Raw genomic sequence first — 288,358 nt, 5'->3', positions numbered from 1 at the left:
TTTGGTTCTAGCTTGGTGGGTATCACCTTTTTTAATTACATGGTAATTCCCCTTAATAACTTGTAAATCACCTTTTTAATAAAAATTGATAACACACATTTTTAAATTTTTCACCTTGTAACAACTTTGGAAAATATTACCTTGTTCAAAACATGGTAATTTAAACCTTTTTAAAAAACATGGAAATATCACCTTTCAACAGGGTAATATCACCTTGTTCAAACTTTGGTAATATCACCTTGTTTCTAGTTTTTGGTAATATCCCCTTTTGAACCCACATGGTAATATCACCTTAAAAAATTTTGATAATTAACTTTAATAACAGGGAAAATATTCCCTTTTGTTCAAACCCATGGCAAAAAACCCCTTTGTTTCCTAACAGGGTAATATCACCTTGTTCAAAAACATGGAAAATTTCCCTTTATTTAATAATTTGGAAATTTATCCCCTTTTAAAGGGAAGATGGAAATATTCCCCTTGTAAAAAACTTGGAAATTTTATCACATTGTAATAACATGGTAATATCACCTTGTAATAATTTTGGTTTAATTTTCTTTCTTGAAAAACAGGTTATATCCCTTGTAATTACATGGAAATATTCCCTTTTTAATAACTTGGAATTTCACTTGTAAAAACATGGAAATTCCCCTTGTAAAAAATTGGTAATATATCTTTAAATAATTTTTCCCCTGTTTACTGTAATTTCACCTTTGAAATTAATCAAAATATCACCTTGAAATAAGATTTTTATTAAATTGTAATAAAAAGGTAATTCCCCTTGTAATGCTTGGAATATCCCCTTGTTTGCTTTTACTTGTAAAAATTGGGTTTTATTCCCTTTTTACGCCCCCTTGCCGGTTTTGTTTAAAAAAAAGGGTTTGCCGCATGTTATTTTGCTATTATTCGAAAGTGCTTTAAGCGTTCTTGGGCCCCCAAAAAAAATGCTTTTTTATTTAAAAACGGTCTTTTTTTAGTTTTTTGGATAAATGAATTTTAAATTTCGTGAAAGTTCATTGTGACTTTTTTTAAACACGTTAAATAAAATTTTATGCTCCCCAGAGGTCGCAAAATTTAAAATTTTTTACCCCAATTGTCAATAAATTCAGTTTTGAATTTACCTCTTTTAAATTCCTCTAATTCAAGGGGATACCCTTTTTAAAAATGGAAATTCATGGTTTAATAGTGACATGAGGGATTAATCTAAAAGAAATTTTAAATCACCAAAAAGATTAAAAATTATTGTAAAACTTTAATATCTACTAATGTTGAAAAACAAAAATAAAAAGAGCAATTTGTTTAATAGCTGTTATCTGGGCAAATTTTCTTTTTAGGGTCTTGTATGAAAACCGGCCCTTTTTTTTTAAAATGGCTGTAAGAAAAACTTTTCTGTAAAATCTTTTTTGTTTCTTGTTTTGTGTTTCTCATGTTTATAATGTGACATAGCCACATTTTTAAAAATTCAAAAATTTGATTTGTTTGCTGTGATGATTCAGTACAAATTTGTTTTTGTAAAATTGTTTTTTTTTGCCCAAATAGCAAAAAAAAAAAACAAAAAAAAAATTTTTGACATCAAAAAAAAATAAAATTTTTGTCATGCATGAATAAAGTATGTCTGGTGAAAATGATGAAAAGGTAGGAACTATTGTTTGGGCTAGAATTAAAAGAAAAGGATGGGGATCACGTTTTTTGATTATTTTGATTTTTGCAGGAAAATATTTTTTGTGTAAAGGGGGTGGGGTAAAAAATTGTTTTGATTACCCTTTTTCTAAAATAGTGGTGTACAAGTTTAAGGGGTATTTTGTTTACTTGGGGGGTGTCCATGGCCAAGTGGGTTTTGTTCGTTTATTAAAACCTTACCCTCACCCCTGTAGATTTGAATCCCCCGGGACTTTTTTGGTTTTTTGTAAGGAAACTTCCCGTGCTTCGGTGGCTGGTCCTTCGGTCTGTTCATGTCTGAAAAAAAGGGGCCCGGGTTTCCTTCTGTTTTAAAAAATGCTTTCTGTCGGGTGTGACGTAAAATCAATCAACTGTTTTGACTCACTAGTTCTTGCTGTGAAAAAGTCTGAATGTTTTTGGTATGTTCTTTTTAAAAAATGCCATTCTTTTTGTTTGGCTATTTACTAAGAACCGTAACAAGGCCCCTTGTTGTTGGGGGGTTATGTGATTCAATCTCGCAAAATCATAACCAAACAAAAGAAGCAACATTCTATTCCTGTAAACCAAACTTTGTAGAAAAGGTAAAATTGGTATTGTGTGTTTGAAGAGTGCAAAGTAATTTAAAAGGGTTTAAATTGCTTTTTTTTCAAAGTGAATTGTTTTTGGGTTTGTTGAAGGGGTCCCCCCCTTTTGTTTTTTATTGTTTTTTTATGTTCCCTTTTATTCCTCATTTCCTCTGTTTTTATGTTTCTTAAAAATTTTGTATCCCTTTTCAGAAATTAAAAATTTTTTAAATCCCCAGTTTACTTTTTTTGACGGGTTTTTACTTGCTCTTGGTCAACAGGTGTCAAAAGTCTTTTAGCAAGTAAGTTTGGTGATTTTTGCCATATTTTCAAACTTTTTTTGGTTTATTGAAATTTGAAAAGCTCTAAATTTAATAATACTTAACTTGTAATGAAATGCTTGAAACCCCAGTAATTCAGTCTGATGCTTTTTGTTGCCAAATTCTGTACCCTTTTGCTGCTGTTTAAAAAAAATTGGAACTTTTTTTGAAAAAAAATTGCTGTAAAATTTTAGTAAATTTTTATATAGTTAAATGATTATTTTATTGATAAAATTGTGAAAAATTTTTTTAAAGTTTTGTTTGTATTTTTAAAAGTTTTTGTTTTGTATTAAGTGGTTTTCGTTTTTTAAAATTCAAAAATGTGGCTTTTTGGGTTTTAAATAATTGTTTTTGTATGTCGCCCTGTGTTTGACCCTTTCATGCCCCCAAAAAAAAATTCTAAAACGAACATGATTTGCTTTACATATAATGCTTTTCCAAATACGATCAGTTTTAAAAAGTAGATATTTTGATTGGCCTGAATTTTGGGAAAAGTTCAAGGAACCGTGCAAAAAAGATTTTTTTTTTTTTATCTTACTGACTGATGGTCTGAATTTGATAGGTTATTTTCTTCAGCGTCCTATTTTCGGTGTTTTTAGGGTAGGGGGTTAAAATTAAAAGGTAAATTTGCTAAAAATCTTAAAGTAAAAATATGAAATCCATGGTTTGGAACCCATTGTTTTTAAAGTAGTATATGTCTTTAAAATTTGATTCGTGAAATACAAAATTTTTTTCCCAAACTTTAAAAAAAAGGGCCCAAAAGTATTTTTTCTGTTGATTGTTAAGTTGAAGTTTTTAAAATTGGTTCTTTTTGGTCCTTTTTCCTTTTTAAAAAAAAAATTGCGGTGTGTGTTTGGGCTGTTCTAGGGTTTCTATTGCCAGCCATGCTTCCATTTTAGGGGTTTAAATACTTGGTTGCTTTTTCGACTTTCGATAAGGGCCCCCAAAGATGGGCAAAGGCCAAATTATACGAGAATTTTCTTTGAAATTTTGTTAAAGAAAACCCTTGAAAATTGAAAAATTTGGCTGTTTCCTATACGTGTATAAAAATTTCTTAAAAAAATTGAAAAAATTAAAATTTTGAATATGATGCCTTTAATTTTTCTAAATTACTTTTAAAATTGCCCTTTTTTCTTTTGGAAAGGGCATTTTTTTTTGGGGAAAATTTAAAGAATTTTTCTTTTTTAGCGGGCTGTAAATAAAAAAGCAAAAAGTGCAGGCCATGGTCAGAAGCACATTTTTTGCCCGCTAGTATGCTGGTTGTACTGGTTTAGGGGGGCTTTATGATTACCCAAATGTCTTTTTAAAAACTTTTAAAGTTATTAAAATAAAGTTGCTGGTTTTATGCCCTTAAATTTTTTTATTGTTGGGGGCTTGTGATTGATTTTTAAAATTTGCATCAATTTTTAATAACACTCTCCGACAAAATTTCCGGTGATTGGCGCATTTTTGTTCTTCACTGCCGTTTTTTTTCCCCTTTTCATGATGTGTTGTCTTTGGTTTCCCAAAATCAAAAGATTTTTTTTTTGTTGTTTCAGTGAGAATGTCAAAAAGGCTGCATTTATATTTCTTTGATAAATAAAGTTAAATGTGCCAGGATACAAAGTGTGTTACACAGTAAATTTTTTTAAATTAATCTATTTTTTCCCGGAATGACAAAAAAGAGAAAAATTTTAAAAAAAGAAACCCCTTTTAAAAAGTCAAATAGAAAAGAAAAAAAACCGAAATTTTAAAAATTTTTTTAAATTTTGTTAGTTTAAAATTTCCATAGTTTTCATGTTTTGAAGGGAAAGAAAATTGCATGAAAAACCGCATTATAAAAATGGCAGTTTGAACTTTTAAAATTTTTCAGCCCAAACTTGGTCCCAGAAAATAAAGAACGGGTTTGTTTTTTTTTAATTTAAACCCAAAAAAATATTTTTTTTTATAAGAGGGATTATACTATTTTTTGTTTAAAAGTCGGGGTTTTAGAACAGAAATATCTTCATAAAAAGGTTAAGACCCGGGCCCAAAATTTTCTTTTGAATTTTACCACCAATTAAGTAAAAGTTTGTCTTTAAAGGTACTGAAAATTTTTCAGGGATTTGGAAAATTTTTGGAAGTTTTTTTCCGTCCAGGGAAGAAAAAAATTGGTCCGACCAACGAACGAATTGTTTTAAATTGAAAGGGAAAACCCACAAAAAAGGGTTTTTAAAAAAAATTTTTTTAATGGGAAATTACAAACCCAAAAAGGATAAATTTAGCCCAATTTTTTTCAAAAGGGTTTAGTTACACTAAGGTGATGAATATGTTTTATCATAAATATTTATTAGTTTGAACATTACATTTGTTTTTGATGATTTGCTATCAATGCCTGATTGTTATAAATATTTGTTTTTGATGATATATATGTTAATAACTTTTAGTTTAAAGATAATTAATTATTAAAGCTTGATTGCTAAACACATATTCTTGCAACTTTATTTTAATCACTTTTGAGTCCTTTTCCTGGAACCAACCAGTACTAGTGTCATATAAAGAAACATGGTCATGAACCCGAGTAGGGCTTGAACCCATGATGATCCCTAATAACGTTAATGAGTTTCTTTCATGGAGTATGGCCATTTTTTATCCCTACTTTTTATTATAAAAAAAAAGAACATAAATATGAAAAAAATCGCAACTTTGTCATAATTTTGGTAGGAAATTGCACTAAATTTTACTGAAAAGATTGAGGGCAGTAGAAAGCCTGTCCAGTTTTGGCATCAATAATACCTCGTTTTTTTTATGGAAAATGAAAATTTATAAGTTAAGTAAGCCAGTAGTAATAGAGCCTTGTTCAGAACTACACAGTCATGCCAGGTGGCCTGGCTCAACTTAGGCTAATCACTTTTGTGGCTCTCCAGTAGGGTTAAAGGTCAAGACATGTACCTCTTCTAAGTTCCTGGTTAGATTGAATTTGAAAGATAACAATATACATGTTTACTATATCTACATTCTCGAGGTGGTTAACCTCATGCTGATTACGAAAATTAGCAATTAGTAAAATAATGTAGGAACGTTGTATTTAGGGTAGAGATAAGGCAAACCTATCTTGTTAGTCACTTCAAACTTTGGTTTGTCCAAGTATTTAATATTTTCTTCATTCAGTATTTCACTATTTGGAATGTGTTTAAAGTTCAGTAAAAAAAAAAAAATTTAAACATTATTTTTGGATTTATTTTTGTAATGGCTACTCCAGAATTATATCATCGAGAAGGTAGTCAAGTTTTTTTATGTATGTTGGTTTTGTTTTTTTGTTTTGTTTATCATGTGGAATTAATCTTTATTTAAGACGAATAAAAATAATGTTCAGTTCAAACTGGGCTTTATAAATGCCAAATCATTACTGTAATAATTTCAAATCTGTACAGTCATGTTTTCATATTTTCAACAAAAGATTTTCTTAATATGAGTTACATAAGAAAACAGAATAAAAACATTTTCCTAACAACATAATATTCAACTGATATTTCAGTAGGTGAAGCCAGGTTTTTCATAGTATGCCACTATTTACACACTAATCAGAAATGTACTTTTCAATTAATTTCTTTCCATTAAGGTACATTTAAGTGTGATTTTTTAACAAAATTTACAAGCAAAGATTATCTATTCTATTAATTACAGGACAAATCAATTTCTACCTCATTTAATATTCGTAATTAATTTGCAAATGAGTTAATAAAAAAGCTTATTTTTTTAAATAAAAAAAGTGATACATTTATTTTGTAATTGAAATTGATGTGCTAAAATGATTTCTATGAGAATTGAAAGATATTCAAGATTTTTTTTTCATAATCAAGCACTTTTAAGCCACTTTAATGTACACCCTCAATTCAAGCACTTTTTTTAAGACTATGATTGTTATAAAAAGCCACTTTTCAAAAAACATAGTTTTGACTTCAAGCACTTCTTAAGACTCTGATTGATATTTTCAAGCACTTTTTTTAAGACACAGATTGTTTTCAAGCACCTTTTTCAAGATTCAGATTGATTCTTTTCAAGCACTTTTAAGAACTCAGACTGTTTTCCTATACGCAGTGATTTTCTCCCTTATCAGGTACAGAGATTCTACCATCCAACAAACATTAAATATCAATTTTTTAAATTTTTATTTTTTTTTTGGGCTTTTTGATTTTTTTTTCAAATTTTAAATTTGGGGTTATACTTTTTTGAAAAAATAAATTTTTTTGAAAAAATATAATGGAAACGAAGGTACGAAAAGTTAAAAAATGAAAAAGAAAAGAAAAATGGGACGTTAGATTTTCTATAAAAGGGTCATATTACATTTTGAATTTCGACGTTACATCTTTTGACTTTTCCATCATGCATGTGACTTCTGTGAAGGCAGAGATTACAATTCTGCCAAAAGGGAGGTAATCACTGTGAGGAGTTTGACTGTTTTCAAAAAACTTTTCAAGAACTTGTACGAGTTGTATATTATAACTGACAGCAAAGGAATACTCCTGATCAGTTATAAGATCAGTACATTAGTCAAATTTTAAATGATGTTACTCTTCACAGTCAGTTGTATTAGTCAGGTCAGGATTAGTAGATCTGATCTATATACTTTAAACCTGAGTCATACATAGGTTTGAACATTAATTACTGTAAGATTTTCATGCAAAGCTAGTTTAGGCTATATGTCAAAGGTTTTTGGGTTTTTCCTCTTCATTTTGTACACTTGTGTATATAATAATGATTCACAGGTGCGTCTTCCTAGAGAAACTTTTCTTTAGGTAACTCATCATAAAATGCTTACACTCAAAGAACTCTGGGTATGATAATTAGCAGTTAATAATATGATAGAAAAAAAGCATTACACTAAAAATATATACAAACAATAAATACTAATTCTTCTGTTGTTATAATTATATGATTCCTTTCCTGACTGCATAATCTGGAACACAGTTTCGTAATTGTTTACCTGGAAAAGAAATAAATTGCAGGTGTTTTGGCATAGAGTATTGTATTGTTAACCAATTTCAATATACCCTGTATTTCTAAAATTTTTATAGTATCATGATTAAAAATGAAAAACATTCAAACATGTGTGGTATAAAGGTTAAATGAAAGATATCTTGTTAAAAAAAAATTGAAAATTTGCTTGGAATTCAGAAAGATATGTAGATGCCAAAATATGTTTTGATTTTGTAGCTTTTCTGGGAAATTTCTTGGATGATTTTAAATAGCAGCTTGTTGTAAGAATTGTCTACAGTTTAAAATCCTTCTTTTTGAAATTATGTATGACTCTTGTGTGTTAAAAAAAAAAGTTTTGCCCCCCAAAAAATGCCCGGGGGAGGGTCTTTTTTGGGGTTGGGTTTTTTGGCCATGTTTAAATTTTTTCCCAAAGGGGTTAAATTTATTTTTTTTTTTGATGGAATTGAGTTATAAAAAATTTTACTTTTTTTTTTGGGTTTTGGGTTGTTGGGTTGATGAATTAAAAGACGTATAGAAAAAATTTTTTTTTTAAAAATTTTGCTTAATAAAAACCCCTTTTAAACCCTTTTTTAAGGGTTAAAAAATTTTCTTCCCCACATACGTTTTGATTTTGTACTATCTTATTAAATAAAATGTTGGTTTTTAAAATGTTTTTTATTTGAAAAAATTATTTATTTTTTTTGGGAAATTAAATTTTTTTGAGGTTTTTGTGGATAGGTCTATTCCCCAATTTTAAGACCCATTTTTCCTTGATTTTTAAGATTTTTTTGTTTTTAAATTAAAATTTTTCCCCAGGGAAAATGTTCTTTCTGAAAAAAACCAAAAAATTTCATCCCCGAAATTAAGTAAATTCCCCCCAGTTTACCAAAAACTGTTTTTTTTTAAATTTGTTTAAAGAATTTTAAAACAAAACCCAAATCCTTTATTAAAAAATTTAAGGTGTTTTTGGGGGGGGTTGTTGGCCCGCCCTGTTATTTGGGGTGGGTTTTTTTCTTTTTTTTGGGTTGAAAGAAGTTGCCTTTGGTTTTATGCCTTTTTAGCGAAATTTGGTTTTTAAAAATGTTAAACCTTTTTTAAAATGTCCCCAAAAATTTTGGTTTAAATTTTTTGTTGAAATTTAAAATTTCCGACTTGAAAGGTCACTTGTTTTTTAAAAGGGCCCACGGGGTTCAAAACCCTCTGGTTGTTTTTTTTACAGAGAAAACCCCTATTTTCCAGTCGCTGGGAAAATTTTTGTGGGGCACTCTGTCTGAAGGACAGATCTTGTTGTTGTATATTGCGTTTTTTTTCTGGGAAGATTTGTAAAATGCCATTTGTCCTCTGCGTGCTGTCTGGAGGAAATTAGACTCTTGTTGAAAAGTACCCATAGCCAGAAACACTATCATGACAACTTCTAGCTAGTATTTGTGAATGAAATTGTGTTATAGTAGTAGATTGCTTTTACAATGTAAAAAGGGGAATTGTCGAGCAATATTAAAAGGCAGATGTGAATAAAAAGTGTGCCTCTTTGCACGTTAATAGGAATTGAATGGAATTCAAGAAATATAAAAAAGCAGGGTATTTAACATATTTTGAAAGATTAATTCTTTTATCTTCAGAAAGCACAGTAGTGGTGACTTACATAGTCGACTGAAGACCAGAAAGTTACACTTGGAGTTGGAGAAAGCAGATGATGGAGATGTTCCATAGGTCAAAGGTAAATGACCTTCACCTTTTATACTTATTTGAAAATGTTGTATTGTTTCTGCGGGATGTGTTAATGACACTTAACTCTTAATTTTTATGCCCCCGCCATGTAATGGCCGGGGCATATAGTGTACACTGTTCCGTCCTTCCGTCATTCCGTCATCATCAGTTTCCGTTCATTATCTTAGTAACAGTTGCATATATTCAACTCAAATTTGACATATGGATATGTTATGAGAAAATACAGGTCAAGTTCGAATTTGGTCATGGTTCGATGATTTTTGGCAGAGTTATGCCCCTTTTACTTTGAAAATAATATGAAATTTTCAGTTTCCGTTCATTATCTCCCCAACGGTTATTACACATTCAACTCAAATTTGACATATGGATACGTCAAAGGAATGTGCAGGTCAAGTTCGAATTTGGTCATGGTTTGATGATTTTTGGCAGAGTTATGCCCCTTCCACTTTGAAAATAATATGAAATTTTCAGTTTCCGTTCATTATCTCCCCAACGGTACAACACATTCAACTCAAATTTGACATATGGATATGTCATGAGAAAATACAGATCAAGTTCGAATTTGGTCATGGTTTGATGATTTTTGGCAGAGTTATGCCCCTTTTACTTTGAAAATAATATGAAATTTTCAGTTTCTGTTTATTATCTCCCCAACGTTACAACACATTCAACTCAAATTTGACATATAGATATGTTTTTGGAATGTCCAAGCCAAGTTCGAATTTGGTCATGGTTCGATGATTTTTGGCAGAGTAATGTCCCTTTCACTTTGAAAATAATATGAAATTTACAGTTTCTGTTTATTATCTACCTAACAGTGTTACATACTCAACTCAAATTTGACATATAGATATGTGAAAGGAATGGGCAGGTTAAGTTGGAATTTGGTCATGGTTTGATGATTTTTTGGCAGAGTTATGTCCCTTTCACTTTGAAAATAATATAGATACATCTTAGGAATAAGCAGTTTAAGTTTGAATTTGGTCGTGGTTCAATGATTTTAGACAAACTTATCTTTCTTGAATGTTTCAGTTTCAGCACTCATACTTTTGTGGAAATGTATGTAGCCATTATTTTGGCTACAAATATGAAATATGCTATTTTCAAAATGTTAAGACTGAATAATTTCAGTACCTTGAACATTGTATGAAAATGGTTTGTGTTAACATTGAAAAGTTTTAAGGGCTTTGAACTTAAAATGAAAACAATAATTTGTGCAAACAAATTTGGAACTAAATAGTATAATATCTCAAATTTTGGCTGCATGCGGGGGCATCTGTGTCATGATGACACATTTCTAGTTTTTATAAAGATTAAATATGATTAATTATAGTGGGGGTATGAGCGAGTGATCTGAAGATTGCTGGCTGCATGGGTTCAAATCAGAAACTTTACATTCATTGCTTAGTACTGGTTGGTTCCAGGAACGGATTCAAGAGTTCTTCAATAAGCTTATAGCTTCCAACACAATGAAACTAAATAAATTCATATAAACTGTGATTTATGGTTTTCAAAAATGCTTCTGTAATGTATTCATTATACTTTAACCACATAATGCCAAGGGGGCTTTACAGTAAGCACTTTGTCCCGTCTAAGTTCCATGTTTGTTCTTTAACTCCTATACTCTGTAAAGGATTTTCTTTATGTTCACCTCAACAAGGCAAGGTATGTTGCCATGCTGGCTCAAGGTCAAGGTCATTACCAAAATACCAGGAACTTGTGTCCATTCTATAAATCCTATATCCCTAGGATATTCTTCAAACTTGGCTAAAATGTTCCCAACAATAAGGAGATGTGTAAACCACATGCCATTCTTGTGCCTGATCAATGTCAAGGTCATCCTTGAAGATCAAATGTCAAACAATTTTTTGCCAACACTTTAAATTCTGTACTTCTTGAAGGATCTTCAAATTAAGCTTAAATGTGCACCTTAATAAATAAAAGATAAATTGACCTGTTATGGGGGTATTGGCCACTTCTGTGGCAGCTCTAGTTGAAACATACAGTGATCAGTAAACTGGTGCCACATGAAGAAACATAGCTGTGACTCAAAAAGGCTTTTGACCCTTGTTGAGAGACATCTAAATCTCTAGACATAGCTGTATTGCTTCTTAACTGTATTCCTATTTAAACTGTATTGAAATCATGATTTGCCTGCTAGTCTAGACCAATTTCAATTCTTGTAAGCAATTTAATGACATCAATGGCTCTCTTGTCTCAAATCCTGCATTATCATCAAGAAATCTTGTGGAAAGTTATGTATCTCATGATGAAAACACTAGACAATTGTTTTTATAGAAGAATTTTAAAACGCCTAATTTCCCTGTTATTTATTTGACTTTAGCTGATCAGCTCTTTGAGTGCTTTGTAGCAACAGTAGCAACCCTGTTATTATACTGCCGCACAACGAAGTTGTAAAGGGGGTATATTGGAATCAGCTTGTCCGTCCAGCCGTCCGTCTGTCCGTCGGTTTTTCCTTGTCCGCCCAATTACTTAAGATTCCCTTGACCCACAGTCTTCATATTTGGCATGCAGGTTAGTCATGACTAGTAGATGATCCCTATTGATTTTGAGGTCATTGGGTCAAAGGTCAAGGTCACAGGGGCCTTGACTAAAAAAAGCTTGTCCGCCCAATAACTTAAGATTTCTTTGACCCATAGTCTTCATATTTGGCATGGAGGTTAGTCATGACTAGTAGATGACCCCTATTGATTTTGAGGTCATTGGGTCAAAGGTCAAGGTCACAGGGGCCTTGACTAAAAAAAGCTTGTCCGCCCAATAACTTAAGATTTCTTTGACCCATAGTCTTCATATTTGGCATGGAGATTAGTCATGACTAGTAGATGACCCCTATTGACATTGAGGTCACTTGGTCAAAGGTCAAGGTCACAAGTGCCTTGACTAAAAAAAGCTAGTCCGCCCAATAACTTAAGATATCTTTGACCAATAGTCTTCAAATTTGGCATGCAGGTTAGTCATGACTAGTAGATGACCCCTATTGATTTTGAGGTTGCTGGGTTAAAGGTCAAGGTCACAGGGGCCTTAACTTAAAAAAGCTTGTCTGCCCAATAACTTAAGATTCCTTTGACCCAGGTCTTCATATTTGGCATGGAGGTAAGTCATGACTAGTAGATGACCCCTATTGATTTTCAGGTTGCTGGGTCAAAGGTCACAGGGACCTTGACTAAAAAAAAGCTTGTCTGCCCAATAACTTATAATTCCTTGACCCGCAGTGTTCATATTTGGCATGCAGTCATGATTAGGAGATGACCCTTATTGATTTTGAGGTCGCTGGGTCAAAGGTCAAGGTCACAGGGGCCTTGACTTTAAAAAGCTTGTCCACCCAATAACTTAAGATTCCTTTGACTGACAGTCTTCATATTTGGCATGGAGGTTAGTCATGATTAGTAGATGACCCCTATTGATTTTGAGGTCACTGGATCAAAGGTCAAGGTCACAGGGACTTTGACTTCAAAAAATTGTCCGCCCAATAACTTTAGAAACCTTGACCCACAGTCTTCATATTTGGTATTGATTTTGCTTATGACTAGTAGATGGCCCCTATTGATTTTTAGTTGACTGTGTCAAAGGTTACAGGGAATTTTACTATGATAAGTTTGCCTGCTCAAATGCTTAAGAATGCCTGTCCGCAGTGTATTGATTTTGACATTTTCACATTTGAAGCATGTAAGATACATAACTTAGCAATGCACTGGCTTCAAGTAACCTCAGATTTGGCAGGGAGATTGTCCTTGAGCTCTAAATTGCCACTGTTGATTCTGACAAAGTGGTATGCGGGGTTATTCACACCATGACAGTGGCAGTTCTAGTTATTTCTGTTATAGAGTAATGCCTGCCTGGTTATCTAGTATTATATTTTGAGATACATTTTGATCACAGTTCCAGTGCTCCAATAGAGCAAGACAATCTTGTTTCATACTCAAGCCTGCTATGTATGGATATGAAGTTTGGGGCTTCTCTACCTTGCTGGTTCTTATGATAATGATTCTGTATTAGGCCATTTTTTTTTATATTTTGGTTTACTGGTTTTTTCCAAAAAAAGGTAGGGTCGGAGGAGGGGAAAAAAAAAAAAAAAAGGAAAAGAAAAAAGTTTTCATAATTAAAATCATGTCTGGAAGGTGAGATACTTTGTAAGTATCCCTTCTCTTATGATTAGTCCATCCCGATTCTGATAAATATGATGCGTACATAGTACTTACTAGAGAAATTAAATGACCGTCTGTCTAAATTCCACAGTGCTTATAAATACACAATGTGTGAAAACAAAATAGCATCCACAAATTGATAAAATATCATGTTGCTATTATTTAATCTACACACGAGATGACCTCGGCGGACCCTTCAAAAGAGTCGGTAAATCTTTGATGTTCATCACATGTAGTCCCAGTTGTTTAATCGGAATCATCAAAGGTGCCGAAACTCAACTGACTTGCAATCATTTATTTATATAACCACTGCGGTACCGAGTATTGATTTTAAGTGTACAGAGTATTGCAAAATAGCCCAACTTTAGTGTACAGAGTATTGCAAAACAGAATGAGCACATTAGTATGGAAAATCTATATTTTTGTCTAATTTTCACGTCTGTTTATCGATTCAATTTCATTTTTCTGATAATGTACTGTTTATATGATATTTATTCAAATATTTCAGATTCAACAATGCATTCTCAGTGTTATTAAGTACTGTTCTTTTCCTACGGGCAAATACAGAGATTTAATTTCCCATTTGATTGAAAATCACACTATGGATGAAATAAAGTGTGTGCAGGGTCGGAAGCAGGGTACAACCATCAAAATTGACGATAAAAAAACTTTAAATACATGTCCCAAGAAACTTTGATCAAGGAGACTCATGCATCTCTGAAAAGGACAAGAATAAAAAAACATATTTAGATGACATTAATAATAGGTTTTTACAGGGCAAGTTTGCCTTAAGAAACATATCGACGCACTTCATAAACTATTGGCCCGAGGGCTTATGCCGTCCAAGCATGCCGGTGTCGTCTTTACCTTTTACTACATGAGCATAATGCGAAAAATGGCTGTTTTCATTGAATTATAATTAAGCCTCTTGTTACAAGTTCAAACTGCTATAAAACTATAAAAATGCTTTAATACTGATCAAACTGGGCACAAATGTAAGCTAGATAGCCTGTGGAATAGCATGCTCAATTTTGAATTTCCAGTTACCATGGCAACGAGGGGGGGGCGTCTCAAAATTGCCAAAAATCTCTATTTTGCGTTGTTTTTTCCTATCAAAACTGATTTCAATGTGCACTAACTTCTCAATTGATTGAGATAAAGTCTAAGGTTTTCGGCGTTGATTATACGGTACCTTTAAATCGTCCTGAGGCCATTTAGCCCCCACAAGTCCCAAGTCTTCTGGACGATTTGAGGGGCTACTGCCCCACTTTAAACCCCAAACAGAAGGGGGCACATCCCCCCTGTATATAACCCCCTTGATGTACCTTTTTAATGGGGGTGGCGCCGAAAAAGTGAACACTCTTTTAAACAACATTTCTCAAACGAAAAAAAACAGTGTTTGGGGCCTAAATAGCGCATATTTTACACTATTTGAGGCCTCAAAAGGGGTGGGGTGTAAAGCCTTCAAAACACACGTTAAATGAGGAAAAAGGTTTAAAGAACAAACCCTTTTTTTTGATCTGCTCCCCTTTTTTAAAAATCTTTTTAAAAACCCTTACTGGGTTTTTTTGGCTTTTCCCGCTGGGCGTCTTACTATAATCTTGCTAACCCGTAAAAAAATTTTCCCGGTGCGGACGGTCTGCCGTTGCTAGAGGCGGGGGGCAAAATCCCCGGGAAATTTTACTTTTTATGGTTTTTTGGATAGAGGGTGGGGTGGCACACTTGTTTAAATCCTTTCTTTATTGAAATCTTGGGGCTTTTTTAATTTTTGCCCCTTTGGGATGCTTTTTTTTCTATTTAAAGTAAGTTTATGAAATTTTAATTTAAATTAAACCCAAATTTTTGGAATTTTGACCCTTCGATGAAAGGGAAAACTTTAAAAACACGGGAAAACTGAATTTTAAACGGGGAGGAATAAAAATCTGGATTATTGCGATTTTTCCAGAAAAGTCCCCGTTCTGATTTTTTGACTTGGGTTTTAAAAAGTTACACAGTGAAATTTTTAAAATTTAAAATTTGGGGAAAATTTCTTTTTTTTTACTATTTCATTTACTTTTTTTGAAAACCCAATACTTTTCATTTAAAAAGCTACTTTTGACCCCGGCGGGGCAACCCCAAAAGAAATACTCGGACCTAATTGTGTATTTATTTTTTAAAAATGAAACTGTATCTGAGGTTTCTATTTTTGTTTAAAACTAAAAACATAAAATTTTCCGTTTTCACATTTCATCGTTTTAAGTTTTTTTTTTTAAAGGTGTATATGAAAAAAAACTTTAAAATTTGACTGATCCGAGTTTTCTTTATCAAGGGGAGCAAAAAGGGAATTTTACCCCCTTTAATTCTTTTAAAAGCTATTTCTGAACTTTTTGGGGTTTTCAGTAACTAGAGAAATTATCGAAGTATTTGTTTTTCTACAAAATTTATATCTAACCAATTCAAAATGACTAAATATCGTCACTAAAACATACCTTCTTTCCTCGTTCAAAGTCGCGAAATGGGATGAAAGTCCTCATAATATCAAAGCAATATCCGGGGTACCGGTATACCGCAGTGATAACAGAAGTTTTAAAAAAACCTGTCAAGAAAAGAAATTACACATGTTAAATTATTGCCCAAGTTGAAAAAATATTTCTATCGGAAAATTAGCGGGTCAATAACTGACATGTAAATTATTAATCGTAAGTGCATTTTTTTATTATACCCCCACCCACAAAATGTGGGGGGGGCTATAATGGATTCGCTTTGTCGCGTCGGTCGGTCCGTCCGTCCGTCGGTCGGTCCGTCTCCATTTTCGTGTCCGCTCTATAACTCCTATACCAATTGAAGGATTTTCTTCAAACTTGGCTCAAATGTTTACCTCAACAAGGGGATGTGCAGAACCCATATTGCCCATGTGTCAGCTCAAGGTCAAGGTCACAATTGAAGGTCAAATATCAAACACTATCAAATATTACACAGTATGTCGTTTCCGCTCTGTAAGTCCTACACTACTTGAAAGATTTTCTTAAAACTTGGCTCAAATGTTCACCTCAACCAGGGGATGTGCAGAACCCATGTCGCCCATGTGTCAGCTCAAGGTCAAGGTCACAATTGAAGGTCAAATATCAAACAATTAAATATTTTACAGTATGTCGTGTCCGCTCTGTAAGTCCTACACTTCTTGAAAGATTTTCTTCAAACTTGGCTCAAGTATTCACCTCAACAAGGGGATGTGCAGAACCCATGTTGCCCATGTGTCAGCTCAAGGTCAAGGTCACAATTGAAGGTCAAATATCAAACACTATCAAATATTACACAGTATGTCGTGTCCGCTCTGTAAGTCCTACACTACTTGAAAGATTTTCTACAAACTTGGCCCAAATGTTCACCTCAACCAGGGGATGTGCAGAACCCATGTTGCCCATGTGCCAGCTCAAGGTCAAGGTCACAATTGAAGGTCAAATATCAAATATTACACATTATGTTGTGTCCGCTCTGTAAGTCCTACACTAATTGAAAGATTTTCTTGAAACTTGGCTCAAATATTCAACTCAACAAGGGGATGTGCAGAACCCATGTTGCCCATGTGTCAGCTCAAGGTCAAAGGTCACAATTGAAAGTCAAATATCTAACACTATCAAATATTACACAGTATGTTGTGTCCGCTCTGTAAGTCCTACACTACTTGAAAGATTTTCTTCAAACTTGGCTCAAATGTTTAACTCAACAAGGGATGTGCAGAACCCATGGTGCCCATGTGCCAGGTCAAGGGCACAATTGAAGGTCAAATATCAAACAATCACATATAACACAGTATGTTGTGTCCACTCTGTAAGTCCTACACTAATTGAAAGATTTTTCTTCAAACTTGACTCAAATATTCACCTCAACCAGGGGGATATGCAGAACCTATGTTGCCCATGTGTCAGCTCAAGGTCAAGGTCACAATTGAAGGTCAAATATCAAACAATCTAATATTACACAGTATGTCATGTCTGCTCAGTTTGTCCTACACTAATTGAAAGATTTTCTTCAATCTTGGCTTAAATGTTCATCTCAACCAGGGGATGTGCAGAACTTATGTCACTCTTTTGCTGGCTTAAGGTCAAGGTCACACTTGAAGGTCAAAAATTTGAAAATATTCTTAAATTTTAACATTTATTTGAATATTTCTAAATCTAGAAAATGTATTTGCTTGAAACTTAAAATATTTTTGAAGGGTCACAATTCCGATATGCTGTTTGTTCAAGTTTCATAACTCTTCTGTATTGCATTTTAACAAAGTTATGCCCCTTTTTAAGTCTTCAAATTTACATACAATCAAATATTAGACAATATGTTGTGTCCGCTCTATAAATCCTATACTAATGGAAGAATTTTCTTCAAACTTTACTCATATTTTCACCTCAACAAGGTTATGTGCAGAATCCTTGTCACCTTTGTGCCGGCTAAAGGTCAAGGTCACACTTGAAAGTCAAAAATTGACTTAGAAAATGTTCTTAAATTTTAACATGTACTTGAATAATTCTGAAACTAGCGCAGGCATTTGCTTGAAACTTAAAAAGATATATGAGGTGTTGGCAAATAAGATATGCAGGTCAAGTTTCATTACTCTGTATTGCATTTTGTCAAAGTTATGCCCCTTTTTTTTAGTCTTTCAAATTTACATACAACCAATACTAGACAATATATTGGGTCTACTCTATAAATTCTATACTAATGGAAGGATTTTCTTCAAACTTTACTCAAATGTTCAACCAAACTGGGTGATGTGCAAAACCCATCTTACCCTTGTGCCAGATTAAGGTCAAGGCCACACTTGAAGGTCAAAAATTGACTTATATAAAAAAGTGTTTAATACATTGGGAAAATGAAAGGTTATTTGTAACTGTTTCGAACATGATTTGATAATATATATTATACTATTACATGTACAATTAATCTTTTTTTCACCAGAGATAATTTCTTTTTATGTATTTGTGCCACATAAGTTTTATCCCTTTACCACCTTTCAAAGAGGTCTTCTGTCAAGGACATTGGTGGGGGTATGAATCGCATTCAGCGATAGTTCTAGTTTTGTTTGAAAGGAAACCCATATCTAATCTCTTTTTAAAGACTAATGTTTTTGTTTAATCTGTAAATAGTGATATTGTCACTATAATTATTTCTTTTTAGATTTAATTTAATCTGATTCTCATTGAATAAGATTTCTCTCGCTGTATCCATGAAAGTGATAACTTGCGTATTTTGGCTTTTTTTTTAAAAAAATTTTTTGTAGTTGTTTTCTTTGACATTTCTACACAATTGGACCTTCAAAACATATGATTTTATACATACATACATGAAATATATTTTAAATATATAGATATTAGCCTAATTAATTTGGCGAGAATGGTTTAACCCATTTTGCAGACATTTTTCTTCATGCAAAATACATCGCCGTCAAAAATTATCTGGACGTTTCTTTGACAAGTCTAATGAGTAATAAGATGGCTTTCTATAAATCTCCCATAGAACATTTAGATCTAAATTTAATTAGCACATATTTTGAGTAATTTTTGGGGGGGGGGGGGGGCAGATTTTTTTTTTTTTCATTTTCCCAAAAAAAGGATGCGGCGGGTCAGTAAACCGAAATATAAAAAAATAATGGCCTTACTGGTCATAGATAACAAAATAAAACAGCAGTTTGTACTTGTTTGGTTCACAATTACGTAGACGCTTTTCAGTATAGCCCACTTATGTCAAAGATGATAAAATCCGCTCGCTTTGGCGCCTATCTCTACTGTTTAAACACTAAACATGCCCATTTTGGGAACCATCTTGTCTCTAGTTAAAATAATAAATCATACTTTCACCTACATGAGCATAACTGGTTCACATCAAGTTGCGTTTTATACCCTGCCTTCTTCCATTATATGCCCATAAACTCTTATTGTTATAAGTGTTTTTACTTCCAAACCATTTGGGTATAAATAATTATTACTGTAGGATATTATATTGCCTGTTAAAGCAAGCTGCTAAATTCTAATAACTGTCAGGCTGAATATAGTGGAATATTGAGAAAATCCACCAATATTGCATCCTTGCATGCTATAGAATATAAATTAGAATCTTACCACAAGTTTTATGCAGTCTCTCCGATCAGGGACGAATTAAAGATTCATTATGTAGATAAGGGCAGAAGTACATTGCAGTTCCCTACTAAATTTGTAATAATGCACTAGTCTTGTCCCTGCTTTGCAAAATTGGAACTGTGCATATTATATACCACAGGTTTTTTTTAGGGTTGGAATGATTTTTTGCCAGTTATGGCTATCTATGAGGAGCAGATGTGATTCACTAATCCCTCTTGTATTTTATTGATGTCACATAATGTCTATAATGTATTGGCATGGCTTGTAATTTGTTTGTAACATCATAGACCTTGCCCCTGCTCGGTCAGGGTGATGTGTGAATAACTTATTTATTAATATACAAAAAAAAGCATTGATGCAAGAAATGCCCAGCAAGTGTTAGATGAACTAGTAGACATCTTATAACCAGATATTCTTTTAAACTTTTCAATGGTTAATTGTTTTTACCAGAATTGTATAATATTTATGAATTGGCGGACGAAAGACATTGTTCATCATGAACTTTGGTTGGCATGCTAGAGATTAGAATATTATTATACCCCCAAAAACTTCGTTTTTGGGGGGGGGTATATAGGAGTCACCCGGTGGTCGGTCGGTTGGAAAAGTAACAAAGGGCAAGAACTCTGAAATTACTTTAAATAAAGTTATGATTCTTGTGCACTGCACTTCCCCTTATTGTGCTTGACCATTGTATGAAGTTGTTTTGAATTCCAACCAGTAGATTTCAAGTTATGCTCCGGACAAGGAAAAGTAACAAAGGGCAATAACTCTGTAATTAGTGAAGATAGAGTATGGTTCTTATGCACTGCACTTCCTCTCAATGTGCTTGACCATTGTATGAAGTTGTATTGAATTCCAAACCATTAGTCTTCAAGTTATGCTCTGGACAAGGAAATTTTAAAGAATATTTTTTAGGTGAAGGGGCAGGGAGTGAAAAACAGGGTTGAATGGGTTGCTGAATCCTTACAATGATTTTGTTGTAAAAAAAATGGGGACAAACACAAAAGACAATGCTTTTTAATACAATTAAGTCTTCCCAAATACAGATTCATGGGAAAATAAAAGAAAACTTGCTCCTTTTAATCCTGAATGATATATAAGGTTCACTTCCAGACTGGTTTTTAGACATTTTGCCTAGAAACAGAAAATTTAGTAAAAGCTGAAGTCCATATCTCAGCTGAGGTCTAGATCTCGTTATATACAAGCTTTAAAAAAAGTTCTTATACTAGCTAAATGTCTTAGTTTTTTTAACTATATAACCAGAGACAGACATTTAGGTTTCTTTTCTATATTAAACAAGAGATGCAGTTACAGTCATGTACACTGTAACTTCTCTTTAAGTAACTAATTAGTACAGGCAATAGAGCAGGTGCTGGCAGGCAAAAACGTAAATGATGTCAATATGCTGCCATTTCGATAATTATTATGCAATTCATAATAAATTGGGAATAAATTACAGTAAAAACTTAGCTATTTGTGACAGATGTATTTTGTGACAAATTTGCACTATTGTATTTTGATTGTATTTTCTATGCTTTTACCATTGAACATTACAGTTTTCTGTAATTTTATTTATGGGAAAAAATGGTTTAAAATGAGGTATTTAAGAATGTTTCCTACGAAACATATAAAAACAGATGAGTTTAAATCCCAACAGGGACTTATTTTGGTGCTATATGGATAGCTTACAGAAAAAAGCATACAATTTTTGTGAACTTTAATCCATGATCAAGAGGGAGATTTTTCTTCAAAAAGAGGGAGATTTTAGAATTTGCAATGAACAAAGAAGGAAGTTCTGACATCAAAAAGAGGGAGATTTCTTTAATTTGTGAAAATACTCCTTATTTTAAGAAAAATCTTTGAAAATATGCCTGCAGAAATAGGGAGTCTCCTGCTTAAAGTGGGAGAGTTCACATGTATGAAAAAGTCTGGAAGAAGGGTGATCCTCGGAATCATTTATCACAACAAAATTACATGAAAATTGCAGACTCAGTATGATTTTAGTTTGGACATGAGGGTTAATGTATAAGTGCAACATCTAACGATAGAATGGGTTGTTCTGTTCAGGTGCTGCTTGTTACTAAAATTTTGCACAAAAGGGGCATCTGAGGTGTGACTAAACCCATGATCTACTGTATTTGTATAATGTATTTGTCTTGCTTCGAAAAATGGAACAATCTGTTCAAAATTCAAACAATATTAATGACTATATTTGTATATTTTCAGCTCAGTCAAATATTGGGTCACAGTGATCAGTTGTATATCAGGTTACCGAGTGGCCTCAGATTCTGGCAGATTATCCTAGCTGTTGTTTTCTCAATTTTATCTCTATGGGTAAGTAATTCATGATATCAAGACATGCAGGCATATAAGCCATATAAGAATAACTATTTCAAATCAGTTTGGGCATCCATGGCTGAATTGTTATGGTTGTTGAGTTCAAATAAGTTCCTGCTCATGGCTGTGGGTTTAAATCCTAATATCTTTTATGCAAGGAAGTTGATCAGCCAGCTTACGGCACATCAATGATAATACTCAGGTGCCCACTTGTACCTGAAAGCACAAAGAAGCACCTGAGGTCATTCTCGACCAAGTGGCCAAACCTTTACAGTGTCAATGTTACTTTACATATTTCACACTTACATACAGTCTAACTTGCCCATGCGACCACGTGTATTAAGCGACTTTTGTCTTAAACGACCACTTTAAATTCCCCCCGATCATTTTCTCTCTATATCTTTAATGTATTAAGCGACTTTTGCTCAACGCGACCAGCGACCACTAATTAGTCACCTAATTGACATCAATCTTTTCATTAAACGACCACTTTTACCTGTCAAGTAATTGTGTTTTTAGAGAACGCCACCTCGTTATGTCACAAGTGTCAGCAATCAAAACACAACAATAAAGGTGTGAAAAACCCTATTTCACATACCGTTTTAGCGTATGCAAATGAAGTTAAGTATACGCGTGACGTGTATTATCCAATAATATCGGATAAACAATGCAACGCTCCGCCCATACTGAGATGGTGTATACGCTTCGCTTGTTGACATTTAGACTGCATTGAATTGACCTTGAACTTGATCAGCCATTAAATTAATCGTAACAAATAGATGTAGTTTGTTTATTTCAAATGAAAAAATGCACAACAGAAAACATCTTCACTAATAGGGTTTTCGTGTTGGAGAAGTGAAAAAATTCTGGAAAAAATGTCAAACATGTACGTAATGGATCAAAACATTTTTTTGTAAATAAATATCAGAACGTTATTTTTACATTTGCATCCGTTTAGATTATCGGAGCGTAGTTATTATTCAACATTTATATAAAAATGAAGTTGAAAAACAAACCCATCGAATAAAAAATATGTCATTTATAAATTTTGACTTTTATATCATGCTGACTGTCTTAAGAGACCGTTTCATTAAGCGACCGTTTTTGGTGTTTCCCTTGCCCGGTCGCTTAATACACGTTTGACTGTATTTTATTTGAAGGTCATTTTAAATAACCACCAGCAGATTGCATAAGTTTGGCAGATTTTACCTCTTTTTGCATTAAATATCCAAATCCCAGTCCTTCCTCATGACCCAAGCTTAAAAAGAAAAATACACAAGTCGATAGGACAAGGAAATGAAAATAAAATTTTAGCAATTTTGAATACTTCTAAAATCCTAAAAGAAGGAGAGTAGAGGGCTAGATTCGGTAAGTGAGGTGGTTTTGACCCCAGGTGTTGCTTTGAAGTTTGTAACACCCAAGAATAGCCAAAACCATCTTTCCTGTTTTGGCACCATATGACCAAACTGTGTTGACAAACAAAACGAACAAATCACCAGTTTCAATCTTCCTAAGTGAAATGAAGCAGGAAATATTTGAGGCTATATTTTAATATAGACCACAAGTCCAGGTATTCATCAATAGTATTTAGTGGTGTTCAACCTTAAACATATTTCCTGTATAAGGTGCTAAATATCTCCATAGTTAATTACTCTATACATAAATCACTGGAAAATCCCATCTTGACTGACAATCACTTTACAAATCTCATTGAGTCTAAAGCTGGGATCATGGGAAGAAAATCTTCTTAGATAGGAGAAATATTAGACACCATTGATTGTTGGACATTAGCAGGGAGAATGTACATAATGTTGTGGTTAATTTCCGCTCCCACGTGGTTATCCTGGTGATGGAGATAAATACTCACGACATGTAATAAGAAAGTTGAGCACAAAATATGAACTTAAAGCAATGTGACAACAGTGTTTACATTGTATTATTTTTGATACTGTTTATTTACTACAAGGAGACAAACAAATTTCCTTAAAAGGTCAGATGTTACCCTGATCTATGGCTATGGTATTATCAGGACTAGACCCTTTAAGTTAAAGCCAAGAGATTACCCATTCTGTTTGCCTTCCTCCCTTGGATAACATTAAGAGCCTTTAAAAAAATGTGCACATTTATTTCTCGTAAATCAGGCCTTGAGTTAAGAAACTTAGTTTAAAAAGTATCATTCATTTGCTTGCATGTCATTTAAGGTAGATAAAGGATGTCATTGAAAGGCAGCTATTGGCCAAAATGATTGTCTCTGATACATTTTAGGCTGCATCAAAACTTAGAAAACACTCAAGTTGCATGTCATTAAACCAAAATTAACAGCATCAAATTTAAAAACAAACCCTCTCAGAAAACTTTTAATGACAAACCCTGTTATATAAGGGTAAACTGCAATACTGTCTTTACTAAATGAACTGTTACAACCTGATGCAATAAGTCCCAAGAAGGTGAATAAAACAGTCCACTCCCCTACATATTACTTAAATACACAGAAATGTCATTTTTTAACTCACCTGTCACAAAGTGACAAGGTGAGCTTTTGTAATCACAATTCGTTTGGTGTCCGTTTGTAAACTTTAAACGACATCAAAAAACGCTTGGCCAATTTCATCCAAACTTCACAGGAACATTCCTTTGGTGGTCACCTTTTAAAATTGTTCAAAGACTTTAATTCCATGCAGAACTCTGGTTGCCATGGCAACCGAAAGAAAAAAAGAACCCAAGGAGCTAAACTTAGATATTTAGCATGAAACATCTTCTAGTGAGTGTCTAACAAATTTGTTCAAATAAAAGCCCTGGGCTCACCCCTAGGGGCTATTAATTTTCCTTATATGTATTTAGGAAAAACTTAAAATCTTCTTTTAAAAAAAACCATATAGCTAAAGGTTAGATATTAGGCATGAAACATCTTCTAGTGAGTGTCTACCAAATTTGTTCAAATAAAGCCCTTGGCTCAAAATTGGCCTCGCCCCCGCCCCGTTGGGGGATCATTAATTTTCCTTATATGTATATATAAAAATTAAAAAACTTCTTTTAAAAAACCCAAAAATCTAGCGTTTAGATATTAAGCATGAAACATCTTCTAGTGAGCATCTATGAAGTTTGTTAAAATAAAAACCCTGGTGTCTAAATTGGCCCTACCATGTGGAGTCAAAATGCATTGATTTCCTTATATGTGCACATCTTTTGGATCTGTTGTTTTCCATTAGCAATATTTATTTACACATGCACTATTTCAGATACAAATATGAACTTTGTTTATCAGTTTAAGATTTAGATTTTATATCTGCTTTTGTTTATAGTTTACAATATTACTTGTTCCTTGTCATGGAGAGTTTTTATATTCAGGTGAGCGATGTTAGGGCCATCATGGCCCTCTTGTTTTACAGAGACAGGAAAATGTGTTGTCTGCTCCCTAATGATAGTATTTATCCTTCTATAGCTCTTCTTCTATTTCATCTTATTATATGACCAATATTTTGTGAAGAAGAATGTAATGGATAGGACATTGTGTGGTATAAATATTTATATCATTTGAATACCTACGTCTGATGGTATATGAAAAAAATGTAAATTGTCTGATACATTTCCACCATAGTGAAATAATGAGATTAATCTTTTCTATACCAAGTTTTATATATCATATATGATATATGGTTGATTGCTAAATTCTCTTGTGATTGCAATGAATATAGGCAAAAATAATATTCAAGGGCAGATAAGTTAGTAACAAGATTGGCAGTGCCCAATATATTTTCACATAAAATGTTGAAAAGTTGGTGTTTCTTTATAATTGTATTCTAATATCCTTCAATGTTTGAATAAATCCTATCAAAAAAAGTTATTAATATGTTTATATGATCTTTGGCTTCATTGAGTTCATTCTAAGCTTCATTGTTGTTCTTTAGATTCATTGAGTTTCAGAAGTATTTTCAGTTAACTCCGTTTTCATACAATTTTTGTGTACACTTTCTGCAACCAATTTTGATTGTTGTAAGACCTAGATATGTCTAGAACTGGGTTTTTATAGCAGTAACTTTACAAATTTACTTGTACAATATAGGTATTTTCATTCAATTAGCATGATCTGAATGTATCCAGTGCACCTGCTGGTGACATATAGACACCCCTGAGAATATTAAATTTCAGTCCATGATTAGTTGTGCCAGACCTGAATCACACCAGTATACTTTATTGATACAAAATTTGCGTGGAAATTATTCAGATATACATTTTGTCCCATTCCGCGACCCCAGATTCCATGATTTTAGGTTCTGCTTTATGTCACACCAACATAGTATAGGTCATATGGCGACTTTCCAGCTTTACTGGTGAAGGAAGACATAAAGCACCCCTCTGTGTGCATTATTTCAGGCACAAACTGGCACCTGAGTAGAACCACAGATGTTCCGTAAGCTAGCTGGATGGCTTCCTCACATGAACGAATCAAACCAATTGATTTGTATGGCTCAAACCTACAGCAGTGAGAGGACGGTGCTTTAAAGTCAACAAATTTTACCAATCGGCCATAGATGCCCCTATATTCCACTGTGTTGTCAAAATTAGCTACTCGTATTTTAATGACATTACATTATATGGAAAGAAATCTGAATCAAAATCTCTCATATAAAATTTGTACACTTCAGAGTGAGTAGAATGGATCAAACCAGTAATCTAAGGATTTTAAGTTGCATGAGTTTAAATCCTACACACTCATTGCTCAACACTTGTTGGTTCCAAGAAAGGATTAGCGAGTGGGTCTATCAGTTTATACCTTGAAATTAAAACAATTTCTGTAAAAACTAATGATCCATTAATTTAATAGTCCATGTTATTATAAAAAAAAATACAATATTTTATGATAAGAATAATTATGATATTACATGTATATAAAATCCATTGCCTTGTCAAAATAAGAAATTTAGTGTAATAATTTGATTATTATAAAGATGATTTGTTGTTTTTATTTCAGGCTCTGATGTTTCCAGGACATTATTTCCATGCTATGTATGATATGGATGGATCCAGTTTCACATTTCCAATCCGATTATATGCATGTGCACTTATTTGTAAGTATTTTGTATTCTTTGAATTGTGTAAGCAAATAAACTTTAAAGGAACTCCACTCTCAGGTCCAAAGGCCTAAAAACATAAAAATTGAATTTCTTACATAGATGAACTGGGACACATAAAACAGAAAGATATGCAGAAGATATTTAATAATTATACTCGGAATAAATTAAAAATTGTATTTTTGGTGCTATATTATGATACTCAAATTTGAGTGAAAACCATTACAATAATCATTCAGAAAAAAAATCGAGTAAGCAAATGATCTGAACTTTTGCACACAAGTAATTGGTCTAAACCATCATCAAATAGACCATGGAAAAATTATTTTGAGTCTTGTCAATATCCAAAATGCCAGTGGAGTCCCTTTAACCTGCTGGGTGGCAACTGAATATACCCATGTGACCAGTGAAGTCTACCGGCCTTTTGATGCAGACCATGATTATATTTTGGTACGGTTATGCTTGCTATCTTCATCTACGCTTGCTGCATCAATTTTTCCCCCAGCAGACTAAAAGTTTAAAAGAATATTCAGCGAAATAGAAAAGTTAAAATCTTAACAAATTATCAAACTTACTATAATGTTTTAAAATCCATTTGAAGTTGTAAAATGCTTTGTGAAAGTAAGAAACTTTATCTCAAGTGTTTCTATTTTGAAATATAGTTCCTACAAAGATGATGGGTTTCGAGATAATTGAAGTAATTGCTCTGTCATTATGCTTGCATGTTATGTCTTCTGTTGGAGACAGGTTGATGAAATTCATCAATATAAGACAGATTTATGTCCCCAGCAGGAACTTTCTCTCTAAAGTAACTGTAAATAAATATTGTCTGAAGAGTTGCTGATGTTTAATTTAAAATTTAATATTTTTATTTTGCCTGTTGTGCATCTTAAAGTACAAAATAAACTATTAAAGTATTACGATTATGTCTGGTGTAGAGGGCAGCGCTAAATGTCATTGTACTTTGAATCTTTTGGTATCCAAGAGATGTGTACTACATTGTGTATGTATTGTGTATTTTAGTGATTCATTACAAATATCAGGTATTGCAGTGATGCTCACTTTCCATTTCAGGTATCTGAGAGATGTGCTCTGTATACTTTAGGTATCTCATTGATGTGCTCTATATATTTAAGGTATCTCAGTGATATGCTCTATAAATATCAGGTATCTTAGTGATGTGTTCTAAACATTTCAGGTATCTCAGTGATGTATTGGAGCACTGTTCAGGCGGCTGACCGACATGTCATCAGAATGATTCTTTTATCTAGTGTAGTGTTCTTCACTTTACAGTCTGGTGGTATGTATTTGGAACATTTGAAATATTTTTGTCTATCTTTCACTTGCCTGAGTGACATCAAATTTATGTACATATTTGCTTTAATCTGCAGCAGTTACACTAGACTGTCACACTATGCCTGATTTGTGGCATATTTTCACTGAAATTCTAAATGGATTGCAATTTATATATCTTTAAATCTTCTATATTATAAACAAACAAGAGCATTATCAGGATTGCAAACTTTCAAACCTTTTAAGCTCAGCTGAACTAGCTCAGGGTGAGCTTTTAGGATCGTTGAATGTCTGTTGTCCGTCCACATTTGTTCGTTAATAATCTAGTGGTCACAGTTTTGCCCAAATCATCATTAAACTTTGTCAGAATGCTGTTCGAGTTAATTGCTCGGACGAGTTTGAACATGGGTCATCTTGGATGAAAAACTAGGTCACAGGAACTAGAAATAGAAAAAAATCTTGTTAACACTCTAGTGGCAAACATTTTGATCCAAATATCCTTGAAATTGGTCTGAAAGTTTGTTTTGATGATTTCTAGGTAAAGTCCCAATATGGGTTACCTGGGGTCAAAAACAAGGTCACACCGCCCATATGTGGAAAAACCTTGTTAAAACTCTGGTGGTCACATTTTTGACTCAATTGTCATCAAACTTGGTCAGGATACTTGTCTAAGTAATTGCTCGGATGAGTTTGATGGGTCAGGTGAGCGATCTAGGGCCATCTTGGCCCTCTTGTTTCTCACTTTGAATGAATAATCAGTACACAACTGTTTTGTTTTGATCATGAGTGAGCTTTGATTATATGAGTTTGAATGATGAGTTCTAGGACTGTTTCTGGCTTGTTCGGAATTAAGACCACCCAGTTTATCTTCTATTAAGACCACAATTTTTCATTCCCAATATACTATCTAGCAGTGATGTTAATATCAAGGAGCATAATACTTATGCATGCATTGTGCAAAAAATGATGTAATGTTAAATGGTGTAATATTGTAAGTTTTAGCCAATCAAATGTTGTAAATTGTTTGTTTGAACTTGTCCTCAGAGTTTGTAGCAACGGTTATGTTATAAAGGTGGTTGGTGGATTGAACAGTATGTCAAGTTACTAATTTTATGTATTTTGAAATGTTTTAGAATTTAGGTTTAAATGATTAAATAACCAATAGTTTCATAGTCTAAATGCATGTTAATAGGACTATCAGGAAAATTATTGTAACTCCTGTAGTGTAGTTAAAAAAATTTGTGTGTTGTTAGACACATCTTTATAGTTATCAACAGACATTCATTTAATGTTAGGAAATTTTCCCTCATCAATAGTTAGTACATAGAAAGTCGGCAAACTATGTAACTTTCCATTGCTGGAGCAGGCCATGCAGTCCAGATAATTGGTCCTATAGTTTGAAAATATTCTTGTGTTGTTAGATAGACCATCAATTTTGATTACTGTTAACTTTGTGCACAAGAAAATTTTAACATTTTTGTACTGTTATTTTGAATTTGTAAATTGTCTGATCATCTAATTTCTGACCAGAACTCCTGTTTATCAGTGATAAATCTCCCATTTTATTTCATTTATTTTCTCCCCTTCTTGGTGACATGTTTTAATCAAAGCACAGAAGGCGCTGAATTTGTTTGGGTCTCAGAATGTCAGAAAGGTGAAGGTTGTGAGATTATAAACCAATTTGTTTTTGTATAGTGTCAGCAATGCTGTTTCCAGTGTTTTAACTGTAGTAAATTGGCTATAAGACTAATTGCAACACTGATATCAATTCAATGTTTATTTGACTTAAAAAATAAAATTTAAAAAAAATGAGTTGCCTCAACTAGGATTTGAACTCGAGACCTCTTGATTCATAAGCGAGCGTGCAAACCCCTCGGCCATGGTGCAGTTATTTGTTCACAGCCCAAAGAAAACCATATTATTCTAAATAAGGGTTTGTAACTCTTATTATTTCAACGCTAAACACAGATGTAAATAATCATGGAGCTTACTGTAAGCATGTATATCTATAAAGAATGAAACAATATTAGAAATCTTCGACCATTCGGGAACTACTTTGCTTGAAAATTAATGCGCCTGTCATTTGACAATCTTTACGCATTGATCTCCCCTGAATTTTTCGGCGTTAGTGTACATATAAAGGGGAGTAACTGCTTCAAAAAAGTGGACTACTTTAGGCATTTGCAATTAACAGCATTAGGCTCTGAAATTTCGCTACCATTATTTGTTTGGTCTGACGACCCAAACAAATAAAAATGGTTGACACATGGGTCTATGTCTGGCCCATTATATATGCTTAAGATTCAACATGTTGCTGTTGTTTATATATGTCATATAGCAAAAAATAAGTAAAGTTTGAGCTTGAAACAGTTATTTAATTGGTCAGTTCTATGGTCAGTTCAGTCTTTTGTTTTTCCTCTTTGATTGTGTTGGAAGTTATAAGCAGAAATTTGTCGCACTCAAATCCATTCCTTGAACCATCCAGTGCAAAGCAAGAAATGTAAAGTTTCTAGCTCACGGAACAACAGCTTGCCTCCAATAGGGTTTGAACCAATACGGTCAGCATTCCTTAGATTAACATTCTGAAGTGTTAGCCACACTTATTGGTTAAAAGCATACTCACACAAGCAATGAGTGTTACCGTATAGTGACTGGAATTATTTTCTTGGCAAGTTAATAAAGCCCACTGGAATTGTTATCATATATGTTTAGGAAAAATATTTTCATCTCTTTAAGTTTGAGACATCAAGTCTAGCCAACACATTGAAAATATTGATGTTATCTTAGAAACTGATAATAAAGAATTTGCAAATAATGCTGTGTGATTTGTAAAATAACTTGAGAAACAACATTTTTCTGTTAGATTTTTCCTACTTTTGATCAGCTTTCTTTGGCTATTATTGTGCAGCAGATGAGTTATTGCATTTAATCTTCGCCCATCATGTATTGGCCACTGAACAACATGGCCTCAACTGTTCAGCTTAAAACAAGACTAGAGCTATAAATTGTATAAAGCTATATATCTTCTGCTTGTAATTTTGATTTTTGAAATATAATAATTTTAAAATGCCTGTAAAAAAAAAGAAATGTTTGTATATTTTAAATTTTCTTGCGAGCAAATGACACACTGTGCAAGAAATTATTGCTAACTTCAAAAGTTGTGGATATATTGATAGGAATATTTCTTTGATTGTACTGTGCATATATAGCAATAATTGTTTTATTCTGCTAACAAGAAATAGTTCAAATAAACAGTTCTGACAGACTTACTAAATTTCATGTTTAATTATTTAATGGTGTTAAAGACAACATTTTCAGTCACGATTAGACTGCACAGATATGTTGACAGATCTTTAACGGCATTGGTTACATAGCCATCATCTAGCTAAGAACATAATTTGTTCTTTTTTAGTCCATATCAATGTTGTAGTCGTGCAATATGCTCTTACCAACAGTTCTCAATTTGCAAAAAAGTGGTGAAAGAATACCATGAAAATTCAAGAGAAAAATACACATTTGCATGAATTTCACTTGGACAAAATCTAGTCCATAATCAAACACTAGATAAAAGCTATAGTCAAGAATATTAACTGTCAAAGATGTCCTGTTTTTGAAGCCATAGTGATGAAAGAGCAGGTCAATAGATTGTATTTGCTAAATTGGATGTCTTCTTCATTGAGAAAACCAAGAAAATCAGTTTGGCAGGAATTATGATACAAGTTACCATAGTTCAATGGCCTTCTTTGTGTTCATTATTTTCATCAGGCAATATTTAAATTAGTTTCTGTGTTACATTAGGCCAAACAAATTTCTTATCAAGTCCATTGTTGTTTATATGAGTGATTAATACAAAAAAACTTCTTTCATTTCTGAGCAGAACATTTTGTACAGGTTACTATTACAGTCATGTATTGTCTGAAAGGGCAAATTATAACTAGTAATGAATGGACATTTTGGATTTCTTTCTTTAAAAAAACATCTTTTTTTAGGGACAACCTCATATGGTTGCCTGTTTGTCCTGTTTATAATCTTCAATCATTGTCCTGTCATCACACTTAAATATAATACCATCTTAATATACACTCATACTGTTTACAATCATGATTCAAGTCATGAAAAAGTCATACTTTTTTAACAATATTTACAATTATTTAAATTCAAAAATTGCATGCATAGTCTTCAGGTATGCCCCGGTCACATATTCACGGATAATGCCAAGGAAGAGCTACGGTCTAAACGTTCACGGATTACTACGGAAATGTGAAATTTCGTAGTCCGCTACGGTTCCAGTACGGACACACAACGGTATGAGTACGGAGTCCGACGGATTTACCACCAAAAGCCCCCGGAGAGACACGGATTGTTACGGACCACCACTGTTTGATACGGAGCGACACGAATCAGGACGGACGCACTACGGATACACTACGGTCTGCTACGGTATAAGCACAGGGTTAGTACGAATAAGTACGGTCTGATACGGAGAAGAACGAATTGCCACGGATCTATACCGATCTAATACATCCGTCCACAACCTCTTGCTTGCTCATTTTCAAAATGCCTCAAAAGAAAAGAACACCTAGTAAACGAATTGCAGAGTTCAATGATTTTGGCGGAGAGGACTCGGCCTAATCGCGTCCGACCCCCGAGACACATCAGGTCCGATTAAAGTGAATTTCTTGAAGGACACTGGATCCTCAACAAGTTCGGCCATGAGAGCCTCATACTAAACTTGAAGCGGTCTTCGTAAAAAGCCCATCTCTAGTCCACCATCTCGTCTGTCTTCTCTTACCTGATTAGATATGGACTAGTAATCATTAATGAAAAATGTTGATCAATACTGCTTCTCTTTTAATTTTAAGATTTGCTGTTCATCTTACAATTACATTAATTATCGTGATGTTTATGTTTTAAAAATATGTAAAAAGCTTGTTAATTAATCTTATTATCACTCAAGGGCCAGCCTCCGAGGCTTATGAGACACTTCGTTTTATGTAAATATTTACTCCAATTTCACGATCCAATGTTTGTAAAATATGTAACATTAAATGTTATTCTATTACTTATGAATTGTAGTAAGATATTAATATAAACTTACTTCTATGTATGCCATCAAGCAGCTCGACCACTGCCTCCGCATTCTGAGCCATTTCAATATAAAGTTGCAGCCAGTAAATGGCAATTATCATTTATTAAATGTTTCCGCAAATATGTCTGTTTTTGGCAAGAAGGTAGTATTTATACCCTTGAAAAAGTACATGATTTAATTCATCCGTATTAAACAGTGGTGGACCGTACCATTCCGTACCGTTTCATGTTGCAACGCAAAAAACCGTATAAGACCGTGCTAATCCTTGCCTCTCCGTAGTACAACGTATTACGATCGTGGCTTTCCGTGACAATGCCGTATTAATCCGTATTAAAACCGTAGCTTATACGTAGGGTAACCGTACAAATACGCAGTTCTCCGTACAAAACCGTGGAAATCCTTGACAAGTTGGTGGACTACGAATCATTACGGACTAGTGCGGTTTTCGTACGGGCCAGTACGTATCAGTACGGATTAATACGGACTAGTAGGGATACGCTACGGTTGATTTTTCCGTAGCAAATTTTTGTGCATGTTCAAAAATTGTCAAGGATCAATACGGATATACAAGGACTACTACGATTGATTACGGTTACAATACGGAGAGCTACTGACCAGTACGGGTAGCTACGGACGATGCCGGAATTAATCCGTGGCTCTTCCGTGGGCGTATTCCGTGAATATGTGACCGGGGTATTAGAAGTTCTTCATTGTGTAATAATTTTGAAGTGTTAAAAGCTATAAAACCCTACTTTAAAACCCTACTTAAAATAGTAGAATGATATTTGTTTCATTTAAGTACAATATTCATGTAAATTAAATAGCAGAGACATTCTTTGTTAAAATTCTTTCTAGAATCGACCAAATAGGTTATGGAACCAATGTTTTTTTGTGATAAAATTTGTAAAAATATTTCATAAGATATAGCTTTATACACTTTAAATGTTTATTTCACTATAATGAAAGAATAATATGACAGATAATGTGATTATTGAAATTTTCTGAAAAAATTTATTTTTAATTGGTGGAGATTAAATTTTACATAGCTTTAAATGCTCAAAATGTTTTTAAAACTTTACATAACTTAATATTTTTTCCCCCAACACATACACAATTTACTCACAACTTCCTTTAAGATTTACCAATAAAAAAAATGTCTCCAGTAACGATAAAAAAAACCTAAATAGGAAATTAATCAATGCCACCATATGATAAGGATAATGTCAATAATTTTTAATTTTCTAAATGGTTTGTAAATGAGCTTTTTAATAATTTCAGTGAAAAATTGCTATTGATTTTCATGTTTCTACAGGACTCAGTAATGTAACTTTGTCAGGAATAATGTAGAGTTCTTTAATTTAGTAAAATCTGGATATTTGGGCCATTACTTGATGGAAAGTCCTGAGATTCACTTTATTTAAAAATCATGATTTGTATTTTGTCAAAACGATAGTGAGTTACTGATAGTGCTTAAGAGATTTATAATTTAATTATTTTGTCCATTGTAGTGTCAGAATTTTGGAAGTATTTTAGATAAAACAACCAAGGTTATTCTATTATCTATAGCCTTCATAACACCTTTATGATGACCCCTCAACTATTTCATGTCCTTGACATTCAAAATGCATTGACATTGAAGACATTTTTAATTGCAGATTTTCAGTTAAGAGATATTTTGTGTTCTACAAAGACTACTTGTTTCTGTTTAATATTCAGGAAAATTCTTGGTTGCCTTAGTGTCAATTTATGCTTTATCAATTGAACTGCAATTTACCAAAAGGAATATTGATTAAAAAGAAAATCTTGTCATTTAATATGTTTGTGAAAATAAGATCTATTGCAGTTTCATAACAAACTTTTTGCAAAATATTTGCTTATAAACTCCATCAGCACTAAATAAATTGGTTTGTTAACATTTTAAATGGTTACTTTATCATGGCAGTCCAAATATTCCGAGAAATTGTTTGAACAGTAAAGATATTTCAACTGTAATAACAAGATAAACATGCATTTTACAGTAATAAATAAAACAATTAATTGAATTTTCATTATTTACCAGGTTGTGTTTTCCCATAATTATTTTGAAAAAAGTTTCCAAAGAGCAAATGCAAAACAAAATCCCCTTGACCAAAAGCTGTCCTGTTGATTTTGAAGTCCATCAATTAGAATATTATGGAATAACATATTGTAGTGTTCTGTCTCCACTGTGCCCACTCTATAAATGCTATACCCTTTGAAGGATTTTCTTCAAAATGGGCTCCAATGTCCATCTGAAGTTTACTAGGCTATGAGCAGAACCAAAGTTCATACTCTTGTGCCAGGTCTTGTGCAATGGCTGGTATTGGTTCATGTAGATTTAATATATGATTTATCATTGATTGAAATTAATGCTGATAAGACCAACAATATCTGGTGCATCTGGAGTTATTGCCCCAGAATAAATAGAAAATACAGAAAAAATGTTTCAAACAAGAAACAAGCTGTTTGAAATATTCTTTTGATAAAAAACTTCAATATGTCAAGCCAAGTTTTCCACCAGGGGGGACAAATCTAGTTAAATTCATTGAACCTTTTTTTACTAATATTAAGGAGTTGCTGACCCTGAACTGAAAAAAAAATTCAGAAGACAAATAAGTTTGTAATAAATCCATGAGTAAACATGTTCCATGATTTTGCAGTTATATAACTTCATGTATATGTGAATTTTTATTGATGTTCAGCAAGGGTTGAACTTGTCTGTATTCTATATTATATATAGACTGTGAAACATGTTGCAGTTTTTTTATCATATTTGTCACTGTTTCAGTTTTATATGATTTTTTTTTTCATGTGCTTATATTTTAAATGTTTAGTGTACCATTTGTTGTTTATTTTTTCTTGCGTCTGCAGTATTGATGAGTTTGTGGTCATCATGGTTACCCTCAACAACCCCGGCCTCACTTCTGTGTTCAGTTTTCATCGCATTCGTGGCACGGCTTATAGTCATAGCTGTATCAAGCTACTTCTATTGGATAACTTACAGAGATGGGAAATCAAAGGATGTGAAGTACTATCGATAGTACTAAACAATATGGGCGCTTCTTAAAAATTCCACTGGGCTTTATGGTAGGAATATGCACGCATTTTGAGATGTCCCCCCTCTCACTTTGAAGTAAATTGCACTTAGTCACTAGAATAGTTTTGAGTTGCCCCCCAAATCTTTGTTGCACTTTTGTAGAAATTCCTTTAGAAAGCTTTCTTTCATTTCTGCTCCAAAATAAGCATATCTATATATCATATCTAGGTTTCTTGGTGTATAATCTTCATAGATCTAGAAGTTTCACTTATCACAAAACTCTGTATGTTTTGGTTCTGCATTTTTCTATTTTCAGATGACCTTGAACTTGACCTTTCTAGTCTAACTATTGCATGTTTTACACATATTTATTCTTTGCACTGCACATTATCTTTTTAATTTCTTTTCCATTAATCCTGATTTCATACTGATAGTCCTATGAAAAAGAGTAAAGTTATAATGAAAGAACAGTTTTCATAGTATTTAATAGTTCCTAATAGGGATGGCAACGAGTAACCGGTTAACCGAGTACTCGATCGAACGTCCGAATATCGGTTAAAAAAATTGATATTCGATTACTCGGAAAAAATGTATACTTTCTATTTTATTTGCTATTTAGACAGTTTGGTGTATCCAATTATCAAAAATTCGAAGATGTGCATATACCTTCATAAATACCTGTTAAATGCAATCACAACTTCCTTGCAGAGGTGCGAAAATGATACCATAAAGTTAATGAGGCGATCAACAGTTTGACACGCGCACATGTGTCGCTTACGTCATCCGGCCTCTTATGATATTTAGTAACCTTTAATTGTGTAACATAATGCAGTTTGTACACGAATCGAGTTTTAAGGTAACATTTTTGAAAACAACAAAGGGCCGTATTGCTATTATGATATAATAATTAAGGTAGTATTTAGACCCGGTTAAACTTTTGTTGCCGCCGATCAGTCTATTTTATTACAAGAAGGAAAAGATGTATCAACTGCTTAACATGTTTTAAACTTGATATTACATTAATTAAAAAATGTTCTAAAGTATAATGTCGTTGATTTAATTTTAATTAATTTGTTTCCTTTGCAGTCCTATCTATAGTTACGAATTCTATGAATGTAAATAGAAAACGAAAGTAGCATGCGGACGGTGATATTGTGTGATAAACTTTGAAGATTATTGGAAATCGTCCGAGTAACCGAGTACTCGATCGGAAAAATGATCCAGTACTCGAGTATTAATTTTGGTATTCGTTGCCATCCCTAGTTCCTAAGGTACAATACTTCACAATTCTAATTAGGTCAAGGTCATTACTATGGTAGAAACGTTATAACTGCTGTTTATGAATTGTCTACCGAAGGTTAAAGTGAACGCAATTTTACAGAAAACTTGTACCAAGGTCACTAGAGATCATACAAATTTGCTTGTTTTCAAATATATTTAGCCTGCTTGGTTACATTTAATTTCCAAAATGTATATTTTTATGCCTAAAGAAAGCAAAGGGGCTTATGATTTGAGAGAAGTAGGGATATAGTAGAACTGTAAGATTGAGACATATGTATTAAGATTCTTAACATAGACCAGTGTGCCTGATTCATACATATAAGTCTTTATGAAGGAAATCTTGTTGCCAGAAATGCTCTTATTTCATACTCAAATCATGAATGGTACCTGATGACTATATAATCTGTTTTAAAATTACCATATTGTCCTTATTAATGTCTCACTATTTGTAAAGGATTGGCAAGAACAAACCCTGTTTTCTACAACAATGTATTAATTATATGTGCATTAATAAACATTTTTTTCATGGGGTGCTAAATCTTTGGATTGGTCTGCAGCATTGCATTAAACTTGGAGCAGACCATCACAGTTACTTGAAAGGCTGTTCACCCTTTACATGGTGTAACCAAATGTGGTTTGCCTTGGCCAGGTGTAGACCCATGCCAGTCTGCATATCCTTGAAGTCTGGCCAGACTCCATACTGACTTATAATCTTTAAATTTCCATCTTGATATCCCCAAAATCAATTATGGACAGTTCTTAAACTGAAAGCTAGACAAGTCCATTAAAGAAACTCAGCAGGGAAGGATTAAATATAAAGCTGACTACAGGACAGTGCAATACTGACAGTAAGGCAAAGATAGAGTATGGCAAAGATGTTATTGCCGCTTGATTTTTTTTGATTTTTTTTTTTACAAAACATATACATTGTGTTTTTAATTCAAAGTACTGATTAACTGAATAAATTGTGCATGGTTATTCCTCCTGAAACAGCTAGTTGGAAATGAAAGAAAACAATTAGAATGATGTTAAACATTAATTACTTTAATGTGTTTTTATCAGAATAAATTGGGCACAATTAATGATTGCATGTTGGCTTGATATAAATGTTGCATGATCGCTTTGTCAGCCTAGTTTCAACTTAATGTAATTATCTGTTCTCATCTTTGTCTGGTAAAAGGAGATGAAAAAAAATGAAGTTTTAAATGCGAGTTCAACATGCAACAAGTATTTTCAGAATAAATTCACGTATTCTTCAAGAGGCAAATACCTGATTGGTCAAAGTAAATTTTTTTTAACCCTTAAACAGTCCAGAACGTTAATGCTTTTTAAGGGGACTCAATATCAAATTTTTAAAATTGTTGCAATATTGAAGCTGGCATCCATTTGATTAATAAACACCATTGTAAGATATGGGTTCAAATACCATGTTTATCTTTTAATTGTAACATGTGATGAAATTATAGTTGGTTCTTGGGTAAACTGAAATATAACTTGATCTGATAATTATTTTAGAATAAAAATTGTTTTTAAAAAAGAGTCAGAAATAATTTTTTATGGGCTTATTTGCTTTTCTTTTGAAGTATTTATGTTAGAGATTTTCTTTAAACAAATATTAAAGTTTAATGTTAAAGAGATCATAGTGAAACCACAAACTGAATCACAAATAACCCTACATATAATAACTTGTTACTGCAAGTTTTGCTTCACTGTCATTGTAATTGTTTATACTACAGGTTCATGTTTGTCAAGTACCATGCCAGATAACTTAAATGGACTTGTCCATCTTTCAATCTGTAAAAACAACCATTCATTATTTTTTATAGATTTTTAAAAAAATCACTGAGAAAACAGTTCAGACCATACCAGGGCGACTCTGTGAGATCTCAGTCTGTAATGGTGGCTTAGGTAAAAGTTGCAGCCAGTAAGCTAATAGTTTATGTAGACAATTGTTGGTATTTTCTAATTCATCAATGATAATTATCATGGGAGCTGATGCCAGTACACAATTTGCTAATTTATTAACGGAGAACTAATTTTATAACATTTTAAAAGCATAGTTAGCTATACTTTTTTTTTAAGAATGACTCTTGACACAGTTCAATGCTGTCTTTCTTGCTAAATTAACTTTCTTTTGCATGGACTCCAGTCACTTAATATTGCTTAAACATTCATATATTATTCTTCTATAAAATCTTGTTATATTCTCTTTTATATATGGTAGCAACTAACATAAATTAAAGCATGTAAAATGGTATTAAATGTAATATTATATTAAACAATATTCTGTAATCTTTATTCGAAATGGTCATATTAGTTCTTAAGTACTACATCTAAAATAAAACCTAGGTATTTTGAGGTTACCATGGCATTTTGTACCATTATGATATTTCACTTTTGTGTATAAATGATTGAGTACAGAAAATGATGCTCAAATTTCTTCTCATTTACAATTACAAAGGATCATTTACACTTTCATGTTATCTTTTTGTTGCTATAGTAACAATGCCTTTGATTTCAAAGAAAGCAAGTAATGTTTTTTTCATTAAATTTCCTATTTCAGTGATGGTGTTTGGTATGGTATTGATGATTTTGTCTGTAACTAAGTGGACAATGACTTTACTAGGATTACAGTGTATCTGTGTTTTCATTGGCTATTTCTTTCACTGCGGCATGCTGGGAGCGCGAACAGGTTCTCTCAAAAGAACGACATCTGGTAAAGATCTCCATGCCAAGGACCAATGAAATTGCTTGACTCATTGATAATAATGACATATAATGTTTAATTTCCTTTCCTATAATTAGCCTTTGAAATGGATGGTGCAATTAACTCATTATCTTTATTGTCTGTTTTCATAACATTGGTTAATAAATAAGAATCTTGTAATGTGTTAATCATTAAATGGTTCTTAACATTTAGTGAAAAAGTTTATTTGTATGAAAAATGTGTAACTTGATATCATTATGTATTGTTAACTTCATATATTTATAGTTTATAAAGTTGAATGTAACTAAAATGTGTAATGTGCATAATCTATAAATAGAATATGAAATAAATGAATATGCATAAATTTAAAAATAAAACATACAAGACTATGCAGGATGATGTTGATTAGATACTATAAGTTGCCCAACGGGTTTTAGAACTGATTTGTGATCTAAAGATTTGACGATATAGAGGTTATATATGCATGTCATTTTATTACGGTGAAATAAAGGTCTTGAGATGTGCCTCATGCAATAACTTGTAAAAATTACAAATTATGTTGATATGTGATTGATTTGGTTGCAATACGAAGATGATGCATATTGAGTTTTTTTTTTATTTAGAGAGTAAAGGAAAGGGGCTGAATTTTACTTGCTATGGGAAAATAAATTGACAAAATAGGCCTTAAAAGAATGATGGATCTTGCATAAATTTATTCAATATGTACAGCTAAGTGGCATATTAGAGAGGATGCACAGTTTGTTTGGGGTTGTTGTTTTCTTTTTTGTCTTCATGCAGGTCAAAATAATGGTTTCTATGGAAATAGTAATTGTCAAATTTTGAACTTTTAAAGATTGTGGTATCTAACATACTATACATGCTTAGGGTATTAAATAAAACAAAGGGTAACTTAAGAAATAAAACATTTCTTTTCTTTTTATATGCCCGAAAGGGCATATTATGTTATACCCCCTGGCGTCCGTCTGTCTGTCTGTCTGTCTGTCCGTCCGTCCGTACGTCCGTCCGTCCGTTAGCAATTTGGTTTCCGGAGCATAACTTAAGTTCCATTTGGCCCACAATGTTCAAACTTCATAGGATGATTGTCCATATTGGGTAGAAGACCCCTATTGATTTTGGGGTCAAAAGGTCAAAGGTCAAGGTCACTATTACCTTAAAACTGAAAACAGTTTCCGGAGCATAACTTAAGTTCCATTTGACCCACAATGTTCAAACTTCATAGGATGATTGTCCATATTGGGTAGAAGACCCCTATTGATTTTGGGGTCACAAGGTCAAAGGTCAAGGTCACTATGACCTTGATACTGAAAACAGTTTCCGGAGCATAACTTAAGTTCCAATTGGCCCACAATGTTCAAACTTCATAGGATGATTGTCCATATTGGGTAGAAGACCCCTATTGATTTTGGGGTCACAAGGTCAAAGGTGAAGGTCACTATTACCTTGATACTGAAAACAGTTTCCGCGCATAACTTAAGTTCCATTTGACCCACAATGTTCAAACTTCATAGGATGATTGTCCATATTGGGTAGAAGACCCCTATTGATTTTGGGGTCAAAAGGTCAAAGGTGAAGGTCACTATTACCTTGATACTGAAAACAGTTTCCGGAGCATATGTTAAGTTCCATTTGGCCCACAATGTTCAAACTTCATAGGATGATTGTCCATATTGGGTAGAAGACCCCTATTGATTTTGGGGTCAAAAGGTCAAAGGTCAAGGTCACTATTACCTTATAACTGATACAGTTTCCGGAGCATAACTTAAGTTCCATTCAACCCACAATGTTCAAACTTCATAGGATGATTGTCCATATTGGGTAGAAGACCCCTATTGATTTTGGGGTCACAAGGTCAAAGGTGAAGGTCACTATTACCTTGATACTGAAAACAGTTTCCGCGCATAACTTAAGTTCCATTTGACCCACAATGTTCAAACTTCATAGGATGATTGTCCATATTGGGTAGAAGACCCCTATTGATTTTGGGGTCAAAAGGTCAAAGGTGAAGGTCACTATTACCTTGATACTGAAAACAGTTTCCGGAGCATATGTTAAGTTCCATTTGGCCCACAAAGTTCAAACTTCATAGGATGATTGTCCATATTGGGTAGAAGACCCCTATTGATTTTGGGGTCAAAAGGTCAAGGTCATCCTTACTAAAAAAAAGTACTTTCGGGCATATAATGCTCCGCCTAGCGGTGCTCTTGTTTTAAAAAATAAAACAGAATATTACTGTCAAAGGGGAATTAGTAAAACTAAAGGGTCTATTCTAAACCAGTTACTCTTACTTGTGCTGCTTTGAAAATAAACATCCTGCAAGATTTCATTGATTCTATTTATGTGTACATAAAATTTGTATTACAGCTTATCTTTGCTTTCTCACGTTTTGTGAAATAGGGCACTCTTCTGAAAACATAGCTTTTTGTGTTTTGAAATTTTCTGTGAATAAATGTAATGTGAACTCATTTCTTGGCCTTTATCTACTTGATTGGATTTTTATGCCCCTGAAGGTCAAGGTCACACTTATAATTTGAAGGTTCATGCTATCACAATAAGAGATTACAGGAACAATAATACAAAGAACAATATTCAGCAATTAGGTACTTTCATTCTCTTTTCTTTTCATAATACCTGCATGCTTAAGAAACCTTTTTGGGGGCATTTGTCACTTGGGTGACAGCTCTTGTTATTATTAATTTGTCCTGATTTTAAAATGGACAAATTCAGTGTTTTAACAGCAGCATCTATTTCTACCCATGTGACCCGTGCAGACCAATATTATGTAGCACATCTGTACACTCTGGTCATGGTTTGCACTGTTTGCTATTCAGTCAGCACTCCTTAAGAAATTTTCCTTCAAAACAACAAAAAGTTTTGTCCAGAATGAAAGATGGACAGTTCCATTTAAGATATTCAGTGTGGAATTAGTTTATGAAGGATAATTAATTGGTCTTTTAAATCCTCTAAAACAATATATTTTCTTGATACTTTATTGATTGAAAATTGTACACAACTATATACATGTATGTATATTAATGAAAGTGTGTACACAGCTTTATATTACTGAAAATATGTACACTACTATACATTACTGAAAATGTGTACACCACTATACAATACTGAAAATATGTACACCACTATACAATACTGAAAAATGTGTACACCACTATACAATACTGAAAAATGTGTACACCACTATACAATCATTACAATGCACTACTCAATATTTTTGAAGATCTTTACATTACTATATCTCATTGAAAATGTGTTTTCCACTAAATATTTTTTTAAAATGTGCACACTGGCACTTAATATTTTTGAAAATGTGTACACCACTAAATATTTGAGAAAATGTGACCACAACTAAATATTTTTGAAATGTGTACAACACGATATCACCAATGGTCATATGTTATAAAGTCAAATTGTAATCTCATTGATGTTTTTTGCTATTGTTCTTTAATTAGGGTTGAATATAATGAAATAATGCATTTTATTCTGTTCTGACTTCTATGTATGTAACTGTATTTGAATTATATAAGTATTTTGCTATAATTTTAAAAGACTACATTTAGATAGCATTGTTTTCATGTTGAAAGTTGTCACATAATTTATTTCACGAACTAATTTCAGTCAATCACTGTCTACAACCGTGTTGTTATTTACACGATATAGTCGAAGCCAGTGGTACATAATCTTGTATGCATATCATGGTGTCTGTCCGCCAAGACAGTTTGGCGCAGAAAAATAGTTCATGTTATTTTGTTTCATACAACAGTGAAAGATAATTTTTGTGTCGCCTCTACGGAGTAGTGGCGACATATAGGGATCACTTCTCCGTCGTCTGTCTGTCCGTCCGTCCGTCACAAAACTTGTCCGGACAATTTTTGTGTCGCCTCTACGGAGTAGTGGCGACATATAGGGATCACTTCTCCGTCGTCTGTCTGTCCGTCTGTCTGTCCGTCCGTCCGTCACAAAACTTGTCCGGACAATTTTTGTGTCGCCTCTACGGAGTAGTGGCGACATATAAGGATCACTTCTCCGTCGTCTGTCCGTCCGTCTGTCTGTCTGTCCGTCCGTCCGTCACAAAACTTGTCCGGACTACCCCTCATAAACTACTGGTGCAATTTCATCCAAACTTTACAGGAATGATCAGTACCAAGTCTAGTTGTGCATATTGTCAGCATTTTCCGGTTCAATGATTTTTGTCAGAGTTATGGCCCTTTAATAATTTTTATTTTTAAAGTTTGTCCGGACTAGTTCTCTTATACCACTCATGCAATTTCAATGAAACTTTACAGGATTGATCTGTAGCTCAAGTCCTTGCGCATATTGCACGGGTTTTCCGGTTGAATGATTTTTGGCTGAGTTATGGCCCTTTGATAAAAAGGTGTTTTTTTCTGTGTGTTGCCAGATACGCAAAAGCTTGTCCGGACTACTCCTCATAAGCTACTGGTGCAATTTTATCAAAACTTTACATGATTGATCAGTACCAAGTCTAGTTGTGCACTGGCCGTCTGTCTGTCTGTCTGTCACAAAATTTGTCCCAACATGAAATTGGCCATTATGAGGCGACACATGTGATTACTGATCGCTCTTGTTTCATAATGATTTATATGAAATGTGTCTCACTGAAAGGCCCATTATCTCTTAAATAATATGAGCCGTGTCATGACAAAACCAACATAGTGGGTTGGCGACCAGCATGGATCCAGACCAGTCTGGGCATCTGCGCAGTCTGATCTGGATCCATGCTGTTCGCTTACATACTCTATAACAAGTAGAGAAACTGATAGCGAACAGCATGGATCCTGATCAGACTGCGCGGATGCGCAGGCTGGTCTGGATACATGCTGGTCGCAAACCCATTATGTTGGTTTTGTCGTGACACGGCCATTATGTGGACATTGTGTAAGTATATTTCATTCATAGAACAAATGTTAATGTGTTATCCCCTTAAATATGAAATCCAGATCATTCTTTCTGTATTGTTCTTTCAGTTATGTTTTGAAAGAAGAAAAAAAATGGTCAAAATTTGTGCAAGTTATATTATATTTGAAATGTATTCTATTTTATGGAGAATTACCTATTTCTATAATTTGTTTAATATTATTATCATTATTAACAATATCATACATTTTTGTCTTGTTATTTATTGTTTTGTAATAAATGAATGTAAATAATTAGTTGTAAATGTATATCTACCAATGACAATGTATAATGTGCAATTTGTTACAAGGTCATTGCATTGAAGTTATAAAATCTCTAAATCTGTACAATGGACATGAATTTGAATTTTTTTCATTTGTGACTTTTAAGAAATTTCATGATCACATAGAAAATTTGAGCCCCAAGCTGCTTAGAGCCAAGATGTACATGCCAGCCTGGACCAGGACTGCTTTGATATACATGTATACTAAAACTCAGTGAGTTAACCCGTAACCTGAAACAGGTTATAAGCCTTTGCCACAACCAGGCTAGCCAGTCTGACCAGGCTGTATACTGGTGGTAGCTCAAATTTTTATATTTGACTAATGAAATCCCTAAAAGTTGAAATGGACTAACTCAAGTTCAAGAAGAGATTATGATCCATTACACAAATCCAGAAGGTAAAGGGTTATGTTCTCTACAGACTTCTTTTGCATACTGAAATAGTACTTTAAAAATAAAGAAATTTCATTTCGTATTTTTTCTCGTGATAATTTATCCTTCTATTATTTTCATGTCTTGTAAACAATGGTTCATAGTTGCTATGTATAGGAATTTGATTGTAAGCATAATCTGTCAGATCTCTAAGAATATTCTTGGAAAGCAATTCCTGCAGCTTTGAAGGATGTTTCAGGTACTAAAATTTGAAAGGAAAAAAAAACATCAAATAGTGCAAAAAGCCTGCAAAGTTTAATGCTCTTAATTTTACCCATTATGCTATTATTGCTTGACAAATTGTTATTTTGCATGATACTTACCTTTATTCATGTAGCTTTTTTCATTGAAAAAAAAAATCATTCAGTAGTCAACCAATACTGTTTGACGGTCTAAGTTTTATTTTCTTTGTATTTCACTATTTTTCATTGGATAAAGTGTAAATCCCTCTCATTTAATTGAGCAAAACATACATAGAATATTCTAGGTAATCAATCAGTATTTTTATTATAGTGAAACTGTGTGAGTATCAGATTGTTTAAACAGGCAGTTTCACTATACGGAAAAAGAAATGTTTTTTTGTTTTTTTTTGAGGAAATATTCTTTACACCTTATCCCGTACATAATATTTAAGAAATACTGGCAGAAAATAACATCTGGACCATCCTGTATTGGTCCCACAAATAGTCACATGGTATAGGCACCATGGACAAGCAAAACCATATTTTATTGGCCTAAAAGAAATTGAATGAATTCTTTATAGAAATAATACCATATATATATTTATGTAGCTTTATTGTAGTATTTTTGCTCATTCTGTTATCCCTAGGTGTTACGATAACTATGCTGTATAATTGATGTACATTGTATTTGACAAATTGTTATGAAAATCCTTATAAATACTGATATTTATAACATTAATAAATGTTTCCCTTTATAAACTTGTGTTTACTTTTTCTTCAAATTCTTCTAAAAACTGGGTTTTTGTAGATTTAACTTGCTCGTGTCTGAAAAAATGTAAAGTAGGATTACAGGACCAGTCAGCAGTTAAACTACATTGAAAAGTAGAAATATGGTCAGAAATACATGCCTTTGTGAATAAAAAGGGGTTTATAACAAGAACCATATCATCTTTGAAGTGTTAATAAAATTCATTAAATTTTTCAGAAAAGAATGTGACATCATGATTCATCGATGTCATGAATGAGAGTACATGTTGCACAGCAAAATTCAGTAAAAAATTATTTAAAAACCATAAAATAAATAGAAAATTTGTTTCTTTAGCATTAAAGATCAAATTGTATTTCACTTGTGAACACTAGCTCTTATATATTTATACCCCCAAAAACGAAGTTTGAGGGGGTATATAGGAGTCACCCGGTGGTCGGTCCAGACGTCCGTTGCATTTTCCTTGTCCGGAGCATAACTTGAAAACTAATGGTTGGAATTCAATATAACTACATACAATGGTCAAGCAAATTGAGAGGAAGTGCAGTGCACAAGAACCATAACTCTATCTTGACTAATTACAGAGTTATTGCCCTTTGTTACTTTTCCTTGTCCGGGGCATAACTTGAAAACTACTGGTTGGAATTCAAAACAACTTCATACAATTGTCAAACACAATAAGGGGAATTGCAGTGCACAAGAACCATAACTCTATCTAAAGTAATTACAGAGTTATTGCCCTTTGTTGCTTTTCCATTGCTTTTTTTTTGTCCGTTGCATTTTCCTTGTCCGGAGCATAACTTGAAGACTAATGGTTGGAATTCAATATAACTACATACAATGGTCAAGCACATTGAGAGGAAGTGCAGTGCGTAAGAAACATAACTCTATCTTGACTAATTACAGAGTTATTGCCCTTTGTTACTTTTCCTTGTCCGGGGCATAACTTCAAAACTACTGGTTGGAATTCAAAACAACTTCATACAATTGTCAAACACAATAAGGGGAAGTGCAGTGCACAAGAACCATAACTCTATCTAAAGTAATTAAGTTATTGCCCTTTGTTGCTTTTCCATTGCCTTCTTTTTTTTGTCCGGACCATAACTTGAAGACTAATGGTTGGAATTCAATATAACTACATACAATGGTCAAGCACATTGAGAGGAAGTGCAGTGCATAAGAACCATAACTCTATCTAAAGTTATTACAGAGTTTTTGCCCTTTATTACTTTTCCATTGCTTTCTTTTGTCCGGACCATAACTTGAAAACTAATTGTTGCAATTCATTATAACTTCATACAATGGTCCAGCACATTGAGAGGAAGTGCAGTGCACAAGAACCATAACTCCATTTTGACTTATTACAGAGTTACTGCCCTTTGTTTCTTTTCCTTGTCCAGAGCATGACTTTAAAACTACTGGTTGGAATTCAAAAGAACTTCATACAATGGCCAAGCACAATAAGGGGATGCAGTGCACAAGAACCATAACTCCATCTTGACTAATTACAGAGTTATTGCCCTTTGTTACTTTTCCATTGCTTTCTTTTGTCCGGACCATAACTTGAAGACTTATTGTTGGAATTCATTATAACTTCATACAATGGTCAAGCACATTGAGAGGAAGTGCAGTGCATAAGAACCATAACTCCATCTTGACTAATTACAGAGTTACTGCCCTTTGTTACTTTTCCTTGTCCAGAGCATGACTTGAAAACTACTGGTTGTAATTCAAAACAACTTCATACAATGGTCAAGCACAATAAGGGGAAGTGCAGTGCACAAGAACCATAACTCCATCTTGACTAATTACAGAGTTATTGCCCTTTGTTACTTTTCCTTGTCCAGAGCATAACTTGAAAACTACTGTTTGTAATTCAGTACAACTTCATACAGTTGTCAAGGACATTAAAAGGAAGTGCAGTGCACAAGAGCCATAACTCCATTTTGACAAAATACAGAGTTACTGCCCTTTGATACTTTTCCTTGTCCGGAGCATAACTTAAAACGTACTGGTTGGAATTCAAAACAACTTCATACAATGGTCAAGCACAATAAGAGGAAGTGCAGTGCACAAGAACTATAACTCTATCTTCAGTATTTATAGAGTTATTGCCCTTTGTTCTTTTTCTTTGTCTTTCTGGACTTATTACAGAGTAATTCAATTAAACTTCATCAATGGCCAACCACATTGAAAGGAAATGCAACATACGTGAACCACAATTATCTTTAATTGCCCACAACCATAACTCTATGTTTCAATTCTATTACAAGGTATTCTGTTACTAGTAACATCCTCATTTCCGAAGCAGACTTGTGGGGGTATTAATCACATTTAGTGATAGTTCTAGTTCTTATATGAATATATTACATTTGGTGTTCACTCTGTGTATTGTATTTCAATTTTACATGCAAATGAAACAAATATCCTCTATATAATGACTTGTACTCGGGTCTGTTTTCAAAGTTGTTTACGATTGTTTACTTGATATGCTGCTGAAGTTCTAACATTGCCCTTTATCAGCTTTTGAGTGAATTTTCATACCCACATTGCAGCAAGGCAGTACTTGCATATTAGTATTTCTTTCTCAAATTCTCATTTCAGCAGAGTTAGGTACATAAAAAACAACACTGTTTTGAAATAAAATGGCTTTTTATTTACATAAATGCAGCAATGTTAAATAAATAAAGATTTTTTTCTTGAAATTAAAAAATATATTTCTAAATATTTTATTCTATTTACCAGTCAGAAATGTACTAAATTGCTATCTATAAACATGCAAAGGCAGTTTGTTTTCTTCATGCAATTAAATCTAAATGACCATTTGGAACAATTTTCTAAGATAAAATTGATTTTTGAATATCATTAACCTAGAAATTATCTTTCATTAAATGAGATGAAATTTTACTTGCTTCGTGGATGCACTCTTTAAGTATATTACATTCTTTACATTCTCTAAGAAAATGGAAATTTTTTACACTATCGTCAATAAAATGGAACAAAAACAATGATTCTATGAAATTTAGAAATAAGCTAAATATTGTTGTAAGAAGTCAGGGTTAAAAACAAAACAAATTGGTAATAGCAAAATATTATTTATGACCTAACGTTCAGTATAGAAAACTTGTTGAATAGGCCCAGCATTTCAGTATTTTTAATCGGGATGACCTTTATCCAAAGAGTTTACAGTAAATATAGAGAACATTTCAAGATTTTAACTTATTATATCACTATATCATTGTGTCATATATGACTCTTCATATAAAATAAATATACTAGCTAATATTGAAGCTACAGTTTGAAAGCTTACAAAAGCATCTATGAAATAAAATGTACATCTTCAGTAATTCTAATTCATCTTAAAACCAATGCAACAGATTAAACATTCCTCTCTTTCTCTGTGTATACATATAGGATCTCACATGAATTGACATATAAAATTTGAACAAGTTCAATAAATTGTTATTAAAAGAGGTTTAAAACATTTTCTTTGATGTTAAATTATATATATGACAAGGAATGAGAGATTCTATTTATGACAGGACAAAATGCATAGAAATTAATGAAAATAAACTTGTTTTGAGGTCTTATGTGTGCTTTGGTATGCTGATGTTATAATACATGTAATATAAACAGTCCTTGCATAAAAACTGCGGGTATACATTAAAGGAGGACACAACAAGCATTAACAGATAAAATCTCGTGCCCAGATGCCATAGTTGCATGTATTTAATATATGAGACTAAGGGCACAATGAAAGAACAACTTAATGCAACGACAGCTCATGTAGTTTTATAACAAAAACATAACTGTCAAATGAAATCCCACTTGCACATGGAAAGCTCGGTGCACCAGCAATGGTTTCTGTATACAAAATGAAATGTGAAATTATCCATTTAGATGTACACTACATGTATTATGCAAAAATAGCCTTAATGTACCTTTTTCCATGCATTAATATCTGCATAAGCCTTCAAACTTATTAATTCCTTGCCCCTGCAGGCTCAGGCTTTTAATGTGTCTGTGTGCTTCTGTTGATAAATGCACGAAAAAAGGTGCATTAACCTTTATATACATGATGGTTATTTGACATGGAAAATTATACTGTGATAAAGATATATAGTCTATTGTGTTCATATTTGTATGACATGTAAAGATATCTTACCACTAATAAACTTTTAAAATGTTTACAAATCTAAATTCATTAATAAGCTGCAAGTATCAGAGTATGCACTTGCAGTATGAGAAAAAGCAATTGGTTACATGTAAAAGTGGCTAACACAATTGGCGTCATAAAAATAACCAATCCATATATTGCACATACACCATAAATAAAATTTGGCGAAGGTAATACTGTGGGCACGTGTTCTTCGGTTTTGAAGAGCTGCCTCGGTACCGTCAGATTTGCCAGCTAGCTCGAGACGAAAGATTCGAAGTAGATTTACTCCTCATGTGTGACCTGAAAAAAACAACAAAAAACTTACAATTTTTTTCTTGCATTTTTTAAAATATGGTGAACTCACCCTTTCAAAAACTCCAATTTAAATTTATTTTTTAAACCAGATACTTAATGGATTTCATATCACATTAGAATTCAAGTCAGATTGATCTTATTAAAATCATATTTTGTTATGTTTTAATAATACATCGCTGAATTTGAGAAAAATATATTTACATTTATTAATATTTTCATTAACACTTCATACCAACTAAACATCATTTTCCAATCTGGCTTTTTTAACAATATTCAACAATAAACATGAAAACTTGTTTCTACTTTTAAAATTCGATGTGTTAAAACTATCATTTATAGTCTTTTAATTTTTTTACATGTATCTATTCTTGCTGAAATTATTTCATATGCCTAATACTTTTCATTTTTTAGTTGAGTTTTACATAGCACCAACACTGTAAAGTCATATGGCATTTTTTAAGCTTAACTAGTGGAGGAAAATGTCAATACATTATTGCAGACACAAACAGGCCCCCCCCCCCCCCCCCCCCCCCGAGAAGAACCACTGAATTTCTATATGCTAGATGGATAACTCTTCTCATGAATGAATCCAGTCAATACAGTGCTGAGGGGCAAGTGGTTTGAAGTCAACAACCATAACCCCTTCCAAAAAGGCCCCTCAAATCGAAAAGTTAAAAAATCCTTTGGTTGCTAGTGGCAATGAAAACTTGTATATACCACTGATATGTATATTTAGGCAGCAAGCTTGTTCCTATGTACAGTCTGATTATACACTATATACAGTTGACCAACTATTCTTAGCATATTCAGGGCTCTCAGTAGGGTCAGAATTTCATGAGTCAAAGACTCTTTGGCCAAAATTTTCATGAGTCAAATAATTTTTTTCTTAAGTGTCATTTGACTACATGAATCATTTTTATGTTACAAAAATTACTGTATTGGAGGTCATTTTGTGTAGATTCTCTATCTAAATTGATAATATTTAACATGGAAAAAATGCCCAGTTGTAATGTATATATATCCCCCCCCCCCCAAAAAAAAAGACAACTAAAACAAAAAAAAATGAATTGCATCTTTACTGTGAAAGAATAAATTAAGCAGCAGCTTTTCTGATTAAAAGTTTAAAATATAAAAAAAATATCTTCACTGGTATGCTATATATCATATTAATTTTAAATACCAAAATGCACTAGGAATATTTAATGGAAATCAGGGCATTTTTTGTCAAAATTGTGAAGGGGCCTGGACCTGTTCATTTTGTGAAAAATTTGTCATTTGTCGTAAAATTGTGAAAAAAATTTCCATATTATTTGGCATTTAGCAACATTATAAAACCGGGAAATCTGCTTCAAGTAGGTACTTTAACCCGCTTAACATGTGCTAAAACCATTTAACTTCATTAAAACTATTTCTGTGTTCTTGAAATTGGCGTAAATCATGTTTTACCGGAATGTAAAGTCCCAATATTTTGTGAAATTTCTTTTGAAATTGTGAATTTTTTTCCGCCACTTTGTGAAAAAAAGTGCAATTTTGAATTGTGAAGGGGCCTTATATCGGCCCCTGTTATAGAAGGAAAAAAAGCCCTGGAAATAACAAATGCACAGGCACTCCAAGTAAATCAAAGACGTATCATAAACCTTTAAAAGCAATCAGTAATTGACACCTCAAGTATGTAATTCTTATCAGTTGTGTAGAGCTATTTTTAGCGCTGTCAAATTGCATCCAATGATGTCGCGCTTCAGTGCACAGGCTATAAACAATGCTGTGTATTACACACGGTGACATTTTTTTTTAGTGTGATTTGAACATATGTAGGATTTGATAGGTAATTAGGAGTAGATTTAAGGTAATTATTATTGCACAGCTGAAAATCCCACGTGGCAAATTGACTCTTGTGCAGATTTTATCACGTGTCAAATTTGTGCATTTCCTGATTTTCACGAGTCAAAACCCGGATCCCCGTGTCAATCGAGAGCCCTGATATTGACATCTCTTGCATTAACAATGAAAATTCAAAAGTTAAAGTAGGGCCTGTACAGGTCGGTCATGCAATTAAGTAAATGGGAGATTATTTTTCCAGAAACGTCAGATTTAGAAGCATGACTGCAGGTGTTTATTTGTATTCGTTGATACAGGTGATTTGTGTAAAGAAATAACTTATTACAGAGCAAGGTAAATTTTCTAAAGAATCTGGGACCAAAAATCACCTCATATTTAAAGAAACCTAATGAATTGTTCTTGTGCCAAGCATTAAACGAAGTGAAGTTATAATATACTTACGAAAGTGGTCGAGCATGTTTGGCTATAAAAGATGTTTTTACTCTGCTACTGGAGGATTCCACTTTCAGACCATCCCCGTCGCTGGAATTCCTGATAAAATAAACAGTTATAAATCCTTACAATATTGCAAAGTCTACATATACACTACTGATTATATCTCCATTAATTAAAAAGTATGAAATAGCAACAACATTCCAAATATTAGGAGGCTCTCTTGATAAAGCTGATACTGTCAGATAGTAATTTAAAGGCAGCAATAATGCTTTCACACAGAATTTAAATTCATCAAATTACACCCTCCTAAATACTTGACCACAAATCAAGTCAGTTTCTAACAAGCAAATTCGTTGAATTTATATCCCCCGCCGAGTACTGGTTATTATTAACACAACAACTGAAGACATAAGGCTTTATTTCTATATTAATCATGGCATAAACAGTAATATTCTTTGAACTTGATAAATATTCAGGGCAATAACAGAGCCATAACTTTGTGTTAAATAGTAATATCTGGAAATGCCAATGAGATGTATGCATACTACATAACTAATAAGTGGCCATAAATCTGAGTTATAAGTATCTGACCGGAACAAGGCGACTATATGCACATCTCCTCTTAGTATTCCATAAAGTTTCATTGAATTCCAGCCAGTAGTTACAGAGAAGTAGCACGGAAACGATTATTGCTCTGGTTGTATACTGCCTAAGTTATCAAGGGTCATAACTCTTAAGTTAAAATGTCTGACCCGAACAAGGCGACAATATGCGCATCTCCTCTTGGTATTGAAGGTTCCAATAAAGTTTCATTGAATTCCAGCCAGTAGTTACAGAGAAGTAGTGAGGAAACAAATATTTTTCTATATGGATACTGCATAACTAATTAAGGGCCATAACTCTGAGTTAAAGTGTCTGACCCCAACAAGGCAATGATATGCGCATCTTCTCTTGGTATTGAAGGTTCCCATAAAGTTTCATTGAATTCCAGCCAGTAGTTGCAGAGAAGTAGCGCGGAAACGATTTTTACTCCATATGCATACTGCATAACTAATCAAGGGCCATAACTCTGAGTTTAAGTGTCTGACCGGAACAAGCCGACGATATGCGCATCTCCTCTTGGTATTGAAGGTTCCCATAAAGTTTCGTTGAATTCCAGGCAGTAGTTGCAGAGAAGTAGTGCGGAAACGATTTTTACTCTATATGCATACTACATAACTAATCAAGGGCCATAACTCTGAGTTAAAGGGTCTGACCGGAACAAGCTGACGATATGCGCATCTCCTCTTGATATTGATGATTCCCATAAAGTTTCGTTGAATTCCAGCCAGTAGTTGCAGAGAACTACTCCGGAAACGAAATTCGGTCGGACGGATGGACGGACGGAAGGACGGACAACGCCAAAACTATATCCCCCTCCCGATTCCATCGGCGGGGGATAACAAAACTGTAGTATTTAAGTTTACAAATGTATTCAAAAGAACAATTATTAGACTTATCACATAGACACAAAAAAAGGACAGTCAGATCATTCTTGCACATTGGCCAGGACTTTCCAGCTTTACATGGAGGACGATAAAAGATGTATCTCCATTTATAATTTCAAGCATCAGTAGACACCTACAAATGTGGTCATACGACACCAAGGTCCCTACATTCCACTTGTTTTTTTAGACAAGGGAAAATCTATTTGCCTGCCCACATGAGAGGTCAAAAAAAATCCTCAAAGATATGGACAGTTACTGGCTTATTTATTCAAAATTTTCTAATTTCAAATTGTGTGTTACCTGGAAGTGTTGTGTTTTTTCCTAATCAGATGAGATTTTGTTGACTGCATATATCCTGGGGTAAATGATTGGTTCTTTTTCATACTTGGTTTATCTGTAATGCAATACTGATTCAGGTAACTTTTCTAACATAACACATACAACATTTTGGGAAAGTTCGGTCAAATTGTATTAAATATAGCAAAACATTTGAGCATGGATATAACTGTTCCTCTCTCAAAAATAGAATTATTTTAGGGGTTTCATATCGGATGACAACAGTTATGCTGGCTGTTGCAAGCAGAAGCTTAGACAATCTGTAAATCAACCAGATAGCTTTGTCACATAAAGAAATCAAAACCCCAAGCCAGAATTCAAAACCAAGATGTTGAGGGGCATGTGATTCGAGGCCAGCAACCTTAACCACTTGGCCACAGAGTCCATTAAAACAAATGTAATATCGGGTTCAAGCCACACAAAGATTAAGGTATGACCAATTTATAAAGTGATAGTAGCTGACAAAATGAAAAGTTATTGTATGCCTGTGTAAAGCAAATTTAAAGAAGTGTTATAGTCCAAGGGGATTTTGAATTTAACACTGTGGCTTAAGTACACATTCTTCATTATGAAATAAAATAAAATTTTTGGACTTATCTATCTGTTTATACACTGCTGTATATAGGTTAAAATGTACAATTTTCCAATGTATTAACATTTGACTTGATTTAATCCAAGATCAAAATGAAAAGTGTAATTCAATCAATAAAATTCAATAAATGCATGCTGAATGTGTATATGTACTACCATTACAATAATTCTTACAGAAATATTACTATTGCAGGGCTTCTTTTCCTTCTATAGCAGGGGCCATTCATTCATTTTATTGGCTGCTTCCCCAAAGAAAATTTCTTTAAAATTATGCAGTTTTCCCCAAAAATTGAATTTACACCAAGTTTTTTATTCCCCTTTTGCAAATATTTTCCCCCAAAATCAAGGGCAGGGCTGCTTCCCCAACCTGTGAAAAAAGCCCTGTATTGTTTACTCTCAGAACAAAACATTTTGTTTCATAGCATGGCTTGTTTTAGAACGCACAGTTCAGCCATATTGCTATACTAACATGTTTAAAGACTTACTGTTGTTCGCTAGGAGGCTATCACTGACTAGTGACGGTAGTCCATAATGATTTAATATACGGAAATTTTCCTTCTGTTCCTCACTGTTACCAGGCAACTGAGAACTACTTTCACGTGACAGACGTTTATCAAATGACGTATCACTGTCTGACGATGTAAAACTACTGAAATACACGAAAAATTACAATTTGTAAGGTTAATGCATGGATAAAACATTCTTTAATAAAGCAATATTATGTATTATGTATTTGATATGCCTATTAATTTTATTAACTTTGTCATACAATCTTATGAATAATTCAAAAGTAAGTCCACAATAGGTGCGTTTTTTCTACAGTCTGTTTGTTCAAAATCATCAAAAAAAAGTTCCACTGTTTACTTTCATAAAAATCTAAATTAATGAAATCTTTGTTTTTAAAGAGTGGCAGAATGGCCGAGTGGTTAATGCTTCAGGCTAGTAATCTATTGATCGCTAGCGGCATGGGTTCAAACCCCGTCAGGGGCAAGTCATTGTTTCCTTGAGCAAGAAACTTTACACTCATTGCTCAGTACTGGTTGGTTCCAGGAACAGATTCAAAAGTGCGTCTATAAGCTTATAGCTTCCTACACAATCAAACTAAAATAAATTCTGTATAAACCAAAACAAAGTCAAGGTGCCACATATATTTCAATCCAATTTCCTGACTTTCCAAGTAAAAAAATCTTTTTTTCCCCCTGAAAATGTTTACTGACAACGCATTGGGTCTGTCTACTCTAAAGTTCATATCTCCAGTACCATATGAAGAATTCTGTTTCACAGAAAAGTTGATTTTAAAGAAATTGTCCTATAAGGCAAAATAATAATATTTTGACTGACATGATATTTTCTGTGTTACAATATCATTTAAAATTCAATATCATTAACCATTTAAATGCTAACAGTAATATTGGCACCCCTAATATCTGACCAAGCTCTTCACACAACCACTGAATTGGAAATTCCTTTAAACATATAATGAACAGTTCTTAATTCAGGACAAGTCCATTACAAAAATTCAGCAGAGGAAGTATTAACAATTTACATACCTTCTACTATCACATCGAGGTGATGAGAGTATAGTGTTACAGCCCCCAACTTGTCGTAATGGCTTCCTCTCTGGTGTTGGTGTCCGTACAATGTCAGCATAACTCTTACCTGAAAGATGTTGTATTAAATAGACATTTCAATCAGATTTAAATGAAATATTATACTAAGGCCAAACATTTTTTGCTACAGATGTTGACAGTTGAGTGTTGATGGTCAAAATATGAAATATGGCAAATTCTGGGTTTATTAAAGCCTTTACTGCCAATGGTATATACCACAGCATTTCCAGTCATGCAAAATCCTGTATATTTCACACAGAAAATACACATTTTCAAATCTAAAGAACTGCTTCCATTTTTGAACATCCAGTTATCTCTTGATAATCTCTAATATTTACAAAAGATACTTAGGTCAAAATATAAGGCAATGAACATTATTTTTCTTTTCTCAATTGAAGATGTGTTAATGAAAATTTCTAGCATCTGCATAAAACTGTTATTACAAACCTTTAGTAGGAGTATGGTTATTTTCTATGTTGTCAAATTTTATGCACCGTACAGCCTTGGCCTCCCTGTCACCCTCAGAAACCCCAACATTCACTGACTTTGTCACAGTTTCTTGTTGTACAGTATTTGTAACTGTTTTTGTCACTGTACCAGAATTTACTTTCACTAATTTGTTGTCCACAGATTCCATATGTTTCATTTCTAAAGAGTCTCTTTTATGCTTAGTACAAATAGTTTGTTCATGTAAATTACTGTCTTCAGAAGAAGAGAGATTCTGGGAGAGATTTTGGCCGTCGACTAGAGTTGACAGAGAAGCTAGACTAGTTACACTGTTAGCAGACTGGTCCACTATCGTACTAGTCCCGGAATCATTCTCGGGTCCGTAATCTACCGGTAATTGTTCTACACATGTTGTATATCTCTGGGCAGGTTCTACGTTCAACTCGCCACAATGACTAGTCTTTAGCGACGTACTCCGAGTATCACAAATTCCATTATCTAACTTTATATTATTGTATGAATTTACATTCATTTCTTTAGCACACTTATGACATGTTTTATAGCTGTCAGAGACAACACTGATTTTCACACTTTTATTGTTTTCACTGTCACAGTCAACACAAGGTATAACTGACGCAGGAATGTCAAGACAATCAGGATCGATCGTGAAAGTTCCATCATGATTAGACTCCTCCTCCACTATCAAAATTCTGCGTGTATGTGACTTCACCAGAGACATACTTGACTTTGAATGAGAAGAGGAAAACTTCTTACACTTTGTCATTGTGTCGTTAATTTTGTTAAACCTAGATTTAGGCATAGCCTCTAGTTCTAAACTCTCATCCGTATCAAAGTCCACACTAGAACCAACACTGGCGGATCTTCTATGCAAGTTTCTTTTTCTATCATTTGGTTTTTTCGACACTGATGTATTAGTTTTATTTTCTCCAAGCAGATTTCTCGACACTTTTGAATTATTCTGACCAGTATTTTTGGTTAAGTTTTTCACACTATTATATGAGCTTGAAGATTCAGTAAATGAGCGAGATTTTGATGGAGTAAATCTTGATTTAGTTGGTGTTAAACCAGTCTTGTAACTGCCCCTAGCTGACTGACCACCACCAGGTCTGTATACTTTGCTTGTAGACTGTGGGGGTTGTGAGGCTGGCAACATTACACGCTTTGCCTTAGGTGGTGAACACTCGTCAACCACTGTAAATAAATGATAAATAATTCTATAACAATTGTCTAAAATACCACCTCTTATCCCCGTCATAAACATCTTACAACAAGCTCAATATCCGTGATTGAACTACATGTATCTAATTACAATCCAGAGTCAACATTAATTACCTAAATTGGTTAAGTCATTGTCTAGTTACAAAAATCATCAAACATACACAATGTATGACACTGCAGTACAAAATAATTAGGTAAAATGTCCATTATACAAAGCAGCTTACACGTAGAAATAAATACATTATTCTTAATTTGAAAATGGTTCACTTTATATTTTATTCAGGAAATGGACAAAAGATATTAATTTTGAGTATGTTGTATTATATGTTGTATTAAAATAATGCACAGTTCAAGTCCAAAATGCCCAGTATCACAAAGGCCGGTATACATTCAGATGTACTCAGGCATACAACCTAAGTGATAATCTGAAACAAACTTTTTTCTTAGTATTTATCCATTTTATATTAAGAAACTTGTAACACAAGATGTTTAACCTTTAAATGGATAATTAGCAGGAATTTGGTTGTCCCTTGCTTCATGTTGGGTTGCAGTGAATTCAAATACAGCTCCCAATTTCTTCGGCTCAGAACATCTTTCCTTCCTTTCTTTGATACATTCTGTAAATTGAAATATGGTTTATAAATAATAAGCCGACTAATTGTTGTTGCTTAAAGTGCCAAAGATCTAAATCAAATGTCACACCAATATAATATAAGTACAGTAGAACTTTGGTAAGTCAAACTTTAAGGGATTTGCATAAAAACTTTGACACATTTAGATTTAAATTCATGAATAAGTCTCAAGTTAATGACAAAATTTCGAGACATCGATATTTACAAGTGAATTACAAAAGGCATACTTAAAGGAAAGAGTGAAAACTTAACCAGCTTATAGTTAATATATTCTATGTAATTATCATGCGACATCAGGTCTTGGAAGTTCTCAAATGAAACTTATTCGGACTGATTATTACCAAATACAACTACAGCAATTAGAATGATAACAATAAGAGCATATTCTCACACATTTGAATGTATACCTTGCTGATTAGGATCAGGTTTAAGTCGCAAAGATGGAAGGTCCAGCATATCTGCCAGTGTGTAGCCACAGGTGTATATAGAACCACATTCCTCGTCCCCCCAGCACAACTCCTGACCGGCAACTCTCTTCTGTATACTGGCATAGTCCTCCGAGAGGTCAGAGGTCAAAATGTTGTGTCCTTTCATGATGTAATGTTGCTTCTTCAACAGTTTTAACATTAAGTGAACCAGCCTGTAATCAAACCAAATATATTTACAAAATATAAACAATCGATGTATTGCACTTTTATAAACAATAATAAAATGAAACATCTGAGTTTCTAAAATTAAGCCTAGCTAAACCTAAGAAAGAATTTTTTTAGTTTTCTGCAAGTACAGTCCAACCTCTGCAAAAAAATTATTGCTTAACAACAAAAGTATCAATTTTTCCCAAAGAAGGATTTCACAATCTACAGCTGTCTCTCTGCAGCAATCAAAACCATTGTCACCCATAGGGTGTTATTGTACAATGGTTGTACTGTATACAGAATTGGCCTTAAATCTCATATAATATTCTTTTTTATCTCCTTCCCTTTAATAGTGTATGTTTATAATCAAGTATTATAGCTTGTATTGCATCTTCTCATGTATCATACTAGGAAATTACTGTCTTCAGTTATTACAGGCATGAATCAGCAACTTTCATGAACTAATCTTCCTGATATTTACACTGTATGAAAGTTGTAGGAAATCAAACCAGCAGTAGTGAAAGTGGTAAAAAGTGTGAACAAGATCAGTCTCCAGGAATCTAAAGTGAAAAGACCCTTGCCAGCCTGAACAACCAGATTACCAGACTCAATACTGTTGGCAGACTAACTTAAAGTTTTCAGCTTGATTTCAGCAACATCAATAATGGACAGTCCGAAAAATGGACAAGTCAATTTAAGAAATTCAGCAGGAACTATTCAATGGTTAAATGATATAAGTAGATGAATACATGATAAGAATGGACAAACCTTTCATTGTGTAGTAACTCTTTCTCCTGACATCTAACAACTTGTTTAGTATAACTAAGATACTGTTTGGTATCAAGGAGTTCAGACTTTACACCATGTAACTGTAGACTCAATGACAATACCTACAACAATTTAATAAATGTACACCATAAATTTTTTTTGATTTGGCCTAGATAATATATCACATTCATTATCTTATTTATCAACTTATTCATATTGTAGTATTTATACCAAGACACCTGGAGCAGCTTTTTTTAAGGGGGTTTACGTTGCACCAACACAGAAGAGGTCATATGGTGACTTTTCAGCTTTACTGGTGAAGGAATACCTCAGGTGCCCCTAAGTGTACAGGTCCATATGGATTATTTATAAACAAAGCATAATTTAATATATCTTAAATAAATGAAGACAACAAGAGAAGCATGATAAAAGGAAAAGAAAACCAAAGTGACCATCATTCTACTCCCCTCAATTTTCTGAAAGCCTAATAAACCATACCTCAGGAAGCTGGTTATCTTGTAACCCACATGAATCTTTGATATCCTGCTCCAGATCACCCAACTGCTTGTAACCTTCCAGTAACTTGCTCCTGGATGACTCGGATGAGATTTTCATGCAAGATGTCTTCTGCTTCATACCATTTAGCATTGTTTCTACTTTCCTCAATGACTGCAAAAAATAATTTATAAATAAACAATTATTTCGTAAATTGTCAAAAAATTAGCTCAGGTAAAAGCAGACTGTTGTGACATTTGTAAAATACAGATGAAAAATTAATATTTTACAATGTGATTAATAAACATCCTGCTTTAGTTTAATGTTTTTGAGTGCTTTATATTTTGTAAAGAGCAAATTTAACTGAACTTGATACATTGAAAAAATTCTGCCCAGATTTTAAATCAGCAAATAAGAAGTTGAATACAGTGGATGCTTCTTTTTACTTAATTCTTTAACAGGGAGAACTGATAGACAAAGTTTTATATCTGAATTGCCAGAGAAAAAAGTTAAATATATATGATACTGTTAGTTATGCAGACTAACCTCAATGTTACACGGCTCATCTACTGTGTTAAGACGTGACAGACAACGTTGTTTCCTGTACATCTTCCACTGTAGGTTTCTCAAGGCTATTTCTTGCTGTAGCTGATCAGCATGTAGTGATTGATGACCAACAAAAAACTTTTCTATCTCGCTTTGGTAACTGTAATTAATGACATGTGGAAAACATTCAAATACAACATATCAGGTAGAATGTGTTTACATCTTTATTCTAGTCACAAAGTTATTCATACAAAAATGTCTTTTTCAGTTCCACAATAGATTTGGTTTAGGTACAAAACAACATTTTAATTTGGTCTAGTAAATCTCAGAGTTCCTACTCTATAACGTCTTGAAGATTATATGAATTTTACATGGCTTTTTGCAATTTTGAAGGACTTTTTCACAGTATCAGAATTTTTTTGACGTTCTTGTATTCATTCCCCTTTGCACATAGAAAATTGAATGACCTCATTCAACATAACACAGGTAATCATTAAGTCTTGATGAACATTCTGACCTATTTACATTCTGAACTATGAAATAAGTGCTATTTCAATGACAGCCATTTTGATATCTAGATTTACCATCCTTATCGGGTCTGACTATTGCCCAAACTGTTCTGAACATTTAACAATATCAAGGCAAATTCCCAGTACTTCAAACTCTTTTCCAAGATAGTAAGGAAAACCTTGATGCAAGAACAAATTAAAAATTGTACAAGGTTACTCTTGCCCTAAGGTCTTTTAATCAGCCTATTAAAGGTAATCATAAATCAAATTTAATGCTTCACTTAACCCTTACCACACCAAATAACTTAAATAGACTTGTCCACCATTCAATTTTGACAAAACCATTCATCTTTTTAGGGAAAAGTTTGTTTGTTTTTGTTTGTTTGTTTCATTTTACGCCTTTTCCCAACGGTATTTCAGTCATATAGGCAGGTAGTTTCCTAACCATCGTTCCTGGAGAGTTACACCAGTACTAGACTACCTTCCTCCGCGCTAAACTACCAAAGCATCTCCCGGGGATCGAACCCATGTCAGAGAGGTAACTTGATTAGAAGTCATCGACTCTAACCCCTCGACCACGGAGGCGGTCAGGGAAAAGTTTAAAATATAATCTAAATGAATAGCAAACAGCGCATATCATAATCAGATGGTACAGATCTTGGTCTGCACTGCTGCCGTAAGTACAATCCATTGCAGACAGCAGGATAAAATAATTCAACAAAAATTGTATAAAATTATGAACTTACCCAATGAATGAAGACATGTCTGTCTGTACAACCACCTCTCCTGGTACCATTCTGATGTCTTCATAACCTTTTAGCTTTCCCTTTAACTCTTTAATCTGAAGAACAAATAAACAATTCAATTATTTATCATTAATATTTTTTTGAAATGTCTTGCAAATGATTAATAATTATTTAATTCAAGTAATGAATTGAAACTTATATTCTGAATGAAAAACAATACATTTTATTTCCCAATAGTTTAACAAAAGTCCCAATTGAAACAATTGTGCCAAAAGTGGTTATCATTGAAAAATGTGTGAGCTATTTTATCTACAAAAGTATGATCTAGGCAACTACCAACATTATTCCCAATTTTGATGTAGGCCTATGGAATTATTTATTAATGCACTTCTGAACCAAAATGGATTATTATAGGAGTTGGCAGTCCATTCAAAGTTAACATCCATTGCCTAACTAGACAATAGATTGGTCTCACAGTCATTAGACCATATTTACCTCTTTTCGTAGCTCTTCAACAATCTTGCCATATTTGGCCATATGAATATCCACATTTATTACATTCTTTTTCAACTGAAAATTAAAATTAAATTTCTAAAATACAAAAAACCAAAATTACAACATGGAAATATTTTTACTAAATTTATATTGGTATTAAACTTATATATCAAATATATGACAACTTATAAATTACATGAACCCCTGGTGTATCATTTCAGACAAGAGATCAGATACATGGGTAGAACCACTGGCTATCTTAGCTAGCTACATGTATGTCAGCCCATACAGCTTAACAGGGAGAGTATAGGACAATTCATCCAGGGGTTGCTAGTTTGATCCTTGGAAGAGAATTAATTTTTCTTTGACAAATGATCTTGAACAAGGAGTCTAATGGCAATTTGTCTATCACCATTTGATTCATCATAGAGGCATAGACCTCTGATCTTATAGTACCAAAATTTCAATCATTAACAACAAATGATATGATTGATAAAATTGTATGTAAATGATATACTTACTGTAGCTTTAATATGCTTGGCCCTGTCAGCATATCTTAATGTGTTATAGGTATCCTCATAGGACATGGCAGATGGGCTGTAATACAAATTTTGACATGCTTTTCTCAAACTATCCATATATTCCATTCAGTCAAACTATTCATATATTGCATTTAGTCATTCTAAAACTATACATTCCATTAAGTCATGCTAATGAGATTATGCAAAGTTCATTCTATAGTACTACAAGGGTGTGCTTATTAGGTTCGCTACCAATGGCAGAATATGCTTTACCATGTGCTTTTTTAAGTTATTTGATGTTCATGTGGCCCTTAAAATATCAATTTAACTAATTTCTTATATATCAATTTAAATAATTTGACTGGAAAAAATCAGTGTTACATTCTAAAGTATTGCAAAACTCATCTGGAATATGTATCTTACCTTTTTTTGGTTAGCCTAATGTCAAATGACACAAATATGCAAAGGCAGTTGCTTATCTTAAAATTAAACCAAGTGCAGAGTAATTAAGAATTTTCAAATTGTATCAGTTTGAAATTATGGTGTGATATCAATCATAACTATAATCTGTTTTTCTTGACATCATTTTAACCATTAGTCTGCTGGAGGCAACAGAATCTACCCATGCCACAAATGCAGACCAAGATCAACCTGCACATTCATGCCAACTGCTCGTAGTCTGCACTGTTCACTGTTCAGTCAGTACTGATTTCAAAATTTTCCCAAAAATGATGAATGATTTTGTCCAGATTGAAAGATGAACAATTCCTACATATAAAAGCATGGTAAGGGTTTAAAGTCATACAGTCAAGAAAACCAAATTACTATGCCACTGACAATATGTAAACAAACAACATGATTGTAGAAAATAAACATATACCTGACAGCAGCTATCATGACAGTCTGACAGTTACCACCCAGAGAATCCTTCAGTAACCTCGTCAGCTTGCTGTCTCTATATGGTACATAACCTTTTGCCTGAAATAACAACACTCATTAAAATAATATAGTCAAATCATCACAATGCATCATCTCAGTTATAAACATATATATGATCAAAGAAATTTTCAGATGTTAAAAATCAACATCTGCAGAGCAACACTTACTGGAAGCGACGATTTAGGTTAATGATGAGAGGGGTTGCTATAGAGATATAAAATTTATTCTGAAGGCTTACTAATGGGAGAATTGATTCTATTACTGTTGAGAAGTTTGTGCTAAACAGGGGGCTACTCTGCAGGGGTTACTCTGTTTTTGCAATCAGATAATGTTCAAATATTGAAAGTTTACTTTGTTTTTTATAAGATTTACAGCCAACTTTAATGTTATTGATTAAGTATAACATAATAATTTTTATTTTTTTTCTAATATTTGAGGTAATACATACCTTATTTTCTGCCAAAGCATTTATGACATTTCCCAGTGCGAGCAGTGATCTGTTGATATTAGCACCCTCTCTGAACCGGGAACCCCTGTTCTTTGTGACAGTAGCTCTCTCTGACCCAGCCAGATCTACAAGACAGAGTTTTGCTATATGAACCTCTGTGGAGATATTGGCTGTACGATCCTGCTGTCTTACAAATACCTGTGAATATCAATTCATATAGTGAGATTTATTTTTTATCTGTGTACATCAATAACAACCTAGCATTCTATGCTTATGTATATATTTAACATTTGAATGAAGAACGACACGGCATCAATTTTCAGTATTCAGATTTTATTCAAACGAACTAAATGATCCTGACATTTAAACAATTTTATAAACACTTAAAATAAAGTCCTTATAACTCCATTCAGATCACCAAATTCAGTTCTAAAGTATAACTCACTAGAGACATACTTCTTTACTTGTTGATGATTGGTTGAATGAAAGTATGGATTGCACACAAGACTTGGGACTCACAAATCAAATCATGTAAAAAACTAAATTTAAATTTAGTTTTCCGGATAGGTATGGTAATAATAATGCAACAATTCTTATCATATCATTCAAAGTGGCTGATAAGTTAATCTTTAGATATATAAGAGAATACAGGGAAACTGATGTTATATTTTACCTGTAATACAGCATGTGACCTAGAAGATTCAGCGTTGGCATCTGTTGGGTGTTGTGTCCTGTGCTGGTTCCCAAACTGTAACATGTATAGTAACTCCTCTGCTGTCTTTGGCTAGGTAAAATATAAACAAGCAGTGATAGAGATCATTCCTTGCATATCTTTCAGTACAGTTTTAAGCATGTGGCCAATATTTTTTAAGTAGGGCTATGAATGTCGCTTTTTTCTGTCACAATACTATCTCCACTATATTTGTTCTTTCAAATGATTCAATTCATGATACATATTTTTAAGTCATATGAAATTGCAATATAATATGTATCACAATACTGACTTTCAAACTTGAAACTTACAGGTGTTTATCTAAAATCTTTTTTAACCATTCACAATGTTATTTTTATGCCAAGAAAAAAGCACAAACACCAGGTATCAAATAAACTATCATAAAAATATTTTGAATTTAAAATTCTGTAATGTTTTCAATAATTTTTCATGTTATAAATGACAAATGATCCAATAATTCAATTATTTACATCTAAAAAGTTAATTATGTCTTCAAATGCAAACATCAAGGACAAGGCATATAATGCAACAACTTTTCAATTAATTGTTACACCTCTATTTTGAAGACTAGCATATTTCAAACTGTGCACGCTTCTACAGTTAGAGGTTAGAAATATTTACTATAAAAAATATATGCACCATTCTGCATGTTTTATTCAGGAGAATATTGGCTGCATTTATTACCCTTTTATCCCTTTCAATATTGTGTAATGTGGGGTTTAGTTATGCATAATTTGACATATTTGGCAGAATGGTAAAGCCAGGAACTTTTTAACCCTTTCCCCCATGAGCATATTGTGAAAAATGGCCGTTTTCACTGAAAAGCCTCCTGTAACAAGTTCAAACTGCTATGAAACTATGAAAAATGCTTCAATACTAATCAAACTTGGCACAAATGTTGACTGGACCATTGCCTTTGTAACGACATGCTCAGTCTCAAATTTCCTGTTACCATGGCAACGAGGGGACATCTCAAAATTGCCAAAAATCACTATTTTGCCTCGATTTTTTCCATCAAAATTTATTTCAAAGGGCTGCAACTTCTCAAGGGATTGAGATAGAGTCAAAGGCTTTTCAGCGTTGGTTAAACGTTACATTATGATCGACCTGGGGTCAATTTTTAGCCTCACACAAGTCCAAAATTTTCTTGGCGATGAGGGGGACTCCGCCCCCCTTCAAACCCCCTAACAGAAGGGGGCACATCCCCCTTCTGGCAACCCCCTGATGTATCTTTTGGCTGGGGGGCGGCCCCGAAAAAGTGCTCAATTTTTTTTAGCAACATTTCTCAAACGAAAACTTATGTTTGGGGCCCAAATAGGACATTTTTTCACTATTTGAGGCCCAAAAAAAGGGGGGGGGGGGGTCGAAAGTGCGTTGTTTCGCGTATATATGTGGTAAAGGGTTAACAAAAAATGATGAAAAACTTTGGAATCACCTAAAAACTAGTTTTTCCATGTTAAAGGTACTCCACTGAGGTACGGCCGAATGTCACAAAAAAAAGTAAAATTTCACGAACCGATAATTTTTTGTAACCTGCGATTTAGGGACATTCAAACATAATCAGTGATACATTGATATGTGTTCTTTGGATTGGCAAGTCGTTTGAAATACATATTTTCTCCAATTTTGTGGGAAAAGCGTTTAAACACCTTTCAGTTTGCAAATCTGAATAAAAACAACGGTCACGTGATGATTCTCGGGATGACTAAAAAGCGAAACGGAGAATTTTTTGTGTATCGGCAGCATCGAAAGTGCGAAACCAGAATATACCAACAATCCATAAATTTAAAAGCAAATAATGGGTTTGTTTGTTAAATTTCTTGTTGTTCACATATGTTCTTGTGAGAAAAATCTTTCAAAAGCAATTTCAATATATTTAAAGTATTACATTGTTGTAATCATGTTTTTTTCTCCATTACAATGATGAATTTAGCTAAACGTACGGAGTTCGAAACTGACATACACAAATTTTATAAATATTCTATGTTAATTTGAGAGCTTTCGTGTAATTATTAAATATTATGTATTAACTTTGTAATGGTTAAAATATCATGATATCTAGGCTAAGAAAATTTACTTTGTCAATCAGTGTAATGGGTCCTATTTCAAAGGTCACTTTGGTTTATCTGACACCCGTTCAGGACAAAAAACTTCGTAATACCTTTTATACAACGAACATGAATTTGAGTATTGTAAGCATAAAAAATCACACGCACACACAGAATATTATGTTATTCCAGAGATTTCTCTTTAACTCTGATCAAAGCACTGAAATCACTGGCTTAATAGAGAATGAATCCGGCCTCATTATAGAACATTTAGGCTTCAACTTTATTAGATAATATTTCTAATGTATGTCTAGTGCACATAATTAAAATTCTTTAAGAAAAAATCGATCTCCTTTGCTAGATAGATCTGAAATTTAATATTTATCATTTTACATACATACTTGCATATTTATCCGCATTGGATGTAAACTTTGTTGATGAGAAGATTACTATGTTTTGATCTAGACATTCAAAACTATAGGTAATTGATACCTGTTTCATGCACATGGTAAACATTATCAAGAAGGTCGGAAAAGAGTTACAATCTGGCTCTATTAATATTATAATTATCATTATTGATTTAGCAGATATCCTGATAAATTTCTTTCTTATTGGAAGGCCTCCGTACTAGTGTGGGTCAATTGAGCTGTGCTTTAATGTTACCAATATATTGAAAGCTTCCCGGTGGAAAAGAAATTGAGAGCGTTATAAAAGTAAAAAAGGAAAACTGGAATAAAGACAATCAAGGCGACGGCAACGTTCACATGACGCAGCCCCCGACATAGTCAAGCTTCCACAGCAGGGTTATTGCCGTGACTAGTGAAATAAACTTAAAACTGGTTATATAGTTGTTGTTCTTTAAACCCTAACTTTCTTTCAAATTAAACGAAACAAACAAAATCATGATACAGCAAGACAAATGTGAAGGGCAGGTAAGTAAAAGTAGCTTTAAGAATTCAGTAAGATATTATTAACCTCACCTCATACAACAACCATTGCTTAAACTATGTTTTATAATACTTCTAACTCCTAGACGGTAAAGGGCAATGCATATCTAAACCATTGTTTTTACTCCTTATAGCCTGTTTATCATGGCATACTCATTGTTAATAGTTTTGTAAATGTTTTGATAAAAAAGTCGGGTTCATTTCCCGACTATTTTGAAAACACGAGTGACTGGTTTCAAAAACTACAATGGCTAAATATTGATCGGATGCATTTCATTGCATAAATAAGTTAGGGAGGGAACGCTGCTTTTCTTTCTTTATAGTACTAAAACCTTTACTTTTCTCTACTTTTGTCTCTTCTTTCTTCCTGTTTTCATTTTTGTTGTTTATTCTTTTTATTTACCACTTGAAAGCCTGAAATTAATGTTTTCATTGATAATTTAGCTGTGGTCCTGTGTTGCTTGGTCGTGTCGGTGTTGTATTCATTGAATGTTACCATTCCTTTTTGTATCTCTGATCGAAGATTAGGAAATACAAAGCTAACATTCAATCTCTGACACAGCGGTTTCACGACAAAACTAACAACAAACAGTTCTTAAAACAGCTGAAAACTACCGATTTAAAAGAAAGAAATATTTTCATTTTGTTATAAGTATCCAACAATTTACAACGCATTCAAAGTTTAAAAGTAGCTTTGGCGCTTATAGAATTGTCAATGAATGCACATTCACAAATTACGCGGATGAATATCATTTTAATCAATGAAAATGCTATTTTAAGCGATGTCGAGAGCTTATTTCACAAATAAATCTGACTGTCGAGTAGTGGAATATATACATGTCGGACTGTTTTGGCGAGAAGATTTTTGTTAAATTATTTACATCAATGTTAAAGAACAGGTTTATCTTGAACATAAAACCTCGAAATTAACCCGAAATGCAGTGAAAAATCTAAATTCAGTATTACTTGATTTTATTCAGGCATTGTTCGTATATCTTCTTCGTGGTGCAAGGGTAACGCGCTCGTTTAGTGTGTCTGGGGTTCAAATCCAATTCAAGGCAATTATTTTTTATAAAGTTTCTTTGTTAAGGAAATAGCCACGATATGCAAGGATAAAGTGTGGCTGTCATAAAAATGAACATAAATGATTTTTTGATGCAACTCTAGTCATGCAAAATTCCATATGTATCAAACTCTGGTACCAAGCAAGAAGAATTATAGTACATAAAAATAAACTTATACAGGAAAATAATACAGTTATACAGTGCGATTTATATTGCAAATATCAGAAAATACCACAGAGCTTGCAGCCTTTTGATTTATCTTGTTTTTCGTATGTATTTCTGGAGATTATGTGGGTGGTTCTCGTAATACTTTAAGATTTATAAGATTGTGTATTAAAAGCCTTTGTAAATTGTTTCGGAAATACTGGATATCGTTTTGAAAATTTTTAGAGCTACTTAAGTATTTTAAACACGTGAACGAAAAATTTCACAGTAACAGGAATTAATTCCTAAGTATTTCGGTTATAGTGATTATACCGTAATCAAACGTTAAAGGTCTCCTAAGAAATGTTCTTTGGAATTAAAAATTAAGTGTAAGCACTAGAACATAAACCACCAGATTGCTTGCAAAATCTTTATCGGCAGGATAAATTGGTTCACAAAACATGATTTTTCACAGTCAAGATCAAATGAACAGACTGTCATTTTCTTCCTGTTACCGAAAGATACGAACAGACTGTCATTTTCTTCCTGTTACCGAAAAATACACACCAGGAAGATTTCAAGTAGAGGACACGTCACTGACAGAATGTTTTTAATATTTGAATAGAAAAGAATTTGCTAAAGCCAATTTATGAAAGAGAAATCGGGGATGCTACTTATTAAATTATTTGCCCATAAAAGAGGATTTATTTTACTCGTTTAGATTATTTTCAAAAACAAAAGTCTCAAAAAGCAAAGGTTAGCTGATATTTAGATGTAAACCGCGACATATAAAATTAATTTACCTGTGAAACTGGAGTGAAAATGTGATAGTTTATCCGGTTTTTTCTTCAGTGCCTTCAGCACTTTGATCTTATATGTAGTACAAGTAAACTATATCGTTTTCACCAAAAAATCATTAAATTCTAAACAAGTTTCTAGTAGAATCATAAACATTTATTGTATCATAGTTTGAAGACTTTTCTGTTGAAAACGTGTCAGAGTTAAATCGAATTCATATACATGCACAGTGCGTAACTGGAGTGCAGGTAATAAATACCAACACTCCAGAGCATGCCCATTGATGTACTCATTCTTTTTTTTTTTTTTTTTTTTGGGGGGGGGGGTGCTTTTATGGAATAACGATGGAAATGCCACATTCAGAAGCTGGTTCATAGGTTTTTTTCTGGGGTTTCATATTGTTACAATAGGAAACGTACATTTAATTTTGCCTATGGTATGAATATGATGTAATTGTGTGTGGAACGTGTATGTACGATCCTATCAAGATAGCCTACGAAACGTCACTCATTACATACACAGATGCCCGTTTGTGCCAGAAACAATTTTGCAAAGGGGGCACCTGAGTTCTTTCTCCACCAGTAAAACTGAAGAGTCGCCAAAATGACCTACACAGTTTTGTGTGGCGTAACCCCCACTCCATCCCAAAAACAAACAATCAAATCAATTGAGACATGTCATTAACTGTATTTGATTTAAATACGTTATAGATAGCGTTAAATACTTTTATTAGTGTGATTACACTGTGCTCGTTTTAGTATAAATATCACCGATGCATTATGTTTGCCTTAGAATATTGAAATTGAAACTGAAATGTCAATGAAAATAATTGTAGTGTCTATAATAGCTTTCCGTTTTGTCTAGAAAATGACCGCTTCGCTGGCGTTTGATTTTTCAAGACAAAGAAATTGCTACCTTGATTATCTTTTATACAGTTTTTCTTCGTTATACTCAAGTTATATAAACATGATAGGTTAGAGAGTTGAGAAAAAATCAATAGACTTTTTTTACCTCCGTTTACTCTGTTGTTCCAAAAATGTCCGTTGCGTATTTTAGTTATACCCGATGAATTGTGGGTAACTTCTGTACATGTCTGGGAAAACCAACTTTCATTTGTTCATCAAAAGCTAATGTGAAAATGCATTTTCTAGCATAATTGTTGTTAGAGGGTTGGTTAAAGTGTAAGTTATTGTTATTTTAGTCATAATATTGTGATTTGTGGGGAAATTTGTATACATTTTTTTTTGACACCAAATTACCCGTCAGACCTCAGTGTAGCCCCTTTAACATGTGGTCTTTCACCTAATTTTGGTAAAAAATTGTTGTTTTGTAACATTTATGTTTTTTTTAGTTAACCCTTACCCCCATGAGCATATTGTGAAAAATGGCCGTTTTCACTGAAAAGCCTCCTGTTACAAGTTCAAACTGCTATGAAACTATGAAAAATGCTTCCATACTAATCAAACTTGGCACAAATGTTGACTGGACCATTGCCTTTGTAACGACATGCTCAGTCTCAAATTTCCTGTTACCATGGCAACGAGGGGACATCTCAAAATTGCCAAAAATCACTATTTTGCCTCGATTTTTTCCATCAAAATTTATTTCAAAGGGCTGCAACTTCTCAAGGGATTGAGATAGAGTCAAAGGCTTTTCAGCGTTGGTTAAACGTTATATTATGATCGACCTGGGGTTAATTTTTAGCCTCTCACAAGTCCAAAATTTTCTTGGCGATGAGGGGGACTCCGCCCCCCTTCAAACCCCCCTAACAGAAGGGGGCACATCCCCCTTCTGGCAACCCCCTGATGTATCTTTTGGATGGGGGGCGGCCCCGAAAAAGTGCTCAATTTTTTTAGCAACATTTCTCAAACGAAAACTTATGTTTGGGGCCCAAATAGGACATTTTTTCACTATTTGAGGCCCAAAAAAAGGGGGGGGGTCGAAAGTGCGTTGTTTCGCGTAATATGTGGTAAAGGGTTAACTGATTCAAATGTTCATTGATAAATAAATTACAGAATTTAGAGCTTACCTTGTGTAGGGACAGACCTGGTACAACAACACCTTTCCCAGGATCCTCTCTGATAGGTAACACTGACCCTTTCATCATTAGATCTCGGATAGTCTCATTATAAATCTATAATGGAAATTTTATAGAAAACATGTTACACTATGTGTGCTCTGATAACCAAAGTCTTTCAATTTAATCTGCTTTAGTCATTCATTTGTTCTAAATATAGGAATGGCCATCAAAAAACACTACACAGGATAGGTCACTTTTGCAAAACAGGTGATCATTAAATTCATGTTAATCCTAAAATTTAGAACATGTAATTTATATAATTATAGTGAAACAATTAACCACTTACCAAGTAAACATACATGAACATACACAAAACCAGTCAGAAAATATGAAAACATATTCATTATTCATACAAAAAAATATTCAGAGGCTTAATCCTTACCATTGTAAATATTTAAAACAGACTAGTCCATCTATTTAGATAAAACCACCTATCATTTTCAATGAAAATGTCAAATATAATACTGACTGAATAGCAAACAGTGTAGATCATGATCAGATGACAGGAATGTGCTGGCTGATCTTGGTCTGCACTTGTCGCATGGATAGATATTCAGTTGCCACCTGCAGGGTAAAAGTTAATATATTACCTCTAGGTATGAGACCGCCACATCACAGGTTTTATTGTCCCTCATGTTTTCAATACGTGAGTAAAGATCCATCATTGTATGGTACATAACACCCGGGTGGTCTTTACTTCCCAACATTGTATGTGTTTTACCAGCCCCCGTAGCACCATAAGCAAACACTGAAGAAACAATTCCTTTATATTATAAAGTCATAAATATATTATAAACAAAGCATATTTACTTTGATATTTGTGACCATAAAGTTTCAAATTAAAAAAAAATCTGCAAATTAATTCCATCTTTCTTTGACTTGTTTGCTATTCTTAACATCTATCTGTTTGCTATACATCTTTTATCAACCAAGAACCTGAAGAATCACTTGTAAATAGAATTATAAAATTCAATTTCTTACTAACAAATACTCATTATTACTTAAAGCTGGATTGACTGTAGTCACAAATCAAAACACTGGAGAATGTGGTTGTTATTATCATGTTGCATTAATGACAATTTAAAATAAGATATAACCTCAATATAAGTCTAAACAAAATTTAAGTTCTGTATCTAAATTAATTAAGATTATCATTTCACTTCTGAAACAGAATGAGATATAAATTCAATAAAGTAAAGTCTTTAAGTCAGTGACTCACTGTACATATAAAAAGCACACCAAATAAGTTTAATAAATATATTTATTACACAAAATCCAGGCCAGACAATACAACTTATCAAAGTAAACACAGCCACAAACCTGAACAATTATATCCATTCAGCAGACCTGTTAACACTGTGTTTGTTGTCTCATTATACACATCAATGTTTGTTGCACTTGCATCAAATACATGATCAAATGCAAACTTAAGGTCTTTATTTCTCCTTTGTCTTATATCCCTAGGTCTTCTCCTCCCTCCACCATATTCATATGAAGATGGTTCCTTGGGGTCAAAAACTAGCACATTTTCATCTACTGCCTGTACAACCTCTCTGAAGTTTCCCTCAGTCTCTTTAACATTAGGTGGACGAATTCTAACAACAACTTTGACATTGCTGCTAGGACCCGAGTCATCAACAACTAAATCAGCATCAGGCCCATGAGGTCGTTTACGTGTGGGTGGCAACGGCATCACTTAAAATAAAGATAAATACATTATGAATATGATTTGTATATTAAAAAGAAAATAATAATTAATACACAGGGTTTTCAATTTCATCTGGAACAGAATACTGTCCCTGTCCCAGCCTCTGTGGCACGTAATACCCAAATATTGCCCAAATATAGCAATATATTCATTTTTGTACGAATAAAATATAGATTATAATGAGAAAATGAATTAATATTAATAAAATGACTAAGCTGGCTATAACTTTCATTCATTCTGATGAAATGGGCAATTGATATTTTGTAAGAAAATAAACTTGTGAAATAATTTTGCTGATCTAGGTTCATCAATGAATATCTACTTGCAGTTTTAGATAAAGATATGATAATATTAATTATTTGTTGTCTTTATTAAAATTTTAAGGGTTAATTTTGTTGTAATTTCATAAAAGTGTCCATTGTTTCTTATTATTTTATTGTTTGTAATTTAATAGCTTTAATGGTCCTTATAAATGGAGTCTATTTGGGTATATTTCTGTTTAAAACACAATGATAGGAGAACATATATTTGGGTATGTTTATCTTAGTGAAAGCATGTATATTGTATCATAATTAAAACAGCATTTTTAATATAAAATATTTATTTTTAGTAGATCTATATAATTTTTGGGTGACATTTCTGATATGGTCAATATCAGTATTTATATGGTCAATATGGTATTTAGTGCTCCCCGCCTCAAAGGTTAAGGGCCACTTATTTTTAAAATTACAGCTAATATAAAGCAGTTTTGAAGAAAACATTGTTTTCAGTGAAAGCATTTGATACCAGTAACATTTATTGAAGTTGAACTGTTCTCTTTGACAATACAGTATAGCAGGAGCTTACAAGCCAATCTCGACTCAAACAGTGTTAAATCACAGGAAATTGACATTCTATCAGCAAATAATTAAAATATAACAGCAAATGTACCCCTCTACACTATAAATAAAACACAAGGAATGCAACGCCTTTTGCACACTCGATACACATTTTAAAAGAAAAAGGAATGTATTGTGTATCGAAATTACTAAACTAGTTTGTTGAAATTGATTTTCCACGTGTGTAAATAGATAAAATGTGTATCCAGTGTGCAAAAGGCGTTGCATTCCTTGTGTTCATTTATAGTATAGAGGGGTACATTTGCCGTTATATTTTAATTATTTGCTTATAGAATGTCAATATCCTGTGGTTAAATGCTCAGAAGAAAAAATTTAAGAGTTAACTGAAAACAAAATAGTAATCAGAAATGAATCAATCGGTATTATCCGCCTGAACAGGTCGAATACACAGTTGTTATTTTTCTTTTCAAATGTTTGACAGAAAAATATCAAATGTCATCTTCATAAATTGTTGAAGTGTAATGAGTTTTCGCGATATATATTCAAAACGAATTTTAAGTGAAAGAAAATAAATACTTCTTCCATATAGAGATTGAATAACATGGTGCAATATATTAACTCAGAGGCTAAGTATTCTACATGGCTAAAATATATAGCATACCGGCTGAATAATATTGTTAATTTTTTTCTCATAGATCTATCTGTTGTTTTCAAAATACCCACGCGAAATGAAACGGCGCTTTTCATTGGCTAGAATTCTGAATAAGTTATGTGTACTGAGCGACACTATCAAATGTTCTGCGTACACAGAACGTACCAATCAGGACAATATACATTATCTACTAAGACAGAATTTCTTTCTGATTTTTATTTTGAAAATTTAAAATTGATGTTCATTTCCTTCAATAAAGAAATAAAGATGCTCTCATTGAAGGCAAAATAATTCAGCCGGTACACACTACAACTAATGAACAAAGGATATATAAGTTTAAGGTGTGTTCACTTTATAAAAATCACGTTTAGACTTTTCTTCAGTGTGTATAGCAAAATATTGGACATAATATTAGGTAAATATTAAAGGGCCACTAAGGTTTTATTATATGTAACTTGTGTGCAAAATTTCAGACCATTTCCTCTCAGAACATGTTTTATTGTAAAAAATCAAGGACTTTAATTTAAAAGCCCGTGGCAAAATGAACAAGGCTAAAAAACGTGAAAATCGACTTTTCAATAAAACTTTAAGTCTTTTTTCTTTATTATCTTTTGCTGATTTTTCCAACTTAAGTGCATCACTTTAATCATCTATGCAAGAATTTCATTTTTGTATTTTCTGATCAATACAATGCTGACCGACATTCAATCTCTGACAGACAAACCTCACAACAAGTAGTTCTCAAAATAGCTTAAAACTAGCGATATAAAAGAAAGAAATATTTTTATTTTGATACAAGTATACATGTCAGACTGTTTTGACGAGAAGATTTTCGCTAAATTATTTACATCAGTGTTAAACAACAGGTTCATCGTGAACAAAATACATCGCAATTAATAAGGATTACAAACCCGAAATGGAAATTCTAAATTTAGAATTATTTGATTTAAATCAGGCTTTCTTCTTATAACTTCCCGGGGTGCAGGGGTAACGCGCTCATTTGGGATGTGAGAGGTCTGGAGTTCAAATCCCGGTAGCGGCAACTATTTTATTTTATTTTTAAGTGTCCTTTTTTCAAAGAAGTAGCAACGATATGCAAGGATAAAGTGTAGCTGTCATAAAAAAATAATTTTTTGATGCAACTCTAGTCATACAAAATTCCGTATGTATCAAACTCAAATAGTAAAAAAATCTAAACGCAGTCGCTTCATCTCGGTGCCCTATAAGATGAATTATAGTATATCAAAATAAACTTATACAGGGAAATACATACATATATACAGTACAAATTAGATTGCAAAGATCAGAAAATACCACAGAGCTTGCAGCCCTTTAATTTTGTTTTAAGTTGTTTTTTTTTTTACCTCAGCACGAGTAGGTTCTTTGACGATACTTTAGAAAACCATTGGTTTATAATTTTGAAATTAATCCCTTGTAAAGCAAGAACACAAACAGACGATTGTCAACATTTTTATTAAAATATGGGCCGCGTGACGACAAAACCACCATAGTGCGTTTGCGACCAGCATGGATCCAGATCAGCCTGCGCATCCGCGCAGTCTGATCAGGATCCATGCTGTTCGCTTACTAACTCTATTACAAGTTGAGAAACTGACAGCGAACAGCATGGATCCTGCGCTGGTCTGGATCCATGCTGGTCGCAAACGCACTCTGTTGGTTTTGTCGTGACGCGGCTCACATATATTTTGTAGTATTTTTTCGCGCATGCGCAATTTGCGTAGGGCAAAAAAGCCATGCCTTACATAGAAATAAAGTAGAAATTAATAGACAATTCCGAGTTTGTTTAAGGTAAAAATTAGAAAATCATATAAAATAGCTTTTAACAGGAACACAAATGATGCCTTTATAGCTTTGTGGCCATGATTGCTCGAAATGGGCATGGAAAAGACGATTGTTAAAGAATTCCCCCTTACGATCACTGACCTGACATTGAGATTATTGTTGTAAAAATGTGTGGAAATATATATATATTAGCAAATAAAGAAGTCAATTTAATTGTTGTTGAAAACGTCCATATTAAAAAAAATTTTTATTACATATAATATATAACATTTTTATATAAATTTTATTAACATTTAAAATCGAGGTTAAATATCATTCTGAAAAAAAAAGTCGGAACACGTGATATAATGCATTTTTAGTTTTCAGTTTAGCTAATTTTATCCTTTATCCAACTTGACTGAGATGCCAAACAGAATTTTTTTAAGTCACATAATATATTTAAATAATTTTTCAAACTCTTGTGAAGTTAAGATGGGTGGTGGAATAACACACATTTTGTCCGGTTCCTTGTAACACATGGAAATGCACGTCACGTACACTATTTGTCACTTCACAAAATCAATAAACATTGATGAGATTGGTATAAATAAAAATTACTTAAATTACGATTAATCATTTTCATAATTTTAAGTAATTAACTATGTCATGGTACTAAAACGACCCGGTTGAATGATATTGTTAAGTAGCTGGCAAATAACAACCGGTCACGTGTCAATCAGTTTGACACTTACCGCCTTGCCAATCCACTTTCAAAGGAATACCAATTGTGTAATATCATGTAATACATGGGTAATAAAATGTGATCTTAATTTAAATTACTGATGAAAAAGTCACCTAATATAAATGATACCTTGAACAGAGGACTTTTGGTCGTTGAATTATAAGTCCTGCTAATTTTGTATATCTGTTATTAATATCAATTCACGTTTTAAGTACTTACCGCTTTAATTCATCCCAAAATGTCTTTTTTTTTTCTGGGTGACATAACTTGAAATCACGCCTTTTAAAGACTTTAAGTGCGCTAAATGTATGCTATCGTTACTGCGCTTTTGCCCTACACAGAATGCGCATGCGCGAAATGCAACATACGTTGCTATGGAAAAATCGTACTGTAAAAAGGTCTATACGTGATTGGGACGAAAGATATGCATCGCCTATACGAAAACAGCTAGATCATTTTAAGTCTCAATCTTTTGATGTCCCGATAAGTAACAGCTGAAATACTTTCAAATTGTTTACCTTATAGGATATAACAAAGAATAATACACTAAGATTAAACACATATATACATGCAGTAATGAGTAACGAGTCTCGACTCTGCTGGATGTGATCATTTTAAGTATAAAGTTGAATCTAAATAACATACATGGATCTCTTCATACCTACGAAAATTATTTTCCTGTGATAAAAAAAAATATTGTTTAGCATCATTGAGCCATACATCTGCGACGTTTTTCTCACAATCACAACATCCAGAAAGATTAGTCATCCCCATGAGGCATTCCAAGAAAGCCTTTAATGGAATGAGATGCTTTACTATTAAAATGCAGCATCAACAGCCTATATTCAAATAAAAATATGTTAATAGAACAAAATCCAAACAGTGCTGAACCTAAAACACACACACACACACGCACGCACGCGCACATATATTCACGCACCGCGCGCGCACACACACATATATTTTTCTTCTGCGTATGTTTTATGTAAATATTATGCACGAGTATCTCGTATGTCGAAAATGTAGTTGTTTCTTACAATACCTTTTAATGCGGGTATTTATTACTATCTCCAGGGCACGAAACAACAATAATAATAAAGAAAATAATGAAATGTCCCTAACTTGTGGCCACGAGCCAAAAAATAGCCAAAAATTATCCCGCATATCGCAAGAAATAACTTCATTTGGTCTTCATGGCGGTGGTACTCTGTTGCTATCAACGTACTCGTCTTTCGGAGTTTGTGTATAAATGACGAGCGTAAATGTACACAATTTTGGTCTTTTTTCGGAGAATTGAATTAAAAAAAAAATATTGCGTTTTTTAGTGACTCGTATATTAATAAAACGCACAAAGATTGTCTTACACAATGGATAGAATAAAACCAAACTATTGCGAAAATATTGCGAAATGTGTTTGTTTAAAATGCGGTTTGTGGTTTTATACCATGCATTTTTTCATATCCATACCTTAACATAGCCCGAGGCTCTCATTAACATAAACACCAACTTGTGTCAGGATATCAACTGGCTCACATATTTCCTTGTTAAAGAAACTGTCATGTAGACACGCTTTAAAATTATGTTTCATGAAATCTTCTGTGATTTTTCGATGATATAATGAATTTTTATACGTATTCTGAAAACGATACTATTTCTAACGTAAAATTTCAAAGTCATCGCCCGACAAGGTCAGTAAAGCAAGAAAATCCTTTCTAAATGCAACACTGTAATGCAATGTCGCTTTAATAGATAGGCAGTTGAAAGGCCAAGTTGTGCTATGAATAACTATGCTGTTTAAACAAGATTTATGCTTGAATTCATTCATTTGTCATAATGATAACTTGCTACAACTTTAGCTTATTGTACATGTAGACAGTATATGCCTGGACCGACTTAAAAGTTAAGAATCATTTTTTTTAGCTTATGATGGATCTTGGCCCTTTAAGGATCAAACAGAGGATTAAAAAACTCAAATATTCTCCATTGTATATCCTCATGGACTAAATATTTAATATCAACTTGATAATATTTGACTCCAATAACATTTCTATTAAATAACAGAATAACATACTTGTAATTTTACAAGATATGGGCAACTAAAACGAAGGTAAGCTACACGAAAATAAGAAAAAAAATGTATTGTTACCCTTCATTGTAAATTATCTGCCCTTGAATTTAAAAAAAATGGTCCAAAAAACGGGAACGGTGACCCCAATTTTTTTTTTCGCTTAAAATGTTTCTGTTATCATATTCTAACAACATGTCAAGTTTAAAGAAATTCTATTGAACAGTTTTAATTTTGCCTATATGTCTATATGAAAACTCCCGAAAACGTCTTTAAAGCTTGTAAAAATATTTTGCCGTCGGCCTAAAAACCAAACATTCTACAGTTTCATTAACCTGTATTGTTGTAAATCTCATCAAATATTGTTCATTAATTAGGATTTTAAACGGAAGACCCCACCGTCACAGTTTTATAGTTGCTATCCGGAACACAGCAAATATGATATTTTCTTGTGCAAACACACTTTAACCGTTTTTGCTTCATGGTGCACTAAGCCTGGGGTTCAGTGAAAGTAATCATCTCGTAAAAAGATTAAATTTGTTTGAAAAGATCCGTTACAATGCAGAAATATACCGTTAAATTATGACTTCTACTTATAGTCATGTTTGTTGATTTAATATTGATGTACGGATGATCCGAAGGTTTCTTATGCAAACAGAAATTGTACTTCCCATTTCGCTACAATGAGGTTACCCATTTGTATGCTAATAAAACTCATTTTGGTTGTCTGGACACCAAAATAAGACCTGGAGTCGATATAAAACCCAATTTATTAATGAAATGTCGCTATTTAGTTTTATATGAAAATTATTAAATGTAGCTTTAATAGACCTATATTTTGAACGGATAATTTCTGTATTTGTTTTGCTATCCGTCAATTTCATTCCAAAAAAAAGGTTTTTTCGTTGCAAATTAGCAATTTTTCACATTTTGTTTATGTACCATTTAATTTTTGTCTACATACAAACAATTTCAGTTACCGGGTATTTAAAACAATGTTCCTGATTTTTTTCTTAGTGAAGAACCTGATGTGACTACAGTACTAACTACTTTCATAGTTATACATACATAAAAGTAACATATCTTTACGACTTTGATATCCCTAGATAATAAAGTATTTATCTAATTATAATGTATGAACAGAAAAAAATACACTTCTAGAAATATTACATAATGATAAGCCATTGATTTGCAATGACAAATAAAGTACAAACGTGAAAATACAAGTGGTTGCACTTTAATATTGAAAAGTCTCCCGGCTTCAATACTAATTAAACTTATTTCCTGTTACCATGGCATCGAGGGGACATCTCAAAATTGCCAAAAATCAATATTTTGCCTCGATTTTTTTTCATCAAAATTGATTTCAAAGTGATGCAACTTCTCAATGGATTGAAATAAAGTCAAAGGCTTTTCAGCGTTGGTTACACGTTACCTTATGATCGACCTGGGGTCATTTCTAGCCTCTCACAAGTCCAAAATTTTCTTGGCGATGAGGGGGGCCGCCCCCTTCAAACCCCAAAACAGAAGGGGGCACATCCCCTTTTTGGCAACTCCTTGATGTATCTTTTGGATAGGGGCGGCGCCGAAAAAGTGGTCACTTTTTTAAACAACATTTCTCAAACAAAAACAAGTGTTGGGGGCCAAATAAGACATTTTTCACCATTTGAGACAACAAAAAGGGGGAGGGGAGTAAAAAAAGACAGGCGTAGAAAGGCGTGTATATCTGGTAATGGGTTAATTGATGTTTGGTGGTAGTACAATATGCTTCATTTTAAGGGGCATTGGTTTACTAATATTTGAAGGTACGTTTGTTTAGCAACATGCTTCACTTTAAAATGCATTATTTTAATAATGTTCGGTGATATTACAATTGGCTTTACTGTAAAAGGCATTGGTTTACTGATGTTTGTAAGTATTACAAACTTTATGCGCCATTGGCTTATCGACGATTTGCCTTTGTATAAACAATGCCATGCAAAAATGCTTGGAAGTCATTCGGAGAGAGATTTTTAAGATGTAAAAAACATTCTTTAATAGAAAATGAACCTTTCAACCACAAAAAAACTTTTGAATTTTATTTCTGTTATGATCATTCTACTGTGTGTATAATGACAACTTTGTAGAATATTGAAAGAGAATTTGGCCAACTACAAAAACCAAGTACCTAGTCAGGCATGACATGTATGGTAGTTCGAACAATACTAAATATCTTGCTGGCTAGCATAGTAACTACCTACTTGCATTATCATACTTTCTATCATTTTTCTATATTATTTTACTATAACAGTCTGTATTGTTAACTATCAACGCTGTCTGTGACCTTTGCTTGACCATTAAATGTTATGATTATATACATGACACTAAAATGGACCAGTTAGTGTCACCTGGTCACCTTGCATGTATACCGATCACTATAAATCACTTAAATAGGGTTATGTACGGTGTCCTTATCGTTCATTTATAATGTCGTCTGTCGCGTCTATGGATCGACACACGACAATGCGAAGTGACATCGCGACAATGCGAAGCGAAGCTCGACAACGCAAAGAGACATGCGACAATGCGAAGCGACTCTCGACAACGAAAAGAGAGATACGACAATTAGTGCGAAGCGACGCTCGACAACGCGAAGAGACATGCGACAATGCGAAGCGACGCTCGACAACGCAAAGAGACATCGCGACAATGCGAAGCAACGCTCGACAACGCGAAGAGACATGCGACAATGCGAAGCGACGCTCGACAATGTAAAACGACATATCGCACTATCGCCAAAAAGTTCCCGGTAAAAAGGACGACATTTTAGAAAAGTCGCTTCGTGTTGTCAGTCAAAGCATTTTAAAGATATCGCTTCGCATGATCGCATGCCGCTTCGCGTTGTATCGTATTGTCGCATTGTCACTTCGCATCGTCGAGTGTCGGGGTTAGCAGAAATGTATACCACGACACTCGACAAGTCAAAGCGACAATACGATACGACACACGACAATGCAAAGCGACACTCGACATCGCGAAGCGATATTTTTAAAATGCTGTGACTGACCTTGCTAGAATAAGCTTCAGGTAATAGATATGCACTGTATATAAGTCAAATATATTACAAAACAAAATTCTCATGCTATATAATGACTGAATTAATGCTGCTTCTGTTAAAGAGAGAGGAAAAAAGGACTAGCTCAATAGGTAGAGCGTTGGACTTTGAATCGGGCGACCCGGGTTCGATTCCCGGACGGTGCAGGTCACTTTCGTTGTGATTGATCATGAACTCTTTTCTTCGGTCATTCACACTGTACCTATGCTCTTAATTGTACGTACAGAAGTTTCAGTTCCTTGCGAAAGAGAAGGCAACTAGTACTGCTTGACAGCCTGCCCAGGAACGATGCTCTGGTAAATTCAATGTGGCTGACTGCCGTGATCCTAAGTAAAAACTACCGACACCGGTACCACCATTTAAAAATTTCGCTTCGCGATGTCGATTGTCGCTTTGCATTGTCGTGTGTCGTATCGTATTGTCGCTTTGACTTGTCGAGTGTCGTGGTATGCATTTCTGCTAACCCGACACTGGACAATGCGAAGTGACAATGCGAAGTGACAAAGCGACAACGCGAAGTGCAATTGCGATAATGCGAAGCGACGCTCTACAATGCGAAGTGACACTCGGCAACGCGAAGCGACATTTCTGAAATGTCGCCCTTTTTACCGCGACATTTTTAGGCGACAGTGCAATATATCGTTTGACATTGTCGAGCGACTTTTTGCATTGTTGCATGTCGCTTCGCGTTGTGCATTGGCGCGATGTCACTTCGCATGTCGTGTGTTGACTCTTAGACGTGACGGACGACATTTAAATGGCACGTTAAGGACACCGTAGTTATGTGATTCAGCCAATACTTTTTTTTAAAGTTTTTCGCTGAAAACCTATTTAGGGAACAGAAACCCATATACCGGTACATAGATCTATGAAATCTCTACACTGTCGACCTTTTGATTGTTAGGTATGATTTATCTCGTTATAATCTTAAAATCGTTAAACACAGATATTACATTTTTAAAGATAGTATACTTACGGTGATCTGCAAATGATTTACCGAATTGATATGACGTGCCGTATAAAAAGTATTAAGACCGTCTTACTACCTTACCTAATCATACAAATTATATACAAGTTCTTTACAATATTTTTAAATGTAAATAAACAGCATACTTATAGTTATTTATTCTTCTTTATATAAATCAAAAAATTGCGGGCCGAATTTTTATCTTTTCTTCATTAAGAAAGAAAGAAAGAAATAATTTTTTTAAATAAAGTAAAAAAGAGAGAAAAAGTCAAAAGAACTGCATGAATAAGATGAATCTGTAACTGTCGTCTGCGAATAGTATGGGACAATAACCCGTCTGCTGATTATATTATACAAATGACCGGAAGCAAATGTGCACAGACGTTTGAAATTATCATTCACTTAAATAACGTTAAAATAAATACAGCTTGGTAAATTAATTTATTCTGTAAACTAGGTCGCTGTCACGCTTGCTTCATTCATTAAGTTCGGCTGGTTTAGAACGCAGACACATTTTTCCGTCCATAGATTTACAGCGTTAACAGAAACAAAATGGACATTAAATTCTGTTTACTTTTTGTCGCTCTTTGCGCTTTACTACAAAAAGGTAAGGCTTTGCTAATATAATTCATGTGTTTTTAATTTATAAATGTTTATAGATTTAAGGATTTTTTCATATTTGTGATCCTTTTCCTATAGATAATTTATTATTGATTTCCAAGTTAAGTATGACAAGGAAACTTATGACATGATATATTTTTATATATTTATTTATTTATTAATGTATTTCTTTTATTTTTATTAATACAAACCTTAATGGTGTCTAAATGTTGTTTTTTTAACCTCGCCGCCTTTCTTTTTGACCTTGAGAGCATGTGCGATGTTCATTTATTATATACAGTATAACCATAGGAGGGATATGATCTGACATAAACGAAGTTTATACACGTATAGTCAAATATAAAATATAAATACATGTTATTCATTTTATGAAGAAAGAAAAAAAAACTATAGAACTATTTAAGAATATTTATGGCTAATATGTTACTTGATATAAAATGATCACGACAGCGTTTTCTTTTGACCTTGGCTGTACTCACGGGAAATGCCTTGGAGCCGTCATTTTGCGGGCCAGATAAGAAATGTTACAATACGGATCAGAATATCGCATAAACATATTTTCGTTCTTTATGACAGTTTAAATGTAATTTGCATATTCAATTAAGTATTTCACCGTGGAAGGAATATTTCAAAATAACATTGCATCGTCTCTTGTTAACTGTAGTAGTTGCTCCTCTTTTCTTTTTCCGCCTTTATCTGTGTGTGTGTGGGGGGGGGGGGATGAGGAGGTTGGCAAAAATACACCCAATGAAATGATGATTATTGGTTTTTTTTGTTGGTTTTTTTTGTTTGTTGTTATGAACTTTTTTCTACCACAGCACAAATACTTGTAAATAAACTAAATTCAGTAGAACGCTGATATATCTAAGATATTTACCATTACGACGCTAACTATCTTTAAAATGGACTTGTTCATCAAATCCATGCATTGTCAGGAAAATTTTAAACGACATAATGTTGCCACCAGCAGGCCAAGGTTTTTTTTCCGTGTATTTAAAAAAAGAGAAAGAAAGAAAGAGAATGATACGAACTATATAAGATACAATGAGGACAATCGTGATGTAACCACATTATAATAACTCTTATGATTATCTCCCTTGTCTGTAAATTGTTGAATTGTTGAGAAAAAAAATACAAAAAAAGTTTGACTCTTGTTCCTGATAACAATTAAGTAATTTTAATAGGAAGTGAATAAATTAGTAACCGTTCCTAGCCGAAGAGTATAAGACTCGTTAATTGCCGTACAGTTACGGCAACTTTTTGACATTTGACACCATTTTTACAAATGAAGTCAATATACTACCAAATTAACAGACAAAACGTTATTTCGGGATAAAAAAGAAATTTAAGGCGACAGTGAAATAGTTTTTTTTTTCACCGGAAAATCCCAAAAATATATCCTTTTAGTATGACATGACGTTTTTATTACTATTCAATATATTGCACGCCTCACATTATTACAAAAATTATTTCAAATTTCAAAAAAATGTTGAGTCATCTTGTATTGTTTTTCCAGCTGAAAGCATTAAATGTTATGTCTGCAACAACCAACTAGAACCAAAGTGTGGCGCTACTTTGGAACTCAAGGGATCAGAGGCCAAAAAATACATTGAGGAATGTGAAGGGGAAACTGTCGCCTGCAAGAAACTAGAGTCAAAAGATACTTACAAAGGTATTAATTTTTTTAAAAATACACGTACTATGCTCATTTTTTGGGTTAATGTAAATTAATTTTATTTGCAGAAATATGTTGAAATCTAGGAAATTATTACTTAATTTGTCTAATTTGAATAAAAGACTACTGAAACTATGATTGAGAAGCTGCATTCCTTATTATTGGTCAAATAAATTTGATCTTCTCTAAAAAAAACCGCCAGTTCTTTTCATAGTATCCATTCTCTGTTCACCTAAATTATATAGAGTTTCAAATGTAACATAATTATCTTTTCTGTAAAAACTTTAAAAACATTATTTTATATTAAAATAAAGCCTGTATAGCAATTATCAGAATTTTCTCAATTAAATTTGAGCATAATATATCTTTGATATAAGAGATATCGACTAATCAAACTAAAAATAACGACATCACATAAAGTCTTCTTGAAGGGTCAATCGAAAAAATAATGTATTAAAAGCGCTGGCACAATCGGAACACCTCGATTACAATTCGAAGTTTGAGGAGATGCGACTGATGCCAGCACTTTCTTGTAATGGGGCTTTAGAAAAAGCTCACGTATGGAACCTTCAGATTTGTCACAGTATTTCTATGGACATATCTTGATCAGCTTTCAGTACCGAATAAAAACATTATTTCAAATAAATAACGGGTAATAATCGAAGGGTAAAAATGTTATTTTGCTAGGCAGCCACCTAACCTTAACAAAAAATGTTTTATGAAGGCCACTTATATGAACTTCAGTCATGGAGAACACGTTGTTGTTTTTTCCCTTTCAGAAACTGTATTGGTTACCAGATCATGCTTTAGCGCGAATGATACTCAAATCCCGAGTGACTTCTTTACGTGCTCTAAATTATCACAGGGGATATCATGCTACTGCAAAGGAGCAAGAACTGGAGAGCCTTGTAACGGAGCACCTGCCACAATGACGTATATCTCAGTTACAACAACACTTCTAGCGACTATTTTAAGTCAATTTATTTAGAGATTTTTGTATCAGAATAATGAAATTCATATGCATGCCTTGTATTAAAAAAAACTTTTAATTTTAGTTAATTGTGATGTTTATTTTTATTAATAAAATACGCCTTTTTGTGTAGGTTTAGAATTCTAAATTTTTGGCACAGTTCGATTATCATATGTTTGGTGGTGTCTTCTTTTCAATGGATAAACTATTTCGTAACAATCACCGCCATCTTTTATAGTCCATATTCGTCTATATTTGTCATTGAAACTTTCTTTACTTACAGTTATCATATATTACGAATATACCGCCACTTTGTATTTGTTAATTAATGTTTATAATACTCTAGATTGATTTAATCATTGCTTCATACTGGCTTTGGTGCTCGTATAACGTTAGTAACCGAAAATACTGAACGACTAACGAAAATTAAACGCGCCAACACCATTTGTCGTAAAACAATGACTTTACCATATTTTACAGAGTTAAACACGAATTTATGCTTTTCAACACACGAATCTATACTTTTCAACACACGGATTTATGCTTTTCAACACACGAATTTATGCTTTTCAACACACGAATTTATGCTTTTCAACATTGTCTACACAGAGTTAGCACAGTTTGATGTTAATTGTTCAATTTCTTTTTTGTGTGACGTTATTGCTTTTAATTTATATGTAGTTATAATTGTTTAATATAGTTATTACGACATTTTTTGGCGTGTTCCATTCTCGGAGTCTTTCAGCATTTTAGAGTACTTTTAACATGGACAGTGCTTTCCAACCTACTAAAAGTAAAAGGTATACAGGGGCTTACAAGTAGGACCCGGGCTCGACAATGACCCAAATAGCAACAATAACCGGATCTCATTTTTTGGAGCTTTATTAGAAAATTATATTATATAGAGCTGATTATATATCTTCTAATGTAGTCATTTATCTTCAACTTTTAAAGTGGTTATGTTAAATGCGGGAGACAGGGTTATAAAGAACAGGTTTTTATCAAGTTATTGCATTTTGAACTATTGTCGATATTTCCAGAGGAGAAAATATAATAAAATAGATAACTCAAATTCTTTCGTTGGTTTTTTCTTGTAAATAACATATGCAAAATATGCAAAACAAAAACATATTTATCAGAAATTCTTAGTATTGCTGACAAAACAAAGTATTATTTATAACGTTGATTACACAGTATATATATTTATATAAAAATCAGTCTAAATTCTTAAATTACATGTGAACCAATTCTCAAGTGTCATTTTTGCTTGTAAAATAAATTGAGCCGCGTCACGACAAAACCAACATAATGGGTTTGCGACCAGCATGGATCCAGACCAGCCTGCGCATCCGCGCAGTTTGATCAGGATCTATGCTGTTCGCTTACCAACCCTATAACAAGTAGAGAAACTGATAGCGAACAGCATAAATCCTGACTCAGACTGCGCGGAGGCGCAGGCTGGTCTGGATCCATGCTGGTCGCAAACCCATTATGTTGGTTTTGTTGTGACGCGGCTCAATTATATATCTATTTGGCAACCTCTTTGACACATGTTCTGATATGTCCGTTACCCGCAAACATTAAACTTTTATACACCGTATTTAAAGTAACCTACTCATTTTATTCTGAGTGATTTTTCGTTATCTTCTGAGAAACAGTAACAAGAAAGATGTTTAATTGCTCCGCGCCCAAGTGCGAGGAGCTATTTGTTTACTTATTGTTTTGTCGATGGACCCGATTTTTATCAATTAATCCCTTCGATTTACAGCTGAAAATAAATTCGGAATCAAGAATTCCTTCCGATTTCTATTATGAAAAGTCATATATTGCATTGGTTTCCCCTTCGGTGATTTGCAGCATGTCTTATCAATGAATGAGAATGGGAACAAATTTCACGCTGGCAGTATTAAAGACAAAACAAAAAAATAACTCAAATTGGGTAATTCATTTGTATCTTCTACAGCAAATTATCATAATAATTATTTTGTAGTACACAGAGGGTTATTATGTATTTTATTGCTGTACATGAATTCTAAAGCGATAAATGGATGACCTAACATTGTGAAAGTCCGAAAATATATTTATAGAAGTAGTTTTAGTTTAACGAAACGGTCATTCGTGTAGCGCTATGGTAATAAATAACGAACTGGAAAATTTTGCAGGAAATGAAATGCAAACCTATTCAAACAATAAATTGCACTCTTTATAAATTAAAAAAAAATTAAGTATGCCATTTTTTACGAATTGTTATATCATAGTATTATCATTTTGAAATTGTCGTTTCCTTAAGTTCTTTCCGAATTTTTTTTACGGCCCTGATAGCACTTATGACATTTTTACCATGGATATTTAAATCGACCTAGTTCTGGCTTCCATAATTTTATATGTCGCTTTTATTTTATATTTTGACGTTGTGCGACAGTAAACAGGTCTAGCAGTAGTATACTATAAAACATATTCGCTGTTCAAGTCTCTTTAGCTAAAATTGACCCTGATTTCCCGAATTTTTGCTGTTCTATATTTTATTTGAAGGCAATCGGTTTTATGGAATGTTGATTTGCCGAATATCGTGACATTTTAACAACAGAAACTTTCTTCTTTAGTTTTAACATGAGTTGTTATGGGTTTATTAAAAGGAATGTAAACACACTGGTGGGCCAGACGAGGGTTTTGAAGCAATTCAACAAAATAGTAGATTGACCTCCCAATAAATCAATTGTAAGACTTTGTTCCTTTTGACTACTGTTTTGTATGTTCCAAAGAAAATACATTTAATATTCTAAACTCTTGCATGCCTACCAAAGATCATGATGAACAATGTCTTTCGTCCGCCCATTCATAAATGATATGCATTTCTGGTAAAATCCAATTAATCATTGAAAAGTTTATAAGAATATCTAGTCACCATATGTCTACCAGTTCATCTTCACTTGCTGCATTTCTTGCTTGGACGCCCTTTGATGCTTTGCATCAATGCTTTTCTTGTTATAAAATGATATACCATTTGCGCGAACCATGTAACGGACATTTTGAAAAATAAAGTCGATGGAAGTTTTTTGCTTTGGCTTATTTACATATGGATATTTCTTACCATGGTTAGTTGTTGATATTTGTAGAAAATGAGTAGCAATTTATATGTAAAAAAGAAAATGTACATGCTTTGATTTTTTTATCATCTTATATTACTGACTACAGTAGTGACACAAACAGAACAATTTTGCACTACTGTCATGTCACATTACAAGTCTTGTAAGTCTTGTTTGTATTGGAATTACTTTCCTTACCAGGTAAACATCAGTGAAAGCATGTTTTAAAATTTAATATCTGCCCCCTCTCTCATGGACAGTGCATACGATAAGTATAATTTAGCAAATTTAAATTCCGAAATAATGTACAATAGTTCTTAATCTAAATAGAAAATGACCTTTGCATAGGAATGATTTGGTAAGGATTCTGTAATGAGCGCATTTTTTGCGCGGAGCTTCTCAATTGCTGCATATTGCAGCAACATTTGCACTTGTCTACATAGTATTTATTTTGACAGCCCCCTTCTTTGCAACTTCTGTGACAATTAAATAAGAATGACAATCGCGATAAATTTAATAATTAAAATCGTGCACAAGGAAATAAAATGAAAAACTGGAATTAATTTACTGTAAAGTAATATTATACTAGTATAAACCCATTAAAGTTATAATTGACAGTCTCATATTAAAGAAACAATTGACAGTCTCCAATTCAAGTAACAATTGACAGTCTCAAATTGAACTAACAATTAACAGTCAAAACTTAATGTAGCAATTGACAGTCTCAAATTGAACTAACAATTGACAGTCTCAAATTTAAAGCAGCACATGTCCATTATTGAAATATTGTGGTGATAAGATGCATGCACCAATAACATGCACGTATAATCATTATCTGGTACAGCATGAACGAACGCTAATGAGCAACTAACAGGATTAAAGTTGTTGATGCAAACCAGTTATGATGCAGGATTTGGTTACACGTAACTTTATTGAAGCCATAACGTGTGAGAAGTATGAATATGCGTAGATCTAAATCATTGCTGTTGGTTGTTCTTTGTAGCCTAGTAGTGTCGTTATTTCAGCTGTTTTTACACAGGAGTATTGTTTTCAATACCAGAAATACACCAGACAAAAGAAGAGAACCATGGAGACTGAACACACACGAAGGTGATCATTATATGTTTTACCTTTCTAAGATATTTGTTCACATATTTAGACAAGTTCTGAAGGCTGTTTTTTTCATGTACATGTACGCCGAAACAGCGAGTAGCAGCTTTTATAAAGATTAATTATTCGCCGGATTCCGGAAACATTGCGAAGATGTATCTTTGTATAGGGTTTTCTACCGAATTAAACACGTGCGGTATGTCTGAGTACTACCCGATTTTCTGATGCACTAGTTAATTTGTGATCCCGGAGCACACAGGAAGGGCGGGAGTAGCGAGTTTTTATCTTACATCAATGTTTCGATTTTATTTTGGCCTAAAAGTATTCATATTTCAACGTCTAAAATATACACTTCAGACCTTGAAATATGATTGTCTTTTTTCCAAAACTGCATATATTATGTTTCATTGATATACATTTATATGACATGTGTATGTGCTTGAATTGAAAAAATACTCATATACATGTACACTTTATTTGGATTTTAAGGTGTTTTAGAGCTTCACATCCCAAGTGTCTGTGTATAATGATTGTCAGTATTCATTATAATTATGATCTTTGTAAGCGAGTTATAAACGTCGTAAGCTCATCAGCCCAAGTGTTTGTGTGATAGCCCAAAGTGTCTGTGTGATTATTAATTAACATTAATTTCGTCGGGGATTAACAGGATTTTCTAATACAATGTTTTCAAAGCAGATACGTTTTACATCATCGGTAAATGGCTAAATTACTCATATGTACCCTAATTCGGAAAGTTGTATTTTATTTATCTTCTAGTCAGAAAGTTTAAATGTTATCTTAATTCTCGACATTTCCAAAAGTGTGAATTGAAGATTTGATCAAGTTCGTTGACCTACCGGAAGAGACTGACTATATTTAAGTATAATATTGTATTACAGTATCATATCCAATGTAGGCCTATACCTGTATCAAGTATAACATGCCTCCAAATTCATGCTAATTTCATGAAACTTTGAACATTGCAAACGGAACATGTACTTAAAATCGACGTTAAATACCAAAAGGAAGCAGAAATATGCAAAATAACCCTTACTGCGTTTGTCACGCAGTAGAAATATGATGATAAATACTGCAAAATCAGACATTAATTGCACACAGAATGTACATCATTACATGTACTTGAATCTTTTCTTAAAAATTTTAAAATTTTATTACAATTTACAGCATTTACACAGGTATGCCGCTCATCCACTTCCTGGTAACCGACTAGGTTAAATTTTCAACATTAATGGTCAATGGTAGGAAATTTTTGTAACAGTTTTCTCAGCAACTACTTATCACAACCTCTTGATATTTGGTATACAACATTAACACATGGTTCCATACTGTGGGATTCGATTTCAGGCCTGTCACTCATCCAGTTCCTGTTTACTGACTTAATCAAATTTTCAACATTAATGTTCATAATATCACAGTCTCATGATATTTCGTATACAAATGCAACACGGTCATTTCTGTCTTTGGCCAATTTTTTGGACATATTTTGGCTCATCGGGAGGCATGCAGCTTTAAGTTGATTAGAAACTTGGGGGAGAACCATTCAGTAGTTTGTAAGTTAAATGGGCAAAAGAATGATTGCTGCAGTATAATAAGTTATATGTAACACCATAACTAGATCTACGCGAGAACAATGTGACGATTTGCCTGCGAGGTTTTACAAATGCCAAGCAGGTGCTGCACGTAATAATAACCGTAAAAATAATCCTAGAGGGATGGTGATATTAATCCTTAAGCGATAGGCATGTAATCAGTCATATATCGAGTCTTATTATAATACATTTACTTTGAAATCAATCATTCATTGGGTTCCTCTTTGTTTGTACCCAATATTGAAAAGATAGTGACAGTTTAAATTTATAAAATGGAAATTGTTATTTTTTTCGAGATGAAAACAGTACACAAAAGCCAAGTTAAATCGCAGCCTCCAGCGCTTTCATTATACTTCAAAAATGTCGAGTTTTTGGCTTGCAAAGACTCACGGAAGAGAATATTGAAACAGAACATTAATATGTGTAGAGAAGAACAAAGTATTAAATCATCAAGCCGCTGCTGTGACATTTAGAAATGAAAATGTAGAATTATTGATACAAACATCAAAGAATGTAATGGCGGATTACTTATAACAGGTTGTCACAAATGGCTAATTAAAACATACAGTAAAAAGGCTAAAGAATTTTATATATGTTTCTTAACAAAATGCGTAATTTCAATAGTGGTCACTGATAAACGACTAGAACTGGAACATTAAAGATACTGCTCTCATCTATATATTTTGAATTTCCCCCTATATGATTTAACATACCATTGCATTCCGTACACATTTGCCCAATATGCATTCGTGTTGTGAATACTTTCCGGGGAAGAAAAAAAAGTTCATTCGCGAGAATGGCGACTGGTTAGCGTATTAAAGGTGACTTGTGTTTTTGGTAATGTACATACATGTATTACATCATTGTGTATACCCGAGACATATTACACTGAAATTTGCAGACAAAATGTGACTTTGACAATTTTTACGTTTCGTGAATGATGCACCGAAACAACGGTCGGTCATCATTTTATCTGCTCTTTTAGTTTTATATTTGGCACTAATATCTAAGATATACTGAAGATATAAAAGCGTCTTTATCAACGAAACACAAAAGTCGCCGTCAAAACAATAGCAGGTCGTCATTTTTCACGAATGATCTTGAAATAAAAACAAATTTCTGGAAGTATTTGTAAGTAAATAAAATATTTTGGCTTGTTTACTTACAACGTTCTTGTTTTGGCTATAGCTTTGCACAGATTCGGCGGCGTTACTTTTGCACAATTGGTGCGTTATTGTTAATGGATATGCAAAGTAACACGGTACATAAGCTTAGCGATAAAATGGCAAAATACATGCATAATTTTCTGTTACTCTTTGACATAATCTGCAGAATTTAAACAATTATTGAAATAGACTTTTCCAGGTTCCATTTTTAACTGCCAAAATAATAAAAAATTAAAATTAGTTGGCGGACACTTTATCTAGCCTTCATGGCCAGACCGCACGAATGTGCAGGCTGGCCTGAAGATTGTACTGGTGGCAAAGACCAATCACTTCCGAGTGACTTACAAGATGAAACTGAAAATATACATGTAGAACAGAAAAATTGGAATTCTTATTGATGAATAAAAAGATTCCGCCATGCTTGTACAAATCGGACAAAGAACGACAAAGAAGCAATTGTTATCCAAAGTATTTGGTATCGTATATGAGCACAAGACGGCAAAAGAAACTCAGCGGAAATTAAGATGTAAATGTGAACAGCATTATTAAGTGGCTTATCTAAAGAAGATACAGAAATTAAATTCCCACAAAGAGTCAAAAAGTCATTAATAAACTGCAAACAGAATAAGGAAAAGGAGACTGTGTAAATATATAAAAGTAAATTAAACATAGCAACACAATTGAGAATTTTACGCCAACAATTGGCTATTTTGCTTCAAGAGGTATAAGAAACAAGTTATTTGTGAGGTTTTTTTTACCATGGCAAAAGGTTCTGTTTCTTTTGCAATTGATTTGTCTATGATTTTGTCGTCCAGTGGTAGCATCTGTTACTATTGACTAAACGAAATATGTACATTATGTATCACCATTTGTAATGTGGTCATGTAAACGGAAAAAACAGCGTAGAGACGGAAAAGGGAACATAACAAATTTCTGCTCACCCAAAATACTGCAATAAAAATGCGTTTTGAAGTAACTTTTATTAAGACATGTTTAATTAATGAGATATGAATATGCAAAATGACGTTTCATGGATTAAAAGCGTTGAAACTAGTTTTTCTTTGTAGCGTTGCGGTGTCGTTTATACAATTATTGTTATACAGAACCATTGTCATAAATGCAAAACATTCACAAGTCGGGGATGCTCCTTGGAAGATTCAAACATATGAAGGTTGTTATTTATTTTTTCTTATTTTTTATAAGCACATATTTTGTAAAGAATGCAACATATTTTGCAAAGTTGAAATATCATTTAATCTTTCGAACAAAAGCGTACAATGAATATTATGAACTCTATGTTGAGTGATGTAAGAAACGTTTATCTACAATGTTTTTTCTTTACAAGATGTTTTATTTATGTATTTTAAAGTCATGCTAATTCTGATATAAAGCACATTACTAGAACAGAAGAACAAGACATTGCATTTTGTTTGTCTCTAACGAATTTGATCAAATCCGATTTAGATATTTCAAAGAATTTCCAGAATATTTTGTATAATATCTCTCTTTTTTCATTCACAGAATCAGACATAAAGAATACTTCAAAGCAATATGTCAAAAACCCAATAATATTCAACGAAATCAAACAAACGCCAAGGGTCAAAGTCGTACCTGGTGCAAAAATCGAAGAGCAATCAGGAGTTAAAGTTGACGGTCTTCCAGCAATAAAAGCTAAAATTGATGCCCTGCCAGCAGTAAAAGTTAAAATTGATGACCTGCCAGGAGATAAAGTTAAAATTGAAGACTCCCTCAGAACATGTAGCTCACACGTGCCTATGTCCGGATATCATCAGTTTGCGCAGATTACTTCAAATTTTTCAGATTGGTCCTTCAGCAAAAAACGGGTATGCCCAGTTCTCAAAATAAAGGAAAGTGAAAGCAAAGCTAGGCTGAAATTTGTTGTTAGCTGCGGGAATGGCGAGGCATTTGCAAAACTTATATCTACAAATTTATCTGGTGATGTCCAACAGTTCCTGCCTAATGACAACTGCCTGCGAAGGTTTGTTGAAAAATGCTGTTCTGTTTCACTCCCTGTGCCAAATGTCGTGCACTATGTGCTGTATAATAAAAGGGAACTTACTTTTATTGACTTTGTCAGTTTTATCTCAGTACTGCGATTTGTGCGTCCGTGTGTTATTTTGATTCATGGCAACATCATTCCGTCCGGAAACTATTGGAATTTCATTCTCAAATTATATCCGAATATTGTACACGTATTTCGAGAAGTGAGGCAAACGTTGTTTGGTCAAAAAGTAAAATTTATTGAACATTTTGGAGATGTTTGGAGAATCAAAGCTTTGTTAAGATTTGGGGGAATTTATTTGGATACAGACACGTTACTAGTGAAACCAATCGAACCTCTTCGTCGTTTTCCTTGTACTATGTCGCGACAATCTAACAACGTAACCCAAACCCTTGTTTCAGCGTTCATTATGGCGGAGCGAAATGTGACGTTTGTTCGCGCTTGGTACGACTGGTACAAAATTTATTATGTCAACAGTAGCTATGCATATAATGCAATGATGTATCCAAGTTTACTGGCGGGTCGTAAACCGGGTCTCATCCATATTGAACACGGTACAGTCGCAAGACCCGACAATCAATTTCGTGATATCATTTTCAACACGAATACAAATTGGGCAAATATTTACGGAATGCACCTGTATGTTAAATCATATAGGGGAAACACAAAATATATAGATGAGAATAGTGTTAAAACGTTTAATGCTACTGTTGGGGCTATTTGTCGACACATCCTTTACGGAAATAAAGATTTGTGTTTCAGCAGCTCCTGATGCAATAATATTACATATAATATAAGAAAGAATGGGAAATTTAAAATTTATGGAAGCGGGTTTGCATATGGTTATGATTGTGTAATGTTCCAGTTCAAGTTAAAATCGTTATAGTACAAATAGGGAGAGAAGGGCCGAAGTTTCTTATTTTTTTCAGGAAAAAAACTAGCTTCCTCTACATTAGAATAAAAACTATATGTACGCATATCATTACAAAAGAAGTTTCGTGCTTTTTCCTAGATATATATGACATTAAAAACCAATATGAAGTTTTGGAGATGCTTAATGAATCAAACTGTATAAACATAGTTTTGTACTTAATATTTGGGTTTATATTCGGGTTTATTTGGAGAGATTAAATACTAGTAACCGAAGGTATCTTAAAATAATTCAGGAGCTCCAAGCTCTTGATCAATAGAAAGTTCAACATATGTTGTTTAGAAATATCAATTAAAGAAGAAGATTAGATAAAAACTGTTATACATGCTAAAATCAAACACGGCTTCGACTGTATGAAGATTGTTTCCTTTGAAATAATCTATACAATATGTTACAAGCTACAAAATGTATCAATCGTGTAGATATAAATACCAAGGTTGATTGGATCAATAGACCTATTACGAAAAAAAAAGAAAAAAAAACAAAAAAACACAAAAACATACAGTTATACATAAAGCTTGAAATCTGAAAATTAAAATGTAACGTTTATCAAATTGAGCCTGCAACATTTTCAATTGGCGTTTTGGACGTTCTGAAGGGATTCTGTTTTTTCTATATTTTCAAACTATACTTTATCAAGAAAAAATGTCATTGTAATACATCATTTGATAAGACAAAAGTTTTGTTTTCTAAGTCTATTCATAGTCCTTTTTTGTCAAATTTTGATAGCACGTTCAGATTCGATTACCAATAATCTATGGCTATGTAGGAGAATTAGAGGTAAAATTTGTAGGAGAATTAGAGGTAAAATTTATTAAAAGGTCTGCAGTGTTTTTAAACAAATGATGGCAATCATGAAATCACCATTTTTCCAAGTTTTAAAAGGCGTTTTCAGAATTTGTAGATTATCTTTACATTGCATTTATAAAGCGCGGTTGAACCAAATACATGTAATATGTATGCGAATATTGAAAAGAACATCAAAATAGTTAAAGATATACTATGCTTATCTTTGATTAAAATAATTTAACCGCAGAAATTATTTGAAATCTTTGAAATTCTTACTGAATATATCTAATTTGAATTAAACTATGTGAAAACTACATGTATTGGAAGCTGCGTTCCCTATTACAGGTGAAGTAAATTTGGTCTTTTCTTTGAAAAAACTGTTAGGTTTTTCAATGTCACTATATATTCATAGCATAAGAGGCCTTCCAAAGTGTCGAGTTTAATACATACCGTATCTACTCTGTGTGAAGCATGTTGATTTTATATTTACAAAGAGTCAGTTTAGCAATTTTCAATATTTTCGATTATCAAATTTGAGCATAATATATCTTTATGACATATCTGTCAATATCTAGTCAAATCTTCAAAATTTCTGCACATATATTTTCATTGTATATTAGTAGTACATTCCCTGAGGACCTTTTGTGTGCAAAAAAGGTCCATAGATAAATGTTATACCAATGTGAAGCTAAATGTTTGAAGTTTACAAAAAATTTGGGTAGACATGTCAAATCATGGTACGTTTTGAGAAATCCAAGATGGCCGCCAAATTATTGAAAGATGGCTAATACGCAATTTATATGATAAAATTAGTTCTTATTTGTATTTATTTTGGTACAGGTGATGTTAAAACTTCACATCCTATTGGAACAATATGAAAATGGAGGCATTTCCATTATTTTTTCATATTCTCTGAATTTCATAGATAAATTTGCTAAAAAATGCATGAAAAAATTATAAAAAAATGATATGGGGGCTGACATTTTTTCCTACCAGCTAAGGCATATATCTGTGTAAATGAATATTTTTACCATATACTACAAAGACTTGAACAAGATCATACTAATATCACCCTTATTTTTTATTTTTATTGTAAAAGAATGTGGATTCTGATATTCTTAAAGTGGGTGAGGTAACGAAAACTAAGTCTCAATATTTTGTTAACTGGTTTGTTATGGTAATTTAAACTATGAATAGTCAACATGTATTGCACTTTGGCATGTACCTAAAGTTATAAATAATTAAGAAACTTAGACTGATATTTTGTTTATCAATATTAAACATGTTCTGTTGCCATGGTAACGGGGAAGTAAAATGAAAGACACACCTGAAACGTATGACATTTTCAACTTTTTGCATTTTAAGCATGTTGTTAAGAATGACACAAACTTATAGATAAATAATCTGTGCATTATGCCATGGCAACAAATTGAAGAAAAGTAACATTGAAAGAATTAAAAAGAATTCTAGCAAATTATCAACACAGATAACAGGCAATATTTTGAAATTAGATGAATAAATTTATTTCAAGAATTTGCATCATGCATTTGCTTTTTTCAAACTGCTATACATAGATAAAGGTCATGCCAAATGTGAATGTTGTTATGTTTGGAAAGGATAATTAATGGTGATAACAATAAGTAAAAGGCAGTCTTAGGTAGAAATGTATATAAACATTTTCAAATGTTTAAAACTGTACATAGGGTAAACATTTAAGACTTTGCAGCTAAAACGAGAAATATAAATAGGTCACTGGTTCAAATTCTAGGTCAACCAATATCAAGTTTTAATGACAATCGAATTTATTGTTGAGTTCAAACTTTTTGGTTGTAGCTTATATTATGAAATTCTAACTGGCATTAGATAAAATTCTAGGTCAACTGATCTCAGTGTATAATTCTGCATCTGAAATTTTACAATCAAAATACAAAGAGATCACTAGAACAGATTAAGGTCAGCTGGCATGATATATTGTATCTGTTATCCAAATTTCTTTAGCTTCAAAAACAAGAAAGTAGGTCACAAGGTTTTTAATTCTAGGTCACCTTATACCAGTGGGGCCATGATTTGAACAATCAAAGAGGAAAACAAGACAATTCTTCCAACCAAATGGTCTTGCATTGTGGTTTCTGACTTAAAGTTTTTTATATAAAAATCGACATCTAGGCAGGGCCATTTTTATGCTCCCCGAAAAATTATGGGGGAGCATATAGCCGCCGGACGTGTGTCCAAAACCTAGTCGGGGAGCATCACCCGGTTCAACCGGCTATTGTTTTAATCCAGACTCATGATCATTATTTGATGCCTGCAAACTTAGCACTTTACGGAGAGTGTCGGATGTGAAATCCAGGCGTCTCTTGATCTACAGACAACAATTGATCTCGGACATTGAGTTTTACGGTCATTTGTCTGTCAAAAAAGTTAGTACCGTAGCTTAGTAGAAATTGGTCATTACTCTTCTGGTTATTTATCCATGAAAGTCAAATAGTTTAACCAACCTTCAAGCTATCAACAAAGAAATATTGAAATTGGCGTATAACCCAGACCCGGCCCTTTCATGATTTGAAGAAACATGGTAAAAGTCTTCTAGAAATTGTTTCACATGCTCTAAACAATGGGGTTAAAGGGATGATTTTATAAAGGATTTTATATATAAGTTAGACTATGTAAATCAATTGATCCTTGGGAAAGGTAATTATAATCAAACGGATCATGACTTTACCAAGCTTAGAAGTTATGTATTATTACTATTATATAATTTAATTATCGTGACATAAATTGATATGATCATAGAATGAATGCGTCACACTTAAATATCAAAGCATTTTATTTATGGAGAAGAAAGTTTTCAAAGCCTTTTCTTTATAACACAAAGTAAAATGACTCCTGGGGTTAGGTCAACTTTGACCAGATTGTCAAGATTTGAAAAATAAATTAAGGTTTTTTTGACAATGCTTTTAACCCAAAATCTAAGATCTGGGCATTTGGTTTTAGAAAGAAATATGATTTTAAAAAGTTTTCCTATGTGTCTCCATATGAAATAAGTTGACCCTAGGGGTGGGTTAAATTTTCATTTGAATAAATTTTGTACTGATCTATACAAGGCTACAACAGAAATAATTAGCTATAGGCATCGGTTTGGGAGAAGTTATTTTTTTAGCTTATCCTATATGTAAATTGAAGTGACCCCTGGAATAAATGAATTTGACCACAAGGTCGTGATTTAAGCAAATTTAATAGTATTCTTTACTAGGTCCTGCAGTTATGGAGAAGAATATTTTCATGTTTTTCCTATATTTACACTGTGTAAAGAAAGTTTACTCCGGGGCTTCGCAAGAAACATGAATGTGTACTTCTTGACCTTTTACCAACCATGACCTTGTGTCATGCATATCATAAGCAAATAGTCTCACGATGGCGATTATTTGTGCCAGGTTATTTCAAATCTTCCATAAAGTCAAAAAGTTATGGAGAACATATAACCTTGACCTTGGTTGCAGCGACCTGGATTTTGAGGTCTGTAGATTGTGTCGTGGTGGGGATCATTTGTGCAAAGTATTTTTAAAACCTTTGAATTGTCAATAAGTTATAGAGCGGACATGAAAAAAAAAAGTTTTTACATTGGACCGTTGAGTGTGACCCTGACCTTCAGGGTTGTGACTTGCTTATTGTGCTCTGCCAATGGTGTCATAATGTTGATCATTTCTGCAATTTATCTTAAAAACATTTCACAGGTTTAAAAGTTAGAGACAGACGCGAAATGTAGACTTTCTAACATATGAACTGTAAGTGTGACCCTGACCTTTGGGTAGCAATTCAATTATTGCGATCTGCACATCGTCTCATAATGGTGATCAATTGTGCCAAGCTATTTAAACAAAATTTCATAGGTTTAAAAGTTATGGAGGGGACACGAAATGCAGATTTTTATACATTTGACCTTGACCTTTGGTGTAGCAACCCAAAGTTTGCGTTCTGCACATGTTCTTATACTGGTAATCAATTGTGCCAAGACATTTTTTAAAAATTTCAGCGGTTAAAATGTTGGAGCGGACACGAAATGTAGACTTTTTAACATTTGACCTTAAAGTGTGATCTTGACCTTTTGTGTAGCAACCCAATTATTGCGTACTGCACGTCGTGTCATAATGGTGATCCGTTGCGCCAATTTATTTCAAAACTTTTCAGCGTTAAAAAAGTTATGGAGCGGACACGAAATGTAGACTTTTTATTATTAAATGAAGACTTTTAACATTTGACCTTAAAGTGTGACCTTGAGCTTGGGGGTAGCAACCCAATTATTGCGCTCTGCATATTGTCTCATTATGGTGATCAATTGTGCCAAGTTATTTAAAAAAAATCAGGGTTTAAAAAGTTATGGAGCGGACACGAAGGTGTTACGGACGGACGGACTGACATACGGAGTCCATTCCTATAATCCCGCGATTAACAATGTTGTTTTAGTCCCATCTGAAAAAGCCATACATATAAAAGCTCAAGATCTTTTTATTTATTTCTGGGAATATTTGAAAACATTACGCATTGTCAGTTCTATTTTTAACTTCTGTGACTAAGATATACAGTAATCCGATTTGTGCAAAAAACAACAACAAAACAAAATTTCTGTAATTTTTTTTCAAATATAGCCTATTTTTACGTCACATCAACACTTTAAAAGGCTTTGTGACGACTTTCCTGTTTTACTGAGGAAGACCTTAATATGTTTCCCTCCGTGCATTATTTCATAATATTGAAACCTTCTGGTCATCTTTCAAGGCAAATCAGAATTACAAATCTATAAGAAAGTGAAATTTGGCTTATTCAAATAAAGAAAACTGTAAAATTGTTTGTAAAATAAAGAAATCAAAGTCATATGTTCATCCTGATTCCAAATTCAAATACGTCCTGAACTTAATCTTAATTTGGAACACACTAGTGTTGATGTGCATTACATGCTACCGGACAATTTGAGAAATGCTGTATTTCCTCATCTCCAATTACATTGAAACTATGGTTTCAAGACTGCACTTTTATAATGACTTATTTAAAACAGATCGAGAGCTTATATGAATTTTGGATACGTTCAGCCGCGGGTTTTTCCACATGATTTGTTGATAATTATTGATGATGAGAAAATAACAAAACTGTAACAGTTGATATGATTACCAATGTCTTTGAGATTTTATTTGAATGCTTACCTGTATATCAGTTATAGCTTATTACTACGTGACGACAATTTACACACTTTTTTGTGTGAGTGGAACAAAAATCGCTCCCAAAGTTTTACAAACACATATTTTTCTGATAACTGGTAAAAAAATGGTCGAAAACAAAACAAGATCTTTCATTACACCTTTTAAAAAAGTTTTTTAAATGCCTTTCTGATATTAATTATAACATGTTTTAAAAACGTTAAATAAACCCTTTATATCATAGTTATAAACATTTTTAAAAAGGAAAACTCGGGCATTTAAAAGAAAATTTTAAAAATTTTTAACAAAACTAGATTAAAACTATGTAAAACTATTTTATATAAAAAATACTCTTAAAAATTTTTTTTCAACTTGATTTATAATGATTTATGAAACGACCGCCATTCCCTTTTTAAATACAAATTTTTAAAGGACGAAAGTGGGGCCCGCCGGTAACAAAACCCCCATATTGTTTTTTCATATCGGGGGACTTTATTTAAAAATTAATTTGAAAACTTTTTAAGTTTTTTTGTTTTGTGTTTCATTCTTCTGTTTGTTGTTTTTTAATGTTCCCTCTGTATCCGATTTTCAATAGGTAAAACAATGGAGATTCTATACAACGTTTTACGGATTCTGTTTTTCTCTATTTTAATGTGTTTAAATGAAGGGGTTGTTTTTGGTAATAAGACAAGATGCCATTTGATGAACAGTACGGAATTTGTTGATGATCATTTAAGACATACTGACCGTATAACAAAGCATTAGGTGGTCTGACCTGTAGGTCACAAAATAATTTATAAAGAATTTTGAGGCAACGGTGGAATATGGCCTATTTATTATTCATTATTATCTTTTGCCTCTAAAACTTTAAGCGTTGTTATTGTTACAGACACGGTTCAGCAAAATGTTACCGATGTTTTAATTCAAATTTGTGTTTTTTCATGGAAAGTAAATGTAGTGAAATATGAAATGATTTTTATTTAATGTTTCAAGTGTATCCAACTCTGTATTCTGTAATGCATAATCATGACATTAACTTCTACAACATGCTTGAAATGATAAAACTGAAAGCCTCATACTTTTCCGGGTTTCTCTCATTTTACCACTGTGTTGCCATGGCAACAGAACCAATTAATGTTGTTGGTAGAATGAAAATCTACCTTTTAAAAAATTAAAGACTTAAGAACATTTTAAAATGTAATCTTGTTGGTTATTCTTAGTCTTAATAATCGTTATATATCAGTTCACTAGAAATTGGGACTCAATTTTCGTGTACCCCACCCACTTTAGAAATGTCAGAATTCACATTCATACACAATAAAAATAAAAATAAGGGTACAATTAGTAAGTTGTTGATTAGGTCTTTGTATAATATGGTAAAAATATTAGTTTTCGCCACTATATGCCTCGACTGATAGGAAAAAATGCCAGCCCCATGTCGAATTTTGATACTTTTTCATGCATTTTTAGCAAAATTTCTCTATGAAAACAAGAGTATATGTATAAGAAAAAGGAAAAGGACCATTTTTCATATTGTTCCAATAGGATGTGAAGTTTTAACATCACCTGTACCAAAATAAATACAAAAAAGAACTTATTTTATCATATAAATTGCGTATTAGCCATTTTTCAATAATTTGGCGACCATCTTGGCGGCCATCGTGGATTTCTCAAAACGTACCATGATTTGACATGTCTACCCAAATGTTTTGTAAACTTCAAACATTTAGCTTTACATTGGTATAACATTTATCCATGGACCTTTTTTGCACACAAAAGGTCCCCAGGGACTGTACTATAGGGAAATAGATATATTTTTGTATAGGGACACATTATTTTATTTCATATACATGTATAATACGAAAGTTATATAAAATCTTCCTAATAAGTCATCATAAGCCATAATTGTAAGAATCTTGTTTTATCTTGTCTTATAGATACATGAATATATATCATTGTAGCTAAGAAATCAACATTTCCCCAAAACAAAATCCCATTTAGTAACAAGAAGGATTTTGGATCAGATGACCAAAGCTGTATTGTACAACTACAAATGGGCAAAAATTAGCGTGATGTGATAAACAATATGCTTTGCATAACAGTATTGATAAATTAACCATTGACGCTCTCATTTCTCATGTGAGACCACATGATTGATTAAAAAAGCTACATATATATTTAATTATCCAATTCTATTTCTTATATTGCTATTGACATGCAAAAGGTTGTAAAAGATTCAACGGTAATTCATCATATATCAATGTTTTTGCTATATATTGTTAGAATAAAATATATGCTTGAAATTCCTTTAGATTTTGTTCATTTTGTATGGAATGAAATGGGAGTCATTTTTTACTTTGAAGATGTTTTATGTCTATGCATACACGTTATAGTAATGAATGTACTCAATACAGCTGTTGATTAGTGTCATGGAATATCAAAGTAAGCATTCCAAAAAGTAACTTTGAAAAAAAGGAATGAATGTTGTATTTTTAAGAGTATTCATTCCCATAACATTTTTTAACATTATTTTGAAACTGAAATTTGGTAAGTAAATGTTAGGGATAAGGAGTTACATAAGAAATTAGGGGCAAGTTGTATTCATCATAAATACAAATGTAGTATTTTATGGGCTGGCCCATTTTTTAAAATTCTGTTATTCATTCATTTTTATACTTCATTTTTTGTTGCTGTTGTCGTTGCTTATACGGGTCTTTCTGTGGAAACAATAATTGCATCTGGTACCATAAGTCCAAATGCAAAAGAACATGTACATTTGTAGGTCTGTTAATAATTATTTCGGTGTCGCCAAAATATTAATGCTGTAAATCGATTACTTTTGTAGGTTTAAACCCTGTGAAGTGCACGCCGTTGTTTCCTTCTGCAAAAAACAACAACAAAAAACATTACACTCATTGCTCACTGCTCAGTACTGGTTGGTTCTAGGAACGGTACTATAACCTTATAGCTTTTTACAAAATCAAGTAATTTTGGTATAAATTAAAGTTTATTCTTATATAATATAGTTTGGTAACGCCAAAATCGAAACGTTGAAACATAAATAACAATGGCACGTTACACAGAAAAACTGTAAATTACAGAAGGATTGTTATATCATTTTTGGTGCTTTGACAATGATAAGAAGAGCCAAAAGGCGTTAACAATGATGAGGAAAATAACTTGTTATGGGAATGAAATATCCAAATCCTTTTCATAGTTCTGAGTTTCTGAATAAGTATACATATTGTATAAAACTTGTGAACATGTGAATAAATCTTATATCTTTTAATTTCAATTTTCATTTTTACTACAGATACAAAAATAAAAAATACTTCAGAACAGAAGACGCGTTTTGGTTTCAAAAGATCAAGAATTGTAGACACACTAAAGATATGCAGGTTGTACGTTGGGATATCCAAAATTGAAGCACTTGCTCCAGTTACTTCAAATCTCTCTGAGTGGTCCTACAACACTAGAAGACACTGTCCAGTTTTGAATATAGATTCAAAGATAAAGTCAATCAAACAGAAATTTGTCATTAATTGTGAGGCGGATGTTGCGTATGCATATCTCAACTCTACAAAATCACCTAGAAACATCCAACAGTTTAGTCCTGATGACAAATGTCTCCGTAAATATGTTGATAAATGTTGTTCTGATTCACTTCCTGTGCCAAACGTCGCTCACTATGTGTGGTACAATCAAAGGAAACTTTCCTTCTTCCATTTTGTCAGTTTTATTTCAGTGCTGCGATTTATGCGTCCGTGTGTTATTTTGATTCATGGGAATATCATTCCATCCGGAAACTATTGGAAATTCATTCTCGACTTATATCCGAACATTGTACATGTTTTTCGAGAAGTTACTTCAACACTGTTTGGCAAAAAGGTTAAGTTTATTGAACACGTTAGTGATATTTGGAGACTGAAAGCATTGCTGAGGTTTGGGGGAATTTATTTAGATACAGACACTGTGCTTGTGAAACCAATTAATACTCTGCGAGAGTTTCCGTGTACAATGTCTAGGCAGACTAAAAACAAGACCATTGGCTCAGCGTTCATAATGGCAGAACGAAATGCTACTTTTATCCGAGAATGGTATAACTGGTACGCATTGTATTATATCAATAGTAGTTACACATATAACGCGATGCAATACCCAAGCGGTCTAGCGAGGTGGAAAGCGGATCTCATTCATATTGAATACGGTACAGTGTCAAGACCAGACAGGCAAGTTGGTGGTATTATTTTCCATACGAATACGAACTGGGCAAATATTTACGGAATTCATTTGTATGTGAAATCATTTCGGAAATTATCAAAATATTTAGATGAGAATTCTGTAAAGAGTTTTAACACGACAGTTGGGGCTTTATGTAGACATATTCTTTATGGGAATAAAGAGTTGTGTATTTAAGTGCTCTAGACACATTTTCAGTAGTGAAGGTTACGCTGGCAACATCACAGTAAATTTATGGTATCCCAATGGAAGTTACATGACATCTGCATACTTTACTACGGGTTTAGCAACAATTTATTCCTCCATATCTATGGAAGTTTACTGGCATGAAGATTTTATTTCGTCCATGGACTTGTTGTTATTGTTAATAGTGGTCTTGTAAATGAAAGGAAGTGCAGTTTTTGTGACAACAGATTATATTAACAACGTCAACATTATTGTTATGTCTACTTTTTGAAATATTTCCACAGTAACCTTCCACACAAGTCAATTGTAATATTTTCCCCAAAATAGCGGAAATATCAATTAATATTCCAATCGGTGAAATTATTGAAGATAAAGTACATGCCACTGGCATTTCTTTTCAAAAGCATAAAATAGAATAATATATATTTTCTGTAAGATACCATGCCTTAAAACAACTTGATCAACAAATAGATACTGACATTGATTCAATAGAAACGAATTAAAATATACAGTTTGAATGTTTCTGAATCTCCTTATGTCGTCCATCATTTCCTTAGTTTGGAGTCCTGCTCCACACGCATGCGCAATTAACGTTTTTGATTTTTAATAACAAAAGCAGAGCATGACCACACTTTTCTTTTTTTATCATTCTATTCTCACTGGAAAGGTTTTATTTAAGATATTAAGATCTAAATACAATATTTAATTTTGAAATGGAAACTGTTTGGAATAATCCCTCAATATAATAAACCAATCGTGAAACAGAATTTTCCTTATTTTTCTACTATAGGCAACAATATTGCTAACATATTTATTCATTTTAATTATTTATCCGATTTGCTTTATTCTGTATTATTCTAACCAACTATATGCATTTTTTCTATTGCAAGTACCTTATATACATGTATTTTCTTTTAATATTTAAATTTGCTAAAAAAATCCGCTTGAGACTTATTATTAACTATGTATTATTAAGCACAATTTTCCATATCGTCCTGTTACTCACGAAAAGCAATCACACAGAAATATGATAATATGATTTCCAATTTTTAATTTGTATCCTATTTAAGAAAACGTAGCGCAAGGTGTATTTTACATATATTTGGTAAGTTCATACATAGAGCTTAAAGGTCTTAATTATGTCCCACTATAGAGGGTGGGGACATTTAGATAATTTGCCCCGGTCCGTCCATGTGTTCTCCAGATATGTCGCATGTAGCTTTAAAAATGCTTGAGCTAGATTCAACAAAATTTACAGAAATGTTGAACAGCATGTGAAGTTGTGCACCTAGGGTTTTGCATGTGGACTAATTCAGTTTTAGGTGCTAGGGGGCGTGGACGGTAACTTGTACTTTCCAGTACCGTCCATGAACAGGCTCAAAGCAACGTTTTCAATTCTGTCGTGTTTGGTTTTCTTTAGGGATTTTGTTTTTCACTATTTTGTCAGAGTTATTGCCATTGACTTGGTAAAATTTGCTATTTTTAACTTGTGTCACACGTAGCACAAAAATATTTAACCTAGAGTCGTGAGTAAAAAAATTGCAATTTTCAATTTGTGTCGCACGTAGCTCAAAAAAGTATTTGAACTAGAGTCATGAAAATTTACAGAAGTGTTGGTCAGCATCTGAAGTTATGCACCTGTGGTTTGACATGTTTATTTATTCAGTTTTGTCAGAGTACTGCATTTGATTTAGTAAAAATTTGCAATTTTTGAATAGTGTGATGCATAGCTCAAAAAGTTTTTGACCTGAAGTCATGAAAGTTAACATGACTGTTGGTCAGCATGTGTAGTTGTGCATCTACGGTTGGGGGAAATCTGTATATCAGCATTTGATAGAAAAAGTGGATGTAGTTTTATGCCCACACCACTTGGAGTAGAGGGATTCAAGTAGAATTTCCTCTTGAATGTCCCTCTGTCGAACATCAGAAAACAGTGGAGTGTGGGGGCACCTGTGTCCTATGGGCACATTTCTAGTTTTTATTAAATGTTGTACGTTGTACATATTCCAAGAAAATTGTCGAGCGCAAAATACTGTGAAGCTTTCTTTGTGTACATTTGCGCAACTGTGCATAGTAGAGGCCTTTGAAACTAGTTTTCCCTCACTTGTAAAGTTCAAATCTCAAAATTAATTTTGTGCAGCAGTTTGGCCTTTTCTTTGAAGTCCTAAATACCTAGGCATAAAGTTGAAATTAAAATGTTCACTATCTCTACATTGTATCTATTAATCAGCATAATTTAAAGGTTTTTAAGAAATTCGATAATAATTCCATGTAATTAAAAGATGTATGACCTTTGTGAGAGGTCTGTTTGATAAGGTTTAGACTTTAGAAGTCTAGTTCTATGTAATTAAACTGAGAGAAACTTTAAGATACGTTTGTGATTCTACCTTCATTCACTTTTAGACATTATACTGGTAATTTCAGATAATTTCAAAACGTTGATATGTAACTTTAAATATATACCGTTCAAGCAGCCAGGTCTCTTTCACCAGAAAAAAATTAATCAATAACTGTCAGGTGATAGTAGTGGTAGTTTTTGATGGTTGAAAATGAAAAGAAAAGCCACAAGACGTCGTAAAGATGATGATAATGAGGAAAAGAAGTGTAGTCAGACAGGAGTACCCAAATCCTTTTTCAAAGTGCTGTGTTTTTGAATAAGTATATACATTGCATAAACTTGGATTTTAACTGGACTTATGTTTTTTATTTTTGTACCTTGTTCATTCAAATTTCATTTTTTTCTACAGACTCAAATATCAAAAATACTTCAGAACAGAGGACGCCTTTTGGTTTTACAAGATCAGGAAACACCGAAAAGACGTGTAGGTTGTACGTGGGGATATCCAAAATTGAAGCACTTGCTCCAGTTACTTCAAATCTCTCTGATTGGTCCTACAACACTAGAAGACATTGTCCAGTTTTGAATATAGATTCAGGGAAAAAGTCGACCGGACAGAAATTTGTCATTAATTGTGAGGCGGATGTTGCGTATGCATATCTCAACTCTACAAAATCACCTAGAAACATCCAACAGTTTAGTCCTGATGACAAATGTCTCCGTAAATATGTTGATAAATGTTGTTCTGATTCACTTCCTGTGCCAAACGTCGTCCACTATGTGTGGTACAATGAAAGGAAACTCTCCTTCTTCCATTTTGTCAGTTTTATTTCAGTGCTGCGATTTGTGCGTCCGTGTGTTATTTTGATTCATGGGAATATCATTCCATCCGGAAACTATTGGAAATTCATTCTCGACTTGTATCCAAATATTGTACATGTTTTTCGAGAAATTACTTCAACACTGTTTGGCAAAAAGGTTAAGTTTTTAGAACATTTTAGTGATATTTGGAGACTGAAAGCATTGGTGAGGTTTGGGGGAATTTATTTAGATACAGACACTGTGCTTGTGAAACCAATTGATACTCTGCGACGGTTTCCGTGTACGATGTCTAGGCAGACTAAAAACAAGACCATTGGCTCAGCGTTCATAATGGCAGAACGAAATGCTACTTTTATCCGGGAATGGTTTGACTGGTACAAAATGAATTATGTTAATAGTAGTTACACATATAACGCGATGAAGCGGACAAGTATAATCGCATTCCGGAGACGGGATCTCATCCATATTGAATACGGTACAGTGTCAAGACCAGACAGACAAGTTGGTGATATCATTTTCTACACGAATACAAATTGGGCAAATATTTACGGAATTCATTTGTATGTGAGATCATTTTGGAAGTTATCGAAATATATAGATGAAAATACTGTAATGGATTTTAACACGACTGTTGGGGCTTTATGTCGACATATTCTATATGGGAATAAAGAGTTGTGTATCGCGATGCCATAAGAGTTGACTAATTTGCAGTCTACTTTCACCTTTTAATCAATTTCGTCCAACAGGATTGCAGTATCTCAAAAGAATCGTGACACCTTTATCTTTAGTAAACTTGTTTTAATTAATCAATGTAGTAATTCAATTGTTTATAAAAAAAATAATTTCAAACACTTGATGCGGCTGCGCTTTCTTAGCATATTATTCATTTCTTTTAAATTGAATTCCTATGAAAAAGGTCCATTTAAACTTACCGTGCTGTTCATTTCAGCCATAGATTTGCACAATTCGGCGTCACTTTTGCACAATTCCTACGCTAACTCATGCGCTAACTCATGCGTTACGGTTTGAAACAATATAATAAGATATTAAAATATATATGGCTAGTATGTTACATCATTTGTTGGAGTACACGATCATTCAGTGGAGCGTTCTTTTATCATACTACGATACGTTCTTTTGTTAAAGTACACACACGATCATCCACAATCGTTGTGTGGAGCGTTCCTCGGTTGGAGTACACTCTCATTCTGTCGAGCGCTCTTTCGTTGGATAACAAAATCATCATGTGGTGCATTATTTTTGCTTGCACAATTGTGAACAGCTTTATACTGTTTTCTGTAAGATTCATATTTTGTTTTGTTCACCCCTTTTATCATTTTCTTGGAAATTCTTAATACTTTGGCAGTTATTTGATATTAAGATACATGTACAAACTATTGCTATTTTGGTTTTCAACATTCAATGCGGTTTTATAAAGGAATTTGATATATGTGAAATATTATTTTATCAAATGATATTTAGAGCTTGTAATTTCTTACTTTATAGATGTAGCGATATCAAAACAAAAAACTTCATGTATACGTCTAGTTTAGAAATTAGGAGTTAAATTATATGTAATAAACATTATCTAAACTAGAAGGACCATTTATTATTCTTCCGCCATTGTTTTTACAACATTTATTTTGACCAAAAAGGTAGGCTGTCCAGACATCATAAGACATTGGAATTTATTCAGTCACATGATTCCGCCTATTTTTTTGTTTATAATTTGACGTCAATTATAAAATTTCAAAATTTAGACATCATTTGTAACTAGTATTTTCCATCAATATTACTCGCTCGGGTCAAAAATAATAAAAGAAGGTATCAGATAGTAAAATATTGAGGAATTTGTTATTTGATTGTTAATTTCACGCGAAAGAACACTGCCTTATAACAGGAAGTTATGACGTTGAGTCTGAAATAACGGGAAGGGCCGATGTTTTACTATTTGCCATTGCAATCCAGCAAGTAAGCAAAGCACGCCCGTTTAACTCACAACGAGTGAAAAATGTCCATCGGTTAAAATGTTGTGAGCAACTTCCTTTCCTCGTTGTGAGCACCCTTCTTTGACGTGTGACACGATAAACAATGTGAGTTTTTCATAATTTTTTAAGATTACAAACATTTATATGAAAATATCGGAATGCAGTTAGCTAGCGATGTGTTTTCCGAGTATGCACATGTAAAGATATTGCCTGTTGGTGGACAATTTGATGGAAATACCGTGCGACGCAGTCACTCGGGGTAGCTGGAAAACTGGAGACAACTTCTCTCCGGACCAAATTTAACATTGGAAACGTCGATTTTGGTGAAGTTTTGTGCATTATTACATAAAACTGATGCCCAAAAGTCTTCAGCGTAAACTATTATCTGAAAGTCTTCATAGAAACGAAGATATACCTTTTTTTTGCTTTAATCCTCGTTGTGAGCACCATAACCTCGTTGTGAGCAAGACAAGAGCTAGATTTTTTATTGCATTTCACATTTATTTTTACTAGCAGAGAAATATGCGGAAGAATAAATGACGCCTTCTTTCATTCTAGGAAATATGTTTCCGTGTATTGGTGTATTTGTAACAAATGAAAACATGGCACACAACATCATATCGTGTATATTTGATTTAGGCGTAAGATAACAAAACAAAAAAACACCAGAAAATCAAGACCAATCAAATGTTAGTTGTTTTTTGTTTGTTTGTTCTTAAAGGTGTTTACAAGTAAAATATATAAAAATACACATACATGTATATATAATTTATATTTTAGCACGTAACTACTCTAAGTTCTTGCCGTAACAGTGGTATTGCTGCTATATTTGTAGTGAATATAATTGAGATTGTTACAAAATGATTACTCTAAAACCATTGTTACAAAATGATTACTCTAAAACGAAAGTCTCAAATTGCCAGACACCCCTTTAATACAAACTATGACCTTAGTGTTTATATCAAGATTCAACGACTTAATTAAACACGCTCGAATTTGGTAGCAAATATTATACTGTACCGTCATATATCGTATGTATTCTTCAGGGGGTCGAACGTATAGCGGTGCGATACTCCTTTAAGCGAGGTGAATTCATGCGATACGCCCTAATGGCGGAGGGAGCGAAAACGAAAGTGGGTATGAGCATGTTTTTTTCCAAATATTTGTTGTCTATTGTGATTTTTTGAAGAATAGAATTGTGCATGCTGATCAGAACTTATAATTGTGCATGATTGTCAAAATAAAATACTAAATTTTATAGAATTGAGGAAGTTATTAAGGTATTTGTTGCTGCAAATTCAACCGTCAACCTGATATGCACATGCAAACGAATAATGTATCAGTCGTTTTAAAACGAGATATTCGATTAGTTTAAGTCCCAACATGTTTATTTTTGAAAACAAAACGATATACAAGAGTAGTTTTCCATATCTATCCGAAAATATATAAAATATTTCCAGTTTTCTTACTGTACGCCTAATATTTGGTCCGATAAACGAACTGTACGCACAAATGTTGGTATGTTTTTCTGTATCAACTTCCTCATTACAGTACAAACTCATTCAATATTGATGAAATATCAAGTTTTGAGTTTGTATGTTAATCATATGTAAACCACAGTGTCAACTAAAACAACAGTGTCAATTAATGTATTATACTATGATATAGTTAATTTAAATATTCTTTTCTCACAAAGGTTAATCATTAAAATGAGATAAGTTATGCACAGAAATTTGAAATTCTATCAAGTAATCAATAGTCACGATAATATTCGTTTTGTTTCTTCCATTTTTTTTTGCAATGGAACTTGAAATTAATAAAAAAAATACTGGTTTGATTTCCTCTATGGATGGGATGTTATATATTATATACAGAGCACATCATTGTATTTCAGTAATTCTGATGTTTGTCATTAGCTCTGTCGCTTTGAATATATAACTATACTACTCCATAACCAGTGTATACCAAACAGCTTTGTGTATTTGCTTATGAAAGCATTTATACTTTTAGTGATTTAACATATCTGCCAGTAGTTTTACTTTTAAAACTAGGCTTTCTTTGCAACATGTAATGTATAGCATTACCCCTCACTTTTTTGTAAATATTCATTTCCACTGGGAGTTACTCTTATTGTTAAAAGCAAGTGTACCAAGAGATTTGTACTGTTACAGGCCAACAGCACTTTTTAACAGTATAAAATCTGGGCAAGTGTTTTTTTATGTAAATAAAAGTATTATAGTTTACAGTATCTGTTCGGGAAATAAAATAAATAGCACACAAGCGTTTGTGAGTAACAGTAAAAATATCAACACTCCTAAAAATACTGTTTCCCGCCTAACAGTATTTTCCTTGGGATGATATTTTAACTGTAACCCACAAACCCATGTGTTATTTATATACTATTTTTCTGAAATGCTCTGCTTTGAAAGTGAGTTAATTTATACAAGATTTCTTAATTTGTTTCTTAAATTCAGTCTTACATATTTTGGTCAAATTCCTACTTTTTATCTAAGATCTTAGAATAAAGGTTACTTAAGAGGGATAACTCCACAATCAATATTATAGAAATGTACCTCCCTTATTTATGTATATTCACATTCTCAACATTTACATCATATAAATCAATTGCAATAGGATGACATAATTGCACATTGTCATTATTAAAAAGTTATTTGAGACATTTAATTACAAAATTATAAGAGACTTTTTACATTCTAAAAGTTTGATAACCTCTACTGACCTTGTCTTAAAAACTTCCATAAGAAATTATACTGTAAAATACTAAATTTTGTAATAAAAGCACTATCAAGCAATATAAAAAAATGGTTTTACAAAATCATTTGTCACTCATGTTTAGACAATGGATGAACTGTTCAGTAGTGATTATCAAAACATAGGGATAAAACTTATTTATGAAATTAAAATATATCATATTCTATATTAAAATTTCTATGTGTTTAAAATTATATTAACTGTTCACTCCAGGCAGGAGGTGAGATACAGACATAACATCACATTCTTGTTTATGAATTAAGAAATGTTCTAAAGACTAACACTTATTTAACAAATAAAAATAGAATTGTCAGTGAAACAAACATACTAAACTGTCAGTATCTGTATGTATACCCCATCTCCTACATAGAATGAGATAATATAACTTTGCTTTACACTATTTACGCTACTAATACTTATAATAAAAATAATATATGACTAATCCTGAAATGTAGTCTGTTAAACTATTTATATAAATGATTGTTTCTGGCTTTTAAAATCAAAAAGCACGTTTTGGAACTTACTTTTAACATACAGTGTATGTTCATTTGAGAGTACAAAGTTTAATTTATCCTGATCACATAAATTGTTAAATGAGGCATCAATCTCAATAGCTTTATTAACAATATCATTTCTGAGACTCTGATACAATGGGCAATGAAATAAAACATAAAGTACAACTACAAGAAAAATTACCAGCTTATCACTTGCCTTACAAGCCTCAGTGGCAATCATTACTCAACTTCCTGTTCCTCTTAATTTTATACTTGAACAATTAAACTGATATATTCTTATATTTATGATAATACAATCATTTTTCTATCCGGCGACTTGATGATTTAGCATCAAAATCTCTACTTGTTATCATAAGACATTGTTTTGCATAGGCTTGCAAGACATGGTGCAGTGGTTTTGTTTATCCGCTGTGTTACATTTTCACGAGGGACCAACTTCATAATTGTGGTTCATCGAAATGTGCTTCGGTTAGATAGATGTGTTGGTTTCCGGTAAAACATATAGGATGGTTAAACTCCTATGCAATGTGAGGAAATGGATCGGTAACTTTTACAACTTTGAATTATTTTTTTATGAACATGAAGCATAATTTTAAAACATCGAAATGCTTTTTGACCTTTATATAGTTCCTCGATAGTGGCACAATCTTGTAGTGTCATTTCATGCAGCAATTTTAGAGAAATGTTTCTTTGTGTCAAACATCTAACATATCGATAAAGAAAATAACCGAAAAAAAAGCTCCAAGCACTTTACAATCAAACAATGCTGATTTATCGGTCTGTTCTATAGAAATCAGCAACTAAAGAAGATAATTATGGCCAAAATTCATATTGAGATCGTTATGTGGTTATGTATTCCATATCCAAACATAAAAAACGGATGTTATACTGAGAATCTCTTCTTCGCTAAATTCACAATTATAAGAGAGACAGAGACAGAGAGAGAGAGAGGAAAAAAAATAAATAAAAAATAAAAAGCTTCACATGTTCAAAGGTTAACTGATTTTTTTTCGAACATAGTACTTATCCAAAGTCGGGTGCTGTCAGTTCTATATTAAGTATCTTCTACATACATTGATGACGGTAAAGCTTCGGGATATTGATATTTCACGGTTACTGGCATAAGATTTATATATTTATATATAAGACCATGTCACTGCTTGATTGCTAATAGACCATCGGGATCTATTTCATTTAATTCAATGCAGGATATGGAACACATATCCACATATGGATCACGTTATGTATTTTGACAATTAATTACTACTTTCACCCATTAGTGATTTCCAAGGAACTGGAAGAACAAGACTTTGTGTTATGTGTGTTTTTCATAAAGTATGGTTTTACAAAACATAACTCAAAATTGTAAAACTTACCGTTCAATACCGTCCTCAATATAGGAGTTAAATCAACATATTTTAGCGGAAACTAACATATCTTGTTAACTGATGCACATTCCGGTGAACCATATAAACTTGGTTACCCGGGATTCTATTCTCTTTCACAAGATGTTACAAGTAACACATTGTAGATGCCATACAGAATATAAAGAATATACAGCGCAGCTCTGCATCTAAAACCACACAATTCCAAAGGTTAGTTACCTAAGAATTGACCGAAGAGCTCTTAAAATATAATGTCATTCAGTAAATAGATATTTTAACAAAATAAACAAAACTGAATTAAATATTGCTACAACAGCATTCAAACGTGTTCCGCAATTTTTGTCATATATCAGGCGAGGAAAATTTTAGAAGAAAATAACATATAAACTATAGACTAAAAAATGTCGTCACGAGTAACATATTTGTAAATATCAACGGCTTTATTTTAAAAGGATCCGACAATAACGTGTATAACAATACCCTTACACTCATCAAAGACTATTTTTTAAATAATTGAATTCAATGAAAAACATTATTGTTGTCAGGTTACATTTTCAACGTTGCTTAACAATGTACTACATTTTTATGTATATAGAGCATAAACTTAAGGAACATTTTGCCTCAGAAACGAAAAAAAAATCCTTCCTTAAGAAGGCACATACATGAAATTTATAGCATTTAAATGATTGTTTTAGTTCATGCTAGGTGCTTATCACTTGACCAATTGAGCGCTGAAGGTGAAAATATTTGTCATAAAAGTAGCAAAATGTAAACAAAGTAGTAGTTTGACTTCTATACAAAATACTAATCATTAAAACTGTACTATAATTGCTGAACAGCAGCAGAAGAAAAATAAGGTTCAGGGTGGTTGCTAATGAGTAACTTTTTGGAAACTACATGTATAATATAACACCAAAAATAAAAATAAAACTTTTGACATATAAAAATAGAACCATCTTAGGACATAATGGGTCTCTATGTCAACAGTTTTACCTTTTTTAAGTTATAGTACAGAAAATATGAAATTAACCATACCGAATGAAAGTACTTGGAACTGCTACAGGCTCGCTGTCATTGAGCCTGTTCGTAAATACAAGCTACGACCTTGTCCACTGGCACCGACTAACGTAGAATTAAACATTTTAACTCGGAAATGGTGTATAATTTAAAATCATCCGCAGATGCGTTTCCGGAGCACTGGGTGTAATAGGCGTACTTTTGTACCATTCCACGAGACAAAACGAAAAAATAATCACAGCAAGAATAAATCTAAAGAATAAAAAGATATTCTTTAATGGGAACCAGGTGCCGTTTAAAGTGACATTATGCCCATCTGAGGTTATATAGTAAGTGAACAGGTGAAAGTAAAAAATAAAATTACATTTTGTCATTACCCCTTTCAATTTTATAATTTACTTTGCTTGAACGATATATAACTCACGTGGCTCAAGGGAATTTCTGTAAATATCTATCTAAAAAGTGTGGGGTAGTCTTGTTATATTTTAGGCACACACCCTAACATTTTCAATTATTACCCCTCACTTTTTTCGTAATGCTAATTTCCCATATGCCTCTGGGAGTTATTCTTACTGTTAATGCAAGTGTACCACGTGACTACGAATTTTGTACTGTTACATAGGTAACAGTATTTTTTAACAGTATAAAATCTGGTCACGTGGTCTATTTTCTAAATAAAATGAAATAAAATGGCCGCCATTTTTTTTCTCGATTCATTCTTATTTTCGACGATAGTGCATCGCCGAAGTAACTATTACTCTGATAAAATTTAGTTCTTTGCAACCTAGAGTCCCTTTCGCGTATTAAATATCTTTTTGTTTAATAGTCAACAGGAAACATCCGTTTTCAACGGAAGTAATTGTAATGTAAATAATATTGTGTCAAACTGGAACATGCAGACAATAAGGATAATTTAACAATTTTAACCAGTGAAACGTTACAGATAGAGTTGGTGGACAGACATCTGTAGGATATCATCGTTATTTTCTAAATGCACTTTGTCAAAAACCATTCGAAGAATATTCTGGATGCAGAAGGATCAGATTTCACAGATCATAACCTTATAAATGGGTTAGTGTTTTGTTTTCTGAATAAAACACAGCTTATTTTATGTTTATGACTGGTAGATATCATCACTTGCCTAAAGAATAAAAGAAAAAGGCCTACAGTGCACTTAAAACTTGCAAGGTAAGGTCTAAGGACAGTTTAGTTATTGCTTCTCTTGGCTTATTTTTGTTACAGTTAGATTTAGTTGCCAAATTCAGATCATCACAGTATTTGTTCGGGGTAATAAAATAAATAACACATGGGTTTATGGGTAACAGTAAAAATATCATCCCTCGTATAAATACTGTTACCCTCGGCTACGCCTCGGGTAACAGTATTTTCCTCGGGATGATATTTTTACTGTTACCCACAAACCCATGTGTTATTTATATAATATCAACTCTTGGTCAATGACCGTTGTAACAGTCAATATTTTAAAAAAAGTCGATTCAACCCAACTTAACGGTGAAAAAAATGAGCAAAATGTCACAAACGTACTTAAATGCGCTTAAAAAATACGAATTGCTCTAATTGACCCTACGAAATTCCAGTTAAGCTTTTGAATGGTTTGCGGTCACCGATTTGATTGTCTGATAGAAATCAGTTTACTTTATCAAATATTTCCTAAACGCCTCCCTATTGAATAAATCTTATAGGGTTACGAACTATTTTAACGTAAGTTTTAGAAAAAAGTTACGAACGTTTAGTTAATCACACGATTTACGTAAGTTTAAACGTAATCGTAAAGTTACGAAAAACTTACAAAATGTTAGTGAAACCGGCCCGGGACTTTTTGAAGCCTACATATCACACATAAATTTTAGACGCAGGGAACTTTTTTCGAATCTGGCGAGAGAAAAATATGAATTTTCAAGAACTAAAATTCCACAAACCCAATATATAATACCATGTCGCATTACACGATCATAAAGGATCGGAAATATAAATCTCTGATTGAAAACTACAATGACAAATAAAGGGCGATTTTGTAACTGCCAAATTACTAAGTCTGCCAGCTTAGCACCATAGGGAGAGCATCAGATTTGTAATCGACAGGTCTCTGGTCCGAACCTCTGTGGCCTCGGACATTGAACCTTATGGTCATTTGTCTCACACCGCTGATTCAGAAATGTTTTGGGACTAGTAGTCGGTCACTTGCAGAGAAATTGTGGCAATTACTGATTGGTTCTCCAGAAAAGCCGGTTACATGGACCGACAGCTGAGGTATGAACAAATATATGTTTAACACGTGCTGAGTTGAATCTGGCCAGTGTAAAGTGTGAGGTATGAAGATCCACGAAGAATGTTGAACACTTAACATTAAGCAAAACTGGCACATACTATGTTTGGTTGAGTGACCCGAGGAACATGTCTAGGGATGGTGAACAGCTGTTCTAGTAATTGTGCAACTGATTAAGTGCATTTGCCCGTGCAACAAAGTAATTGTTATTGTCACAGATGCTTATCCGGAGAAGAATTTGATATTACGTTATACAAAGAATTTTCCTGGCTTATAAAATCAATTTTATGTAAGTGAATTACTGATGAGAGTTCTTAATAACAGATGTAGTCAAAGTTTACTTACAACAAAAAATGCGGCCAGGCTTCTTAAGTTAAATCAAACCACACATGCTCCTGTTTGATAACCTTACGGGTTGTAGGGGTTGAGTTACTTTCTAGCTCTTTTTTAATTCGTTGGGTTTTTTCGTCCCATCGACTCGGTAAAATTTCCAGCTTCACTGGTGAAGGAAGACCTCGCATTATTTCATATACGAACGGACACACAAGTATGACCATTCTGACATCTTTAACCACAGAAACGATTATTCATCCAGTTTTTTCAAGAACTTTTGAGTAGGTGAATAACCTTTCCTTTTGTACAAATAAACCTTCCAAAATGTTAACTTTGAAAAAAAAAATGAATTTTACGTAAAAATGAGTTAATGTTTATAATTAAATACAGTATAACTATGTAGTGCAACGCCCTTTGTAATACAAATATTTTTATTGTTGCAGAGACGTATTGCTCTATAGAGGTTAAGTTTATTGTTCTGTCTTACTTTGGAATAACTGAAACTGTTGTTGTAAACACACCAGAGATACTCAGTACCATTTTGTTTTGGAAAAATATTACTTAAGTTGCTATATATCAATAATCATAGTTTTATCAGTTTACAAATGGAGTAATGACTTTTGACACATGACAGGTAGTGTGTGCATTGCTTAAAAAGTAAAAGGTGCATTGCAGACCATGACCAGACGACACTCCTGTTTTTTTCTGCAGTCACTACTTATTTTAACGCCTGTATGGCTGAAATATTGTTGGAAAAAGGAGTACAGTGAAACAAACAAACAAACAAACAAAAACAAAACTTATTTTAAAATTTTCCCTAAAATGATTAATGGTCATGTCCTGACTGAAAGTTCGACAAGTCCATTTAAGATGTTTAGTGTGTTAAGGGTTAAGACAGATTTCTTGCGTAAGGAAATACTCTACGTTGTTTAAATCCAGACTGAAGAAACAAATATTCTTTATATACATTGTATTAAATTTGCAAGATATATTGTTTCTGTTAGTTTCATATTTTTGTATCATATAACCATTTGTTAACTATAACTAGTAATGTATACACTACAACATTTGTTTGCTGTTTTCTTTTTGTAACCATTGTCCCATGTAAACGACATTAATAAACAAGACAAAATAGACTCTCCTCTCTCAATTACGGGCATTTGGTTACAAGTTAAGCCCCACATCACTGTCAACTCACGCTATACGTCACGGTAATTACACATAGTCCGCGGTTGTTATATTCACCTGGTTTTCGTCACTCGGTGAATTTATACCCGATTTACCCGGACTTTGTATTTGATTTTCAATTTTAAAGTGCAAAATGGAATTTGGACGAAGCGTTTTCTTGGTAACAGTAGTTGCATGCGTTGTTTTTCAAGAAGGTAATTATTTTTTTACTTTGATAATCGATTTTAATTATCAAGCTTTTTTATTGTCTTATATTTGTAGCTGTAAAATTTTCAATTTCAATATCCACATCGACTTGTTAAATTTGAGCGTTAATCTAGGGATATATATGTCCGGTCTGGTGAAATGAAAACGTAGATGATTCTTCCGATTATCAACGAGTCTCACCTTTTTTTAAAGTTCTGTATGCAAAACCATAGAAATTTTAAATAAAGTAATTGCTTCCTGTGTGTTTCTTGTTAAACTTGGCTGACAAGGAATCTCGTTTGTCACTCGTCTCTAACTGATTACGCATGTACAATTTCAGAATTTCTATTTCGGGTGCAAAAATGAAATTCTTTTTTAATGAAAATGTCAAAACAACAAGATGCATACCCGCACTTAGCGAGATAATTTGATTTTCGATCCGCGCTATCACCCCAATGGAACGCGAGACTCGACATTAAAAATTTAACCACAAAATCATTGTGTCGTAAAGATCTTGGCTATAAACTGATAAATGGCTTAAAACAAAATGCTCGTTCTGCAAACGTAACTTTATATAGAGAAGTCCTTCTTTTGTACAGATAACTGATATAATTTAGTGAATGCCGCCGAGATATAAAGTACATGACCTTGTGAAGTCTCCTCAGAGTTGCGTAATGGTCCAGTAGTAACATTGTCTACTACAAATTCGGGGGTAGCGAATTCGACCCACACCACTCTATTCAATCCCAACTAAAATTAATTTTTACTAAAAATATCTTTCATAAATACTTTTAAAACCAAGGTTCAGTGAAATTCCGCTAATAAAGAACCATTTGTTTTCCTTGTTTCAAAGTTAAAACTACGTGCAATTGCCTCGAGTGAGTGTTGAATATTTGTTTCCTGTGGCGACCTTTGTATTCGGCTCTTTTGCCGGTCAGAAGGCAAACATTGTTTTCTACGTCTCGAAAAAAAATCACTGGCATTTTGTCTTGTTTTCAGTTACCAGCTTAATGTGTTACAGTTGTTCCAATGCAGAAGAACCAAAGTGTGGGAAAACTTGGGAACTTTCTGATAAAGAAGCGGAAAAATACGTCGTTAACTGTACTGGGTACCAAGCTGCCTGTAAGAAAATAGACACCACAGATTCTAATAAAGGTACTTATGACACAAGTACATCTGCTGTCAGTAGCTTAGTTGAATTACAAAGCATTGCTTTAAATGTTGAATCAAGTGCGCAAAGCTTAGTTTGTTTCCAGCCTGCAGGTTTTATCGTTTTTTTTTTTGATTACCCATGTTTCAAATTTTTCATCTTTCATTTACATTCATTTATATCTCCTTTATAGCGAATTTTTGTAACATTCTAAGATTTTGCAACACTTATGATACTCGAATCCTCCACACATAGCTGTTCTACCCATGAACCACCCTGTTTCCTCTTATTTCCGTTTCCACCACTCAAGAGGAAATCCCCTGTATTTCAACCACCAAATTTCTGATTACAGGACAGTTGCTGGTAACACGCTCGTGCTGGAGTGTATCTATTGGAACTGATGTTGAAATGAATTCCAACTTTCTTGACTGCACGGATATCGCGAATCTGGGAACTGCGTGCTATTGTAAAGAAGCAGACGACAAACCTTGTAACGGAAAACAAGCGACGCTTACATACATTTCATTAGTCATGGCAGTATTTTCAGTATTTTGTAATTTAATTTTATAGAAGTTATTTTTAACTTATATGATACCCATTTGAAAACAAACTTATAAAAAATCTTTAAATAACGTTTAAATGACACTGTCAAAATAGATGTACAAAATATGAAAAACAAAACTGTCTGTGTCAAATTTCTACAAAATATTGTATTGTATAAATTACATATATCATTTCATTAAAAATTTCTTTTTTACAATCATTGGTCTCATTATTCATCATTATAATAATTAGGTGGCGAATCACACACGTGAAATTTTCAGCAAGGGAACTTCCTTATGCCAATAAAAGATCTGACGGAGATTTAAGGAACATGCCTGAGAACAATACAAATTTTTATTACGGTTTTACAAAATAAACTCTCTGTAATTTGATATGATGATAAGATAGAAGTTGATAAGAAAATATACGTTGAAAAATATTTACGTTATCCTTTAACAGTTAATTGATACAAAATTATTGTAAACGTTGGTTTTAAAAAAGCATTAACGTTAAAGTACAATAATTTTGTTGCTTTTGTCATGGTATATTGAACACTTTCCATCAAAATAGTAAAGACTTCGACCCTGTATACTACCATAACATTTGTATGCTCTTTTCAAGCGTTAAATGTAAACTTTTTTGTAGTGGATTTTAAAAAGATATCGTACAATTTAAATTATATGTATCTTGGCGTGACCTTCAACTACACAGCGGGTAATATGTTTTTTTTTAATGACCATTTCAATATAGAAATTAGTACAATAGTTTCTTTATCTATGGAACGCCATTACTGTCTTAACAAGGGCACAACTCCGACGAAGTCTTATTCGGGTAAGAAAAAAAACAAACTTTATTATAAAAACATCAAACTGGGATGAAGATAAACATCTAGCGAGACTGCAATCGCAACTTTTCGGTCCTTTCTGACTTCGGATAAGGACCTCGAACACAATAGTATGCATACACAGAACGATACGGTATTTTTGTCTATCTTACGCTAAGAAACAAGACATGTATACAAATAGTAATTTAATGCTGGGAGTTACAATTTCAAGTCTATTTCAAATATTCAAGTAAATGTCAACGTAAAGTAAGCGAATTCATCGTTAAAAAAGCAAACAATACATTATTTTCATTGTTTATATTTATCATCCGAAACTACAAAATGCAATTGTACCGAAACTGATTTTATCTTAGTTTGGATGTTTAATATACCGGTATACATTCGTTTGACATTATCGAATATTACACTTTCTATTTCTGTTAACATCTGAAACCACGTACGTAGTAGAAATACTTGCACATCCGTATCAACTCCGAGGTTATTATAGATATTAGCCGAGGATGTTCCGATTGGCGAGACATGTATTGAATAAAATGAATGAAAATATGCAAATGAGAAGACGTCAAAGCATTGAAAGAGAAAACAAAAGCGACACTTACAAATATTTTTGGTTCAATTATAACAATATTCTCGCTAATTTTCTTCAAAATTGTTGAACAATGTATTTTTATGAAAACATTCTTTTTAAGACTAAGTTTGACATTGACTTTTGAGCTACAAACTTTGGTTTCGCATGCCACACAGTGTGTCGATGTACAACATATCTGTGATTTTTTTTATCCATCTGTGAATGATTGAGTTGTAAGAAAGATGGACAGACTTATCTTAATTATCTTATCTTATTTTGCCACAGTAATCTTAACTTTTTTCAAAGCCATTGTTTTTCTTTTCTTTTTTCTTTGTATACATTATTTTACATATATTCCATTTTTCTGATAGTTTCAAAATTATACTTTAATTTGAAGATGAAATAATACAAAGTTCGATACAAAACAATTTATGAAAAGAACCATTTCTACAATTCTATTCAGAATTTATTTCTGGTAAGTCATACCCGGCGTCAGGTGATACACGGCGTCTTTGACATTTAAAACAGAATTGAAAAGAAAACACCAGCAACATAAAATCAGACGTCAGTATGTTTCTTTGTTTGTTTTTTTCTGTGAAAATAAAAATTGCTCACAATGAAAGACTAAGATAACGTCCTTATATGAAATAGACTAGCTCTTTAATTTGATTGAAGTATTGAATTCCATAGCACAGGCTTCTGAGGAGATCATTTATTTTTCATAGCAAACCGTGACATCTTATTGTACCGTTGTTTTCACGCAGCAATATCATCCAGGATACACATATGAACTTTATGTATGGTGGCATATTTCTGCCACCAGATAACCTTATAACTAACTAGACAATTAAGAGGTTAACTAGTTACGTAACTAGTTAACCTATTAATTAACTAGTTAGTTATCAGGTTAACTAGTTACGTAACTAGTTAACCTCTTAATTAAGTAGTTAGGTATCAGGTTAACTAGTTACGTAACTAGTTAACCTCTTAATTAAGTAGTTAGGTATCAGGTTAACTAGTTATGTAACTAGTTAACCTCTTAATTAACTAGTTAGGTATCAGGTTAACTAGTTATGTAACTAGTTAACCTCTTAATTATTTAGTTAGTTATCAGGATATCTGGTGGCAGAAATATGCCACCATATTTATGATATCAGTTAAAGATTAAGATTTTATACCTGCTTTCGTTTATAGTTTACAATATTAGTATTAAAGTATTTGTATTCAGGTGAGCGATATAAGGGCCATAAAGGACATCTTGTTTTACAAACATATTGCTCAATATCTTTCGGTTGGAAACTGTTTTAATCATAAAAAAAACGAGAATAAAGATCAACAAGGTAAAGGCAACGTTCACATGACGCATAAATTTGTTTAAAATGTTTCTGATTGTTTAAAGTTTTATTTCTTTTATCCACATGTGCTTCAGTCCTCAGCTTGCGTTTCATCAACAATTGAAATCACCGCACCAACCTTGCTCACCTCAACTTAACTTACCTAAAAAGCAAAACAAATATACCCACCACACCACACCAACTCAACTCAGCAGACCAACTCAACTCCAATCAAAATCTCAATTCACTTCATGAAATCACATCTACTCACCTCATCAACTCAACTTACCAACTCAGTTTTCTTCATCAAATCACATAAACCTCCTACTGCACCTCCTCGACTCATTTAGTGAAATCAAATCAACCTACTTCACCAACTCAACTCAATTCAACAAATAGCATCAATCCATCGCACGCATTCAACAGACCTCCCCATCTCAACTCATTTAATCAAATCATATACACCAATCAACTCAAGTTATTTAATCAAATTGCATTAACCAACCGCATAAACTCAACTTATCGAACCAACTCAACTCACATCATATAACATCAACTTACCACACAAACTAAAATTATCTCGCCAAGTAAACTCACCTCATCAAATCCCATGAACGTGCTGCACCAACCCACCACACCTTGTAATCTTCACTAATTTCATTAACCTAACTCAGCTTCGCAACTCAACTCACTTCACATAATAAAATCAATTCACTGCAACATCTCAACTCACCTCCCCGATTTAACTTATTTCATCAAATCACATCAACTCACCGCACCAACTCAAGTCATCTCCCAAACTCAACTCACTTCATCAAATCACATCAACTAACCGCACCAACCCAACTCACTTTCGAATCTTAACTCACTCAATTAACACAACTCAACTCCCCAACTCAACTCACTTGATGAAATCCAATCAATTCACCTTACCAACACAACTCACCTCCCCAAATTAAATCACTTGATCAAATCACATCAACTTACCGCAACAATTCAACTCACCTCACCAGCTTAACTCACTTCATCAAATCGCATCAATTTACAGCACCATGTAAACTCTCTTGATCAAATCAAATCATCACATAACTAATCTCCCCAACTTAACTCCATCAAATTACATCAAGTCAACGCACCAACTCAAAACTTATCGCCCTTAGTCGACTCACTTCATCAAGTCACACTAATTTACCGCACAACCTCAACTCATCTCACTTCATCAAATATCACATCAACTCACCGCACCAAAACCAACTCGTGCAACAACCCACGTCAACAACTGAACCCACCTCACAAACTTAACTCACTTCATTAAATCACATCAACTCACCTCACAAACTCAACTCATCTCAAAACCCCAATTTATCAAATGGCATCAACTCACCTCACGAACTAAACTCAATTCATCAAATCACATCAATCCATCTTCACAACTTAAATCACATCTACAAATCACATCAACCCATCTCAACAACTTAAATCACTTTATCAAATCACATCAATCCACCTTTACAACTTAAATCAATTCATCAAATCATCTCAATGCATCATACCAACTCACCTCACATCTTCAATTCAAATAAATTCTTCAATTCGCAACAACTCACCTCACAAGCTTAACTCAATTCATAAAATCGCATCAACACATCTTACCAACTCTACTCATCTCACCAACCCATGTCAATTCATGAAATCGCATCAACCAACCTCGCCAACTCAATTCACTTCATCAGATAATATCAACATACCTCACCAACTCAACTCAACTCCGCCTCACCTATTCAAATTAATTCAGTCAACTGAACTCATCTCACCAGCATAACTTAACTCACCATACCAACTTAAATCACATCAAATCGCATCAACCAATAGCACGAACCGAGATTACCTCCCCAAGTCAATTCACTTCATCATATTAACTCACCACACAAACTAAACTCATCATCCCAACTCCACTGACTATCAATTCAAATCAACACTTCGCACCATCACAACTCACATCCCCAACTCAACTTACTTCAGTTCCCAACTCAACTCAATCTATCAAATCACATCAACACACCACACCAACTTATCATCCCAAATCATCTCACTTCATCATATATCACATCAACTCTCCGCACCAAACCCAATTCTTTTAACCTCATGTAATCAAATCACATCAACTAATTGCACCGAACCAACCCATCTCACCAACTCAAGTCACTTCAAGAAATCCCCTAAACTCCTTGCACCAACTCTCTCATCAACTCAACTCACTTCATTCAATCAAATAAACACATTTCACCAACTAAACTTCAACAACTTAACTCACTTAATCAAATTGCAATAACCTGCTTTATCAACTCAACCAACCTCACAAACTCAATTCATCGAATGACATCAACTCACCTCATTAACTAAACTCACTTCATCAACTACATCAACTCAACTTACTTCATTAAATTACCTCAACTAATCGCATCAATTCAATTCTTCGATTCGCATCAACTCACCTCAAAATCTAAACTCATTACATCAAATCGCATCAACACATCTCACCAACTCAACTCATCTCACCAACCCATGTTAAACCGCCTCCGTGGTCAAGGGGTTAGAGTCGATGACTTCTAATCCAGTTACCTCTCTGGCGTGGGTTCGATCCCCGGGAGATGCTTTGGTAGTTTAGCGCGGAGGAAGGTAGTCTAGTACTGGTGTAACTCTCCAGGAACGATGGTTAGGAAACTACCCGCCTATATGACTGAAATACTGTTGGAAAAAGGCGTAAAATGAAACAAACAAACAAACAAACCAACCCATGTTACTTCATGAAATCACATCAGCTCACCTCACAAACTCAACTCATTTCACCAACTAAATTTTACTCACCTTACAAAGTCGACAAACTCACCTCATCAACATAATTTAACTCACATCACCATTTTAACATTTTACTAAAATCGCATCAACTCACGGCACCAACCAAGATCACCTCCCCAACTCCATTCACTTCATCAGATAATATCAACTCACCGCAAATTCAACTTACCTCCAACATTTAACTCACCTCATCAAGTTTCATCAACTCACTGCACGAACTCAACTCAACTTCATCATATGACAACCCAATACACCGCACCAACTTTACTCACTTCATCAAAGCACATGACCTTACCAACGCCACTAACTTCAATACCCCAACTGAACTTACCCTATCAAATAACATTAACTCATGGCACCAAACCAGCTATCCTCAATAATTGAAATCATTAAATCAAATAACATCCATTCACAGCACCAACTTAACAAATCACACCAACTCACCTCATTAACTCAAGTCATCGTCCCTGTCAACTCAACTCACTCCTCAAATCTCACCTCCCCAATCACTTCATCAAATTACATTTATTCACCGCAGCAACTCATCCCAACTCCCCAATTTATTTCACTTCATCAACTCGCAAGAACTCACTTCAATAACTAAGCTCACTTCATCTCCCAATCTTACTTTATCAAATCGCATTACACACCACACCAACCCAGCTCACCTCCCCGAACTTAACTCACATCATGATATCACATCAACTCACCATTCCGTTTCAACTCATCATCCCAACACAACTCACCTCATGAAATCATATCAACACACCATACAATACAGAAAAACAGAATCCCTAAAGAAAGTCCAACACAACAAAATTGAAACAGTTGCAGGCTCGGTTTGATTGAGCCTGTTCATGGACGGTACTGGAAAGTGCAAGTTACCGTCTACGCCCCGTAGCACCGGCTTAAGCAGAATTCAACATTTAACACGAAAATGGTGAATTTTGAATTTAGAAACATCCGCAGATGTGTTCATACGGCGGTTATCATGGAACCTTCACTGTGACACAGTAGTGCCATTCCATGAAAAGCGGCGTATGGTCCCCAAGTTAAAGAATGCTTTTGCCCTAAACGAGAAAACAATGGGCGGAACTAAATAAAATGAAATTTTGAAAGGGGATCTGAGATTATGAAGCCTGCATATCGCAGATAAGACGTCAAAAGACAAATTTAAAAAGCAGGCAACATATCCTTAGGGTGATTATACAGTATTCAAGTGGGAATACTGGAACCACCCAAGTTGAAAATGGCCAAATAGAAGAAACTAAAAGTACCACATAACATGTATACACAACAATAATGTCGTGCTGAACGATCTTCAATGATCGAAAATATAACATCATTGATTAAATGTACAGGGAGACTTTTTACAAAAAACCCACTTAACTCACTTCATCAAATCACGTCAATTCACCACAACAAATCAATTCAACTCCCCCACAAAACTCACTTATCAAATCGCATCACCTCACCTAAGCTCATCAATTTAACTCATTTCATCAAGTAGCAAGAACTCACTGCACTAACTCAACTCAGCAACTAAATTCATTATATCAAATCACACCAAAACACATCAACCAAATTTACCTACTTAACTCATTTCTTCAAATCATATCAACTCATCTTACCAACTCAATTATTCGAATGGCATCAACTCATCTCACTAACTAAACTCACTTTATCAAAGTGCATCATCACGTCTTACAAACTCAACTGATCTCACTAACACATCAAATCACATCAACCCATCTCACCATCTCCACCCATCTCATATTTAGTGAAAATGTTATGTTGACTTTTTGAGTTAGATTAAGTGGACTTCTAGTAAACACAAGATTGTACTGCTCTTTGCTGACAAAATATTTACAGAAATCACAATGTTGAGAGTATTGTTTAAAGGCAGGCTTGTTGAAATTATTGTTTTAGACGAAGACTTTTAGAGAAAACTCAAGTTAAGTCTTTTACTGTTTTTGAGACAGCTTTTTAGAAAAGAAACCCACCACTATTGAATGTGAGGTACACATTACTGGTTTAGAATCTGATATTTTTCCAAAAGAAGTAAAAAGGTGGACTATAATGCTGTTTTCAAAGCAGATATTTAGTGGAAACAATAACTGAGTGTATTTAAGATAGGCAGGCCGTAATAAAAAGATTCTAATTATCTAATTATGCAGCTTTATTGTGGTTAATATTTTAAAGTTTGAAGAAATTTTTTCAAGGGATGTAAGATTGATAGAACAGACCACAAATCATCACAAAATTGATCATCAATGGTTAAGTATGGATTCTGCTTACTGCTTTATTGAGGTGTATATTTGAGCCATGTTTGAAGAAAAACCTTTCAAGAGGTATAGGATTTGAGGTGCGACACAAAATTGTGCGATATTTGACAACCAAGGGTAACTTGACCATAAACTGGTGCAGCGGAAGTATAGGTGCTACACATTCTCTTGCAGATGGAACATTGAACCAACGTATGGATTTATAAGCAGACCTGAATATGTCTGACATCTGATATTCAAGGATGATTATGACCTTGAGCTGGCACAGCAACCGCATTGTGCGCTTGACATAGTAAGGTGAACTTTTGAGCCAAATTTGAAGAAAATGTTTCAAGGGTATTAGATTTAAAGAGCTGAAATAAAAAGAAAATGAGGTTGACCTTTGGCAACCTTAGCTGAGATTTTTGTGTCTACTTATTGCTTTTCATGAGAACATTAGAGAAAAAATTGAAGAAAAAATAAAAAGGAATAAAGGATTTGAAGAGTTACACAAAAATGTGTGACATCTGACCAACAAAATTGACATTGACTTCTAGACAACACAACACAGCAGAGTTACATGTGCTGATCATTGTCTTATGAGTTGAAAATGTGAGGAAAGTTTTAAAAAATATTTTACAGGGTGTGGGAATTATAGAGCACACACAAAGTTGTAAGACATTAGACATATAATGATGAGCTTGACCTCTAACTGAAACAGCAGCATCAGTGCCTCTGCACTTGGCTATGTTGGGATGAACATTTTAGCATAGAGTACAAGAAAAAATTAGGTCATATAAGCAAAGTTTGAAATAATATTTTCGATTTATAGAGCAGATATGCAATTGTGTCACATTTGACCTTCAAGGTTGACTTTGAGCTAGAGCCACTATTGGTTATGCACACTGCCTTGTTTACATGAATAGTTGTATTAATTTTAAAGCAAATTCTTCATTTGGTATAGGATTTATATAGCAAACACAAAATTTAAGGTATTTGACTGTTAAGGTGGATGATTCCCTTTATTTAGTTCCGCACATTGTTTTTTTCGTTTAGGGCATCTTTTTTCTTGGGGACCATATGCCGCTTTACACGGAGTGGCACAAACGTGTCACATTGAACGTGTCATAATAACCGCCATATGAACACATCTGCGGATGTTTCAAAATTCCAAATTTTACCAGTACATGTTAATTTTTGAATACTGCTTAAGTCGGTGCTAGGAGGCATGGACGGTAGTGTGCACTTGACAGTACCGTCTATAAACAGGTTCGATCAAGCCGAGCCTGCAACATGTTCAATTTTGCCGTTTTGGATGACATGGCCATTGGGTTCTTACATAGCATTTTTCAGATGAACATTTGAATTACGTCTTAAGGAAATCTTTCAGGAAAATAGGGACTCATAAATGGGCACAAAATTGTTAAGACATCTGACCTTTAAGGGTGACCTTAACATAAGCAAACAAAGCGTAGGTATTGCTTTGCCGAGGTGACCAACTTTCCCAAGTTTAAAACTAATCATTTCAGGGGTAAAGAACTCATTGAGCAGACCCAAAATCGTAAGTCAATGGACCTAAACTGACCTTGACATAGCAAATAGAGGCATAGAGATTACACATCCTATTCTTAAGGTGAATCCTTCAAGAGGTATGTTTTATATTTAATAGGGCAGACATGAAATTGTAAGGCATTTGATGGCAAATTGCCTTTCTGAGCGAAGATAAAAGCAAAAGCCTTCATTGGGGTACTGGATTTATAAGGATGATATAAAATTTAAGACATTTGACCTAAGCATAAGTTCTGCACATTTACGTGTTTTAGTAACATTTGATCTAAGTTTAAAGAATATCATTTAAGGCAAACAGACACAAAATGTACCGATATTTGAAATTCTATTGTTGACTTTCACCTTGATCTAGCACATCGGAGGTATGAGTTCTGCATTTTGTTTTGTTGTGATGAACATCTGAACGACTAAAATGAAAGCCTTTCAAGCTGTATTGGATTTTATAGAACAGATACAAAATTGTTGGGCTTCAAGGATGCTTTAACATTCAAACAGCAAAGCAGCAGCATGGGTTTGGCGCTTTATTTGTCAAGTTTAAAGAAATCTTTCAATGGAATGATGATTTATAGTACAGACATGTTGGAGATGGACGGGCTTACCGACAAACTGACAAAAGTGACAGTATGATTCCAATATAGAAATCTCAACATTAGGAATTCGGGATATAATCACTGGGTTGACTGTTTTATAGGCAGGTATATGTGTGTTCTTTGTTGAAAGGTAGACAAATCTAGCTATTACCATATATATTCAGAGCAAAAGAGTTTACAACTCAAACTTTACTGATTTGTTTCAATTAAGTCAAAACACTTTTTGGCCTTAAATGCTTTTGAGGTAGATATTAAGTTAAAAGTATTGTTTAGACACAATTTTTATTGAAACAAGATGAAAGCTGAAATGTTTTTTGTTGCAGATATATTGAAAACAACACTGGGTTTACTATAAAGTTAAAAAGGCGGATATTTAGCTAAAGCAAAGTGGTGGCATAATTATTTAAGCGGCAGATACTTTGAAAAAAACAAAGGTTTTCCTGTGTTGTTTGAAAGGCAGATTTACATCGAGAGAAAGCATATTACTTAATGTTTTATTATTGTCAGCAAATTAGAGAAAGCACCTTTTTTGTGGCAGACACTGTGAAAAAAAACCAACATTCGGGGTTCAGAGTGTTGAGAAGCAGATATAAAATTAAAGAAATCATATGGTTCACTGTAAGGATCACCTTTTAAACATTGCATATTTCAGTCCTATTATCATCATATTAAAATCATATTTCCGCTAACGATACACCTGCACGGGGACCTCATAATCGTGTACTAAACTCCCTGCACGATAAGCACGTGGAAAAGCATACCCATGGAAATTTGGTGTTTTATCGCCATGTGCTTTCACTTAACTCCTTGCAAGATAAGCACGTGGAAAAGCATACCCATGGAAATTTGGTGTTTTATGGCCATGTGCTTTCACTTAAACGTGTACAAGACTTCAATATTTTTATTTTAAAACTGTGTTCGAAATTAACAAACTATTGCAAATCGACAGGTTAAATGTAGTCTTAGTGAAGATGAGATGAACAGAATTGTTGGAGGCTGGCCGTTCACAAAGAGGCACGTTGCCCATGTCCTTGGGGTATCCCAGAGCGTTGTCTCCAGGATGTGGAACAGATTTCAAATGACTGGAAATGTCTTGCAGAGCCACGCCGGGGGAACGACTCCAGCCTTGGACCGATTAATTGTCCTTCAGGCCAGGCGCCACGGTTCTCGAACGCTACGACCTTATGTAACGACTTCCAGAATGCAACTGGTGTGCGTGTATGCACACATACTTTCAGAAACAGGTTGTATGATGCTGGATTGAGGTCACGGAGGCCAGCAATTCGCATTACTTTGACACAACGCCATATTCAAGAGCGTTTGCAATGGCACAAACTCATTTCACATGGACAGTTAATGATTTGACTTCGGTCATCTTTACTGATGAATCAAGGTTTTGTGTGAATTTCACGGACAGACGGGCTAGGGTTTGGAGATATCAAAATGAACGCTTAGCTCAAGCATGTGTTGCAGAACACCGCCGCTTTGGCGGGGTTCAGTCATGGTGCGGATGGGAATAAGCACCCAGGAAAAAACCTACACAATATTGAAAACGCTACACTGACGACAGTAAGGTACGTAAATGAAATCTTACGCACGTATTCTGGCGAAGTCGGCCCTGATTTCATTCTTATGGATGACAACGCCCGTGCACGCAGAGCCAAAATCACAAACCGATATCTTGAAGAGGCAACTTATGTAGTCTGCATGGATTGGCCAGCAAGGTCCTTGGATTTAAATGCAATTGAGCATGCTTGGGAGATGCTGCAGAAAGCCATTTCTTCACGTCCAACCAACAACAGTTCAGCAGCATGCGGCGGCGATGCCAGGCCGTAATTCATGCCCGCAGACACCATACTCTGTATTAAACACCTTATGCCAACCATTTCCTGATTTGCACGATTTTTTTTATTCCACTATATGTTATCTCCAAAATGTTGTTTTTCGACCAGCACACTCTTTCTGCAACAGGCACATGTCAAGGAACACTTCAATTGTAATTAGTTTCATAAAAGTCAATTCCTAACTAATTATATCTTATTACTTTTCATCAATTTTCACATTTATTACAAAAACACAAAAGTAACGCACTGTTGAAAAAGTTATCCTTAGCAAGTTTTGAGTAGTATATGAAAAAAGTTCATCGAAATGCTTAAGTATCACAACTATTCAAAAGCTTAGTCTTTATGAACGAAGTCACCCAATGCATAAAAGTATGTAAAAATATTAACAGGTAGTATTGCAAATTCTAAAACTTCACTTACCAGTTCATCATTGAACTAGATAAAGTATCTAAATCTTCTGTTTTACCTCATGTCCAATTTGCAAGATATTCTTTTAGTAAGAAACAGGACAAACTGTCTTGTTTTATACCATTAGCGTCCCGCTCCCTCTCTTCTCATATAACTGTCTTTTGTAGCTACTACCCATCTGAAGATTGAATGCATGTAAATGTGTAACAAATTAAATTGCAAAGAACAACTTGGAAATAAAACATTACAGGAAAATTGACAATTAAGTTGTTTTGGTGAACATTCTTAAAATGTTTCTCCGTGAAAAATAGGCTACTTACATAATAAAGCATTTGCAAAAAGATAAATTCAAAATAGTGTTGGTCAATTGTAGTTTAAATACTACATTACTGTTTTTACTACTGGGAATAAACTGTTGTGTAAAAATAAGATCATGTGACCCTATAATTTGTCATATTGTTACAGTAGGATGAACTATTGTTCAGTTACAATGCTAGGGGCAATACTTTAATGCTATGATCCTTAATTACCATTGAATGATTGATTATCAATCAATTAAAATTGACCACCGTTATTATGGCTGTTGCTAAAACATAACTATTGAGCTGGAAACAAACCTCATGAGACTTTGCTATCAATAAAAAGGCAAGACATTCTGCACAGGTCTGACCAGGGTCAATATTTTAATTGGTTGATTAAATTTCAATTTTTATCTTACACAATTCTTTGCTCGAGATTAATTCAAGAAATTTGCAGACTATCCATTGATTTTGTGATTGTATATATGTATGTATGAATGAATGTATTATGTAATTGACTATGTACTTTGTATACGTCAAAATAAACTTTCTGTTCTGTTCTGTTCTTTCATTAATTGGCCCTTGAAGATGGTCCATTTCCGCCATTTTGATTAATGTAAACAAATGTTTATGTTGTTTATTGGTCTAGACCAGTTTCCATTTTGATATTGTTTCCTCCCATTTTAGCAAATTCAATGGTACAATTGTATTTATCCCCTTTCCACTATTGTTTCTAATTTTGCCCTTTTCCGGTCCTTCAATTATTTTACTTTAAAGTTAAACTCCATGGATGTGTAAAAGTTTGTACCAAATTTTATCATCAACGGTAAGTAACCTCTTTTCCACATCTTCATCAGTTATGTCATGTTAATGTTAATCAATCGTGGGTATCCGACGTTGAATAAAAAGTTAGTGCCGACTACTAACTCAAGAAAGGGACATAACGAGTATGACATGTTTAATTTGTATATAAATAAATTATCTCCCTTTCTTCATTAAAAAAAAAGTGAGTCAACAGCAAGTTTTACTCCTCCAAAGTTTTTTCTAAATTTTATTCGTCCATACACACAATGTATGTTTTTAAAGATCTTAAGGATGAAAAAAAAATAATCTAAAATTGCATATAGAGTAGAATTTTCTGTCTATCTATTAAAAGAATACAGATGTTTTCAGCATCTTTCTGAAAAAGAAGAAACAAATTATGATAGTGACTTAATAGGTACTAAGGTATTTATTACTTTTATATACATATTTGTTAATAATTAATTTATAAATATAGATCATGGTCAAGGGAGAAAAATCAATTCCAGTGGTATATAATTTTGCCATGCTGCTTTTGCAAACTTCAAGTAATGCTTGTAGAAGTGTCTTACAATTATACACTGTGTTATTTAATACAAAATGTAATTTGAAATAGAGCACATTGAAGCAGTTCACGCAAGACTCAAGTCTGTATGTCAAAGGACAAGGTCACACTTGTACATTCAGTCATGGTATAATTTTTTCATAAATGTATTTGACATGAAGAATAAGTTAGGTCTCCGACTCGCAGTCATGATTTAAGTGCATTGATGGCCGTGTCTGGTTTATAATTCTGTCAAAAAATTAGAACACATTTGTTGGCCAGAATGATAACGTATCATATATGCAAGAATTAGAGCTTCAGTCCAGATACTTTGGTACGTCCAAAGTCATAATATTATAGTGAATAGATGTTTGCCTTCTGTGAATAATGTTATTTATGGGTGGATTTTAAGACGACATATAATGAACAGGAAAAAGGTCAGCAGCTTAAAGGTCAAGACTACAATTGCATGTCAAACATCATGATGTGATACTGCTTTGATGTTTGTATCAGTTCTATCATTCATGGTTGGATTTAGAAATAACTCTGTATAATGTTATTGTACATTAAAAAGACTTATCAACCACAAACACAACGTCGGCAACTAAGGTGAAGGTTACACTTGAATATCAAACAAGAGCTGTCGGTAGGACAGCACGCTCGACTATTATATGTGCTTGATAGTATGACCCTCCAATTATGACCCTAAGTGCATTTGTAAAGTTTCAAGTAAATATCTTTGAAGACCTTTAACCTTTAACCAAAATTTCTAAGTTTCAAAGGGGCAAATTATTCTGCAAATATTGCAGGCAGAGTTGTGCAATTTTGCAAACTGATGTACATTGTTACTATAAAAAAGTATTTTAAATTTCAATTGAATATCTCAAGCAATAATTGAGATATTTGAATTTACAAAAAAACTTTAACCAAAATTTTTAAGTTCCAAAGGGGCATAATTCTGTCAATATTGTAGGCATAGTTATCCAACTTGTCAATCTGATGTACCTTGTTACTATAAATAAGTATTGTAAGTTTCAATTGAATATCTCAAGCAATAATTGAGATATTTTACTTTACAAAAAACTTTAACCAAAAGTTCTAAGTTAAAAAGGGTCATAATTCTGTAAATATTGTAGGCAGAGTTATCCAACTTGTCAATCTGATGTACCTTGTTCCTATAAATATGTATTGTAAGTTTCAATTGAATATCTCAAGTACTAATTGAGATATTAGACTTTACAAAAAACTTTAACCAAAATTTCTAAGTTAAAAAGGGGCATAATTCTGTCAATATTGTAGGCAGAGTTATCCAACTTGTCATTCTGATGTACCTTGTTACTATAAATAAGTATTGTAAGTTTCAATTGAAAATTTCAAGAAATAATTGAGATATTTGACTTTACAAAAAACTGTAACCAACGCAGACACTGGTCAACGCGGACGCTGACGCCGGGGCGACTACAATAGCTCTCATATTCTTCGAATAGTCGAGCTAAAAAGTACATTGATGGTTGTGTGTGTCTGCTCATTTCTATGGATGCTTTATAAACAACAAATGGGGATACTAAGAATTTAGCTAGAAATGTTTCCACAGGACACATATGCCCCTACATACTGTTTCGACAGGTGACAGATGGACAAAGCCAGCCTTCAAACTTTTATCTTGATATTCCCAAATGATAATAGGGATATCGAAAATGGGAAGCTGGCCAAGTCTATTTAAAGATCCTGTATGTTGTAATTAAGGTTGTTACCACACTTAACTGAAATTTTATATATGTATATAACTATGCTTCTAAAACAATTTTCAAACATCCACGAATATGTAAAATATGTACTGCAAATGTTTAATTGCATTATATGCAATCATTCATTTCTTATTGAATAATTTGGCTTAGATTTTATAGAAAATAATTTTTTAATTACCTCCCTTTATTTACATGAAATGTAAATTCTGTAATATCTTTTAAAATAATGCGTTTTGGAACTTAAAATATTGATACATTTTCAAGTGAGCATCATATTTATGATATAAAACCATAAAGAATTTGAGTCACAGGACCTTTAAGAGACTCAGCATGTTCAGTGTTAAAAGCAACTATATCCTGATGTATGACAACATGAGTAAGTATATATGTTGTTGTTGTTTTAAGTTTATTTTAGCTCGGTGCTGGAAATTCCATATGTCTGAGATCTCAGCGTCCATGCCGGTCCACTCTAGTAGTCACATCAGGGACGTCTTTTTCATGCCGATCTTCCTAAGTCCTGTTCTTCGTTCTATGGAGGAAAGACAATACCGGAAAAGCATCAAGTTCCGTGGCGGCTGCAAACAGGCGGTTGACATAAAACGGCTCTTGTTAGCGCCACCCTCCAGAGTTATTCACAACAGGTCAACCAATCACCTCTGGTACTTAAGATGATTTGACCTTGACCTGCCGTGTGCCTTCTCTGCGACGTGCACGCCTCTGGAGGGATTTGGAGAAGTAAGTATATATGATCTCATACCAGAGATTTATACATGAAGGACTTACACTGAAGCCCGCAAGCTGTGATATAACAGATGTGCTCATACAAAACACACAAACTGATGATCAAAAGACAATATCTCATATAACTTGGTCAATATATACAACAAAAACTCTCCAATTAACTTTTATTTTGTTTTGTTGGCAATTCATTAAATTGTACAAATAATGCAACACAGATCAATAACATTATACATGACAGGGCAAATAACGATATGTAGTGAATATATCAAGGAACTGTAACTAAAAACTAACTAATAATAAATTCCCAGAATTCACCTGCTCCGAGGAGGTAGAACACCTTTGTCAAATACTACAAAATAAAATAAAAATATATTCTATAACTTAAATATATTTCCTATAGAGTACTTTACCATAAGGGGTAAGGTATAAAGAGGATATTCAAGTTTCTTCTATAAATACAGGATTTATTTTCATTGAGTGGTATAGAACATTACAGTGAAAATACAGAAAATAAAAATACGCATTTTATCTCATCAATATTTCTTAAAATTCCATTTATAAGTATATAATAATTTACAATTATATTACTGTTTAACTGCGTAGGAACATTATAAGATAATTAACAGTGATGAGGATATATGATCCGTCTATGACACCAGAATAAAGCTTTTCCGTGGAGTACAACAAAACCCTGTACTGTTTGCTGCAAAGCTGTAAATTTTGTATTGTGGCACCTCTAAAACTGACAATGGTATGACCAAAAGTCAGAACGGATGTAAAAAAAAATCTTCCTACTCTACCAAACTTTATACATTTGTAATTTATATAATTTTTATAGATCGTAAAAGTCTAATACGTAAAATTAAAGATGAAAAAAGCATAAAGAATATTAACATATTAGCATTATGTATTACTGGTAATCAAATCTTCTTACTTTATTTTTTAAATTTTCGAATTTACTTTATATAATTTTGCAGTCTTTAAAATTTATCATAAAGGGTTAGAGGTTTTGTGTATTATTCAAGTAATAGGCATACATATTTATAGACAATTAAATTAAGTATTTGCTCATAAAATACTGTACTTAATAGATCTGATATGTGACATAATATAATAGCAATGTTCTATTTTAATTATTTTTTGCAGCAGTCTTTTATGTTCTTTTTATCATTCAAAATTTCAATGGCATACTTCTTCATTTATAACAATTTTTTTTGACCACTTTCATCCTTTCTGCAATATTGTATCAGTCAAATACGGCATTTTAATTTACATCATATCATATATGATTTAAAGGCAATTAAATCAATTTATATCATCTTCTATAATTTATGAATGTATATTTTCTTTAGCAATACATTCAGTTGATGGAACGTTGTGTTTTTTCCAAACATATCTAAACCAGAATGATGAAATTCACTTTAAGTTTTGCAACATTTAATGTTCAAGTACAAATACATTAACTTGTAACCTTTTGCATGCTGGGAACAAAGTCCCCAGTCACAAGCTTTGTAAAATGCACCAGACAAGAAGTGAAGTTTCTCAACATCTTGTCATAAACCAAGCTGTTTCTGAGAAAAATTGGATTTAATTTTAAAACAAGCAGATGACAATTTTTAGCAGACGACAATTTTTCCCAGCATGCAAAGGGTTAGAAGAATCACAAGCAAACTTACTACCTATATGTATATGACAGACAATACCATCTGATGGCTTAAGTTGTAAAACTGGTATATATAATGAATGACTTTACCACAGCACTATCTCATCTATAAGTGAAAATAATACAAATAATATTTGTGTCTTTAAAAAAAATGAAACATTTAGTGTTGGACTTTCACATTTAAACATGCATATGTATGCACTATGACCAACAGACGTCTTTCTGAAATATAAGTCAAAATTCTTATGTCCTTCTAAACTCACTTTTATATTCTTATACATATGCTCATCACCTGTTTATCATTTACATACTAAGCTTTTCCTCAAACTGATCAAAATGAAAAAAAAAAGATGAAAAAAACTTTGGAAAAAAAAAAAATGAAATTATTCCTAAAAGTTGTGCTCCCTCCTAGTAAAATAAAAAGAATAAACAAAACAATGACAATAAAACATAATAAAACAATGATGTGGTAAGATAATGGTCACAAAAACAGCAATGTAACATATACATGAAAATCAGCAAGTATAACATCTTGGTATCAAAGTTATCATCTTTACTCAAATACAATGCATTTTTTGTACTCTGTATGTCCTTGATACTGATTGGCCAGGTTTGAATAACTGTCTAATCATATTTCTTGGTACAAATTTGGTAAATCAATGTTGTTAAAATTGATAGGCAAAACAGTTTCACTGTGTGAACTACTGACCAATCATTATTCTTTGTACATATCTTGTTACGTTGTACTAATTTCATATGTTTGGTTAAATTTAGCAATTCAACTTATTTAAACTGTATTATGAAACAAGTTCTTGCAACTTATGTTTATCTCCTTTGAGTTAACCCTAGAAATTCATTGGCTGTAAGGTATGAACAATTTACCAATCATATGTCATGTGATATATATTACGGTTGCATCAGTATATATAACCTTGACATAGATAGGTCAGTAAAGTAACATGACCTTGACACAGATATGTGAGTAAAGTAATATGACCTTGACAGAGATGTACGAGTAAAGTAACATGACCTTGACAGAGATATGTGAGTAAAGTAATATGACCTTGACAGAGATGTACGAGTAAAGTAACATGACCTTGACATAGATATGTGAGTAAAGTAACATGACCTTGACAGAGATATGTGAGTAAAGTAATATGACCTTGACAGAGATGTACGAGTAAAGTAACATGACCTTGACATAGATATGTGAGTAAAGTAATATAACCTTGACACAGATGTCTGAGTAAAGTAATATGACCTTGACAGAGATGTCTGAGTAAAGTAATATGACCTTGACACAGATGTCTGAGTAAAGTAATATGACCTTGACAGAGATGTCTAAAGTTATATGACCTTGACACAAATGTCTGAGTAAAGTAATATGACCTTGACAGAGATGTCTGATGAAAGTAATATGACCTTGACAGAGATGTACGAGTAAAGTAACATGACCTTGACATAGATAGGTCAGTAAAGTAATATGACCTTGACAGAGATGTACGAGTAAAGTAACATGACCTTGACATAGATAGGTCAGTAAAGTAATATGACCTTGACAGAGATATGTGAGTAAAGTAATATGACCTTGACAGAGATGTCTAAAGTTATATGACCTTGACACAGATGTCTGAGTAAAGTAATATGACCTTGACAGAGATGTACGAGTAAAGTAATATGACCTTGACAGAAATGTACGAGTAAAGTAATATGACCTTGACACAAAAGTTACAATTGGAGCACTATTAGCAGCGTGTATAAGTGGTGATATTGCACATTCTAAGCCTGTTAATAGTGCCTAGTAATATCAAGTGATAAATACCTAAAACAAAAAATCTCTGACATGGCAGAATTTCTTGTGATCCATTCAAAACATTTTCCCAAATATTCAAGCATGTTCACGCAAAATGGATGTATCTAATTTATTTAATGCAAGTTACACTAGACTTGCACTGACCCTGTGATATCTATATAATATCTTAATTAAAATGTTATCACAAATTTTATTTAGAAGATACAATAGCTTCAAGCAATGTTCATTGTTCGACTTCTATACAAGTAGGTTGGGTTGACCTTTCATTAAAATATAAAAACCTGATTTACATGAGCAATTCATTTACCTGTTTTGTTAAAATGTATAAAACTTTTAGAAGAGAATGATAAAATAGAATTTGTTTGCACGAAATAATAAACCTTGATATACATCCAGAACTGTATGTATGTATATCAATTTTAATGCTGTTAGAAAGTCTTACATTACTTGTTTAGTAATTTGAGGATTTTGTTTTTTGGCACAAAAAATACCTTGCATATCATTTGCAACATGATTTTCTTTAGTTAAAGTTACACTACACTACAATAAAATTAATGATCTTATTATGCAGTGACCTAGTTTTCTATAACGTTTCTTCATTTCATGTAAATAAATACACTAACCCATGCAAATTACAATACTAGGACTACATTTCTAACATTGATAACAATTTCTAGATACTTGTAACTATGTATTGTCTCAATCCGTTCAAATTATAATTATCCTTTCTTATGTAAATGCAGGTGTAGTTTAAAATAGTCCCCCCCCCATCCATTATTATAATAAGCATGACAGTTAACCTTTTAGCCTGCTGAATTTGTATAATGGATTTGTCCCATCTTTGAATTTGGAACAGTCTATTCAATGTTTAAGGGATTTTGATATAAAAGATACACAAATTGAGCTACCAACAGTATAGAGGCTGGTTAGACTGCACAGATGTGCAAGCTGGCCTGTATCTATTATGTTGGCAAAGGTTAAGCACTTTCCATTCAAGCAGGATCAGGTTAGAAACAGTTACCTACACTTCAAATATTTGCTTTTAGTATGAATCCGAAACCTTTTCCTTATGGTACTTATTACAAACTGAAATTTGACGAATTTAACACAAAGAAACGAAAAACAAAAATCTAAACAAAACATTGCAAAAAAAACATATCCTTCAATATGCCCTTCAAATCTCAACAACTACAATATGTAACAAAAAATAAATAAATTGACTATACATATATATATTTATCTATATATATATATCTAATTAACAACTACATTGCATTGCCATTCACTGGCTTGCAACGCTTGTAATGGTTTAACAACACCACAATGTGAGATCTTGTATCAGCAAATGTCGAAAAATCTTTTTCTTCTTCTTTTTTTTAAATTCTACAAGTTTGCAAGTCCATTGGCTATATATAAAGCACATAAAATATAGCTCTAACAAGTGTTTTTTTCTTCTTAAACAACTGTAAGATTTATTTGAATCTGATCTTTTCAAAGTCTTGTAACTATAAACACACAGCATTTCTGTCTATATAAACCCATCAGAATATTAATGTTTTCAAGAATGAAAAACAGCACGTTACCAGCTGCTTTCAACCTATCTTATCATGTTTTTGAAATTGATATATTAATTAAAGTATAAAAGCTTATTGTTTGCAATGCTTGGTACATTTTCTTTTTCTTAAATTTCAGTTTACAAAGACACTGAAAGGCCTGACTTGCTATGTCTCAATTGTATTTCCTTAATTATCAGTAAGCACTCTAAGAAGACCTATGATTTTATTTAAGCCACACAGACAATTGTACAGAAAAAATCTGAATTTATGGTGGGAATCAAACATTTATAAGTATATAAGTATGGCAAAAGCTATATCTCTTTCATAAAGAAAAAACTTGAAAGAGACACTCACCACACCTAATACCATGTTGAAGACATCTTCAAATCTATGTAATTTCAATAAAATTGACAGGGTGTATTAAGTTACTATTGAGATAGCGCTTTACAATGACAAATCTTCAGACATTGTTATGTTGTTACACCATTACATAACATACATATAATATAACAACACAAGAAATACACATCTATCTCTCGTAACAAACTAATCCCAACATAATGTAAAATATGGATTTTCTTTCTGCATATAATATTTTGTGTCATATTCTAAGTTTATCCAATAAGAGCACCACTAGCAGTATTTCCAGGGTTCGAATTTATAAACAAGTTTTCGAAGCTCAAACTCAGATCTCAGGTATCTGATTGGTCCGAGACTGGCACAGAATGTACTCTGACCAATGAAAACCCTGACATTTGAGAGATGACCCAAAAAAAAGTTTTATAACCTCAAGACGAGGTCTATACCACCAGTAGAGCCAGGGTAGCAAGAACATTCATGCAATCTAACTCAACACTACCGGCTAAAGTTTAATTTTTGTGCTTTGATACTGAAATCCCTTTAATTGCCAATGGACTGATCCAATTTCAAAGCATGGAAAGTCCATTATGTAAGTACAGCAGGGTAAGGATTTATAGTTAAATAAGACGGCAAAGGAGATAACAAATATTATTTTAGAATAAAATGAAAAACAGATTTTTCCTCTCTTCATTTTTCAATTGCAGCCTTTAAGTAAGCTAAACAACTTTCTTGTTGTAAGCATATTGATAAAGTCCTTTAACTTTTCTATTGAGTAGTTTAATCATTAAAGTCTTTTATGGCAAATTACAGACACAACCTTTTTTGTTTCTATAATAAGACAATAATTCTAATATTAGGAGCGATGAAGTTATTGCTGAGTCATGACTTTTATAAAATCTTAGTCAGCACTTTTGTAAAATCTCACAAAGAAGAGATGTTCAGTTTATGAACATTGTAATCAACCTAAAATAAAGCAGATACCAAAGTAAAATTTGTCTCCATTAAACTATTTTAGATTTTACAACAAAATTCCATTATAACGCTCTTGTTTTCCAGATTTTCTCTTTAAATATGTCCGTTAAAATTAATTTTCAAGGTATAAATAAATTCTATGACACCATTAAAGCAAAATTTCACCCTAATGCATTTATCTTACAAAGTTTTGTTGTTCCAATAACCTCGTAAATAATTCATCCCCACAAAGATTTTTACATTATATCAATATTGTTTATGTATGAATAATTTCTGTCATTATACAGAAAGCAGCCAGTTGACACAGATTTTGTTATTGCTCCTGGTCCTAAAGAAGAATATTTGATCTTATTAATTAGATATGCTCACATACTATTAGCTTGACAGAATTTTTATAAATACATTCAAGGGTAAGAAATAAATCTGTCATTCAAATAAGATTGGTATATATTCTGTTAAGAGACATACTTAATTTCTAAAAGCTAAACCAAGAACATAATGATCAATTTTAAGACAAATATTTCATCAAAAGGGTAATTAAATTTTTTAAGGTAACAAATCAGCATGTCAGATCAATGAAAAAAGGTGACATAATTTTACTTTGGTATTCTCAACTTAATGACAAAAAGGGAAGAAGTGAATAAAAACATTTGCATATAAAATAAACATTGTGAATATCACACATTATTCTATCATTCTAAATATTGCTAGGTGTGTGTTCTTGTGCAACTTTGTTTTTTTCTTCTGAATTATATTGACTAATATTGACTACCGTTTCACAGGATATAGACACATTATATATATGAAATAACTAGTTTCCACTATTCAAATCCATTCAAATAAACATCATCATATGTCCATGCACTCCTTCATATATATCATCATTTTTACTTCTTGCGTAACTTGATTAGACTGAAGTTTTTAACATCTCATCACATCGGGGTATATAATTATACCATTAACAACGTATGGCACATCACTGTATCTGAAGTGCTAAGTCCGGGATATCTGAGGTGCCACCTCCGAGCCATCATTTTGGTTTGGATCGGGTAACTGTTTTATTAAAGCTTTCAGAAGTTCATTCAACATGTCATACTCCTTTTCTTCTAACAAGTCAAATTTTATATTGAAGACCATAAAGTGTGTGAACAGACTGTTCATATGTCCGTTTAGACCGAGCATGAGTAGTTCTTTATAATGGACATGATATATGTGAGCTATAATATGTAACAAGTACTTGTGGATACGTTTAACAATCCCCTCAAACGTAGACGGAAACGGATGACCTGAAAATAAATAAATTAAATGTCAATATGAAGCAAATATGAAAAAATATTGCAACTGTCGTTCAAAATTTCATTACGGTATAATTGAATTATTTGCGTCCGTGGCCGAGTGGTTAAGGTCATTGACTTCAAACCACTTGCCCCTCACCACTCTGGGTTCGAATCCCCACAGGGACTTTGGATTCTTTCATGTGAGGAAGCTATCCAGCTAGCTTACAGAACGTCTGTGGTTCTACTCAGGTACCTGTTCCTGCCTGAAATAATGCACAGAGGGGCACCTGAGGTCTTCCTCCACCAGTAAAGCTGGAATGTCGCCAAATGACCTATACTGTGCCAGTGTGACATAAAACCCAAAACAAACAAAATTGAATTATTTTTGAACTACAGACTTTTATAATTTAAGGATGATATTATTGAATTATTTCTAATCTACATGTATATAGTGAAAGAAGTCCATGTTTGAGTAGTGAGAACAAGCCGTAACAGCTTTGTCTATTTTATATACAATTTGATACCATTAAAAAAACCTTGGTCTATATGCTTTTTTCCCTCAGATTTTTGTGTAATACTTGTGTGAGGAACTGGCCAGGAGAAAAAACGTAAGATCTAAAAGTGTGTAAAACATAGCATTAACCCGTTAGAAAATATCAAAAATTATATCATGACATAAACAAAGTAAGTTTCAGTAATAAAAACTTATGTATTACTTTGACAGTGAAGGGCATGGCTGTTGATCATTAATTTAAATGACATAGGTAAACAAAAATGTATGTCACAAATAAAAATAATTGGATTATTATGCAATATGGAATATTATTATGCAATATGGACCATCATTATAAGTGATACTATATGGTTAGGGTATCACTACTTCATCACAACAGTGCTATAACAATATCTTTTTAACTCATTGAGCTACAACAGTAATGCATTGATAACTCCATTAAACTGACATCAATCTGTCACAGAAAAACAATACATTAAACGTGGATAATTATACAGGAACCACATGTTCAGTTTGCCTACAGGGAGTCTATAAATCCATTATAAAATTAAATCAGTCATGAAAGGTTAGGTCTCTGCACTTAAATAACTATCTTTATGCTTCATCAGATGATTAGTGTCTATAATATATACGTCTTGTCTTGTATCAAGATCCACAATGTTTGCCGATTATCAATTTTCAACGACCATCAACCAAATCATAGTCAAATTTCCTGATAACTATTCAAACTAATCGTATAAGATCTGATTAAGATTGTTGTAAACATCCCGATTTACGTGTATAGAAACCAGTCATCATATAAACTTAGGAAAATCAGCCCTACCAAATGACAAAATTTTGTTGAAGTCAACAAGCGTGTTTTGGAAACGCTAAACTTTCGGAAAAACATAAGTTTTATATTGACAATTAAAGGAAAGGTAGAAATAGTTCAGAAGTAGATTATTTATAAACACAGCATTCCTTGAAAATGTCAACAAACAAGATAAATATGACTAAAATTATATCCTGTTTGGATATCAGGCGAGAGCATCTTGACATGAAATTATGCAGCAAAATCTATTTATAGAACGTGGATTAAGTCTCCCTTTGATGAACATTTTCTTTATCTGACAGTATAATCTTAATGTAACCTGAGAAGCAGGTAAACACCTCCTTCTAAGAAAACATCTAGGGGTGCATTTAATCAGGGGATATCAAATTTCAAACTTTAAATTTCAAAGTAATGCCTATCTCATATTTCTAAGAAAGAAAAACTAATATATAACATTTACATTTTTTGTTATTTAATATTGCAGCTGATCTAGTATAGAAGACTTTAAAATTATATTTGCTATTTGCTAAAAATCTTCTACTCATATGTATAATAATGAAAATGAAATCAGGGAAGTGTAGCAACACCACAGAGATTCTAAAACTTCAAGCCTCTATCAGATGCAGTATCTGCCCCTCCCATATTTTTTGTTCAAAATCACGTTTTCATTAATAGGTATGTGCAATAGTAACTTTAATTCAAAGAAAACAATAATTGGACAGTCCGGTTAGAGTGTATCCAAATCAATTTGCATAAACCCTGAAGTGAAAATCCCCAAAAGTGCAGTGTGCATTGCAGTAATATTTTACCTGCTTTTTTACATTTACATCTATCTTTATTGTTGTGAAATATGGGGCAATTTTAGGAAATGTTTTATATTATGCTACATACCAAATTTGGTTGGAAATATTGACTCATCTGAGATTGTCTTTTGTATATAAGTTGTGACGTAGTCAATATACTGGGCAGCTGACTCTTTATTTTTCTTTCCTTTCTCGTCTGTCCAACAAAATTGCCTGTAACAAAACATGAACAAATAATGAAATTGAGCAAAATACTTAGTATACTCTACAGCACCAGATGTATAGAAGAAAACTGATAAACTTAGAACGCTTGCAAAAAAACTCATAGTTTTGTGCTTGATTTTCAGAAAATGTATAATAAATCTTATAGAGTTTTCTGAAAATACATGAATAATCATAAGTTAAGAGCACTTATTAAGAATCAATTTTATCAACTTTAAGTTTAATTTCCTCTTACATTAAAAAAAGAGTTTTATTTTTTTTCATAAATTCTAACTGCAATTAATTTGTTCTGCTTTGAATTTTGAGGACTATCCATGGTTAGATTTTGGGATTTTCTATACTGAAATGCTAAAATTATACTGCTAACAGAGTTACCATTCCCCTATACAAAATGTATTGTTTATATCAACATATGACTTATATCAATACTGTTGCCACAGTCATGACTATTGTTTTAAAATTGAGTGACTCTCTGATATAACCATATCAGGATAAAACGATATAAATTCAGGAATCCCCTGAATATTGTTATACTTGAAGTTTACTGTACAGTTATATAAAAAGTAAACCTTTTCAGTTATAATAATAAGATGACACATTTGAACCTAACATGTTTTTGTGTCAAGTAATGTCAACAGATATCAATCTATTTGTAATCATTTCTAAGGCAATTTAATCTTTTCACTCTACTTGACATGAACAGTTGAATAGCCTGCTCCAGGAAATAAAATGTCCATATCAGAGAAAACAATCACAAATATTTTATGCTTGAACACTAATAAGGTTATACTGGTACTTAAAAAAACAATAATAAACTAAATGATTTTTTTAGGATAATTTGAAGTTTGTAACAAAGGCAAAACAAACTTTTTGTGATTTTATCTCAAGTTTGATGAACATACTAGGTAGACATTTTTTATAGGTTTTTTTCCTACTATCATTTGTGCATGAGGCTTCAGGCAGAGAAGGCACATTGGGCCACAAACCTTCTGCTAGCTGGCCAACTTCCTAACAAGAAGGAATTAAAATAATGTATCTGGCCGAAGAAAGTTTATATTATTATAAATATGTCAGCTTTTGTTAGCCTCTATAACCTGTTGGGGCTGGGGGGGGGGGGGGGGGGGAATTATTTTGGTAAATGGATATCAAGGTCCTTGCATGTTTGACTAATTGTAACATCTAGATTTCATTACCTGCATAGTCAGATTAAAGTCAAATCTCAAGTTTCAATCCATCCCATTATCAGCCCATTACATATCTGATTTCAAGAAAGTTCAACTTGAAACTATTTGTGAACTGATTACTTATTAGTAAGATTTCCATGAAATATAAGAAAACAATTTCTATGAAATTACTTCAAGTTGGTTTAACAATACTAAATTTATCATATTCATCATTTAACCTGTTTGGATGTATGCTAGGGTATCTTATAACTACATTATTACTGTAACAGCAGAATTATTTGCTGAATCATTGATCCTTTATAAAAAATTTTTTTTAAAAAGTTGCAGTCTGCTCAACCGGAGTTCTTACGTTACAGTCAGTTTATAATTTATCTTTATAAATGGGAGTTTCATTTTTCGTGTGTCAGAAAAAAAAATCTCCTTGTCCACAGGTGGATAAAAATTTCACAATATTTTCAGAATTATTTGATTTATCATACATAAAGAACATATGGGTAAATTAAAAAACTTCACATGCTACATGGCTGAAAGTTAAAACTTGATTATTATAAACAAAAGAGCCAGGATTTCATTTTAGAGATGTCCTGGTGTCCTTGACTCAAGAAATCAGCTTTCAATATTTCATGTTAAATTTTTAATCATTCTTTACTCATATACTGGAACATATAGGGCTAGCACCTGGCAAATCCCTGACTATAGAGGTAAACACTTCAGCTACAAGGTCAGTCTTAATTTAAAGTTTCAGATAAACCTTGACTTACTGAGTGTAAAATTTTATGTCTATATTAAAATAACTTCAACCATGTGTAACTGTGGACGATTGAAGTTATGTCAACCAAAATTTAAACAGTATCAATAACTTCATCTTAGGTATATCTCCTTTTAATATCAAAGATGGAAAATCAAAGTTTAAGGTTTTTGCACTTATGTGTATTTATAGAGGATATTTATGTGTTTTGAAGGTAAGATCAAAATATTATTCACAGAGTGAACACAGATGTAATCTTTTCACGAGTGGCATACCTATGAGTGAAAATATTAGAGGTGGTATTCACGAGTGAAATATAATTTGATCTTACATACAAAAGAAACAAATTTTCTATTTAAATCATGCTCTTTAGGGTTTTTTAAATAATTTTTATTGCATTTTGCAGCGTTACGACATTCTATTACAATCATGACATCATCAAATCATGACATCATCAAATCATGACATCACATTGTTCTTGTTGAAAACTGATTCTGTAAATTTTTTAAATGATATTAATTTTGCAGATATTCACATGCTTCTCTTTATCAAATGACAAAATGTATTTCTGACAATTTTCCACTTATTTTTTTTTTTAGATAGAATCTATATCATTTTCATCTGTATTCAGATAATGATATAGTACGGCTATGATGAAAATTATATTTTTGTGTTATGTTATTTCACTGTCAACTAAAAAGCATGTAAGAAATTGATATGTCTGTAGACTGTTGTACATTGTCGTTTTTTGCTGTTTTTTTAAAGAACTAGCATGTATGTCAATACACTGTATTGTTTTGTTTTCAAAGAACTTGTACTCTAGTTCTTGAGGAAATATGATATAGGCCATGTTTCAGTACATACAAATGAAATCTAATATATTACCAACTAGTAGTAGTTATATATTGAAATTCCTTGAATGGTCAACATATAAAAATTACCTTCTGCTTTTTTGGTTAATTCAACCTATTATTATTCTCTAAGTTATGACTGTATCACTCTCAATTTTAAACAAATATCATCATTAACTGTATAATTTGTTAAAATTGGAATTTTATTTTTGTATTTAAGGTGTCTAATCCACTAAGCCTGGTACTTGTATTTTGATTACAAATATTTTGTTTGTTAAGTTTACTTTACTTTTGTTTACTTAACTTTTACTTTAGTTTACTTCAATTCAGTTTACTTTACTTTAGTTTACTTTTACTTTGGTTTATATTACTTTAATTTTACTTTAGTTTACATAACTTTAGTTTACTTTATTAATGCACAACAAGTTCATAAGAGAAGTTGTATGATGTATGATTTGAACCATTTACATAAAATATTCTTGCCTAAAATGTACATCATTTATATCAAATATTCTTGCCAAAAATGTACACCATCTATATAAAATATTATTGCCTAATATGTACATCGTTAATATCAAATAGTCTTGCCTAAATATATACACCATTTATATCAAATGTTCTTGCCTAAATATACACCATTTATATAAAATGTTCTTGCCTAAATGTACATCATTTATATATAATATTCTTGCCTAAATGTACATCATTTATATATAATATTCTTGCCTAAATGTACATCATTTATATCTAATATTCTTGCATAAATGTACATCATTTATATCTTATATTCTTGCCTAAATGTACATCATTTATATCTAATATTCTTGCCTAAATGTACATCATTTATATCTTATATTCTTGCCTAAATGTACATCATTTATATCTAATATTCTTGCCTAAATGTACATCATTTATGTCTAATATTCTTGCCTAAATGTACATAAGATTTTAAGAGTGTAATCAAGTAGAGTAAAATTGAACATAATTATACACATTAATTTTTAATGTAGATTAACCCCCTCAGGTAAAATACATTAAATTCAATTGAAAAAGTAAAGACTTGGGTGTGTCATATAAACAGAAAAAAGTAACCATAGTTTACCATATCAAGTTGTTTGTCATATCAATTATGTAAATGTTTGTTATTAATTTTCAGTTGTTTAATTTACTCTTAGTCTGATTCTACCCAGTACCAGAACCAGTGCAGACCAGATCACCTGACACATCCCTGCCATCACATCATGGTCTGCACTGTTTGCTATTGACTATTCTGTAAAATATCTTAAAATTTCCCCCTAAAAATGATGAGTGCTTTATCATTCTGATATTCAAATAACTTTTTAAACTACAGGAAGTTCAAAACTAAAAAGCTGGCCAAGTTCTTCTTACAAAAGAGTAATCAAAACAAGGGATGGTCAGAAAAACTAGTGTGTACTAATACTTTCAGTACTTGAAAGTTAAACAAGTACTATATGCAAGAATTTATAAGTATTCTGAAACTGAAGGAACAGTCTTATGTTGTAAGATAGAAGAACAGTCTAAATGTTAGGGGGGGAAAAAATCAAATCTTCTTAGTTGTTTCTATTTATAAAGTTTAATTTTGTCACAGTATCATGAAGGTTACAGATGGTCAGGTATTGCAAAGTTTTACCATAAAAGCCAAGTTTACTAAGGTACTTGACTAGTTTAAACAAGGTTTCAAAATTATCTTTTCTGATAAAACCGCTGAACTTTAGTAACTTTCAAGTGTTAACTTTATAATGTAAGTGTACTTAGTTTCTAATTTTGATAGCAATTTATCTTATGATGCAGGATGTAAAGTGTTGCAAAGGTTTCATAACCACATAATAAATGTTATTTAAGAGTTAACTTTTATTTATTTTTCTAAAGTCAGGATACAGTTTACTCTTGAGTGAACAAGATTGTTTACCAAACCTTAGGCTTACTTTCTAGTGGCCTTACTTTATTAAACTTTACCCTACTAGCAGCAAATAAATTTACCCATACAACCAATGCAGATCAAGATCAGCTAGCTCTTTTACACCATCTGCTCATGGTTTGCATTTTTTCGTTTTTCATTCAGTTCATTTTTTGAAATTTTCCCTAAAAATGATGAACGGTTTTGTCCAGGTTGAAAGATGGACAAAAATATTATATGTAAGACACTTAAGTTTAGTAAGGGTTAATACTTCATGCATCCATTACTGCGTGGTTAATGTCACCTAACTGTAAATAGCTTGTCCCCCTCACTGCTGCGGGTTTGAATCCCAATAGGTTCTTTAAATAGACAGCTTATGAGAGATCTGCAGTTCCTACTTGAATAAAATTGGACAGTTACCAAAGGACATTTAGATTTCATTAATAATGTAAGCCTTGATTTATGTCAACTTAAATGATGTCATTCAGAACATGTCATGTGACCTTAGGAAATGATTACATTTAATAAATGTCAGAAAGAAAAATATCACACCATACTTAAGTGAGATCAGGCGATATTTAAAATTGAAAGTTTAAAAGTATTTGATGGTTTTGTTAATAGATTACATCAGACTTCAGTAGGCTTAGTGGTTGGTAATAATAAGTGAAATGATGGAAACTATAAATTGTTATTTCTTAAGACGTAGTTTAAAACTTTATGATGTTTATAGGTTCCCGTTTATGACAAATTATATGTTAATGAATAAAAATGAGTAAGAATTTATTTTTTTCTGTATGGAAAAAACTATGATTAATCAAATGATTAGCTTTATCCTAAAACATAAAATGTTTTGAAACAGTGGTTTCTATTGGCTGAAAATATAAGTTAATCTCATTTTTAGCCAATCAGAGAACTGGTTATAGCCCTGACTGATAAATTAAGCAAAGATTTTAACAGCAGCAACTGACTCTACGTCAGACCAAGAGTACATCTGTTCTATCTGATCAGGGTCTGCACTGTCCAGTCTGTTCATATTTCGAAATTTCTCTAAAAATGATGAATGGTTTTGTCCATATTGAAGGATGGACAAGTCCATTTAATATAAATATGGTATGGTAAGGGAAAATGATGTGTGTATGTGTGTTTTTGTTTGTTTATCCTCGCCACCGGAAAGACACCATATGGGCGAGCATAAGGAAAACGATGAGTGCAGTAATGACTTGATATACCTTGAGTATAGTATAGGTCAACCTACACATGAACCTCAATTCTTACCAGACTTGATACTTTTAGGCTTCTTTACTTTCATTATTATGATATTTAAAAAAATATATTATATAATATGCCAAAATAAAGAAAAGGTTATACTTACACATTCCCTGGGCCTGTCATGGTGGCACAAGTTTCACCAGTACAGTACTCTGATATTACACCATACATAAGGTTTACATGGTTAAAAAATGAAACAGCTGAAACAGAAAAGAGTTAAATATAATTTCTGCAAAAAATAAAACCAAAATCAAACAAAAAGAACAAATTTAGTTAAACAACAGATTATACAATGAATCCATTTGTTTCTCTTCTTATGCAGGGACTAAGAAGAATTTTAAATTTAAATCAATTACATGTACTAGTACTATTTTTATATCCTAGATAAAGGGTTATAAAGAAATGTTCTCAGCTCAAACTCAGATCTCAGGTACTACTTGCATGGTCAGAATCCTGCACAGAATATACACTGATCAATGAAAATCCCAAAAGTTGAGGCAGAGATCAAGAGTCTAAATGTTTCTTCACATTGACGTCTAGTACAAGCTCAAAACCCAAAACTGTATGTGAATTCCTTCATAGTACATGAATCTGGTTATGAAACATTTAAGTACATGTTTTAGTGCTCTCTAAACAACTTTCTCATGTAATATGGTATCATATCATCACCTTAATTCATTAACGAGTTAACTCCTTATATCATTTAAGAGGAGTTACCTTGTTACTGCACTAAGGTGATGATATGTTCAATGAAACATGTGTCATGTCTCAATCAAAGAACAAATTACAGCACTACTAATACCACTGATTTTTATGAAGTTTAATTTACCATGTGTTGCTAGCCACTCATTATAATCTAGACATTCTGGTATAGAAACTAGTCTGTAAAAATCTGTGTCAGTGATCCGGTCTCGCACAAACTGTTCCTCTAAATATTGCCGGTACTCGTCTTGTAGGGGTGGGGTCGGAGAATCTTTGTCTTTTCTTCGGCCCTTCCTGAAAAAGAGAATAAGCTTAATATAATTTTCATATTAATTAGTAATTGTAATTTGATTGACATTTAGTTAACAACACTGCATTTGTTAATAGTATGCAGTTTTTAAGGCATACTTCTAGGTATATCTGTGACTGCACACTTTCCTAGGCTATGGACACAAGTTACAAGACTGAGATGACATTACTTAGTCGGTCGTTATAATGCAGATTCAATTTGCTGACAATTAACTCTCAAAAGGGATATCTCTTTAATAACTTTTACAAAATGTAGTATATGCTTAATAAATAAATATTGGAATAGAAATATAGTGAGGTGTTTATTCAGCTCTAGTTTATTCAAATTTGTTTGCTCAATTTGCAAGCTGAAGTTGAGATATAGCATGTGACAACAATAAACTGCATGAAAAAAAGCATTATATTTCATAATATTTGATAAAACTACATGATATAATGCAATCTATAACCAATATCGTCCTAACCACAAGACTTTATTACATTTTAGTGTCACTCCAATGCATTGCACCAAAGTCATTTTTCTATTTACAAACATTACAAGTGCTGCCAAAAATCTTGACAAGTCATCTCTATGTATAGACACGCATTAATCAATCTTATATAAGATCAAAATAACATCTTGTTTATAAAACAACAAGCAGACCTGAACCATATATGAGTCATATGTGCATCGATGAAATACGCAAAATAAAATCCATGTCAAATTAAATCATTCAATCAAAATACTGCGCTCACTATTTGGCAACTTTTCCAAAACTTAATGTATAAAAACACTTATAAGTACAAATGTTTAGTCCTTTTTTAGATCAACATTTTTATAATTGAACAGCCAAGCAAAAAAAGCTTCCTCTTTTGAAATGGTTTGAAGATCAATGGTGTAGAACCAGCCATAGTGCAGAAATCTATAATAAACAAACTTGTTGGAGCGAAATCTTTGTATATAAATATTAGTTCAGTTACAATATATCAGTTAAGAAAGTCTTTTACAGGTATTTAATGGGACTATTTTTCCTGATGAAAGGAATTGCATATCTAATTTATAGCCCTGTGTTCAATGCAAAATTGATACCCGTATCAAAGACCTGATTTTATACCTTTCATGTTTTGTTAAACTAAACAAATTAGTCCTTAAACGTACATGAAAATTTAAACCACCTGGTCAAATTCATTAACACCACTTAAAAACCTTGAGGTCAAAATTTGAACTATAACCTTGAAAAGTTCTTGTTTTGCTTAAATCTGCACTATAAATGGATGTTTTATTTTGAAATGTTGTATTAAAATACCTAAGTCTACATGAAGAATATACTTATGCAACCAGTGCAGACCATGATTAGCCAGCACATCAATGCCAACACAGTGCTTGTTTTGCAATTTTCCCTGAAAATAATGAATGGTCTTGTCTGGACTGAAAGGCGGTCAAGTCCGTTTCAAATATATAGCATTGTTAGTGTAAATACTATTAGTATTTTCTAAATCATCTTTTCAAATTTATTAAAGTAACTTCATATGAAATAGATTTTTAAACAACAATTTGAACAAGACACAAGGACAACTTGCCATCAGGACTCAGGTTTTTAAAAACTTCAAATTTCCTTTTTTGAGAAGTTAAAAAATGCATCTACTGACCCTTTAGAGTCAATATTATATAGTAGTTTGTCTTTATGAATATACTATTAGAACAAAGATATTTATGATGGTCAAGAAAACTGTTTTATTTTCTTGTTTAATAACTGATTGATTTGATATTTTAACAATTTTCAGATAACTCGACGAGTTAAAGACTGACGGCAATAAAAGGTAACAATTTTGAAGGACTTAATATGCCGGTTTATGACAATTTGCAACATATAGTATATACGTTTCATTTGTAATGTCTTACAGGTTGAACCATTGGAACAATAAGAATATTGTAGAAATTCTCATTTTGATAATGAAAAGCAAAATTGCCTTTTTTAAAGACTCAAATAGTTTATGCTGCTCATTTAAAATCCCCCATTTATTTTTGGACAAAATCCCCTATTTTTTGGAAGTGAAATCCCCCTATCTGGGTGGCTGGTAATATGACAGGTACATCAGTGTTATCAACGGGCTAGGTCAGACTGCATGGATGTGCAGGCTGCCTTAGTCAGAAGCAATCTAAGCAATCGACTATCAATAGTAAAATATATCGTACCACCAGCAGTCCACTAACAATGACCTGTCAATTCTGTACTCTGACCTTTCAGTTGACTGGGCCAAGTAAATAAATACTTCTTATTCAATATAAGTACTTTAAAGCTATGTTTTGCCCCAGATAAATATTTTTGTTAAAAGCTGTTTTCTTCTGAATTTGGACACACAGACACCCTTTGTGTTGTAGTGTCATTTCATTAAAATATTTACATACAAAGAAAAACATTGAAGGATTTTAACTACACAAAGTTGGCAATCAGACAACTTTTTTCAATTGAAAATCAGCTGATTTTCTTACTAGATTGAAGTCTAAATGATATTTATTTAAAGCACCCAAACAAAGAAAATACGAAACTAAATTGGGATAAATTTGGACAAAGACCAATAAATCAAGTCATATAGAACATCACCATCTAAATTAGTTAACAAAAAACATCTAAGATTCACCAAAATATTGTAACTAAATATATGTATACTAATAAATTATTGGCAATGAACTAGAACATTTTATCCAAATCAAAACATGGAAGTTATTAAAAAAAAAAATCCATCAAAATCAGGATAAAAAATACAGCCAAAATTAATCTTTCACTACAAACTCTCTCCAAGCATGATATTGAACCTGCCAAAATTAATCAAAGTAATTTACATCTGACAAAATTTGACAAAAATTTCAAACAAAAAATTTGATAAGATGAAGCAATCAGCTTGTACAAATGTTTTGATTGTCACATATTTTAATTAATAAAAAGTTACATGAAATCTAGTGTCATCTCTGTCAAGTTGTACAAATACTTAAATGTTTAAAATTTTCTTTATTTTTTTTTAAACCCTATATACCGGTACTATCAAGCAGAAATTTGGCCTTGTCGAGGATCAAATTAGTAACCCCTTGATAACAAAACTGCTGACCTCGCTATCGAGCGAGATAGGCAGAACTCATAATTCACTGAAGACAGCTTCATTTAGGACGAAGAATATAATTATGGAGTTAAACTGTTTACGCCATTGCTTTAACTTTACATTAAAATGCAATTTTATATTCTGCAGCAATTAAGTATCATCTTAAGAAATATATTATCCGAGCATAAGTTTTCCATTCTAGAGAAGATCATTGATGCTATTTGAATTACAATCAATAGAAATTTACGGAAGTTTACAGTCATATTAAAGAATATATTCATCTGCAGTCATTTGGGACTCTAGATTTCAATCAGATTAAAACTCAATAAGCAGCAGGAAATCAAGTTTTTGCCCCCCAAAAAATTAAGAAATATGATCATGTCCGCCTTTCCGGGGTTCCTATTTAGTAAACCCAGACTTTAAGCATTTATTTAAGAGTCAGATTTACAAATAAAGAAGTACTGAAGCTAAAGAGATTATGTTGCCACAAATCAAATCCTGCATTGAATACATAATCTTAACTTCCTTTATTTACAAAATTGTACATGTTGGTGTCAGTGTCCTCGGTTTCTACATTTTATAGACAAGAAAGGCATTGCGCTGAACATTAATGTGTACTGAATGCACAGCCAAACAAGAGCTGTCAGTAAGACAGTATGCTCAACTAAACTCAGTGTTTGGATTATGTTGAAAGTTCAAAAGAGCCATAATTTTGTCAAAATCAATGTTATTTTATCTGGGTCTTGGGCAGTGATCATCTATTATGCTCTAACATAAGTTTCAACCCATTTGTCTTCAGTAGTTTTTAAGATACAAACTTGCAAAAAGTTTGACAGCAGTGTTGTCACCGCCTCTGACACTGACCTCTAGGCGAGTACATTAGCTCTCCCTTTCTTTTGAATAAGTCAAGCTAAAAAAAGTTACATCAGGATGTCGTTTTATTAAAGGAATTACAAAACTATATCTTTAGAAATTATTTTATATCATTTATAAATGGTACAAGAGCTGTCGGTAGGACAGCAACGCTCGACTATTCTTAGTGCTTGATAGTAAAAAAAATGCTTGATACAGTTACCTCCTCCTGTTTACAGGTTGGGGTCATGATGGTGAACAAGTGTGCAAAGTTTCAAAGCCATATGTCAATGGACTTTGAAAATATTTGAACTATTAAAAAAACTTTAACGTAAATTCTAAGTCGAAAAAGGGGCATAATTCTGTCAAAATGCTTGATAGAGTTACCTCCTCCTATTTACAGGTTGGGGTCATGATGTTGAACAAGTGTGCAAAGTTTCAAAGCCATATGTCAATGGACTTTGAAAATATTTGAACTATTACAAAAACTTTAACGTAAATTCTAAGTCGAAAAAGGGGCATAATTCTGTCAAAATGCTTGATAGAGTTACCTCCTCCTGTCTACAGGTTGGGGTCATGATGATAAACAAGTGTGGTAAGTTTCAAAGCCATATGTCTATGGACTTTGAAAATATTTGAACTATTACAAAAACTTTAACGTAAATTCTTAGTCGAAAAAGGGGCATAATTCTGTCAAAATGCTTGATAGAGTTACCTCCTCCTGTCTACAGGTTGGGGTCATGATGGTTAACAAGTGTGGTAAGTTTCAAAGCCATATGTCTATGGACTTTGAAAATATTTGAACTATTACAAAAACTTTAACGTAAATTCTAAGTCGAAAAAGGGGCATAATTCTGTCAAAATGCTTGATAGAGTTACCTCCTCCTGTCTACAGGTTGGGGTCATGATGGTGAACAAGTGTGCAAAGTTTCAAAGCCATATGTCAATGGACTTTGAAAATATTTGAACTATTACAAAAACTTTAACATAAGTGGTTACGCCGACGCTGACGCCGACGCTCGGGTGACTGCAATAGCTCTACTTATTCTTATCGAATAGTCGAGCTAAAATCAAGTTGTTTCCATATCCTATTGTTAATAGTATTATCAGTACGCAAACAATATCAATTGTTGGGAAACAATATATTATGCTGCAACATTGTAATTTAAGTTTTCACCATTTAGCAATGATTTTGTTCATGCACCATTTGCACATAGGGAAATAATCAATTTACATTTCTTTCATACAATTGTTTTGGAATTATTCTCATTCATTATTCAAACAATAATTTTGTAAACTACAGGCACAATATATATAGTTTTAAACATTTTTTCATAATTTATGAGTTTTAAATTCACAAACTGGCAAAAAATATTGAATGGTTTCTCTAGTTACCTACATCCCACCTTGACCTTGATGTCTTACTTGATGAAACACTAAGTTAGGCAGCAGTTTAATCATTAAAGATTTGCAACTATATATTCATATAAAACAGGAAAAGATACCACATGTCACCTGAGATGTCTTCAATGTCATTATGACATAATCATGATCTATAAAGACCTTAACTTAACATTTTTATCTATTACGCCCCCTATCTATATAATGCAAACAGTAACTTTTGGCACTGAGAAAAATATCAAATGCTAAATGGAAAACAATTTTCTATAACATCTGTTCTGGTGTCCATGTATGATAAACCTGGTAAGAGATTATGGTGACAGATTGGCTTTAATTGGTGTTATCATACAGTCCTACTTAATCCTTCATCATTGTTACTTTACCCAGTAATCTTTGACTGGTTTGTTAAGTTTTCTAATCTTATTACAAACATATTATCAACTAAATGATATACCGGTATTTAATTTCTAGAACATTAAGAATTCATATCGTAAAGTTATTAAAAAAAATTCATGAAATAATTGATTTTCAAGGGAGGTAACTGAAGTAATCAATTTAGTAGGAAATGTAGAGAAAAAAAGTAAAGGCGAAAAAGAAGAAATTGATGGCAAGGGTCACACTTTAAAGGAGAGGAGTATTTAAACATGGCAAAATTTCTGTCATTAGGCCCTGGAAACACTTTAACACTCTGAAGCATTCCCTGCAGTTTATATTATGTCAAGATATAAGTCCCATTCTAAATATTTAGAAATCTGAGAGTAATTCCTCTAAATCTGTTTATAAGTGGCAACTGATTCTACCAAAGTGACCCATCAGTGCAGACCACATCAGCAAGCACGTCAGTACCAATTGATCATGGTCTGCACTGTTCTCTACTCAGTCAATACATATATTTTGAGAATTTTCCCTATAAATGATGAATGTTTTTTTTTGTCCAGATTGAAAACTGGACATGTCCAACCTGTGGCAAGGGTTACCATGAACTAGAAGGATTATTTCAGAGTTCAGAGACTTGGATTTCCAATAGTTCGTCTAATTATTTGCAGTTACCATTGATTAGTAACGATGTAAGCTGACCTTTGAGAAGGTACATTATAGTAGACAGAAGAATTACTTAGTACACATTTATTGGCAAGCAGAGTAAGTGAGATCAATATGTAGGATGAAACAATGGTGTCTAAGATAATTATCAACAGCTTAGTGTATGATAATAGCTTATCTATGCAGACCAGTATTGTAAGTCGTGCAAGTCTGCACATAATATTATGTGACCATACCTGTACTCTATTGCATATACATGTACAAGATATATTTAATTTTAGTACCCTGTTATTTTTTGTCGGGTTTTAAGTGACACTGACACTGTTATAGGCATATGCTGAGTTTTTCTATATCAAAATCTCGTCTCCTTTAAAATATCAATTTGTTAAACAGACTTTCTTTATTTAAATTTGGAAATGTATGATTTGTTTAAGGGATAACAACATTGAAATGCTTAAAATTCAAGGATGCAAGCATAATGAATCAAGACTGACTAGACTGCATTAGGAACTTGAATTGCAGATTTTGTATTGCTCTATACTAATGGAATAGGAAATTTAAGCAATTACATCAGATCTCTTAGCATTCATAAAGTTTTAAATATAAGTAACAAATGGACCATTCCATATACACTGCAGTGTGCAGAGGGATATCTCCTTAACCATGATGAACAGATATGTCTATTATTGAATAAGGCCAGAGTAATATCACCTACAGGCATGCAATTCAACAGACACGCACTTATCTAAAAATAATTGAGTAACAAGAAATAACTATAAAAGTAATTTCTTCCTTCAAAAACTTCACCTAATGTTATCTTCTCAAGCAATGTTTCCTAATACTATCATACATTGATAAAATTGTCTTCTTTGCTTGTATGTATCATGTCTGTACTTGGGATTTTGCTCCTTATTTTTTATTTTACAAAATTTAATTGAATGTTATTCAAACTCAACAGAAATAAGTCACTGTCTGGTTGTGGACAGACTCAATAATACTGAGTCTTTGTATCTTGTGAACAGACTCAATAGAACTGAGTCTTTGTCTCTTGTGAACAGACTCAACATAATTGAGTTGTTATCTCTTGTGAACAGACTCTATAGAAATAAGTCATTGCCTCTTATGAACAGGCTCAATAGAGCTGAATCATTGCCTCTTGTAAACAGACTCTATAATGAGTCACTGTCTCTTGTGAACAGACTCTATTATGAGTCATTGTCTCTTGTGAACAAACTGTAGAACAGAGTCACGGTCTCTTGTGAACAAACTCAATAGAACTGAGTCACTGACTCTTGTGAACAGACTCTATAGAACTGAGTCTTTGTCTCTTGTGAACAGACTCTATAGAACTGAGTCCTTGTCTCTTGTGAACAGACTCTATAGAACTGAGTCTTTGTCTCTTGTGAACAGACTCTATAGAACTGAGTCATTGTCTCTTGTGAACAGACTCAATAGAACTGAGTCCTTGTCTCTTGTGAACAGACTCAATAGAACAGAGTCGTTGTCCATTGTGAACAGACTTTATAAAACTGAGTCCTTGTCTCTTGTGACCCAAGCTGTCAGAATCAAATAAGTCATTGTGAACCTATAAAACTTAGTCTTGCATAACATCATAATTAATTGTCAATGTTACAGAAATCTTATTTTACTCTTAACAATATATCATAACATTTCAATTGCATTTTTGTACAATTTTAAACTTGCATATTAAGAATTGCACCTTCAACAATTCAGCAGGAAATCATCATGTAAACATAGTGTTCCTGACTTATTACAGCTGTACAAAGTCTGTGGTAAGCTGCATAATGCTGTTTCTCCATCATTAGCTATATCTAAACTGTCTGACACCCATCTTTTAAACATTTATTAGATAATACTTATAAAGTTCACATCATCTAAAAATCAAAATTTAATTTGTTACAGAAATAATCAGATATTTTGATGAGCAACTTATTATTATACAATTGAAAATACAGGGCTTTGAAAAGAATCCTTCATACAGAGTAAAAATGATAGATTAGAACCATATTGAAAGTAAACTTTTCCTAAATTGCTCAGCCTTGCAAGCCTGGCAACTGAGTATATAATTATACCCAAGCAACATTAGTGCCAGGCAACATTAGTGCAATCCAATCATGGTCTGCTCTGTTTGCAAATCCGATTACACAAAATCAGTGGATGCTTAAGGATGTAAATCCGATCTAATTGTTCCCTAATTCAGCCCCTTTTTTATCATTTCTAAACATCTTACATTATAAGATGTTTAGAAAAGGGTAAAGGACTGGTTCAGTATTAAGTAGCTATAGATTACAAAGATAAATCCTTAAGTTCTTAAATTTCAATGACATTTAAAGGCATATAAATATTTTATAACTTTTGATTTTTGTAATGAGCACCTTTTCAAACTTGATTTACAGATTGCATTCATGTACAAAAAATATATATAAGAACACAAAACAGGTTAAATTCAACAGTGAAATTTCAAAATTTTACTTTTAAACAATTTTTAAGGTGTGCACTTTCACTAAATTTAGTCCAGTAGGATTAGCGTTATCATATTTTGTCATTGTACTGTTTAATATGGGACAGAAAATATAAGTAAGTCCATAGGACACTGATGTCTCCGTCTTGTCTGTCTATTGATGGAGAAGAAAATGGATGGACAAGGTCAATTCTATATGCTCCCCTCACAATCCCAATCCCCTCAAAAAGTGGGGAGGCATAGATATAAAACATGCAATTGGGATTTTAAAGAATAAAACAATGAATTATGAATGGATCAACGATTTTTTTCCTTAATTTTTCAAAACAGTGCATCATTTTGTTAACCGGACCTATTGTGGTTTATTGATAATAGGATATCCTCTATTAGTCATACGTCAATCAATGTTAACCATTGGTTTAATAATTATCAACAAAGAAACATGTTCATTAAAATGTACAACAAAAATACATTTAATTAAACAATTAGTCATTTCAGTTATTAAATTTGTTTTCAAGTCTTGAGCTACAAAACTTTCATCATGAAAATATTATAAACAACCTTATAATATACTGTTACAATAATGAATGACACTCTTATTCATTCTGTCCCTAATTCTTTGTCTCATTCCTGTCTTTATAATTAACTTTCGTTACATGTACACGCTAATCAAAACTACACTTAATTCACCTTTCATCTTTATTTTATATAGTGGTAATTAATTGACAAACCTTGCCTCATTCTGTATAAGAGAGACAATAAACCTATTGTTAAATAGTCAAATAATGTCCCCAAACTTGTAAAATTAAACAGGAATTTATCACATTTTAACAGGACCATATAATCTCATACAAAAGGGAAACGAGCATGTGTTCAATATAAAAGTTTGTCTATTATTAAGTTAGAGATAAGGTAACTTAAACAAGGAAATAAGTCTGTAACAAGGAAATGAAATCATGGTACACAGGCAGAAAATGTTTGAGGCAAGTTTCACCTTCAACAAAGGGGGTTAAATTGTAAAAATTATTATCAAATGAAATGGGGAAAATAAAAGGTGCAATATGGTGAAGCTGATAGGAGCAGGAGTGCTGTAATGATTGTTATGGTTTCAGGAAATAGCCATTTGTAATCACTATCAGTGCTCGGAGGATGTTAAATAAACATATTGCAGCAAATAAAATTATGATTCAACTTGACACTGGACTATTTTTTTTAAGTCTCACATGACAGTTTTTGAGCTATCTAATACTGAAAGTGATCATACCCTAAGATAAGGAAATATTTTCAAGACTTGTTTCATTTGGTTCAGTACCAGTGTCAATTACGACCTCCAAGACAGTCAAGTCAAATCTATTTCAATTTCAAAATGAAGCATTTAATGAGTTCTCTCTTTGATCCATTTTATGAATTTTTTCTGATCATTTATCTTATCTACATACAAGAAGTACATCATTCTGTAAAATATACCAAGCATGTTTCGATAATTAATGAATTCTGACTTAATTCTAAACATTCTCTGGTCAATTTTGAAGATGTTTATCATGCAATTTCATATTTTACATCAATACACTATAATTTCAATATTTCAAAACCAAAAAAAAATAATAAAATCATAATCATTAATTTTATTTTTTTTTAAATCAGCAATATAAGAATAACTTACCAAAAATTGAACACAAATAGCATCCCAGTCGTCATCTTCATACAAGAATGTTAAAAACGCACAAAGACGAGATAAATAATATTTCTTTTCCTTTATCTCAGTCACATAGCTTTCCACAGTGTCAACAATGTTTTAAGGCAACCTTTGCCAATTTTAAAGAGCACCTATTATCCTTTTGTTTCAGTATATAACCAGTGTCCGGGGGTTTCTCAATGTTTTTTATCCTGTTTTTCCTCTTTTTGCCAATTACTGGTTCAATTAATTAATTGATTGCCAATTATCGTTTTTATAACTTTTTTTCAAAACAATATGCTTATTTGTTTCAATAAAACAGTCTGGCATTATATGCTTTACATTGTTTGATTCTGTAGTGAGTTTTTTCTCTCCATATATCCTGGTAAGTATATGCTTTGCATCAATTCTCTCATTTAAAAATATGTGGATGATTTCAAGGTGGTTTTTTTTTCAGTTCTGTTGAAATCTCTTATAACAAAATAACAATTGTTAGCACCTGTCTCTAAGTGGTTTCAAACAAGATCACTTCCACACGAAAAATATAATTGATGATCAAAGTCACAAAATGGACTTGAGACAGAATTTAAAACTTTGAAACAGTCTGATAATAAATGATTGACACTCAGTTTGTAGATCGTGAGTTTTATGTAAGTCTTGAATGGTAAGTATCACAGTCAACTATTTAGCACCTGTATATATATAAAAATACATACTAAAACTCAATCTAAGTTCATGATGTACATGATATATCTATATACCGCTCCTTTTTTTTCTAATATATAAAAACAATTTCATTAAATATAACCTTGACCACTACGGTATTACACAACTATGAGAAATAACCTCTATGCTCATGGAAAATATCATGGACAGAAAGAAACAATGTGACATGTGACAAAACTAGCTCAATTGGTCCCGAGATCACATGATTGTTCTTTTATCAATGATACTTTAATATTTTATCTATTACAATATGATTGACAACCTTGAACCTGTCAATATCTATGTTAATTAACTATGTTAAATGACTATGTAACTTTCTATAGGCCTATAAATATGATAATCATTATGTCCTAAATAACTGAAATCTATCTGTATGTATGTCTTTCTGTCTGTCTGCCTTTCTGATAAATAACTAGCTATGATCTACATTAATCAGAATATAAGAGGTTAAGTGGATTTTAACAAGAGCACGATTAGTGAAGTATTTCAGGCAATAGGTCATACTGAACAGGGAACATTTTAAATAATCTCATATTGTCTTGTAACTACTATTTGAAACCTAGTCACAACACCTTTATTAAAATAAACTAAGTGTATCAGTTAAGACCTTGATACCAGCACTAAAGTATCCATCTCAAAACATCTACCAAATAATAATACAGTCATGAGCAGAGCCTCCGAGGTGTGCTGGTAATTGCATGGGTTTTCCAAGAAATCAACACATTGACCAACTGCCTTAACATACCAATGTTACATCAAGCTTTGAGTAAAGATCAACAAGTAAGAGCAACAAAGCCAAATGTGCTTCATCTCTTAAAAAATTTAGCTAATCATAATTTCAATTTTTCACCACTAGAATAAATAAATGCATTGTAACAATATACAATGTCACCTGAATATTGTAACAAAAACCTTAATTTACAACTAAACTACAAACCCTTGACCAGAATCATCAGACTACATCCATGTTATGATCATCCAGTATATATTTTTATTCCCTTCAACTCATACATTCATACGTATAATATCTTATATCACTATGAAAATAACTCATGTTTATAACAAGATAGTAACCGACTCTTATAATAATCCAAGTAACTCCAAGTATGCAAATATACAAAATTTAGCTCACAAACCTAAAATAGGTAGCAAACAAAGATGGTCCGAAATTAGAGCATACAAACTGATTGACACAGACACAATGAGAATATGCAGATTATGATAATAGTGAACCAGTCAGCTGTTCTATCTCGTATACACACTGTATAACTGGTAGCAAGGATAGAATATGATAATTCCAGCTATTATCTACTGACAACTAACATTATTACTGGACTTGTATAATCATGGCCTAACATTCTTAACTACTTATCTATATAACGTGAAACAATACTGGCGCACATGTACACAACCCAACTCAGCAAGAGGGGTGTTACGATTTTATTCACAAACAATTATTTTTATTTTTTTAAATTCTATGACATGTAAATAGCAACAATTTCAAGTTAACAAATATACCAGCATTTTAAATCTTTCAATCCTAAAAAGGCAATTATGATTAACGCACAATCAGTTTGAAAATTTAAATATCCTGTACACTCCGCATGAAAATACGTAACTGGCACACTGACAGTTTACACCATGTATGTTAACTTTACAAACGGAATATGAATTATGGCCCTATTTGTTTTAAACACAATTTTGACAGGACACAAGCAAGAAGCCATAATTGTCGGAAATGAGCTGTTCATCACACTAATGACAAACCTGGCCAACTGTCAACAGTGTTATATACAATGAAAATCTAAAGTACCGTCCCTATTCTAAAAAGAGTGCCACAATTTTATTTGCAAAAACAGAATAGATTTTAAAATGTGTAAAATAATCTTAATAGACTATATAAAGTCTCCCTTGGGCAGATTCAGTTCCCATCCGCAGTCTAAGGCTGAAGCACATTAACATTATTATCACTAAGTTAGGTTAAAATGATGTCCCTTCTTTTTTTAACAGACAGAGAAAAGCAGAACAGGTGTAACAAGAAGAATGCTTACTTCTGAACCACAGTAAAAAATATCAGAATTCTTTTAGTTAAATCACAAATCTCTATCAGCTGGCCAGTTAAAAATTAAATGTTTCATAGATGAAGTACGGTAAAAATTTAACAATGAGTAGACAAAGGGCGACCCATATGTCCAATAGAAACATATTAATTACCAGTCAAACTGAAGGTCATATATGTTGTAAATATAGTCCAACCAACCCTAGATAGCATCTGAGACCTTTAATTAATGAGATCTGACAGTATCATAAAATCTGCAACTCTCTTATAGTCTACAATCATATAAAATAGTTTGCCTTAGGGATACCTACATTGATCTAGAAGACTTCATATCTTACTTACAACCTTACATTCTACAATAATACTACCTACTATATACACTGTTCATAACAACAATTAATAATTAATCTAAAGAAAATACAAATAAATTGTTACCTTTTTATAATAAATATAAAACCAATTTACAATATTTTTATGTATGTTAAAATTGAATCTATTAAATGTCACATATAAAAATATCAGTATATTTCCTACACTTTCGTTACTATATAACTCAGACAAGTTAGTATTACACAACAAAATCCTCAACAAAGATTTAAATTAAAACACCATAATAATAATAAAACACTTGTGACTTCATATATACTTTTGCACAATTTTAAGATTATTACACCAACTTCCGATATTCTAAATATAACTATATTGTCATGCTGACTTATACAACAAATCAATTCCTTCTATGGAAATGAGTCAATATCACTAAAAGAACTTTTCAGATCAGGCCATGTGCCTGTTAAAGCCACAAACCGCTTTCAGTTACAGATAGTAAATAAAACCACTACTAGTGTAAACATACCTGCATGAAGAAGCCATACGATTGGCTAATATTGGTGGGCTGGTGCTATTCTGCGATTTAATTGGTCGGTATTTTTATTGTATTTAAAATCTTAATACGACTTTTTGTACTAGCTATTTATGCAGTATATATTTAGCCTATGGGTCAGTGAACGCGTTTGTCAACTAAATTATAACTGCAAATCGGCTCTTACTCGGCAGTAATTAGTGTAGCCGCTATTTCATGAAGAAACCAGTGCTGATATTGAAAATTGTGATTGGCATATTCTAATTAGCCAGGTCAGGTGTTTCTAAAAAGGCTGATAACACTGTAGCAATGTGAGGATACATTCAAATTTATTACATAGATAATGCACGTGGAGCTCAGCTCGCAGAGACAAATGTGAACACAGTAACTTTTTGATATCCTTTAAACTCTATGAAAAATGTCAATTATTAATTGCTGACTGTTTTATATTTTCTAGAAAAAGTAAGCAAAACATTATTTTGTTTCATATGACAGGAATGAATTGCATCAAAAATACTAGGTATTGTTGAAAACTCATTGTTTTACATGCCAGATTAAGTAATTGGACCCCATCCTTGTTTGTACGTGACTGCTGGGGAAAAATAATGTTATGCTTGATTAAAGAGGTGACACTTTCTATATTTTTATCTGATATCGAGTTGTAAGAGCCGATTTGCAGTTATATGGGTAAGAGTCCGATAAGACTCCCTACGGTCGTCTAATACGAACTCTTACCCATACATAAAGACGGCAGACGAAGCATTGAAAGTTAAAGGCGGGAAACTAGAGCAGACCATCTATTATGTTACAACATAAAAAAACTTCTTTTCACAAAACTACAATGCATTAATCACTTAAACTTAGCAAAAGGAAAACATGTTTAACTTTAATAACACTGCAAAGTAAACAAATTAAAGAACAGGTGCTTGTTTAGTTTTTTCTAATTGAGTTAATAGGATTGTGGGATTAATTTCCTTTCCAAGTCATTAGGTGGAATTATAAACTAATGTTGTATTATAAAAGCTTACTCATTCATAATTTATGACTCTTGAAGATATTATTAGAAAAAGACCATGTAAACTACACTCATACATAATTATACTATGACTTGTTACCATAATACAAATGAATGCACTGCCATAATTAGAACTTATTTAAATTTTAGAAAATTATTTTATGACAAATTGCTTCAATGAACTGGCCTTCAACAATAGATTTACACAGGAAAAACCCTAAAGAAACTTTTATACTGATCAGTAGATAAATGGGCATAATGTTTTTGTCCAGGCTGTCTGAATGTTGACAACTTTAACCTTTAGCCATGACATCACCTTCCTTTAGGACTCTTCTTCTACATGAAAACTTCATTTTGATGACTTCATCTAGGTTACATGTTAAAATTTTCAGCTTTAACATCACACAGACATATTGATATTGAATCATTTAGTCTCTTCATTAAATAACAAACATATGCCATTTAAACAAAATTTCAGTAATTTATAGTTCAAGCAAATTTACAAGCATGTATAATTTTACATCACAATATATATGGATTGGAAAACAAGCATAACATGTATATTAATTCCTTTCCATTATGGTGTTTGGTCTTCATTTTTTCACTTTATATGCTCAGTGCATGTTTTAAATTTCAATATTAATCTTAATTTCAGTAATTTGACCATGGCGATCAAGGTCACTTCAGGATGTCAAACTCCAATTATGCAACATGTATATTGTTGTAAAGTTGGATTCCACTTACAACAGCTTACATAATCATTACATAATATTGTATAATATTACTAAAGACGTTAATCATATATAATCTTCATACATATTTTTCAAGAAATATTAAGGGTTTAAACTTTAACTGAGATTTAAGTTTATTTTAAAGTTTAATCATATTGAATATTGTATTGTTTTACAGACATTTCATTCTTATCATTCATTAGTTTAATGTTGATTATAGTTTGTAGAACTTATTGATACACTCATTAACAGTAACTTAGCATGGCCTAAGACTCTTTATATACAACATATAGAGAATGGTTCTACTTTTACTTATATTATCCTTAAACTTTAAAGTGAGATACAAGTTACTGATTTAGCATTATATATGTTTGTAAATATGTTTAGTTTCTTATTAGTATTTTGATTACTTTGTATTACTTAGTCATTATTATCATCTTTTATAGAAAATGTCAATATTGTTTCATGTTAAACTTTTCCATGAATCATAATCTATTTTTAGACTAGTTATGTAAAGAACTGATAAGCCTAGAGCATTTGTTAAGTAAATTCTGGTTGGCTGTAATTTGACGAATCAGATAAGTTGTTACATACAGTGCCACCTGTAGGTAGATGCTAGCTCCCTCTAGGATTCAGAAGTCCATTTATACAAGCATCTCAAGCAATGTTGTCATTCTGCTGCTAATTTTTGGAAAAGTAAGATCTCTAAAAGCTCTCTAAGGTTAATTAATTAATTATTTAATTTATTTTAGGCACTTTGGCACATAAGTAAACCTTAGAGATTATCTAAATTCACTGAAATATTTTTGATAAAGTTGTAAGTAATTTAAGTAATTATATTTTTACAGAATAAATTAAGATTAATTAATATCTTTTCTTTGTTTTAAGTGGCAGCCATTTTGAATTATTAGATCTTTATTTTTTGTTGATATTGATTAAAACAGGGCTTGCTACTATTTAGATTTATAAGTTAAACAGCACAGAATCATTAAGGTTATTTTTCATATTTTAGTAATTACAGTTTAAACAACTTTCAAGTGTTTTAAATCTTTTATTCACTAGTTTATTTTGAGTATCATATTTTCTATTAAAGTACATTTTGTCAACTTGTTTAGTTTTAAGTAACTTTTAGTTTAGTGTAAATAAAAACTTAGTTCATTAAAAATTTGGTTGATTTAAATTTATTCAACATTTGTGTTTTATTTCCCTTTGCATTCAAAGGGTGGTGTCATCCTGACGATTAGATTTTTCCCTATTAAAGAGTACTCCTGAGCAAACTAAGAACATTAGGTAATAAGTAACTAAATTCTATTTATAGAAAACATAAGGCTTTTAATTTTCAACACCACAACAATGGTGCCAAGTGGGATAGAGGCCTGCTTCTATTTTTAGAAACCACTTATTAACAATATTTTTTAATCACCACAACAATGGTGTCAGAAGTGGGATAGTTTTGAAAATAAGTAAATTTTCTCAACTCAGGAGTACATTATTTTTTATATTTTTCTATAAGTAAATTTTTGTATTGATAGTTTTGAAAATAAGAAAATTTTCTCAACTCAGGTGTACAGTATTTTTAATAAGTAAATTTTTGTATTTTTAAAAATAAAGATTTTTGTCAAAGTAAATTTTTGAATACAAAGTCAATTAATAGCAATAAAGTGAAGTCAATTATCAGTAAAAACTCTTGACCTATCTTTTCTTCTTTCAACTGTTACTGGGTGATCTGTTCTATTTCAACTGATAGGGGCGGCCTGAAGGTTGAAGCTTGTCACAAGCCTGAACAGCTAACTTAGTTTCAGTTAATTTCATATAAGGTAGGACGGTGAATACATTGACATCCTTCCGGCTATACGTTTGCGGCAGTCCGGCAAGCTGGATGTTATATGGGGTAATCGTTCTATTAGTAATACAATAATAGGTGATTATATATTTCTGGCTATACTGTTCTGGCAGCTGGAAGCACAAGCGTGTCTTATATGATCCTAGAGTTGTAAAATTCTTGTCTATCTTCCAGCCAGGCCTATTTTACCTCTTTAATTCAATATAAAGGCCAATTCCCAAAGAGTCCCTTACCCAGAAACATAAATCACAAGTACAGAGATCAATAGCAACCAAAGTTATTGATTTATGAAGTACATAGTCATTTCCAACTAATTACAACTTTATTTTCAGCGTCCGACAGTGCCTATTTCGCAAACACACATTTTAGGCAATATAGTGTGTATAATCAGAAAGCTTTCGGTCTATCTTTATAATATAAATTCTAAAATTTCATTTTAAAAGGCACTTCACTTGGCAAACCATTATTAATTTTAAAGTTTGTCCGTATATAGGCTCCGAAATAAAGATTATCAAAATTTGCCCGCCTATTGGCTCCGAAATAATATATTACCAAAATTTGTCTGTACATTGGCTCCGAAATAATAAGAAAGAAGACTCCTTCATATTGTCAAACCTCCTCTAATGGTAATAAAAGATTCAGCCTTAGACATGGCCAGCAGCTAAACACGCAAACATTACACGGAGATGGTACCGCTATCCAGAACACTACAAACCAATGTTGGCATCAACACGTCAGAAGAAGATGTCTACTTCTACGATTATTATCCTCCACTACGATACACAACTCCGTATCAGAGAGAGAACAACTATTACGACAACTATTATTCAAGAACATCCTCCAGACAACAGCTGCCTCCATCTTCTTCACTTTACGACGAAATCCTGTATCTTCGAGAACAAGTCAAATTGTTAGAAAAACGACTACAAGAATTCCAATCACATAGCAGAACCAGAGAAAATGACCAACCACACTATTCTTCACCAGTCAACACATCCACAATAAACAGATTGGCTCCATGTCATATGCCAATTAGACATCACCAGTACCAGCAACAAGAAGTATACCTCAGAAGACGTCAAAAGTATCGAGAAGAATCTGAGAATGGCTACATAAGCCCTGAAGTATACCAGCCTAGACAGTCAACCTACCACACTGAACCTTCCTACAGCAAACCAAGATCGTTACGCACAAGTACACCATGTTACCCTAGAAACACAGTCCTAACTGTTACAGATAACAGAAAAGATTCTGAAGATATATACCACCATCAATTGGGGCACTACAATTCAAATCAATTCATAACTGAAGAACAATTTCATCAATTTGCAAGTGACTTTATACAATCACTGATAAAAGATGGATATACATGGGGTGATGATAACTACCAAGATAAAGACATTACCAGAAATAAAGATTTTCAACAAAATACAAATTCCACATTAAACTTCCAAGAAGACTGCTGCCTCACTTCAAGAAGTCAAACCGAGCTACAACCTGTAGAAGAAACTCTACCACTCAATCATTTAAACTTCAAGGGACTGATTCTGCAGGCCAAGAGTCAGTCCGCACAGTAACTAAAAACTCGAAGAAAATGGCCGATGATAAACCAGATAACGACCTACAAATGGCATCAGCTTCTATAAAGTCCGTGACAGTAGAAGACTACACTCCTGTTCTGGGTTACAACTTAACGCCTTACCCAGATCTGATGCCAAAGAAAGCCAAACGAGGACCCTTCAATGCCAATTACATACCAACTGAAGACATCACCGACACAAACAGCAGACCAAAAGATGCAATCTTCGATTGGACAGTCTGCATGGCTACTGTTTACGATAACCTTTCAGTAGTCACATACGATAAAATACTAATAGGCGATGACGAAGATGCCAATACCATTACCAGACCACAAGAAGATGACAAAACAAAACCCGGCGAAGACAATAAACCACAAGAAGATGCCACATACCAATCAGATGACCAATACCACAGACCAGATGCTTGCGTGTATCCGAGAAGAGAGAAGAAGATCGGTAACTATTCAAATCGCGATTGTGTAAAACTGAGCAAACCTGAGTTTGTTCATAGACTGACAAATATTCAAAACAAGTATAAAAACATTTAGGGTGATAGAAAAGATGCCACCTTTTATTACGTTTCTCTTTCCAATTGATATCAAATTGATAAGAAGTAATTTAAGTTTTAAGTTACACTGCCAATTACTATGTTGAATTTGTTATGTAAAGAAAATACATTTTGTATACATATAAGATATTGATATGTTGAGTTGGATTTTTGTTACAATAATTGATATTGTGTGATTATTTGTTAACTTTTTTGTTAAGTACAAGTTTTTCTTGTTTGAGTTTTGTAAGGCTGCTTTAGGTGTCTTAGTGAATGTTTTTTGTGCTCGTTACATAGAATTTAAGTTTCTATGGGCTTGATGTTTTGAAACATCAAATTTTTGAGTTTTAGAGATTTTCTATAGGATTTAAGATCTATAGGCGTCTGGTGATATGTTTCACAGACATTTCTTTGTTCACTTAAGTAATGATCCTAAAGTAAGCGTTTGTTTACCATAGATGTGCATAGCTCCATCGCAGCTAGGTCTAACACATATGCTTTTCGTGATTTTTTCACAGTGGTGTGAAACTTTGATTTATTTAAAAGTTAATATGTATTTTTACATGTCATTAGAATAACAAGATTTAAGTTGGATATCTTATATTTTTGTTGTTATGAGAAAGACCTGTTTTACTTATGGTATAATTGTTAACCATTTTGATGCTACTTTATTAATGATACAGTATTGTTAATCATCAGTCATAGCCATATTTCTTATGATTGTATTTTAACATGGTGGTGTAACTGATTCTTTATTAAAACTTTTGGCATTATACAAATTAAAAGTAAAATTCAGTATTGATTCTATTAAAAGGTGATGTTCTTTTCTAGAAAGTGTTTCGTATAAAAAGTGATAAAGAAAACTCACATAAAGTGTTATATGAAAAGTGATAAAGTGTTATATGAATAGTGATGAAGAATAGTGTAAAGTAAGTGTTGATAAAAGTGAAATGAATAACGCGCAAAAGTAAACAAATCCATAGATCGCGCATCTGAGTAAAAAAGAATTCAATAACGCATCTGAGAAATAAATTACCAAACCGTGCATCTAAGAGACAAAATGATGATACCGCGCAACATGTAAATAATAGTGCAAAGACATTGGGTGCAATGAACATTTAAGGTGGTTGTGCCATCATGCACTTATACTAAACATAACTTGTTATCGCGCATAAGTATCAAATCCCATAATTGTGACAAAATCTAGTGCAAAGACATTGGGCACAGTATGAACATTTCAGGTGGCTGTGTCAGCACACTAGTAACCCCGAACATGACAAAAAAGAAACCCCAAACAAGACGAAACTAGAAAACCCCGATGATGACAGAAAGAAGAAATAACATTTGTAAAATTGTTATCATGTTATAATAATGTAATAATTCTTCTTTTAATTCCAGGACAAGACATTTTAATAATTATTTTCTCATTTTTATATTCACATGATGCATAGATACACATGTATTTCTATTTCCATGTAACATGAGATAAATAATATTTCACCATAACTGCATGCTTGTACATTTTTGTAAATATGTTCTTTATTCATTCTTTAAGTAGATTTGTTAGTTTATTGTTTTATACTTTATAGTTTCATCCATATATTATATTGACATGAACATTTTTGATAAGATAATATGCTATTTCTTTGAGGTATCTTAATGATACAGTTTAAGTTCAAGTTTTATCTTGGAAAAAATTTATTGCTTATTACAATAAATTTTTTCTTTTTCCAAAACCGGTGTATTGTTGTAAAGTTGGATTCCACTTACAACAGCTTATATAATCATTACATAATATTGTATAATATTACTAAAGACGTTAATCATATATAATCTTCATACATATTTTTCAAGAAATATTAAGGGTTTAAACTTTAACTGAGATTTAAGTTTATTTTAAAGTTTAATCATATTGAATATTGTATTGTTTTACAGACATTTCATTCTTATCATTCATTAGTTTAATGTTGATTATAGTTTGTAGAACTTATTGATACACTCATTAACAGTAACTTAGCATGGCCTAAGACTCTTTATATACAACATATAGAGAATGGTTCTACTTTTACTTATATTATCCTTAAACTTTAAAGTGAGATACAAGTTACTGATTTAGCATTATATATGTTTGTAAATATGTTTAGTTTCTTATTAGTATTTTGATTACTTTGTATTACTTAGTCATTATTATCATCTTTTATAGAAAATGTCAATATTGTTTCATGTTAAACTTTTCCATGAATCATAATCTATTTTTAGACTAGTTATGTAAAGAACTGATAAGCCTAGAGCATTTGTTAAGTAAATTCTGGTTGGCTGTAATTTGACCAATCAGATAAGTTGTTACATACAGTGCCACCTGTAGGTAGATGCTAGCTCCCTCTAGGATTCAGAAGTCCATTTATACAAGCATCTCAAACAATTTTGTCATTCTGCTGCTAATTTTTGGAAAAGTAAGATCTCTAAAAGCTCTCTAAGGCTAATTAATTAATTATTTAATTTATTTTAGGCACTTTGGCACATAAGTAAACCTTAGAGATTTTCTAAATTCACTGAAATATTTTTGATAAATTTGTAAGTAATTTAAGAAATTATATTTTTACAGAATTAATTAAGATTAATTAATATCTTTTCTTTGTTTTAAGTGGCAGCCATTTTGAATTATTAGATCTTTATTTTTTGTTGATACTGATTAAAACAGGGCTTGCTACTATTTAGATTTATAAGTTAAACAGCACAGAATCATTAAGGTTATTTTTCATATTTTAGTAATTACAGTTTAAACAACTTTCAAGTGTTTTAAATCTTTTATTCACTAGTTTATTTTGAGTATCATATTTTCTATTAAAGTACATTTTGTCAACTTGTTTAGTTTTAAGTAACTTTTAGTTTAGTGTAAATAAAAACTTAGTTCATTAAAAATTTGGTTGATTTAAATTCATTCAACATTTGTGTTTTATTTCCCTTTGCATTCAAAGGGTGGTGTCATCCTGACGATTAGATTTTTCCCTATTAAAGAGTACTCCTGAGCAAACTAAGAACATTAGGTAATAAGTAACTAAATTCTATATATAGAAAACATAAGGCTTTTAATTTTCAACACCACAACAATGGTGCCAAGTGGGATAGAGGCCTGCTTCTATTTTTAGAAACCACTTATTAACAATATTTTTTAATCACCACAACAATATAAAAGAAGAAGAGGTGTTGTTTTATCTTAGTAAGAATCAAAATTGTAAATATTGACAGAATTAACACAATTAAAGCAAAATTCAATAATCTAATGGTCAAGGTCATTTTACAGACCAGGTCATTCTTAATTTACTCGACATGTTGCTTGTGTCATAAGTTTCTTATTGTCTTAGAATGATTTGAGCAAAATCCAACAGTTCAACCTTGAATGTCAAGGTCAAATGTGAGTCAAATTCAGTTTTAACCTTAAAGTTTCTTATTAAAGTTATGTCAAATAATCAAGACAATGCATTTTTAAATAACCAAGCAAGCATTTTCAAAATTAAGGAATTTTTAAAATTAGCTCTTCAATGTCAAGGTCAAGGTCATTTATGAGTCAAAGTCAACTTTATTTCAGTCTAACTAAAGGTCTTTCTCAGCAGTTGTTATATCCAAGTATGAAGGAATCTATTAAGAAATAAAAATAATCAACTCGGCAACCACACTGAATAACTTTCTCTGAAAAATTCAAGGTAAAAATGATTACAAATCATTACAATGAGCGATAAAAAAAAGATACGAGAATGACATAACAAATTATTTTACATGAGGTTAAAAATAAGAGATAAATGTCAAGAAATTCAGTTTTATTTAAAACCCTTATCAAACAATTGAAAAACTTAACTCAAGTGATTTACCAATAAAATGTCTCTCATGCAGTCAGGAAGTCAAAACACTTAAACATTTACAAAGTCAATATTGACTTCCGTTAACTTTTGATTTAATCAAAATTTAAAACTGCATTAAAACAGCTTTACTGATAAGCCTCATCTAATGTTTAAAGTTATAAATTAATTTGAGGTATGACCCTTAAGTACTTTTATTAAGTTTTGAGAAATAAACTTTGAGGGATGACTCTTTAAACACATGAAAATCTCTTGCTTGCAAAGTACAAGTTAGCTGCATTCAAGAAAGACATTCTGAAAAAGGTGCATTGCTGAGTCTATTATTGGCAACAATTAAGTAATGAGTGATGTTTTCTCATATATTTGGTAAAAAAACCTTAATTGATACAATACCCTATTAGAACATAAATTGATAAAAATAAAGGCAGATCATAATTTAACAGACACAATTTGTAATTGCCCAATCCCTCTTCAATGAGAATTCATAAACTTCATTCATTTCACAAAGTATACTATGATATCACATTACATACCATGAAGACTTAAGGTCACATTAGAAAAGTCATGACTGTGTTTGTTAGCTGATTAGGTCATTAATATGTACCTATCGTTACATACTATATTAATTCAATGGTAAACCCAAAATTATTGTTTACAGTTCAAACAATGGACTGTTGTTTGTCATAGGAAATAACCCATGTGACATCCTAAAATCAGAACATAACAACTGGAAATGATTCATTCTTTTTGTTTTATCATAATAATTAAAAACAAAAGTTGTCTTTACAAAGATACTTGGATGAGGTCTTGCATATTTAGGAGTTTTTTAACAGCATTTAATTTTCACTGCATGTTTCTAAATGTTGTGGTTCTGTAAGTGAACCTTACACTTATGTATTATTGTACACATTAATATAATTATGCTTTATCAATATACTTTTACTCATGAGCCATTTCTTTGCATGTAATTCTTCCAACAGATTATAACAAACTTTAAACTGTTCAGTGTGATAATCGTCTGAAGTCATCACACTTCTACCTGCTCGGTGGGCATCTTTAACGCACACCCTGACCAATCTTGTAACTTGACACTTGATACAGCAGATTGTGCCGCAAGCTTCTTGTAAAGCATTAGATATTCCTTTTACCTTTTTATTATGTTGGCATTCAATTTTGATGTAGCTCTGCTGATTCTGAGACGTTACTGCGGCTAATTGACAGCTAAGAGATGTCATATTTCACCTTGTTATGATGATGTCATTTAACAGGACGTCCTGTGACAATTCACGCTAGTTGCATTTGAATTAAAGTATCTACATGACAAATTTGAAAGTGGTCGTTTGTTTACTTTGGAAATTATAAGATAAGTTGATTTATATATTGAAATGACCCTCGTATAAGTATTGCAATGCTTCACTGAATATTCAATTTTGAAGTCATTGGTTCAATAGGTCAAGGCAATGTCAAAGGAGAGCAATATTATCCAATCAGAGCGCATCATTTTACTTAGGTTACAGAAGTTACCTTTAATACAGAAGGTTTGCTGTTCCCTAGGCGTCATTGAAATGTAATTGGCAGCAACATTTTGCGTTCAGGGAATGTTGGATGTTGAAAAGTTGTATGATATATTTAAGAGTCTACAAGTAAAGTCAAAGCCTTGCCTTTCAGCATGGAGATTGAACATAATAATTATTGTACTTGATCTATATATACGCTTAATATTTACAATAGACAATTTTTTTCAAGACAAAACAGGACAATATATTGAAAATATATCTAAAAATTTTTCATTGGATGCTTCATATTTAGCCTCCATGACCTTGACCTCAATGACTTGTCCTCTAACTCCAATAAAGAGAATATGTCCATACAAGGTAACTATATATGATTATCTTATATCTGAAATATTGCCAATAACCTATGAATGAATGAATCTTTGGACTTCAAACCCTAACCAGAAAGAGAGAGAGCTCCATGTAAGGTAGCAATCATACCAAATATCTTGAGATATTGATCATAAAATGACAGTGAGATATAATAACAGATAAGTGTGAAAACAGGTGAATACATGCTCCATCATTTTTTCTAGAATTACAGAAACTAATAAGGCAAAAGACAAGACATAAGAAGCCAATATAGATGCAGACCATTAACACAAAATATAAAACATTAATATTTCACACTTTACATAATATGTAGTTATTATGTTTTTACAATCATCTGATACTGAGTCTTGAAAGTTCAATACATTATGATTACATGCAGTTTGTACTGCATTAGTCCTCATAAAATACATACATTAAGACAGAATTGGAGAAAACGTCAACAACAAAACAATATAAATTGGTTAACAGAGACAGGCCATCTCAGACAAGCCCGCGGAGAACAATCAAATGTTATGCTGAGTGTGCATTAAGCAGTATGCCAATCAATGCAGAATAAAAAAAGAAAAAAAGAAAAAAACAGCCAGAGCATTGAAGCAATAATGCTTGGTAGCTCGGATAATATTGATCAATTAAAGACAACTTTATCTTTTCCTATAGACTGATATCATTTAATAACAGGCCAATTTATAAATTTCCTTCCTGGCAGTTCCGCATTTAAAGGTGTAAAAGCGTGAACGAATTATCTCCTATTGTTTTAAATACATTGTTAGTTTAGTTTCAATCCACCTGTCACATTTCAATTGCGTGTCTTTTAGCAATTAGCTGTACGGTGTGGTTTAAGTACATTTTTAGTCACGATTCCCAACAAGGGTTTGCAATACAATAAGCATGCACTTGTAGAAAAGCAAACAAATTAAAATAGTTCAAACATTTGACTATCAGGCATAGAATATTTACCTGTTGCAGAATTAAAACCTGGCCATATTTCATCAACTCTTTTATGTCAACAATCAATTGATCTAATACATTGTAGTATCAACATCATGCCATCTATTTCTATATATAGAATTTTTAAATACAATAAAACATAACCTATGAAGGGCAAAAATTGTGACAAAACATCAATTTTCTACTAATGTACAAGTATCTTTCATCTTAAGTTTATTATTGGTTTCTTAATAAATGCTCACAATAAAGGAACTTAAATAGATCTTTCGGTCATCTCTTGCTGAGTGGTAAAAGGTCATTGACTTTAAAATCAATTGCTGCTCACAGCAGCTGCTGTGGGTTTATAATAATGCATGGTGGGAGGCCTGGGATCTTCCTTCACTGGTAAAGCTGAAAACAAGGCCATGACCTTAAAAAGTGTAGGTGCCCAGCCTCCCCCTCCCAGTTTTGCAGACTGAACCCCCCACCCCTGCCTTAAAATTTTGCACAATACAACATAAAGGTGGTATCAATCTAGGTCATAAAATCAAATTTAAGATATTGCAATAGCAATAATTTTTCAATTTTTCAGATATTTCAATTTTAAAAGTATTGAGTCAAAAGGCTTATTAAGGTTGCCATTGTCACAAAATTTGTTCATATTTTTTGTAAATTTTGTTCTGAATAATTTTAATGCCACCAAACTATGTTGTTGTGCATATGGATTAAGATACTTGTTCTTAGGACCATGCAAGCAAAAATGAATAACTGCCGCAGTTTCCAAAAGTCATTGTAATACTTTAAAGTATATATCCATAGGTAAAATTAAACATTAATCACACAAATTTTACTTACTGATCAATTTAAACAAAACTAGAAACATTGGCAAGCAGTTCATTGAACTGAGTGTTATTTTAATTTTTGTATCTTCATATTTTACAATACAAGGTAAAAATAACATAACAAATCTTACTACATCATCCTTTGAAGAAATTTAATTTATAAATGAAGTAAACAAATTTACATCCTTCAGATTACCACTGATTTTATCACTCAGCTGTGATATTTACACAGATGTTCATTTTAGTTACATAGAAATTCTTGAAATCGAAATAAAAATCAAACTTATTTGATATTAAAGCAAACACCTTTTATAATGAATGTGAAAGTGAAATAATAACATCTTTGATCACTTGTTTACAGTAAACATTTTTTGCAGGCTTTTATTTCGTTTTAGATCAAAACTCTGCATCATAACTCTTTTCAAAACCATGTGTCTTCCCACCATCTCTTAACTTTTCTTTACAAACAAAACAACAATAAACATATTCAAACAAAAACTTTTTCAAAAAGTCTTTTTTTACAAGTTTAATTTTTAGAAGAAAATAACAATAGCATCATAATTATGAAGTGTTGCCTTTTCATTATAAAAGGATATTACATTGGTTTCTAAGTTATGTCATTTATGACACAATGGTTCCCTCAAGAGTACCTGATGACATAATTGCCAATAAAATGTATATATTTATAATCTTAATATTAAAATTGTTTCTTTAAGTATGCATTGCACCTTGTACTTTCATGCCACTGTGTAGCAATTATTCATAAAACACTAATATAACATTCCCTTTTCAATCAATGAATAATAAATTCTAATACTGAGAAACAGTCAGAAACAAAGCATCAGTAATATATTTCTAATTTCACGAGGAAGTCTAGGGTTGAGAATAGACTGAATATTCTAGGATCTTAAAACTAAGTGCATGTGTACTGTAAAATTATACCAAATATGGCCATTCTATCTGATAGTAGTATAGATGAAGAAAATTGAAATCAATTCTTTATATCTGAATAACAAATGCTATAAAGGGGAAAAAAACTCTTGGCTTGTTAATAGTGTCTTATATTAATATAATGCACTAAGAAAAAAACAACTGAATGAACGATATGAAACTTTATACTTGTAATTTTAGTGACAGTAAAGTGTCAGATCAGCATGCATTTCTGTGACAATACTATTTGCTCTTTTCTCTTAGTAATTTAAATTTCTCTTAGTGTTTTTAAATCTATAGTTCTCAAGCTCCAATTTTTGTTACCATCATCTTAGCGCAATACTGGGTGAAGTCCTTTTAAATCTAATTGGAGTTAACCAATTATTGCATTAACGTGATGATACAGGGGCTTGTCCATTACAGGCATTTATTAATTAAATGGTCAGAATAATGTTCCCGCTGCCAAGGATATTATAACAAGCAAGATAATTTAAGTCAAAGATTTGTAAAAACTTACAGAAATCTCCTCAGTGTGATCATGAATACTCCACATTGTTCATCCATTAATTTGCCTGGTCTCATTGTTTTAATTGTCTCCCTTGAACTGCATTATCTCCCTTACATAAACTAGAACATTTATTTCATCTTTGAAGTCTGCAGGTACACCTTCACAAATTTTCAAGCAAAATATTTTGAATTGAAAGCATTTGGCAAATCCTTCAGGTAATGCTCTTCCCTATGTCTGTCAATATTCGACAATTAAAAGTGCTATGGTGAATATTTTTCCCTTATTCTCACATTGTCTCCAGATGTCACTCACGGTAAATATAAAAGACTTTCTAGTTATATCAATTTTGTCTATATACCTTTACTTATACTGTACATATACAATCACATCTGGTCCCAAACTTCATTACAGAATTCAATACCTGTATTGACTTCATTAACACATGAATTTAGTCATATATCTTGACAACAAACTATATATTCAATATAACACATACACTGCTCAAGTACAATATTTAGCAAAGACAAAAGGTGGGGTATTAATGTGATATTTATATCAAAATAATCTCATAAATTAAGCCATGATATTGCTTTTGTTTAACCCATAAATGTGGCATCTTTTGTTTGTTTAGTGGGAAAGTTTTGTGACCTCTGTGTTAAAATGATACAATAAATTTACTTTAACCATTTTATTAGCTTGATCTGGAGCCCAGCATTCAAGTACTCTTAACACAAATAATGACTTTCTCTTATACCATGTCTACTTTAAAATTTAATGGTTTGTTGCCGGGTTATCAGTCCTGAAGAGTTGTTCAGACAAATTTCTAAAAACATATTTTGAACTGGTAATGTTTCAGTATCACTTTTTCAGTTTACCCTTATCATTTTTCCAAAATTCATGTTACTTCTCTATGTAACAAGGAATAGCTTAAGTTGAACTCACCTTTTGTATTTCAACTGTGAACGTGTGCAATGAAGAGCTTAAAAGGGCCATAACTCCATCAAAATGTTTTAACAGTATCAAAGCATTATTTTGCAAAATCAACATGGCAAGTTATTTTAGTTTCATTGAAATCAGATGAATAGTTTAAGATATTGCTATAGTTCAAACTCACTGCAGATATTGCTAAGAATCCAACCCTTGATATTCTATGGTTCTTACATATTGACATTTCATAATTATGGTTCTAGTATATTCATATCTTGTTATGGGTCTAGGCCATTGATATTGCTATAGTTTTAATACATGATACTGTTATGATTCTAACATACTGATATTGCTATCATTCTCATATATTGACATTTCATTTGGTTTTAGCATATTGACTTTGTTAAGGGCCTAACCATTGATAATGCTATGATTCTTACACATGTCATACTGCTTTGATTTTAGCATAATGATATTGCTATCGTTCTCATATATTGACATTTCACATGGTTTTAGCATATTGACTTTGTTAAGGGCCTAACCAATTGATATTGCTATGACTCTTACACATGTCATACTGCTTTGATTTTAGCATAATGATATTGCTATCGTTCTCATATATTGACATTTCACATGGTTTTAGCATATTTACTTTGTTATGGGCCTATTAAACCAATTGATATTGCTATGACTCTTACACATGTCATACTGCTTTGATTTTAGCATAATGATATTGCTATCGTTCTCATATATTGACATTTCACATGGTTTTAGCATATTTACTTTGTTATGGGCCTAACCAATTGATATTGCTATGACTCTTACACATGTCATACTGCTTTGATTTTAGCATAATGATATTGCTATCGTTCTCATATATTGACATTTCACATGGTTTTAGCATATTGACTTTGTTAAGGGCCTAACCAATTGATAATGCTATGATTCTTACACATGTCATACTGCTTTGATTTTAGCATAATGATATTGCTATCATTCTCATATATTGACATTTCACATGGTTTTAGCATATTTACTTTGTTATGGGCCTAACCAATTGATATTGCTATGGTTCTAACACATTCATATTGATATGGTTCTTACTTAAATCTATCATATAGATATTGCAATATGGTTATAAAAAAATTGTTTCTTTAAGGAATGGTTATATTAAATCAATAGGTGAGTGTATGTTTTGTTTATTCATTAATTTGAAATTTGACTCCCATCTAAAAAGTTAATGAAGCTTAATCAATAAATTGAAAAACTTCATAAAATATGCATTGACAAGTACATATAACATGAACTTTATATGGAAAGTAAACATATATTCACAGGTATATTTTAAACATTTAGAGGACATGATGGCCCTAAATCACTCACCTCAGGAAATATTTTACATGCGAAATACTTTATTATTATGTCACACCTATCATAAATTTTGATAAAAATCTGCCATGACACTGAAGAGGAGAGGTCATTTAAGTTTCTATTCAATATTTAGCTCTCAGGCAGCCATCTTGTTTTGCAGACTGTCATGTTTTTAGCATTTTGGGGGTAAAAGTTTGTTAGACAATAACAATTTTCGCAATTTTGGTTGAGGAGGAGAACCACCTGTATAATCATAATTCCTGTACAGTTTCATGAAAAATCTGTAGAAGATGCTGTATTTATAAAGCTTATTTCAATATTTAGCTTTAGAGGCCGATTTGTTAATCAGACCAATCTCATTAAAATCAGATCATCGTTTTCGCTCCGTTACTCTTCGCTACGTAACTTTTGGACATTTTTCCTACCACTTCCAGTAAGAATAATTTCCAAGAATGACATTCCACAGAAACAGCAACGGTCATCCAAGGAATGGATTTTTTTTGGTGTTTTTGACACCGTATCGCCTATGCTTGTGGGGGCTGCCAATATAAATCGGATTCGGATTACTTTTGTGATAACCGTTTACATTGAAATTTCCGATGGTGACTGTTTTATGACGGAGATGCACGAACTTACACCTAAGCATTTTGAAGCCAATAATTTGATTGGCTAATCAAAAGGTCAAATTGAGGCGACACCAAATGCGATGTACTCAGATCCTACGAGCGTAGGGTAGTGAAGCGACAGTTAGGATATGATTTTAATGAGATTGTTAATCAGACCACAAATAAATTTTTTTAACAACTTATCACACAATCAACAACTTGACAGGTGAATGTAGTAAAAAAAACCTCACATTGTGCTCAGGTGAGCTAAAAAAATTGACACTCTTTTTTTGTGTGTGATAAAGTTTACAATCATGATGAAACATTATGGAAAGATTTGCAGTCTTTTTTCGTCACTTTTACATAAAAAAAAGTAAAACATATAAACAATGACTTTTGATTGGATGTTTTGTAAGTACGAGAATGTTGTTATGAATTTTTGTAAAAAAAACCCAAAAAACAACATGTCACCGTGAAACTAAATAACAAATTGAATGAATTTGAAAAAGAAAATACGCAGTTAGGTCATACATGTTTTTTAGTGAATGTGGGAAGGATTTATTTATATTTTACTTATTATTTCTACACATTATTCACTCTTTCTCAGTCAAGGCAGTATTAAGCTTTCAAGTTAAAACCAAGTGTTGATACAATAAAGAGTTAAAAACAAGAAGCACACTCAATTATCCTCAAAGCTTGACAGTAAGAAAAGGGGCATAACAATTTAACTGAGAGTTATGGGACCTGTATCCATCATGTTAGATAATCACAGTGTTAAACTGTTTTTTGTCAAGCTAAATATTAAAGTGACTCGAAAAATCCAATATGAATGTGCTGAACAATCTTCTAATCTATCATAATTATAATCTGTATTATTTTTGTCCAACATGGCAGACTGGAAACATTTGTCAGTAATCTTCCTAAAAAGCTGTGCTCTTGCATCTTTGATCTTCCTGACCTGTCCTTATGTCCTGCTGTATAGGAAATACGTGAAGGCCCAAACACAGCATCATAGGGCAATAGCACAGAATATTTTTCCATCTTTTATAGCACAAAATACTCTGTCTTTTATTGCACTTTACATAGATAAACAGTATCATTTTTATTACTTTAATTATAAATCTTTCCAGTGATATATTTGAAAATAACTTAACAACACCACACCTTAAGTGTGCCAGTTTTGGACACCCAGTTTTAATATAACCCAGCTATAAACTTGTGGAAGGGATTCGCAAGTGTTGATATTAGAACAGTCCATATTAAAACTGCTTATGATACATTGTTAACTTCAGAGATTTCAGCCAACAGTATAGAGCCTGGTCACCTGACACGGTACCTCTGACATAGCAAAGTTAATCTTATTCACAGTTTGTGTTAAATCAAGGTGTAAAGAGTAAATAATTGATAGGTTTCTCTGAACAAACAACCATAAGATACCTGTAATTATGTTGTATATTACAAACACATTTATCTCTCAACATCCCAGCACCAGTATAAAGTTACACATATTAACATCTATACAAAGAAGACTTGTGACATTAAGTGATTTAAAGCCCACCTAGAAAGATTTCAAAAACAAAATTCACAAAAAAAAAAAAAAAATGTCAAAAGAATGCTATTTTACATACTAACTTTCAATTACAATGTAGAGGTCACAACTTTAGACTTTACTATTATTCAATGGTTATAAAACTCATACATAATTTAAACTTTGAAAAAATGTCATTATAACTAAAGAAATAATTTGAAGTGTACAAATGTAAGCTTTACATCAGCTTCAAAAAAATATTGTTTGAATTTTGAAAAAAGAACGGTTGCAAAATAGCTATATGAAAGAAGTGTGCTTGTTTTTTTTCTTTTAGAGCAAGTGATGTACGCGCTACACGGGTAATTTACCCTGCTTAAAATAGCAGCATCATAAATTTATTCCAGAACATTTTATTCTGTTTATATGCAATATTTATATGTGTTAAATAACAAAAGACATTCTATGTTACATGAACAACTCTGAAGGATAGACCAACTGACCACAAGTTAATGGAAACAGTATAATTTCACTGCTAACAAATTTTATAAAAAATATTTCACAAGATATATCTTTATACAGTAAAACAAAAGTTATGAAATCAATTGCTATGAGGAGTTAGCTCATTTCAACTTTCATAAAAGTTTTTCAAGAAATTGTACCTAACATCATGTACCGTTTAGCGTATAGATAAATTGACGTTGCGTCATTTGTTATTTTATAAACGTCAGTTTTTTTCTGAAGAAGACAAAATGTCGAAAGCTAAAGAAAAGCGTTTGTTTTCATTGAACTCATTTATCAAGAGGTTCAAACTTGCAGAATGTATTATAGAAATGGTACAAACATTTAATTTTCTATGAATGTTTCATAAAGATACAAACATTTCATAGGATATAATGAAACAAGAGCTGTCCATAAGACAGTGTGCTCAACTATTCTCAGTGCTCAACAGTAAGTAAAGGGGGAATAACTCTTTAAAGAACTTAACTCAGAGTTATTGGACCTGTGCCCATCGTTTTAGATAATCATAGAGAACAAGTGTGTGAAGTTTCAACCCTTTCCCTTTAGAAGTTTTGGAAAAACCAACTTGCAAGCAAAAAATAAACAATAGCGTGATGGCAACGCTGACACCTCGATGAGTACAATTGCTCTACCTATTCTTCGAAATACTCAAACTAACAAAACGACTTAACAAGTGTGCAATGAAAGCCAATAAAACAGTCAAACAATAAAGCCTTTTGCTTAATTGATACATAAAGCAAAAAGTTAACCAACAAAAATATACATGAATCAATCAGCTGTCACAGTAAACATTGATTGTAGCGGGATGTTGCTTGTTCACAAGCATGACAATGCATGTAACTTGCCCCATAAACATACAGGCCAAACATGTTATATGTCACTTATACCTGTGAATAATGACATTCTATCTTAATACACTTAATTAATTAATAACCGCCATAAACTAACCAGCATCCTCTCTCTAATTGCTATGTGACTCACTGTAACCAGAAATAAATAACCATAATTTAATAGTGTATTCTGTCATGTACAAACTTACATTATAAGCAGAAAAATAGTACAACTGTCAGCAATTTTTTGAACAAAGAAAATAGAATAAAACCTTTGCTGACTATACATGAAAACATCTGTGTCAAATACTATTACTAATAATAGTAAAATATCAAGGCTAGAAACATCATTATCATACAAAGATTCTGAACAAAATAATTAATATATATGTTAATTTAAATAATGTTTCCTATTGTAATGTAAAACAAAGCAAAATTTATATGCTTTTTGAACAAGCTTTGCAACTGTTTGAACATTGAAATTTTCTTTAACAATTTATTGCCAAGATATATTTTAGAAACTGCCACAGAGATACTATTTATAGAATCCAGAAATGACTATATTTAGGTAACTGCCTGTCTGTAGGCTGAAATACTGTTAACTGGCTTTTAACTTAAGCAATAAAAAATGCTGAAAAAGCAAACAACAGACATAGACATTAGAATTAAAGTCAACAAAAACATTTTACTTGACGCAAAAAACAGAACCTGTGACAGGTCTGCATTAAAGACAGAGGACATACATTTAAGAATAGGTTGTCCTTGAAATGATTATACTGATACCAAAGGTCACGGTCAATGAACTTTCTCCTGTTCTATTGTTCAATTACACATCCGCTATAAAAGTGACATACACCATACCTAGGATCATCTAGAAAAGTCATGACTTTATTTAAGACTCTACATGTTGACAGTTTAACCTTAACCATATTGCAGTGACATAACAGATTTGTCCTGATTTCAGTTTCAAACTGACCAGTGTTACTATAAGATATTGCAAAATAATAGTGATAAAATGTAAGTATCCAAATAGTACATAGATGAGATACAGGCTCTCCTCACTCACAAGGCTGCACTACACATTCATGCTAGAATCTGGTACCTCTAAAATATGTGACAGTTAAAAGCTTGCAAACCAGAATAATAAGTTTCTAAGTTTCTTCTTTAATCATAGCTCAGTTAGTATCAAATGAAGGACTTTAAATTATTATTGTTATCCTTGTTTTTACAATTTCTATTGTGTAATATTGACAGTTATCTTGACAAAAACCTGTATGTTTGTGTAAAGAATTATCTAAATGGTTTTAGAAACCCTTGAGGTCTCCAAACATAACAAAGTTGTAAATAAGTCAGACTCTGTGGTAAGTGCAAGCTACCATCCATACGAAAGTACTGGCCTACCAGAATTCAACATTTAACATTGAAAATAACATACTTTTTAAGGAGGTTAAGTCTTAAGTCGCACAGACACAGTTAAAGTCATTTAGCGACTTTCTAGCTTTATTGGTGAAGGAAGACCTAAGGTGCCCCTCTGTACCATATTTTTCATGAAAGAATGCAAAGTCCCTTCTATTGCTTCAATTCTAAAAATCACTTTAATTAAAATGAAAATAACAAAAGCTTTAAATTACATCAAATTTCCTGAAATATTGATTTTTGCAGACTAGATCTATATGGATAATGTTACAACTATCGGTATAAAATTCATGACAAAATAAACAAGAATTTCTATTGATAAATGAACCAAAACATCAAAGAAAGCTCCATTCATATCTAACAAGAGTCTATTGATTTCAGATTGAATAACATAAGGAAAACTACAGGACGAAAAGTACCACCAATAATCCATTCCTGCAAGTGTTAAACAGTTTGGGATAGATCTAACATCAGCACTACAGAAAATAACAACAATCTATTAAAAGAAATCATGTTTTACACTATTTATTAAGTAGATATGATGCTATAGTCAACATCAGTACAAGAAAATCAGCATCTAGCTGGAATGGCTTGCTGAGCTAGTTGACACTGTTTAAGATGATTTAAAGGCTCAAGTTAGTATTTTGATATTGGTTTGTTTGTTCTTTACGACAATTTTAACACAGTTCTGTTTTTTTGTTCATATCTCTGCCCACTGGTCCATGTTACTTGCTTTCAGTAATTATATACCCATTTCTTGGGGAGTAATCAACTACTAATCAAACATGATTTCTGATTCAAGGGTGAAATTCAAATGACCATTATACTCAATTGATTTCACACAGAAATTTGGCCTGGTCCAAATGTTTCTGCATATATATGTAAATGCAGAGATATTTCCCATTAATAAAATAACTCATTATTTCCACTTGGAGTACAATGAGTTGAACATTTAATTCAATTAGCCAGCAGTAGGCATAGAATTAGGTCCAAAAATCTAAAAAAATTATGAACAAAAAATTAGTTTAAAAATTTTGCTGATAAACTTAATGTTTAAATTACATAAAACAAAATTTAACAGGGATCCAACAGGAACTTTATTTGTGAGCTTTCCTTAAAAGATACCCTTTGATAAAAATTGCTGACCATGCAAAAATTATCTTCGAACAACAAAGATCAGCCTGCACTAAGAGAAATATTGATGTAAAGATAAAGTAATGATATATATACATATACAGGAAACAAACACTCTTTAAATATTGATTGTGGACACGTTACATGCAGGCAAGCTGTTGAACAGGATAACACATATACTGCAATATAAAAATTAGTATGTTTTTCTTCAAACAGAGCTGATATTCAAGTTTATATATCTCAGTATAATTATAAAGTCATCTGTCCTAGTTGATTATTCTTAATATTATAGAATCTAGAGTGATTCTTATCTTAGTTAATTATCAATTGTTAGAAACATTATGATAAGATTTGATAAGATAAGAGAAATTTGAGAAACAAACAAGTTGGTTTCACATCATCAGAGTTAAAAAATATATAAACAGAGAAACAGAATTATGACGTTAATGATTTTTTTTCAGTATTACAGAAACAAATTATTTTTTACTGTTTGAAATATTAAGGGAATGGTGGTAAGTAGATGTCATATGTGGAAAATTCATGTCATAATTTCAAACAAGGTAAACTTTTAATTGTGAATAAATTCTAATCTACATTTAGACTATATATTAAATTATTCAATGTTTCTGGTTCCCATTAAACTATGGGTAGGGAAAAAGTCCACTGTAAATGACCCTTAGCTGAGATGCAAGCACTATTAGTCTAAAGACCATCACTCAACTTAGTAAAATGCTATACCCAGGTACACAATCAGTAAACGTGGTCTATATTTCATATGAAACCACAAAACAAATAAAAGGCTATTTTCATAAAAATTGCAGCTATTTGTCTTACAACTGGGGCACAAAATTTTTTACATAACATCAGCTTTACATAAAATAAAATTATGAATTAATTTTTTTCCACTTTTTGCAATGCGTCATTACACTTGCTCTTACAATACATACATATTTCATTTATTGCATCAACAATGATACTGCATTAGAATACAATCTATTTTCCAATCAATTTCACACGAATGTCAGTCCCAGTAAAACAGAACATTTCAAGTGAAATAGTTAAGTAATGTATTCAGACAATAGCATGTAGCAATAATAGACATTTTGTCAGGCTACCAAGAAATTAAGTGTGCACCTGGCCACCTGCTCTCAAGATGCAGATAACAAGATCAAAGTGGAGAAATATCTCAATGAACAAAACAAAACAATACAGAAGCAGAAAAGGCAGATTCTCCAATTGAATCATATAGACATGTACTTCTTTCGTAGACCAGCTAAATATAAAATTATATTATAAAGGTCATTTGAATATCAATTTTCTAGAACACAACAATTTCATATAAAGGCTTAATTTGGTTTTACCGCCCACCAACACAACTATGGTCATATAGCACTGAAACAGGAAAGATGATTTTGGCTAACCTCAGGTGTTACAAACTTGAAGCAAAATTTTGTAATAAATGAGATTTGAAGGGACATATTACAAAACTAAACTGTTTTGAACATTTTATTGAACTTTTTATTGTTCCTATACATATTAACTATTGGTGGTCTAATAACATAAGATAATATCTGACTTTCAAATACACAAAGAAGGTTGTTATAACAAGTATAAATAATAATTTAGATATATCTATGATAGTTACATATGACAAACTCTGTCACCTGAATATGTGAATAACTTGATCATCTGCATCTTTCTGTATATACAGTTATAACAGTATCGAACTAAAGTAACAGTTTTTTTCAAAGGCCGGAAACATTTATCTACCTGACAGATAAACATCTATCTTTTCATTAATCAGGATATAATATATACAATTGAACACCTTTGTGTTATCATTTTTACCATAAGTAGTACAATTGATTCAAAGTGCCAGAAATCATATCATTTAATGAGGTTTTCTGTTTCCCTTTAAAGTTAAAAAGTAACAGGTGGTTCTAAAATTAAGATACTTATTTATCAAGATGGTGATACTCATATGTCAATATTGGTAAATATTAACTTAAAAAACAATCATAAACAACTAGCCTCCTAAATTTGTGAATCTAATATGACTTGACTAGGCACACCCATCCACAAATTTTCATTTCATATAAGTAACCTTTTCTGTGGTACTGTATAGCATTTGCAAGTGTCCAGGTTAATACAAATGTAAACAATACACCAGCAATCTGTAAAGTCTGCTTATGGACTAATACTTTTCAACAAAAGTTTTGAATAGGTCAAATATCTTTTCAACTGGACAGGTAAATAATTAAATATATAATATAGTCTCATCATTATAATACATCTGATTGCAATATTTTCTGTTCTGCCAATTTTAGATCATGATGCATTAATTTTTAAAGTGCTTATTTTTACTTACAAGTGGTTGTAGGGCACTTAGAGGAGAAATTTAACTGCGGAGGGGACATTTAAAAAAATATAAACATTTGGAAAAGTTGAATGGGCTGAATTTTGGCCACAAGTCAGCTCTTAAAAAGCAATGTGCATGCTTATTTAATATTATCTAGCTTAAAAGCTAGCTGCAACCCAGTTATGTGATAAGATGTATAAGAAGCATTTCATCAGGGCTCATCCTGGGTGGAAATTTTAGGGAGAAGTGACTTCCTCGCGTAAAATAGGGAGAAGGGAAACAACCCAATGTGTATTTAACTATAATATAAACACAATCTATTTATCAGCTATTTATAAGCTTTCTCTAAATATTTGTTTATGTATTTTCATGTAGATTAATTGATAATAATGTGTAAGAAAAAACATGATGAATAAACTAATTTTATATTATTACTTTCCTCACTTTTAATAGAATATAAAGTTACATTGGATATTGATTAACAATATCTGTATATTCTGTTCTGAATACAGACCTTGTAAGTTGTATGTATGTAGTTAAAGCTACCTTGTATGTTGTAATGCCACATTTATCTGCATATAATTATGCTTATAAAACAATTTTCAAACATGGAAGAATATGTAAAATATGTACTGCAAACATGTGTGCACATTATATTTGATCACTAAAATTATATACATTCATTTTTTATTGAAAAATTTGACTGAGAAATTATAGAAAATAAATTTCTAATTACCTCCCTTTATTTTTTTATGAAATGTTAAACTCGAAATATCTTCATAAATAATGCTTTTTGATGTTTACAATATTGATAAATCTTAATCTGAGCGTCATATTTATGACATTAAAACTCATATCTATATTGAAACAATAAGAACACTTCTTCCTGACAAATTTTGTTGTTATATACATGACCGATATGTAGCATGCCGATCATGATTCGTAGTTTTTCCGGGATGTCGTGCCCAGTGCGTAAGCTGTGTCAAATTTGGCATTTCTACAAAGACAACAATGCCAAACACTCTCATTGTCTACAATATACCAATCGTAAGATTTTTGAAAATTGGCTTTCGTAGATGTATCAGAATCAGTAACTTTCTTTTACTGTTAGTTTTGGGCATTTCGTAGCCATGACGTGAGCGACATAACAATTTTTAATTGATGTTAACGGACTGAAATCATTCAAAATATGATAAAATTTTTAATCCAGTCACTGATCATTAATGAAATTGATTATTTTAAATTGACTAACAGTTTTGTGATAGCCGTGAAAAACCCATTGCACATCGCCTTTACTCGGGTTAAACGTGTAATCAATTAGGGAAGATTTGCACGTGTTTAGATGATCGGGAAAAAACAATCTATAATTATCGCCTAATCCCGTATTAATAAACTCGCAAAACTGTCACACAATTATACACGTTTCGGGCCGATGCTCTCATTATTTACTGATTAGAGTAGGCGGTCTATCGCTTTGCATACAGGTAGACGGGTAGTATAAAGCGACGCTCTGATTGGATAATGTTAATTAGCAGTCGTCATATGGGCGGATACAATCTCTGCTCTTTACATCGCAGAGTAATTACTCTTTGGGAATTAAGATTTTATCGGCGATGTTGACTTCTCTTTGATCAATTGGGAGAGCGAAATGGAAATATACACGGCGAAGTTTTCGCCTGAATCGCCCTTCCGGATGAGCCCTGATTTCATTGAGTTATATAATACAATAATAAAATCAATATTATTACGAGAAAGGAAAAAAACTTGAGCTGGCCTGTCAAGTGTGCGAAAGTTTTCTTTACTTCCTAGAGTGGGCAATACAATTTCACACATATAAAATATCATTATTGAATAACATTGTTGGCTTTTAACTCAGTTCTTGCTAACTTGAAACTTGATAAACATTATAATTGTAATTTAATTGCACCATTATTTGAAATGTCAAATCATGGATTATCTTATCTTTAGGAATTGATACAATGTACATACATAGGAATGACTCATGAATGTAATTATATCACCATTGTCCAGTACAACTAAGGGTCAAACAGTTTAGCAGTAGCTGTTGTAAATAACTTTAATAAATCTATGAAATACATGAGATGTTGACACATAAAGAATTCTATGCTTTGTTTTAAATATCAACTCTTGATTTTTTTAAAGATCAAACCTAGAATTTCAGACATTGTCATTCTGAATGTTACCCAGTTTCATTAACAAATTGCATTAATACTATTATTCAATTAATTAATTAAAAATGTACGATTAACTTTCTTTCTTATATGTCTGTTCCTTCATGTATTAACAATATTTATCAAACTCCATGAAATATATTGAAGGAATTCTAATTCTAAGTGAGAAAACTTTCAAATTCAATTTTAATAAGACATTAAATTACATACATTTCTACAGTTTCATGGGGATAGATCTAATTAAAGATTTACAAAATGATGTCAAAAATCATAAAATTTGACAACATTACTAAGTATGCATTGCATAAAATCTTAAAGAAGAAATTAATTTGATAAGATCTTAACTTTCTAAGAATAATCTTTATGGCAAATTTATGCAACATTCCCAAAGATCAATGTCATTCACTCTTGTTTTAGACATTCTGACATTGCATAAGACGGTTCTGATAAAATCTCTGGGTCAAAGGTGATAGATAATGTTTGGTGCATTATTGTAAAAAATAAATATACACATTTAAGACAAATATTTCAATGAGCCATGAAAATCAGATGTCTGAAAATCTTCGAATTATTGCAGACGAATTTTATCCACGACCGACGAAGCCATCTCAGTTTGCAGCATTATTTCAAAACTTACCCCATGAACCAATCCATGGTATCTCGCAGATACTCTGGTAACCTGTCCAGCTTGAAATTCTGTCACATTTAGGACGTTTTTCGTATAGAAATACCCTCAAATTGTCTCCTTTTCAATCAAAACACATCAAAGATGGCGGTGAGAAAGCAACTAAATGAAGAATACTAAAGGGCAGCAACTCTGTCAATACAGTTACGTGCCATAATAATTTTTCCAAATATCTTTAAATATCAATATTTAAAGCCACCATTTAAAATAGAAAACATTGAAAAACTGAGATGTGAGGCATACAATAAATATAGCATAAATAATGTTTACGATTAAATAGCTGTAATATGCCTATATGAGTATGTTAAATATATAATGAATATGAGTGTGCAAGTTGTGTCAGTTATCATTGCACAAACAGCTAAGTTAATGATTACATAACATGCAGTTTGTAAAAATATTTTAATTTCATCATAAACATTGGAGGATCTTTGTATTGATAATTGATACCCATGTATATTTGAAAACAAATTCAAATATCAAAGACTGCAAAACAACTTTTGTTTATTTATACGTATTTGTAATAGAATACTTCTAAAGTTTGGTATTACTAAACAGATAGATATACATTTCTTTTTCATAGTCTTTTTTTTCTTTCTTTGCTTTCAACATTTTTGAAGTAAGATTTATCATCAAGATAAACAGTGATGGTTATGTATGTATTAGTATTTGGGGCAACCAATATGGTTACAAGAGCTGATTGATGAATTTCAACTGATATTATTATTATTAATACACATAACTTTTCTGCTTCAACTACAATTACCTATTTTAAAAAACTATTCCAGTACTTGTGAGATTTTATCAATGGGTTTTAATATTATCGGATACATGATCAAGAAATGAAACTTATGATTTTGTACAAAAATTCTTTTATATTTCGAAACTCGTTATTTTTGTAAGATTTACATTTACCAAAAATGTAATGTTAAATGAAATTTAGCTAGGAATTTTCAATTTAGTGATAATTTATTCGTTTAATAGGCAATTCACGAAATAAATCTTAATTTAAAATAAATCTTAATTCATAAGAAACACATGTCTATAATTATAAGATCAATCAAAATATATTTTAAATTTTCTGTAAACATGTTGTTTATAATATTCATTAGATTTGTTTCATTTTTTGTTGTTCTTTTTCTTGAATATTGTTGATGTTGACAATGATAGTGTAGCTTGTAAACAACATTTGATCTGTAAATGAGGCTACTTACTTAGTCATGCCTTTGGTCATATGATAAACTATAACATACATCTTACCTGTATAAACAAAAGGAAAGACAAGACTCAACATTTATGATAAAGATTTATTTCATAATAGAACAATACTTGACCATGATAAACTAATGTATATATACATAAACAATTCATATAAATATGTAATAAATGTACATATGTATACAATAACAAAATCACCAGTATATCCAAAATGCTGCTAATAAAAAGATGTCATGAAATAAAAGGTTGTCATGCTTTGTGAGGAAGAAAATGGCATTTGAACAGAAAATCTGTTTCAGTCTTTGACACTACAATGTTAAATCAGGGAAATATTCAAACTCCAATTTCTATTTTCATAGATTGAAAAAAAGTGATATTTTTACAAAATTTTCATTGCCTTAGAACAATAACAGGTTAACTCTTTTTAAATTATACAAGAAATTAACCTATAACTGCACTAAGGTGACAAAATGTTGACAATAAGAGAATCCATATGTCATGAAAAAGCTTGTCTTGTCATGTATTTATGTTCTATATAAAAATAGACATTTGAAGGAACTTTTCTATGACAACTAATAAAACGATAAAATGCCAAACATTTATGCCTGGAAAGATATGAAAAATTTACATGTAACTATGTCAACAGGAGATTGCAACATGATGCAAAAGCTGTCATAATTTTTAATGGAAATAAAATAATGAAAAAAAAAGACATACAAGGATTGTTTTCTTCAATATAAAAATATATGCATATTTTTCTAAAATTGCTATTTTGTTCCCTAGTTTAACCCATTAAATTGACCTATGTAAAATTCATTGCACTCATTTTTAATAGAACAATCCATGTTTTCTTCAATGTAAAATGGTATTTTTTTATATTTTAAATGAATTGCCTTCTTATTCACATAGTCGCACAGTCCACACATGTGGGCTCATTGCTCATTGGATACTAGAAGAATTGTTTTGCTTTCTCCATATTAAGATTTAATCAAACAAGGAACAAAATTACAGTTCCCAGAATGAAATTAATCAATTTCTTAGCAGGTGATCGATTATGTTGTAATTTATGTCCCAATTACAGACTCCAGTTACCTCCCTTGGCAACCTTGAAAATTCTTATTGTGATTAAACAAATTTAACACTGCACTGAATTTGTCCTGACCTAAAATTAACCCAAGAAAACTAATCCTAATCCCTTGGTAAATATTATTTTTCTTTGGGTTTATAACTATGTGCAAACACTTCCTGTGTGTATGCTTTAGTTACCTCTATTTAAGAAGTCTTCAGTTTTTAATCATGAGCAATCAGAACAATTTTGTTTGTTAAGATTATGCAATACATGTACAAAATAAATTCCCTGTTAATTTTTTTGGTCCTAGAATGTAACTTCTCTTGGAAAGTAAAATAATAGCTATAAATAACAGGTTTTCTGTTTGTTGCTTTATTTAATTAGGACAAGTTTTCTTTGATTTGTTTTGTTCAGGACATATTATCTGAGTGGCCTTTATTCTGGATGTGTTTTCTGAGTGGCCTTTATTCTAGACAGGTTTTCTGAGTGGCTTTTTAATAATTCAGGACATGTTTTCTGAGTGGCCTTAATTCAGGACATATTTTATGAGTGGCCTTTATTCAGGACATGTTTTCTGAGTGGCCTTTATTTAGGACATGTAAATTTCTCTTTTAGGACAGATCTGACTTTCTGTGTGGTCTATTGTCTTTCTTAAGGGCAGATTCTTGGGCAGATTCTACTCTGACTTTTATTTGGAACAGGTTTACTGTTTAAGGCGGCCTATATTTAGGACGGAAAAAGGTGCATAATTCACTATTTGAAATTGCTTTCAAAATCAAAAATTCATTTGCAAAAAAACAACAAAAATAAAGAATTGTAACAATTAATAAAAGAAAATAAAGAAGAATTAATAACAAAGTTGCAGTAGTACCTGTATTAACAAGTTTCTAGATCAACAATATGTTTGTTTTGTCATATTTCAGGGCAAGTATATGGCAGTATTTTTATCATACTGTTTGTCACTTGACAAAAGAGTGACTTAGTTTGTTTGTTTTGTTTGGTTTTGTTTTATAGCACACCAACACAAAACATAATAGTGACCACTACCAACTTCTAGTAGTGGCTGGGGATCAAAATCATTAACCATAATATTTTATTGATTTACAGATGTGCCACAGTAACAATGGAATATATTACACACCAAAGTCAGAGGACCTAATTAACTTGCTTATTACAAGGCATATAAAGCATTCACTACATACTAATGACTTCTTTATTTAAGCATTTACATGTTCTTATTTCAATCCCATAAACTGATAATGGGTATTTCTGAATTAAAATCCGAACACAAGTCACATGCCAATAATTCATCAGGGTATGTGTTAATACTAATTACCTGCAAACAGAATGATAGTCAGGAAGGAAAATACTGGAACATTAGCTTCCAAAGTCAGAGAAGTTTTACTTTTTTCTTACGTAGTAATTTGTGCACACACACACATAAATGTATCTAATAAAGTTCTAGTCATTTAACTTTTAAAAAACTTTAAAAAATGATATAACAGCATAGAATCTTTACAGCATAATCATCAAATTTTCTGGTCAGTACATCATATAACAATCTCCGATGTTTAGACCAGATCACAGCTTAATAACACCTAAACCTCTAGTCTTTAACATGAATCCTTTACCTATATAATTATCTTTAGTTTACAATCTGACATTATAGAGTTTGACTAATTGGTATCTAATTAAAGCCATACATGGTCATAGAAGTTATCAGCCAAACACTAATTTATGGTCATCATTTGAGGACAATTGATGTCAATATCATATCTCATCACACGGACATTTATTTACTTTGTAATTTAAAGTTTGATAACATCAAACACAATTAACTGGACTTTAGAATGATTATATTGCAATATATGGTTGGTAGTGACGCAGAAAAATCAATGATGAAAACTTGCATATTTTTTTAAAATCAGACAGAATACAAAGCCTGAATATAGATGTAATAGTTGTTACAGTGATGTCAAAGGGAGACAACAATGAGCAGCTTCTCAAATACTTTCAAATTACCATGACCAAGCTTCCTGGCCACTTTACATATTTTCTTCACAGTTTTAAATAATTTTCAAACTGTGATTATGACTTTCTATGCATATACCACAATTAAAACACTGTGAAATTCTGGTATCATTTATAAAATATAAATTATGTCATAGCTATCAGTGTTACATAATTCATTATCTATGAAATATCGTTATTTAAACAAACTATTATCTTCCGATCTTCAAATAAACAAAAATTTAATTACGTTTAGCAATTCATCAATATGATACACAAATAGAGGACATTGAATGAGTGTTGGTTCAATACTGAATTTATTGAACAAGTTGAAAAAAAATTATACCATGCAAGCCTTGGGCAAGCAAATTATTAGTTTTACTCAACAAGTTCAATAAACTCAGTAATGAATATACAAGAAAATAATATTCTATTTATCACATACCCCAAATAAAGACTGTATGAAGTGCAAGAGAATCAATTTGCATTGACGCAGCAATATAGCAATGCTTAAGCGTCTTTACAATATGTTTGTATAACGCAAATGACATCATGTTTTATGTCTTCGTTTACTTTTAGAACATACAATTACTGACAAAAAAATAACTTGTTGGATAAATTAGATTAAGTAAAGAATAAATATTTGGATCCAAAAATAATTTAAACGTTAAGTAATTGAAAAAGTCAATGAATTCAGAGCTGTGAAAACCTATGAGAAAATCAATGCATATTGATCTATGACTGAAGTGGAACTCAAAAATTAATTGTGACCAGAAAACATTAGTAAAATAAATGCAGAATCGAAAAAATTTATCATTCAATTTGAATTTTTATTGTCTTTTTTTTTAGAGAGAAAACAAAATGTGATTGCATATCAGCAATACTGTATAAAGCATGCTTTCATTTCACTGTTGCTGGCTCCTTATTTTTTTCTACATTTTAAAGAGACTCAACTGAGTATTTTTTTGACATGAGAGGACTGGATATATTTATTCTCATTTGATATAAGTTTTTCAATCGTTTTTTTTCAGAAGAATCTTTTTAATGTTGCAAAATGTCCCAAAATGTCCTTTTTACTCAAATTAGACTAAGAATTGCACAAACAATTTTAATTTAATTCTGAGATAAAAAAAAATATTCTGAGATAAACTTTCTTCGTATTGAGTTCCCTTATGTTTATCAATTTTGTTTAGACCTCAGTGGTAGCCCTTTAATATTGAAATCCTCTGAATTAACAAGTGACATATCCAAAGTAGGACAAGTTCTATTACACAAATAAAATAGCCAGGTTAATGTTAAGGTCAATTACATAAGTCAAAATGAATTTGTCACAATGATCACAAAACCTAGGATATTTTTTTCTGTAACTGATAATTTGTTCTAATAATAAAATAGGGTTTATCATAAGAATATCTTGTTCTAGAAATGTAGATTTCCATGGGCAAGATCTCACAAAGCACTAAAGTGCCACATGTGATCTATTATAGTAAAATCCATAGAACCAAATACAAATAATAGATCAAGATACTCCTAAATAAAACCTTTTTATTATAAAACTTCAGCAAAATTTAACCTTTAAACTGTTGAAATTCATAAATGAACCTGTCCAAATTCCATTTTTGGAACTATCCATTAGCAAGTTTAGGGATATCAAGATGAAATTTTGAAGTTGGTCAGCCAATAGTATAGAGTCTATTTCAAACTGCATGAACGTACAGGCAGGCCCAGCTTAATACAGGTGGCAAAGGCTAATCACTTTCAGTTCCAGCAGGTTAAGGGTTCAAGTATACATATGTTCAACGATACCATTACCCATACTCAAACATCACCCCCAGAACACAATTGTACTTAACACTTAAATTTCTTCCTCTTCAGTCATATTTGTGCATGTGATACATACATAGTAGATTGCAAAATATCTAAACATATATAATATAAATGATAATAACATATAGTCATTTTGCTTGCGAAATAAAATTTATGATTATGAAACATTGACGTATGTGATTTTTGTCATGTGACCGATCAATACAAACTTATCTTCAATTAACCTATATTATTGAGAAGTCATATGATAAACTTTCGATCCAAAAATGATTTTGTTTATTTCACAACTGATAATAAGTTGACTAGTATAAGCCATTTCATATAGTCATAATTAGTGAACAGAATATAGAATACAGCTAAATACATAGAGATGATAAATAAACTAACATGAATCTTTAACATCTTTAAATTCATTTTTTCATCAAATTATCACCTAATATACAATCACATCTAATTATCAATACAGAAACATGGGGAGAAGTGGCATGATAATAAAACATGCTTTCCTTTAATGAGTTGTACACAGCTCATGACCATTTTATTCTAAATGACACAAGTACTAGCATGGGGGTTAAAAACCTTTTTTCTAAATTCTATCAGCAGTCTCAGAATTTGTATTGGTGTCAGTACACATTCTGTTTAGTTTCTGACCAATCAAATACCCGAGATCTGAGATTGAGCTTAGAAAATATCTTTTTAAACTTAGAATCATACAATGGTTAGTTTCAGGAAGTTGAGGTGACCATAATCATGATAAATTGCAAGAACTTATTACAATCAAGCACAATACATAAATATGTTTAAACTAACACAGAAACAACATTATTATCTTAAGTTGGGTGCAAATTAGAAGCACATGTTTGAATTTCAAAACTGTGATACTATTTGGCTTCGACCCCACAACATATTTACAATTGGTATTTCTCAATTTTCATGCAAGAAAAATAAAACACTCTGTCTCAACATGAAACAATTTAATATTTTCTTGATAAATCCTTTATATGGTATCATATTTGCCCTGTAAATGTTTTTATTTAAAAAAGATGAAAAAAAACAAATGAGGTAATTATTGGAAAGGGAGGTAATAATGATCACTCAATGTGTCAAATGATGACAATGCAAATGCATATATAACAGAAATTTCATTGAATCATGTTTATTTTTAATAATTATTGTTTCTAAACAGAGATTTAGTGAAGTGTATTCATCTTATTTAACTGACATGAATGTCACATGCTAACAGAATAAAACTCTCATCCCACTCCCAAAGAAATACAGTAGTTTTCTAAAGCACTTTCTACATGGAGTTATAAATGATTATGAACATGTGTAAACTCACTTTAAAAAAGTCATAGATATTCTTTCAATTATGATACTTTAGAATCTTTCTTATTAAGATGCAAACAATCAAAAATCATTTTGCACATGTATAACTCATTTTCGCAGAAATTCATAAAATATTGTTCAACAACCAATCTCCCAAATAAAGATGACCAAACACATCTTTTAGTTGTTTTACCATAACTTAGTGAAATGGACTTGCCTTGCTATAACTTTAAAACAGTCCATTTGAATTTCAAGGTTTTTGAAATTTGAGTGTACTTTGTAGGGATACACTTTGAATTTGGTAAAGAATACCTTTCAAATATATAAATAGTCAGATTTCTAAATATATTTGCAAATATCATATGGTAGGTTCTAATTCAAAATAAATGTTAATTAAAACATGTGCTATGCAGAAGAAATGTCATGGCAAGTTTTGAGGTTAATATCACATGATGTACAAATAATGTCCTGACATTGCATTATAGAGTGATGGAAACTTTGGAAAGTAAATTTTAATGATAATTATAAAGACATAGGAAGGTTATATTATGTTGGAACTGGAAAGGAGTATTAAAATCTACAAAGCTGATAGACAATAGACTTGGAAAAGGCATTTCTTGAAGAAATAAATAATAATTGTTATTATAATATTAGTTCAATTCAATGTCAGCATAATAGATTATTCCCGAAGTATTGAAAACTTTTAACATAAACTGTTTATCTTTACTATACCCTACATATTATAGGATTAATATTAAACTGTCCAAGACAAACAGTATGACTAAGAATGACTATAATGTCAAACCAGGGTCACAATTTAACAAAAAGGCGAGTTATTCACCCACCTCCCACCAACCCAACTCAAAACTCCTTAAAAAAACTTAAATAAAAAACTTAACAGTAATGCTGCAAAACTATAGGAAGACATCAATTCTCGTATATCATGATTTTACCCAAGTAATTGATAAAAAAAGACCACAGATATAACTAGAACTGCCACTATCTTGGCGTGAATACCCCCGCATACCACTTTGTCAGAATCAACAGTGGCCATTTAGAGCGCAAGGACAACCTCCCTGCCAAATCTGAGGTTACTAAGCCAGTGCATTGCTAAGTTATGTATTCTACATGCTTCAAATGTGAAAATGTCAAAATCAATACATTGCAGACAGGACATTCTTTAGCAATTGAGAAGAAAAGCTTTTTTTTTGTCAAGGTCCCTGTGACCTTGAACTTTGACCCAGTGACCTCAAAATCAATAGGGGTCACCTTATAGTCATGATCAACATCCATGCCAAATTTGAAGACTGTGGGTCAAAGGAATCTTAAGTTAATGGGTGGACAAACTTTTTGAAGTCAAAGTCCCTATGACCTTGACCTTTGATCCAGTGACCTCAAAATCAAAGGGGTCATCTACTAATCATGACTAACCTCCATTCCAAATATGAAGACTGTGGGTCATAGGAATCTTAAGTTATTGGGCGGACAAGCTTTTTGAAGTCAAGGCCCCTGTGACCTTGACCTTTGACCTGGTGACCACAAAATCAATAGGGGTCATCTACTAATCATGACTAACCTCCATTCCAAAATATGAAGACTGTGGGTCATAGGAATCTTAAGTTATAGGGCGGACAAGCTTTTTTGAAGTAAAGGCCCCTGTGACCTTGACCTTTGACCTGGTGACCTCAAAGTCAATAGGGGTCATCTACTAATCACGACTAACCTCAATGCCAAATATGAAGACTGTGGGTCAAAGGAATCTTAAGTTATAGGGCGGACAAGCTTTTTGAAGTCAAGACCCCTGTGACCTTGACCTTTGACCTGGTGACCTCAAAGTCAATAGGGGTCATCTACTAATCATGACTAACCTCCATGCCAAATATGACGACTGTGGGTCAAAGGAATCTTAAGTTATTGGGCGGACAAGCTTTTTGAAGTCAAGGCCCCTGTGACCTTGACCTTTGACCTGGTGACCTCAAAGTCAATAGGGGTCATCTACTAATCATGACTAACCTCCATGCCAAATATGACGACTGTGGGTCAAAGGAATCTTAAGTTATTGGGCAGACAAGCTTTTTGAAGTCAAGGCCCCTGTGACCTTGACCTTTGACCTAGTGACCTCAAAATCAATAGGGGTCATCTACTAATCATGACTAACCTCCATGCCAAATATGACGACTGTGGGTCAAAGGAATCTTTAGTTATTGGGCGGACAAGCTTTTTGAAGTCAAGGCCCCTGTGACCTTTGACCTAGTGACCTCAAAATCAATAGGGGTCATCTACTAATCATGACTAACCTCCATGCCAAATATGACGACTGTAGGTCAAAGGAATCTTAAGTTATTGGGCGGACAAGCTTTTTGAAGTCAAGGCCCCTGTGACCTTGACCTTTGACCTAGTGATCTCAAAATCAATAGGGGTCATCTACTAATCATGACTAACCTCCATGCCAAAATATGACGACTGTGGGTCAAAGGAATCTTAAGTTATTGGCGGACAAGCTTTTGAAGTCAAGGCCCCTGTGACCTTGACCTTTGACCTGGTGACCTCAAAGTCAATAGGGGTCATCTACTAATCATGACTAACCTCCATGCCAAATATGACGACTGTAGGTCAAAAGGAATCTTAAGTTATTGGGCGGACAAGCTTTTTGAAGTCAAAACCCCTGTGACCTTGACCTTTGACCTAGTGACCTCAAAATCAATAGGGGTCATCTACTTATCATGACTAATCTCCATGCGAAATATGACGACTGTAGGTCAAAGGAATCTTAAGTTATTGGGCGGACAAGCTTTTTGAAGTCAAGGCCCCTGTGACCTTGACCTTTGACCTAGTGACCTCAAAATCAAATAGGGGTCATCTACTAATCATGACTAACCTCCATGCCAAATATGAAGACTAAGGGTCAAAGGAATCTTAAGTTATTGGGCGGACAAGAAAAAACCGACGGACGGCCGGACGGCCGGACGGACGGACAGCCGGACGGACGGACGGACGGACGGACAAGCTGATTCCAGTATACCCCCCCTTACAACTTTGTTGTGCGGGGGTATAATAAGGAAAAATATTGTGATAACCCATAAAACTGCGATTTCTCACCATACAACAATTTCATTATTTGTATAAAGTATAAACTAAATTTCACAAACTAATTCTAATATGATGATTTTTATGACTTATAATGTTCCATATTATATGGAAAATTCAAATTTATCTACACTGCTTCTAAAATGAAGTATATGAAATTCTAAAGTTATACTTTCATCATCTCTGTTCTTCTGGAATATTGATTCCTAAATCTGGAGATACCAACATACTGTTCCTTTGAGTAATATTTCGAGTATCAAATGTAGGAGTTGGCTGAATTTGGTGCCGATAACTTATCTTTGGTAAATCAGCAGAACCTGACCTTGGTGTTAAAACTGATAGCGGTTGTTCAATGGCACTGTTTAAAGTTCGTTTATTTATCCGATGGAAAGGGCCAACGCCTTTTACAACATTTGCTTGTCTATGTGCATACCCATAAGGGCGAGAGTTCACAGATTTTAACAAAGCTTTACCAGTCTTAGCTCCAGGTGAAGGACTGTCTTTTTGACTTACTCTGTGTTTCTTACCATGTTTCTTTTTCCCTTTCTTGCCTGATGCTAGTTTCGCATACTTTGAAAAGGATTTTGCAGCTTTTTCTGAAAGCACCTTTGACCCTTTATCATTTCTGCTGTCATTCCTGCTAGTCACTGAGCTTGCACAGCTGTTAATTTCAATAGGACCTTTCACTTTCTTATCCAGTAACTGTAACACCTTATCCCTCGCTGAAGTCTCCTTCTTCCATCTGTTATGTTCTACAACTTTCTGATTTTCCGGCTCATCTTCAAATTTTTTATCACTATTAGCTACCAAAAGATTTTCTTGATCACTTTCAGTTTTGCTTTCATTATCATTAATTAAGCCTTCTTGCTCTAAATAGTCTTGTTTAATTCCATTTTCGAATGACTGTGATTTTATAGGTGTTTCTCTTATAAAACCAGGTGATTCTTGTTTATCAATTTCAACCCTATCATCACCTTCTTCTCTGGTCAACCTTATGATATCCCTTTTCTCTAAATGCTTTGCATTTTTCTGTTTCCTGAATGTTTCTATTTCACTTGATATGTAAGCATCCATTTCTGCTACCCTGACAGATTCTTCAAATTCTTTCTTACTATCACCTTTGAATCCAAACGTCTTTTCTTCGCTTTCGTTTTCAAAAGCATTGGTTTTAACAGGTTTCTTTAGTTTAACATCTTCAACAAAGTAACCAGAACATGCAATGAGACTGTCACTTTTCACAGTTTTCAAAGGTTTATCTTTTCTGTTCACAGGAGGTTTAGCTTTCACAAAAGTATCTACTGGCACATTTTTCTCCACTGGTGTTATAGCCCCGTTAGAAGAAACATTCGTATCTGGTGAAAGTTTGGTAATTTTGGTTTGATTATTAAGTGTAGGATTGTTATTGAGAGCTGACTGAGATCCTAAACCATATTTCTTTAGCACCTTTTCTCTCTCAGCCTGCTGCACTTTCTGTTTTTCAACAACTGGTGGAATGTTGTTCTTTGACTGCGTTAAAACATTGTCAGATTTTCCGTTAGTTCTTATATCTGATGTGGACGTAACATTTTTTGAATTCTCCAGTCTCCTTTTTGTGAGCAACGCATTGACTGAGCTCTCAGATTTGACACTCCTTCCGGTGAAACTTCCTGCGGGAGAATTTTTTCCGGAGTTTATGTTTCTCTGAGTATGTAAATCTCTTTTATTATTTGTATCAGTGAGTTTTGCACTTGTACTTCTAACACCGTTACTTCTTGTATTAGCACCATTTCTTAAATTATTATTATTTAAAAGTTTCCCACGATTAAGTCCCCTGAATCTACCTTTTTTGTTCTCCTCCTCTGAAGAGTCGGAGGAACTGACATCACTTTCACTTTCTGAGCTTTCCGATGATGAAGAGTTACTATCGTATAAATTAAAAGTAGGTCGTCCCCGCCTAGCCCCATAGTTATAGCTGTTACCTCTATTTTGACTTGGTTGGGTTGCTGGGCTTTTGTTTAACTGCAATAAATAAAGAAATAATAAGTACAGTAACATGAAAAATCAGCATCTCATATTTCTGGTAATGCATAATAAATACAAACGGTTATAATTATATCTATAACAACTTTTGCTTAATAGTGTACAACAAGTGTTTAAGAAGAGTTCCCATAAAGTTTCGATACCTGCACAAAATATCTGAGACATGTTTCTTACTCGTACAAAAAAATGATAGAAACATATTAACAATTATATAAACTAAACAAAACATGTCATGCGAATGAAAATGTGATGACCAAGAAATGTTTAGAATGTGGATTATTAAGCAATGTCAGTCATGCAAGGTCACCAACAATAACACACAAATTAAAAAAAACAACATTGAAACAATACAAATCATGATACAAAACTAGTCTTTGAAAAAAAATCACTATTTATTTCATGCCTTTTCAATGATCTGATATATATCTTTTTTCTTATATTTCTTCTGTGTGTTACTTCATTCATTCTCAAGGCCTAGTCTGCAATTGTCATGTATTTTTGTTTGTTTTCAGTGCTTGTGTTTCTTAGAGATTTTTTCGTATAATTTTTAAATTGTTTAAAATTGTAAGTGAAATAATTATGATGCATATGAAAAATAATTCTGGTGTGTAACATTAAAACATAATGTGTGCAAATGTTTATGTGCTTGGATTTATTTTGAATACTTTTATTATCACAGAGGTATATGTGCTGAAATTATGATGCCATTCTACCAAATTCAGTAAAAGAGTAATAATACTATGTAATATCATTAAGATTATTTTCAGTCACATCATTTGATTGTGGTTGTCTCCCAGCTCCAGCACCTTAACAAAACACCAGGCATGACCTTCATTTTATTGTGACTGTTTTTGAGCTCTGGCACATTAACAAAACACCACACATAGTGTGGCTGTTTCCAAGCTCTCATACCTTAACAAACACCCAGACGTGATGTGGCTGTTTCCCAGCTCAAGCACCTTAACAAGCACCCAGACATGAGGTGGTTGTTTCCCAGCTAAAGCACCTTAACAAGTACCCAGACATGAGGTGGCTGTTTCCAAGCTAAAGCACCTTAACAAGCACCCAGACATGATGTGACTGTTTCCCAGCTAAAGCATCTTAACAAGCACCCAGACATGAGGTGGCTGTTTCCAAGCTAAAGTACCTTAACAAGCACCCAGACATGAGGGGCTGTTTCCCAGCTAAAGCACCTAAACAAGGCACCCAGACATGATGTGGCTGTTTTCCCAGCTAAAGTACCTTAACAAGCACCCAGAAATTATGTGGCTGTTTCCCAGCCTAAAGCACCTTAACAAACACCCAGACATAATGTGGCTGTTTCCCAGCTATAGTACCTTAACAAGCACTCAGAACCGATGTGGCTGTTTCCCAGCTAAAGCATCTTAACAAGCACCAGGACATGATGTGGCTGTTTCCAAGCTAAAGTACCTTAAACAAGCACCCAGACATGAGTGGCTGTTTCCCAGCTAAAGCACCTTAACAAGCACCCAGACATGATGTGGCTGTTTCCCAGCTAAAGTACCTTAACAAGCACCAGAAATGATTGTGGCTGTTTCCCAGCTAAAGCACCTTAACAAACACCTAGACATAATGTGGCTGTTTCCCAGCTATAGTACCTTAACAAGCACTCCAGAACTGATGTGGCTGTTTCCCAGCTAAAGCATCTTAACAAGCACCTAGACATGATGTGGCTGTTTCCCAGCTATAGTACCTTAACAAGCACCCAGAAATGATGTGGCTGTTTCCCAGCTAAAGCATCTTAACAAGCAGCCAGACATAAGGTGGCTGTTTTCCAGCTCTAGTACTTTAACAAGCACCCAGACATAATGTGGCTGTTTTCCAGCTAAAGCACCTTAACAAGCACCCAGACATGATGTGGCTGTTTCCTGACAAGCACCCAGACATGATGTGGCTGTTTCCCCAGCTAAAGCATCTTAACAAGCACCCAGACATGATGTGGCTGTTTCCCCAGATAAAGCATCTTAACAAGCACCCAGACATGATGTGGCTGTTTCCCAGCTAAAGCATCTTAACAAGCACCCAGACATGATGTGGCTGTTTCCCAGCTAAAGCATCTTAACAAGCACCCAGACATGATGTGGCTGTTTCCTGACAAGCACCCAGACATGATGTGGCTGTTTCCCAGCTAAAGCATCTTAACAAGCACCCAGACATGATGTGGCTGTTTCCTGACAAGCACCCAGACATGATGTGGCTGTTTCCTTACACGCACCCAGACATGATGTGGCTTGTTTCCAAGCTAAAGCACCTTAACAAGCACCCAGACATGATGCGGCTGTTTCCCAGCTAAAGCAACTTAACAAGCACCGAGACATGATGTGGCTGTTTCCTGACAAGCACCCAGACATGATGTGGCTGTTTCCCAGCTCTAGTATCTTAACAAGCACCCAGACTTATTGTGGCTCCTTGCCCTTTTTTGCCAACAGTAAGATTGCTTAATACAAAATGATCTACATTAAGCCAAGTGCAAGGGTCAGGTTCTCTACTTCAATAGTAACATTGTGCTAAATTGTAAAAGTAGTTCCAAAAATAAAATAAAAATCATGTTACGAATACAATCATGCAGAACAGGTTGGTTACCATTCAACAATATTCACATGCATGTTTAACAAACAACAATCTTTCTTTAGTGTTTAGCATGATAACCTAGCATGAATAAAGATATGACTAATTTATCTAATATCTATACATGTACAGGTGTATATACTAGGGCTAATATAGAACACACTACTATTTTCTATCATTGTCACCAACATCCTCATATCAAATGTTATTAAAACCTGGAAGGCTTATTCCATGAAATGCTAACAGCAAAAATTATTTGCCTATGTCAGCCCTAAACACCCAGGGCGGCTTTTAATCTGACTTGACTCTATACCACAGTCTGATGATACTTTAAACTAAAAGATTTATTTATTGTATTTTGATAAAGAAAGAAATTAAATGTTAGTTGTTGCATTGAAATGAAATATTATTTGTTTGTACAAGTAAATCAAGCTACCTTTATCAGTACTTTATTAGTTGCCTGTATCAGAGACTGTCACCGTTGAATTGGTAACTATAACAATACCATTTTCTGAATATTCCACCCCAATAACGCCAGACAAGCATTACGATAAACCTTTAACAACACAGTTTCTAATATTCCAACTACCACCTGACAACCACTAAGATCTAACGTATACAATAAGGCCTATGGTACTAACGAAGCCATTTTTAGCATAGCAGACAACGCAGTCACTGATGTATATCTTGTGCGATGGAAAGACGCGTGCACAATCTACCTTAAATCCCTTCCCCTTTTTCCTGGCCTTGCAGCCGACCTGAAATAGGAGGACAGATTGCTAATTAATTGAAAATTGACTTTAAAGCATTTGGAATAGCATCTTTTTGATATAATTCTTCAAGCATTTCTGGCATGTAAAGTTAGATGAAATGAAAATCACTCATGTCACTAATTAGTAAGGCTCCCACGTTTACAATTTTTTGTAAACGTTTACACGATTGCTAAGAACCGAAACGATACCGTTTAAACGGTGGTACCTCTATGTTCTATACACAACATGTATTTGAGTCGCCAAATGATGTCTTTCTTTCTATTTTTTACACATGTACTAATAAAAAATGCACATCACGATTGAGTCAGCACACATTTTTTACATTGTAACTCCATTTTTTACCAAAATGTATTATGTCACGAGCAATTTTGCACCGTAGTGCTGTGTGGAGGGTTGTAAATACCTATTTTCCTTTTACTTTGGAATAAACCACTATAATTGATAAAATCCATGAATATTAATAAATTAATTAACAGGCAATGATTAAGAAATTTTGTAAGACAATATGGTTATTTCGATTAAACGGTAAACAATATTGTTAACGTTTATGAATGAAAATCAAAACAAATCCGTTTAAACGTGTAATCGTGGGGGCCTTACTAATTAGGTAGCAAAATTGATAAAATTTTGAATTATGAATGTTTTACTTGAAAAAAAAATCTGTTTTATGACCATGAGTCTGATACAGTCAAAACTTTCACAAAGAAATATATTATCTTGGATGGAAAATTAAAAAGTAAGCTTTTAAGTACCCAGATGAATTATCTCTTCAACAAGTGAGAATTTTTTTATTTCTATTATTCTATGTACATTAAAAGAGAAAGAGAGAGAAAGAGAAATAGATAGAAAAATCTCATACTGAGGCTACAAACATGGTATAGCTAAATGAAACATCTTATGAAAACAAGTCCACTACACTCGCCTATTCTCATTGCTTGACAGTAAGGAAAGGGGCATAACTCTGTAAAATGGTAACAGAGTTATGTGACCTTTTCCCATCATATCAGATTATCACAGAGAATAAGAGTGTGAAGTATCAAACCATTCATTTCAGTAGATTTTGAAGATAACAACTTGCATAGCAAAAACTTATTCAAAGTGTGATGGTGACACCGACACAGGCCTTGGGTTTTAGTACGAAAACTCTCCCTATCCATCGAAATAGTCGAGCTAAAAAGTAGTTGCATGCTTGATGTATAGATAAAGTATATTCTACATTCTAACAGTATAAAAGATGAACTAATGTGCTGGTTGGGGGAGATTATGTTACCTGCTTCCCTGTAGTTGATTTAGAAGGTCCTTTAGGGGGTAATCGTTTCCTTGTTTCCTGTTGCATAGATATCATTACAATAAATCATGTGCTAAAACTGTCCAAAATGTTATAAAAAAAATGGAAACAAAAGAAAAGTTGTTAAACAGATTTCTTCCCTCTAATTAAGAGACAATGCTTGGCTTTTGATAGAAACTATTTCAGTTAAAATATAGAGAAATTAAAAATGAACAAACACAAAGAAGGCTAGTGTAGACTGACTTATTCTTCAGTCCTGGTGATAAGAAGTTCTCTTCTGATTGAGTGCCAGTGGCAAGTTCTTTTTTAACAATCTATCAAAGTGAAAGTTGGTCATAGCTTGAGTAACATGTCTGTTTCTTCACAATCAACAAGTACATTTGATAAATTTATATCCCCCACCAAATAAATGTCATTTAGCACATTGAACACCTAATTTTTTTCATATTCATTATAAGAGTATTTTGAAAAATATTAATTCTGTTTCAGCTTTTTTGAAATCTAATGTTTCTAAGGAAAGACTGTATATGGATATTTTTGTATTTCTAATAAGTTCAGAGGCAATTACTTATGAAATACCAAGAAGATTCTTTGAAGCTGCATGCCTCCAGATGAGCCAAAATATTTCAAGAAAATTTACCTTGAGAAAAATGAACTTATTTTTAAGAAAAGTAAAAAGATTCAAAATTCAAGCAATAATTTACATATTATTTGCTATTAATACCTATGTTACTATATATAGTAACAAAATCTAGGGTATTTCAGGGCCATTATGGCAAGATCTAGGGCATTATGCAATTTTGGCCGCCTTGTTACTCGGCATTATTTTTCCATAATGGGCGAGAGAATGAGCGCACATGCAGAATGACATAATCAACTCTCAGTGCTTTTCAAGATAGCTGCTGACTTCGAATGAACTGAAGTCACTTGCACACAAAATATTTTAAAAGTTAAATGGCATTATTAATCACATTCAGCAAAGCTTAACATTAAAGATTTATAAACGCAAGACAATACATGACCCTCAGAAATTCTAAAAATGATTTAAGATTGACGGTAGGAAAAAGATCGGATCGGTGGCATTCAGACCTTGACATCAGTCTCAAAAACCGTTCAAGATTGAAGGCACAAAACTTCATAAATAACTGGCACTTGATCTAAATGTAATTCTCACAAAAATGTAAAGAGAAGGATACTGTATTTATCGATAAAAACAACAATAAAACAACATTTCCTTATATTTATTTTGTGTTGTCATGTTTTCCAAGTTAATCGGATGGTTAAACTGTACATGACAGGTACAGTATTTGTTTACATTGACAACTGTTCGTTTCTAAGAAAGGGCGACAACCAAGATAAGCGGCGATGTCTAAACGCCGTATTTCAGACATAGGTATTAAAGACGTTAATACTTGGTTGCTGCTCGCCATTATGCGATAATGGCCCGAAGATGTGCATAATGTCTTAACCTCTAATAAATTGCAGGTTTTGCAGTATTGATAACCATATTTCTACTGCGTGACTAATGCAGTAGAGCTATTTTAGTACATTCTGGTAATTTACTTTGATTAAAAGTGCCATTTGCATTGTCTAAACTACTTTCTTTATTCACTTCACAATATTTTACTTTTTAATACATTTTCAAAATTTTTATGAAAATTAGCATGAATCTGGAGGTATGCTGCTTTAAAAACAATACATCTTCCCATCTTACTATGATGATTAACATGTGCAAAAAAAAATTCTTCTATAAAATTTCAAACTATTTTTGACTTATTTCCCTGAATTACAATGCTGAAGTAACATCCCTTTGCAATTTCCATGAAAATAATTAATTGTCTATTGTAGAAAGACAATGTTCATTTAAGACAGTCTAATTCACAAAGAATATTTGGTGTGTTTTTTTTTAATCAGTAGAGAACTTCAAAGTGATATATTACACACATTTTGTACGATGAGAACCAGAAACACAGTTATAACACACAATTAATTTTCTGAATATTAAACACACAAAAAATTGACAATAGAAACACAATGTTAAAATGTCCAAAATCAGGTTATTTTGCCCTCTTTAAAACTTATTTTTACTTACAATAGTGAATTGTCCCTCCATTTTTGTAATCAGTTCTACCATGTCATCTTTCCAGCCAACCTGTGTGGCAAACTTCACCATGTTGTCTATGAGGTCACCTAAAATAGCAAAACAATTTTGTTGAAAGTTCTAATACCAGAAGGCGAAGGGTTAAATATGTATTATTATAAGTTAAGAAATGGCAATGTTACATTGAAAACAAGCTATTCTATGTGGTCAACAGTAAGAAAAGGGGCATAACTCAATAAAACAGATAACTCTAAGTAATCGAACCTGTTCCTATCACTTTAGATAATCACAGAAAACAAGTGTGAAATTTCAACATATTCCTTTCAGTAGTTTTGGAGATACAAACATGCACTCAAAAACTGAACCAAAGTGTGATGGCGATGCTGGGGTGAGTTCAACAGCTCTCACTATTCTTCAAATAGTCGAGCTAATAACAATGCATTAAAGGAATACTTTACAATGAAATATTTTACCCGTAACAACAACATCTTGAGTTCTTCTTTGATATTTAAATGGACCAACTGCTTCCCTATTGAACAGAATTCTGGGTACATTAAATCGTACGGTGTCTATAATACCAGCAAATGGCTGAACCTAAAAATTTGTAAAATAAAGATATTTATCTGAAGCATGGCGGCTATTACATATATATGCATGGTGTAAAATTAATACATATACTTCCCTGAAATTTTCATCTCTTATTTAAGTTAATGGGAACATTTTGGGAATATTTTTTTAGATGTGCAAACAGCACTGAAAATAATCAAGCAGTCACCGATAAGAGCTAATCTCTTTCAGATAACTTCTTATGTCAACATGTTTACAAAATAATTATGCAATATTTTTGCTATGATTTTGAATAGCATCATTTTTTATAGAGAATTTGTTTTGCTTTTACTCTGGAACAGTTCAATGACAATTTTCAGGGTTTTTAACTATAAACAACATCATTATCAAAATGGGCAGCCAGAAGTACTTCTACTTCATACTGCTTTAAAATCATTTACGATCACTCTAAGCAGGTATACATTGTATACATTAAAGAGACAGCTTTGAGATACAAGGGAATCCACGAACCAGTCCCTAGCTCTTATTGAATAGACCCCTTGGTTCTTTTACATGCCCAGTGTATAGCACTGATACATGCATGTATTACCTGGATTTCTTACCAGTACACCTCTAGGTAGGTGGGTAACACTGAAAGTGTCTCTGAAAAATCCCAAGGATGTAACCCAGGATCGACACTGGACCTCAGGAGTGATAATCAGTGGTTTAACCAAATGAGCTATCGCGCCACCTATATGTAAAGTATGTAGTCTGTTCAGACTACATGAATGTGATGACAGGTCTGGATCTTTTTCTGTGGCATATGTCTATTGTAATGGATGAAAGAAAATGAAAATATGCTGAAAACAACTATATTGATGAGTTGACCATAAATCTATATTGTTTACTTCACTACAGCTTCTTACCTCTAAAGATGTTCCCATGACTAGAACCAAATCTGCTTGCAGCATATCCTTCATATAACTGTAAAATTTGCGTGGTAAATCTTCACCAAAGAACACAATATCTGGTTTTACTATTCCCTTAAAGAGAAAAAAAGTGAACATATTCTCAAGTAAGCAAAGAAAACTAAATGTGTCTTTTTTCAAACTGAGGCAATAAAAAGCATGTAGGTCTGTATTTTTTTGCATAAATATAAGACAAGACTTGGTGTTCCGTTTTGCTAAAGACATGGCCTGACTTACAAGAAAAGAATATTCTTTACCTCCGTGACCTTGACTTAATTGAATGAAACTCTACACAAGGGTAGAAGTCAATGGCAGGAATCATTACACTAAACAAGTAAGGTATCAGTCCATTAATGGAGATGCTATGACGAAAAGTAAATGTGGTGGTAAAAAGGAAGGACACAAGTAAGAAAAAACTGCTAACTCTATGTACATTCATTACTATCAATCAAAAATAGAAGATAAAAAGATGAACTCACTATACAGCCTCGTGTAGGGCACCTTGGTAGTTTGTCTGAGAAGATTTTCTCCTAATAATATAAAATTATAAACAATATGATTAGATAAAGAAAATAAAACCTGAGTACTTGCTGACTATATACAGTTGACTCTCGGTAACTCGAAATCCAAGGGACTGGGCATTTTACTTCGAGAGAAACGGAATTCGAGTAATGTGAAACTACCGCCATTACGTTGACATTCGTACATGTATATACATGTGCCTGATTGAATGTGTAAAGAAGTAGGTTGTTTTTGTTGTTAGCGGCAATGCTGCAATATTTGACCATTGAAATGATGGTAAATAACTTACAACTACAAATTATAAATGAACAAAAATATATCGTTCAAAATTTAATACATGTATATTAATAGTGAAACATAAACACACAATTATATTTGATTTATTTGATCATCGGACGAAAATGAAATTAGCAACAATCGTGAACCGGAAGTACAAAATAATGTATGCAATATGACGTAACAATAATTATACAAATGTTATTTACGTTGATAACACACATCAATACCTAGGCTTTTATTTGACCAACACCCGTCAGACTGGCACGAGTCAACTTTCTTAAAGCAATGTAATTAAATTTTAATTTAGTTAACTAACTGTTAAAACCAATTAAGTCCTGAAACGGATTAAAGCCACTTTTACGACGTGTTAATAATACATGATGACCGGCAATTAAAAATTACTATAAAACGTGTAAATCACGAGTGACAACATCTCACCTTGATGTCGCCGACCTTTGATCAGTCGGCTGTTTTCACACTTCGACTATTAATTGAGATGAAAATATGTTGTACTTTAATTGACGGGACCAAATTTTCTTTTCGACTAAACAGGAGTCTCGGTAAGTCAAAATTTGACCTAAGCGGAGTAAAAATACAAAGATAAAGAAGGAAATTTGACGGGACTTTAGAAATTATTCGCCTAAGGCGGAATTTTGAGTAAAGCGATTTTGACTTATTGAGAGTCAACTGTACTTAATAACATTGCATTTTCACATAATTCTGAGCTCAATCAATCAAACATCAGTCAATCGATCAATCAATCAATCTTATGCTTTAAAAAGAGAATATCATAATCTGTAAGGATCTCAAAGTACCTTTGTCAGAGAAAATTTAACCTAAATAATAAATATTTATAAAGATATTGACATGCTATCAATGATTCCACTGTCTCAGAAATAACATCAACATTTCAAGCAATTTAATGATTAAAGTATGTTACCTTTATTTCCGAGCCCTCCATTTTATGTTTACAGATAGTACATGTGGCTGTAGCAAATGTCCCATGAGCCTCCACCATCTTCTCTGCTGGTACTCCTGCCACTGTTAATATGTAATAATACCAAATAAACAAAGTAGATATAACTTCATTTATTATATATTTAGTTTTATAGATAAAATATTGAGAAATATCGATGAAATAAAATGTGTATTTTCATTTTCCGTATTTTCACTGTAGTAATTCATTTTTCACTCCAGTGAAACATATTTTCCGTATTTTTCACAGGTGTCTTGCTGGATTATGTTTTTTTAATTCAGCCAATACACTTAATTAAAGGAGAAGTCTTAAGAAATGTAAGATTAAAAAAAAGAAAGAAAGAGTATATAATAAACAGAAAATTCAGGTTTTTTTTTATAAATACAGGATTTATTTTCATCTTATGATATGAAAATAATCATATTTCACACCACTCGATGAAAATAAATCCTGTATTTACAGAAAAAAACTTGTATATCCTCTATATACATATACAATAATAGCAGACCAAGTTTGTATTATCTAAGTATGACATTAAAACTAGAATCTGGACGAAGCAAGAATTTGTTTAGTAACTCAGTAAAAATCTATGAAGAGGTTTAACATTTATCATTGCTTGAACAAATCAATACTGTAATAACTTACATCTCTCTAGCCCATCTATATTTTGTGTATACATGCGTAGTAAAAGACCTTTATCGTACAGCTGTCTAACAAAGTAGTGTATGTAATTAGGTCGGTATTTTCCTGACGGGTAAAGCTCTTTCGCTAGGGTGAAGAATGGACGAGGGTTGACAAAGAAGTAATCTATATCAAAGATGGCTTCAGGGTATGGTATATTATACTGCTGAAGGTTGTCATACAGTCCCGTACCCGGTGACCTATAAGGCACAAGAACAGAAATGATAACAAGTATATACATAACAGAAGCCTTCTTGAATAGCAGGATACCAGCAAAGCACTTCCTGCATAATATTTCACAGCTATATCTACCCTGGTGTTGATGTGTATTACTATGTATTTTGAACTTGCATTGGTTAGCTATATTTGAAATAAGAAAACTGTAGCACTAATATGGTCAAAAGACTGTAAACATGAATTTCAAACCCCGTTATAACATTTTAATAATAATTTACTCTTCTGAAAACAGTATAAGTGTAAAACGAGAATGTTGATCAAAGAATCTTTCAGTTTCTACTATGCATAACCCTTAGCCTGCATGTAGCTAAAGAATTTTAAACTCTGTCATAATAATTTAATCATAATTTACTCTTCAGAAAACAGTATGACTGCAAAACATGAATGTTGATTAAAGAATCTTTTAGCTTTTTAAACCCCTTTTTATTGTCAAACCCTTTTAATGTAATAAATAGTAAAAAAATTACCCATTTACATAAAACCAAAAAAGGGCATTAATTTGGGCCACCTGACAGGTTTTCTGAATTTTATATTAACATATTATTTTGATATTTTTCCCCTAAAAATGTGAACAAAAAAATGACCCAACAAACCAAAAGGGGATTTACCCCTTTTTATAGAAAAGAAAAAACAAAATCAATGTATTCATCAATGAATACTGTACAAACTATAACAGTGACAATACCAGCTAGAAATCATTATAAGGCATTTTGTAAATATTATTGTTCCAATATAGGTCAAATGCATGTTAAAACTAGATTAAAAAAAAAAACATTTCAATTCCAAATTATATTTCGTTTGAACTAGGTAAATAGTATACTAGTAATATACTTTTTGTATTGTATAAAAATACTTAATAGCATTTAAATTATTTGTATACAATAGTTAAACTGTTAACAAATGTATGTTTAAAGATGGTTAACTATATATTTATGAACTGTTAACAATACATTACCAATTTATCATATCTTAATAGTTTAAAGAGATTTTTATCTTCTTTTAACAGCTAGCTCAGTATATGATTAACACATATCACATTACAACAAAATTACCCAGATTTTCAATAAGTTTATAAGTTGATTTTTAATCCTATTAATTGAAAATAAATTGGATAAACCATTAATGTAATAGGACAGACATAATTGAAATTTAACCGTCTTGAATGGTTATGTAAATATAACACAACTTCTTTCACAAGACCATTATTATAGGATACCTGACAATTACAACACACATATAATGCATTGGTAAATAGAATTAAGATTTTTCCTTTAGCATGAATAGTTGATGAAATTCTCCACTTTTAATTAATGGAGACAGCTCAAAGCAGATGTTATATATTTTTAATATAGTAAAATACTACTGTTAATCAAAATTTGATCATAGGCTTTAGGGAAATAGCAGCATTTCATGAAAGTCTGGCCTGTTATATCTGCTTCATAGCCCATGAGTAAGCCCAAATACCATATATTCTCAAAGAGCGATATATTATCTCTTTCCATGAATGTCACAGGGTAAGAAAGATGTGCAGCCTAACTGGGACTTAAACTAAGAACTCTCATAATACTGCTTAACAGATCTAATGACTGAGCTACCCAAACATTTATTAATTTCTCCCCTATTAGTGGACAGTTTTATATTTTGATACACTTCATGCTATCCAGAAAATTATCTTCAAATTTTAATGAGCACAGAAAACAACACAAAATGACTCAGAGCTATATACCATCATGGTGCCCCATTAGGTAAAAACACCACAGGGTAGACCAGGGACCTTTGTAATAGACTAATATACCCGCTGCTCATTTCTCCCCAATTATTCAACACCTCTATACATACTGTGACATTATAGAGAAACAACTGTGAAAAAGTTGTTGGTATTACAATAATGAAAATATTAAATTTCTTCTTTTTTCCAAAAAGCTACACAGTTAAAACCCATTATGCAACTCCTCCCAAGAACACCTGTCTTCAATAAATTTATCAAGATTAGAATCATACTTTCCACCATATCTTTAAGACGATGTAGTATACTAAACATAATTATACGATACACTACACATTTATTTCACAATATTTATACAAAATGAGGGAAGGGGTACAAGGGTTCATCTTTTTTTGTTTTACAAAGTTAACAGTGAATACTCTTAAAGCTTGTTTTTTACATTTTACAGAAAACCCACATTACAATTATGATATGTGTATAATATATATAACAGTACAATAAAAACAATTGTTTTGGTACTAAACATACTGTTACATTTTACTCTTTTAGTCCTCTTAGACCTGAAATATGAAAATGGTTATAATATTCTACATATTTTTTGGGATAAATAATAATCATAATAAAACTTTCATGTATTAAAAATTTCAGAAACTTGACAAAAAGCATATTATAATATCAGCACACAAAAAATCAAGTAATATGTGAATCTATGTTGTAACATGTTTATTTCATAGGTTGGCAATACCAAAACAGATGATAAATGCCACATCAAAGAAATTACACAATTTATGAGTTACATTGACCTCAACAAAAGACTGTATGTTTTGTGTGTGTGTGTGTGTTTTTTTCCCAAGTGAATGTACATGTAGGTAGTCGATAAATTCTCACTTGTGATAGAAAATAAAAAGAATCCAATTCACTAATCTCTATGACTTACACTTGGTGCCACATATCACTTATACATGTACATAACTCACCTGAAGTCTGGAATACCACTTGGGGTACTGATGCCAGCCCCAGCTACAATTACAACATTTTTTACAGCCTCTGTCTGCAGCAGTCCGGCTACATCTGATACATGTTTGACCAAACCATTTGTACCTGCACGACCTGATAGTACTCTCCTAGAAACAATACAAAATAATGTACATGTTCTGTAATAAAACCAGTATAAATATATATAAATGTAATGTAAACAATGAGAAAAAATGCAAACAGCTTTTCTTCATCAGTCTTTCACAGACATGAAAGAACACAATTCACATATATAATTATTCTCATGACAGGTTTATTAGCCTTTACCTTTGAAATGTGTTTAGCATTTTCAATAATAGTATACTATATTTCACTGAGTCACACAGGAAAAGTAAGAGAGAAGACAGAAAAACAAGTGATTTCCCTCTCTTCCTCTATCCCCCATATTCCTTTGAGAGTTTGGAAGTGGGAGAGGCAAATTACTATTGCATGATAAATATTGTAATGCAAAATTCATAAATATCAAATATCTAAACTTCAAAAGAATCATAAGAAAAAGAACATTTACTTTTGAACTGGCCTATTTTTATTGTCATTTATAGTCAGTTTTGATAATCCTGCAGTAAGTGCCGACTCTGAATGGGTCTTGTACACTGGACTACTGTTAGGGTGAATAGCTCTAAGTGGTGCACCTATAGGTTTATTTCTAGTACCAGCTGAAGGCACTCTCTCCAAGGCCCCTGATGGCCCTGAAAAAATAAATGATCATAATTTAGAAATAATCACTCAGTCAAAGCATTTATAAGGGAAGGGTGGTTTTAATAGAGATTACAGTGCACTCCGGATACAACGAGATCGTCAGGACTTCGCATGATTCCTTGTTATAACCGGGTCTATATGTAACCGGGACAGAAAAAAATTGAAAAATCCGACACCGTTGAGCATCATTTATTTCTACTTTCGCTTTTGCGTACATAATGAGGAGGAAACTCTTTGCAATAAGAATTTTTTGTTTTATTTAAATACAGATGTATATAAATATATTTAGCTATCATTGAATTTAAACAAAACATTTGAAAACACATACATATATTATGTACTACGCCTAACGAGTGTATTTTTCTTTTATATAATTACATTTTAAATTTCTTTTCAAATTTCATGCAGTGTAGTTCTCACAAGCACCAATTAACCCTTCAAGACATAAGCCAATTCCTTAATGCTTATCACTCAATAAAAGTTGTTTTGTGAAAACATTTTGTCACCTAAAGGACAATTTAGCCCAGTGTGCTGACAGAACAAGGCTGACACATTTGATCGCTAATTGCTCAATAATAATAAAGGGAATTCCTGTTTGCAATTGAATATAATTAATTAAAAGTGTTATTTAAACTTTAAACATATTTTGGAATGTCTTTCAATTTATTTAGAATCTGATCAAATCTGAAAACAAGATAATCATTGTGGAAATAAAAAGATCATATTATGTTTTAAATGGACATTCGTCTGTCAAGATGATTCCTTCAAGATTATCAGAATCAAGTTAACAATATTTAACAGTTATTACTGCTTAATACTTCACGTACTACTTGTCGCTGTTCATAACTACGGTACATGTTACACCGAATACAACTTACATTCAATAAATGTGGTAAAACAAGCAAAAAGATAAGTAAACTACCCCTGTCCGAAATACTATTCCACTTCGATGCGGGTACCTGTTCACGCCGGTATCTCATTCTTACCTTTCCTTACTGCAGCCATCAGCGATCTTAATAGCATGGTATATTCAGCATCCTCGAATAAGGGTACTTTCATTCAATAATGATTTGTTAATCGTGCAATTTTCCATTTTAGTCCCCGTTATCAGTTGTCAAAATAACTTCGTCCGCCATTTTGAACATAGAAACAGTTTCGGATACTTTCGGTTTTCATCGCATACACAAGGAATTACAAAAGAGGCCCGTCTAGGGTACTCATGACTTATGGCATATATATATGCGGGACTAATTTATTTTCGCACTTAGACTTTACTCATTTTGGGGATCATTCTGTCGTTGTTAAAGCAGCACACCTCCAGATCTCTGCTAATTTACATGAAAAATTTGAAAAAGAAATAAAAAGCAAAAAATTGTGAAGTGAATAATTAAAATGATTTACATGTTGCACAATTCATTTAATTTACTAAAAAAAGAGGTCAAAATATACAAAAAGCCCTTACTGCGTTAGTAACGCAGTAGAAATATGGTGAAAAATACCACAGAATCGGTCATAAATGGCACATTACATGGAAAAAATTACTTTTATCTTGAATCTTTTTACATTTCTTAAAACGTCAGTACATTTTTCTCAAGTTTGGCTTTCTTGAAATATTGTATCTCATCTGGAGGCATGCAGCTTTTAAGAGGTATGGGCAAATCAGAAAATGGAACAGGGATTTAATGTTTATTGTGATCAGTCTACAGACGTTGGGGGGGGGGGGTTAATAATATTTCAAAGACAAATGAATGGAGAAACACACTTTTATCATAACTGTACGGAGTATAAAATGGTTTCCGTGAGTTCTGGCTCGAGTTTACTGACATTAGACGGATAACATGAACTTCGCATGCAGATTGGCAACAGTGCCTATGCCAAGTTCAGTACGAAAGTTCAAGATATACCATCGTGAAGGTTTAATACAAACGGCCGTGTAATACCATTTTTACGGAGTCTTAATTTAAACTGGTGCTAGGGATATGGTGTGGTCCAAAAACATCATTGTTATGTCGGATATATCAGCCACTAAAGACGACTTTAAAGGGTTTTTTTACTGTCTCATTATTTTGAATAGTTTTATTATTTTTTTCTTGTTATAAAGCATCAGCATAGTAGCCAATAAATCGTCAATTTAAAATGTTATTAAGCAATATAGCCCCTGATGAGAGTGATAGTATTTAAACCTTTATCTTGCTGGCAGCAGTTGAATATACCCATGTGACAAGTGCAGACCGTGTCTTCTGATCATGGTCTGCTTTGTTCGCTATTCTGTCCGTTCATTTTGGGGGATTTTCCTTGAGAATGATGAATGTTTTTTGTCCAGGTTGAAAAATGGACAAAGTCCATTATCATATTTCCAGTGAAAATGAATTAATCTTCAAGGTGACAAAATTAATATAAGAAAGAGTTCTATCTCTTTTTAACTCATTTCATACTGACCAATGAAATACTCAAAAAAATTATCTAGAAACTATAGCCTTAAAAAGTTCATTAAATTGTTTTATGATTTTGTATGAAAACATGACTTTTCATCTTTATAGAAAACCATGTATCTAATGAAATTGCGACTGACTAAGACTTCGACGAACAAGGTAGGCCTATGTTTATATATTAATATACGTACCTGGTTTAAAGAAAATTTACCATACAGTACCTGTTAATTTATAGGTTTAGAAGTATTGTCTTTTTCCATAAAAGCGTTCTTTCATCAAAATTGAAACAGGAATTTAAATAAAAAAAGGAATTTAAATAAAACTTTTTTTACGCGGGAATTTTTTTTTGAAATTTTATTTTTCATGATATTCATTTGATACATCATAAAGTTTGTGAATACGTGGCAAAAGTTTTTCAAGCAGCAGTCAACACACAGCTGAAGTACAATCACGGATTTATATTACTAATATAAATCCGTGGTACAATTGACTAGCAACACATACGTATATGATGGTGATCAGAATGGACGCAGAATGTTTCATTATCATCGAGTGTGATTAGCCGTAAGTCAATGCATTCGTATCAACCTTTGTTTTAATTTCAACCCTTAGCCTGCTAGCGGCAAATGATTCTAATAACGCGTTCATTTCAGACCAGTAGAATGACCGTAATAAACGGTAATATCCAAGAACGCTAACGCTTTCGTAATCATCTTCTATCTTCTGAACAAAGTGCGATAAAAGCAGACCAAAAAATAAGTAACATTAACAAGCTATGAAAAACATATTGATATTGTGCAGTCATTTCTTAGAATTATTATAATTTCAGAAATAGCCGACATTGCTGTAACTGAGAGTCTACCAACTGTTGCCATGGGAAACGACATCAACCAATCTGCCACCAGAGACAATAGACAAATGACCGTGTCAAATTCAGTGGAAACTAATTCTACTGTATTCATGATTTTTTTTAAATTAAACTTTTTACGTTACATAATAAAGATATTTAAATTATTTTTTTATTCTTAATAAAATACCTCAGTTTGATTGTGTTAGAAGCTGTAAGCTTATTCAGACCCTGGCTTATTGAAACACTTTTGAATCCGTTCCTGGATTTTGTTTGTTTGATTGGGTTTTACGTCACACCGACACAGTATAGGTCATTTGACGACGTTCCAGCTTTACTGGTGGAGGAAGACCTCAGGGGGCCGTTTTATCAACGCTCTACGACACGTCGTAGGCTAGTTTTTTGTCGTAGACATGTCGCAGAACGTTAAGACCGTTTTATTTACGTTTGTCGTAGCGTACGACGTCGTAAAAAATGTCGCAGCTCTACGACAGGGTAAGGGCTGTCGTACGACGTAACTGTAACGTCAAGACTGGCGATCACTGTTTACATGTATACATGCTCAGCACATTAATTTTTATGAAATAACTTTTTCAGAATAAAAAAAACAAACAAAATATTTCAATTGTTTTTGTTTTCTTTTAATGTCAATAGCTTATAAAGGGACTTTATACATGCGCTCTAAGTATAAGAAAGAGGCGCTCTAAGTATAAGAAAGAGGCAGAATATACAAATCTTATACCCTATAAAAATGTCTAAAATATCGTTCGTTTGGAGCAAATATGCCTTTACGGTCATACTCTATTCTATTAATAATGAGTTCTAAAGATGTCTTCGGAAAATAGAATAAAAAATAAATTAACTCACATCTTTTTTATTTCACATTAATATTGGAAAATCCATAATATTTTAACTAGATTTTACATAAATTTAGATATTTCTTTGAAGAAACCCATATGGTATAAAATAAAGAACACAGGAAAGTTAACGTGGTCATGACTCCGGAAAAACAATTTTAAAAAGAGAAAATAAAATAGTCAATAGAATATAAAAAAGATCAACAAGACAAGGCGACATTAACTAAAAGTTACCGTGGATGAAAAACACTAATGTTTAAATTATCAAATTTTATGGTAAACTGCAATATACAGTGTACATATAATAATTCAGTCTGCACAGTCTGCACAATTTGCATGGTGTATTAATTATAAATTTTAAATCTTTAAAAAAAATCTAGAATCCGAACTGTAACTGTATTTCAGGCACGAACGTGCACCTGAGTAGAACCACTGACGTTCCGTAAGCTAGCTCAATAGCTTCCTCACATGAAATAATCCATAGTCCCTGTCTGGATTCAAACCCACATCAGTGAGGGGCAAGTGGTTTGAAGTCAACAACCTTAACCACTCGGCCACGGTCCGTTCCTGGATACAAAGCAACTTACGAAGCAATGAGGGAATGAAACTACTGCTGGCTTCTGACCGTGAGCGTGAATTAAAACATTGCAACAACTAAAAGGTTACAGTAATCGTTGTTTTAATATAAGAAACATCACATTATCACTGACAGAACATCATGTGAAATAATTAAAAAACATACACACGAATTTGTTACATTAACATTAATACTTTATAAAGTGTATCTAGTAAATATAATAACAGCTAAAGTTCATTTGACAAACATGATCAGGAATCTATGCAGACGGCAATGTTTTCATTGTCATCACTGTGATTAGCCAAATAACAAAGAAAATCTCTCAATGATTTTGTTTTAATCACACAAATACAGGAAGTTGGAAGAAGAAATGGAAGATTTCTTAAAAAAAATCTTGTGAATATAATACAAGAAATGTAGGCGAGGTATACATCATTACACATATAATAAATAACAGTGAACAACTCTGATTCAATAACATAAATCAATAAATATTATCCATCCAACAATGAAAACAATAATATTGAAAAGTAATTTCTTGGAATAATATAAAATTTTAGAGTGAAATACACACTGTATCACATTTCTAATACCAGTATTATCTAGTTCCTTCCAGGGTGAACAAACCTCACAAAAATTAAAAATCTGTGAAAGACAGACCTATCTGGGCTCCAACTCAACAACCAGTTAAACAATCAATCAGCAATTAAATATTTTGCAAAATTATAAACAAGCACAAAATTTCCATTTGAGCAAAGTGTAAAAGCAATGTGTATTTTAAAGTAAAGTGAACACAGTATATAAAATATGGTTTTCCACTTCAAGTGTTCATGAATATGTGCTCTAAGTAGCGCATCAATTATTATTGCACATACATGTATAACTTATCTGCCAGACTGCCACACACTCAGCTCCGTTCAAATTGGACTATATACTTTGCAATCTGTGAAAGAGAAATCAACAAATCCATGGTCAAGATATTTATGGAAAAAGCAGTTTGGTATAACTTGTTTCATGTAAATTCAATTCCTACATACACTAGAATGTACATTTACATGTATAAAGCAATATGTTTCTTTTCTTTTACTGAATGACACTAAATATTATATTGCACATATTTTACATGTTTATAGTAAATTTAAAACAACAAAAAAAACCAAGAAATATTTACTGAATGGCATGAAGTAAAGGCAAATCATGCAAACCATAAAAAATGCCATAAAAAGATAAACTTTAGGCTAACTTAAGATGAAAACCTAGTCCCCAAGATCCAAAATGAATTATCCTAAGCTCCAGTTTTCACCTGTATAAAAAACCTCTATTTCTCTGTTTGCATTTTAGATCATTTCTTCCCAAGAAAGATTTTATTACTCGACATTCAGTAACATTCAAAACTATCTTGGCAAAAGGTTCCTAACAACAGGCCATACGACCATACAACTTGTGTTCAATCAAATATGACTAAAATATTGTTCATTCCTTAACATTGACAAAGCTCTATCCTGTTGCTGGTAGCATAATTTTTATATTTTGATATTCAAATCTCTAAATTGAAAAAGACTTTCCAAATTCAAAGCTCGGCAAAGCCATTACACAAATTTGGCAGTGTTAAAGGTTAAAACTGATACTTAACACCCAGCAAATAGAATTTTATATCTAGATAAATTATAGCACTCAGATAAAATATACTAACCTTCAGTTCCAATACTCCATATTCTATTTATAGAATTATTCTTCACATGTAGTGACCTCAGTATATCAGCATCTGAATAACAAATTTTATCTAATGTTTTTCATTGAAATGCTTAAAGAAACTCAACGGAGTTCAAAAAGTCTAAAAACATAAAGTTTAAAATTATTACAAAGATAAAGTGAAGCATTTAAAATATTTGCAAAGGATAATAAAGCAATATGCTCAGAATTAGATTGAAAATTAAAAAGCCTTTGACTCTATCTCAATCCATTGAAAAGTGGCAGCACTTTTGAAATCAGTCTGGATGGAAAAAAATAAACGCATAATTTTATGGCAATTTTGAGATGTCCCCTTGTTGCCATGATAACAGGAAATTTAAGATTGAGCATGCCGTTACAAAGGCTATGGTCTAGTCAACAGTTGTGCCAAGTTTGATGAATATTGAAGCATCTGTTATACCGGTACTTATAGTTTCATAGCAATTTAAACTTGTAACATGAGGATTTTCAATGAAAACAGCCATTTTTCACAAAATGCTCATGCAGTAATTGGTTAAGATATTGCTGTAAGGCATACAACATTCATTTAGTTATACATGTGCATTATCTTCTTGCTTACAAAATCCAAGCCCCATAATGGATACTGGTTTTCAACTTGAAATATCCCCACACTTCCATGATTCCCCCCCCCCCCCCACACATTTAGTCATACTCATCTCTCCACGGTTATCTTTTCCACATTTAGACTGACTTTTACCCTTACCTCTCCAAGGTTTAAACAAGGTTTCCTTTTTCACATATAGCCACCCTCACCTGCAACCTGCAATCCTAACATCATCTATTAAAGGATCCCTTTTTTCACATTTGGGTTAAAGTCAACAATGTGAGCTAATTAGCCAAGTATGGCTTCATAATGTATCAAAGTGATTGCTTTCAGTAAGAATGTTATTATAAATCTAAAAATAAAATATTACCATTAGTCTTAATGAAATACTTGATAATTGAAGCCACTGTTTCTATGGGTACACACATGTTAACATGTGGATAATATGCCCCAGATACTGTGTCCCTGAAAATAATAATAATAATAAATTCATAGAAAATTTCATTCTTTAAACATGCTTTCACTAAGATCACAGAAATAAAGTGCTGTTGGCAAAATAGAAATCAAAAGCAATTCAATGAAGCTTCTTAACATATTATTTACTTATATATACGCAACATAAAGAGAAAAAGCCATGGCACAACATGGTAATTCAGGGCATTGCTGTTGTTTTTTTCTTGTCTGGAGCAAACATGAAAACATGCTATAGACAGTCTGCTGATTCTGATCATAGCTTTTTTTTCACTTACTGTGGAAGTTGACATTGTTATTGTATAAAACATGAACAAACTTGAACAGATAAAACCTTGATTGGTAATACAGATTAAACCCTAATTGGTTAAACTGATAAAAACCATAATTTGTAAACTATAAAACAATTATTTTAGACATTTCAGGTATAGTTGTACAGTGGCTAGCATTAACCTTTTTCGGATTCTGTACAACTTCTAACATATATTCCCAAAAGTAAATATCAATTCCTCCAAAATTAATTTGTGATGGTGAATGAGGAGAATATGCACTTTCCATTTAGAGACAGACAGCTATACCCACAGAACTAAACAGTTGAAAACTATGGAAAGTAGCCATAAATGACAATCCCTATATAGTAGGATATCAATCCTTAATTATTTCAGGTTTTTTCTTGATTATTTAGTACTTATGAAGAAAAATAATGCTGATCACCTTTAGCCATAGGCACAAACTCACTGAGGAAATTTTTTATCTAAAATCATTACTATTCCTATGGTACTCATTTTGTGGATAGGTCAATCCAAAAACTTAAAAAGTTTTAATTCTACTGCTGTAGGATTATTTTGCATTACATTACATGTACCTTCATTTTACTTTTTTTACAAAATCAGACAGTTTATGAATTTAAGAACCCACAAAAATGTCCTGTTTGACAAAACAATGAACTTACCTGCTCACAAAATAAAGTGAATTCACAGTAACCAATTACAAACAAACAACAAGACATAATACATGTACAATGATTTCATGATGTACATGAAATTATGTTTTATGCTGGTGTACAACTTACTTTGAATTACAGACCACTAAAGCAACAAGTTGTCCTCTTGTATTAAACACACCTCCACCACTTGCTCCTGCATGCACTGCACATGTTGTCTATAAATGAGTCATCAAATATATAAAAGCATGAAGAAAAAAATTAGTTGTTTCATAAACTCAACAAGACCCTTAGCTTTTCTCAACGCTGGACAGTTTGTTAGAAGCAAAGTAGAAAAAGGGGCAGTTATTCAACTGTTAATGCCAAGGAACAATGATGTACATTTATGTGATGTTTCTAATGTATTTCTTGCATATCAGACTGGCATTTCAGTTAGTTTAACCCATTCCAGAAATTTCATCTGGCATCGGGGGTACCACATGAGTTGCATGCTATACAATGGCATGCTTAGGATGACGTAGTTTAGAGTTATGAAGTTGTAATTTCATATGCTATTGTAAGAAAATAGTTATGGATGTAATGGCATAAATTTCCATGGAATTGTTTTATTAAAACATGATAGAAAATGGTAGAATATGCAAAAACACATATTTGACATATGTTTGTGGTTGGGATCGAAACATTCGTCCCTCGGGAACCCGCAACATGTGACAGATATTATAAATCTTCACAAATCAAGCTGATAATTCTTGTTACCTGTAACATGACCGGGACGTTATTGTGCCGCACAATCTTTGAAACAATTCCTCTACAAACCATAGGTAATGTGTCACCTTTTCCTCTAAATATAGCATGGCCTATTACATACATCACTTCACCTGCAACAAATTATAAATCAGATATAAAATTATTCTCCTTTCAGATAGAGCAGTCTTAAATGATTTTTAAGCCACTTTCAGGTCAGAAAGTAAATACATGTATGAAAGAAATATGTATACATGTATATGTGAGAATGGCACATGCACAGAATCAATCTCCTATGCAGTGATCTCCCCTTATCAGTACAGAGATCTCTGCCATCACACACATTTTTATCAATATTTTGATATTTTATATTTTTAGCTTTTGAATTTATTTTTCATTGTTTTTTATACTTTTGATATTTTTTTGATAAACTATAACGAATGTAGGTACAAAAAGTACGTTAGATTTTCTATGTAACGTTCGCTATTTAAATTTGAATTTTGACATTACGTCATGTGACTTTCATCAACATGTGACGTCTGCGAAGGCAGTGATTACAATCTGCAAAGGGAGGTAATCACTGTGGAGTTTGGCACAGAATATTTGGTAAACGGGTAAAACCCTACTTGAAATAGCAGCATAATACATTGTATTTTATTCAAGAACAATTTATTCTGTTTAGGTACAATATTCATGTGTGTTAAATAACAGTGAAATTCAAAATTACACTGCTTTGAGAATTGACCATAATTATAATGGAAACAACATAACTTTTTTTACTATTCATAAATTTCATAAAAAAATTTGTTTGAATAGAATCTATAGCTTTATGCCCTTCAATATGAATCATTAAAAAAGTTGCCTTAAAACAATGTAAAGCTTACCTTCAACTGCTCTTCCAAATTTAATGGGATATTCTTCATCACCGGTTGTTGTACAAGTTTTCTGCTGGATTAAGGCAATATCAAAATGTGACTTCAGTGGGGTTCTATAAATAACATTACACATCTGAGCAGGGCTTGATTCAGAATCATTCACAGAAACTGAAATAGAAAACCTTACACAATTATACATGCATTTCGGTCTAAATCATTAAATATTTTTCAACATTTCTAATTATGTTAATTTATAAAACTGGTTGCACATGTAGCTTTTAGTTATGCAAAAACAGATGTTTGATGCTTGTTGAACTCAATCTTGGTGTTGTACTTTGTCATGCAGTCACCACATTGCAATCTATTGAGACTAAGCCTTTCCTTGACACTAAGCATGCTGAATATAAGCAAGTACAAACCAAGATTAGTCAGCACATCCATGCCATCTGATAGTCTGCACTGAATTCAATGAATAAACATTTTGAGATTTTCCCTAAAATAAATGAATGGTTTTGTCCAGATTAAAAGATGGACGAGTCCAATGAAGATATTAAAGCATTGTAAGGGTTCAAGTGGTACTTCTCCAAATCCCTCCAGAGGCCTGCACGTCGCGGAGCAGGCACATGGCAGGTTAAGGTCAAGTCATCTCAAGTACCATAGATGATTGGTTGACCTGTCATAACTAACTCTGGAGGGTGGGGCTAACAAGGGTCGTTTTTGTTAGAGATGCCGTTGGAAAGCTGATGCCTTGGATAGTATTGTCATCTTCTTCAACCACCAACGAACGAAGAATAGGCTATGGAAGATTCGGCTTGAAAAGACTACCCCGATGAGACTTCTACAGAGGACCTGCATGGATGCTGATAAATCTCGGACATATGGTTATTCCAGCGCTGAGTATAAACAAACCTATCAACAACAACAAAGTTAAAGAGGTAGTCTTACCTCCCGAGAATTTGACATCATTTAAAACATGGCTACATGTTAAAATGAGCCCTTTCATAGAGTCTATGACAACACCAGATCCCCAGTTATGTCCAACATTAACACACCTGACCTTCTGTAGTAACTCAGGTATAAATCCTGAATCTGAAAGAGAAGTACCGTAATCATTTAATTCAGTACTCTTTTAATCACAGAAAAAAATAATTGTTTAATTCAGTATAAGATGTAAAAACATTTACAAATGAATCTATTATCAATAGATTTCACTAAAATATTTCATTTAGGACTGTGCATAACGAAAATCAATGCCCTTGAAACAAAAAAGCAAACTCTTCAGTCTTTAAAAACTTGTATGCATGAAAGAACTTGCCAAATAGCATGCCTACGGTACGGATATTATTCATACCTGATTTCTTAAAATAGCATATCAAATCCACAAACATACACATACCGGTACTCAAACTACAGCTTAAAGAGAGCATCCCAAGCAGTGTAGATGCTTGTTTGTTAAAATTAATGACAATCAATTACAAATTTTGACACAAAAGGGGCATAACTCGAAAAAATGCCTTTCAGAATAATGCCTAATGTCTTTCAAATGTACTTTGTCATGATAAGCAAGTATTACAATTGTTGTGTTGATACATATCAAAATGTTTCAAAAATGGGGTTCATCAAGCTTCTGCATGACAACAACAACACCCACACTGAAATCATAACGACAGCTTTGTGTGAAAGGGTCGCGACTCATTCTTTATTTAATGTAAGTTACATCCCTTTTGCATCAACCCTCAATATTAATATATTAATTGCCCAACTTTTTATTTGAAATCTTTTGAGCTCATAACTTACCAAATCCACCCACATAGTCTGTCTGTTTAACACTGTCAATGTTGTGTGTTAAATGTGTTTTTAAGCAACCAAGTACTTCACTTATTGCACATGCTAAGGACAATCCGACCCACTCATTGTTCTTCCAACACAATGATGCTATCATGATGCCTGCTAATAACCTATAATGACAAATATTATGTTTTTAAAATTTACACATTCTTTTATTCAAGCTCCATGCCTAGTAACTGAAAAGTTGCAATTACTTTGTACATGTATTATGGAATAAACAATTAAAAAACACCTATTGTGTACATGACTGGAAAAACACTTAAGAAAATGCCTAAATTGTATGTGGCATAAACAGTTAAGAAGAATACCTACACAGGGCTTTCAATTCATCAATTTTGGTGCCTAATTTTGGCACCATTTCCTCCTTAAAAGGATTATATTCTCCTCCATTTTTAAAGAAAACTCCTTTGTTTTTTTTAATTTACCTGGAGCAGAAATCCCTTAACAATATCCTATTTTAACAAAATAAGATATTTATTAATGAACAACATGAATATTGAGAATTTGTCATTATTGTATTTATGTGCAGCACAAAGTGTCCAAAATCCTCCTACATAGGAATAAAACTTTTTTTCTGAGTTCCATCTCAAATCTCAGATTTTTCATTGGTCAGTGAACATTTAATGGCAGTTTCTGACCAATCAAATACCTGAGATCTGAGTTTGAGCTTAGAGAAATTCTTTATAATCTCCAGCTTCTACAGGAATAGGTACTGTTCCCCCAAAAACAGAGAATGAGAGAGCAATGCTTTACTGTATATAAGGAATTAACAGTTTAGAAATTATCTACATTGTATATAGAATAACGGTTAATGAAATACATTTTATATGAAATAAACAGTCAAGAAAATACCTAAATTGTATATGGAATAAATAGTAAGTTAAGAAAATACCTTTTCCTTTTATGGCAGTAAAACAATGCCCCTCCCTCACTTCCAGGAACACACCTTGCATCTGTCAATAATAAGATACCTTGAGGCCCTGCCACGTTGCTTAAGATACCTCTACTCTTGGCATTTAAGAATACTTCAGGACTCATACTCCCAAATGGTGTTGCACAAATCTCCACAAGATCTCCTACCTTATTATCAATAGAGTCCCTTATCATTAAAACATTATCTATTGGATACATATTCTGTAATTTGATAAGCACAAAGAATGACAGTAGCTTGTAACACATTTGAGCTTTGGTTTGAGTTTTATTATCTTGATTCTGTTTGTTTTCTGTAGCTGCTGTTTCTTCAACAAACTGCCATGAGTCACTTGGCATAAGATTATTTAGGACTCTTGTAAGTCTACGGCATTCGAATATAGTCTTAAATTTACCTTTACACTTAATGAAAGGTTTAACATCTTGAACAGTGTTACTAAGCAATTTGACTGGGTGAATTGTATTGTCATTTGTAAAGTACGAGTCCTCAGGGCCGTTTTCACCATTGGGTAAAGTTACCTCAATATTAACTGAACTAGAAAATATTCTTTTATCACCACTGCCTGAATTCAACACTTTCCCTAGTCTCTCTGGATCACAATCCTCAATTAAAGGGTATAAAACTGATGCATGTGTTAAAACAAGGCCCTGTTTAGAGTCAATCAATATTGCACTGGCAGTTCCCTCAGTTTTTCCATCCAAGGTTTTCATGGACACAATGCACACCTGACTGTATGGATCTTCATTGGATAACATTTTCCTGGTCAGTCTTCAGATCAACCTATCTAAAATCAACATTAAAAGTCAGAGATATAAATATTATGTCAGTTTTTTTTAATGACACTATATGTTCATAATTATAGTGACCACCTATAGTGTGTAGAATTTTAAACATAACATATCTACTTTGTTATGAAGTGAAACATGTTTATTTTATGTTTACAAAGAGACTGTGTAGCAATTATCAATATTTTCTAACATCAAATTTAAGCCTAATATATCTTTAACCCTTTCCCTCATGAGCATATTGTGAAAAATGGCCGTTTTCATTGAAAAGCCTCCTGTTACAAGTTCAAACTGCTTTGAAACTATAAAAAATGCTTCAATACTAATCAAACTTGGGACAAATGTTGACTGGACCATTGCCTTTAAACGACATGCTCAGTCTTAAATTTCCTGTTACCATGGCAACGAGGGGAGGTCTCAAAATTGCCAAAAATCACTATTTTGCCTTGATTTTGTCAATCAAAATTTATTTCAAAGTGCTGCAACTTCTCAAGGGGTTGAGATAGAGTCAAAGGCTTTTCAGCGTTGGTTACACGATACTTTATGATCCACCTGGGGTCATTTTTAGCCTCTCACAAGTCCAAAATTTTCTTGGCAATGAGGGGGACTACCGCCCCCCTTCAAACCCCCCAAACAGAAGGGGGCACATCCCCCTTCTGGCAACACCCTGATGTATCTTTTGGATGGGGAGCGGCACCGAAAAAGTGCTCACTTTTTTAAGCAACATGTGTTTGGGGCCCAAATAGAACATTTTTTCACTATTTGAGACCTAAAAGAGGGGGGGGGGGGGTCGAAAGTGCGTTGTTTTGCGTATATATGAGGTAAAGGGTCCAACAAGTCACACAAATCCCATCAAAGAAAAAAATTTCCTTTTTACTAAATTCTCTAAATTGCTGCTTTCTTAAGCATTTCTGCACTGAAATGCTTGCAAAGAATACAATTATCAGTTCTTTTTCAATTTATGTTTTAAGTTTGTTTGTTCGTTCTTTCAAAATTTCAAACTAAGACATCCAAGTAAGTGGTTGTTGATATTATCCCAGGTTAAACTGACATTCATTATACTGGTTGGGGACCCCCAAAGCCGGACAACCACCAAACACGGATGGCCCAGAAAATGCCTGATTCAGTTTTTTTCTTTGTTCAGTGGTTGTTGATCAGTATATTTTAGGTGGCGTGATAGCTCTGGTGGCGCGATAGCTCAGTTGGTTAGACCACTTGCTGTCACTCCTGAGGTCCAGGGTTTGATCCTGGGTGACACCCTTGGGATTTTTCAGAGACACTTTCAGTGTTTCTCACCTAACCAGAGATGTACTGGTAAGAAATCCAGGTTATCCTTGCATGTATCAGTACTATACACTGGACATGTAAAAGAACAAAGGGGTCTATTCAATAACAGCTAGGGACTCACTAGGACTGGTCCCCAGATTCCCTTGTATCTCATAGCTGTCTCTGAAGTGACTTGTCTAGAGTCATGTCTACCTCCCCACAAATGGTTTGACATTAATGGAAGATAGATAGATTTATACCAAAAATAAATTCATCATTCTTCTATTATTAAGTAATCAACTTTATTTTAAATGTTGTAAATGGTAATATTTAAATGTTTGTTTCAAGAATCCAGACATTGAAAATCTTGATGTTAGAGTGCAATTCCTGACTTCTTTTACTACCCATACTGGCATGCGAGCAGTTCCCGTACAGAAGCAGTATCTGTATTTTTCGTTTAAGTGCTTGATTTTTACTTGCATTCTTCAAAAATTGATATAAAATCAAGCAGATAAATAAACGAGAGAAAATATAAGTGTCAGTTTGGCAGTACATATAGAAAGTTTTCATTTTAATACCTATCACCTGTGCGTTAAGAAAACGTAACCTTGTTACCTTTGGGGGATTCCGTCCATGCCTGCATGCACAAAAATACTTAGGCCACTAATACCACCTGCTTACAGATAAGTAAGCAATGCGATGAAAACCTGTTTAATTATCAGAATTTTGACCTATATTATCATATTAATAATTTTATGGCTTTAATGCAAACAAGCACGCCATTGCCTGTGATTGCATTGGGGTATGGATACCAGCTAATAGATACCAGTGTTTAATCTACGCTCTATATCATTAATTACATCTACCTGCCTCTGGAAAAATGGTCTCTTCGACAGTTTTAAATGAAAAATAGGTCTGATATAACAAATTTGTATAATTATAATTGGTTATATTTTATGTATGGGAACTACTTCTCTTCATACAAAATAATGGATAATTTCAGTACCCTATATGAGGCCTCATAACTAGGGTTATTCTTTGTTTAGAACATAATGAAATTTCCATAATTTGGGTGACCAGCAGATTATTGATGTGTAACATTCAATTTTTTGGTGAGTGAGTGTAATAAAAATTAATTTTTAAGAAACTATGATTTTTGTACAGGAACTGCTCGCATGCCAAATCATTTGTTGAGTAAACGATAGAATATTCAAAACTACAGCATTTGCTGCTGAAATCACAGACACTTGGGGTTTGGAGCTCAAAACGCCTTTAAAATCCAAATAAAATGCATATTTGTCAATCCCAGCACATGTATTGATCATATATATCAAAAAAAACTTAATATAAGTCGTTTTGAAAAAAATTCATATTTAAAGGCGTTTTGAGCTCCAAACCCCAAGTGTCTGTGGCTGAAATATAATTGGTTTATCATGTTGAAAATGAAAAATTAAAACACCCAAGCTTTTATCTGAATTAAATCAGCATCATGTACATATTGGATATGTACATGATTCTGATTTAATTCAGATAAAAGCTTGATTATCGTACATATCTGTCCGTACACATGGTACTGCAGTGTGGACAATTAAGGTAATTTTGATAATCTCTTCGAGTTTGATGGGCCTCAGATATAAATGTCAACATAATCAGAAGTAAATAAACAAGTAGCTGTACTGAGTCAAATTTTCAGATCTCTAGCTTAAAAATCATGAAATCTGCATGGACAAATGTTGTCCGGTTGATAGTCCCAGACCAGTACAAGTTCTCTAGTGCAAATGGAGTTTCTAATGCAAGGGGAGGTAACTGTAAGAAATATCAAAGTGTTTCACAAGTTTTGAACATGTACAAAAGTGACAAAGTTCTGTACGCTGTCGGTCGGGTAGTCCAATAAAATTGACGTGTGGTAAACCACTTTGATCACAACATACAGGATCTCATTCATATAGAGCTGTAAAAATTGAAGACACTATAGAATAGAATAGAATAGAATAGAATAATAGAGTAGAACAGAATAGAATAACTTTTATTTCCAATCAAGGCCTAGGGTCATCATGTTAAATGTGTTTATGTCTTTAGAATATATGCATGGGGGCATGACAAAGGTTTAAGACTGACTGGAAATTTGAACTTTACGGCTGGAAATTTGAAGTGACTTTAAAATATCATTTAATCAGTTTAATCTTATTAACGTTTTTCCGGTCGTTAAGCTTTACTAAACGGTATTTAGATTATATCTACGTTATGCATACTAGAAATACAGTAGATCTACTGAACTACTGCACAGATATAGATCTATAGTATCTAGTTTTATTAGCACACTGTGCAGTCTAAGTCAGCTGTACAGTCATGCGCTGCAGAGCTAAAATACATTGTAACATGAGAACAGCATGTAATTTATAAGTAATGCCAAGTGGTCAATGAAACGCATTTGTGTATGCAACAGGCTGTGAAATGTCATACAGTACGTGCACTAATCAGTTCAAGGTCGTGTGTTTATAGACTACGCAATGTCTAAATATAGTAACATTTAAATGTAATACACAGTATCCTGCAGGCACGTGAACAATGACGTCAAACGCTTGATCAATTATCGTAATGATTACTACCTTATTGCTATGCATGGATCAGCAAATTTACATAGCTCAGAACAAAAGATTGTTTGAAATAAATGATTACCAACATAAAAAATGCATCTATATACCTTTAATATTCCAAAAATCTGCTAAACACATGTAAATTTTTCTGTGACGTCATATGACCAAAGGTCAAATACTCCTTGTTTATCTACTTGTAAACCCCGTTTCGTGTTGGCACATTACATGACGGTGAGTGTTTTGTGAATATTATTTTGCTGATAAATTTTGCAAGGAAAAGCTGGGGTCTGGGTTGTGTGAGCTAAATAATGGCGTATTTTTGGCTTAAATAATCCATGTTTCTCACAGTTAATGCAAAAAATGCTGGGACAAATTTGAACGTTAGAATTTTTGCTTTTGAATGCGCTAATGCTCAAGGACGATCGCGCGCGCATAAAAGAAAATTAAAGCTTGGAAAATAAGCAATATTATCCGGGAGAATTTGATTTTACAATCCAGAAACGCCTCAAGTTCACACAAACCCTTTGACCTTGCTTTTTATAATGACTCTCTGCTCACGAAATGTTGATGTATAGCTTGAAATAAACACTTTCTACACGCCTACGAAATTGGTGTGTGAAAATATTAAAATTAGAACAAAGAAATTTGTGTATTAATTTTTTACTTGTTTCGCTGTATAAACATGTTCGATGATCGACTTGCCACCATATAAAATTATAATAGCCTATTACATAAATGATTATCTAATTAGCACAACTATTGTGCAAGAGTTTTTTTTTTTCTTGAGGATCATTATTATATTTTTAATATGGATCCACTGTAAATTACTATAAGTTGTATAAACACACACATGGCTACCAGAATATGATAACACTTAACACATACATGATCAGATGACATTTCTCAGTTGAATAAAATTAAAAACAGTGTATGGCATATATTGTCATTTTAATTATGGACAAAAAAGAAAATAGAAAATATTTTAGATATAGGCCACATGAAAATATCTACTCTTGGTTATATTCAAATGTTGATTGTGCCATACTTTAAAAGATTGAAATCAAAATAGTACAATACATACAAGTTCTGTTTATTAATTATACAACAAATAAAGCCATTGAATTTTCATTATTTTCTAAACAAACACTCATTTAAATTGTTGACAGACATGCACTAATTCCATTTTATTTGAAGGTTCATGATACCAAAAATAGCCTTGCAAGTGAAAAGCATTTCTTAATTCAACAGCAATGTGATCCAGTAATGACACTATCACTGTTCATTAGTACCAAGTTACCAACCTCCCATGATTTTATTAATACCTAAATATGTCACCACTTTAAACAGATTGCAATTAACAAAGTCAGTAGAAATTGAAATGATGAATGCATTAATTGTTATACTTTTCCCAAAATGAATTATTCGAAACTATCAATGCGGCCTTTTCCAAAATTTGTATACATACTGACACCATCTCATCATTGTTTTCCTTCTACATTTATGTATTTTCTTCTTCTTCTTTTTTTAAAGAAAAAAATGTATGTATAAATTTCTTATACTTCAAATAAAATACCCTTCCACCAGTCATAAAACAATAATAATTCAGGTCTGGGGACTTTTTCTTTGTAGTTTTAAAATATGAAATTAATTAATGATTATGTAATAGAAAGAGCACCGAAACACGAGGTTATCTGATTTGTACGAGGGGGCGTATTAATCAGATTACCGAGTGTTTTGGTGTTCTTTCTCTTTTGTATCATAGTCACAAAATCCCTGTTGTCACAATATGAAACCACGGCAACAATGAACCAATGAACGAACATCTGAATATGATATTTCTGTCGCTTTCCCTTTCTCTGCCGTCACAATATGTAAACCCCAGCAAAAATGGGCCAATCAATGGGCATGCTCTGGAGTGCGGGTAACTAATACCCACACTCCAGTTAACGCACTGTGCATGTATATGTATACGATTTAACCCTGACACATTTTCAACAGAAAGGCCTCCAAACTATGATACAAAATGGTGTTGTAGAACTGTGATACATTAAATGGATCACTTTTTGTTATTTCTTATTCAAAATTTCCCCTCCACAACACAAATTTCCCCTTTCCATGGGCTCTGCCACTATTTCTCTAAAAGTGAACAAAAAACACTGCAATTTAGATTTATAATGGAAAGTAGGGGAAATCGAATTTAAAAAAAAAAATTCATGCATTTTATGGGATAGATTCTCGTACCATGTGCATTATGCATTAGTGATAGGAGGGGAAGTAAAAAAAACCCAAATTAACAATCCCCCCCCTCAAAAGGCACACACTAGAACCCAAAGAACCAAAAACAAAATGAAAATAGCACACTAAAAATTTTGGGTTTTTCGGGCTGATTTGGGTTTTTTCGTGGGTCAAAAGGTTTGTGCATTAAAAGCTGCGAACGCTCATACTTATTTTACACTTTTCCTTTTGGGCTAGGGGTTTAAATGCATCCGTTTGCTTCTTCAGATGTTAATGCACATGAAAAGGAGCATTATCCCTCTTATTATTAGTAGTACCTTAGAGTTTTGTCCAGAATAACATTCATAGAAAGAAACTATCCATTGAACTATCCATTGAACTAACTTCTGTAAAGTCAGATTGATGATTCAGTACTGGTGACACAGGGGGTAGAACGTATAGCGGTGCGATACTCCTTTAAGCGAGGTGATTTCATGCGATACGCCCTAATGGCGGATTTACCTATGTAAACACACGTCAGAGTGAGTGTTTTTTATTAAGTATTTCATAAATCTTTGATTACAATTGCATATTTTGTATTGAGGATGTGAAGATAGGACCGACAGACATTCATCAAAAATTACAGAGGCCTAAATTCATAACTAAAAATGTTATGAAAGTAAACGACGGCAACTAATTTTGGGTCGGTGAATAAAATCGCTTAATGCAAGCTTATATTAAATATAGTTTAATTTCTTTTTCTTCTTTATTCTATAAGAGTAATCATAATTGAGTTGCATAGCAAGTACCTTTGTGCTCCGATATACATAGACGGCTTACTGGTCAAAAATATTTAAGTGTACGCTGAATTTGGTGCGATAAAATAACTGTACGCTGTTTAAAGGTTCGATATTTTTCATTATCACATCTGCTGTACATGTTTTCCTATGATTATACTAAAATATCTACCATATATTTGCCCATTTCCGGAATTCTGAAATCTTCTTCTTTCCTTAAAGATTTACTTGAAATAAAAAGTTTTGTATAACCATCTATATAGGTGTTTGAATAATTAATAATAATTACCCTGTGATATTAGGAGTTGGAAAAAAAACCTTTACTCTAAGATCTTAGATAAAAAGTAGGAATTTGACCAAAATATGTAAGAATGAATTTAAGAAACCAATTAAGAAATCTTGTATAAATTAACTCACTTTCAAAGCAGAACATTTCAGAAAAATAGCAGTTAATATGTGATATAAGGGCTGTTTTACTTCATGAGGTTCTAAGATCGTTTGTACATGCTGCTGTCAAATTGATAAGTTTTTTCATATTATAAATAGAATTGAACATTTCAAACAACCTATAAGATACCAATGTATTTTATAGGTTGTTTGAAATGTACATTTCACTGCTGTTCTAGAGATAGAGACTGAGAAACAGGTGGTAAATATTTAGGTGGTAAAATTCTTTTCTAAAATCTTGCTTAGAACAGGCTATTTTTGTAGTGCACATAATTGTGGCCTGTCAGGAAAAAACACAAAACTACAATTTCAAAATTCAGTCTGTCATTGGACACCAAACAGCTCAGTGTCTTTCTTAGGAACAGCTGATGCTCACATGTGCAAATACACAGTTGTAAATGTTGCAGAGCAATTAAAACATTACAAATTGATTAACGAACAAATCTACTGCCAGATAGGTAAAGTACCACAAGTACAAATGCTGACACATGTGCAAATAAACAAAAAAGCTTTTGAGTATATAATATTAGATTGAGTCACAGTGCTTATGGAGTATATACATAACCATGGGCTTGTGGGTTACAGTTAAAATATCTTCCCATGGAAAATACTGTTTAGCCAAGATGTTAGCCGAGGGAAACAGTTATTTTTAGGAGGATTGATATATTTACTGTTACTCACCCAAACGCTTGTGTGTTATTTATTTTATTTCCGAACAGATTACTGTAATCTATAATACTTTTATTCACATAAAAAAACACTTGCCCAGATTTTATACAGTTAAAAAGTGCTGTTGGCCTGTAACAGTACACATCTCTTGGTACACTTGCTTTAACAATAAGAGTAACTCCTAGTGGAAATGAAATATTTTACAAAAAAGTTTAGGGGTTATGCTATACATTAAAATTTCGCAGAGAAAGCCCCAGTTTAAAAGTAAAAACTACTGGCAGATATGTAAATCACTAAAAAGTATGAATGCTTTCATAAGCAAATACACAAAGCTGTTTGGTATACACTGGTTAATGGAAGTAGCATAATTATATATTCTCAAAGCGACAGAGCAAATGACAAACATCAGAATTACTGAAATATACAATGGTGTGCTCTGTAATATAATATATAACATCCAATCCATATAGAGGAAATCAAACCAGTATTTTTTTTTTATAAATTTCAAGTTCCATTGGTAAAAAAAAAATGGAAGAAAACAAAACGAATATTATCGTGACTATTGATTACTTGATAGAATTCTCAAAATTTCTGTGCATAAACTTATCTCATTTTAATGATTAACCTTTGTGCGGAAAAGAATATTTAATTAACTATACATATAGTATAATTCTACATTAATTTGACACTGTTGTTTTAATGACACTGTGGTTTTCATATGATTAACATACAAACTTCAAAACTTGATTTTTCATCAAAACTGAATAAGAAATGTACCTGTAATGAGGACATAGGGGAAGTTGCGCTACAGAAAAACATACAACATTTGTGCGTACAGATTGGTTTATATGGACCAAATATTAGGCCGTACAGTAAAAAAAAAAATGGAATTTTTATATATTTCGGATAGATATGGAAAACTACTCCTCTGTATATCAGTTTTTGTTTTCAAAAATAAACATGTTGGACTTAAAACTAACTCGAATATCTCGTCTTTAAAACGAACTGAATTAACATAATTCGTTTGCAATGTGCATATCAGGTTTGACGATTGAATTTGCAGCAACAAATACCTCAATAACTTCCTCAATTCTATAAAATTTAGTAATTTTATTTTGACAATCATGCACAAATATAGTTTGATCAAGCATGCACAATGCTATTCGTCAAAAAATTACAATAGAAAACAAATATTTGGAAAAAAGAAGCTCATACCCACTTTCGTTTTCGCTCCCGTTCGCCATTAGGGCGTATCGCATGAATTCACCTCGCTTAAAGGAGTATCGCACCGCTATACGTTCGACCCCCTGTGACAGCTTGTGTTCATAATACTGCATCTTGATTTAGGAGTCCGTTCGTAACAGCTTAAAAATGCCCATTTGATCTTGACGTTGTCAGTGTGAGGTACATCTTAACATCTTATCTTGATTTCTATTTCTAATAAACTATTTCGAGTGAATATTGTGTAATGATGAGAATTGTCATTTTTTTAATAAATTTTAAGATGCATTAACAGTACACAATGAAAGTCATCATTATAACACTGATTTATAATATTATAATGCAGCTGACATGCCTCTGGATGCAGAACCTTCCTTGAGATTTTGAACTAAAGGCTCAACCCTGTAGTCCATTTCAAATTATAAAATACCTGCTTAAAAGTCTGGCAATGTTATTTGGACTTACCTATAGTAATATCTGCACCAAACCAAAACCACTTGTCAGTGCAGGTGTAGTTATTATGGAAGTGAAATTATTCCATTTTGCTTCTGATAATTTATCTGAAATAAGTTGATAATTAATATTATAAATGTTTGGCATACTGGCTCTTCGGCCCAAAAATTTGTGATCATAGTTACTGAATTGTTTTTTTGGAGGAACTCTGCAGGATTTCCCTTGAAGTGTTTTTTTTGGAGGAACTCTGCAGGATTTCCCTTTTCTTTAATCTGGTAAAAACATACATTTTCTTCCAAAAAATTTTTTACCCTCCATAATAACAGTGCTTTTCGTTCAAACTTGAAAACAAGCTATATCGTTTATGATTATATTACAGGACCTCGCTTTTATTACAAAGTACATGTAAAAAAAAAATCAAAGCACTGGTCAAAATTAAAATGTATTCTATAAGTAAGCAATAAAATGTTATTTTTATGCAGGAGATAGGGTTATGTAATAACCAGGCTATCTGAAAGTTGTCTATTTGAAATTATTTAATTTGAGCCACTATGGTAACCTTCCATAAGAATTGATGTGGCTTATAAGTTTGGCAGGATTTATATAGCTATTTCATCAGGAAATATTAATTTGTCAGGTGTATCTAAATAAGGATTAAAATCAAAAACAAAACTATTTGTTTAACCAAAATGTCAGAAATTTCGGACTTGTTTCTCTAGAAATTTAGAAAGCATGTATAGAAATGTGTATGCAATTTAATGTATGCTTCCTTGTTTGGTTTCTTTTCAGTTATGAACTTAGAATACAGAAACAATTTTCATGTGATGTTACTTTGTAAAGACAATGGATAATGGTGATTCTCTACTTGATGTCATAGAGTAAGTGATTCTTTAATTTTTACCCATCAAATTTGCTTGGACTTGTCCTGATATGGAAGTTTGAATTTGGAGTACACTGTTGAATTTTGATACTGCATGTCTGTTCGAACTCTGCCAGTTATATATAGTTCTTGGGTGGATGCTATCATTTATAACTTTTGTCAGACAATATCTTTTAAAGAAAAAAGATTAACATCTATGTTACTTCATTTTTATCACATCATGAATATTAAGCATGAAGCTTGTATTGAAGTTAAGGATTATAATTACATTTTAAAGAGAAATTATATGGCAGAGTGATACTAATATGGAATCCTTTGCCTCTCATTTACTGGGAATTTAAATTCAGTTAACAAATTGTTGATTTATTCTTTCTTGTAAGAAAGCTACTAATCTAGGCTACTGAAAGTTGGTTCTACTCTGAGTACATGAAGTAATGCTAGTAAATATTTGAAGCTTAAGAGTTCTTTTTGTCAACCATAAATAATTCTGCTGTGTGATGTTAAAGTTAATGTGTCTAATTACCAACAGAAAGAACAAACAACAAAGATAACATGTCAATAATGTTTTATTTGTCAATTTGATTCAATAACTGTCTTCTTTGTTTTCAGTGATACAAGTGATTTTTTTGGAAGTCAAAATGATAACCATGCAGTATGTATACCTTTTATCTTGATTATAACCATATTGAACCAGTGATCCGCATTTAATTTTATGACAGTTTTATCACCTCAAACTATGATTTGCATAAGTTTTATCTCCTCAATTTATTTTGCACAAGTAAAGGTTTCCTTGAGAACATTAAATTTCAGATCTTAATTTGATGAGTAGGTTACTTAGATTAGTATTCAAGAAAATGTCTACATAAAAAATTTATCGGAGATTTTCTTAAGTATTAGCATTTTTGAATAAATTAAACATTTACATTTTGTTGCTAGTCTGTAATAAGCTTTTTAAATCTTAAAATATTGGTTGTTTTCATATTTATTAATACATATTGATGATATTGTTCATGCTTTATTTCAGTCTTTGTTTAACTGGGCAGATGAGTTTCTTGGCGATGAGGCGGATATATCGTCAAATACAGTTGCTTTGGAGTCGGGTAACCTAGCAACCAATGTTAACCAATCCAACATACTTGTAACCGCCCAGAATTATGCTGTCACTTCATCCGTACCTACACAGAATATAACACTATCCACCTCTCCATTTCTGTCTAAGTCACCTGCTGTAGTCGGCCATCAGCAACCGGCGGTTGTTGCACAGACTGTCATCAATCCTTCTCAGACACCCGGGTAAAATATCAAATGAATAAATTTAACTGCCATGATTAATGAGTATTTCATTTTGACATAATAGCACATGAATATTTTAATCATGCTTTATTTTTTTTGCGTAAAATATAGAAAAAAAGTTTCATTTTCCGGCTTTTTTGGTTTAAAAAATATCACAGTTTTTGGCACATGAAGCAAACAGAAGTTTGAGTACTTGGAAGGTTAACTGGATTTGTCTGGGAATATTAAAATAACATAATTGCTAAATAATTCTTAAAGTAACAGAATGAATAAAAAGATGATGAAATACCAGAATTGATCAGTCAATGTCAAAGCTATAGAATTGACTAAGGTGTAAGGGAAGGTTAAAATAACAAGATAGACAAGGCAATGTTGAAGTAACAGAATTAGTTGAAAGTAAAAAAAATTATCCTACCATGGCTATCAGTTTGTTGAACAACTCAGTGTTAGAAATATACATAGTAACTGTGGTGTAAAGAAATTATTTGTCTTCTTCAGTTTATTGAATGTTTTTTTATTTCTTAAAAAAAACTTTTTTTAAAAATGGGTTTAACTTAATGATGTTGGATTTTCAGATTGCTTGCATATTTTCTCTTCAAAAACAATCTTTACAGGTATTGCATAAACGAGGGGAAATATTTTGGTTCTTTGGCATGTTAATAAACTTAGTTTTTACTTTATTGTTTGATTTTATTTTGTAAGTTATTATACTTTTGAGGGACTATTTTGTGTTCATGTGGGTATTTTGATAGTAGTCAAAACACTAGTTATGAGTACTTGTGTCATACAGTAAGGACAGTCATTATCCTAACCCTTTAACTGCTAAATGTCACAGTCTTAAATGGACTATTTTTTAGAGCTGTCAATTATCAGTTTCGAGGATATCTAGGAAAATGTAAGTTGGTCAGCCAACAGTATAGAGCTTGGTTAGACTGCGCTGACATGCAGGCTGCCCTTCCTCCATACTAGGGTTATGGGTTTAACCTCTAAATACATTAGTGTCAGTTATTGTCTATTTAGAGAAAAAAGACTGTACAAGTTGCAAGTGAAACATGCAAGCAGTTGCAACATGAAGCTAATAATACAGCAATTTGTTGTACTTTACACTTTCTACCCTTTATATACATGTATGTTATGTACACTTTGTAATATTAACATATTCAGCATGCATGTTTGTATTATATATACTATTATTCATTATAAAAATTTTACCAGCTATATTCACTCTTCTAAAGCCAGGCGGGTGTATTCTAAGGTAAATGAGGGTCCATCTGCCCTTTCAGCACTGAGAGAATGGACCCTGCTACTAAAGCCATCAATTGTTTGGCTTAAGTAATATATTGTCATTAAATATACAGAAAATGGCTTTTATTTTCAATAACAAGCAATATGATACCCATTAGATTGGGAATTTTTTATCTGTGCTTTACTGAAATTAAATATAAAATAACATTTTTCCAATGGTTGTGACTTGTAAACTTAAATCTATTATTTTTAGTAATTTTGTTAACAAGATTATAAATTGAATAATATAAGGTGAATGATCAATGTATATTACACACCAGTTTATAGTTTTATTATATCAAGGAAGTCTTACTGTAATACTTTCCTTCCAAAAAATTCCTTACATCGGCCAATATCGTAATAAATCGGTCTTTCCGGAACGTTATTTTTCACAGTCTTCAGTAATCAATATTTTTTAACAGTTTATAACTGAAATTTAGTACAAAGTGATAAATGATGAGTGACTGTAAATAATCTAATGCATAATATCGTTCCGGAATTTACCGATTTGCTACAATATTAATAGGCGGTGTTAGAATTTTTTGGCGGGAAAGCATTACAGTAAGACTCCCTTAAAAGTGTCTATTTCTTGTTTCTATTTGTGAAAATCATTTTATAACTTTTTTTCTGCCTTCATACAATATGAAATGGTTCAGAATGACTTTATTCTTTCAGTTTTAGAAGAAAAATGAAATATTTTTAAAGCTGATACAAGTTACCTTTAAATCAACATTAATATCCTTTAGTAGGTGAATTGAATATTCTTGGACACAAACTAGTTGTAAAATATTAATATATAAGCAGATAAACAGCTTAAAATATGTCATAAAGTGTGTGAGATAACTGGTTTAATGCTGACAAATATGTTTTTATATTTCAGTGTGACAACACAGATTGTACAGCAAGGTAATCAGCATTTCCTTGTTACAACTCCGTCCGGTAATCAGATCACTGTCAACCGTCAGGCTCAATTTCAGCAACAAGTCATTCAGCCACAACAGAACATTGTGACCAATTCTTCATTCAGTCAAATCCTTGCCCAGCAAAGTCCCTCACCATCTCAAACTGCTACTGTTATGAGCAGATCTCTGACCCCAAATTCTGCTGGGTTGTCATATGGAGGTACTATAGTCTCACAAACTCAGACAATGACTCAGATGAGATCTAGCCCAGCACCTAATGTTAACCTTGTCCATCTTCCACCAAATGTCCAGACTCAGCAACAGGCACAGGCTCCGCAGCAGCAACAGCAGTTCCAGATTGCCCCAGGAACCATTCTGCAGATACCTACTGGAACAGGTGGAGCAGGTCAGAATCTCGTGAATACAACATTGTTTCAACAAGGTCAACAGACGCTGCTAGGGAACACTCAGCAAGGCACGTTAGTTAATGCACAGAATACAGTTATACAAAATCCAAATGTTGTGAATGTCAACGTAGCAGCTCCTCATTTACTGTGTAATAATCCAGGTCAACAGCAGAGAGCAAGTCTTGGCTTGTCAAACATTCAAACAGCAACTAGTCCATTTAACATTCAAGGTAAATATCGATTTAATTACTTCTGTGTTACAAGTTATAAAAAAGAATTAATCTTTTTGATATTTATTAATACCCAACTGCTATAAAAACAATTTAAAAAATGCAATAATAAATGTTCTTGTAATGAATTAAAATGATTTTCTTTGTCTTATGATGGTTATTGGTAGCTTAAACTAATGAAGAAGTAATTAAAAATGATGTGAGTCTTGTTAAAGTAAATATTTTTACTAATAAGAGATAATGATTTTGTTGCTGTGGAGATAAATTAAATTGTTGTTTTGCAGGGACATTGATTCAGACTGCTGAAGGAAAAAGTATTTTGATTCCTAGTCAAAATTTAGCTCAGCCAATCAATATCCAGGGATTGTCTGTAGCCACACCCATTGCTCAGCCACAGATTCAGCAAACTGCTCAGAATTCTGTGTCAAATATGCTTCATTTACAACCTCAACAACATTCTGCTATTGGAGTAGACAATAGAACTAATCAAGGTAAATGCTTATTTGAAAGGCCATTGTAACCCCTATTTACTCTGAATATATACTTAACCATTGAATTTAGTTTTGACAGGCAATATCAGGCTTATTCTATAATTCAAATTATCTTTGAATTAAAATGATTTATTTCAGTAATGAATATTTTAAAGAACACACATGTACTTAACATTACCAAGCTATATAACTTCATCATGCTAAAGTTGTAAGGTGGAAATGTATTTTGTAATTAACTAGCTATGCTTCACAAGTGGTATAGGCATGTGATTATCACTTTTACTGCTACTTGTGTGCAAGAAGTTAATAAATAAAACAGCAACAACATTCAATATCAAACAAATATAAAATCAAGGACTGTAAAGGGAAGCTTTTCTATGTGAAAGATTATGTAAGATGCAGTTTTATATTGAATCTTGATCTAGCTATTGTGAAATTACTTGTAGGTTTACAGCAGATAGTGCTAAATCATCAGGGTCAACAAATATTGGTGCAACGTGCTCAGACCTCTAGTGGTCAGCCACAGAATATTATAGTTCGTACAGCAGGTGGACAGTCTGGTATTATTCAGTTACCACAGAGACAAGCTCCGGCTGCACAGGTTCAAAGTGCTCAACAAACATTACAGGTACAGAACTTGATTAGGAAAGAAAGTTATAAAGGGTGTTGATTGATTAATGCTAAATTCAAGATTTGTAAACATTAACAAAATCATATTAAACTGAAAATATATAAATTATTCAACATTGTTAGTAAATCACATTTGACAAATGAACACAGGTGGAAAATCGGTAAAGAGCAACACCTTACCCACCCCATTTGACCATTTTATTGATAGATCCTTTGTGTAAAAAAGACCTCCAGTTAAAAAAGACATCTCTTTTCATTGAACAAGATTGGTACATTGAGACAGTGTTTATGTTATTCATTATTGTAATTTTAGGCATTAGCAGCTGGGAGCGGCGGTCAGTTGAAAATAGTAAATCAAGGTACACCTCAGACAGGCCTTCCTGTATTCAATATAGGTGGTCAAAATGTTACTCTTCAGCAATTGTCTAATCAACTTGGTAATGTACAGGGTCTTCAACTTCAGCAGACGACACCACAGGTGCAACAACAACAACAACATTTCCAGCAGAGGCAACAACAACAACTCCAACTACAGACACAGCAGCCGGATCAACTTAGCTTTCAGACTCCGCAAAGTCAGGCTACTTCTTTTCCTCAAGGTCAATTTAATGTTCAGCAGCAAGGTCAAGGTCATCTAATCTCTCAGCAGACGGCTATCACAAGTCAAGGTCAGTTAAATCAAGCACAAGTGAATACTTCTGTAAATAGTGTTGAGAATCAGACTCGTTTAATCCTACAACAAATTCATGACAGTTTAAAGAAATCTCAAGCAAGTGCTGTTAGTTCTGTAACTGCCACAGTTTCAAATATCCAAGCAATTCAAAACAAAAATTCCATGAATATTAAGCAGGAATTTCAAACTAGTTGTTCATCATCATCATTACCATCATCAGTATCCAGTAATCAAAATAATTCAGCAAGTAAGTCATTTATGTCCCCTGTTGTAGTAAAAACAGAAAGAAATTTAATAGAAACTTTGATCAAACAAGAAAACAATCCACGCTCAAATTTAACAATGCCTGTGTCCAGTGTGCATGATTTATTAAGTAATACACAATCTACTCCAGTGACAACAACTGTCTCACAAGCTTCAACTTCGATGTCCATGTTTGTTTTGTCCAATAGTCAAAACGTGCCTAGTAACACATCCACAACTTCTACAGCAGCGATTAATCAGTCTGTACCATTTGGCAACTATGTGTCGGATAGTTCTGGTAGTATGCAAGATTTAAACACTAGTGCAATAAGCTCTGTTGCTGTGAGTTCGCAGCAGACCGGTCAGCAAGGTGCAGCAACCCTACAGACAATCCATCTACCACCTGACCTCCAGCAGCAATTCCAGCGAATACAGTTAGAAATCCGGAAACTCCAAACAGCTACCAATATTACAGCAGAGCAGAGACAAGATAGGCTTCAGAGGTTACAATTATACCAGAAAAAGATTCTTTTGAAAGGGCGTGTTTTAGCCACTACCAAAGCAGAACCCAATCAGATTAAACAAGGGTTAACAAACCTTACCCAAAGCACTGGACCAATATCTAGTTTATCATCATCATCATCAGATAATGTATCTGCAAGTATTAGTTCATCAATTGCTCAACTACAGTCCTCATTACAGCCTAGTTCAACAACATCTAGTCTAGATCAGCAATCAACTACTGGACAGTTCAGTCAAGAAGCAAATGCAGGACTTAAGAATCTGCTGAGACAAGATGATACTCAAGTGCAACCAAGTAGTACAACCAACCTTGGCCATGGTAATGCTATTTTAAGAAGTATTTGTATCCTAAATTCAGATATGTAAAATGTTAAAATATTTGGTATATTATTTTTTTTCACACCAGATTATGAATAATGTTGATCTACTTAGCATGTTAATGTATCTAAATTTACCTTTTCAATTGTTGCCTCATGAGCTGTGTTAATTGTTGTATGTAACTGTGATGTTTACTTTTTCTTTTTAAACATTTCTGTAGTTAAAAACTTTAAATTGTGTTTCAGTATCACAAGGCATGAACTCTATGTCCACATTAGGAGCACAGTCTAGTAATGCCACTGCTGTAAATCATATCCAGATGTCATCCACAAGTCAGTCATTAAACTCCAATCAGCCTATGATGTCAACCAATCAGACAGTGAATACGCCTTCTTTTAGTACAACTCCAACACAGAGTGTTGATAGCACCCAATCTAGCATAGCAACCACTGCATCTAATGCACCACAAGTTGCCGTTCCTACTCAAATAAAGGTAATAGAAAAAGCTATCTAAATTTTAAATAGAAAAAAGCTGGTGCTTAAGTCTTAAAAGGTTCTTTCCTATGCTTATAAAGATGTTTATAGATTTTTTACAAAAATGAAGTGTTGGATACTAAAGAAAAATTGTCAATTGATGGAATGAGTTTTGCCCCTTTACTTACTTCATTTATTTGGTTGGTGTTTATGAGAGCACACATGCCTTATTCACGATGAATACAACTATCAACTGCATATGGAAATCAATGCTTTGGTGCTAAGTTATCTAGGGGATCTATTTTCTTGTTCCTCGTAGCAGGTTGTCACAAGTTATGAATATATAATATACATAATTATGCTTTATATTTAAATGACTGTCAATTTATCTGTTATCATTTCAGATTGCTGACAAGGTATTAACGCTGAGTCTGACACCAGCACAGAAAGATAAAGTCCAGTCATATCTGGACAGGATGACTCCTGAGCAACAACTTCAGTATTTACAGACCCAGCAGCATGTCCTACAGAGAATCCAGAAACAGCAAGCCTTAAATGCACAAATAAAAGCACAGGTTGAGGCACAGAAAAAACAAGCTGCTCTCAATGGTCAGGGCCAGTTGGCTGCTATTGCTGCAAGTCAACAGAAAGTAAAAATATTATAAATATATTGTAGTCATTTAAGAAAATTGTTTTGCTTCCTGAAAAGCATATTTTATTTCTTACACTTAATAGTGTTTTTGTTTTAATTATTGCATAAATGAAAATTGTGTTCTCTCGGAAGCTGGAAAGAATAAGACATAAAAGAATTAGAAAATAGATATAAAGACTAAAGTTTTTTGAGAAGATGTTTTGTTACAGGCTTGCAATTATCAAAGCTGTTGGCTAGATGAACAAATTATTAATGATACAAGCTGTTAGTCTATTTAAAAGACCCTGTTACAAGAACAACAAACTAAAACATTGTTTTACATTACATTATCCAGGGTCAAAGCACAGAATCTACATCATCAGAAAGTGCAGCATTTAAGCCAGAGTTGAAGACTATACCCATACCAAACACAAGCATTGTTACACAACCAACTGATACTCCTGTTGTCAGGGCAACAAAGAGATCATACATGGATATACCAAAAGGAACTTTGTAAGAATTGATTATGATAATAATGGTCAACATATATGTTTAGCCCTCTTACTGCTTATCTTTATAATATATTTATATGTAAGCTGCTTGTATTGCTATATACAAAGGCACTGCAATGATTATCAAATGTTTTGAAAGATATTTTCTTAAATTTTGTCCCTTACAGTAACTGAAAATTCAAAGGTCTCTGCAAGCTCTAAGTGGTAAGGTTTGCAGATTTGGAAATTATTAACCGTCATTCCTGTTAGATCTTGTTATTCTCTTCAATGAATAGAAGAAAGTCTACAAAACAAATCTTTCATACTGATGGTATTTCATTTACTGTATTATATATATGATGATACATGCTTTACTTCAGAATCAACCAGCAGATTAGACAGGACCAGAATCATGCTTCTAATCCAGATACAAAGCGTGTGTTCCGTTCCCGTGGTGATGCTTGCAGGCGATTGTTACGATATCATGTGTTTCAGAACTATGGGCCGAGTAAGGAAGAATTTGCCAAGTTTGATAATTACATGGAAGATGTTTCAGAGGATATTCTGAAAAAGAAAGACAGGATGTTTGAGAAGTTCCGTCAACTACTCTTTCAAGAAACCTTGGTATGTAAATTATTTTACATAATATATGGTTAATGCTGTTTCTGAGGTGAATTGCTTTGGTTGTCCATAGTTGAACTGCCTTCATTTACAAAATTGTTGAAGTTTGTATAGCTATACATCTTGCTGAGAGAAGTTATTGTTTGTATTTCGAAAAAGAATACTTCTAAAATACCAGTATGAAAAAAAAATGTTTGTATATTCCTTAGGAGCAAATGGCATAGAATGTTATTGCTAAATACTTAAAACTCTACTTAGAAATTTAGCTTTATATTTTGTTCTGGAACACTTTTTGTTTGTTTTACTGTTAATTGATTTTAATGAAGTATTTCATAGATATTGATTAGTTAGACTTTCGTTAGTGACCAATGTCTTTCATATTTGATTGACTCATACCTTTGTCAAGGTCAAGGTTAATGATGCTAAAATTAGATATTGACATTTTCTTGCATAAATTGAATTGTCATAATAAGTGATTGGGAAGCATCCATTCCTATTGCAATATGTCTTGTTTTATTTCAATGGGATTGAATAAGATATGTTTATATATAATGTTTGTTGAATATTCAACATTTGATGTTTATTTCAGAGGGTGCAACCATCTTCAGAACTGGTTATGTTACAAAGGATGCAGAATCAAGATTTACGAAAGACTCTGGAAGAGGAGAAATTACAGGTCAAAAACAATCCAGGTATAAAAATAACTGCGTTTTACATAGAATTTGTTTTCATGCTCAAATGGGAAAGAGGGGGGAAGGAATGTCAAAATTCATCATGATATGCATTTTGCTTGGTCTAATCTCAACAGTAGAGTAATGCAAACCTGTGAAATTCCTAAAAAAAAACAATATGATATTTATTTAATATTTACAGTGACAATGAAAAAAAAGTTTGTTTTATCATTTATGGTTGTTTAGGTTATAAAGCATTTATTTTTATGTATTTCAGAGTTATTTAAACCAATGCCAATGAAGTTTCTTTGTAAAGAAGAAGCAGACAAAGTTGGCGATAGTCAAGATAACGCAACAAGGACAGAATGTGATACAAGTTCTGATACCAGCATGGAGGAGAATACACCACATCTTAAAGTGGAAATAAAAGAAGAAGTTGTTGATCCAGATGAGTGTAGTTCTGAAGCTAGGGCAGCTAAGATGAGAAAACTTGTGATAAAAACTGATGGGATGAATTTCAGTAGTTCTTTTAAGAGAATGAGCATGGACAGTTCAAGGTCAAGTGTGGAGGAGAAGGGCGATTACTTTGAGGACAGTGAAAACACAGATTATGATACAGAGCAGAACATCTCTGATATTAAACATAGTGAAAATCTCTCATCATTAGAGGATGATGAGAATACAAATGAATATTCTCGAGATAAATTTAAAAATATGTACGAGACTGAGAGAGCGACGCTTATCATATCCTCAGCAGAGGAATCCCAAGATACAGATATGGAATCTGAACATGCCGTGTTTAATGTGAATAAGAGTGTGTCCAAGCGTGAGGATGTTTTTCAAAACAGGAGAAATTTTGAGTTAGCCAGCGAGTCTATGTATTATAATAGTGATAAATCAAAAGATACCAAAGACTTTTCTAATATTTCTTCTAAACATTCAAGTGTAGATGCAGGCAGTAAAACTTACATTCCAAAACATAGTGCTTCATTTTCTAATGGTAGTGTAGATATTGACGATGATTCCGATACGGAAGATAAATTTGACATGTATCAGCCTATCACAGAAAGCCTTACAGACAGCGAAGAAAACTCTTATTATTCTGCTGATAATGGAACTGATCAAAGATCAGTGATGATCGATGATGATGACGACGATGATGATGACCTTACTCAAGGTCAATGGAACAAAACAGACGCTCTTAATGTCAATGGAGATTCTGATCAAGAATCGGACAGGAAGTTAAGGCGCAAATGGAAAGTGCAATAAATTCTATCCTCAGTCTAAGTCAAGGTGCTTCAAACGATCCAAGATCCTGTGTATAATAATTATAGCCAATCTGATCAGTTTTACAATCATGACAGCCAATCAAATTCTTTGTATAGTGATTCAAATGATCTTCATGCAGAGATGGATTTTCAAACGGACCAATCACAAAGCAGCATGGAAGGTAGTATACCTAGTGCCAGTGGTAACACTGCGGCTGGGGAGTTCAGTGCGGATTTAGATGCAGCTGTTAACAGTATTCTAATGTAGCATTAATGATTATGATTGTTTTTCTACAATTTTTATATTACATTTGACCCTTTTTTCATATCGTGTAAATATAAATCTTATGATTTGTACTATAGAAGGCAAAACATATCAAAATAACAGTGTTGCAGTCTTAAGTAATTTTTAAATGAAATAATTCTTTTTTCAGTGCACATTATTTAATTATGTTTCAATTATAAATTCAATTTTTTTCTATATAAAACAGCTATTTTAAGTTAATTATTTCACGTACAAAAAACAAAGACAGAAGTGTGAGTTAATTCAATTAACAGATCCTGTATGTTGTAATTTAGGATGTAACAACATTTAAGTGAAATTTTATATATGTATATAATTTTTCTTCTAAAAGAATTTCCAAATAGCCAAGAATATGTTAAATATTTTACTTCAAATGTTTATATGCATTAGAAGTAGTCATTAAATTATATGCATTCATTTCTTATTGAAAAATTTGACTTGGACTTCATAGGAAATAAATTTTTAATTATCTCCCTTTATTTACATGAAATGTAACTTCTGTAATATCTTTACAAATAATGCTTTTGGAACTTACAATATTGATAAATGTCCATTTGAGCATTATATTTATGATATAAAACCATAAAAAAATTTGAGTGACCGGATCTTTAAGCGAATTATGGTCAGTTGATGTTTAGCTAGAAAATTGTTAGCATGTTGAAACAGCAAGACTGGAATGACAAAGTTCTAAAATTCAGAGCATGGTTCTATGATCGGTTTAAGTCTTGTTTCTAGTCGTCAGCAATTGTTAAGTTTTCACTGTTAACCAGTTATATAGACTTGTGGCAAGTAGTGACTGAAGCATGAAGTTTTTCATTATTTATTTTCATTTCACTATATTTTTTTGTTAAGTTGCTTTAAATTGTTTTTTGTTGGGTTACTTTTTAAGCAGTCAGATGATGTATTTTAAAATTGTAGACATATCTATCTGTGTAAAATATGCAATTATTTACAATGTTACTAAAAAGTAGATTTTTTGGCAATTGTAACATGGTCATTCGATAATTTTCAATAGAGTGATTGACAAAAGTGGAAATATCATATTGTTAAATGAATTGTCAACATAGATCCAGTAAATGAATATTGAATTTGATAATTACATATTAATGTTAACTGTTTAAAGTAGTACACCTTATTTAGTACCAGTCTTATTCAAAAGTATTTCAAAATACTGTCCAGTGATTCAAGTTGGCCTTTAAGGCACATGTGGTTACAGAAATTACATATAATGTGATGGAATTAAGATTGACAAAATTCAGCTTTACCCCAAAAAAGAAACATGTTGAAATGTGTTGATAACATCATTAGATTGTGACAGAAAACATGCATAGCACCACATGGATATTAATATTTATATATTTATTACATTTTTGAAATATTTGTCAGATTTGATGGTTTGAAACTGTGTTTATTTATTCTGCATGTGTGACCTGACCTGACAATAAATATCTCGTTATAGTTAAGTTCAACTGAGCCATGACATAATTTTTTATTACATATGGTATTGCTTAGCTATTCTTTTCTTAATTTTCTGGTTGTAGTTAAATATTCAAAGCGGTCTTTGATAAAAAAAAAATTTAACCTCATTATCAGTATGAAGTAGTATTGTTTGAAGAAATATTGCCATTTCTGAAATACTTCAGTTTTACTTACATGTTGTTTTTTTTTGCAGTGACATCACAGATGCACTTTAACTAGTCTGTGATTTCTTTGTGCCATGTATGCAATTTATATCAAAATATTTTCATATGTTGATGCAGTTTCTTTGAAATTTTTAATTTATAGACATTTAGTCTTGTTCGACTATCATCTTGTAGTAGCAAATATGACCTGCCAATGGCGCCAGGGCAAAAAACAAGTTGTTGCACAACTCCCTTCTTACCCTCTCTTAATTGCCAACCATAAACATTTAATTTCCCTTTCTGCTTTTTTGAAATCGTTCCTTGACAATATTTATATCCTCTGTTTTGGGTTGGAAAACAAAAACAGGACCGAAAATAGAATTGTGTTAGCCTGCATATCTGTGCATTCTTACCTCACCCTTAAATATTTTAGTTACTTTCGCTTTAAGTGTCTTGCAAGAACATAATTTGATAATAGAAAAAACGAGTGAGCAAATGATCTGAAATCTTGCACCAGTCATTGGTCTAGACCTTCATGAAATAGAACATTAATAAAAAATTATTCCAGTCCAATCATGTCAAAAAAACTCAGTGACGTCCCTTTAGTATTCAATTCCTTTACAATGTTTTTATAACCATTTGAACATATTTTCCAAAATGATGGTGCATTAAAAAAGATATGTAAATAGATATAATTTCTTATTTTTATTATTTGTGAATGTTGTTTTGTATGAGATGTTGAAACATGTATAACATGTATTTTCATCTGCCTTAATCAGTCAGTTTCAAATATTATTTCTTGTCAATTTGAAATATTCTCAAGTCATAGTACCATAGTTACTGTTAAAAAAAAAACATTTGAGTAAAAGTAACAATATCATTTATGTTCATTTTTTTGCTTGCAAGTTTAACTGAATTACCATATATTTCAAAAGATTGACGATAATAAATTGTAATGGTTATTGACTAATAATTGATAATAAAAAATGTTCAAGGTAAAATATAAAAACTTCCTAAAATATGAAAAGACTGCCCTGCTCTTTTTATAAATTGTATGTGACTGATATAAGTCACATGGGTGATTTATTATACATGTTTAGTAAAATATAAAATTGCCAACAACTATGGGCATAATATGAAGTTACTTTGACTTTTACCTGTACAGATGGGCATAATGTCACTTTAAATTCTATAATGTAATTAATTTTTTGTTAAAAGAAGAAAAAAACAGAAAAGCAAATCTAATATCTTGCTTCTTGTTATATGGTGAACAACAAATATCCTTTACATATGCATAGATATGATAAACAATAAATACATTTTACATTTGTGTATTAATTTTGTATATGTGAATCAGCAGCTGGCCTGCCTACTCAAACCTGTTACATTGTTGATGCATGTTGTTTTTTTTTCTGTAATAGGGCATTTCTTTCTCTTGAATACTAGCCATTGTATTACATACTTAATACTGTCTTGGCATTATAATTATAATTTAAAATTTGCTTACTGTCTTAAAGTAAATGCCAGATACCGTCTTACATCATTCTATGCTAACATACCATACATGACAGTATTATTATGAATATTAATGTAAATCTGAAAAAATAAGTTCACACGCTTCTTTAAAATATATTTGATTATGTTCTACTTTTAAATTGTGATTTTCAAGAGAAAGGTAGACAGAAAATGCAAGACTTCTCATCATAACAAGGACCGATTCTTTTGAAAATAAAGGATTCCATAAAAAAAAATACCCCCTCCCCACCCAAATGAATTCTCAATCATATACAGCAAAAAGGTGTTGTCTTCTGTTAAACAAACTGTAGACATTAACAAGATGATTCATAAAGTGCCATTTACTTTGTACAAGTATTGTTATATATATATATTTGTTTGTAATGACATAAAACTGTCATCATGTTTTTCTAATCTACATTAGAATATTGATTCATTCTTTTGTAATTATTTCATTACAGAATCATGTTTCCATTTCACATATCTTGTAGAAGGTGCCAAGTTTATTATCTCCATTCATAATTGGCATGCTGTGTTTTGCATTACAACCGAATTATGTAAAATAATTTGTAAAAAAATAAAAAGAAAGTAAAAATGCTAATCAATGTTTGAGTTATTTCTTCTATATCTTATACATGAGGAAAAAGGAAACCTGCAACACCTCGTATTTTTTCCATAATCGTAATATGTCAGCGCTATAAAATTTGCACATGACAATAGGTTTTCAAATGATGTGAATGTACTTCTGGTCGGTCATACTATATCTCAATGGTGAACGTGTACAAAGTCATTTTAGATTTCATTGTAATCTTCTGAAAGATGGGTCAATTTTGTTCAAGGAAAAAATTGAAAAGGGTAAAATAGTTACAAGTTTGACCCATATTTCCATCCCACTACTTTAATATTTATAGTGCCCTCAATTATTGACCAAGTATCTTGCATAGACCATTACATTTGGCGGTTCATGAGGGCAAATTCTCTGAGGGTTAAAATAGATTTTTTTTTCACATTAATCCAATATAATATAAGTTTTATGTATCTAAGATAGTCGACATGTACATGCCTTTGTTCTTCCTCATACAGCACTAAACCTTTAGACGGTTGGAGGGTATCTTGCTTGCATAGACCTTTACCCTTTTAAGGTTGACGAAACTAGGAACTTTGTTTACTACTTTCCCTCTGATTCGTAATGTTGATCAGAAGTGTCCGAGTAGCATCAGGGAACACACATAGCTGTGATAGATATGACGTTGGCACAAACTTGATAAAAGATAATCTTGGATACCACTGGCCAAGATTGATGGTGATTTAATCTTCTAGTCATAGTGGCTTTTTACTAGTCGCTATCTTAGTTACCACAACTAATGCTTATCATATAAAACACTAAACAAAAATAAAATATAAAGCCTCAAAATTTACTCTACTTGCATTTTATTTGTCAAAGTGTTTATTTCATTTTAACATTACATCTTGTCAAATGAAACAATGTTTTTTCCCATTGTGTCTGATTTTATTCACATAGTATTTAAGCGCTCAATCATTGGACCCTGTCGGCGATTTTCACTGCATATCTAATTTAAGCAGGAAGTATCAGTAGAGTATTCTGGGAAGTAACAGCAGAGCATTTTGGGAAGTACTGGGTTCTTACATCCTGCAAATTTGTGACTGCAGCTTTCTGTATGTCATTTCAACACTAACAGATTCACCACTGGTCACTTCACAATGTCCACAAGACTTTCTATACACTTGTAGTAATTATATTTGATATCAAATTCCATGTCATACCAATAATTCACTGAAAAGAAAAACAGACAAAAATTGATTAAAAAACCATAATAAAAGTCTGATTTAGTCTTTTTACCCTCCCTAAATAGAAATTGGAACAATCAAATTAGTAAATTGAATACAAATACTTAAATTCAGTAATAAATGATATAAACCTTGAGCCTGCTAGTAGTTGCTTATTCAAATATGTGCAACCAGTGCATGCCAAGATCAGCTGGCAAATCAGTACTGTCTGATCATGGTCTACACTGTCTGCTTTCCAGTCACTACATATTTTGAAATAATCCCTGACAGTGATTAATGACATTGTCCAAATTGAAAGATAGATAAGTCCAGATGGCTAGTTACTGGCTTACAGTACAAACAGTTTAAATGCATAACTTTTGACAAGGATATAACTTACCATCAATGCAGCCATGTGACTGTTGTATATGGTGGAACCACAGTGAAGTTAACTTACCAGCGATGCAGCCATGTGACTGTTGTGCATGGACATACTACAGTGAAGTAAACTTACCAGCAATGCAGCCTTGTGACTGTTGTACATGGTGGAACCACAATGACGAAAACTTACCGGCAATGCAACCATGTGACTGTTGTACATGGTGGAACCAAAGAGAAGGTAAGTACAGCATCTGCCCAGCATGGACTGTTACCTCTATAGGTTTTGCATTTCTGTACTGAGGAAACTTGTTGTAGTCTGGATTTAAGGGATCAATGGCTACCCATGGTACCTGTACATATGTATACAAAGTTTCAAGTAGACTATCAGTATGTCATACTTAGTTATATGCTTAGATTAGCCAGAGATTTGAGGTGCACATAGCATAACTAGAACCAAAATTAAAAAACGAAAATACCAAGTAATATGTTGAAAATAATTTAAAACATAATTTGTGACATTGAAATATGACATAAAACTATTATGTGCCATCCCTGAAAATGAACTTATGTAATTGCACCTAATTTTAAGTCACTCATCTAAATTCTAACTCTTTAGAAAAAAGATAGTAACTATTGTTAGCAACACAAGTACAGTTGAGTTTTAACACCATTTGGCAGAAAAATGTTTATGTCTTTGATTATAACAAGTAAGGACAGGCACCTGGGTACATGTATAAGTGATTGGAGCAGCATCATTTGAAGTGATTTTAACAACATGGTTATGAAAAAGTATTGAAAAATTACATGCTGTAGATATGGACTTTGTAAAATTTGCCATACCTGTCCAGTTTTGTCGTCATCTACAATCATAAACTGCCCTTTATCATTTTCTTGAAATACAGCAGCCGGAAACAATTCTAAAAATAGAATTTGTATGTTAAGTCATTATCACTTTAGAAAAAAAATTACTCTAAGGAAAATACAGACACAAGTTTCAAAAATTTCAGAATACTTTTCAAACATGCCTTGTATATCAATTACAAACATAAACATTAAAATATCAGCAACTCCAACCCAAGTCTAAATTTTTATTTAACATATACATGTAGAAAGTTAACATATATATTTTTATGATAAAACAAATAATAGTGAGTTTAATTTACACAACCTCTAGTATCTATACAGTACACTGTTATGTTTTTATACATTTATAGAATGTCATATGGATCAACAGTGATGTTAATTTGGCACCAGTATATCTCTAATGAATATATCTTTTCATTATAATCTTTTGTATATCTATGATAACATAATGTTGTTAAAAGAATCCAAATAATAAATATATTAACATACATTTTTAACAGTAAATAAAATACAGGCTAGTTGCTGGATAAGAAAAATTAAGTCACTTATTAGCAATTTTCACTTTAACTCTATTAAAATGTTATGATTGAGAGTAATACAATTACAGATGTTACATACTAACCATATGGAACAGAAGGTAAATCTGTTGGTGGAATTAGCAAGAATTTTTTCCAACCTCTTACAACACAGTATAGATTTTCATAGTGATCCCTATGCACTGAAAACAGAAATAGCCAAAGAATATAACATAATGTTGCATCATAATATAAAATATCTGCACAAGGTTTTTCTAAAAAAAAACACTAATAAATACTTAAAGAGATAATGACAGAACACAATGAGGAAATTGCTGCTTCTGGAAAGAGTAATTTGAGTCATCTATATACAGCACAGTAATCTGTACATAGCAGAATAATCTGTACACGGCAGAGTAATCTGTACACGGGGATTAATCTGTACATAGCAGAGTAATCTGTACACAACAGAGCAATCTGTACACAGCAGAGCAATCTGTACATAGCAGAGTAATATGTACACAGCAGAGAAATATGTAAATAGCAGAGTAATCTGTACACAACAGAGTAATCTGTACATAGCAAAGTAATCTGTACACAGCAGAGCAATCTGTACATAGAAGAGTAATCAGTACACAGCAGAGCGATCTGTACATAGCAGAGTAATATGTACTCAGCAGAGTAATCTGTACACAGCAGAGCAATCTGTACACAGCAGAGCAATCTGTACACAGCAGAGTAATTTGTACACAGCAGGGTAATCTGTACACAGCAGAGTAATCTGTACACAGTAGAGCAATCTGTACATAGCAGAGTTATCTGTACACAGCAGATTAATCTGTACATAGCAGAGTAATTTGCACACAGCAGAGCAATCTGTACACAGCAGAGAAATCTGGACACAACAGAGTAATCTGTAAATAGCAGAGTAATCTTACATAGCAGAGTTATCTGTACACAGAGTTATCTGTACACAGCAGAGTAATCTATAACAAGCACAATAATCTGTACACAGCATAGTAATCTGCACACAGCAGAGTAATCTGTATACAGCAGAGTAATCTGTACATAGCAGAGTAATCTGTACACAGCAGAGTAATCTGTACACAGCAGAGCAATCTGTAAATAGCAGAGTAATCTTATATAGCAGAGTAATCTGTACACAGCAGGGTTATCTATAACAAGCACAATAATCTGTACACAGCAGAGTAATCTGTACATAGCAGGGTAATCTGTACGCAGCAGAGTAATCTATAAAAACACAATTATCTCTATACAGCATTGTTATCTGTACACAGCAGAGTAATCAGTACATAGTAGAGTAATTTGTACATATCATAGTAATTTGTACATAGCATAGTAATCTGTACATTCAGTAATCTGTACATAGCAGAGTAACCTGTGCCTAAATGTTATTTTACAGCTTTGCCCTGGCAGAAGGTAACTGTCTCAAAGCAATGTCATATTTGAAAATAGGAAAATGTAATCTCTACATAGCAAGCAAAGTTGTACAATGTAAAGTAATCTTACACAATTGAGACAATAGTCAAATTGTTCAGCAGAGACAACAGTATACATCACTTATCTGAACAATGTAACTGTATGTGTACTCATTAAATCTTATACACATCAAAAAGAAATATATAACTTACTAGAGGTTACAGCTCTTTTATCTCCCATCCAAAAGTTGACAGCATCTGGAGCTTTACCTTTCAAATAATTCATTTAATATGATTGCATTTATCAATGTATCATATACATGTATGTTTACATTTTTAAAATTGTCATCAAAATACAAATTACAAAATTAAGGATTGGGCAACAAGTTCTAGCAATATTAGATTAAGCCCTTCACAAAGTAAATCAATGCACAATACTATTGACATGCATGTTTTGATATCATATAATTTTATCATACTTGTTATTAGTAAATTGCTTAACTTAATTGAATTTAGTTAGAACAAGATTTTTTTTCTCACTTTTTATTCCCATTTCCCTAATAAAGTATTCTATTTAGTGTGATTTTCCTTTTTCTGAATACCTGTAAAATTAATACAAGCTCAACATAACAAAGTAGTTACATACCAAAAGCATCAGACCCCCATTTTATTTCTGGATCCACATCTTCCATTACAGAGACAAACTCGTCAGTAAGGTTAGAGTTCTGTTTCTGTACATAGAACACACCTTTAGCTGACTCTGGTTTATCTAGTATGTCCAGAAACTGTGACAGTTTCATCATTCTCTCTTCAGGCATGACAAACTTGCCGTCAGTAACTGCATCAGCATAACCATTGGGTGTAACTGCCACTGTCACTTCCTGATCGCCTATTTTGTCTCTGTTATAATTACAGAAAACTTATATCATCTCTAGATAAAAACTTGTGTCATAGCGAGCTCTGCAATCTAGACAAAATACATGTATATTTACAGAAAATAATTTATCTAGATGTATATATACGATTCAATTACCATTCTTAATAACTGTATTATAAAGCTATATTTGGGCTAAATGTCAGCTTAATAATTTGTTTACATATGGTATAGTGAGAATGACAAGAATCCTATCAAAGTGCCTTATATTTTAAAGTTTTATGAAAGTGAGTGAGACATACACAAAAATTAACAAAATCATAGCTAAATCCATATGAAATTGCATTGGAATATCATTTATTTTCCTGTATATCATATTATTCAAATACATGTACATAATATTGACGCTCATTTTTAAAATGGCTAAAAAGGATATGAAAACACAGTGATTGTAATGAATTCAACAGTTTTTTAGTGTAATCAAGTCAAGTCAAATAAATTGTATTGACAAGTCGGATACATAAAACAATATTTAAACATCAGCTCTGATAAGCGTTTTACATCAACTACTGTAATATAATACATTCGTTTAAGATATGATATATGAAGAACATGGTAAGACAGATAGCATCGCACTACCAAATAGAGAAGACAAATAGAATTGCACTAAAATACACTGTAGAGTTAAGTAAGTGCACTTACAAAGGTAATACTTCATTAGTAAAAGTTATTATGTACACACTTTACAGATTTCATTTCAGTTAATTCAGAGTTTGTCAGAATTACCATTTGAAATACTGTGAAGAAAAGAAAACTCCATTTCATACATACCACTATAAATGTGAACTTAACTGGTAAAGAATGGTTTACCTTAAATATTCTGGGGTCCATTTCTTCAATGCTGGCCAGTGATCTATAGCATTTTTTATCAAAACTGGTTTATTTGGTGCAACAAAATCTCTGTAAAACTGCAGTGGACTTGGTGCTTCATCAATTTCTGTGACAGTACTGTCTATATACAACTCTAAAAGCAAACAAATGACAAAGATAAAAAGATATCATATATGTAATTCATATTTTATGATTCTTATGAATTATTAAAACATTAAAATAAGAGAGCTTAAAGGCATATATAGCTACATTTACATCTACATCTTACAACTTCAAAATCATTATCCATTACACTAAGTAGGCACATTGTCTGGGAATAGCTGGTAAAAACAAATTTGTTTAGTGCAAATTTATAGGTATAAGATAAAAGCAGACCTGTTTAAAAAGAACTGAGATAAAAAGTTAAAAGCAAAGCTGAATTAGAACTTGTAAAAAGGATGCAGCTGCCCAGTAAAGAGGTCTAAACTGGGACTTGCTTGTAAGGACATCGGTAAGCCATTCCACAGACTAATACTTCTGGGGAAAAATGAATGAGTGATATTGTGTCCTTTTGCTGTTATGTTGTTTATATGATTGGTCCAAGATAGTTCTTTACTAATTGTTACACCTAAATATTTTGCAGTCTCAGTGGATTTTAGTTGTTTACCATGTAATTATAAGGCAATGCAACTGGATGTTTTTTGCAGCTGATACTAAGGATTTCACAATTATCTTTCACATTTATCTAGGGTTAAATTCCATGGACCAATCAGATTCCCAGTTTTCAAAACTATTGAGATCTTTTTGGAGGGTTTGTGCATCTTGGGTTGATTTGATTGTTAGGTATACTATTGTATCGTCTGCATTCTGCAAATAGACTTAACCTTGCCCTTAACACTATCAGGGAGGTCATTTATGTATGTGAGAAAAGGCACATGTATGTGAGAAAAGGCAAGGTCCCAGAGGACCGAGCCTTGGGGGACACCAGAAAGAACTGGTAGGTTGTCAGAGTTCTGACCATCGACAACGACCTGTTGGGTGCGACCATATAAAATGACCTTGTCCAATTGATGACCTCTGAGCTGTGTAATTTAAGGAGAAGCTTGTGATGGTCGACCTTATATCAAATGCTTTGCTGAAGTCCATGACAATGACATTGGTCTGTTGGCCTTGCTTTGAAAATCTATATGTGTTGTTTTCTTTAGAAAGGGCAAAAATGTGATCTATATACATGTATATTGTATTTTTATAATAATTAATACTCATGTTATAAAATGTGATTTATACATTGTTTTAACATGTTTAATGCTGAATTTATAAAAAGTTAAATGCTTTTCACCTTTGTCAAACTAATTAGGCTTGCAAAAATGTTGAATATAATTATGGACGGGCAATGTCTTTTCCCAAACCCAACTGAAATGGTTTGACAGTTACAATGTATTTTTAATGGAAACATACCTAAAAAGGTAAAACTTTTCAGGCTCTGTTAACTCTGACATCAAAATCAATTTTTAATGTATATTATTTACATTATAATTCTTGACAGCATAACGATTGTCCACTCCTGGCCATCAAGTTTAAATAAAAATCCTGATGACAAAAAAAGTCTTGGAATGGGACTAAACTGCAGAGGTATTATGAACAAAATCACCGTATAAATAATAATATGTTACCTCTTGCCTCCGAAGACAATTGATCGAGACATTTTTGTAGTTGAACTTTGACGTCCATATTTTATTCTTTAAACTTACATATTACCTAGAAAATGTCAAACAAGGAAATCAACAATAAACATGCTGAATTTCTCAATTTACAAAACATATAATTCAAAATGGCGGCGCCCTCAAGGGGATCAATTATTATTCAAGGGATAAGCATTAAAATGACATTTTAGTAACATGGATATAATATAATGCATACATTCTGCCGACATTAAAATGGATTTAAAATTTATAACGGTATTTAGCAAGTGTGCTCATATTTCCAAAACATTTTCTTTATTTTAAAACCCCTCTAACTTAATTATTACTAAGTTTTAATGCCAGGTATGTTTAACCAGGGACATAATTGTTGTTATTCTGTCCTAGGTTTAACAGACTACAGATTTCCTTGGACTGAAATAAATTCAACAACCTTAAGCCTGCTGGCTTCAAATAATTCTACTCAAGTTAACCAAGTCATTGGCATTAATCCGTGCCATCTTATGGTCTGTAGTGTTCAATCACTACCTATTTTGAAATTTTTGTCCAGCTTTAAAGACTGGCAAGTTCATTAAGATATTTAGCATGGTCAAGCGAAATGATGTTTAACAATTAGAGTGCTAGCATTTAATTACCAATGACTTGCTTGTGTCACCAGTAATTTCAGTAAACAACTGTACTTGCCACTAGCACATCAATGTAGAATCTGACCAATCCATGCTTTGGGCTGCTTGATTTTAATACCGGGGTACATGTATTTTGATACATGTATTAAAATTCCATTCATTAATAATAGTTTGTTTTGTTCAACAGTGCATCATCAATACAGGTCATGTGGCGCAAAAACAGGATAGCATGTTTCAAACTTCAAAGCAACACCATGGGTCAAAACCAGCTCTTCTGCTGGAGCTTAGTTAGAGATGCATAGACTTCAATAATTTGAACTCATTAAGTCGCCTCTTACCGAGGGATACACAGTGGATGCAATTCTAATGCCTCAACCCTTAAAGGCAAACCCTCAGCCACAAGGAGCATTAATAATGGAATATTCCGAATTAAAAGGACAAGTTCATTATACAAATTCAGCATGTAAAGGGTTAATAAGTATTTGAGCCACGTCATGACAAAACCAACATAATGGGTTTGCGACCAGCATGGATCCAGACCAGCCTGTGCATTCGCGCAATCTGATCAGGATCATGTTCGTTATCAGTTTCTCTACTTGTAAAAGGGTTGGTAAGCGAACAGCATGGATCCTGATCAGACTGCGCGGATGCGCAGGCTGGTCTGGATCCATGCTGGACGCAAACACACTATGTTGGTTTTGTCATGACGCGGCTCAAATGACGGGGCGTATTATAATAGAAAACAACACTTCCAGATTTATGTTCAATGTTTATATATATATTAAGTAAATTTACATCAAATATTTCTACAAAAGAAGTTTCAGAATGATAACAGTACACACTATACAGACAGTTATTTTCTCTGTGAAAACTTTGATTTTAGTCAGGGGCTAACAATATATACAATACTGTCCCTGATTATAGTTACATATGTATATATACAGAAACAACAATAGTTTAAACAGCAATTCAAAATAATGACTCTTTGTAAACCATTTGTTTATCTGCTTTCTTACAAATTTGTCACAGAAAAGGAATAAAAGAAAAACACTGACAGGTATTTTGTTTTTAATTTACTGTATTTGTTTACTATGTTTACATTTCAAAGTTTGTTTCCAATTATGCCAACTTTTTTATCATTACAAGCTGACAAGTGTTATTTCAAGAAGTAGGTCAAAATACATGTATATTTAATAGGGATTAGCATCTTAAATGTCAAGGATATTTTTTCTTCATTTGCTCCAGCTAGAATGGTATAAATACACCTTACAGCACTGCAAATAGATGACCACAATACTTCAGTCTGTTGGTGTAACTTAACAGAGATTCTGCTATAGAGTCATGTGTTTACCGCAGTCATACAATAACAACTCTCTCTGAAGCAGTCTGCAGGTCTCCCATCACAGACACCATGGTAAATGTTTAAAAGTTAAATGTTGATAGTAAACATCAGGGGTGTGACTTGGGAAGGACAAAAAGGAAGGAATAATAACTTATATAGCTGGGGGTAAACCCACTGGGTCCCAGTCAAACCATGGTTAGGTATCCAGGGGACCCTGGAAGTTCCACAGCATAATTAACCCATAAAAACACCTTACCATTGTTGTTTTTAGGGTGTTAAAAGAAACTACTAATGTTGTTTAACAGTTTCCCTGTCTTTCTAAAGAACACACAAATAGAGATTACAACTTATTTGATACCATGGTTTACAGGGTCAATACAAAAACTCCATATCATTAAACAAGTGAAATGGTCACGAAAAAAAAACAACTCAGGTTTGCAATTAATTCTTAAGTATGTTAAAAAGGGCCATTACTCTGCTAAAATAAGATCCAATTGAAAAGCCCTGATAATTAACACTATGTAAAATACTACTGTAAAAGTTTGATGGCGATCTAATCTAATATTGGTGGTCTGTGGCCTCTAAAAGGGGCTTATTAAAAGCTTTAATATCAGTTTAACCCTTACCCTATTGAATTTGTATGGTCGCCTAATCCTACTATGTAGTTTTCAATTTCTGGGATTTTGATACTAGAATGGAAGTAGGAAAAGGGCCATTACTCTGCAAAAAAGATCAAATTTAAAAGCCCTGATAATTTATATCAAGCACTTTATGAAGAAATTGTTTATGTCCACTGAACTTTCTGCCAGCCAACATTCACCAATCTAATGACCAGATTTTCCCATTTGAAAACCTGGTTAAAAATGATTTAAAAACAAATACGATTAACAATAAACAATTAATCATGAACAGCTGACAACAAAGTGTCCAGCCTTGTAAAAACATTTACAATACTTATAACATGAAGTTTTCCCCACACTTTATTTTTACTCATATTCATAACAATATTTCCAGGAAAAGCTGGAAAAAAAGTTAAAGTTTGAAAACAAATACAGCACATTTGAACATGTTTAAACAAAGAGCACATCTGAACATGTTTACACAAAATCTTCCAAACAACTCATATTATACATAAAACTTTATAATACACGTGTTTATTGATAAACAAAACCGCTAAGGAAAAGTAACTTGATTATTTAAATAACTTTCTCACAGCTACAGATACATGTACAGGTAACTACTGGTTACCCAGATAACTGCTGGTTACTAAGTGAACCAATAGTTAACAGCCTTTACTACCACTATAGACTCAGGCCAACTTGCATATTCACACAGTGTGACCAGGCATGATACTGCTGGCTGTAAGGACACTGTATAGTTACTGTGATATGAGGATGTTTTAGTAGAGATATATCATTTAATTTCTATTTAAAATGTAGTAAGCACTATAACAACTTAACTTCTATGAATTAAAGAGTTGGACAATCAGTTGTAAATAATTTGAGCCACGTCACGACAAAACCAACACAAGAAACATGGCAATGCCATGAAACCAGGTTTTCAATTATCACCATTGTAGATAAATATGTTGTATTTGAAATACAAATACAAGCAACAAACAATGTAACTATGTGCAATGTAAAACATGAATAATGTAGGAGGAATTGCCACTGAAGAAGTGTTCACTATAATATTATGTATAAGGAAAAAAACAAAGGGCCATAATTAGGTCAAAAACTTTCCAATCACAAAACCCCGACAATATGTGCCAGGGTGCTTGATGACAAAGCTTCTGTGAAAGTTTGAACAAAATCCGTTGAGAAATGTAGGACGAGTTCAGCACAGAAGAATTGTTCACTCTAATTATATTGATAATTCTGTATAATGAAAAACAAGTTACAAAGTAGACATGAAATAATATATCATATCTTTTTTAAATTACCTCCAAAGATGATATGACCTTTGACTGCCAAATTAAGTTAAAATCATGTAAACAGGATTTTCAATGTTAATGTCACTGTGACCTTGACCTTGGAGCCAGCCATGCGGAACATGCGTTCTGCACGTCATCTTGATGTGGTAAACATTTGTCTGAAGTTTCATCAAAATTCTTCAAAGGGTTGAAGAGTTACAGAGCGGACAGGATTTTCAATGTTAATGTCACTGTGACCTTGACCTTGGAGCCAGCCATGCGGAACATGCGTTCTGCACGTCATCTTGATGTGGTAAACATTTGTCTGAAGTTTCATCAAAATTCTTCAAAGGGTTGAAGAGTTACAGAGCGGACACAATTTCGTTTGACGCCCGCCCGCCCATCCGCCCAGCCGCCCATCCGCCCATCCGCCCGCCATACCCCAATCTAATAACCAGGATTTTCAAAATTGAAAACCTGGTTAATAATGGGTTTGCGACCAGCATGGATCCAGACCAGCCTGCGCATCCGCGCATTCTGATCAGGATCCATGCTGTTCGCTTACAAACCCTATTACAAATAGAGTAACTGATAGTGAACAGCATGGATCCTGATCAGACTGTGCGGATGCGCAGGCTGGTCTGTATCCATGCTGGTCGCAAAACCATTATGTTGGTTTTGTCATGACGTGGCTCTTTCTTGTTAAAGTTGCAAAAAATATGGACTAAAGTATAATAATTATTAATTATCCACATGATAATATAATCTATTCATTATTTGAAAGTAGAATGACATTTAAAAATTATATGTGTGCAATACATGTATATATGATAACTGAAAAGAGCTATTAAATGAAATGGTGATCATAAGTTCTATATTACTTATATCACTCACTGTAGATCACTGAATGTAAATGAGCAAATGCTATTTTTTCCATGAAAATAAAATATAACTAATCTCAAACTCTCAAAACTATTATTGATGAATGTTTAACACATATGTGATAATATTTCAATTTTCCTGATTATCACTTATCAGTGAAATATAATCCATATAACTCACTCAAAACAAAACAAATATCCAAGATAATAGTCTTATGTATATATATCAAGATAAATGCATAGTTACAACAGGTAAATATACAATTGCCAAGTTATATTACAATTATTTAAAGTTTTATATATGATGTACATATATACAAAATAACACACTGAAAAAATATTGTAGAAAAATTCAATACCCCAAGAAAGTACATGGATGAGTTTGTAACGTAAATAGAGAATATTTTTTTAAAATAATCAATGCATTTTTCTCTTAATTTGATACTTTTATATTTTAGTTACCGGCAACACTTTTAATGCTAGTCAAACAAGGACATATTACGTGAAAGGCTAAAATTAAACCAATTTGAAATAATGAACATGAATAATTTGAATCCTTTGATACTATGTAATAAATTAAAAGCACATTAGATGATACTAAATATTTGCTATCCCCTAAACATCCCTACTAGCATTTCACTATGCAACCAAATTCTAAAATTCCAATCATATTTAGAAACAGCATAAATCATAAAATATGATTGGTCGAATCTGAATTCCAATCATATTTAGAAACAGCATAAATCATAAAATATGATTGGTCGAATCTGAATTCAAACTTGATTTAGACCAATGGGATTGCGAGTTATAAAGACTGGTTCTAAGAATTTGGTTTGGTTCTGTGTTTACATGTAATCAATCATTTAATCACTGGTTAAAGCAACACAAGAAAACAAATTCAATAGACAAGGTACAGACATAAGGACACACATATATAACGATATCTCCCACAGAATGTCAAAATACAGAATGTAAAAGTGTAATACCCAAAATAAATGACACTCCACATTTATATCACAATTTCAACAGTAATTTGATGTATTTTGTGAACAATAACAGGTTTTCATTATTTTTTGCAATTATACTATTCAAAAAGTTATTACTTTTATACAAAAAAAAAAAATAAATTAAAAAACCTACAATGTTACTGCTTCTTGCTTAATAACAAAATCATTTTACAATTGTAAATTAATCTGTTGACTATGTCAAGGAAAACAAGAGCTGTTGGAAGCACAGCATACTCGACTACTCCCAATACTTGACAGTAATATAAAAGCCTGGATAATGTAGAATTTTAAAAGTTAAGAAAGGGCCATAATTCTGTCAAAATCCATGTTAGAGTTATGGACCTTTGCAAGCAACCTACTAATATGCTCTCAAATAAGCGTCTTAACTTTTAACCCATTCCTTTCAGTAGTATTGGAGGTACCAAAGTGTAATGCTGACGCCTGCACAAGTACAATAGCTTTCCCTAATCTTCGAATAGTCAAGTTAAAAATGTGTTATTTCATTTTATCTCAAAACTTTTCTCCATTAAAAAATGTGACTTAAACCTTTAATTATGCCTTCATGTTACCCTAAATATTAGTATCATAATGTTAACTAACTTTTTCTTAACATATTGTCATGTTGTGGCAATTTTTTTAATGAAATCACATCAGTTTGTAAAATTTAACCAAAACCAATTTATAACCTTGATCATGTTAATTTGTTGTCCTACATTTTCTAAAGCATCATGTTATTCTACATCTTTTATCATATCATCATACAATAATAATATCTTTCATCATATCATCTAGAACATTTTATCCATAACATTGTGTCATATCATGTCAACAAGAACCTTTCATCATTTTTATCACAATGTCAGCTGAACTCTTTTGTTAATTTCTAATATAGAGAATATTTCACCATACTAGGATTTTCTTTTCTTTTGTACAATTTTTTATATCCGAAAAAATTCATCTGAAATTTTAAAAAAAAGATTCAAAACTTGAAGTCCCCTGATAAAATTGTAATATATAAAAAATTGCAGAATCTTTTTTCCCAAACCCTTGTGTGTATTTCAGGTATATTTTAGAAAAATCAATTGTGGGTTCTGGTATATTTTTGACATAATCAAAAGTTAGTTCTGGGGTAAATTTTGGCATACCCCTGGATACACCCGAGTGTTTTTGGAAGGGGTATTTCTGGCATCATCCTGTGTGTTAGGTTTTTTTGGCTACACATTATGTGTTTCCCCCGTGATTTTGGATACCCCAAAGTGTGTTCCTGGTGAAAATCTGGCATACCCCCCATTATATTTTATGGCATCAAAAGATGAAATTTCCCAATTATTTCTAGCATTTAACTGAAAGATGATGTACCATCAGTATGTATGTGAATTTCTGGATTTTTTATTTAAAAGTTATCCCACCATCAGTTATATATTCCTCTTGTATTTCTGAGCTTAATTTCAAATGATGGTAGAACATCACCAAGTTTGTAAGATAAATACATAGACAATCTAAACTATTTTCTAAAATACATGTAAGTGTAAAATACCAGGTTGAAGATTCAACTCCAACTGTTTGACACCAACTGATTCTTAGAAGTTAGATATATCATTCATTATATAAAATAAATGCTTAGTTGAAAATCTTTGTGCTGTTGTTCTTCAAAGAAAAAAATTAACAATTAACAAATTAAGCATGTAACACTGCAGATGTAATTTAGCACATAGATATTGTAACATTTATTCCTAAGTTCCCGTGGTCAGCGAATAATTGCGCTATATTAGTGTCAAACACAAGACAGTCACTGGCACTTATAGCTGACTGCACACCATCATGTATACTGCGTGGCGTTGCCTCCCATGTAAGTCGACGCCTGTGACCATTTAATTCCAATCTGAAAATTGATAAAATTTGATGTGAAACAACAAGAATTGTAAAAATTATATAGTATCACAACAGGATATATGTTCCTTTGAACTCTTTCAAAATAATTCAGAAATCGTTGTTCTATATCTTACCAATCTATTAAGAAGTAACAGTTACAGTTAAATTTCTAAGATACTAATATTTGAAGGTTCAAATGAAATTGTTTCGACAAAGGTTAACGTTGTCCACAGACAGACTGGGTAAAGACAAAGGCCCCAAATCTATCCATTTAAAAGGTTTCTCATGAAATAAGACTTATTAAAACTTATTAACAGTAAAATTACAATGTTTCAATTATCCTACAGTAGATTTTTGAAAGAGTTGTAACATAGAATGTCTCTGTTATTTAAAATACATTAATATTGTACATAATTAGAAAAAAATATATATTATGGACAAAATATTATTCAACTATTTTAAGTATGATTTTAACAACTAAGGAAATATACAAACATTTTTCTTTCATACTATTCTTCTTTAAAAAAAATCAAACAATGATTTTGTTAAGTACAGTCATCAGATTTATAGCTTTAAACACAGGTTTTCAAAAGCTTTGAATTCAACTTGTAACAATATATCTTTAAAATATTCAACCATGTGTATGTATAGACAAAGAAATACCTATAGGCAAATTTTCAGCCTGTTTTTTGGTTCCTATTAGTTGTAACTATAGCATAGAACATGTGTTGTCCCTCCATTTTCTCCTGCTTCTCCAAGACTAGCATAAAATTATGACCAAAAAAATGACTGCATCATCACCCAGTCTACTGCTCCTGGTAGATTGATATCTGTAGCAAGGAACACTATGTCCTCTCCTGGGAAAATAACATACATATAATATAATAACATTGTTCATTGATCTATTAAAGAATCTTATACTACTAAAGAGAGGACAACACTCTTGACTATTCTCAGTGTTAACTAATAAAACAAGAGTACGTTTTATTAAGGATTAACAAAGAGACAGGTGTCATTAGATATAAATCTTCATTTCAACAGTAAGTTCACAAAAGACTATAGTTCATTCAAAATCCATTCCAGAGCTATAAGTCTTGGAAAGAGAGCAGTAAAGACATGAATCAAGTTTTCCAACATTAAAAAAATTAGGTTAATTAAGTTTAATTTTCTAAGACTTTCTACATGTTCATTTTTTTCAGGTTCCAGTGCATATCTTGGTAATATCACCTATTTTCTATGAGCTCGTATGAATGTTTGACAACAATGATGAGAGTGAAATAAACTATCAATCAAAATAACATATACCTTGTAATGTTGTAATACTTTTATGTGAAGACATGAGGTGAGGCATCACTTGTTCTAAACCTCCCTGCCATTTACATGATGCCCCAGGACATGGGCAACAATATGGCCTGAAATATATATAACACTGTACTGTAATTGTGTATATTGCAAGATCTTCCTGTATAATTGATTTAGCACAATATAAAATATCACAATAAATCATAAGTTTGGTGTAGCCAAAAAAGTAATATTGTAATATTTGTATCACATTTTTATATATTTGTTTCTCTTCAATTCACATTAAATTTTTCATCAAAAAAAAGAAGAAAATCAGGCATAAAAGGGGTTGCAATTGCTACAATCTGTATAATGAAATTTATAAAAACTAAAATAAGGCAATAAAGAAAATATCCTTTACAAAAGAACATACAAAATGACAAAATGAAATGACAGGAAACGATTCTTAAGTTAAAAATGTCTCTGTTTCCATCAAGAAATTAAAATATTTTCAGTGGCAAGAGATGAAAGAAAATGAATTCTATACACTATATTAGTATTATTTGTATACCTATATTCACAAGTTTCCTCATGTTCTGGTTTTTCTGAGTGAAGTAGTGTGGTTTGACAGCCATTATTGGCATATTTACATGGAAAGTTTACTGTTGCAGCCACCTTCTCCATGGCTAAATTTCTTATATTACCTGAAACAAGAGCGATCAGTAATCACATGTGTCGCCTCATGATGGCCAATTTCATGTTGGGACAAAGTTTGTGACAGACGGACAGACAGTGCACAACTAGACTTGGTACTGATCATTCCTGTAAAGTTTGGATAAAATTGCACCAGTAGTTTATGAGGAGTAGTCCGGACAAGCTTTTGCGTATCTGGCAACACACAGAAAAAACACCTTTTTATCAAAGGGCCATAACTCGGCCAAAAATCATTCAACCAGAAAACCCGTGCAATATGCGCAAGGACTTGAGCTACAGATCAATCCTGTAAAGTTTCATTGAAATTGCTTTAGTGGTATAAGAGAAGTAGTCCGGACAAACTTTAAAAATAAAAATTATTAAAGGGCCATAACTCTGACAAAAATCATTGAACCGGAAAATGCTGATAATATGCACAACTACCCTTGGTACTGATCATTCCTGTAAAGTTTAGATGAAATTGCACCAGTAGTTTATGAGGAGTAGTCCGGACAAGCTTTTGTGTATCTGGCAACACACAGAAAAATACACCTTTTTTATCAAAGGGCCATAACTCGGCCAAAAATCATTCAACCGGAAAACCCTTGCAATATGCGCAAGGACTTGAGCTACAGATCAATCCTGTAAAGTTTCATTGAAATTGCTTTAGTGGTATAAGAGAAGTAGTCCGGACAAACTTTAAAAATAAAAATTATTAAAGGGCCATAACTCTGACAAAAATCATTGAACCGGAAAATGCTGATAATATGCACAACTACCCTTGGTACTGATCATTCCTGTAAAGTTTAGATGAAATTGCACCAGTAGTTTATGAGGAGTAGTCCGGACAAGCTTTTGTGTATCTGGCAACACACAGAAAAATACACCTTTTTTATCAAAGGGCCATAACTCGGCCAAAAATCATTCAACCGGAAAACCCTTGCACTATGCGCAAGGACTTGAGCTACAGATCAATCCTGTAAAGTTTCATTGAAATTGCTTTAGTGGTATAAGAGAAGTAGTCCGGACAAACTTTAAAAATAAAAATTATTAAAGGGCCATAACTCTGCCAAAAATCATTGAACCGGAAAATGCTAACAATATGCACAACTAGACTTGGTACTGATCATTCCTGTAAAGTTTGGATGAAATTGCACCAGTAGTTTATGAGGAGTAGTCCGGACAAGTTTTGTGACGGACAGACGGACAGACAGACGACGGAGAAGTGATCCCTATATGTCGCCACTACTTCGTAGAGGCGACACAAAAACCATACTACATTATATTGACAGGTGAAAAGGATTATGAGGATTAAATAAATCATGATAATATATATTAATACAGAATCACAAAGGTACAACCTCTTAGCCTGGGCCTACAGGAATATATATTTGTAGTTGTTTTTTTTTCCTTTTTTTTGAAGATACCGTTTCAATTTAGTACTGTAACAAAAATTTAAGCATAACCTAACAAAGAACAATTACTGATATTCTATTTTATCTATTTTTAAATCTACAAATATAAAATTTAAGTCTATTTACAATGATAACTTACAGGCCACTTACAGCCTGAAATTCATAATTTATGGCATTAATTTGTAGTGTATTTTTTCACTTCTTGGGGGGACATGTTGAATCCTTATTTATTCCATTAGATTGATTATATATAGATATTAGTATACAACAATATCTTTGCATTATTATCTTATATAAATCACAAGAAAACCATATAGTACCTAGAGGACCTCTACATGTTGGACACATGGTTAGTTTCTGTCGGCAGCTCTGGCATACAATATGACCACTTTGACACTGCATTATTGGAGGTAGAGCATAATCAAAACAAACTGGACACTCAAAATAACTTGCTAGTTCTTGGTTACTAGATGTAGCATTCCCTGAAATAAAACAAAACAGAATATTCATAGATATGTTAATATCAATGGAGTGTCATAAAATATTCATGTATTAATACAGAGGCAATATGCATGAGCTTTATTGTATAAAATTTGTGAAAATACATCTGTCCAGCATTACTTTAAGTGAAATTGAACAGCTAACAGAATTATAGTTTTGTTGTAACAACAACATCATTCTATTCACTTTAAGGCATCTAGGCCATGCAAAGAATAATTATATACAATTATGAACAGAGCAATAAAGCATTATAGTTTTGTTGCAAGTACACATGTATATAGTGCTCAATACTGGTGGGCTATATCTATTTCTCATAGGACTTAATATGAAAGTAAGTGATAAAAGTTAAGTTATAGGCTTACACCAAACAATATTATAATATTCGCAGAATTACAAATATTACTGATATGGTAACTAATCTCTCACCAAAAAGTAGGAAGAAAATTGTCAATAAATTAGGAAATTTTATCCAAAATGTAAAATTACCCAGCTGCCTTACCTTGCTTAATTCCTTATGTTATGTGTTTAGGCAAAGTTCATTACATTTCCAAGAATATTTTGATGGTAAATAAATACAAAAACGTTGTAACTTAAAGCCATACAGACTGTGTGATTATGACACATACCCAGTATTTTGTGGGTTTTCTTTTTTTTCTTTTTAATACAAGATACTATCTGTAAGGAAGTTATGGATGCAACAAAAAATGGGTTAATTTAGAAATAGAATACAAAACCTCTTCATGTAAACAATTAAATGGACTTATCTGAAAATCAGGGAGAGCAGAGTCAATGTTAAATGATATACATGTAGAGTTCACTTGTACTAGCTTTCTGTGTGTACTGTGAAGGTGTAATTGTATCATGGTTGGCCTTAATTATAAACAAAATATACCTAAGGGCACTCAGTAAAAGTTTGATTAATTTTTGTTTTATCAGTTCCAATATAATCATAAATAATTATTGCTTTGGTCATATAAATATATT

At 32.6% G+C, this 288,358-nt stretch overlaps 12 protein-coding genes and 1 long non-coding RNA gene across 25 annotated transcripts; 6 read left to right on the top strand and 7 right to left on the bottom strand.

Moving 5' to 3' along the window:
* The first annotated feature begins 21,671 nt into the window (after window positions 1-21,671).
* Window positions 21,672-40,315, top strand: LOC132714091 (tumor protein p53-inducible protein 11-like). The gene is made up of 5 exons (XM_060696838.1): window positions 21,672-21,818; window positions 26,794-26,890; window positions 28,092-28,193; window positions 36,165-36,380; window positions 40,175-40,315. Exons 1-4 carry the CDS (start codon window positions 21,687-21,689, stop codon window positions 36,332-36,334), a joined length of 501 nt encoding a protein of 166 aa, XP_060552821.1. The 5' UTR covers window positions 21,672-21,686; the 3' UTR covers window positions 36,335-36,380; window positions 40,175-40,315.
* Window positions 40,316-49,649: 9,334 nt separating this feature from the next.
* On the bottom strand, window positions 49,650-77,222 carry LOC132714090 (kinesin-like protein KIF18A). Of its 2 annotated transcripts, none has more exons than XM_060696836.1 (21): window positions 77,142-77,222; window positions 75,254-75,628; window positions 74,524-74,681; window positions 73,883-73,987; window positions 66,793-66,903; window positions 66,120-66,317; window positions 65,613-65,710; window positions 64,733-64,808; window positions 64,212-64,286; window positions 63,717-63,811; window positions 62,462-62,621; window positions 61,919-62,089; window positions 61,421-61,542; window positions 60,425-60,657; window positions 59,880-60,002; window positions 58,147-59,358; window positions 57,640-57,748; window positions 56,575-56,735; window positions 55,463-55,556; window positions 53,682-53,771; window positions 49,650-51,386 (listed from the first exon to the last, which is right to left on the bottom strand). In XM_060696836.1, the coding sequence occupies exons 2-21, from the start codon at window positions 75,624-75,626 to the stop codon at window positions 51,326-51,328; spliced, it is 3,825 nt and encodes a 1,274-aa protein (XP_060552819.1). In that variant the 5' UTR covers window positions 75,627-75,628; window positions 77,142-77,222; the 3' UTR covers window positions 49,650-51,325. The 2 variants fall into 2 exon arrangements, with proteins under 2 accessions (XP_060552819.1, XP_060552818.1); XM_060696835.1 differs by having other exon boundaries at window positions 49,652-51,386; window positions 56,575-56,738.
* An 8,909-nt stretch (window positions 77,223-86,131) lies between these two features.
* LOC132714089 (uncharacterized) lies at window positions 86,132-90,120 on the top strand. Its single transcript, XM_060696834.1, has 3 exons — window positions 86,132-86,389; window positions 87,920-88,075; window positions 88,858-90,120. The coding sequence occupies exons 1-3, from the start codon at window positions 86,335-86,337 to the stop codon at window positions 89,064-89,066; spliced, it is 420 nt and encodes a 139-aa protein (XP_060552817.1). The 5' UTR covers window positions 86,132-86,334; the 3' UTR covers window positions 89,067-90,120.
* Window positions 90,121-96,887: 6,767 nt separating this feature from the next.
* LOC132714087 (uncharacterized) lies at window positions 96,888-100,379 on the top strand. The gene is made up of 2 exons (XM_060696833.1): window positions 96,888-97,191; window positions 97,542-100,379. Exons 1-2 carry the CDS (start codon window positions 97,041-97,043, stop codon window positions 98,813-98,815), a joined length of 1,425 nt encoding a protein of 474 aa, XP_060552816.1. The 5' UTR covers window positions 96,888-97,040; the 3' UTR covers window positions 98,816-100,379.
* An 8,638-nt stretch (window positions 100,380-109,017) lies between these two features.
* Window positions 109,018-113,233, top strand: LOC132714092 (uncharacterized). The gene is made up of 2 exons (XM_060696839.1): window positions 109,018-109,195; window positions 112,128-113,233. Exons 1-2 carry the CDS (start codon window positions 109,018-109,020, stop codon window positions 113,231-113,233), a joined length of 1,284 nt encoding a protein of 427 aa, XP_060552822.1.
* Window positions 113,234-124,007: 10,774 nt separating this feature from the next.
* Window positions 124,008-126,016, top strand: LOC132714094 (uncharacterized). Its single transcript, XM_060696842.1, has 3 exons — window positions 124,008-124,219; window positions 125,211-125,366; window positions 125,714-126,016. The coding sequence occupies exons 1-3, from the start codon at window positions 124,159-124,161 to the stop codon at window positions 125,929-125,931; spliced, it is 435 nt and encodes a 144-aa protein (XP_060552825.1). The 5' UTR covers window positions 124,008-124,158; the 3' UTR covers window positions 125,932-126,016.
* Window positions 126,017-144,362: 18,346 nt separating this feature from the next.
* Window positions 144,363-145,615, bottom strand: LOC132714086 (uncharacterized). Its single transcript, XR_009623521.1, has 3 exons — window positions 145,597-145,615; window positions 145,275-145,307; window positions 144,363-144,977 (listed from the first exon to the last, which is right to left on the bottom strand). It is a non-coding gene; the product is annotated as an uncharacterized LOC132714086 (long non-coding RNA).
* A 384-nt stretch (window positions 145,616-145,999) lies between these two features.
* Window positions 146,000-201,808, bottom strand: LOC132714085 (MOB kinase activator 2-like). Of its 4 annotated transcripts, XM_060696830.1 has the most exons (6): window positions 173,039-173,222; window positions 169,807-170,510; window positions 159,108-159,274; window positions 158,382-158,478; window positions 152,175-152,299; window positions 146,000-149,967 (listed from the first exon to the last, which is right to left on the bottom strand). In XM_060696830.1, exons 2-6 carry the CDS (start codon window positions 169,845-169,847, stop codon window positions 149,675-149,677), a joined length of 723 nt encoding a protein of 240 aa, XP_060552813.1. In that variant the 5' UTR covers window positions 169,848-170,510; window positions 173,039-173,222; the 3' UTR covers window positions 146,000-149,674. The 4 variants fall into 4 exon arrangements, with proteins under 4 accessions (XP_060552813.1, XP_060552815.1, XP_060552812.1 ...); XM_060696832.1 differs by lacking the exons at window positions 169,807-170,510; window positions 173,039-173,222 and adding an exon at window positions 201,650-201,808; XM_060696829.1 differs by lacking the exons at window positions 169,807-170,510; window positions 173,039-173,222 and adding an exon at window positions 188,141-188,292.
* Window positions 201,809-212,267: 10,459 nt separating this feature from the next.
* LOC132714084 (uncharacterized) lies at window positions 212,268-229,837 on the bottom strand. 2 transcript variants are annotated; one of them, XM_060696827.1, is made up of 11 exons: window positions 229,660-229,837; window positions 228,483-228,663; window positions 227,917-228,063; window positions 224,941-225,176; window positions 224,260-224,360; window positions 222,998-223,048; window positions 222,477-222,593; window positions 221,478-221,598; window positions 220,996-221,093; window positions 218,886-218,942; window positions 212,268-214,232 (listed from the first exon to the last, which is right to left on the bottom strand). In XM_060696827.1, the coding sequence occupies exons 1-11, from the start codon at window positions 229,730-229,732 to the stop codon at window positions 212,412-212,414; spliced, it is 3,003 nt and encodes a 1,000-aa protein (XP_060552810.1). In that variant the 5' UTR covers window positions 229,733-229,837; the 3' UTR covers window positions 212,268-212,411. The 2 variants fall into 2 exon arrangements, with proteins under 2 accessions (XP_060552810.1, XP_060552811.1); XM_060696828.1 differs by lacking the exon at window positions 218,886-218,942.
* Window positions 229,838-233,477: 3,640 nt separating this feature from the next.
* Window positions 233,478-246,384, bottom strand: LOC132714082 (peroxisomal leader peptide-processing protease-like). 7 transcript variants are annotated; one of them, XM_060696820.1, is made up of 10 exons: window positions 246,250-246,384; window positions 241,456-242,278; window positions 240,513-240,673; window positions 239,661-239,804; window positions 238,725-238,883; window positions 237,853-237,974; window positions 237,226-237,314; window positions 236,053-236,147; window positions 235,080-235,151; window positions 233,478-234,329 (listed from the first exon to the last, which is right to left on the bottom strand). In XM_060696820.1, the coding sequence occupies exons 2-10, from the start codon at window positions 242,247-242,249 to the stop codon at window positions 234,304-234,306; spliced, it is 1,662 nt and encodes a 553-aa protein (XP_060552803.1). In that variant the 5' UTR covers window positions 242,250-242,278; window positions 246,250-246,384; the 3' UTR covers window positions 233,478-234,303. The 7 variants fall into 7 exon arrangements, with proteins under 7 accessions (XP_060552803.1, XP_060552804.1, XP_060552802.1 ...); XM_060696821.1 differs by having other exon boundaries at window positions 241,456-242,274; window positions 246,250-246,328; XM_060696819.1 differs by lacking the exon at window positions 246,250-246,384 and adding an exon at window positions 245,223-245,356.
* Window positions 246,385-246,401: 17 nt separating this feature from the next.
* LOC132714081 (serine-rich adhesin for platelets-like) lies at window positions 246,402-268,014 on the top strand. The gene is given in 15 exon segments (XM_060696818.1): window positions 246,402-246,753; window positions 252,733-252,821; window positions 253,433-253,475; window positions 253,848-254,116; window positions 256,281-256,939; window positions 257,224-257,430; window positions 257,877-258,058; window positions 258,374-259,817; window positions 260,062-260,309; window positions 260,695-260,940; window positions 261,277-261,434; window positions 261,793-262,036; window positions 262,623-262,725; window positions 262,982-263,941; window positions 263,944-268,014. Coding segments are annotated over 14 exon segments (4,884 nt in total). The 5' UTR covers window positions 246,402-246,753; window positions 252,733-252,786; the 3' UTR covers window positions 264,030-268,014.
* An 813-nt stretch (window positions 268,015-268,827) lies between these two features.
* Window positions 268,828-276,011, bottom strand: LOC132714093 (bifunctional peptidase and (3S)-lysyl hydroxylase Jmjd7-like). 2 transcript variants are annotated; one of them, XM_060696840.1, is made up of 8 exons: window positions 275,818-276,011; window positions 274,145-274,298; window positions 273,047-273,300; window positions 272,614-272,670; window positions 271,069-271,164; window positions 270,423-270,499; window positions 269,716-269,932; window positions 268,828-269,208 (listed from the first exon to the last, which is right to left on the bottom strand). In XM_060696840.1, the coding sequence occupies exons 1-8, from the start codon at window positions 275,873-275,875 to the stop codon at window positions 269,126-269,128; spliced, it is 996 nt and encodes a 331-aa protein (XP_060552823.1). In that variant the 5' UTR covers window positions 275,876-276,011; the 3' UTR covers window positions 268,828-269,125. The 2 variants fall into 2 exon arrangements, with proteins under 2 accessions (XP_060552823.1, XP_060552824.1); XM_060696841.1 differs by having other exon boundaries at window positions 269,773-269,932.
* A 7,305-nt stretch (window positions 276,012-283,316) lies between these two features.
* LOC132714095 (E3 ubiquitin-protein ligase SIAH1A-like) lies at window positions 283,317-287,355 on the bottom strand (the record flags this gene model as incomplete). Its single annotated transcript, XM_060696843.1, is given in 7 exon segments — window positions 283,317-283,494; window positions 284,138-284,190; window positions 284,192-284,269; window positions 284,271-284,341; window positions 284,790-284,896; window positions 285,337-285,469; window positions 287,194-287,355. Coding segments are annotated over 7 exon segments (782 nt in total), but the record flags the coding sequence as incomplete, so codon positions are not given.
* Between the last annotated feature and the right edge of the window lie 1,003 nt (window positions 287,356-288,358).

This window comes from Ruditapes philippinarum, unplaced genomic scaffold, assembly GCF_026571515.1.
Source record: "Ruditapes philippinarum isolate M1 unplaced genomic scaffold, ASM2657151v2 ctg206_1_1_1_1, whole genome shotgun sequence".
NCBI lineage: Eukaryota > Metazoa > Mollusca > Bivalvia > Venerida > Veneridae > Ruditapes > Ruditapes philippinarum.
The sequence above is the reverse complement of the archived record's forward strand: the minus strand, read 5'-3'. Positions and strand labels throughout refer to the sequence as shown.

Bases quoted from the DNA above. Each gene is read 5' to 3' on its own strand.
- LOC132714087 (XM_060696833.1), top strand. From the start codon at position 97,041: ATGACGTTTCATGGATTAAAAGCGTTGAAACTAGTTTTTCTTTGTAGC. The intron at 97,192-97,541 runs GTTGTTATTTAT...TTTCATTCACAG, and splicing joins GAAGATTCAAACATATGAAG to AATCAGACATAAAGAATACT.
- LOC132714092 (XM_060696839.1), top strand. From the start codon at position 109,018: ATGGCAGAACGAAATGCTACTTTTATCCGAGAATGGTATAACTGGTAC. The intron at 109,196-112,127 runs GTATTATTTTCC...TTTTTTCTACAG, and splicing joins ACCAGACAGGCAAGTTGGTG to ACTCAAATATCAAAAATACT.
- LOC132714090 (XM_060696835.1), bottom strand. From the start codon at position 75,626: ATGCCGTTGCCACCCACACGTAAACGACCTCATGGGCCTGATGCTGAT. The intron at 74,682-75,253 runs GTTTGTGGCTGT...TTGTTTCTTCAG, and splicing joins GAATGGATATAATTGTTCAG to TGTTTGCTTATGGTGCTACG. The intron at 65,711-66,119 runs GTATGTATTACC...TTGTTATTTCAG, and splicing joins ATGCTTTGGCAGAAAATAAG to GCAAAAGGTTATGTACCATA.
- LOC132714093 (XM_060696840.1), bottom strand. From the start codon at position 275,875: ATGGACGTCAAAGTTCAACTACAAAAATGTCTCGATCAATTGTCTTCG. The intron at 272,671-273,046 runs GTATGTAACTAC...ATTATTTGAAAG, and splicing joins ATGGGGGTCTGATGCTTTTG to GTAAAGCTCCAGATGCTGTC. The intron at 270,500-271,068 runs GTTAGTATGTAA...TTCTATTTTTAG, and splicing joins TTTACCTTCTGTTCCATATG to AATTGTTTCCGGCTGCTGTA.
- LOC132714091 (XM_060696838.1), top strand. From the start codon at position 21,687: ATGACTATATTTGTATATTTTCAGCTCAGTCAAATATTGGGTCACAGT. The intron at 21,819-26,793 runs GTAAGTAATTCA...TTTTTATTTCAG, and splicing joins TCTCAATTTTATCTCTATGG to GCTCTGATGTTTCCAGGACA. The intron at 26,891-28,091 runs GTAAGTATTTTG...TAAACATTTCAG, and splicing joins ATATGCATGTGCACTTATTT to GTATCTCAGTGATGTATTGG.
- LOC132714089 (XM_060696834.1), top strand. From the start codon at position 86,335: ATGGACATTAAATTCTGTTTACTTTTTGTCGCTCTTTGCGCTTTACTA. The intron at 86,390-87,919 runs GTAAGGCTTTGC...TTGTTTTTCCAG, and splicing joins TTGCGCTTTACTACAAAAAG to CTGAAAGCATTAAATGTTAT. The intron at 88,076-88,857 runs GTATTAATTTTT...TTTCCCTTTCAG, and splicing joins GTCAAAAGATACTTACAAAG to AAACTGTATTGGTTACCAGA.
- LOC132714082 (XM_060696820.1), bottom strand. From the start codon at position 242,249: ATGTTATCCAATGAAGATCCATACAGTCAGGTGTGCATTGTGTCCATG. The intron at 239,805-240,512 runs GTAAGTTATGAG...CTTCTCTTTCAG, and splicing joins AGACTATGTGGGTGGATTTG to ATTCAGGATTTATACCTGAG. The intron at 238,884-239,660 runs GTAAGACTACCT...TTTCTATTTCAG, and splicing joins TGATGTCAAATTCTCGGGAG to TTTCTGTGAATGATTCTGAA.
- LOC132714085 (XM_060696829.1), bottom strand. From the start codon at position 188,205: ATGAGACCAGGCAAATTAATGGATGAACAATGTGGAGTATTCATGATC. The intron at 152,300-158,381 runs GTAAGTATAACC...GTTTTGTTACAG, and splicing joins ATGACAGGCCCAGGGAATGT to GCAATTTTGTTGGACAGACG. The intron at 149,968-152,174 runs GTATGTAGCATA...ATTTATTTTCAG, and splicing joins AATATTTCCAACCAAATTTG to GTCATCCGTTTCCGTCTACG.
- LOC132714094 (XM_060696842.1), top strand. From the start codon at position 124,159: ATGGAATTTGGACGAAGCGTTTTCTTGGTAACAGTAGTTGCATGCGTT. The intron at 124,220-125,210 runs GTAATTATTTTT...TCTTGTTTTCAG, and splicing joins ATGCGTTGTTTTTCAAGAAG to TTACCAGCTTAATGTGTTAC. The intron at 125,367-125,713 runs GTACTTATGACA...TTCTGATTACAG, and splicing joins CACCACAGATTCTAATAAAG to GACAGTTGCTGGTAACACGC.
- LOC132714084 (XM_060696827.1), bottom strand. From the start codon at position 229,732: ATGAAAGTACCCTTATTCGAGGATGCTGAATATACCATGCTATTAAGA. The intron at 228,664-229,659 runs GTAAGAATGAGA...TTATTTTTTCAG, and splicing joins GATGGCTGCAGTAAGGAAAG to GGCCATCAGGGGCCTTGGAG. The intron at 221,094-221,477 runs GTAAAATATTTC...TTGCTATTTTAG, and splicing joins TCAAGATGTTGTTGTTACGG to GTGACCTCATAGACAACATG.